This window comes from Phyllobates terribilis, unplaced genomic scaffold, assembly GCF_046119375.1.
Source record: "Phyllobates terribilis strain yellow unplaced genomic scaffold, ASM4611937v1 Scaffold_11__3_contigs__length_659146591, whole genome shotgun sequence".
Lineage (NCBI taxonomy): Eukaryota > Metazoa > Chordata > Amphibia > Anura > Dendrobatidae > Phyllobates > Phyllobates terribilis.
In genome coordinates this window covers 466,547,807-466,836,164 of record NW_027362771.1, presented here as the reverse complement: position 1 = coordinate 466,836,164, position 288,358 = coordinate 466,547,807, and positions in this window count along the sequence as shown.

The window sequence follows — 288,358 nt, the reverse complement described above, 5'->3', positions numbered from 1 at the left end:
GGTTCTGCAATAACTATAGTAAACTGAATGAGGTCTCTAAGTTTGATTCATACCCAAGGCCCAGGGTAGATGAACTAATTGAGAAACCAGGGCCCGCCAGGTACATTACCACCCTTGACCTCACAATAGGGTATTGGCAGATCCCTATGTCCCAAGAGGCCAAAGAGAAGATGGCCTTTTCAATGCCAGATGGGTGTTTCCAATACACCAGAATGCCATTTGAATTTCAAGGAGCTCCAGCTACCTTCCAGAGAGCCGTGGACCGGATTCTAGCTCCCCACAAGAAGTTTGTAGCAGCCTACCTGGATGATATCGTGATCTACAGCCAGGACTGGGGTAGCCATCTGAGCAAAGTCCAGGCAATTTTCAATGCTCTACGGAAGGTGGGGTTTTCCATCTTCCTGAAGAAATGTGCCATGGGCATGGAGGAGGCCAGATATTTGGGCTATGTCGTAGGTAGAGGCGTGATAAAGCCACAAATAAATAAAATTGACGTGATTGGGGGTTAGCCACAACCTCTCACAAAAAATCAGGTCAGAGAGTTCCTGGGCATCGTGGGCTACTACCGCCGGTTCATCCCTAACTTCGCCATGACAGACGCCCCTTTGACAGACCCCCTTAAGGGGAAAAAATCGGCTATGGCTAAGTGGTCTCCAGAAACCGAGACGACCTTCCAGGAACTCAAGAAAGCCCTGTGTAAACAGCCAGTGTTGGTGGTACCAGATTTCTTGAAGGAGTTTGTGGTCCAGACGGATGCGTCAGATGTCGAGGTGGGTGCGGTTCTTTCACAAGAGATGAATGGCGAAGAGCACCCCATAATATATTTAAGCTGGAAGCTGACGTTTTGTGAGAGAAATTACTCCATAGTGGAGAGCAATGTTTGGCCATTAAGTGGGTGCAAGACACTCTAAGATACTACCTCTTAGGCAGGAAGTTCAGGATGGTGTCAGACAATGCACCACTAAGGTGGATGGGCGAGAAGAAGGGGAACGATTCAGGAGTTCAGCTTTCAGGTAGAGCATAGGCCTGGGAAACTGCATAGCAATGCTGACGCATTGTCAAGGGTCCACTGTATGTTAGCGGAAGGTGACAAGCCCCCCGGCTTTGGGCAGAGGGGGGTATGTAAGATGGCCGCTGGACATGTCCTTGAGGGGGGATATGTATCGCTGAGGTTGGCAGCTTCAGTGATGTAAAGCCGGGAAAACATGCTCCAGCACACATAGTGCTGAGAGGGTTAATAGGGCGCATCAGGGCCATTTTTTTAGAGAAGTCATAAGAGATGGGTGGGATTGGCTGCTCACATATCCCCACCCCAGGGCGTGTATATAAAATGGAGACTGAGTATCTCATGCAGTGTCTGTGGCTGGAGGCGTGGAGACCTCCAGTGTGTCTGTGCTAAAGGACACTGACCATGTGCGGGCAAACCCCCCATATTGTATGGACTGTTTATTTTCTGTTTTGTTACACTGTGACAGACAAGGCTGTCTTTTGTTTTCTTCGAAAAGTGCAGTTTATGCAGGCATAATAAACCTGCATTGGACCTCTAACGCGGCTGAGTGAGTACCAAACCCTACAGATGAGTACAGACATGACAGTTTGTACTCAGACCATGAATGTCGTAAGTGTGAAGCCCGACTTATGTGTAGACCCAAGTACTTAGCTCATATTCTACATTTGGCCCAATTCCTAGTTCTGTTCACCTCTGCATTTCATAGTTATTTTCCTCTGGTATCTTCTAGGACTGTTTTGGGGTCCGTCTAGTGTTCATCATGATGCCCATTATTTAAATAAATAAAAAAATAGTTGGGCTGGAACTCCATAGTCTTTGTGTCTAAATGTCTTTGGAGCCCCTGACATGCTGACATGTCATTGAGTCTCAGTGTTACAACTACAACACACGTATATTATTACATTAGCAACAGACTTCTATAAAGTAATTGCACTTTGAAGCAGGGAAAGTTGGCAATTCTTGTATGGGGAAGGTGAGAACTGGTGTCCTACAGGGGTGGACCTGTTTACTCGTTAATTAGGTTGCTCCGAACTCATTCCCTTTGGGATCTTTGCATTATCCTCGTAAAAGCTAAAGACACCAGCACAATGCAGAAAGTCATGTAAGTGAATATCATTGTATCTCCTAATTTGCCATTTATTTCATTGCTTGAGGCAAATAATATGTAGTGCTAGCTTTGATTTGACACATCCTATACTGAGCTGACTAATGGCCTGAATTAAATGTATTACACACCATTAGCAGGCATTTCACATGAGATGCAGTAGGTAGGGCTATGTTGACTTAATATTGTTGCCCTATTTCACAGAAATTCACAGTAAGTAATAACTAGTAATGTGTTATATAGAGTAAAGCTATGCCGGACTTTATGGTGCACACAGTGACATTGCGTGGATTGGAAGCGCCCAGGGCAAGTAAAATATTGTGCTCCTTAACCCAGTAATATTGCCCTCTGAGTGCCTCCTTAAAAGAAATAATGTTCTCTGAGTGCCACATTAAGACAAATGATGCTCCCAGAATCCCTTCTTTCAAAAGTATTAACGTCCCCTTAGTGCACGCTTAAAAAGTAATGGTTCCCCGAGTGTCTTCTTTAAAAGTAACAATTTCATCCTTGTGTCAAATTCCAAAAAAAAGTAAAGTTTATACTCTGAGCGACGGCGTTCTCTTCTTCCCTACATAGAGCGGGCCGGCACCAGCATCGCAATGCATTGGTGTCATTGTGCCGCCTGTGCTCGTATTCTAATGTCTTGTTGGCAGTAGGCCTACAGCAAGCTGCGTCTTACCTGGCACGGAATATATGGCCATACTATGCCCTGGATCTTTGGTGCTAACTACACCACTTCATAGGGCAGCCAAATTTCAAAAGAAGAAAAAAATTATGATTTTTTTTCTTTTGAAATTTTACATCCATAAGAATTTTGTGCCCAGGGCTATAGTGCCTTTGCCCCATCAAACTACACCACTGGGTACACAATCATAGAGTCATTGAATGCTGATAGTAGGCGCCCAGAGTTGAAAAATAATTGTTCTTATATAGCTTAAAGGGGAATCTGCCACCACGTTTAGTTACCCAATCTGAGTGCGGAGACCCTGATTGCAGTGATGTGTCACTTACTGGGATGATTGCTGTAGTTTTGATAAAATCCCTGTTTTATCAGCAAGAGATTATCAATAATAAACCTGTTGTCATGTAGTCCTCCATAGTCATGATCTCTGTATAGCTCAGCCCCCAACCCTGATTGGCAGCTTTTTGCCTATGCACAGAAAGCAGCCAACCAGTGATGTGGACGGGGTTATACTGAACTCAGCATTCAGAGAACTGGTGTATCTGCAGCAGAAAATTGTTTTTAATCAAAACTGCAGTAAGAAGCTCAGTAAGTGATACATTTTTGGAATCAGGGTCTCTGTCTCTACATTATGCTGCTCTCAGATGGGGTAGCAAAAACCTGGTGACAGATTCCCTTTAGCACATTATTTTATCTATCTCCTTTAGCCTGTTATATCAATGGTGTTACAGGCAGATTGAAAGTAGGCCCCTAGGTATTAAAAGGGTTTTCCAGTGATTTTTTTTTCATTAGGCATAAAAAATAAAATAAGCAATACCCCTTCACCAGTTTCTTGAAGATACTGTTACTACACTAATAGATCCCATCTTGACACAATGGAAATGGCAGGTAATGGTCAATCACTGGATGAGGTGTGTCACTTTGCAGGCAGTAATTGGTTTAGCAGGCATTTTTTAAGGTTTTTCTTGCTTATTGAGATAGGACTAAGACTAAGTAGAGATCAGCAGGGACAGGGTAAGTGTCAGAACAGCAGTCATGGGGCATCTGTGAGGGTGAACGTTCTTTTGTTTAAAATCCATTCTAAGTCATTTGGGAATAAAATCTGCATTATAAAACCCTTTTAAAGGTCATGGGTCCTGTGGACAGACAGACAGACAGATAGATAGATAGATAGATAGATAGATAGATAGATAGATAGATAGATAGATAGATAGATGATGGATAGATAGATAGATTGATAGAGTATAAATGACATGTCGATACAATGAAGCTTAGATTGATTCATACAACATACAGTGGTGGCCAAAAGTATTGGCACCCCTGCAATTCTGTCAGATAATACTCAGTTTCTCCCTGAAAATGATTGCAATCACAAATTCTTTGGTATTATTATCTTCATTTAATTTGCTTGCAAGGAAAAAACACAAAAGAGAATGAAGCAAAAATCAAATCATTGATCATTTCACACAAAACTCCAAAAATGGGCCAGACAAAAGTATTGGCACCCTCAGCCTAATACTTGGTTGCACAACCTTTAGCCAAAATAACTGCGAACAACCGCTTCTGGTAACCATCAATGAGTTTCTTACAATGCTCTGCTGGAATTGTAGACCATTCTTCTTTGGCAAACTGCTCCAGGTCCCTGATATTTGAAGGGTGCCTTCTCCAAACTGCCATTTTGAGATCTCTCCACAGGTGTTCTATGGGATTCAGGTCTGGACTCATTGCTGGCCACCTTAGAAGTCTCCAGTGCTTTCTCTCAAACCATTTTATAGTGCTTTTGGAAGTGTGTTTTGGGTCATTGTCCTGCTGGAAGACCCATGACCTCTGAAGGAGACCCATCTTTCTCACACTGGGCCCTACATTATGCTGCAAAATTTGTTGGTAGTCTTCAGACTTCATAATGTCATGCACACGGTCAAGCAGTCCAGTGCCAGAGGCAGCAAGGCAACTCCAAAACATCAGGGAACCTCCGCCATGTTTGACTGTAGGGACCGTGTTCTTTTCTTTGAATGCATCTTTTTTTTCCTGTACACTCTATGTTGATGCTTTTTGCCAAAAAGCTCTACTTTTGTCTCATCTGACCACAGAACATTCTTCCAAAACATTTTAGGCTTTCTCAGGTAAGTTTTGGCAAACTCCAGCCTGGCTTTTTTATGTCTCGGGGTAAGAAGTGGGGTCTTCCTGGGTATCCTACCATACAGTCCCTTTTCATTCAGACGCCGACGGATAGTACGGGTTGACACTGTTGTACCCTCGGACTGCAGGGCAGCTTGAACTTGTTTGGATGTTAGTCGAGGTTCTTTATCCACCATCCACACAATCTTGCGTTGAAATCTCTCGTCAATTTTTCTTTTCCGTCCACATCTAGGGATGTTAGCCACAGTGCCATGGGTTTTAAACTTCTTGATGACGCTGCGCACGGAAGACACAGGAACATTCAGGTCTTTGGAGATGGACTTGTAGCCTTGAGATTGCTCATGCTTCCTCACAATTTGGTTTCTCAAGTCCTCAGACAGTTCTTTGGTCTTCTTTCTTTTCTCCATGCTCAATGTGGTACACACAAGGACACAGGGCAGAGGTTGAGTCAACTTTAATTCATGTTAACTGGCTGCAAGTGTGATTTAGTTCTTGCCAACACCTGTTAGGTGCCACAGGTAAGTTACAGGTGCTGTTAATTACACGAATTAGAGAACCATCACATGATTTTTCAAACAGTGCCAATACTTTTGTCCACCCACCCCCTTTTTTAGGTTTGGTGTGGAATTATATCCAATTTGGCTTTAGGACAATTCTTTTTGCGTGTTTTCATTGAAGACAAATTAAATGAAGATAATAATACTAAAGAATTTGTGATTGCAATCATTTTCAGGAAGAAACTGAGTATTATCTGACAGAATTGCAGGGGTGTAAATACTTTTGGCCACCACTGTAGATGATACATAAAGTGTCGTCTCTCTTATTTGTATTCCTATTCGTATTCCTATAGGAAGTCTTAAAGAGTGCATCAGCTGCAGTCAGACACAGGGGGTTCTTTTCTCTGCAGAAGCTTGTGGGTTAATCTAAATATGGACGTCACCAGGACATGACAGAGGTGCCACTGATCCTCTGTAATTGATAAGGGCATCTCTGTCTATTCATCTGACAGGTGTCAGACAAGGAGGCTGCAGACACATTGAGGTCTCACTGTATTCTCTGTGTGTCTCCCTGTTTACACAAAGCGCAGCAGATCTAGATCCGTCTCCTCTACACTTAGAAGTGGGGTCTCCATGAGTGGACCTGACACAGTGTCAGAGCGAGGGGCGGTCAGGAGCTGTTCTCTGCCCTTACACCACATCATAGATGTTCATTTACTCCAAAGGCGGCATGACACAATATATAATTATATTGGTGCCTATGCACCTGTCTTTTGATGTGTTTCTCTTAAATGAAATAATCTGAAAATAGCTAGTTTATAGAATTAAATGAGTTTTTATAGAAGTAAAACTTATAGGCGCACATTAGATTTAGTAGTAGATACCATCTGCCTTATATAAAAAAAAAATCACACAATTCTATTAACTCCTTCAGTGCAAAAAAAGTGCCTAAACTCATTAGTCCACCCTACAGATCCGAAAAAAGAAAGTTCAGCTGGTAGCAGGTTAAATTTTCATTCAAACTGCGACAAAAGAGGTTTTCTCAAACCCTGCTACCTCTGTGACAAACTGCGGCCACCTTTTCACGAGGCAGATGTTTCTAATTAATGAGAAAAATCATTTTTAATGAGCATAAACCCCTTTCCTTCATCCTTAAATGAATGATTTGACATGGTTTTGTGTATGATGACTACAGATAGTATACACAGCGATTCTACCATGTGTATACATACAACTTTATGCATAATAATTGGAAATGTAAAATATCTATCTATAAAAAAGAGAAATATCCGTACATCTATTTATCTATAGATCATCTAGCTATCCATGTGTGTGTATGTACATATCTATAAAAACACAGAAAAAGAGAAATATCTATCTATCTTTTATCTATCATCTATCACAAATCTATCTATCATCTATATATCTGTCATCTATCACATATCAATCTATCCTCTATCTATATATCATTTATTTATATATCATCTATCACAAATCTCTATCTCTATCATTTATCTATCTATATATAATCTATCTCATCTATTTATCTATCTATATATAATCTATCAATCTATTTATCTATCTATCACCTGTCGATGACAAATCTATCTATCTATCTATCTATATATCTATCATCTATCTATCTATCTATCCTCTATCTATCCTCTATCTGTTATCTATCTATCTGTCTATCTATCTATCTATCATCTATCTATCTATCTATCATCTATCTATCTATCTATCCTCTATCTATCCTCTATCTGTTATCTATCTATCTATTATCTCTCTATTATCTATTTATTTATTATATATCTATCTGTTATCTCTCTATCTATAGGAAGTGCCAGGCCTCCCAGGCAATTACCGTTCTTCCAATATAAAGATGAAAAAACGGGGGCAGCATAAAAAATTGAAAAGTAAAAGAAACTTGTGGCTTAATAGCCCATAATGGTGACATTTTGGTTCAAGATGAGAACCTTTTCCAAACACTTTTCTTTCTTTATCTACATTGGTAGATCTGTCTGCCTATATACTATCTATTTATCCATTTTTTTATCTACATATCTATAAAAAACACAGGAGAGAAACAATATCTATCTATCTACTATTTATTTATCTATCTCTTTCTCCACATATCTATAAAAAACACAGAAGAGAGAAACAACATATCTATATCTATCTATCGATCTATCTATCCCATATCTATCTATTTATCTATCATATATCTGTCCCATGTCTATCTATCATCTATCTATCTATCTATCTATCTATTATCTATCTGTCATCTATCTATCATCTATCTATCATCTATCTATCTATCTTTCTATCTATCATCTATCCATCATCTATCATCTATCTATCTATCATCTATCTATCATCTATCTATCTCTCTTTCTATCTATCATCTATCCATCATCTATCTATCTATCTATCTATCATCTATCCATCATCTATCTATCTATCATCTATCCATCATCTATCTATCATCTATCCATCATCTATCTATCTATCTTTCTATCTATCATCTATCCATCATCTATCTATCTATCTATCTATCTATCTATCATCTATCCATCATCTATCTATCTATCTATCTATCTATCTATCATCTATCCATCATCTATCTATCTATCCATCATCTATCTATCATCTATCTATCTATCTATCTATCTATCTTTCTCTCTATTTATTTCTCAATCTTCAATCTTTCTACCTTCATAACTTTCTTTCCAAATATAACTTTTGCCGTTGTACTTTGCACATATAAATAGATGCATTATTTAATATTTAGGACCATTTTTATTTCTTACGTCATTATGCACAGTGAAAAAATACTTTCTCTGATTTTATATGGAACCGCTGGCCTATATTAGTAAAGTCTTAGAGGCACTGAGAAGGTATCTTGATACACTAGTTTTCTGGAAAAGATAGTAGGTATAAAAAATAAGTAATAAAAATTAACATAAAAATCAAAACATTAACATAAAGAAATAAAAAAAAAAGACTAAAATATTAACATAAATCATATTTAGTCTTAATATTACTATTCTTTCATTGTTTAATATTGTAAACAATAACTCTACTAATTTTAAAGGGCCAGTACCTACTGCACTATATACTATATATACTGTATACAGCCTACCTTGATAAATCAATTAAATAGGGATAATTCTAAAGCTAATTTCCGTAAGCAGTTACTACAAAGCTGTCTTACTGAGTACACCTGAGAAAATGTAGGTTTCTTCTTCATTTCCGAGTATGTTCTTTCATTAACACACAAGTTATTTCTCATGAAAGGGACTCTTTAAAGAATGTTCTTTAATCTTCACCAGCTATTAACAAGCTATGCAACCTATTACTTAATAGAGACTCTTGTAATTCATTTATTTTTCATCTTTAATATACAAAGCTCCATAGACAAGAGTTCTAGGTCTTTGGAGACTGTCCTATTTTTGTCTGTATGAAGTGGAAGCAGGAATGTGCGAACCATCCGACAACTATTTAACCAGTACAAAAATATATATATATATATATATATATATATATATATATATATATATATATAAAAAATGTGTTGAATGGAGCTACCTAATCAGGAGTAACGTAAGGACGGCAGTTTCTGGGAATATTCCACTTCTCGATTGCTTTCTGGATTCTCTCTGATGAACTGCATGCTGTGATAGGGGAGGGAGGAGGGGATGTAAAATCTTTAGTGTAAAAATGACAGGAGACTGAAAGAAACGAGATGTAATATAATGGCTGCTTTACTCGAATCCTAAACATATTGCAAGAATTAAATAATGAAATATTCTAAACAAAATCACAATCCTCTCGGCTGACATATCATATCATCGCATTTAAAATCTGTGTAATGCTAGATGTTTTTTAAGGGAACCATTAAACTTCTGTCATTTTCTTCTTTCTCTTCAGTATATTTTTTGCGACAAAAAAAAAGAAATCGTTTCAGCAAAGAGGTTTGTGTATTGGGTATTTTTTAAAGCGTGGGTATTGTTAGCCCTAAAAAGCATTTTCTGGCCTTGCTTTAAAACTGCCTATTGAAAAAGCACCTTATTATATTCTGTAGCCTTGAGACAGCCAGTCACCTTCTCTTCTTGCTCCCAAAAATGGAACATTAAAATGCCTTTCTTACACAGCACCTGCTTGACCCCCTTTTTAAGATTTTTGTCATGAGATTGGAATAAGAGGGAGATGGAGAATTTTTTTAAGGTATCACTTCCCCGCACTTTAAACATTCCATTGTAGATGATTATATTCAAGAGATGAAAGATCACAAGCAAAGCAGGAACTTCCATCTAATGAAATGTATTGTAGTGGAGACTGAAACTATACAAAAGATGGAATGCTGCCCTTGATAGACCCATTTTATGTAACTCCTCGCAGCGGGTGGAGACATTGTCTGGATTACAATACATTTCACTGCGACATTTTCATCTAAGATACCTGGGACACACTGAAAGCCGGAGCCCTGCACTTTCATAGGGACACATATGGAGCACAATTAAAAAGATCACGTTTTGGAGAACTGCATCGAAGCGAGTTTTAATGGCAGATTATTTGTTCATTAACCGAAGAAAAAAAAAAAGTGTGGGGGGGGGGGATATTCTAAATAAATGACAAACAGATGAAGTCTCCACCTTTCCTGTTGCAGTCAGTGATCTGTGCTGACTGCATAGCCTCGTCCATGCTGGAGTGCTTAAATGTGAATACAAGTGAGCATGGGGGGTACTGTTAGCCGCATAAAAGCCTCCTTGATATCTTAGCGCTCTTTGAAGAGTTTTATAGATTACTGCTCATAGTGAGGACTGTTCGAACCTTGTTAATCCAGTTCTCCGTCATCTAGCTGAAATGCAATAGCCAGCTTAAGGGGGAACTAAATCAACAAAAAGGAGAGAGTTTTACTCCTCGACGGCAGATATTTAGCTTCCTGATTTTTTTTTTTTAATATACAGTTAAGAGCCAGCTGATTATGTAACAGGTTAAATGTAAATATATTTCCCATGGTTTAAATAAAGAAAATTAAAAAAAAAACACAATCACATTATCTAGTCTCATTTATTCAGATTTTTAACCATTTTGTCATTTAATGTTTTACGAGTGAGTAAGGGCTGCTTGTATTTTTCCTGTACGATCTTGTTTTGAAAGTAGATAGTAGATAAACAATGCAAAGCGGAAATACAATTTGAAATAAAAATGTGATACTTTTGCAGTGTTTTATGATTTTCTTTCCATTGTTTTACAGCATATTTTACGTATCATACGTTAAATGTCTACAGTTTGTATGAATATAGAGGATAGCGTTTCTCTTTTCATTTTCTAAACGGATTTACCGAATTTTCTAGAAATTCGTTTTGCAGTGTATGACATTTGTTACATTTTATTTGCTTTATTCAAATGCCTCAAGAACGTTAATATAAAATTGTTTCATTGTTCGAGAAAAATATAAAGAAGCAAAATTATGTAAATTTAAAAAAGAAAAAAAAAACTATAATGTCTGGAAGTTACTAAAAAGCACAGTGAATTATCTATCTATCTATCTATCTATCTATTTATCTATCTATCTGTCTTTCTATGTATAATCCATCTCTCTTTTTCTTTTTTATCTATCTATTATATATTTATTTATCTTTTTATCTATCCATCCATCTATCTATCCATATATCTATCCATCCATATACGTATCTATCTATCTATCTATCTATCTATCTATCTATCTATCTATCTATCTATCTATCTATCTATCCATATATCTATCTATCTATCCATATATCTATCCATCTATCTATCTATCTATCTATCTATCCATATATCTATCTGTCTATCCATCTATCTATCTATCTATCTATCCATCTATATCTATTCATCTATCTATCTATCTATCCATCTATCTGTCTATCTATCTATCTATTATTACCTATCTATCTTTATTATCTATGTAAGTTTTTTAACACATGTAAATGCCATCCAACAATTTAATGTGCTCATGACACAATATTAGCTGAACTTTTAATATCAGCATTCAGCAAAGCTGCAATTCAGGCAAGTTGTTCTATACAGAATAGACAGAAAATAACAGCTCTGTTACAATGCCCTTACAAAGGAGAAAAATGGATTTTATTTAATTATTTCTTTCATTATCTTGTTTGTTGTAATCATTGTACGCTCACAAATAAAATGAGATATTATTTTAAAAAGATCTTTGGGTTATATATCATTTTCAAAGCTACTTTGCATTTGCAAATAAAACATTTCTTTGTTTAGCGTATTTTAAAATCAGTCTGTATACGAGAAGCATCGGAGCAGCTTGTGGAGATCAGTTACTTTGCGGCATTTCACCCTGGAGATCTCCGTCTGAGTCAAGAAATGTGAATTGTATCTGGCAGAATTTTGTGTCAGGAAAGCAGAGTGAGTGATATCGCTGCAAAAGATAAGAGGAGAAACAAACAAAAAATGGTATATATGATCGTGAACATTTATATATGGTATTCATCATGTGAAATGTTTCTAAAAGTAGAAATATCTGTTCATTTATATTTACCGGACTAGGTAAGAAAAGTCAATGTCCTGTATGTCCTAAGCACTGACAACTGGAACCATAGAAAGATAGAAAGATTGAAAAATAAATATAATAGGAAATAAAAAGAGAGAAAGAAAGAAAGAGAAGGACAGAAAGATCGCAAAATAAAGGCTCTTGTTATCCAAAATAAGGTGTGCACCTTCAGGTCCACAGACCACCGGACCCCAAAGATAAAATGCGAAAACAGCCATATGATAATGGGGAAAACAGAGGAACAGAGAGATACATTGTACAGCAGTATATGTAACGCAATCTCTGATATAGTGATGCCAATACTTCAGTAACTGATATGACTGCAGACAGGAGATATAGTTCTTTCCCTGAATAAAAAAGCTTATGAGACCCGTTAACCCACAATCAGCAAGCATAGTTTATCCAGTGTTTCAAGTATGGACGTCACCTTGTGAGGTGTCATAATGTCATTGATGAGGATTTCAATGGTTATGGCTCTACGTGGGCTGACAAATTATTGTTTTAAATTATTAAATCATCTCATTTTTATCCTGCACTTATAAGGAGCAGCAGATTGAGCTGCATCAGGCAGCTAATGGGGTATAGCAATAAAAAGGTAATATGTTTCATACATTATGAGGCAGAGTTTCTAAGCAGAACAGCAGATTTCTGTTGCAAATTGTGCTTTAAAAGTTAAGATAAATATCACATTTACACCCACTTTAATAGGATTGTAAAGTGCCAAGAAAACTGGGTGTAGTTAACAGGAATTGTAAAGTAGCATGGTGCCTTAATACTAATAATAATAATTTTTATTTCTATAGCGCCAACATATTCCGCAGCGTGCTTCGATTCAGAGGGGACTTATACAGACAATATCAGACATTATGGAGTAATACATAGTTCAACACATCAAGAGAAGTGAGGACCCTGCTCAAAAGCTTAGCCTATAAGGAAATAGGGGGGAAACAAAGGTAAAATTAAAATTCTTGATGTGTAAGGTGCAGCCTTAGAGTTTAGCACCATTTCCTTGCAGCACTGGGGTCCTTGGTATGAACCCAAATGAGGGCAAGAACTTGGTGAAGTTGGTATGATCTCCACGTTGGAAACATAGATTGTGAGCTAAAAGGGAAAAAGCTCTGATGGGTATCTATCTGACTGATATCACTCTGAACTTCAAAGACTAAGAATGGAGGGGCACATTCTGCATTCCCTGCCTCGAGAGCCTGACCTGCCCCAGCTCCATGCTAAGCTAAGAATACATAATAGGCTGTTGGGGGAGGCATATTTTAACCAGATGGCAACATTTCTTGACATTGGAATCATCTCATCAGATTCTGGCATACAGTCACAATCTGCATGAAATAATATCTACCTTTTTTTTGCAATCGTCAACTGGTGGAATCTTCAATGACACAAAATGTATCACAGAGAAGGTGTTAAAGTAATGACTTTATTACTCTGCTAAAGAGTTGAAGATTACTTTAAAAGTGAACGGACTTATGATTAACCTCTGCTTCATTTTTTTTATCTACTATTCAGTAGCTGTAATCAATCTGGCAAATCTTAATATAGTGGCAAGCTTGACGATGATGGGAAGACAGATTGTACTATCCAGTGTTGCCAACTTGATTTTTTATCTTTTCTGCACAATTTCTCAAAAAAAACAGGCAACTTCTTTTACAGACACATTAGAAGATAAATCAATATGATTATAAGTGATATAGGTCTACAGTGCATAAATCTGATATGAGGACATCAGCTGCATTTACTGTTAACTGTTTAAGGGTTTAAAATACTGTCATAAAAATCTATATGAGTCTCTCAAAGTTAAAACAATATCACAGACGCAACAATTTTTTTACGGAGAGATGAAAAAAGTGCCCTATTTTTACGGACTGGACGGTTGGCAACTCTGGTACTATCTGTACCAGCAGGTGGCCCTTTATTACTCAGAATACTGTATTTACAAAGCCACTGTAAGAGTAAAATGTAACACAGGTTAGACTTGCTGTAGGCAGCGTTGATTGGTTGATATATGTTCTATCATACTCTTTATATTTGGCTATGCTTGGGGATATCTGGTAACAGTGTCATTCTACTGATAAATGGCCCCAGATACACTTTTGTACAATCTATAAAATAAAAATAAAATATCGGCTTTATGTACCGGAATGGACAATTTCTTATCCAAACTATTAAAATACAGGGTGACATGTGAACTCGGCCTAGAAGAGACAAGCAACAAAGCCACGGATAGAGATCCACTTTTCAAATGACTTGTAATTCTATGTTCAGTACGAGCAAAAAACTATTCCTTACCTCAGCTGCCTACAGCCATTATTACTGAGACATTGCCAAAAACAAGATACTTTGTTAAACTCTTATTTAATGTATCCCAACAGTAGCGCACAAAGGCAAATATACGTCTGTGTGTAGATATATACTATTGCCGCCTTTGTATGAACACACAAAGGGATTGTGTGTCGAAAAAGAAAGTAGTTAATTGGAAAATGTCTTCTTTTAAAGTCTTTGCTACCATGGAGAAAATGCTTGTTTTATTTTTTTTTTCTTCTTCCCTTCAAATGCTTTTCTTATTTTTTTCTAGACGATTGACTCCTTTACTTGCTTTTACCATATAGCGTAGATTTGGTAATAAATATAATCCGGCTACCAGAAATTTACCAGATCACCACGACAGAATTTAACGAGGAAGATTAATACGTTCCTGCTCCTAAAAGTCTTTGTATTTTTTTCTATATTTTTTTTCGTTGTTTTATATACATTTTTATTTATTTTACTTTGAATGTTGCATCAGTTTTGTTAGATTAATGTAAACGTTTTTATATAGAGGTTTGGAATAAAAAATACCTAAAATAAAATAAAAAATTTTAGGCAATATATTGTTTTTTTATCTCGCACACATCTCTGGCTGTCTTCCTGCCCACACCGCCATCAGCTTAGAGGAACTAAGTGACCTTGAGTAATATATTTCTGAGAAAATAACTATTACTTCTAGGAATCTAAAAAAGTATAAGGGAAATATGTATAACTTGACTGGAAGCATGCATTCCTTATAATATTGCGAGATATCTTATAAATGCTGAAATAAAGCAATAGTGACACATCTCGGGTATTCTGAATTTGGCATCAGGGTCAAAAGCTGTTTATTATCTTCACAACTTCCCCCAGCTTTCGTGACTCTCAGCAAATCATCAGCCAAGATCGAACGGCAGCTTTTTGAGCTTCAGACAAATCTTCTGTTACGACTGAAGGTCATTTCATCACATTACAATGGAAAGATGTGCCCGTAAATTCGGAGTGCAAAAATTCTGGAGTTTATTAATGACATCATGTGTTCTGATAGATTTTTTCTTTTTTGTTTAAGAACTTCTTTTTATTTTTGCCGGAATGTACAATGTCACGCTTCTCTTGTTATCACTGTAATGCTTTTAAGCTACAGAAACGCATGTTGTGATAAAACATTGTAGAAATGTTCTCAAAAATGAGCCTTCTTGATAATCTACCCTTTCCATAGTCCTTAACTTTTCTCCACTAGGGGAACAGTTTCATTGGAGACCATGGAGACCTATACATGCAAATAAAAGGTATATAGTTTATCCTAAAAGTTTTACTATCAAGGACAAGAGATTATTTTGGTTGGCAACAGATGATCAAAAGTAACCTATATGAGTGAAGCTAATAAAGTACATTTTACTGTTTCTGTGCAGCTGTATTTTATTATTCGCTGTCTATACACGAGTTCTAACATAAAGGAGACCCGTCGATAACCTTGAAATTTCTTTGTGTACTAAAGGGGGCATACTCTACGTCTAGAGGAAAGAAGGTTGACTCATATAATTACATACGCAGATTCTTTACTGTAAGAGCGGTGAGACTATGGAACTCTCAGCTAAATGATGTTGTAATGGTTCATTCACTGCAAAAATTTAAGGAGGGTCTGGATGCCTTTTTGAGAAATATAATATTACACTTTCTGGGTATGCAATAGATTCTTTAATTAGACATTAATCTAGGGAACTAGTCTGAGTGCCATATGTGGAGTTTAGAAGGATTTTTTTCCCTGATATGGAGCAGTTAGCATCTGCCTCATGTGGTCATGTGGTTTTTGCCTTCCTCTGGATCAACATGTTAGGCCATAAGTTGAACTGAATGGACCTTCAGCCTTAAAAACTATGAAATGCTTGTATCCTTCATTTGTCATGGAGAATCTTTTCTTTGAACTTTATCTTGTGCAGCTCCTCTGCTAATCCTCCTAGAAATGTGTACATAATTTGACATCTAAATATTACCAGTTGTTCCTCCATACTGACACTTTCCAATCAGTGCTGACCATACCAGGCTGTATAAGGACACACTTTTTTGACAAGGGGAATGGTTCCACCCAGATGTCAATTTTTTCATATATTTCTAACAAAAATAACAGTGAAATTACACACCATATAGTTATAGGAAAATATGCTCCAGAATTGTTATTTCATGGAAAATACAAGTATTTAGTAAAACTAACATGTTATAAAGGTTTGAGCTTCCCTTTTAAACATGGTGGAGGTCATGTTTTAAAAGTATAATATTTTTTTTTATTTTTGCTTGCTTATATAGCACCATTAATTCCACAGTGCTTTATAGACGCCATCATCGCTGTCCCCATTGGGGCTCACAATCTAAATTCCCTATCAGTATATCTTTGAAGTGTGGGAAAAAACAGGAGAACCCCGAGAAAACCCACACAAGCACAGAGATAACATACAAACTCCTTGCAGATGTTGTCCTTGGTGGGATTTGAACCCAGGACCCCAGCGCTGCAAAACAACAGTGCTAACCACTGACCTTTTTACTGCTATAGTGGCTTCTGTGTAAGAACTATTCATCCATGCATAGTAAATGAATTATTGGGCAGTTTATTAGCTTTTGCAGCAAGGTAGTATTAGATTATACAAATGTTTTTATAGAAATATAAATTTGTTGGCAAATATTTTAATGAAAAAATGTTAAAATATGTTACTTCACAACTGCAAATTTGCAAACAGTTAAAGAGCCTGTGTGTATCTAAAAGCCTGAAAAGATTAAAATAACAAAACCTCTAACTTGATCTCATGTCCCCATCAATAAAATAATAATATATACAAGATCTAATAGTTCATACACTTATTATAGGTGGTTGTATTTAAAAGTTGGGCATCACATTACTTCTTGGCCTTACTGACTTCCATACATCTGCTGTGGTGGCTTCACTAGAGACAATCTCTAGCATAGATGAATCTTTTCTTTCTATCTAACCTAAGCTTTTCAAGGCATCTATATTTACTAAAGAATAATATAGTTAGCAGATCGGAAAGCAACTTTCTTACTTTTACACTTTTATTCTCAGTGTAGTATTTCCTGGTTTCTTTGTTTAACCATAAACTTTTCTAGACCAAATCTTAAACTCCAGGCCTATATAATGAGATTTCATTCAACACAAAGCCGTCTTTAGAAGGCACACATGCTAAACTTGGGTTTGTATAATTATTTGCTCTGTTTTTCGCACAGATGAGGGAGTACAATATTGCACAATGATTGACATGAGAAGTCATAAATCAAAGTCCGTATTTGAGAGCAGTGATTAATGGCTTGTCCATTTCAACCCTATGATTTATAAGAGGCGTGTGTGAAGGTTACACATGTTCGATACACATGTATCTCTTTGTGCTTCTATGCATGGTTCATCTTCCTCAGGCTCTTTTCTTGAATTAGACTTTATTACGTTTCTATATTAGCAGCATTTTGCTGTGCCTGACCCCTTGTGCATTTTCTGCATTACACTAATGTTCCTGAGTCTGGGGGGAATAAATGATTTGTGGGTTTGTGTCATATTGAACCCAACGCTTTCCCAGACATTATTTCCAAAGGATTGTCCTACTTATCTGGTGGTAGCGGTGCTCAGCCTATCTCAATGATTTTAAATGAGCTCCTATTAACTATTGTCCTGTTCCCAGGAACTGAAAATTGGGTGATTTAGATGAGGAAAGAACTCACATAGTTTTTCATAAATGTCCCTTTGTCACAATCTTTCAAGTAGTCGGTTTACCTATGTGTTAAATACTACGGTCTGGAAATAAAATGGGTGCATAGTGCAGCAGTCCTTGTGAACGTATTATTTGAACAAAATATTTGATGGCAATACAACACTTATTGCAAAGTTTATGCTGATATTATACACAAGTTTAGGGTTCATGTCTTAACATTGAGGTTTAATGACAAAACAGGATTTTCATGATATATGATAAATCACAGTCATATATTATCACTTCAGTAGAAGAAAAGAGAAAAGTCTGCTTGGTTGCAGCAGTTTAGTGTTTTCTACCTATGAACATGAACCTGATACATGATGCCCAATCCATGTATGAACTCGGCTATGTTTGACTCTGAAATGCTATGGCATTTCAGAGAAAAACATACTTTAAAAGGAATCTGTCAAGAGAAAAAATGCAATTAACCTGCAGATATAGGGTTACTGAGCAGGTTAATAGTGTTCTGAACTTGCCCGGCGCCTGCACTTTGAGCCCTGCTGCCGGGAGAAAATATATTTTATTCCCCCCAGCAGCATTCAGGTTTCAGTCATGGGGATGGCACCAGTGCGGGTTTAATCACCGCCCAGTGTATAGAGAGTGGCAGATGTAACTGCGACCCCAGCTCTGACTGACAGCAGCTCAGCATAGAGCGATGACTGAGCCCGCGCCCGTGCCACCCCTGTGACTGAAACCCAAATGCTGCTAGGGGGGAATAAAGTTAATTTCCTCATGGCAGCGGGGCTCTAAGTGTTCAGAACGCTATTAACCTGTGGATTAACCCCACGTGACAGGTTCTCTTTAAAAGCCCCGCTTTTGGATTGACAGGTCTCTGCCTATAAGCTCAAGTAGGCAGAGACCTGTCACTCCAGGGCAGCGGGTGGGGAGCAGCCACTGGAGACCCACCTATATGACCAGTCTACAGTGCGGCTCTGTTCCTGGCAGATTTTAAAGTATGTTTTTCTCTGAAACGGTGCAACAGTGCAGAATCAAACATATCTGGCTGAGATCTTACAGTCAGTGCCTGACACATGCTGCCCATGGATTTGGCAGCATGTATCAGCTGTCAGGTTCTCTTTAAAATGTATCATGGTAATCAATTATCCACTATACTATAAAGATTACTTAAAGGGTTTTTCCACTGTCAGGAAAGTGTTCCCCAAATGCTCTAAAAATGTCTAAAATTACAAACAAATCAGACATTCACGCTCTCTGCATCCAGTGCTGGCTCTCTATTGCTGTTTGAGTCTCTGTGTTTTGGCTGCAATGGTGATATCACGTCAACTGTAGTGTTGAGCGAGCACTAAAATGCTCGGGTGCTCGAAGCTCAAGCCGAGCTCACCGTGATACTCGGGTGCTCGACCCGAGCAACGAGCCCAATGTTAGTCTATGGGAGACCCGAGCATTTTTGCGGCGGCACCCCCGGCAGTCTGCAGAAAGCCTAAAAAGTGCCCAAAACGATAGTGAAAGTGCTCAAATGACATGTGGACAGCATGGGGATCGCCCCTGGAAGCATTTCTGACCCCCAGGTCACTGCGGTCAACAACGTGGTCAGAGGTATTAAGCCACTTTTACGGGCTCACAATAAAACGTTCAAAATGAAACTGAAACTGTTTGCCTTTGAAATATGTTAAGGAACATCCTTTCCAGGAAAACCACAGTTCTAATTTCCTGGCATATACCAGACATTTTTAAATAGATATATTTGTGTCTGAACAGTCAGCGAGACACTCAAACTGTTTTTCTTATGGAAAAAAGGCAAAAAAGTGGATAATACAGAGATTTGAACTGTGGAACTGCAAAACCACAGTTTTAGTTACCTGGCCGAAACCAGACTCTTTTAAACAGATATATTTGTGTGTGAACACTCACAGACACACTCAATTTTTTTTTTTTTTTGGGGGGGGGGATACCAAAGGTTAATAAGATGGGTATTTGTACAGTCTGAGTGAGGAAAAAAAAAAAAAGGATTTAGAAGATAAAAAAAGGATTTTTCCTGGCCCCTGAGACCTGGGGCTAAGTCTAGCAATTTGAGCAGCAGCAGCACACAGGACTGTAATGCAGTGTTTGTTGGTATAACCACTGCGCCTCCTATACAGCCTGCCTGCCTGCCTGCCTGATATCTGGGATGGATATTAGTCCTCAGAAGGACTGTTTGTTTGATTTTGCAGGCTTTAGAGACCCTACACTACCTATTTCGCAGTATAAATCTCTCCCTAGCTCAGCAGCACTCTCCATACACTGTCTGATCCGGAGCGACTGTGTCCAAGATGGCGGCGCCCGGTTTTATATACTCGAGGTGACGCTGTGCGGCCAGCCAATCACTGTAATGCCCACAACCAACATGGCTGCGGCATTACAGTGACTGGCTGGCAATCCCTTAATGTTCATTGGCTCTGTAAAGAGCGCCAAACATGCAGGGCGGAGACCCGAGCTCCCGCCCGAGTAACCCGAAAATGCTCGGTGCTCGCCGAACTTCCCAAGTAGTGAGATGCTCGGGCGAGTACCGAGCAGTGTCGAGCATGCTCGCTCAATACTAGTCAACTGCTCTAGCCAATCACTGAGCTCAGTAGCTGTGCTGAGGTAGATGGCACAATCTGCCGAGTTCAGTGATTGGCTACAGCTGTGATGGACGCTGTCGATGTTATGTCACCGCTGCAGCCAAAACACCAAGACCCGAGCAATAGCAAGGAGCAATTGCAGGACCCGGGGAGGGTGAGTACCGGCTCTATGCTCTGTTTGTAAATTTAGGTACTGTATATTATTATTATTTGGGGTCTGCTTTCCTGAAAATGGAAAACCGGTTTAACTTTACCCTTAGACTACACATTCGGAGCATCCTATTCTGTGCTGCCAAGCTCCCAAAAATCAAAACAGATTGTGTGTAGCACTCTTGTAAATCATTGAGTCACAGGGCAGCCAAGTAAATTGCATTTCTATAGAAGTATGACTCTTTTGGAAAAAGGACTGTTTTCATATCTTCTCAATAGTACAATGCCTAAAATGTATTCACTATTAGGGTATATGAATGTATTTCACTCAGGAACCACTTCATTTAACTAGAGCAGCTTGCCACCATAAATACTCCCTCAAGCACAACTACTCTTCTCCACCTTCTAAAAATTGGATTATTATCTCTTGTGGTCCTCTGCACTGCTCTGATGCTTCATCATCCAGGTTGAAAGTTATATGGTGACCAGAGTCTTTCTCCATATGTGTTCCTTGTAGATTGAGCCTTAAAGAGGTTTTCTCACGAACAAAAGTTCATTTTAATCAATAGATTTTGGAATAAAAATAAGTTCCACAATTGGATGTGTTTAAATAAAATGTTCCTGTGCTGAGATAATCTTATAAATGTGCCCCTGCTGTGTACTGTGTAATGACTGTGTCTGACCGTGTACGGAAGACAGTCTGATCATACCACGGCTCCTGCCTGCTGTGGTATGCCTGCTGCCTGCAGTGGTATGCCTGCTGACTTTTTGGTTGTGTATCTGTGGCGCCCCTGAGGGTTCGATCGCCACAAGGGGGTATACTGCAGCCTGTCAGCAGGTGTAGCGTCTCCTCACCCAGGTAAGGAAGGTGCACTGGTCAGGACCCTGAATCTACATTCAACACTACACACTCCTGACCTATGGGAGGCAAGTATGCACCATAGTGCTGCCTCAGCAGGATCACAAGTGAGGGGAACCAAAAGATAGGGGAACCATGTAGTGGGTGAAGGGCAGAACACAGTTTTAGTTACACACATAGTTTCATATATAATAGCCAGCCATCTTAAGCACAAGGTTCTTTGATTGTGGTCTTTGCAGCTGACAGTGGCCTTGTGTAGGAGCCTGCAGTGTGCTGAAGATGCACGGTCCTCGTGCTCTGACCTTGACACGAGGAGCGGGAAGGAGTTAACAGTGTCTCTATCCCGGTCAAGTTCCCTTGCTTAAGAAGGTGGGGAGCTTTAGTGACAGCTCCACAAGCAAAAGGATCCCGGGGAGGATGCAGACGGAGCGGAGCACGCCACCTGATCTATTCAGAGGGACTCCTGCTGCAAGAGGGGTACCGGCCCCCGACATCTGACTTTGCCACTTCACGTCTCTGTCAGAGAAGCCCGGTAGGCTACAGTGGATCTCGTCGGGTGACAGGCGGAACGGAATTGCCACCTTACCCAATATCTGTGCATAGTCCAGAGGGAGACCCAGCCTTTGCATGCACACACACAGGAGAGGTTCAAAGGGTACTGTTAGGAGCACTCGAAGGGTCCTGATCGAGGTACCTGAATACCTTGGGTGCGCTGAGCCCTCATCCCTGGTGGCCGCAGTGATCCGTGAGGAGCAGGGAGAAGCCTTGCCGCTGCCTAAAGAACTGTGAGTAAAAGACCTGGAAGACTATCCCTATGGCCTCTGGTTCCTTTATTTCTGTGCTGCACCACACCGCACCTGAGTGACCCAGGACTACTCTCCCCAACCTCCTGTCACATCTGCCCTGAGGCCCAGCTCTGCCTGTGGGGAGTTATAACCGCCTGCTGCCACTACATCCAGCCTCAGAGGACTGCTAGCAGCGCTGGTGGCGCATCACCAGACACCACAGGTGGCGTAGTCGATAATACCACTCAACCCTGAAAGCCCTTACATCCTTTTTAATGTGACGGCCCTGGGCATGGAACGGGTCCAGGCCACGGCTGCATCCCCTCAACATCTGACCCGGCTCCGAGTATCCCCCATCTTCCCAGGGCAGGGCTTGCGAGCGTCACATATCTACTTAGAATTTCTTGTAGCATAATTTTTGGGAAGGTGTTTGAATTTTGTTGGAAATATATAAAAAAAAATTAAAAGTTCAATTTAGCAACTGTACAGATCACACCTACACTGTCGCATGTTGCCACATTTTGCTTTCTGTACCTACTTACCTTGCATTTCTCATTGTCATTTTTCCAAGGGGTGAATAATTGGGGTAAAAAAGATTATCAAAACTTAATTATAGCAGTGTACAAAATGTATAGTCAAAGAAAAAGTGGCAATGGCAATGGCAGGGTAATGTAAAAGAAAAAAAACTTTGGCTAAGGCACAACTGGCCTCCTTTACCTCTCACAAGCATATTAGTGAGGAATAAGTGGAGAGCATTATGGAATATATTACACATCACTTGTCACAGTCACAGCAGGTTGTTGTTACCTTCAACAGTGACAACCATCAGTTTGAGTCCGTTTTCTGAACGTATCATTCTTCCTAATCACAAATGATTAAGAAAGATGATTTTGGACTATCTTTTAATTTTAAAAAACATGAAAAGTCTATCAGTGTGCCATGTTACCATTTAATCTCTTATCCGAGCATGTTTGCGCATTACTAATTGTGAAGTATCCCATAGATATCCCTGACTAAAACTTTATCATGCATAAGTCCCATTTTTTGTTTTTTTTTTTCTGAAAAGCTCAATAAAAACTTTATGGTAAGCGTCTTTATTCTGCTTTCTCTTATGAGAAGGCCCTGAAAGTAGAGTGAATGCAGCAAGAAAGATAAAGTAATCTGCTTTTTATAATGTAGCGTGTTTTGCGGACTATAAGACACACCTCAAATTTTGGGGTGGAAAATAGGAAAAAAAGATTTTTCTAAGATGGGGGTTTGTCTTATAGTCCGAATTTAAGGTATCTTACCTGGGGGCGGGGTGGGGGAGCAGGATCACAGGAGGCATGGTTGGGGTCTCGGCTGGGCCAAGATCCCAATCTGCGCACGCTCCACCTCCGGCGGCCCACGGCTTCAAGAAAATGGCCACTGGGAAAGCAATGATGCACTCCTCTCAGCTCACCGCCTACACAGGCCTGCAGCATAGCCACACTTCTGCCGCCGCCGGCTTCCTGGGGAAGGGACCCTGCTCCACCACTGCGGCAACCCCCCGGTAAGCCTGCATTCGGACTATAAGACGCACCCATCATTTTCCGCTCAAATTTTGGGGGGAGAAAAGTGCTCCTTATAGTCCGAAAGATATGGTATTTATGGACTTCAGGAAAGAACAGTGAGCAATGCCTTGACTTCACTGTAAAATAAGGATAGTCAATATATATTTTTGTAATTTTTTGTACTTCAACAATCTTAATATACAAAGCAAAAGAGAAGGAGTATTTGTCTTATTGAGAACACTAGACTACACTCAATGTACTTATGTTCCATTAACATTTACTTCATGCATAACAATAAGTGATGAGCGAACATGCTCGCCACTGCTCGGTACTCGCCCGAGCATCTCAGTACTCGAGATGCTCGGAGCTCGCCGAGTACTTTCGAGATGCTCGGGCGGGAGCTCGGGTCCCCGTCCTGCATGTTTGGCACTATTTAGAGCACTAATCATGCAGGGATTGTCTGCCACTCACTGTAATGTCACAGCCATGGTGGTTGTGGCATTACAGTGATTGCCCAAATCGATGGGAACAGTGCTCACAGCCATCAGCCGCCCCGGAAACGGCGCATACCCCACTGCCACCGCTACAGGGCAGTGGGAAGAGCGAGGCTAATGGATGCGCCATTTCTGGGGCGGCTGACGGCTGGTGTTTCTAGCCTGGGAGGGGGCTAATATTCATGGCACCCTTCCTGGGTTACTAATATCAGCCCCCAGCTGTCTGCCTAGCCTTTGCTAGCTATTAAAATAGGGGGGACCCCACGTCATTTTTTTTTTGGTCCCCCATTTTAATAGCTAGTAAAGGCTAGGTATTCAGCTGGGGGCTGATATTAGTAGCCTGGGACGGGTGCATGAAAATCAGAGGGCACTAGTGTGTTCCAAGTGCCCTGCTATCTTTTTCATGCACCCTCCTATATACCCTGCCTGCCTGTCTGCCTATATATTCTGCCTGCCTGACGTTTAATTGAGCACTGTTCCCATCGATTTGGGCAATTTTTGACCTTCTGCAGACCGCCGGGGGGGACCGCCAGAAAAATGCTCGAGTTTCCCATAGACTTACATTGGGCTCGTTGCTCGGGTCGAGCACCCGAGTATTCCAATGTGCTCGACCCGAGCTTCGAGCACCCGAGCATTTTAGTGCTCGCTCATCACTAATAACAATAATTCATATATTGAGCTCTTTTGTCACTAAAACCTTTCTTTTGATGGAGCAAATTTTATATTTTGTCAGAAGTTTTATATTATGTTGGATTATATTTTATTTTTACTACTTGAACTGCCTCTTATCAAAAACAGCTGCGTGTCCTGCTTGTGAACTGTAAGGCCATGTGCCGACGTAGCGTTTCTGTAGCATTTTTGCGGCGTTTTTACGGCCGCGAAAATGCTTGTAAATCCGTCTGCCATACAAAGCAATGTGAATTTGGATGTGCTATGCACATGATGCGCTAATTAGTGCGCCGAATTCACATTGCGTTGCAAAACGCAGCATGACCATTTCTACCGCGATTGCGCTGCAAATTCGCGGCCATTGAGGAGCATTGAAACGCAGCAAATCCGCAGGTATATGTGGATTTGCTGCGTTTTAATTAAATTCAATGGCCGTGAATTTGCAGTGTAATCGCGGTGCGTGTGGTACCCGGGATGAAGAGGAAACTACAACTCCTCTTCATCCCGGCTACCACGCGATGAAAAAAAGAAATTAAAAAGTTCAAAAAAACAACTGTATATTCACCTTTCCGGCGGCCCCCGGTCTGGTCCCGGCGGCATCCTCTCTCCTTGGCATCCCGCGGTGTACTTGCAGGACCTGCGGTGACGTAATTTAGTCAGCTGATGGTCACGCGACCGCTGACATGAGCGGTCAGGTGATGGTCGCGTAACCGTCAGCTGACTAAATGACGTCACCGCAGGTCCTGCAAGTACACCGCGGGACGCGAAGGAGAAAGGACGCTGCCGGGAGCAGACTGGGGGCTGCCAGAGAGGTGAATATACAGGGTTTTTTTTTTTTTTACTTTTTAATTTTTTTTTTGCTATAGATTCTGCATTTAAGCATCTAAGTTGGTCCACAATATAAATCCATGCCGGTTGCATGGATTTATATTGTGTGACCAACTTGTCAAGCACTTTTCCAAGTGATGCTCAAAATCGCTTGGAAAAGTGCTTGAAAAAACGCATGCGAAAATGCATGTAAAAATGCTGAAAAAACGCTTCTCTCTGGCAGAAAAAACGCATGTAAATCTGCATGCGTTTTTTTCTGCCAGAGAGAGGCAAAAACGCTCTGCATCAAATCTGCTACGTGGGCACATAGCCTTAGGCTATGTGCCCACGTTGCATTTATGAAGCAGAAAATTTCTGCTGCATAAATGCAAGTCCTCTCCCGGAAAAACGCATGCGGAATTCCGCACGCGTTTATCGCGCATTTTTCGCGCGTTTATCACGCGTTTTCCACATGCGGAATTGCCTTGCGTTTTTTATGCATTGGACAAAGGCAATTCCGCTTGCGGAAACGCAAAATTAAATGACATGCTGCGGATTTTTGAACGCGGCATAAACGCTGCGGAAAAATCCGCAGCATGTGCATAGAACTTGCGGAATCCCATTGGGGACCATGGGGTGCGGATATACATGCGTTTTTCAAGCGTTTACGCTGCAGAAATTCCGCAGCATATACACTTGAAAAATGCTACGTGGGCACACAGCCTTAGGGGACTTCAGGCTTGCCATAAATTTACTCCACTAGGGTGGCTGAATTGTATAGCCTTCGATGTACAATATGTAAGAATGGACTGGTTCACTCCTTTGGCTCTTAGATGGGTCCTTAAAGTATCACAATACTGTCCAAATGCCCTAATAGGACAACAGTCCTGAAAATGTCCTAACAATAGTTTGTAAATCTATATTTTTATGTAAAATTTAAAGAATTGAAAATGATCTACCTTATATCCTATTCATATCATAAGATATCTAAAAAAATATAAATGTTCTTCTAACAAGGTACATAAAGGGAATGTATTATTTATACTATTTTTTTAATAATTTAAACCAGAATAGCATAACATATTGGAAAGACTTACTAAAACTTAAATCACGCCGAGGCAGTATACCAAAATCCTTTCCACCTTACCCCCATTCATCAAGCACTCTCACACCAGCTTCAAGCAACTCCGACAGGTAGTATTGTCTATGTCCTGTTTACCAGACTGCGAAGCTACTCACAAAAGTCCCCATCTAGAAACCTGCTCTTAATTGTTTGCTAGACCTGATGCTAGTTCACCAAGCTGACAGACAGCCATGAGCTACACATCATGGGCCTGCGAACCACATGTACAGTGAACACCATAAAAAAAAGTAAAAATATGCAAAACAAGTAGCTTTTTAGTCAGACTGAGACGCAAAAAATAAAAAAAGGTGATTCACAAGTCATGTGTAAAAAAAAAATTGAATAACTGAATATGTCATCATGCAAAAAAGAAAGCCCTTACCTCTGTTGGCAGAAAAATAAAAATGATTCACCTAACAGAATATAGCGATACAGAAACAAACAATATTTTGTAACACATTAATTTTAGTGTGTAAAAGTAGCAAATAGAGATAAGCGGATCGTTTGAAATTTGAATTTGATGAATTTTCCCATGTAGTTCGATTAAATTTGATTTGATTAAATTAAAATTAGAATACATTTTCAGAGAATCGCATAGCTAAAAATCCTCTGGATGCCTAGAAAGTATGTGAATAACACAGTGACTTTCCCTTGGAGTCTACTCAACCCCTTTTGAGCTCTGTAATACAAACACAGTCATTTTAATGTCCAAGTGATCACAACTTATTTGGCCTCGAGACAACCAGTAGTCCTGCACATAGTCTGGAATAGTTCATTTACTATATAAAAAAAAGTGTTTTTCTCTGGAATAAGACATTGGATCACAGATATCAAGGTATCATTTTATTCAGCGTCCTATGACCTACATGTCCATATAGATGGATTTGAAGGGTTAATCCTAATGACAGATTTGCTTTAAACTGTCCAAAAATTATCGCTTTTTGGGGGCAGATGCATGCCTTGCTGTTATTTATAGACAGGAAATGTAAACTGAGAAGCTGTGGCAATTTAACATTGTTATCCCTGTTTGGGGAGTATCAAGAGTTTAGCACTTTGATTAATGAAGAAGTGATAGCTTTTCCCAAGCCATCCAAAAATGATTTCTTTAATTAGGTAGACTAATCAGGTGTAATGTTTTGAATGGGAAGAAGTAATGGTTTCTCAACTAGGAGTAAAAAATATCCCTTTTTTTAATTTGCAGTAAGTTTACTATTCACAAAATGAAAAGATAATTACAAAGGCATTTTATCAAGCCATCCAAAAATGATCTTTTTTTCTATAGACAAAACAGGTGTGCTGTTTTGAACATGAAGACATTATTGGCAATAACTTTTTGTTGTTCAAAACAGCACACCTGTTTAGTGATGAGTGAGCATGCTCGCTACTGCTCAGTGCTCGCCCGAGCATCTCAATGCTCGAGATGCTCGGCGCTCGTCGAGTATTTCCGGGTTGCTCAGGCGGGAACTCGGGTCCCCTCCCTGCATGTTTGGTGCTCTTTAGAGAGCCAATGAACATGCAGGGATTGCCTGCCATGTACTGTAATGCCGTAGCCATGTTGGTGGTGGGCATTACAGTGATTGGCTGGCCGCACAGCGTCATCAGGTCTACATCAGACCTGGCACGGCCATGCTCGTCACAGTCACTCACGACAGTTTAGGGAGAGCTGCTGCTGCGTTAGGGAGAGATTTGATTGTGTATTCGGTAGTGTAGGGTGAAAAACCGTACATTACACATATCCATCTTAACAAACAGTCCTTCTGAGGACTAATCTATCTGCAGAGATATCAGGCAGGCAGGGTGTATAGGCAGGCGGTGTATATAGCAGACTGCAGTGCATATAGCACAAGAGGCTCCATTCCAATTCTGCCTTCTGCTGCTGTTAGATATTCCTATACAAAGGCCCAGGTCTCAGGGGCCAGGAATACTTTTCTTTGGATCTTAATCCTCATTATTTGCTTAAAAAGCAATCCAGAGAACACCATTTTTCTGCGCCATTTGCTTGTATAGGGAGAGGTGCTGCTGCGTCAAGGACAGATTTGCTTGTGTATTAGGTAGTGTAGGGAGAAAAAACGTACATTACACATATCCATCTTAACAAACAGTCCTTCTGAGGACTAATCCATCTGCAGAGATATCAGGCAGGGTGTATAGGCAGGCAGTGTATATAGCAGACAGAAGCGCATATAGCACAAGAGGCTCCATTCCAATTCTACCTTCTGCTGCTGTTAGATATTTCTATACAAAGGCCCAGGTCTCAGGGGGCAGGAATACTTTTCTTTGGATCTTAATCCTCATTATTTGCTTAAAAAGGAATCCAGAGAACACCATTTTTTCTGCGCCATGTGCTTGTTGGCACTGCAGAATACAGCCAGGTCCTTTCCATATTAGAGCGCTAGAAATCCAGTTATTTAAAACTGTGTCAAACGTCAAACGGATCACATATACGTTGTCAGAAAATACTGCCATTTTTGGCCTCCATTAAAAATTTCCTTTAGTGTGTCAGTGAAGCAATTCACAGCAGTTTGCTGTTCAAACTACTTACCTACAGGCCAGGCATTTAAAACTCTGTTTTCTCCATCACACGGATCACATATACATTGTCAGAAAATACTGCCATTACTGGCCTCCATTAAAAATTTCCTTTAGTGTGTCAGTGAAGCAACTCACAGCAGTTGGTTGTTCAAACTACTTACCTACAGGCCAGGTATTTAAAACTCTGTTTTCTCCATCACACGGATCACATATAAGTTCGCTCCAAACTCAGTCATTTGTAGTGAGCGTGGAGGATACTGTCCTCCATTTAAAATGGGCAAGGCACGAGGCAAGGGATGGGGAACTTGACGTGATGGTAATGGTGCATGCAGAGGCCGAGGACAAGGCAGTGGGCAAGCCGAAATTGTGCCACAACAAACACCCACATCTTCTCGCCTGACCTTCCTGTCCCAATTTCTAAGGGACCGCAACACACCACTATTGAACCCAGAGTAGTGTCAAAAGGTTGTTGGTTGGATAGAGGATAATGATTCCAGTCTCTTAGCCACCACCACCACCCTGTCTTCCACACGGTCAAGTCTCAGTAGCCGTGAGTCTGGACTGCATATTCCTCACCCTGATCCTCCTTCCTCCCACCATGCCGAGTACCCAGAGACAACTGATCCCACACTTGGACACTCTGAAGAGCTGTTCATTTTTCCATTTATAGATTCAGGCCTCTCGCCCGGTCCACTTGCAGCGGGGCAAGAGGAGATCGCGTGTAGCGATGCCCAAATATTTGAGAAGCCACGGTCACACGAAGGCGATGGTGGGAAAGTGTCACAAGAGGTGGACGATGATGAGACACAATTACCAGAAAGTCAGGAGGAGGACCAGGGTGCGGAAGTGGAAGACGAGGTGGTGGATGATATAGTAACTGACCCAACCTGGCAGGAGGACATGCAGAGCTAGGACAGCAGCACACAGGGGGAGGGAGGCAGAGCACCCCAACAGGCAGGAAGAAGCAGTGTGGTGGCCACAGACTGAAGGCAGGCAACCGTTCCCCGTAACACCAACACAAAGGAAGTTGCCAGTACAACTGTTAGGACTTCCCAAGTCTGGTTGTTTTTTAAAGACTCTGCAGATAACCACAAAAAGGCCATTTGCACCACCTGCCAGGCCAGCATCAGCAGGGATGGCAAAACGACCAGCCTGACCACTACCAGCATGATCAGGCACATGGCAGCAAAGCACCCGACTTTGTGGGCCGAACCCCGGGGTCCAGGAACAATGTCTGTGGGTGGCACCATTGCTTCTTCCGCTGTTGTGCATGCAAGCCAATCCCCTGTCCATGGTGCATGCGAAGCCACCTCCTGCCCTGCACCTGTCGTTGCACACTCTCAAGTAGCAGCATCAAGAAGCACGTCCACGTCCTTGTCCCAGCTCAGCGTTCAGTTGTCCATACCCCAGTCCTTGGAACGCAAGCGCAAATATTCAGCCAACGCCCCACAGGTCACACTACAAAATTCTCACATTTCACGACTGCTTGCGATCGAAATGTTGCCTTTTAGGCTCGTGGACATGGAAGCATTCCGCAACCTGATGGGGGCGGCCGTCCCTCGGTACTCGGTCCCCAGCCGCCACTATTTCTCCCGGTGTGCCATCCCCACATTACACAAGCACGTGTCCCAAAACACTAGCCGTGCTCTCAACAATGCAGTTACCGGTAAAGTCCACCTAACCACGGACACGTGGACAAGTGCTTGTGGGCAGGGACAGTAGATCTCGCTGACGGAACACTGGGTTAACATAGTGGAAGCCGGGACCCAGTCAGACCTTGGGACGGAACACGTCCTCCCGACGCCAAGGATTGTGGGCCCTAGGTCAATCAGGGTTGCCCCCACAGTCTAGAGCTCCTGCACCTCATACTCCTCAGCCTGCTCCTCCTCTTCAGCCTCCATCTCTGAAATGAGCACATCAGTCACAAGCTGGAAGCACTGCAGCACTGCCTTGGCCAAGCGACAACAGGCTGTGTTGAAGCTAATATGCTTAGGTGACAAACCGCACAATGCTGAAGAGTTGTGGACAGCTCTGAAAGAGCAGGCAGATCTGTGGCTCACACTGCTGAACCTACAGGCATGGTCGTGTGTGACAATGGCCAGAACCTGGTGGCGGCTATAAGGTGAGGCTAGCTCACACACGTACCATGCCTGGCCAATGTGCTTAACTTCATGGTTCAGCGGTTTCTCAAATCCTACCCGGAGCTGCCGGATCTGCTTGTTAAAGTACGCCGCCTGTGTGCCCATTTTAGAAAGTCACCTACAGCTTCCACCGCCCTTGCCGTGTTTCAGCAGCATTTGCAGCTTCCCGCTCACAGACTGGTATGTGATGTCCCCACAAGTTGGAACTCTACACTGCAGATGTTGGGAAGGATTTGTGAGCAGAAGAGGGCAGTTGTTGAGTACCAGCATCAACAAGGCCATCGCTATTCAGTTCAGACTCCACACATAAGACCTCAGGTGTGGACATGGATGTCAGACATATGTACCATCCTCCAAAACTTTGAGGACTCCACCAGGATGATGAGCGGCGATGACGCCATAATTAGCGTCACCATCCCACTTCTCTATCTTCTGAAACGCTCTCTTCTCACAATCAAAGAGGATGCATTGCTGGCGGAGCACAATGAGATGGAGCAAGGAACCATACAGATTGATTATGCACAGCCCAGCCTCATCTCATCCCAACGTGGGATTGGGTGACAATGCGGAAGAGGAGGAGGAGGAAGAACAGGAGATAGTTTCATGCGCTATAGACGGTACTACCTGCACAGCTGTCATACTGCCTGTTCAGCGTGGATGGCCAGAGGACAGAGAGGAGGAGGAGAGCATGGTAAGTCATCCTCTTGGTGAGGACACGGAAGTCTTGCCTGTTAACAGTCTGGCACGTATGGCTGAGTTTATGTTACGCTGCCTTTCCCATGACGCTCGCGTTCTTAAAATTTTGGGTGACAGTCATTACTGGTTGGTGACACTTCTAGACCCGTGATACAAGGAGAACTTTATATCTCTTATTGCTGAGGCAGACAGGTGTACAAAAATGGGGCAGTACCAGAAGGCCCTTGTTGCGGAACTATTAAAAAAATTTCCATCTGAAAACGCTGGCGGCAGAGTTCACAGTTCGTAGGACAACCAAGGAGTACAGGCGAGAGAGACACAAATGCAATCCAGCAGCGGCAGGGGAACACTGTCAAAGTTCTAGGACAGTTTTCTCAGACCCTCCCATCGCACTCTCACATGGAGTACTCTCACATGGAGTGCAAAGTTTGGGAAGATGCTGAGAGAGTACCTTGCCGACCGTACCAACGTCCTCCGTGATTCCTCTGTGCCTTTTAATTATTGGGTATCCAAGCTGGATACGTGGAATGAACTGGCTCTCTATGCCTTGGAGGTCCTGGGCTGCCCTGCCGCTAGCGTTTTATCAGAGCAGGTTTTTAGTGCCGCTGGTGGAATTATAACTGATAAGCGCATCTGCCTGTCAACTGAAAATGCTGACAGGCTGACTCTTATAAAAATGAACAAGGGCTGGATTGGGCCAGACTTCTCAACACCACCGAATGATGGCAGCGTAACATAAACTCAAATCCAGTGACTTTTTTTGGGAGGTGTATTCCCATGCACCTCTTCTTCACACCCACACATGGGTATACCCTTCCTGATTTTGGCTATTTGCTCTTGTCCTCCTTCTCCTCATCCTCCACCACCATATCACCAGGGTGACCGTGGTCCGTGATGCAACACCCACATAATTTTTTCAAAGGGTGTTTATGAGGCCTGTAAAAAAAAAATTATACAGTATGTTCATGTATACGCCCCAAGGGTAAACGTTTGTCAGCCCATACACTTAGTGCATGGGCATTCCAAGTATAGGAGACCCGCTACTTTCTAATGGGAACATTTTTTTATGAGGCCCTCTAAGTCTCTTCCAAGGGGCATTGGAGTGCCTCCCAATTTTTGGCAGCCCTTGCATTAACTGCATGGGCCAACACTATGGGAGACCCTCTGCTTTCTAATTGGAATTTGTCATTACTGTGGCCCTGCTTTATGTGTCTTTAAATTCTTAGTGGGTTTTTACTAAATTTGGTCAGCCGTTGGACTCACTGCATACCCTATAACTGTATAGCAGACCCTCTCCTTTCTAATGGGAACATGTCGTACTTGTTACTGTGGCCCTGCTCTATGTGTCTTTAAATTCTTAGGGGGGGTTTTCCTAAAATTGGTGAGCCGTTGGACTCACTGCATACTCTATAACAGTATAGCAGACTCTCTCCTTTCTAATGGGAATTTGTCGTTACTGTGGCTCTGCTCTATGTGTCTTTAAATTCTTAGTGGGGTTTTTCCCAAATTTTGGCAGCCCTTGCAGTCACAGCATGGGCATTACCACTATAGAAGACCCGCTCCTTTATAATGGGAACATTTTTTTTACTGAGACCCTCCTCTATGTCTCTTCAAAGGGGTATTGGTTACGTCCAAATTTTTGGCAGCCCCTGCAGTCACGGCATACGCAATAACAATATAGGAGACCCACTTGTTAATAATGGGAACAACAAAGCATAGCTGGCTGATGGCTCTCTAACAATAGCGAGGGCCGACTGCTGGCCTTTTAAGAATAAGTAAGGGCCGTCTGATGGCCCTATAAAAATAGGCTTTATGACTTTCAGAGTCCCTCCATCATAAATGAAACAGGATGTGTCTGATGATGTGTCACACACCACATTGTCAGATAAGGTTTCAAAATGTTAAAATGACATTTGCCGGTGAATGCATTTGTCTTAAAAAATAATGTAAAAAAAAACAAAACAATAGGATCTTTCTTTAGTATAAAAAACAGTGTCGCTAATTTAACCTCAATGTAATCGCATTGTTCAGCTCATGCACCTCCTTCTCCATCTCCGAAATGACCACATCAGTCACAAGCTGACAGCACTGCAGCACTGCCTTGGCCAAGCGGCAACAGGCTGTGCTGAAGATAACATGCTTAATGCTTAACTGACAAACCGCCCAGCGCTGCAGAGTTGTTGGAAGCTGTAACACATCAGCCTGATCTGTGGCTCTCACCGCTGAACATACAGCCAGGCATGGTCGTGTGTGACAATGGGCGGAACCTGGTGACAGAGAAATGACAGCTGGAGTAGATGCAGTTTCCCTCTATGACAGTCCTTTCATCGAGCTAAATACAACTCTTAGCAAAAAAAGTTGTGGACTGGCTCCGTACCGTCCCTGGCCACATTCACCTGTCCACGTGTTTGTGGTTAGGCGGTCCTTCCCAGTAAGTGCACTGGGGAGGGTACGGGTAATGTTGTGGGACCCGTGCTTGTGGAAGGCAGAGACGATACCGGGAGAAATAGTAGCGGCTGGGGACCAAGTATGGACACCCGGCCTCCGCCGGCATGACGTTATGAAAAGCTTCCGCCTCCACGAGCCTAAAAGGCCACATTTCTAGTGAAAGCAGCTTTAGAGGACTTCCTGGGAGAAATGACACCCAGAGTAGATACAGTTTCCCTCTATGCCAGTCCTTTCACCGAGCTAAATACAACTCTCAGCAAAAAAAGCTGTGAACTGGCTCCGTACCGTCCTTGGCCACATTCACCTGTCCACGTGTTTGTGGTTAAGTGGTCCTTACCAGTAAGTGCACTGGGTAGGGTGTGGGTAATGTTGTGGGACCCGTGCTTGTGGAAGGCAGAGACAATACCGTGAGAAATAGTGGCAGCTGGGGACCGAGTATGGACACCCAGCAGCCGCCGGCATGAGGTTATGAAAAGCTACCACCTTCATGAGCCTAAAAGGCCACATTTCAAGTGAAAGCAGCTTTAGAGGACTTCCTGGGAGAAATGACAGCTGGGTAGATATGATTTCCTAAGTCCTTTCACCAAGCTAAAGAATATGGCTGTGGTGAAATGCAACTCTCAGCAAAAAAAGCTGTGGACTGGCTCTGAACTGTCGCTGGCCACATTCACCTGTCCACGTGTTTGTGGTTAGGCGGTCCTTCCCAGTAAGTGCACTGGGGAGGGCACGGGTAATGTTGCGGGACCCATGCTTGTGGGAGGCGGAGACGATACCGGGAAAAATAGTGGCGGCTGGGGCCCGAGTATGGATACCCGGTCGCCACCGCCATAAGATTGTGGACAGCTTCCGCCTCCACGAGCCTAAAAGGCCACATTTCAAGTGCAAGCAGCTGTCAAAAATTTGGCAGTATAGTATTGCAGCCTGTGGGTGGGTGGCTGGCATCTTCGCATGCACCAAGGATCACTTATGATGGGCACACTTTTAGACAGTGACCCGGGAGTCAGAAATGCTTCCAGAGGTCTTCCCCATGCTATTCCCATGTCTTTTCAGCACTGTATGCATGTGTCCGATGATGTGTCACACACCACATGGCCAGATAAGGTTGTAAAATGTTAAAATGACATTTCCCAGTGAATGCATTTGTCTTGGTTGAAAGCAATGCAAAAGTGCAAAACCGCATCAAAAACGCTACGTGTGAGCATAGCCCAAGGTGTGGAGGAGTATTTTTGGTTTTGGTTATTTATTTTGCCTTATATACAAGTCATTACCCTGGAAAGGATGTTCCTTAACATATTTCCCAAGAAAATCCATTTTGGTTTCGTTTTCGTATGTTTTATTGTGAGTCCGTAAAAGTGGTGTAATACTCTGACAACGTTGTTGACAGCAGTGACCTGGGAGTCAGAAATGCTTCCAGGGGTCTTCACCATGCTGTTCCCATGTCATTTGAGCACTGTTCCCGTCAATTTGGGCAATTTTTAGGCCCTCTGCAGACCGCCGGGGGGAGCCGCCTGAAAAATACTCGAGTTTCATTGGGCTCGTTGCTCGGGTCGAGCACCCGAGTATTCTAATTTGCTCGACCCAAGCAACGAGTACCCGAGCATTTTAGTGCTTGCTCATCACTAATTAAGAGGCATGCGCCGCCAAATAAATTTGTCACAATTTATCAGTGGCGTGTACCTCCATTCACCTTGCCAGAAATGTTAATCTAGTTGAGTAATTGAGTAACATTTGTAGCAAAAGAAATATCACCAACATTTACATATTTGATGGGCGAGTGAAGCCATGTTCCTTTCCAAGCTGGCTCCCCCACAGTACCATTCAATTTTAGTATGCAAAGGTATCAAAGCATAAAAAAGCTTGATAAATCTGATATCCCTGTGATCGTACTGGCCCGAATAATAAAGGTGTCTCATTACATATGCTGCTCAGTGAACATTGTAAAATAAAAAATATATATATTTATCTATTTTAAGGTGACTGCCGGACACATAATGGATGGGAGATATGTATCACAGAGGTGCATGTCTTCAGTGATATAAACCTAGAGTAATGCTCTAGTATACATAGTACTAAGAGGGGTTAATCGACCATGTTAAGGCCAGGTCTTATTGTGAGCAGCTGAAGAGTTAAGGTGGGATGGCTGCTCACCATATCTCCACCCCTGGGGGTGGTACACATGGTAAAATGGGACCTGTTTATCTCAGAGAGAGTTCAGTGTGTGGAGGTGTGGTTGTGGTTCACATTGTAAAATTGGATCCAGGATTGTGAGCCTTTGCTAAAGGACTAAGAAGCTGGACTCTAACTCAAGCGGGTGAACCTGCACTATAGTATGGACTTTTTACTTAATGTTTTACTTTGTGCCGGACGAGCACTGTATTTGAGTTTTCCTGTGATGTGGTTTATGAGGACGGAAATAAACCAGACAGACTTTTAAATAGAAACGGTTCCTGTGATATCTCATCTCACTCCCAAGTGAGTAGCATTGTTACATTATATACACTGACGAGCAAAAGGGTAACAATGTTTTGAACTTTCGATTTTAGGCTCCATAGCTCACCATCCACTACTGCTTTGAATGTGAGACTACCATCATTTTATAGACAATCATCTTGGCTATCTCACACATAAATTTGACTTGCAACTATTTAGCATATGATTAGTTATGCAGATTCTTGTCATGTCACTGCATAGTTACTGTTTTGCTCCTGGTGGTGGAAAAATCTTTTTCTTGCTGTATACTTCAAAAAACAACCTGTTCTCACATTCTCTCTTAGCTTAATGTGTTACTAGGTTGATTCCCAACAAAAGGTCACTGGTTCGAATCAAGGAGCAGCCATGAAGAACATTTCCCAAAAAAAGAGAAACAGCATCATCCAGCTCATCGATAGTGGGCTATGAGCCAAGAAAATTGCCAAACTGCATGGCGTGAGTGCCATGACAGCTGGAAGAATACAAAATGAAGTCCGTCCATCCATTCAAATGTCAAGGCAAATTATCAGAGTCAACAAGTCGGCTCATCACAAGGTCTATCAGTTCTGGTGCAACAAACATGGCAGTGGAGGTGGCTCGTATTCTTCATAATAGTGAGATCACAGACATCCAAGCAATGCACGTTACACAAGTCTGGAATGGTGGCTTGAAAAAAGGTTAAGAAGTCTCAACTTCAATATCGTCATAAGAATCGTCAGCTCAAGTTTGCAAAAAATTCCAAAAAGTGGACAGTAGAAGATTGGAAATTGGTGATTTGGAGTGATGAGATGAAAGTCAATAGACTAGGTTGATGGGTGCAAATGGGTCTGGAAGAAACAAGGGAAAAAGTGGCTAATGGATCGAGAAATTGAAGGAACAGTCATGGGGATGTTTCACAGCCAAAGGCGTTGGATACTTTACCAGGATCAATGGTGGTCTCAATGCTGACCTATATGTGAGTATCTTACATGTTACTTCATACACTCAAGTACAATGGGTATGAAAAGGGCAACATAGTATTTCAGCAGTCAAAGACCTGAAGTTTAGCGAAGAAATACCTCAATGACAATGAAGTAGAGCTGCTGGATTGGCCACCACAGTCCCCAGACCTCAACCCAATCGAACATTTGTGGGTAGAGTTGAAGATTTTGGCATCTTCATGCCAAAAGTATTCTGCAGAAGTATTGCGCAGAAGTATTCAGGCAGTGTTGAAAGCCAAAGGTGGATTTACAAAATTATAAAAATTAAAATTTAGATTTTTAAGAGCAAAACAGTAACAATGCAGTTACATGACAAGAATCTGCATAACTAATCATATGCTAAATAGTTGCAAGTCAGATTTATGTATGAGATAGCCAAGATGATTTTCTATAAAATGATGGTAGTCTAACATTCGGAGCAGTAGTGGATGGTGAGCTATAGAGTCTGAAAATCAAAAGTTCAAAACAATGTTACTAGTGATGAGCGAATGCGCTCGGATAATGTGTTGAACAGCCACAAAACATGCAACCACAGGGACTCGAACATATTATCTGTGCGCTACAAGATACTCGGATAATACCCAAGCATGCTCGGATAACACGTTATCCGAGCACGTTCGCTCATCACTAATTTTTACCCTTTTGCTCGTCAATGTATATACAGTTAGGTCCAGAAATATTTGGACATTGACACAAGTTTTGGCATTTTAGCTGTTTACAAAACATAATCAAGATACAGTTATATAATCAATACAGGCTTAAAAGCGCAGACTCTCAGCTTTAATTAGAGGGCATTCAAATCTTAATTGGAATAATTTAGGAATCACAGTTCTTTAACATGTAGGGAATGCCACTCTGCTGCCTCCAATCGTAAGGACAATTATGCAATTGACTGAGGAGTGATGGACAAGGACGCAGTTGTTTCCACTACTAGGCCGGTAGATGGTGGAACTCACTGTGAGCACATGATATATATACCTCCAATTCCAGTGCATGGAATATACAGTACAGACCAAAAGTTTGGACACACCTTCTCATTTAAAGATTTTTCTGTGTTTTTGTGACTATGAAAATTGTACATTCACACTGAAGGCATTAAAACTATGAATTAACACATGTGGAATTATATACTTAACAAAAAAGTGTGAAACAACTGAAAATATGTCTTATATTCTAGGTTCTTCAAAGTAGCCACCTTTTGCTTTGATGACTGCTTTGCACACTTTTGGCATTCTCTTGATGAGCTTCAAGAGGTAGTCACAGGAAATGGTCTTCCAACAATCTTGAAGGAGTTCCCAGAGATGATAAGCACTTGTTGGCTCTTTTGCCTTTACTCTGCGGTCCAGCTCACCCCAAACCATCTCAATTGGGTTCAGGTCTGGTGACTGTGGAGGCCAGGTCATCTGGCGTAGCACCCCATCACTCTTCTTCTTGGTCAAATAGCCCTTACACAGCCTGGAGGTGTGTTTGGGGTCATTGTCCTGTTGAAAAATAAATGATGGTCCAACTAAATGCAAACCGGATGGAATAGCATGCCGCTGCAATATGCTGTGGTAGCCATGCTGGTTCAGTATGCCTTCAATTTTGAATAAATCCATAACAGTGTCACCAGCAAAGCACCCCCACACCATCACACCTCCTCCTCCATGCTTCACGGTGGGAACCAGGCATGTAGAGTCCATCCATTCACCTTTTCTGCGTCGCACCAAAGATCTCAAATTTGAACTCATCAGACCAAAGCACAGATTTCCACTGGTCTAATGTCCATTCCTTGTGTTCTTTAGCCCCAAAAAGGCTCTTCTGCTTGTTGCCTGTCCTTAGCAGTGGTTTCCTAGCAGCTATTTTACCATGAACGCCTGCTGCACAAAGTCTCCTCTTAACAGTTGTTGAAGAGATGTGTCTGCTGCTAGAACTCTGTGTGGCATTGACCTGGTCTCTAATCTGAGCTGCTCTTAACCTGCGATTTCTGAGGCTGGTGACTCGGATAAACTTATCCTCAGAAGCAGAGGTGACTCTTGGTCTTCCTTTCCTGGGGCGGTCCTCATGTGAGCCAGTTTCTTTGTAGCGCTTGATGGTTTTTGCAACTGCATTTGGGGACACTTTCAAAGTTTTCCCAGTTTTTCAGACTGACTGACCTTCATTTATTAAAGTAATGATGGCCACTCGTTTTTCTTTACTTAGCTGCTTTTTTCTTGCCATAATTCAAATTCTAACAGTCTATTCAGTAGGATTATCATCTGTGTATCCACCAGACTTCTGCACAACACAACTGTTATTCCCAACCCCATTTATAAGGCAAGAAATCCCACTTATTAAACCAGACAGGGCACACCTGTGAAGTGAAAACCATTTCCGGTGACTACCTCTTGATGCTCATCAAGAGAATGCCAAGAGTGTGCAAAGCAGTCATCAAAGCAAAAGGTGGCTACTTTGAATAACCTAGAATATAAGACATATTTTCAATTGTTTCACACTTTTTTGTTAAGTATATAATTCCACATGTGTTAATTCATAGTTTTGATGCCTTCAGTGTGAATGTACAGTTTTCATAGTCATGAAAATGCAGAAAAATCTTTAAATGAGAAGGTGTGTCCAAACTTTTGGTCTGTACTGTATATATACACTTTTGTTTTTGCTCCCATTTTTCATGAGCTCAAATATCTAAGACTTTTTCTATGTACACAAAAGGTCCTTTTCTCTCAAATATTGTTCACGAATTTGTCTAAATCTGTGTTAGTAATGACTTCTCCTTTGCCAAGATAATCCATCCAAGCTCTTATGGCCACTTGGGTTCTCTCTCTTTCCCCCACATGTATTTTCCAAGCAGTTACAAGCTTTCTAGCAATGAAATTTGTATAAATTTATTAGCCACAAATCAAACATTTTTGGGGAAAGTCTGCGAAGCCATCGAACTTGAATATGAAAAGATTCACTAATCTCTAGTTCTAATACATGATCAACAGTAGCGCTGCAATTGTAGAATAGATTAGTCAACCCAGCCCTGGTTATTGTCTGGATAATATTAAGCACACACAGATGTTTTTCATTCCAAAGGGGTTTTCTGGGCTCAAGAAAAATTTCTGCAATTACTTCATGTGACTGTAGATTGCTGAATCATGACAGTGTGCAATGTGCACACTGCCAGAATTCCCCTCTACTGCCAGCATGAGTTAACAGTCAAGTGATTATGAGTTTGCGATTTGTATACTTGTGATGGTGTGCCAACTAGATTCTCATCCGCTTCTCTTGATGTTAATATTTCCGGTCATATAACCGCTCACTCACACTGAAAATAGAGTGGATTCCTGATTGTGTGCATGACGCGCCCCTGGGCCTGCTGTGTCGCGCAGCGTCTCGCGCACGGGGGCTTACCCGGAACCGGATCAGATGAGGGTTGTAGTCTCCGAGTGGCGGGGACCCGGTCCGTGCCCAGGGGGTCAGACTCAGTGTGTGGCAGTCTTGATAGATGTTATTTGAGTGTCGACTACGCCACCCGTTGATTTGCAGCTATGGAGCTGCCGCTGCAGGGCAGACCGCTGAGGCCGGTGTAGAATTGTGCAGCGTGATAGTATAACCCCCAACGGGAGGGGTATGGCCTCAGGGCAGCCGACGTGGAAGATGGGGGTAGCAGGAACCACTCAGAGACGGTGTGGTGTAATTCAGGGTCTTTACTGGTAACAACGATAGACCCTCCCGGAGTACTTGCTAGCGAACGGGGCCTGGTCAGTCCTTGAGCAGATGGGATCTCCCCTGGCCAGGCGGAGTTGTAGGCCTCCCAAACTGACTGTACTCTTCTGGCTACCTTGCTAGAAGCGGATATAAGTAGCCCACGTCCCTGAGTGTACCGTGTGGTGCTCACCCGTATGGCCGGTGACTCGGGGCCTTCTATTGGCTTCCGCTCCACGATGGCGGTGCTGGTCCCACACGTGTGACCGTGCCTTCGGGTTTCTGGGCCTGAGGACCTGAAATCCCCTGCCGGTCGGCTTCTGCTGCTGGGTAAGAGTTAGTCCCCACAGCCTCGGACGCCGGGTCCGGTAAGAAAGCTTCTCAGTCAGGGCGAGCTCTGCAGCTGCCAGCCCCTGACTCGTAGTAGTATTGCTCCCACTGAGCTCCAGCTGTTTCTTCCTATGACTGTCTCTTGTCTCTACTCTCCTTGACTCCTAACCCTGCTTCAGCCCCGGGTTTATATAGGGGAAGTTCTTCCCCTCCCAAGACTGGGCAGGAGGTGTGGCATGCACAGGATCCCTGACCAAAGGACCTCCCACCTGCTCTCAGACATAACATCTCTATCACTGTGGCAACCAGACCCCTGGGGTGTCACATTCCCCCCTAGTGAAATTTAGTACTCCGGGACTAAACATATTTTAGAAAAACATAACAAGGTATAAACAATAATAGTACAATAAGAAAAACATATAAAGATGGTCACGGCGTGTCCGCAACCGGGTGCAGTTTTGAAAAGCAAGGTGTCCATTTCACCAAAACAGGGAGACGTAACCAGGTAGGGGTCTGTCCTGCCCCGAGTCCTTAACAGTCTTTAGTCCGTCCTGGGTTACGCTCCAACTATGTACAAGGATTCCCGGTAAATCCACCAAGGACTCCTACAAATAACTAGAAACACAAAATTATACACAAGCAACAATACACAGGTAAACATAAATAAAACAATTTATACACTTCAAATCCTCCACCGTGCGGGTAACTGGCCTCTAGTGGCCCTAGTGGACCTACGGAGCTGACTGCCTAGCCCTGAACTACAGGGTGTAGGAGCTGTCAAGGGTAAACTGGGCAGCTGTCTACCGGCTCTTTGGCTCACTAGGGATATGGCAGGCTCACTGCAAGCAGAGGGTTGATCCTCCTGATCTGCTGGTGTGGAGTCTTCTGCCTCCTGGACCGGCTGTTCTTCCAGCTCTACCTGTTGCTCCGTAGGTGCTTGGGATGCTGGTTGGAGGAAGGTGAGTACGGGTACCACAACTGCACCATTGACTTGAGTCCAAGACCGAGGGAAGTCCCCGAGCACAGTACTAACCATATCTTCCCTTTCCTCTACGGGTCAATGGTCTTCTTGTTCCTCTTCAGGGTTCCTCAGTTGTTCGGGACACTTCTTCAGGTGGTCCCGGGATACAATAGCTGTGGTTTCCCCTCCGTCTTTACTGATGGTACAAACCTTCGGGTTCTCGTGGCTTGAGGGCAGTACGGTGTACGGGTCCTTTTCCCACTGGTCGTCCAACTTGTGGAGCCGTCTCTTCCTCTTCAAGACCTGCTCTCCGGGTACCAGGGGAACAGCGGGAGCATACTGGTTGTAAGTTTTCTCTTGTCTTTCCCTAGCCTGACAGAGACTTCGCTCCACGCTCTCCTGTATTCTCCGGTACTGCTGCTGCCTCTCCGTGTCCCAGTCTGTTTCTGGTGAAGTGTCCTCGGGTGTCAGGACTCCCATTTCCAGGTCAACAGGTAACTTACCAGGTCTTGCCCTCATTAGGTAAGCCGGGGTACAGTTGGTGGAACCTACCGGGATGTGGTTGTATAGGTCCACCAGATCGGGCAACTTCTCAGGCCACAGACTGCGTTCTTCCAGGGGAAACGTTTTTAAAAGATCCATTACCACCTGGTTCATTTTCTCACAAAGTCCATTAGTTTGCGGATGGTAGGGTGTCGTCCTTATCTTCCGGCAGCCATACAGATTGCAGAATTCCTGGAAGACCTCCGCTTCAAAGGCAGGTCCCTGGTCCGTCAGCACTTGGTCCGGGTACCCGTGTGGACGGCAAAAGTGCTGCTGGAAGGCTCTAGCTGCTGTTTGAGCCGTTAAGTCCTTGACGGGGACGACAACCAAGAACCGGGAGTAATGATCCACGATGGTTAACGCGTAGACGTAGCCACTTCTGCTTGGGGTCAGTTTTACATGATCCAAGGCTACCAGTTCCAACGGTTGCCGGGTGACGATGGACTGCAGGGGAGTCTTCTGGCTGGCACGGTCCTTCCTTCTCAGGTTGCACGGGCCACAGTCTCTGCACCACTTCTCAATGGTTCCCCTCATGCCTACCCAGTGGAATCGCTCGCGCAGCAAGAACTCCAGCTTCTTCCACCCGAAGTGTCCAGCTCCGTCGTGGTATGCCTCCATCACCATGGCTGCGTCTCTTCGTGGCACCACTACTTGCCAGAGTAGTTCATGCGTCCGGGAGTTAACCATTCTGCGGCACAACTTCCCCTTGTAAAGGAACAGTCGACTCTTCTCTGCCCATAGTTGTTTGGCTTCCTCCGGAGCGTCTGGTTCAAGGCAAGCCTCCGGGCGAGTCAGCATCTCCTTCACCAGTCGGACGGCAGGGTCGCTGTCTTGCGTTTCCGCCCAGTTGTAGTGAGGTAAGGGGTTCAACGTAGCAGCCTGCTTATTCCTTACCCGGTGGGAATACTGGATAGTCCCATGACGGTGGAACGCAGGGAGTTCAACTTCTTCCAGTCCCTCCGGATCTTCTCCTTCGTCCGGCAGGTTGGGCATCCTGGACAGGGCATCCGCGTTGGTATTGGAGCGTCCGGCCCGGTATTTGATTGTGAACTCGTAGTTGGACAGACGGGCCATCCACCTCTGCTCCAGGGCACCGAGTCTTGCCGTGTCCAGGTGTGTCAACGGGTTGTTATCCGTGTACACGGTGAACCGGGAAGAAGCGAGGTAATGCTTAAAGCGCTCGGTGACTGCCCATACTACGGCCAGGAACTCTAGCTTAAATGAGCTGTAATTCTCGGGGTTCCTTTCGGTGGGTCGCAGTTTTCGGCTGGCGTAGGCGATTACTCGTTCCTTACCCTGCTGGATCTGGGACAGTACGGCTCCTAGCCCGATGTTACTGGCGTCGGTGTAGAGGATAAAGGGCTGGCTATAATCCGGGTACGCCAGGATTTCGTCCCCCGTGAGGGCCATCTTCAGCTGGCGGAAGGACTCTTCTTCCAACTCCTACCATTTGAAGGGCGGCTTCTGGTTCTTGGCCTTCTGGGACTGGCCTATCAGGAGGTCCTGCATAGGTGCTGCCTTTTTGGTGAAACCGGGAATAAACCTTCGGTAGTAGCCTACCAACCCGAGGAACTGCCGCACTTCTTTTACGCTGGAGGGGCTTGGCCATTCCTTAATTGCGGTGATCTTATCAGGGTCGGGAGCCACTCCGTCAGCGCTCACCACGTGTCCCAGGTACTGCACCTTTGGTTTCAGGAGGTGACACTTGGAGGGTTTCACCTTTAGGCCGTAACTCGCCAGAGCTTCGAACACTTCCGCCAGGTGTTTCAGGTGGTCCTCATACGTCTTGGAATATACGATGACATCGTCCAGGTACAACAAGACCGTCTCGAAGTTTCTGTGGCCCAGACAACACTCCATTAGTCGTTGGAAGGTTCCTGGTGCGTTGCAGAGTCCGAACGGCATGCAGGTGAACTCGCTAAGTCCCATCGGGGTGGTGAATGCGGTCTTCTCCCGGTCCGCCTCTGCTACAGGAACCTGCCAGTACCCGCTAGTGAGATCCAAGGTAGAGAAGAAGTTAGCAGATCTTAAAGCAGCCAATGACTCCTCTATCCTTGGTAAGGGGTACGCATCCTTGTGTGTGATACGGTTGATTTTCCGGTAATCTACACACATCCTCATGGTGTTGTCTTTTTTTCTGACTAAGACTAGTGGAGCTGCCCAGGGGCTACAGCTATCCCTGATCACCCCAGCCTCCTTCATGTCTCTAAGCATCCCCTTGGCGTGTTGGTAGTGGGCAGGGGGTACGGGTCGATACCTCTCTTTTATAGGAGGATGGTCTCCCGTGGGGATGTGGTGTTCTACCCCCTTGACTCGCCCGAAGTCTAACGGGTGTTTACTGAACACTCTCTCGTACTCCTGAACCACCTGATAGACTCCTTGTTTCTGGTGTGAGGGAGTGGAGTCAGTACCCAGATGTAGTTGCTGACACCAGTCCTCCTTGTTTTTCTTAGAGCCGTTACCTTCCTCCGGGTGAGATGGAGGCAAGGGTTCCACAGATTGTATAGAATTTTGGTTAATGGTATATAATTTGGCTAGCGTGGCATACCGGGGCAGGTACACTTCCCTCTCCCAGATATTTATTATGCGAACGGGCACCCTCCCATGGCGTACATCAACCACCCCCCGTGCTGTCAAAATGGTGGGCCTACTGTCTGAGTAAACTGGTTCTACCATTGCCTGGTAATCCCTACCTCTCAGACCAATAGCTGCCCGGCACCAAATCATCATTTCACTTTTTGGGGGCATGGCAATAGGAAAAGGGTCACACATTCTTACGCTACCAATCTCACCGCCGGAGAGTTCCACCTGTTGCCGTCGCATCAGTGCCCGGATCTCTTTCTGGAGCACCCGCTGCTCGCCGGAGCTGGCGTTCTTGGCAACCTGCTGTAAAAGGAAAATCACCTCTGCAAGACAATTTTCAATTACATTAGTTCCTAGAGTTATTTTTGGGTGACTCTCATGTTTGTCAATATCTACAATGATCAGTCCCTGTGCTGCCAGTTCGACTCTACCGATTTTGATGGTCACCTCTTTAAATCCGATCTGTGGCACGGGCTGGCCATTGCTGGCGATGATACTCAAGTCGTCGTCAGGGTAGCGGGTAATATCCGAGTCATTCCAGTACTGCTTAAAGAGCACGTACGGGATGGTGGTGACCTGCGACCCGGTGTCCAGTAGGGCACTCATGGGAATGCCATCCAGTACCACCGGCAAGACTGGACGTCCTCCCACATATCTGTCGCGCCAGTTCGATGGGCCTGGTGATCTTTTTCCTGGGGGTTGGCCCTCTACCCCAGGTTGTGCCCGTTTAAAGAACAGTACCTTGCCATATGTCCGGGTTGATTGCAGCGGCGGCAGATGGGTCGTCCGTCCTCGCTGTATCGGTCACTGGGTCTTCCTCTGGCCGGTGGGGTCCTCCTTGGTCGACGCCACGGGATGTCCTCCGGTCCGGATGCCAGCTGGATCTTCCCTGGGGTGGAAACCTGTAAAGACTGCACAGTTCGGGTTAGCGCAGCAACGCTCTTAGCTAGCTCTTGGACCTGATGGTGTAGGTCTGGAGCCGGGTCATTGTCCAAAGCCTGCGCATCAGCTCCCACAGGCCCTGCCGACAAGGGCGCCGCCTCCTGGTGGTAAGTAATAGCTGGGCGCCTGTGGGTCATAACGCCACCCGGTGCCGGTTCTCGGAGCACCCGGATGGCTCTGTCCTTGAACTGTGCAAAGCCCAGATGGGGATCCTGTAAGGCCATCGCCCGCAACTGGGTTCGGTGGGCATTACAATACAGTCCCTCTATAAATTGTTCAGTCAACAGCCTGTCCTCGTTTCCCACTCCATCAGGGTCGGTCTGCTTAATGGCCCTCAGGGCCTCTTGTAGGTTTAGTGCATAGTCCCTTATACTCTCATGCGCTCGCTGCTTGCACCCGTAGAATCTAAGCTTAATCTCGGCTGAGGTGCGGGTATCAAAGGTATCCTTCAGCCGGTTTAGTATCCCTGCGACAGTCTTCCTCCCAGGTGGCCAGGATTTTACTTCCCTTTTAGCTGCCCCGGTTAGTTGGGCCACCAGGATGCTCACTTTTTGCTCTTCTGTGAGGGGGTACACCTGGAAGAGGCTATCCAGCTTTTCTCTAAAGTCATGCAGGGTATGTGACTCCCCTGAGTACTGGGGTAGCCAAGCTGCTCCCGGGATATAGGGCATGGTGAAGGGCATAACTGCAGCAGCGGTGGCGCTGGCGGGGGTTGAGGCAGTGAAGCTCTCCTCCGTATCCGACATCTTCCTCCCCCCTAGTGGACCGTGGCCTACCTTGCGATGATCCTGTTCCGTAGGCCGCGGCTCCGCAGTAGATCGTCAGGGTTGAGGACCTTCCGTCGCGCTCCGGTGACGTCGGCGTCTGCTGGGCTCCTTCCAGGACCTTACGCAATGTCCGGACGTGAGGCGGGGCTTCAGTTCTCGCGCGCTTTCGAAGTCCACGCCCCTCTTCTTCCCGCGCGGCGTCCTCAAGATGGCGTCCAACGGCGGGAAAACTCCACGGATGGCGGGAAGAAGGCCGAAGATGGCGCCGGATGGCGGGAAAACTTCGCAGATGGCGGGAAGAAGGCAGAAGATGGCGCCGGATGGCGGGAAACCTCACCACTGGTAAGTTTGAACAGTCTTTGCTTTTCAGGCACGCAGTACCCGGTGGTTGCGGGCACGAAATCCTGCCGACTACGCCAAAGTTGACGCGCCCCTGGGCCTGCTGTGTCGCGCAGCGTCTCGCGCACGGGGGCTTACCCGGAACCGGATCAGATGAGGGTTGTAGTCTCCGAGTGGCGGGGACCCGGTCCGTGCCCAGGGGGTCAGACTCAGTGTGTGGCAGTCTTGATAGATGTTATTTGAGTGTCGACTACGCCACCCGTTGATTTGCAGCTATGGAGCTGCCGCTGCAGGGCAGACCGCTGAGGCCGGTGTAGAATTGTGCAGCGTGATAGTATAACCCCCAACGGGAGGGGTTTGGCCTCAGGGCAGCCGACGTGGAAGATGGGGGTAGCAGGAACCACTCAGAGACGGTGTGGTGTAATTCAGGGTCTTTACTGGTAACAACGATAGACCCTCCCGGAGTACTTGCTAGCGAACGGGGCCTGGTCAGTCCTTGAGCAGATGGGATCTCCCCTGGCCAGGCGGAGTTGTAGGCCTCCCAAACTGACTGTACTCTTCTGGCTACCTTGCTAGAAGCGGATATAAGTAGCCCACGTCCCTGAGTGTACCGTGTGGTGCTCACCCGTATGGCCGGTGACTCGGGGCCTTCTATTGGCTTCCGCTCCACGATGGCGGTGCTGGTCCCACACGTGTGACCGTGCCTTCGGGTTTCTGGGCCTGAGGACCTGAAATCCCCTGCCGGTCGGCTTCTGCTGCTGGGTAAGAGTTAGTCCCCACAGCCTCGGACGCCGGGTCCGGTAAGAAAGCTTCTCAGTCAGGGCGAGCTCTGCAGCTGCCAGCCCCTGACTCGTAGTAGTATTGCTCCCACTGAGCTCCAGCTGTTTCTTCCTATGACTGTCTCTTGTCTCTACTCTCCTTGACTCCTAACCCTGCTTCAGCCCCGGGTTTATATAGGGGAAGTTCTTCCCCTCCCAAGACTGGGCAGGAGGTGTGGCATGCACAGGATCCCTGACCAAAGGACCTCCCACCTGCTCTCAGACATAACATCTCTATCACTGTGGCAACCAGACCCCTGGGGTGTCACATGCACATTGCACAAGGTCACTGTTCAGCAACGTGTAGTGAGTCGTGACACAAGCTGAATGTAGACATTTTTCTTTATCTTTAGCCCATAAAACCAGCTTAACTTTGTGCCTAAAGACCCAGTTTCAGGGGTCTTAAAAGTACAATTACTGGACAATAAGGACTGATATTTGTGATCTGGCTTTGGAGTCTATGTAATGGTACATCAGTTTTGATGAGGCATGAGGAAATGCCATTGACTGAGTGCATAATAGATCCCGAGATTACATGAAGCAGTGGTTGTGGTGCATTCCTATCATCTATCAATGTATTTTTTTTTCCTCAAAGATCTGTGCCACAAGGATATGTGCATTTTGGAATGGTTCCAGAAACATGACAGTGACTTCGCCAATCACCAGATCTTTATCCTGTACAACATATGGGATGCACAGGGATAATCTATTAGCAGTAGACACCCAACATCAGCTAATCTGTAACATTTATTGAGCATTAGTGGCACTGGTGACAGTGCCAGAATCAGTGTAATATACTGTTCACACATTGTGGAGTCTAACCTCCTAGTTCACGTAAGGGCTATTTAGTGTACCTCTCATCTCTGCAACAAATGTCTATTATGTAAGGAAAATATGTTTTAGTTGGAAACATAAAGCTTGGTTTGATTGTAAGATTAAAAAAAAGCATAAACATTGTCTAAATATGTCCTTACTATTCCTAAATACTAAATAGGATGCGACACACGGAAATCTAAACCAATTTAAACCTGATAGTACATTTGAAAAATTAAAGGGATTTTCCACTTTCAGGGAAGTAGACCTTAAACATAAAATTTCTAAAATAATAAGAAAACCAGATACTCACCCTCCCCTGGTCCAGTGCCAACTCTTTACTGCTCATTAGGTTTCGGTGTTTTGGCTGCAGTGGTAACGTCATGTCGACAGTGCATATTACAGCTATAGCCAGTCATTAAGCTTGGCAATTCATGTTGTCTACCTTGACCCAGTCACTGAGTTCATTGATTGGCTGCAGGGGTGATGTACTCTATTGACATGACGCCATTGCTGCAGCCAAACCCCAACACAGGAAGCAGATTTGGAGAGGTTGATCACATGCTCTGTTTATTCTTTTACGTATTTTGGAGCATTTGAAGCCAACTTTTCTGAATGTGAAAAATCCCTTTAAACACTGTAGATTGGTCAACATTAGCCAGCTTTTGCAATCACACTGATAGTTAAAAAATATATTCAAATTCTCCAAATTGACCATTTACATACTGTCAGTGAGAGTTATGTGGAGATTTACCAAGCTAAATGCACCAGATTTCTGCCCAAAAACTGCAATAAAACTGTCTTTCATAACTTCCACCATAATTATAATGTTTTAGACACTTTATGTGCCTTGTCAGGCAATGGAGCATGACTTTGCTAAAAATGTCAGGATTTAGCAGAAAAGGGGTATGGCATGCCAAGCAAAATTGTGTGCCATATTATGGGATAGCTTTTATGCTTGTTTGATAAAGTAAGTACCCCATGTTTTTTAAATTTGTTACTATTTACTTACTGTCGAGTTTCTGCATTGTTTTTATTTTAGGTTATAAACAATAGGTGGTGTAAGTTTAGACTACACAGACTAGGGGTATGTGCCCACGATCCGTTCCAGCAGCGGTTTGGATGCGGCTCACCTGCACTGCATCCAAACCGCTGCATTGTACAGTAGAAGCAAAGTGAATGGGATTTATAGAAATCCCATGCCCGTAAACTCACGGAGCCGCAGCATGTCAATTTCTGTTAAATTTTACCCATAGAATGGATAGGGTGTGGTAACTCTGCATGTGTTCAATGAACACATGCAGATTTACCTGTGGGATCGGGCACAGCACTTTGGACGCAGCAAAAATACGCTGCGTCCAAAGCCCTGCTATTGCCTGATCGTGGGCTCATACCCTAAAGATAAACTTGGTACAACTGAAGCCCAGCCCCCTTATTGGACAAAGCACAGAACATGTCTAAAATGCATAATAAATGTGAAGCATGTCATGAAAGATGGGGTTTTTTTGCCACAAATTGTGCTAGAATTCTAGCGCAGTTAGCTTTATATAGCTCCAACATTGCCTCTCCCTTCTTTACCTTTCTTGGTACAATTTACAAATATGTTTTATATTCTTTATTTTATATTCCACAATTCTAATATCTAGTACAGTACATGTTGAAACAATCATTGCATTGCTCAATGTACTGCTGAAGATATAGCATACTTATGTTTGAAGAAGGAAAACCCCTAAAACATTAGTGTGCCATGGTCCTAAGGCTGTGGAGAATGCCTATATATTGTCTCTGTATGTAACTATACTTCATCAGCATAGGTCAATTCAGTGATTGTTAAAATTTGAGATAAAACATATTTAAAAATACAGAACAAAGAATTTTCAGAAACAGCATTATAGTCTTCTGTATCGTATTTTAATGGGCTATATTTAGGTATTAATATTTACAAATTACTCTATTCAACTTTATTAAAGGGAATCTGACAGCTGATAGTTGGCGCCCGATCTACAGATAGTATGTTTCAAGCATTGGCTGTATCATTTCAGCCATCAATGTTTGACTCTGAAACACTGTGGAATTTCAGAAAAAAACATACTGTAAAATCTAGCAGGGACAAAGCCACATAGGAAACTAGTTGGACAAGAAGGTCCCCAACAGCTTCTCCCCGCCTGCTCCTCTTGAGTGACGTGTCTCTCCCCCATATGTGTATATTTTCTGTTTTTATGAGCATCTTAATTTGTTTCCCAACAAACACAAACCATTGCACTTACTGAGCATGAATACTCCTAGCCAAATGGCCCTCTGTGCTTATTTATCCCTTGAATATAGAAAATGTCTACAGGAGAAATCACTGTATAATTTTACAATTCTGACAAGAACTCTGGAACGCTTCAACGGATCCCAGTGATTCTGGGTTTGTTTTTCGTGACATATAGTACTTTATGCTAGGGGTATATTTAGGTGGATATTTTTTGCATTTATTTGTGAAAATATCGGAAATTAGGCAAAAAATTTTAAATCGTTAATAAATAACATTTGCCATATGTCTACTTTGCATCAGCATAATTTTTGAAACATAATATTTATTTTTCTTAGGAAGTTAGAAAGGATAAAAATTGATCAGCAATTTCTCATTTTTCCAGCAAAATTTACAAAACCAATTTTTTTAGGGACCACATCACATTTGAAGTGTCTGTGAGGGCCTATGTGACAGAAAATAGCCAAAAGTGACACAATTTTAAAAACTGTACCCCTCAAAGTGCTCGAAACCACATTCAATAAGTTTTTTAACTCTTCAGGTGTTCCACAGGATTTAAAGCAATTTGGAAGGAAAAAAATTAAAATTTTAGTTTTTAGCACAAAAAATGTTGCTTTAGCCCAAAATGTTGCATTTTTACCAGAGTAACAGGAGAAAATAGACCATACCATTAGTAGTGCAATTTCTTCTCAGTACGCCAATACCCCACTGTTTGGGCACACAGCAGGGCTCAGAAGGAAAGGAGCACCATTTGACTTTTGAAGCACAAAATTGGCTGGAATAGATAGCGGGCACCATGTTGCATTTGCAGAATCCCTGATGTGCCTAAACAATGGAAGTCCCCCATAAGTGACCTAATTTTGGAAACTACAACCCTCAAGGAATTTATCTAGCTGTGTGGTGAGCACCTTGAATCCGCAGGTGCTTCACAGAATTTTATAACATTGAGCCGTGAAAATTAAAAATCTAATTTTTCCCACAAAAAAGTTGCTTTAGCCCCAAATTTGTAATTTTCACAAGGGTAACAGTAAAAAATTTACCACAAAATTTGTTGACCAATTTAGCCTTAGTAAACCGATACCCCATATGTGGTAGAAAACTACTATTTGGGCGGATGACAGGGTTTGGAAGGGGAGGAGCACTGTTTGACTTTTGGAGTGCAGAATTGATTGGAATACATAGAGGACTCCATGTCCCATTTGCAGAACCCCTAATGTGACTAAACACTGTAAACCCCCTACAAGTGACCCCATTTTGGAAACTACTCCCTTCAAAGAATTTATTTAGAGGTGTGGTGAGCTCCTTAAATCCACAGGTGCTTCACAGAATTTTATAATGTTGAGCAGTAAAAATGCCCACATTTTTATTTTCACAAGAGTAACAGGAGAAAATGAACCATTAAATTTGTTGTGAAATTTCTCCTAAGTACAGCGATATCCCATATGTGGTGGAAAACTACTGTTTGGGCGCACTGCAGGGCTCGGAAGGGAAGTTCCATTTGACTTTTGGAGCGCAAAACTGACTGGAATAGATAGCAAACAACATGTCGTGTTTGCAGAGCGCCTGAGGTACCTAAACAGTGGAAACCCCCATAGGTAACCCCATTTTGGAATCTACACCTCTCAAGGAATTTATTTAAGGTCTGGTAAGCACCTTGAACGTACCCACAGGTGCTTCCCAGAATTTTATAACGTTAAGCCAGGAAAATGAAACAATACATTTTTGCCACATAAATGTTTTTTCCCCATATTTTTCATTCATACAAAAGTAACAGGAGAAAATGGACCTTAAAATTTGTTGTGCAAATTCTCCTGAGCACACAGATATAACATATGTAATGGAAAATATTGTTTGGGTTCTCAGAAGGGCTCGAAATACAAGGAGCGCCATTTGACTTTTGAAGTGGCATTTTGGCTGGAATAGATTGAGAATGCCATGTCACATTTGAAGAGCCCTGACATGCCAAAACAGCATAAATTTCCACAAGTGCCCCCATTTCGGAAGCTACACCTCTTCAGGAATTCATCTAGCTGTGTATTAAGAATTTTTAAACCTCATGCTATTCACAGAATTGTATAACATTGGGCTGGGCAAATGGAAAATTACCATTTTTCCACTAAAATGTTTATTTGGCTTCAAGTTTTTAATTTTTAGAAAGAGTAATAAGAGAAATCATTACAATTTGTTATGCAAATTTCTCCTGAGTACACCAATACCCCATATGTAGTTGAAAACTATTTTTGAGGCACAGTGCAAAGCTCAAAAGGGAAGGAGCACCATATTGAAGTGCAGATTTTGTTGGAATGGTTTGAGGATGCCATTTCACATTGGTAGAGTCCCTGACATGCCAGAAAAGCAGACACCAATATAAGTGACCCCACTTTACAAACTACACCCTTCAATGAATTCAACTAGGAGTGCAATCAGCATATTGACACCACATGTGATTCACAGAATTTTATACCATTGGGCGGTAAAGAAAGAATAATTACATTTTTACCACTAAAATGTTGTTTTACCCGAAAGTTTTTAATTTTTATAAGGGCTAAAACTAAAAAATGGATCTCAGTTTCCTGTGCTATTTTTTCCTGAGTGCGCTAATACCTTACATAGAATCAGAAAACACTTTTCAGGCACAGTAGAAAGCTAAGAAGGGAAGAAGCGCCATATTATAATACAGATTTTGCTGTTATGGTTTGCGGGTGTCATGTCACATTGGCAGAGTCCCTGCGATGCCAAAACAGCAGACCCCCCATAAAGTGACCACAACTACACCTCTCAATGAATTTTATATTTTTATCACAAAAAATTGGTTTTAGCCCCAGATTTTACATTTTCACATGGGGAAATGGGTCAAAATAGCACCAAGATTTGTCACACAATTTTTGCTGAACTTGGCAAAACCCCATATGTGGCTGTACAGTACTGCTTATCAATACGGCAAGGCTCGGGAGGGAAGGAGCGCTATTTGACACTTGGAGAACAAATTTTCGTAGAATAGTTTGCAGACTCCAAATACAGAGCCCCTAAGTGCTAGAAGAGCAGAATCCCTCCTCAAGTGACCACATTTTGGAAATTACACTTTTCTTGGAATTTATCTACAGGTATAGGGACAATTTTGACTCCATGGTTGTTTTCCAGAAACAAACAGCAGTGAATGTTGCTGAGTGAAAATTGCAAATCTGCCGTTGTAGTGCCCAGTATGTTGTAGTGCCCATACATTGTGCCCAGCTTGTGCTTCTGAAGACATGGACCCCATAAATTAAGTGGGCTCTCATCACTACATAAATACCAAACGTGGATGCTAAATGCTGTTTGGACACACTGTGAGGCTCAGAAGGGAAGGGGGCATTAGGATTTGGGAGTGCAGAATTTGCTGGATTTCTTTTGGGAGGTGAGTAGCCATTTTGCTTTTCCAGAGCCATTTTTTATTTTGTGATTTTTTTTTTTATAGTTTTACATTTTTTTTAAACGTTTTACTTAGTCTCTCTCCAGAACTTTAACTATTATTCTTTTGATTGCTGGTATAATGCATTATACTTGTCAGTGCTGAACTGACAGAAGCCTCTTAGACCATGGTCTAAACTGGCCTCCGTAGCTGGCTGACCTGCAGGTCGTCATGATGACCTCTGGTTGCTATGGCAACGATCAAGCCCTCGCGATGACATCACGGTGGCACCGATCGGAAGGGAGAGGGAGCCTTTTCACTCTCCCAGCCTTCTAAATGTTGAGATCGATATCGATAGCACAATTTAGGGGGTTAAATAGTCCATGGCGGTGCAAGCACTACTCCTGGCTGTGACAACCGGGTCTCGGCTATTACTAACACTGAGCTCCAAGTGGCGATCATGCGGGCACTGCTCCTGTGCCCGCTCGATCATCATGACGTAAGTTTATGTCATAGGTCGTGAATCCCTTCCCAACCATGATATAATCTTACATCTTATGGCAAAGGTTGTGAAAGGGTTAAAGGGAACCTATCACCAGGTTTTTACTATATAACTCACTGCCAATACCTTTCAGACCAGTGTTACAGCATTCTGGAATGATGTATATAAGTCTCCAAGCCACCCTGCAAAACAAAAAAAGTCCTTTTATTATACTCACCTATGGTGTATTCCTGTCCAATGGGCGTTGCTGGTCTTTATCTGGCTCTGCCTCTCTTCTAGCGATGCAATCTTCCGGCCGTGCTTTGTGTGGATGACGCATCCTACGTCATCCACACAGTGTTCTCCATCGCTCTCTTGCGCAGGCGTACTTCTCTCTGCCCTGCTGAGGGCAAAGCAAAGTAATGCAGTGCGCATGCGCCGGCGGTCTTTGGCCTTTCCCCGTGCATGTGCAAATCAGTACTTAGCTCTGCTTCTATTAGACTGTGTGTTGTAGTTTCAATGCAATCAGCATTTTATCAGCAGGAGATTAACACTGCTCGGACTAAAGCTTACATGCAGCCCTGTCAGGCTAATCTGAGTAACCCCACCCACAACTTGCTCACAATGCACATTGTACACAGGAAGCTGCCAGCCATGGGTGTGGGTGGGGTTATACACAGGAAGCTGACAGTCATGGGTATGGGGTTATACACAGGAAGCTGACAGTCATGGGTGTGGGGTTATACACAGGAAGCTGACAGTCAGGGTTGCGGGCAGGGTTATACACAATTTAACTCTTAGCTCTGCTACATCTCCATCAGACAAAACGTGTATTCTATGGAAACCAAGCAGCCCAGTATGTGATACATCCCTGTAATCAGGCTTTTCTACCCTAGATTATGCTGCTCTCAGATTATTTTGCAAAAACCTGCTGACAGATTCCCTTGAACACTTCATTTGCATACCATATAATGGTGGATTTTTCAGGATTCAGCCAACAGATTAACAATATAAAGATAATAACAAGTTCATGTTTCACTGAGCTATAAGTACATATAAATAAATGAAGGGGGTCAAACTTACTGACAGAGCCACTTTAAACCACCAGACTCCTCCTACTACTGTGCTAATTCAAGGAAAAAATTTTGAACAAGAAATGCTTCAAACTAAAAAATATTTGTTGGAAAAGAAATGTGCTGCTTTTCAGACCACTGAAGTTCCAACATCAATTCTTTAATGTCTAATACGGAGCCTTGCACAAAGCAGTTTCAAAGACAGTAAAGATTGGAACCTTCTCAGGCTAAGACAGTTCGGGAGAAGTGAGCAGACCTTATTCCTAACAGGTAGCAATAATTAGCCACCTACCAATTAAAGAAAGCAAAAAAAGATAATATGTACAGTTTGATGGAGATGAACTATTCTGTGAAATGTTTTAAAATTTCAATAAAAGAACTTTGTATTATTACAAAAGACACCTTCAAAGTGAACCTTCTTCCAAATTTACAATCAATTGGGTTATCCAGCAGCGCCAAAATGTATATTTTCTCCAAAACCATAATCTATCTACCAATTTAAGGTGTAGAAGCTGTGTCACCTCTGCTTGGAACACTAAAAGTGACCAATAGTTTGCCCAAATTTTGGGCAACCCAGGTTGTGAATACATAAATGCTGGGAAATCTCCCAACATGAAGGGTCTGCAGTCAATCACACTCCATGAGGCTAGCTGTGGAGTGTGGGCAAGGGGATTCCCTGGGAGAAATGTTCAAGAATATTTTTTTGGGGGAAAAAAGATGTTTCTGTCACCAGAACCCCTCTTTCATCTTGGATGGACAGCAGTCAACACTTCCATCTTACTGACCCTTTGGGCCGACATGATGAAAAGGTCACTTAGGTAGCACAGCAATACTTAACCCTCAAACTCTGAGTTACAAATTGGTACATAGACAACAAGAAAACAATAAAATAAGCTAGAACTAAAAGAAAATATGAAACCAGCAATAGTCAAAGGCCCTAATAGTTAGAGACTGGGAGAGTGGGAAACTGAACCAACTATTAGACAGGTAGGAAAAACACGAAGAGGAGACTGCTCTAGTGCTTTAAAGGATCTGATAATTTAATTATGGCATCTGTTCCTGAACTCACAGGAGGAGGAATTAAGGCTCAAATGTATGTGCTGCTGAGAACACATTGAGGAAATGTTTCGAAAGACATATTTTGAGCTAAATTGACTAATATTGACTACTATTGAATAATATTCACAAATAATAACTTTAAAGCACGTAATGTCTAAACTATAGTAAACAGAATATTGAGTTTACATAAATGAAAGTAAGATGATAAGAAACATATGGCGCTAGCTTTTAAATAATATGTTTCATTATGGAGAAATTACAAGTAACGTATACTCATAAATCAGAAAAAAATATTATTAGTTAAAGGTGACCGGCATCAGTAACGCACATTTACAATGTTATTTAATTTACTGATTTAGATAATGGCTTCATGCAGATCAAACACCTTACTGCATATGGAGATAAATTCCAATGAGTGACAACCATTTACCGACAATGAGAAAGGATCCTACATTACATTTACTGAGAGCACATACAAATAAACATCCTGACAAGCAGTATAAAGTGTAAGGGTTGGCAAAATTCCGGCACAGCATTTGCTGCCTTGTCTAAGCTCCTCTTTAGCCAGATTACATCCTGCAGATTTTACAGGTCAATAGTTCAGACTGCAGATATTTTTAGTCCAGCTCCTTTCAGTAATATGCTGATTTGCTGTTATTTCTTAGGCGTTCAGTGATGGAGATGTGCCTATAGTAATACTGGCGTGATCTGTACAAAGCTCGCTTCATGCTCTTCTGTACTCGGTTACCTTGTGACCTTTGTAAATTTATTTGCACATGTTCTAAAAAAATTGTATCCAAAAAATGTTTTAAATGTTTTAAAGACTTAACATTCTTAGGATATGTACACACAGAGCCTTTTTCAGGACAATTCCACCTGGAACATGCCTGAAAAGGGGCTCAATAAACATTAAAAATAATTAACATATTCACTGCAATGTCAAAACGTCTTGCTGTGTCTATTTTCCACCTTTTTTAATTTACTGTAACTACTTTAGGCTTCTAAAGGTGTGAAGCACCTGAAAGAAGTATTGGTCCATTCTTCAGTCAGATTGGAAGCTGCCACTATTTTATATATAAAATTCTTAGAAAACCAAGCAGGCTGGCGGCAAAGACATCGCAAAAAGAGATGACAATGAAGACACTTCGGGAAAAACACTGCCTACGTTTTTCTGAAGTGTCTTCTGCTTCAAAATGTCTATCAGACACCCACATTTACTAACCCGATAATAAAAGATAAAAGCACACACAGAGAAAAAAAAGACTCCCCCACACTATCCCTCATTCACCAATCGAGAGAGTCACCGAGTCTCATAGAGGGCAGCGTGACTCGGTGGCTCTGATGAGCGGTGTAGTTACTGACATCACTGCTGTTCAGAGCCACTGGCACGGGAGCTGGGAACTCTGATTACAAGTGACATCAGTACCCAGCGCCTGTGAATAGCAGTAACTTAACTTACTGCTATTCACAATCGCCGGAGCCGGATTCAAGGATCCCCATGGACTACGTCGGACCTGCATGGGAACAGTTTTATCTAATAAATTGGTGAACGAGGGACTGTCTCTTGTTTCTATTTCTGTCTTTTTATGCTTTTCAAGTATCCTTTTCTGGACTACTTTGGATTTGTTCGATTACTGCGGACCTGCATGGGTTTTTTGTTTTTTTTCAATAAATTGGTGAACGAGGGACAGTGTCGTGGGTTTTTTTTTCAAATAAAGTGCTTTTTTCTGTGTATGTATTTTTATTTTTGATTACTGGGTTACTAATGGGGGTGTCTGATAGACATCTCTCCATGACTAACCCCATGGGCTGATGGCAGCTGTGGGGTGATTAACCCCAAATGGGGTGATTAACCCCAACTATCATTACCCCTATTGCCAAGGCACAAGGGCAGTCGGGAGGAGCCAGGCAAAGAGCCAGAATTGGCGCATCTCATGCGTCAATTCTGGGGTGGCTGTGGGCTTGTATTTTTAGGCTGGGAAGGGCACAATAACCAGGGATTTTCCCAGCCTGATAATATAAGCCCACAGCTGTCTGCTTTAACTTTGCTGGTTATCAAAAATAGGAGGATGCCACTTCGTTTTTTTTTATTATTATTTATTTATTAAGTTAAATAAGGCTAAACAGTGCCTTTCATGTGGCACTAAAGGGTGACAGTTTAATAGTATGTAGGGGGCTTGTGACATTAAATATCTGCAAGACGTCTATCTATTCCATGTATCTATTCTGAGGGTTCTGGCTGTGAATTTACTGTACTTGTCTGATGAAATTTCCGGGTTCTTTGAGATGTGTGCGGAAAAAAAATGGACTGTTTTTGTTCTCGTACCCATTAACTTGCATTAGCGAGATTCGTCTGATATATGCGGACACTCGCGTGCTCATCTAGATTCCACCTGAGATAAAAATCAGCACCGACTCATTGAATAACATTGGTACAAGTGCAATCCGATTTTTTATTGGATTGCACTAGCCCAATTTTTTACACTGATGTGAGCATGGCCTAATAATTAGTGATGAGCAAGCGTGCTCAGTGAACCCTTTCACCGAGCATCCTCGGGTGCTGACTGAGTGTTTTCAGCGTGCTCGACAATTATGTTTGAGTTGCTGCGGCTGCATGTGTTGCGGCTGTTAGACATCTGCGACATGTAGGGATTGCCTAACAAACAGGCAATCCCTGCATGTGTCGCAGCTGTCTAACAGCCGCAACACATGCAGCCGCGGCAACTCACACATAGTTGTCAAGCACGCCAAAAATACCCAGTCGGCAACCGAGCGTGCTCGGTGAAAGGGTTCACTGAGCACGCTTGCTCATCACTACTAATAATGCTTATTGCTTACCCATGTTGCAGTCCTGTATTTTAGAGATGTATTCCCCACATAATAACTCAATAAAGTACATAAAAGGAAGTTCTGCGTGTAATGGAGTTGTGCGACATGGCTGACAGGATGGGTCAGGAGGAACCAAAGTAAGATATAGAAAAGGAAGATTGGAAAGAGAGGCTTTTTATGGTGACCAGAGATCTCAGCTAGTATATCTGTCAGCATAAAAAAACACAGTAACTACCTGCAGCAATAGTGGTAATGTACAGGTAAATGCTATTTTAAACACGTGCAGTTTATTTAATTGGAAGTAATCAGGGTTTTGCCAGAACATTGAACAATCACAGCCCACTAAATAGTGAGTATGCTGTAGTCCCTTCCCCTGCATCTTGAGTGAAATTTTGCTTTGTTGTATGAAGCATGTGTGTGCAGAGCAGTATGTCGGTCAAGGAGTGATGGGTGTGATTATAGCGCACTCACTGCTTAGTGAGCAATGACTCTTCTCAACCCGAGCAATGACTGAAAACAAGCAGCTGCAAGGAGAATATCACTTTATTTTCTCCCTTTAGCCGCACTTCCAAATAAATTGCTGCACATGTCTAGAATAGTACTTGCCTGAAGACTACCACTATGGCTTTGAATAAATTCCATTTTTTTTGTTCCCTTAATGGAAAGCTATCATCAGAATATAATATATTGTTGAAATCATGTTTTGCAGTTTTCACACTGGCTAATGGAGATTTTGCATAGCCTTATAGCATTTCAACCAAGAATGGAATTTCTATCTTCATATGAGTTCAATAAGCCAACAGAATTCAAGTGCCAATTCTGGCTGCCTTTATTGTAGAAATGAATTTTTCATAATGTGCTGATACAGCTAGAACAATAATTTTTAGCTGGGCCTTCTCATCCTGAAATAGTTAAATACATGGTAAATTAAACAGTTTTTAGTAGTTAAAAGGATTGTCCGGGCTTATCACATTCAAGAGAATAGAAGCTGAGCTGCAGTTCTCAGCAGCAGCCACTACAAAGTGAACAGAGCTGTGATGTTTAGCTTGGTTCACTGTTTACATCTACGAGAGCTAAAACCGAAACCTGGGCTGTGCACCTTGTCTATTTGGCTTTCACGGGCAAGTGTAAAACAGTCTGGTCTAGGACCTGCTCTGCTTCCATCTATTTTGAGGCCAGAGGGTACATAGCAGGGTGAGATATTAGAGTTAGGGACCATCCTCATTGCGTACACCTTACGCGGTGAAATGGCTTTTATGCTTCTTTGATCAAACGAGTGTTAACTAAGTACCCTATGTTTTTTACATGCTTTACTACTACTTATTTATTTATTGCAGTGTATCCATTGCTTTTATTCCAGGTTGTGTTGATCACGAGAGCTAATAGCAGCTGATCGGTGGAGGTGTTGGGTGTCGGTCCACCTGCTCTGAACTCTTATATTAGTGATTTATCCTAAGCATAGGTCATCAATAACTTTAGCCAAAACATCTACTTTCATTTAATTTTCATAACAGCTAAGAGCTAGTATCCATTAAGATATATCTTAGGCATCTCATCCAGCCAACCAGTACTCTGTTCTGTACTGATGAGGGGTAAGAACCCCAAACAGCTGACTGGAGATGAGCCTTTCTCTGGTTTGACTAATATGAGACAGCTTTCTTTCTTATAAAGGAGGAATATTTTGCCTACATTTTCCCAATGGAGCACTGTCTTTGAATAAGTCTCCATATGCTGCTACATTTTTTTAACCCTTTAACAACCTGTGACATACTTATTCATCTAATGCCACACACAAGGCGTATAGAGCTGAGTCGACTCTACAACAGGCAGACACTGGTTGTGTTACACTAGCATATGCCTGTAATAGCAGTAACCTAGGCTTGCTCCTAATATTGCTGTATAACCAATTAGATGCTGTTGTCAAACATTGAAAGCTAAATGTAAATGGTGATTGCGGGTAGTCTATGTTTTACAATGGTGATGTGATGCCCCCGGAAGAAGCAAGGCGAAACGTGCATCGGGGTGAAGGGACACAACGCCCGGTATTTCCTGTGCCCTGGTGACCATTGCAGTATTAGGTAATTGTACCAACTTGTATATATTTTATACCTTGAGCACGGCTGTGGAGGTGATCTAGGGTTTTGACAGGCATCTTAGAGGGGGATTATAGTACTTTACTAATAGTCACTGGGTCTGTAATGATTTTACCTATTATTTTGACACTATACTATATATCCACCTAATCTCTCTTCATATTTTATGCCCTGCTTATTGTGTGTCCCTTTTTGAGGCATTCCCTGTTATATACCTGTTTTTATTTATTTTGAATATTCTGATTAATAATTATTTTTTTTATTAATTTATGGATCTCTTCTGTTCCTGGGTTAGAGTATCATACCTGGGATACTGGGTTGTAACTTAATAGAAGAATGTCAGTTACACTATATACGACAATAATGAGTGGTATATATTAAAAAAAAAAGTCCGAAAGTTCAAATCACAGTGCTTTTCCTCCTTCAAAAATAAAGAAATTTATAAAAAGTAAAAAACAATAAATAAAAAAACTTACTAATGTCATGTCTGAAAAATGTCATGTCTGAAAACGAATTAAAGAGTACAGTAACACAAGAATTGCTGTTTTTCATTTTCTGCACAGCCCCTCAAAAAATGCAATAAAAAGTGATAAACATTATTTATGTATCCAAAAATTTTAGCAATAAAAACTACAGACAATTACTGTATGTAGCAAACAAGCCCTAACACAGCTTCATGAACAGAACAATAAAAATGTTCAGAATCTCAGAAAATGGTAACAATTTTTTTCAGCAAAGTATTGAATTTTTTAAACCACTACGATATAAAAAATACTCTTAAAAATTTGATATACTGACTTGGAGAATCACAATTTCTGTCATTTTTGCTGCAAACCAAACATCGTAAAAACAAAACCCCCAAAAAAACAATGGCAGAATTATGTGGGTCTTTTTCTCCATTTTAATTGGATTTTTTTCCCATTTTTCAGTACGTTGTATGGCAAAATGAATGATGTCATTCAAACCACAACTCGTCCTGCAAAGAACAAGCCCTCATATTTTGATGGAAAGATATAAAAAGTTATGGCTTTTGGAGGAAAAAATGACAGCCAAAAAATGATAAATCCACCAGATTTTGAAAGGGTTAATGAGAGCCAGGACATAGAAATGTATGTGGTGCAGAACTTTGTTGGCGCTGTGTACGCTACTAGGAATAAAACTGGGATAGCGATAACAGCTATATTGGAAGATATAAGCCTTCAGGAAAAGAACGTATCCTTCAGCTTCTCCATTATTATTATTATTATTATGAGATATTGATGTCTCATTGTTTAGTAACCACTTTCTGAGAGTTTAGTAAAGGGGAAATGTCTCATTTTAACTGTAATAACAGGAGATTTAGGGAATGACCACTTTAATTGTGGAGGGAACCTGACATTTACTGATTGTATTAGCTCAATGTGAAATGGCCTTTACTGTATGAGGATATCATTTTTCACCAATACACTGCACAGAATGACTGATGTGCCATATTAGCATGACTTTATTGGCTCAATAACTTCTGAGTTTCTAGTAATATCTGAGCAGAGAATCTCGAGATATAATTGCCATTATTATTAGCATTGTGTACAGTGATCAGATGTAATACGATGTAAACACTGAGGAGAATATGTAAAGTACTCAATCCAGACCTATAATTTTTATCGGTCTCCATAGAGCTGAAGTTAAACCACTTGACATTAATCAATGAACACACAATGAGCCTGATAAATACGCTATATCGTGACTTTTCTTAGTGCATTATTAAAAAATGACTAACCTAATCAAAGTATCAATGCTATATTTGCTTAATGATGATGGAGTCATATAGAGATACAAAGTATCATCTTGTTTTATCACATCTCCATGTAACATGTCTTCACATCTACTGTAGATTTACATAACTGAGATATTATCAGCCGACAGATTTTTTTTATTATTCTTATTTAAATTATTAATTCAAATAGTCATAAAATGGGTTTTCTGGGATTTCAAAATCTTGGTGCTTGTAACATATCAAATGATGGAAAAACAAAATAAAAAAAATTAAAACATCTTGATATATTCAGTATCAAATTTAAGCACCTTACATAGAAATACACACACTTGCACGCCTTGGCATGCTATCTGTAACATTATTAATTCTTATCTGAGGAATGTTCTCCCACACTGATTGCACTTGGCATGTAAATCATCAAGATCCACTGCTGTCAGCTCCTTTTGCAATTGCCGAAAAATGTCGTCCCAGATGTGCTCGATGGAAGATAAGTCCAGACACGCTGGAGATCATGGTGGTGGTATGTTTAGGTCACGCAATCTGCTCACAATAGCAGGAGAAACATGTGACTAAGTGTTGCTATATGGAAAAACGGCTCCAGAGAGACTTTATAGAAATGGCCGTACAAATAGTCCCACAATCAAATTAATTAAAGGGAATCTGTCACCACTTTGGAGATATCAGACCTCTACTATGGCCATACAGGGTATAGAAAAGTAAATCTATACATACCTGTATCGCACATAGTAGAGGTTTGATTGCAGAGAAAAGCGCTTTAATCAATTCTATTTTGCACAGGCTTGGCGTCTGGGGGATGTGCAGGGGAGGGGGGAATATGATAATTAGGTGGGGATTTAGGGGAATAATAAGCACATAGGCGGGGATTGCTTGGCGTCCCCCTGACGCCAAGCCTGTACAAAATAGAATTTATTAAAGTCCTTTTCTCTGCAATCAAACCTCTACTATGGGCCATACAGGTATGTATAGACTTAATTTTCTATAACCTGTATGGCCATAGGAGAGGTCTGATATCTCCAAAGTGGTGACAGATTCCCTTTAAATATATAGCTGTTGTGCACCTGGAATGAAGACTACAGGGGTCTGGCTACTGTAATGCTGCAGCTTACTAGCATTACTGTAAATGGTCCAGGATGTGTTTACCGGACCATGTACCTTCCCCTTTAACTGACCGGTCACATGACTGTGACATCACACAGGTCCTGTATGCACAGTAAAGCTCTGTACACATGACTGGGACAGCACACAGGACCTATACACACAGCTGACTGATCACATGACTGTGATATCAGCAAGGTCCTGTCAGTATGTGGCTGTCTGTGCACAGCATATATAAACCCTGCTTAATTTGAGACAGGTGTGTTCGGTGTGAGGCGTGAGGCCTGTGCTCCGTGTGTGTGTGGGACACCATCTGTGAGAGGCCGAGTGAAGCCTGGCAGCCTGAAGGCAAAGACTGGATCCTGTGCGGATGCTAGTGGCCTTGGAAGGCAGCGGCTTTGGAGTGAAGCCTGGTACCTGGAAGGTCGAGCCTGGATCCTGTGTGGATGTCAGTGGCCTTTGAGGGAGAGCCGGCTTGAGTAAGAGTCCTGAAAGGCAGAGCCTGGATCCTGTGTGGATGTCAGTGGCCTTTGAGGGAACGACGGCTAGAGACCCTTACCTGGGAAGCCACAAAGCCACAGTGGTGGCAAGCGTAATGGACTGAGACAGCTAAACCCGGCAAAGGTAATACCCTGTGCTATATGGACATTGTGATATGAACATTGCTACTTTATTACCTTGCCGTAAGCTGTAACCTGGAGCAAGTGGGCCTGTGTGCCACTTGGCTCATGAATTGTGATGTGTGTAATATGCCGGTCTGCCACTTGAGAAGCTCCCGGAGGTGATAGGTGTAAACATGCCGGGAGTATACTAAGATGGACTGTGTGACTAGCGGTTTATGCCGAAATAATAAACTGCATTGTGGTGAAAAACGTAAAGACATTGCACGTGTGCATTGATTGACGCAGTGAAGCGAGTTACCCCCAGTATGATGACTAGCGCTGCCTTACATATGGTTCGAGAGTGCGGGCAACGGCAGCCCGGTTGTTAGCGGCAACGACAACCCGGTTGCTAGCGTCAACTGCACAGGACGACGAGCGTGGATAAAGCATCTTGCGGCAACTCGGCGGGGTTGCGAAGATTCTCATCGCACTCAAATCCGGTTTTGCGGTGGCTTGGTGGGGCCACGAAAATTTTTCCGGGAGAGCGATGAAGTGCTAGTGTGAACAGTGTACCGTGATGGCTGTGAGCGAAGCAGCAGATCTGTCTGGAGCTGTTGAGCGGTTGAAGGGCCGGTTGGGACCGGAGCAGGTATTTGGGAAACTTTTACTGGACATGGTGCAGGAACCGCAGGAGCTGTGGGCACCATATGGAATGGCGGCAGTGGACCATTCTATGGACTCTCCGGGGGCGCCAGTGTTGTCCCAGAGTGCCTGGGGAGGTGGTAAGAGATGTTGTGAACTGAGTCCTAAGACTACTGCTGATTTTTTGTGTAAAAATTACCCTGCCGGTGTGGGTGTTAAAAAGGGGGCGGAGTCTAAAAAAGGGGCGGATTTTCACAAGAGTGTGGAGTGTAGAAAACTGAAAATTGTTACTGGTGGTGAGTTGGTGCCTCCTAAAAATGACAATGAGACCGTTGATAACGGGGTAACTCCAGTAGAAGGTGGTGACGTCAAAGTGGGAGGTGACCTGTTAGTCCACAACACCATGGGGAGTGACACAGACCCCGTAGCTGACGGTGACACTACGAAAGTAGAAGGAGAGGTCAGTCAGGAGGGGCTAGACGAGGTGAGAGAGTCCCCATCTCGTAGACGGCGCAAGGGCCACAAAAAGGTTGCTCCTGTAGACTTGGCTGAAAATAAAAATAAAGAGAGGGTAGTACTGTGTGCCTTTGCTTCAAGTGTGGATCCTCCATTAGAGGTAGAAGAGGAGGCGGACAGTCGTGACCAAGAGCTGGAACCTATCAGCCAGCAGGGTCAGAGTGACGGGCAGCAATTATGTGAAAACCTGGGGAACGTGTCCTCAGACCAGTTGATCCTGGAGTCTGAACAGCAGAAAATACACCAGTTTGTGAAGAACTTACAGCGAGATCTAAAGGGAAGCAACAAGGAAATTAACCAGTGGAAGGAAATGTTCTACGCAATTAAGGAGGACCGCCGCAAAATCCAGGAAGAGGTTTTGCAGTTGAAGCTTGAGAAGGAGGTGCGGCAGAATGGTGTTTCTGGACGCGAACAAATCCTAGAACGACTGCGCAAACAGCTCAACCAGGAGCTGTGTGACTCCAAGAAGGTGTGTGGTGAATGCAGTAGGGAATTGCAACAGAGTAAGAGGGATTATGAGGATCTCCTCAAGGTGAAGAAAAAACTAGAGGAGGATAAGGCGGGTGCAGAGCAAGTGCGCCAAGTGGGTGAGACCACTCTGCAAGAGACCCGTGAGGAGAATGATTATCTCCGTGGAAAGACCCTAGGTCTGGAAGCTCAGGTGAAGGAGCTACAGATGTCCTGTGAAACTCTCCAGAGGGCGGAGACGTGCCTTAAAGAAACAGTCAGCAAGATGGAAGCTGAGCGGAAAAAGATGGAGGAGTCCATCGGAGAAGCCACAGACCACGGCCAGGAGTTGGCCGCTGGTGAGGGGAGGTGTGAAGCAGATACCTCCTCGAGTGATGCGAACTTGGATGATTCGGTGGAAGTAAGAGCCGAGATCAGGGAGCTCAAGGAATTGCTTCAGGCCCATTTGAAGCAAGAGAGGTCTGAGAGAACTCTACTGTTAAAAGAGCAGTTGAAGCAGGAAGAGCTTCAGAGACGGGCCGCTGAGAGGCGAGTGACGGAACTAGAGGAAGAGGTTTCCGGGCTCAAAAGTCGCCTGACAAAGTATCACTCGGTGAGCGAGGCCTCCTTGGAGAAGGAAAAGGGCAAACACGTTGCACTTAGTCCCTTAGACCATGAGAAGGTGGACCTGAGGAGAGCTAAGAGTATGGTGTTGGAAGATAAAGGTGAAGTGGAGGTGGTCAAGATGAAAAGTTGTGAAGTGGTAGCTGTGAGTCAGCTCAGGGGAAGCATCCAGGGTGAAGAAGCTGGAAGTCAGTTGTCCCTGAAACCTGAGCTGGTTGATCGTCTGGAAACCACTGGTGAGACCGAAACGTCTCGGTACAAGTGCCTCGTATATGTACCCGAGGACATGAGGGAAGAATGCACCCGTGAGTTCGTGCATGAGGAGTTTAAGAAAGCTGTGGGAGCCTGTAAGGTGTACCTGACCTCAGAAGCTAAACAGTTGGTGGTCCTGTCCACGACCGAAGTCACAGTGAAGAGGGTGGCTATCCTAAGTGACATGCACTGGCGATGTATTCGCACGAAGCGGTTTCTCCGGTTGAAGACGGAACAAGCCGTTAGACAACTGGAGCTTAAGAGAAAAGCTCACAGTATGCGTGAAGAGGTCATCCGGGTGCCTCATGTTCTGGTGAGAAAGCTCATTGGGAGAAGCGGTCGAGCCATGCAAATGATGGTCAAGAAGTCTGGTGTGGTGAAAGTAAGCAGTCCACGTGATCATCAGGACTGGATACCAGACGAAGACGGCATGGTGTCCTTCTCCACTGTAGGAACAGAAGAAAGCCTAGAATATATACGCATGCTGATTGAGTACCGAGTGACCTACCTGCAGGAGGTAGAACAATTGAATCTCGCTAGACTGCGAGTAGATAGACAGCATCATCTGAGCAGCAGAAGATGGAAGCCGTCTAGAAATAGTGAGACCCGACAGAGAAAGGGCCCCCTAAATAACAGAACTGCTACAGCTGGAGTTAGGGACCTTTCAAGATGTCCTGAGAGTAGTGGGCGTGGGTTTAGAGGTAGTGAGACCTCCAGTAACTCAGGTTTGAGCAGCCCATACAAACGACCCCATAGAGGACGGGACAGTACGGAGTCGAACCGGACCTTAGATACCAGGGCATGTGAGTCACACCGCTGTATGACTGACCGCTGGGAGCGGGGGAGGTCTGACAAGATTATGACTGACCGCTGGGAGCGGGGGAGACCTGGCAAGGTTACGACCCGGAAAGGTGACCTGACGAAGTCAGTGACAGTGACAAATGGTAGGTCCCTAAGGAATGGGCTAATGTCGTTGACTAAGGTTCCAGGGGCTGAGTAGCACAATTGTAAAGTTCATGGTCTCTATGTGAGCTGGGGGTTATAATGTTATTATGTATATTATGTGTTCAACCCCACAAGTTTGATCAGAGGGGGGAATATGTAATGCTGCAGCTTACTAGCATTACTGTAAATGGTCCAGGATGTGTTTACCGGACCATGTACCTTCCCCTTTAACTGACTGGTCACATGACTGTGACATCACACAGGTCCTGTATGCACAGTAAAGCTCTGTACACATGACTGGGACAGCACACAGGACCTGTGTGATGTCACAGTCATGTGACCAGTCAGTTAAAGGGGAAGGTACATGGTCCGGTAAACACATCCTGGACCATTTACAGTGATGCTAGTAAGCTGCAGCATTACACTACATACATTATTCCACCCCATACCATAATCCCAAGAGAAGGACCTGTGTGATGTTCCCTCATGAAGGTCTATTCATGTCATTGCCCACATGATTTCTAGATTTATCATTGCATCCAAAACAAAAGAGGGACTTATCATTGAAGAAAATCAATCACTATTCCAGCCTTCTTTGCCATATTGCTTCGATCCATGATAGACTTTGAGAGCGGTGGCATGTGGTCAATGGATCACCTGTAGCTGGACATCTGGCTCATAGCCTAATGTTGTGCAAATGCGTTCTGATGGTTTGTATAAACATTGTTTGCGCCTTAGGCTTGGTATGGGGCGTCCAATTTCCAATTGTTTACGTGGCACTCATATTTGATACTGAATACTTTGAGATTAGTGATGAGAGAGTACAGTCATGGCCAAAAGTATTGAGAATGAGACAAATAGTAATTTTTCCAAAGTTTACTGCTTCATTTTTTGTAATGGCAATTTGCATATACTCCTGAATGTCAAAGAGTGATCAGCTTAACAGCAATTACTGTACTTGCAAAGTCAATATTTGCCCAGAAAATGAACTTTAACCCCCAAAACACATTTCAACATCATTGCAGTCCTGCCTTAAAAGGAGCAGCTAACATCGTTTTAGTGATTGATCCATTAACACAGGTGTGGGTATTGATGAGGACAGGGCTGGCGATCAATCAGTCATGATTAAGTAAGAATGACATCACTGGACACTTTAAAAGGAGGCTGGTTCTTGGTATCATTGTTTCTCTTTAGTTAACCATGGTTATCTCTAAAGAAACACATTCAGCCATCATTGCACTGCACAAAAATGGCCTAACAGGGAAGAGTATCGCAGCTACAAAGATTGCACCTCAGTCAACAATCTATCGCATCATCAAGAACTTCAAGGAGAGAGCTTCCATTGTTGTCAAAAAGGCTCCAGGGCGCCCAAGAAAGACCTGCAAGCGCCAGGACATTATCTTAAAACTGTTTCAGCTGCGGGATCGGACTACCAGCAGTACCGAGCTTGCTCAGGAATGGCAGCAGGCTGGTGTGAGTGCTTCTGCACGCACTGCGAGGCGGAGACTCTTTGAGCAAGGGCTGGTTTCAAGGAGGGCAGCAAAGAAGCCACTTCTCTCCAGAAAAAACATCAGGGACCGACTGATATTCTGCAAAAGGTACAGGGAGTGGACTGCTGAGGACTGGGGCAAAGTCATTTTCTCTGATGAATCCCCTTTTCGATTGTTTGGGACATCTGGAAAACAGCTTATTCGGAGAAGAAGAGGTGAGCGCTACCACCAGTCTTGTCTCATGCCAACTGTAAAGCATCCTGAAACCATTCATGTGGGGGGTTGGTTCTCAGCCAAGGAAATCGGCTCACTCACAGTCTTGATTAAAAACACAGCCATGAATAAAGAATGGTACCAGAATGTCCTCCAAGAGCAACTTCTCCCAACCGTCCAAGAGCAGTTTGGCGCCCAAAAATGCCTTTTCCAGCATGATGGAGCACCTTGCCATGAAGCAAAGTTGATAACTAAATGGCTCATGGAACAAAACATAGAGATTTTGGGTCCATGGCCTGGAAACTCCCCAGATCTTAATCCCACTGAGAACTTGTGGTCAATCATCAAGAGACGGGTGGACAAACAAAAACCAACAAATTCTGGCAAAATGCAAGCATTGATTATGCAAGAATGGACTGCTATCAGTCAGGATTTGGTCCAAAAGATGATTGAGAGCATGCCAGGGAGAATTACAGAGGTTTTGAAGAAGAAGGGGCAACGCTGCAAATATTGACTTGCTGCATTAACTCATTCTAACTGTCAATATAACCTATTGGTACTCATAATATGATTGCAATTATATTTCTGTATGTGATATAAACCTCAGACAAACACTAATAAAAACCAGAGGCCAGCAGATCATGTGAAAATATAATTTTGGTGTCATTCTCAAAACTTTTGGCCATGACTGTATGTTCGGTTAACCCTTTCAGAAAGTATACTCGGCGAGTACCGAGTATCTTCAGCTTACTCGGTAATATGTTTGAATCACTCCCGTGTGCATGATTTGCGACTGTTTGACAGCTTTAATACATGTGAGGAATGCTTGTTTCTTTCGCATTCCTCACATGTATTAAGGCTGTCAAACAGTCGCAAATCATGCACACAGGAGTGATTCAAACATATCACCGAGTAAGCTGAAGATACTCGGTACTCGCCTGAGAATACAAGCCGAAAGGGTTAACAGAACATACTCGCTCATCACTATTTGAGATGTTTTAAACATTTTGTTTCCATTTTTTCATCATTTTCTTATCATTAACATGTTTATCAACCTTGTGATTACCATAATTAAATGATTTTTCCTTATTGGTGTTGCATTTCAATGTTGAGGAGTATGTGGTCCTTCTTACCTAGACAGTTTTACCTTCCAAGCAGCGATTTTATTTAAAATGAAACTGTCAGTAGGATGAAACCTCCTAAATCATCTATATGGGCATGCAGGACATAGTAAGCTGAATATAATGAAACCTTGATATTTGAGATCTGATGTCTTTTCCCAGAGAAATCCACATTTTTCTTAATATGTAAATGAGCTGTTCAGATTAGTGATGAGCGAGCACTAAAATGATCGGGTACTCATTGCTCGGGTCGAGCACATTGGAATACTCGGGTGCTCGACCCGAGCAATGAGCCCAATGTAAGTCTATGGGAAACTCGAGCATTTTTCAGGCGGCTCCCCCTGGCAGTCTGCAGAGGGCCTAAAAATTGTCCAAATCGATGGGAACAGTGCTCAAATGACATGGGAACAGCATGGGGAAGACCCCTGGAAGCATCTCTGACTCCCAGATCACTGCTGTCAGCAACGTGGTCAGAGTATTACGCCACTTTTACGGACTCACAATGAAACATACAAAAACTAAACCAAAATGGATTTTCCTGGGAAATATGTTAAGGAACATCCTTTCCTGGGTAATGACTTGTATATAAGGCAAAATAAGTAACCAAAAACAAAAATACTCCTCCACACCTTGGGCTATGTTCACACGTAGCGTTTTTGATGCGGTTTTGCACTTTTGAATTGCTTTCAACCAAGACAAATGCATTCACCAGGAAATGTAATTTTAACCTTTTACAATCTTATCTGGCCATGTGGTGTGTGACACATCATCAGACACATGCATACAGTGCTGAAAAGACATGGGAACAGCATGGGAAAGACCTCTGGAAGCATCTCTATATATTTCCTGGTATCGCCTCCGCCTTCCACAAGCACGGGTCCCACAACATTACTCGTGCCCTCCCCAGTGCACTTACTGGGAAGGACCGCCTAACCACAAACACGTGGACAGGTGAATGTGGCCAGGGACGGTACAGAGCCAGTCCACAACTTTTTTTGCTGAGAGTTGTATTTAGCTCGGTGAAAGGACTGGCATAGAGGGAAACCGCATGTACCCTGCGTGTCATTTCTCCCAGGAAGTCCTGTAATTGAGCTTGTTGCAGAAGCAATGGCAGCCCGTCCAACATCAACTTGCACTTGTCGGTGGTGCTTTGACATACACACATCTTTCTTTGCGCATTTAATTTCTTGAATGCAGAGTTGGACAATGGCCTGATCTCTAATGCGTTTTGAGAAATAGCATGCATAAGCATGGCCGATCCACATTAAAAAAGCAGCCATAGAGTGTCCGGGAACCTTCCCCCACACTTTTCTTAGCCAGGGCTGCTTTTCGGCAGGGTTGGACAGGCCCACCAGAGAACCGGAGACTCCTCCGGCGGGCCCTGGCTTCTCCTTCAGGAGAGTTCATAGTGCCGAGGTGAGGCCATGATGATGATAGAGGCCACCATCTTCTTAGTTTTCTGTTACTTGGAATGCAAGTACAAGTATGCAGCCAGCCACCCACCCACCCACAGGCCACAACACTAAACTGCCAGATTTCTGGGCAGCTCTTTGCACTTAAAATATGGCCTTTTAAGCTCGTGAAGGTGGAAGCTTTTCACAACCTCATGCCGGCGGCGGCCGGGTGTCCATACTCGGTCCCCAGCCGCCACTATATTTCCCGGTATCGCCTCCACCTTCCACAAGCACGGGTCCCACAACATTTCCCGTGCCTTTCCCAGTACACTTACAGGGAAGGACCGCCTAACCACAAACACGTGGACAGGTGAATGTGGCCAGGGACGGTACAGAGCCAGTCCACAACTTTTTTTGCTGAGAGTTGTATTTAGCTCGGTGAAAGGACTGGCATAGAGGGAAACCGTATCTACCCTGCGTGTCATTTCTCCCAGGAAGTCCTCTAAAGCTTCCTGCACTTGAAATGTGGCCTGAACATTACTGCTGGTACTTTTCTGTGGGAATTTGCTTGCCTCTAACCAGCCTGGAATATTTCCATCAAACTATGGTACGACGCCATGGTATTAGCACTGCCCCCAGCACCAGTAGCGAAGCCATCCCCAATTTCCTTCTCAGGAATTTTATTTGGTAGACTGAGTGGCTTCTCAAAAACATTTTCTCACAAAGGAGCTGAAGATAGAGTGGCAGTAGGTGCAAGTTTCTCCAGCCTGTTAGATATTAGAGGGTGAACGGCAGCACATTGGTTCAGTGGTTAGCATTGAAGCCTTGCAGCAGTGCTGGGATCCTGGGTTCAAATCCCAGCAAGGACAACATCTGCAAGGACTTTGTATGTTCTCCCCGTGTTTGCGTGTGTTTCCTCCTCAGTAAAAAAGCAGCCATAGAGTATCCGGGAACCCTCCCACACACTTTTCTTAGCCAGGACTGCTTCTCGGCAGGGTTGGACGGTCCCACCAGAGAATCCTCTGATGTGCCTTGGCTTCTACCTCAGGAGAGTTCATGATAGCGCTAACTTTGCAGCTGCTATGGGGCACTTGAGTGGGTGAGAAAGGTTAACCAATGTTTTTAATTCTGAAACAGCTTCTCAGTGGGAGTTGTATTTCACCACAGCCATATTCTTTAGCTCGGTAAAAGGACTGGCATAGAGGGAAACCGTATCTACCCCGGCTGTCATTTCTCCGTCACCAGGTTCCACCCATTGTCACACACGACCATGCCTGGCTGTATGTTCAGTGGTGAGAGCCACAGATCAGGCTGCTGTGTTACAGCTTTCAACAACTCTGCAGCGCTGGGCAGTTGTCAATTAAGCATTAAGCATGTTATCTTCAGCACAGCCTGTTGCCGCTTGGCCAGTGCTGCAGTGCTGTCAGCTTGTGACTGATGTGGTCATTTCGGAGATGGAGGAGGAGGTGCATGAGCTGAACAATGTGATTACATTGAGGTTAAATTGGTGACGCTGTTTTTTATACTAAAGAAAGATCCTATTGTTTTGTTTTTTTTACGTTATTTTTTAAGACAAATGCATTCACCGGGAAATGTCATTTTAACATTTTACAACCTTATCTGGCAATGTGGTGTGTGACACATCATCAGACACATCCTTTTTTATTTATGATGGAGGGACTCTGAAAGTCATAAAGCCTATTTTTATAGGGACATCAGATGGCCCTTGCTATTCTTAAAAGGCCAGAAGTCGGCCCTAGCTATTGTTAGAGAGCCATCAGCCGGCTATGCTTTGTTGTTCCCATTATTAACAAGTGGGTCTCCTATACTGTTATTGCGTATCCAGTGACAGCAAGGGCTGCCAAAAATTTGGACACAACCCAAAACCCCTTTGAAGAGACATAGAGGAGGGTCTCAGTAAAAAAAATGTTCCCATTATAAAGGAGCGGGTCTCCTATAGTGGTAATGCCCATGCTGTGACTGCAAGGGCTGCCAAAATTTAAGAAAAACCCCACTAAGAATTTAAAGACACATAGAGCAGGGCCACAGTAACAAGGTACGAAATGTTCCAATTAGAAAGGAGAGGGTATGCTGTACAGTTATAGGGTATGCAGTGAGTCCAACGGCTGACCAATTTTAGGAAAAACCCCACTAAGAATTTAAAGACACACAGAGCAGGGCCACAGTAACAAGTACGACGTGTTCACATTAGAAAGGAGAGGGTCTGCTATACAGTTATAGGGTATGCAGTGACTCCAACGGCTGACCAATTTTAGGAAAAACCCCACTAAGAATTTACAGACACATAGAGCAGGGCCAGAGTAACAAGTACGACATGTTCCCATTAGAAAGGAGAGTGCCTGCTATACAGTTATAGGGTATGCAGTGAGTCCAACAGCTGACCAAATTTAAGAAAAACCCCACTAAGAATTTAAAGACACACAGAGCAGGGCCACAGTAACAAGTACGACATGTTCCCATTAGAAAGGAGAGGGTCTGCTATACAGTTATAGGGTATGCAGTGAGTCCAACGGCTGACCAATTTTAGGAAAAACCCCACTAAGAATTTAAAGACACACAGAGCAGGGCCACAGTAACAAGTATGACATGTTCCCATTAGAAAGGAGAGGGTCTGCTATACTGTTATAGGGTATGCAGTGAGTCCAACGGCTGACCAATTTTAGGAAAAACCCCACTAAGAATTTAAAGACACATGGAGCAGGGCCACAGTAACAAGGTATGACATATTCCCATTAGAAAGGAGAGGGTCTGCTATACGTTTATAGGGTACGCAGTGAGTCCAACAGCTGACCATTTTTAGGAAAAACCCCACTAAGAATTTAAAGACACATAGAGCAGGGCCACAGTAACAAGGTACGACATGTTCCCATTAGAAAGGAGAGGGTCTGCTATACAGTTATAGTGTATGCAATGAGTCCAACGGCTGACCAATTTTAGGTAAAACCCCACTAAGAATTTAAAGACACATAGAGCAGGGCCACAGTAACAAGGTACGACATGTTCCCATTAGAAAGGAGAGGGTCTGCTATACAGTTATAGGGTATGCAGTGAGTCCAACGGCTGACCAATTTTAGGAAAAACCCCACTAAGAATTTAAAGACACACAGAGCAGGGCCACAGTAACAAGGTACAACATGTTCCCATTAGAAAGGAGAGGGTCTGCTATACAGTTATAGGGTATGCAGTGAGTCCAACGGCTGACCAATTTTAAGAAAAACCCCACTAAGAATTTAAAGACACACAGAGCAGTGCCACAGTAACGACAAATTCCCATTAGAAAGGAGAGTCTCCCATAGTGTTGGCCTATGCAGTGAATGCAAGGGCTGCCAAAAATTTGGAGGCACTTCAATGCCCCTTGGAAGAGACCTGAAGGAGGGCCTCATAAAAAAAAATGTTCCCATTAGAAAGGAGCGGGCCTCCTACACTTGTAATGCCCATGCACTAAGTGTATGGGCTGACCAACATTTACCCCTGGGGGGTATATATGAACATTCTGTATAAAAAAAATTCCCTTTAAAAAATTATGTGGGTGTTGCATCACGGACCACAGTCACCCTGGTGATATGGTGGTGGAGGATGAGGAGAAGGAGGAGGACAAGAGCAAATAGACAAAATCAGGAAGCGTATACCCATGTGTGGGTGTGAAAAGGTGCATGGGAATGCACCTCCCAAAAAAAGACACTGGATTGGAGTTTATGTTACGCTGCTATCATTCGGTGGTGTTGAGAAATCAGGCCCAATCCAGCCCTTGTTCACTTTTATAAGAGTCAGCCTGTCAGCATTTTCAGTTGACAAGCTGATGCGCTTATCAGATATAATTCCACCAGCGGCACTAAAAACCCGCTCTGATAAAACGCTCGCTGCAGGGCAGGGCAGGACCTCCAAGTCATAGAGAGCCAGATCATTTCACGTATCCAGCTTGGATACCCAATAATTATAAGGCACAGAGGAATCAAAGAGGACGTTGGTACGGTCGGCAAGGTACTCCCTCAGCATCTTCCCAAACTTTGCACTCCTTGTGAGAGTACCCCACGCCTCAGGGCCTGTGCGATGGGAGGGTCTGAGAAAACTCTCCCAGAACTTTGACAGTGTTCCCCTGCCTCTGCTGGATTGAAGTTGTGTCTCTCTCGCCTGTACTCCTTGGTTGTCCAACGAAGTGTGCCCTCTGCCACCAGCGTTTTCAGATGGGAATTTTTTTAATAGTTCCGCAACAAGGGCCTTCTGGTACAGCCGCATTTTTGTAGACCTGTCCGCCTCAGGAATAAGAGATATAAAGTTCTCCTTATAGCGTGGGTCTAGAAGTGTCACCAACCAGTAATGACTGTCACCCAAAATTTTGAGAATGCAAGGGTCATGGGAAAGGCAGCGTAACATAAACTCAGCCATGCGTGCCAGACTACTAACAGGCAAGACTTCCGTGTCCTCACCAAGAGGATGAGTGATCATGCTCTCCTCCTCCTCCTCCTCCTCTCTGTCCTCTGGCCATCCGTGCTGATCAGACGGTATGACAGCTGTGCAGGTAGTACCGTCTATAGTGCATGAAACTAGCTCCTGTCCTCCCTCCTCCTCCTCCTCTTCCTCATGGTCACCCAATCCACGTTGGGATGAGATGAGGCTTGGCTGGGTGTAATCACCCTGCATGGTTCCTTGCTCCATCTCATCATGCTCCGCCTGCAATGCATCCTCTTTGATTGTGAGCAGAGAGCGTTTCAGAAGACAGAGAAGCGGGATGGTGATGCTAGTTATGGTGTCATCGCCACTCACCATCTTGGTGGAGTCCTCAAAGTTTTGGAGGATGGTACATATGTCTGACATCCATGTCCATTCCTGAGGTCTTATGTGTGGAGTCTGAACTGAATACCGACGGCCTTGTTGATGCTGGTACTCAACAACTGCCCTCTTCTGCTCACAAATCCTTCCCAACATCCGCAGTGTAGAGTTCCAACATGTGGGGACATCACACACCAGTCTGTGAGCCGGAAGCTGCAAATGCTGCTGAAACACTGCAAGGGCGGCGGAAGCTGTAGCTGACTTTCTAAAATAGGCACACAGGCGGCGTACTTTAACAAGCAGATCCGGCAGCTCCGGATTTGAGAAACCGCTGAACCATGAGGTTAAGCACATGGGCCAGGCATGGTACGTGTGTGAGCTCGCCTCGCCTCAGAGCCGCCACCAGGTTCCGGCCATTGTCACACACGACCATGCCTGGCTGTAGGTTTAGCGGTGTGAGCCACAGATCTGCCTGCTCTTTCAGAGCTGTCCACAACTCTTCAGCATTTTGCGGTTTTTCACCTAAGCATATTAGCTTCAGAACAGCCTGTTGCCGCTTGGCCGATGCAGTGCTGCAGTGCTTTCAGCTTGTGACTGATGTGGTAATTTCGGAGACGGAGGCTGAAGAGGAGGAGGAGGCTGTGTAGGATGAGGCGCAGGAGCTGTAGACCATAAGGGCAACCCTCATTGACCTAGGGCCCGCAATTATTGGCATCGGGAGAACGTGTTCCGTCCCAAGCTCCGACTGGGTCCCGGTTTGGACTATGTTAACCCAGTGTGCCGTCAGCAAGATGTACCGTCCCTGCCCACAAGCACTTGTCCACGTGTCCGTGGTTAGGTGGACTTTACCAGTAACTGCGTTGTTGAGAGCACGGCTAATGTTTTGGGACACGTGCTTGTGTAATGCGGGGACGGCACACCGGGAGAAATAGTGGTGGCTGGGGACCGAGTACCGAGGGACGGCCGCCGCCATCAGGTTGCAGAATGCTTCCGTCTCCATGAGCCTAAAAGGCAACATTTCGAGCGCAAGCAGTCGTGAAATGTGAAAATTTAGTAGTGTGGGCTGTGGAGCATTGGCTGCATATTTGCGCTTGCGTTCCAAGGACTGGGGTATGGACAACTGAACGCTGCGCTGGGACAAGGACATGGACATGCTTCCTGATGCTGCTACTTGAGAGTGTGCAACGACAGGTGCAGGGTAGGAGGCGTCTTCGCATGCACCATGGACAGGGGATTGGCTTGCATGCACAACGGCGGAAGAAGCAATGGTGCCACCCACAGACACTGTTCCTGGACCCTGGGGTTCGGCCCACAAAGTCAGGTGCTTTGCTGCCATGTGCCTGATTATGCTGGTGGTAGTCAGGCTGCTAGTTTTGCCATCCCTGCTGATGCTGGCCTTGCAGGTGGTGCAAATGGCCTTTTTGGGGTTATCTGCAGAGTCTTTAAAAAGCAACCAGACTCGGGAAGACCTAACAGTTGTACTGGCAACTTCCTTCGTGTTGGTGTTACGGGGAATGGTTGCCTGCCTACTGTCTGCGACCACCAAACTGCTTCTTCCTGCCTGTTGGGGTGCTCTGCCTCCCTCCCCCTGTGTGCTGCTGTCCTCGCTCGGCATGTCCTCCTGCCAGGTTGGGTCAGTTACTATATCATCCACCACCTCGTCTTCCACTTCCGCACCCTGGTCCTCCTCCTGACTTTCTGGCAATTGTGTCTCATCATCGTCCACCTCTTGTGACACTTTCCGACAGTCGCCTTCGTGTGACCGTGGCTGCTCAAATATTGCCAAGTGGACCGGGCGAGAGGCACGAATCTATAAATGGAAAAGTGAACAGCTCTTCAGAGTGTCCAAGTGTGGGATCAGTTGTCTCCGGGCGCTCGGTATGGTGGGAGGAAGGAGGATCAGGGTGAGGAATATGCGGTCCAGACTCACGGCTACTGAGACTTGACCGTGTGGAAGACAGGGTGGTGGTGGTGGTGGCTAAGTGACTGGAAGCATTATCCTCTATCCAACCAACAACCTTTTGACACTGCTCTGGGTTCAATAGTGGTGTGCTGCTGTCCCCTAGAAATTGGGACAGGAAGGTTAGGCGAGAAGATGTGGGTGTTTGTTGTGGCACAATTTAGGCTTGCCCACGGCCTTGTCCTCGGCCTCTGCATGCACCATTACCATCACGTCCAGTTCCCCGTCCCTTGCCACGTGCCTTGCCTATTTTAAATGGAGGACAGTATCTTCCACGCTCACTACAAATGACTGAGTTTGGAGCAAACTTATATGTGATCCGTGTGATAGAGAAAACAGAGATTTAAATACCTGGCCTGTAGGTAAGTAGTTTGAACAGCAAACTGCGGTGAATTGCTTCAATGATACACTAAAGGAAATTTTTAATGGAGGCCAGAAATGGCAGTATTTTCTGACAACGTATACAGTACAGACCAAAAGTTTGGACACATCTTCTCATTCAAAGATTTTTCTGTATTTTCAGGACTATGAAAATTGTACTTTTAAACACTGAAGGCATCAAAACTATTAATTAACACATGTGGAATTATATACTTAACAAAAAAGTGTGAAACAACTGAAAATATGTCTTATATTCTAGGTTCTTCAAAGTAGCCACCTTTTGCTTTGATGACTGCTTTGCACACTCTTGGCATTCTCTTGATGAGCTTCAAGAGGTAGTCACTGGAAATTGTCTTCCAACAATCTTGAAGGAGTTCCCAGAGATGCTTAGCACTTGTTGGCCCTTTTGCCTTCACTCTCCTGTCAAGCTCACCCCAAACCATCTCGATTGGGTTCAGGTCTTGTGACTGTGAAGGCCAGGTCATCTGGTGTAGCACCCCATCACTCTCCTTCTTGGTCAAATAGCCCTTACACAGCCTGGAGGTGTGTTTGGGGTCATTGTCCTGTTGAAAAATAAATGATGGTCCAACTAAACGGAAACCGGATGGAATAGCATGCTGCTGCAAGATGCTGTGGGAGCCATGCTGGTTCAGTATGCCTTCAATTTTGAATAAATCCCCAACAGTGTCACCAGCAAAACACCCCCACACCATCACACCTCCTCCGCCATGCTTCACGGTGGGAACCAGGCATGTAGAGTCCATCCGTTCACCTTTTCTGAGTCGCACAAAGACACGGTGGTTGGAAACAAAGATGTCAAATTTGGACTCATCAGAACAAAGCACAGATCTCCACTGGTCTAATGTCCATTCCTTGTGTTGTTTAGCCCAAAAAAGTCTCTTCTGCTTGTTGCCTGTCCTTAGCAGTGGTTTCCTAGCAGCTATTTTACCATGAAGGCCTGCTGCACAAAGTCTCCTCTTAACAGTTGTTGTAGAGATGTGTCTGCTGCTAGAACTCTGTGTGGCATTGACCTGGTCTCTAATCTGAGCTGCTGTTAACCAGTGATTTCTGAGGCTGGTGACTCAGATAAACTTATCCTCAGAAGCAGAGGTGACTCTTGGTCTTCCTTTCCTGGGGCGGTCCTCATGTTAGCCAGTTTCTTTGTAGCGCTTGATGGTTTTTGCAACTTGCACTTGGGGACACTTTCAAAGTTTGCCAAATTTTTCGGACTGACTGACCTTCATTTCTTAAAGTAATGATGGCCACTCGTTTTTCTTTACTTAGCTGCTTTTTTCTTGCAATAATACAAATTCTAACAGTCTATTCAGTAGGACTATCAGCTGTGTATCCACCTGACTTCTGTACAACAGAACTGATGGTCCCAACCCCATTTATAAGGCAAGAAATCCTACTTATTAAACTTGACAGGGCACACTTGTGAAGTGAAAACCATTTCCGGTGACTACCTCTTGAAGCTCATCAAGAGAATGCCAAGAGTGTGCAAAGCAGTCATCAAAGCAAAAGGTGGCTACTTTGAAGAACCAAGAATATAAGACATATTTTCAGTTGTTTCACACTTTTTTGTTAAGTATATAATTCCACATGTGTTAATTCATAGTTTTGATGCCTTCAGTGTGAATGTACAATTTTCATAGTCATGAAAATACAGAAAAATCATTAAATGAGAAGGTGTGTCCAAACTTTTGGTCTGTACTGTATGTGATCCGTTTGACGGAGAAAACACAGTTTTAAATAACTGGATTTCTAGTGCTCTAAAATGGAAAGGACCTGGCTGTATTCTGCAGTGCTAACAAGCAAATGGCGCAGAAAAAATGGTGTTCTCTGCATTGCTTTTTAAGCAAATAATGAGAATTAAGATCCAAAGAAAAGTATTCCTGGCCCCTGAGACCTGGGCCTTTGTATAGAAATATCTAACCGCAGCAAAAGGCAGAATTGGAATGGAGCCTCTTGTGCTATATGCACTGCAGTCTGCTATATACACTGCCTGCCTATACACCCTGCCTGCCTGATATCTCTGCAGATGGATTAGTCCTCAGAAGGACTATTTGTTAAGATGGATATGTGTAATGTACGTTTTTTCTCCCTACACTACCTAATACACAAGCAAATCTGTCCCTGACGCAGCAGCACCTCTCCCAAAACAAGCCAATGGCGCCGAAAAACAGTGCTTTCTGGATTGCTTTTTAAGCAAATAATGAGGATTAAGATCCAAAGAAAAGTATTCCTGGCCCCTGAGACCTGGGCCTTTGTATAGAAATATCTAACAGCAGCAGAAGGCAGAATTGGAATGGAGCCTCTTGTGCTATATGCACTGCAGTCTGCTATATACACCGCCTGCCTATACACCCTGCCTGCCTGATATCTCTGCAAATGGATTAGTCCTCAGAAGGACTGTTTGTTAAGATGGATATGTGTAATGTACGGTTTTTCTTCCTACACTACCTAATACACGATCAAATCTCTCCCTGACACAGCAGCAGCTCTCCCTACACTGTCTGATCCGGAGTGACTGTGACGAGCATGGCGGTCCCAGGTCTGATATAGACCTGATGACTCTGTGCGGCCAGACAATCACTGTAATGCCCACAACCAACATGGCTATGGCATTACAGTGCATGACAGGCAATCTCTGCATGTTCATTGGCTCTCTAAAGAGCGCCAAACATGCAGAGAGGGGACCCAAATTCCCGCCCGAGCAACCCAGAAATACTCGGCGAGCGCCGAGCATCTCGAGCAGTGAGATTCTCGGGCAAGCACCGAGCAGTAGCGAGCATGCTCGCTCATCACTAGTTCAGATCTATGGGCTGGACACTGATCTCCCTGAGAATCTGCCTCCAGAGATTACTTTGAATGAAAAAGGGAGTTACAAGTGCGAACCAAGTAATAGCTGACAATCTGCAATCATAATCAGACAGCTCTGCAGTGAGAGAACTGCAGAACTAACAGTAACTTATCAGAACTAACACAGTACAGCAGAGCTAGCTCATTACAGAAGAAGTGAACTGTATCTCACTACAAACATTTGCAGCAGGATTTGTCCTTTTATAGTGCTGATAGCTCTGCGGCAGAGCTGTGCCTGATTATAACCAAGAGTTTAACCTTGTCTCATTACAAGCGCAACAACCACATTTGCAGTTGTCTTCTCACAGAGTCGTCAGCTCTGCTATATTGCCCTTCCCCCCCTGTGAGATGGAAGCTGAAGCACTGTGAGGGGACAAATGCTGCAAATGTTTTTGTAACAAGACAAAGTTCACTTCTGGTGTACTGTGTTATCTCGGATGTACTGAGTTAGCTCCGCTGTACTATGTTAGCTCTGCTGTACCATGTTAGCTCTGCTGTACTGTGTTAGCTCTGCTGTACCATGTTAGCTCTGCTGTACCATGTTAGCTCTTCTGTACCATATTAGCTCTGCTGTACTATGTTAGCTCAGCTGTACTATATTAGCTCTGCTGTACTGTGTTAGTTGTGATATTACTGCAGAGCTGTGTGTGATTATGAGAGCAGACTGTCAGTCATTACATGTCACACTGGTAACTCCACCAGATTCTCAGGGAGATCAGTGTCCAGCCGAAAGATCTTAATAGCTCATTTATATATTAGAAAAACATGGATTTTTCTGTAATAAGACATCGGATCGCAGATATCAAGGTTTCATATTATTCAACTTTCTATGACCTACATGCCCATATAGACGGCTTAGGAGGGTTGTTGCCACTGACAAATTCCCTTCAACGCTCCTTTGATTATACTGTTCTTGTAAAATAGTCCAAACTACCTTCTCTTCCAAATAATATAATGTGACATTTTATTTAATGATGGTGAGAAAAGATTGTCAGGGAACAAACCTAAACATGATGATGTTGATAATATTTTTCCATTTTAGAGTCTCTTTTCTTCTACAATCCTTGTGCAATCCAAATTGAATATACTTAACCCCTTTTAGATGCTGCGCAGTATGAAAATAATTGCAATAATGAAAGAGATGTACACCTATCAACCTAAGATTTTAATTATATTTAATTAACATATTATCATTTCTGTTGGCTTACTTTGTGTGGTTTTTATTCTCTAAAATTATCTATTTTAAATTGTGCTGATAATATTTTTTTAAATATCAGTTCAGGATTCCTATTTTTTCCTTTAAAGAAAAAAATGTGACACTAACATCCAATTTGAGGATGGTGGTAATGAAATTGTGCTAAATGGGACCATTACTGATGTTTTCATTCATTTTATCTTGATTAAATGGGACATTTAGATGCCAGGAACTGGGAGCTCCAAAGAAATACATTGTGTTTGAAAAATGAAGGCTATTCTATGTGTCAGGCTGCCAAGAAACGGAACTGAAGATGTTCTACTAATGCTCTGACTGTCCATTACTGTCTTCTCAGAAGAGGGAAAGCTTTCTGTAACCAAAAATTAAGTAGAATCTGAAGGTCTAGATATCAACTACCCAATCAGTAAGTAGATCAGAAATTTAAGTTTCACCTATGAATGGTAAAGGTCCTTAGTTGATGACACCTATGTACCAGGGTCATTAAGAGTAAAAAAAAAAAAAGTTGACTCCAAGTTACAGATAACACGCCATACTGAAAATTTGCAAAAGTAATAGATATAATAGACAAATTAACATAGACATTTGATGGATGAATGACTGCAAATGAGTATTTTAAACTGATGCGTTAAAGGATCAAAAATATATATGGGTGTGGAACAGGCTTTAGCTGGTCAAACAGAGTATCAGAGGGATTCTCCATTAGATTCAGGATTTGACCGAATTATAAGGCCCAAAAGTCTAGCAGATGACCGCATTTGATCAAGCAGAAGATTAAGAACTGCATTTGGAGCTGGAATAGTCAATATAGGCTACTGACATCATCTCTAGATATTGCCATTGTTCCATTATTCTATGAGAAGGTATGTTTTTTTGGTCTAAAATCTGATGCACTGAGACATTAATGTTGGAAACCACATTTGGGCCCATTTTTGCATAAGTCAGCCTGCAGTTTATGATAGTTTCCTGTTGTTTTGAAGGCTTTTATGCAAAAAATGTTACGTGCCTTGAGACAAATTTTAACGTTCAGATGAATGAGGCTGCAGTAAGATCAAGGTTAATATCTGTAACATATTCCAGATTGATTTATTACTTTTACTATGTGTTATGCTTATCTCTTTTGTCCACTCTGGAAGTAAAATTATGGAATGAAATAAATGGAATAATCAATACTTCATTTTGTAACGCTCTTGTGATGATAAGAATACTGGCTACCTCTATTCATTATGATCTGATATCAATATGACCAATTTCTCTTAAATAGGTGACCACGTGCAGTATGAGCTACATTGTTAACGCCTTAGTGTTCTTGTTGTGGCTCCCAAAAGATAACCAAAAATACTATAGAATATTAAGGAAGGAAGGAAAGGAAAGGGAAGGCAGTAAGGACGGAAGAGGAAGGAAAAAGGCGCTTTTATCCAAAATAAGGTGAAAGCCTTCAGATCCACAGACCACCGGACCCTAACATTGAATGCAAAAACAAGTAGCACTTCCATTAATTTTCCATTCAATGTACTGGAAAATGGGGGGGGGGGGATCGTAATGGAATGAAATTGTGAAAAAAAAAAATGCAATTCCGCAATTGATTTTTTGGGGGGTTGTGTTTTTCCTGTAATCATTGTATAGTAAAAACAACTTGTCCACATGATTCTCCAGGTTAGTACAATTACTTTATTTAAGGGGTGAAAAAAATGTAGTAATTTATAAAAAAAAAAAAATAATAATAATAATTTTTTTATTTTGTTGCCATTTTCCAAGACCCCTACCAATTTCATTGTTTGGTCAATGGAGCTATATGTGGGCTTGTTTTTTTTTAATGACAAGCTAACATTTTTATTAATATCATCTTAGGGTACATATGGTTTTTGAATCACTTTTTATTGCATTTTTAGCAGAATTGTAGAAAATTAAAAACCACTATTTTAGCTTTTTCGATTTTTTTTTTTTTGGAAACGGTAATTAAATTTATATTTGGATTTTGATAGACCTGACTTTTTACGGTTGCAGTGATACCAAATAAGTATTGTTTATATATATATATATATATATATATATATATATATATATATATATATATATATATATATATATTATTTGTTTTTAAGTTCCTGACCCTGCATCAAAAACAGGCTCCCGACGGATAACGTTTTAACGTTTTATTATGTCATCTGTAGAGAGGGTGTTAATTTGCAAATCACAAGGCAGGTAATACAGTAGTACATGAAAATGGCAACCATATTGTTACGCTGACCGAAACGTGCCTGTGAGCGTGTGCGGTAAGACACATGATGCACGAGGCACCTGACCTGTCCTAACATTCTCCCCCACAAAACTAAAGGGATTTGCTAATCAAAGACATTAAAGAAGTTATTTATAAAGACGTTTCCTTTAATTTTTTTTCTATTCCTGGAGATTCCCTTTAATGTTTTAACTACACAAGATAACATAGAAACAGAGTGCTGAATACTATGACGGGCAACCGAGAACCATATACTAGTACAGAGAGAGATGAAAATATATAGAAGTAACGTAAGGATTTTTGCATGAATAGTAATGACTGATGGGTGAGTGACATGGCTGGTGAATATCTACAGCATGGAGCTCGACTAATGATATTTTAATTAGATTTTGTACTGATGGGACGTCTTTCCTAATCTTCATTTTCTTACGACCTCTCTCATTTAAGTTAAATCCTTGTTGATCTTTCACCCAGTGATGGAGTGGTGGTCATATGAACTTGCAAGTGTGAGCAAGATCGTTTGGCTGTGGGTTGTGTCAGCCCCGGCCTTTAGTAGCAAATAAATTCTTTCACAGAGTTCCCCACCAACCCACATTTCAGAAAATGAAGCATAAGACCCAGACCTTCAAATACAGGCTTTCAAGCTGAGAAGCTAGTGAGGAGAAAAGAATGCTAATGATCAGCAGGAAAATAGCCAGCAACTATAGACAACAGGGTGCCTTTCAGATGCAGAAACAATAGGATGTGTGGTCTTCTCATTAAATTCTAATTTGTTATTTCAGTGGTATGACTTGCACGTTCGACAACATTTCAAAGTCTTTAAGGCGGCTGCCTTGTGTTTCCAAGATGTTTATCAAACATAAAATTGTAAATCTTTTAATGAGTCCTTGGTACACCCCACCTATAAACAAGGACTAGCATTGACTCTTGAAAAATGTACTTTATAATGATGCAAGGCTTTAGGCTCATGATTAAACCTCAAAAGGAGACATCATGCAGCAATAAAGACGTCTGTTTGTCATACAGTAAGAATAAATGCAAAGTAATAACAATACTATCACAGATGATAATCCATCAATTTTTCACACCTTTGCTTTTGCCAAGTGCAATAAAGGATCTGTGGAAGAGGACGGGAACAAACAGCATATTCTTCTCTTTCTGGGATGTGTTACTAATGAGTGGCTCTTTATAACTAATCAGGGGAAAAATTATTCTGTAATAATAGGTAATGTGTAGACCCCGACGGACGACATGGATCCCATCCTCTTGCTTGAATTTTAGGGTAACCTTAGCATTACACCCTATTTAGGAAAGCAATTCAAGTCATAAAAAGACAGACAATGCATAATAAATTAATACTAAAGGCTATGCGTAGAATATGGGAAAAGTAGCACATGTCTGTCTCAGGTAAAAAATTAGGAAATGTCTGAAGGCATTCCAGAAATTTTTGCTGCAATGTCCATACAAAATCTTACGTTTCTCCATTTTTTGGTACAAAAAGGATTAATGAGATGATAAACATATTACTTTTTAAAAAAAATGGCTTTGTGCTTAGTTTGTAATGTGATGCAGGAAACCAAATATATGTAAAAAATATATATATACAGAAGACTTTAATAGTGTTGACAACCAACAAAGTGAAATAATATAGATATCTATCTTCATGCTTTTGTAACAGCTTGAAACAGAATGGACAATATAGAGTGAACCGATAGTTATTTTTATTGTAATAGATAAAAAAAAAAATTAAAGGGGTTGTCTGGTCCAAATCGATAAGTCTACAGTCATGCACTGTGTGCTGAGGATTCCCTGCTTTCTGAGCCAGGACCAGTAGGTATGTATGAGTTATACATACTCCCGGCCAGGGCCCGTCCAGTGGGTGTAGCCTAGTTCCATGCACTTGTATGCAGCGAGGCTGCACCCTCTAGTCGGCCACGCCCGCTAAACTGCCATGTCTCTAGTGGGGGTGCGGCCCTGCTCAATACAAATGTATGGAGCGAGGCCACGCCCACTGGCCGGGAGCATGTTTAACTCATACACATCCTTCAGTTCCGGCTCAGAAACCGGCAAATCCCTGCAGCGCATAATGCGTGCGCTGTGGGGATTCTTAAGTCTGAAGTCACACAGAGTAACTGCAGATTTATCGATTTGGACCGGGCAACCCTTCAACCCCTTAAAGTGTAATTATATGGCAAAGAAGTTTTGTTTACAACCAATTTGAAATGGTGTCATTGAGGCTGACATGAGTCACGAGCAACTAAACTTTATTTAGTATACAAATACAACAGATTTCCATCAGCTCCTGGACTCCAACACATTTCCTTCAGAACACCAGCTACTGGACTCCAACAAAAATGTTGCAAGGACCCCCATCTACCATGTTTCTTTTTGCCTAATTATTGTCTTCTTATAAGGCAAAAGAGCCTTCTGGCTTCTTCCTTCACGAGGACTGCATGCAACTGTTCCCTTTGTCCTCCCTCTTAAAGCTACAACTAGGTGTGTAAATTCCTCTAGTACTGAATTGATTGAGATGGTATAAATCCAATTATTATTATTATAATTTATTTTTAGAGCACCATTGATTTCATGTGCTGTACATGAGAAGGGGTTACATACAAGATACAAATATAAATTACAATGAACAAACTAACAATGACAGACTGGTACAGAGGGGGAGAGAGCCCTGCCCTGGCGGGCCTACAGAATACATGATGATGGAGAAGGAGACAGTAAGTTGGGGGGTTGCAGCAGCTCCGGTAGTGGTGAGGTGGCAGGAGGTCATTACAGGCTGTAAGCTTTCTTGAAGAGATGAGTTTTCAAGTTCCATATGAAAGTTCTGAATGTGGTCAATAATTGGTCTTGTTGGGGCACAGAATTCCAGAAGATGGGGGATATTTGGGAGAAGTCTTGGAGGCGATTGGGTGTGGAACATACCGTATTTTTCGGACTATAAGACGCACCGGACCATAAGACGCACCTAGGTTTTAGAGGAGGAAAATAAAAAAATAAAAATTTAAGCAAAAAATGTGGTCATGATGCACTTTTAAGGGGGAGGGGGTCTTCTGCTGACACTGGTATGGGGGTAATGTCCCCCAATTCTGACAATATCCCCCATCCTGGTATATATGCCCCCCCCTTCCTTTTATACTTGGTCCCCATCCCCATCCTGGTATGCCTGGCATCCCTCCATCCTGGTATGTATGGAACCCCTCATCCTTATCCTGGTATGCATGGCACCCCTCATACCTATCCTGATATGCATTGCACCCCTCATCCCTGTCCTAGTATGCATGGTACCCCTCATCCCTGTCCTGGTATGCATGGCACCCCTAATCCCTATCCTGGTATGCATGGCACCCATCATCTCTGTCCTGGTATGCATGGCACCCCTCATCCCTGTCCTGGTATGCATGGCACCCCTCATCCCTATCCTGTTATGCATGGCACCCCTAATCCCTGTCCTGGTATGCATGGCACCCCTCATCCCTGTCCTGGTATGCTTGGCATCCCTAATCCGTGTCCTGGTATGCATGGCATCCCTAATCCCTGTCCTGGTATGCATGGCACCCATCATCCCTATCCTAGTATGCATGGCACCCCTCAACCCTGTCCTGGTATGCATGGCATCTCTCATCCCTGTCCTGGTATGCATGGCACCCCTCATCCCTGTCCTGGTATGCATGGCACCCCTAATCCCTATCCTGGTATGCATGGCACCCCTCATCCCTGTCCTGGTATGCTTGGCATCCCTAATCCGTGTCCTGGTATGCATGGCATCCCTAATCCCTGTCCTGGTATGCATGGCACCCATCATCCCTATCCTGGTATGCATGGCACCCTTCAACCCTGTCCTGGTATGCATGGCATCTCTCATCCCTGTCCTGGTATGCATGGCACCCCTCATCCCTATCCTGGTATGCATGGCGCCCCTCATCCCTATCCTGGTATGCATGGCACCCCTCATCCCTGTCCTGGTATGCTTGGCATCCTTAATCCCTGTCCTTGTATGCATGGCACCCCTAATCCCTGTCCTGGTATGCTTGGCATCCCTAATCCCTGTCCTGGTATGCATGGCACCCCTAATCCCTGTCCTGGTATGCATGGCACCCCTAATCCCTGTCCTAGTGTACATGGTCCCCCTAATCCCTATCACGCTGCAAATAAAAAAATAAACACTCCTAATCACCTTTCTTCTCTCCTCCAGCGCTGCGTCCGGTCTGCCTGCACTGTTCTCTCCATATGAGCCGCGCATGACGTCACTGCCATGCACGGCTCACATGGAGAGATCAGCTGCCGGAAGTCACTGCTCCCCACGCCGGGTCTGTGTGTGCGGGGAGCAGTGACTTCACTCTCCTTCATAGCCGGCACACAGAATAGCCGCGCTGCGGCTCCTGCTGCTGCCGGCTATCTCCTGTGCCCGCTCATTAAAGGGCATGAATATTCACCCCCTCCCCACACCCATGGGCGTGGAGAGAAGTTGAATATTCATGCCCTTTAACAGCGGGCACAGGAGATAGCTGGCAGCAGCAGGAGGATCCGCAGCGCGGCTACACTGTATACCGCTATAAAGGAGCTTGAATATTCAGTGCTCCCCATGCCCCATGGGCGTGGGGAGCAGTGAATATTCATTTTCTTTAGCAGCGGGGACAGTGTAGGCTGCAGTGGGCGGCTGCTGCCTCCTGTGCCCCGCTCCTCCACCGATACCGCTCCCCCCACACCACACATAAATATACGCACCCCCCCATTTTCCTCCAAAATTTTGGAGGAAAAAAGTGCGTCTTATAGTCCGAAAAATACGGTAATGATGGTTAATGAACATCGGCAAAACAATTTATAAATAAATAACCAGCGTAAAATATGCTTTATGCTCCTGTCATAACAAGTAGAGGAAAAATCACACTAAGTGAGATTGCTTCTCACTTATATTTGGGCTAGATACATTTTAGAGTAAGAACTTGGACCTGGCGCCAATGTGAGCAGTTACGATCTCTATTTTTGCATAGAGCAGAAACTACTAGTTGACCAATGGAGCTCCTATAAATTATAGTTGGATACAGAATATTCTATAACATTTAAGCTAGGGTCACACAAGCATATATACTCTCATCCGAGAGAATCCAGTTGAATATGCAAATGACACTGTGATCAAACTCTGATTAGATTTGGATCAGATAGTGAGCATAGTGTGATCTGATTCTCTCAGAAGAGGAGAAAATGGATCATAAAATGTCTCCATTCCTTCAGTCCGTGGAAATTGGACTGCACTCAGATGTCATCTGAGTGTAGTCTGATGGTTTCCACAGACTCATTGACTTGCATGGCTGAGGGCTATCCAAATATTGGATCAAACTGATGCATGCAGCAATTTTTTCCTCAGACAGTCTCAGACAGTCCCATAAACTAACATTGGTCCGAATGTGATTCGATGTTTTGTCGGATCGCACTCAGATCTAAAATACTCTCATCTGTAGCTGCCCTTATGAGCTGCAATTAGAGATGTCCGAATCTTTTCAAATTCAATTCTGGCTGCTTCGCTGAATTTTTCCCCAAAATATTGATGTACAGAAAATTTATTTGCCACGAATGGCAAGTATTCAACATGCTCTGAAAACAGATTTATAACATTGCGGGGTCTCCCAGGACCCCACAATTGATGTGATCACCTGGAAGCCTGCGGGTATCCGTGCCTTCCCTTAGTTAAAGGGGTTTTCCCACAAACAAAGTACATTTTAATTAATAGATCTTGGAATGAAAATACGTTTCACAATTGGATGTGTTAAAAAAAAAAAGTTTCTGGCCCGAGATAATCTTATAAATGTGCCCCTGCCGTGTACTGTGTAATGACTGTGTCTGATCATGCAGGAACAAGGTCTGATCATACCACATCTCCTGGGCAGGGGAGGAAGCAAAAGAGTGTACAGACAGGACAGCACAGCGCCATTCTTGCAGCACTGAGGTGCGTTGTCCTGTGCGCTGTATAGGATCCTGTGGGCATACCCTAATATAATGCATTGATTTGCCTTCAACCATACCCACACTTTTTCAACATCTTGTTCTGAGGAAGGCCAAGAAACGGCTGAAATGCTAATTTGTGTACTGGCAACAAATTGGATCCTTTTTATCAAAATAAATATATTTTTTCTGTATGATACAATTGGCGTTCCAATTTTTTCTTACAAATTATTGACGTGGAGTCTTAATTGTGCACCCTCAAAGTGAGTGCCACGTAGCCTTTTTGTCTTGCACACTCTGTTGGTAATCCTCTGTTGGTTGCAGACAGTCTAGAGTATGAGATTTAAGTGATTCTTGATTCCCAGGTGGTGAGGGGGTCCTTGCAATACCTTGTAAACTGGTAATGTTACAGGCCTGAAGAAATATCTTGGCTGTCATCTAATAACATAAATGCCAATAATCTTATCAAGAAATTTGACCTGTCTTTTCCTAATAAGCTTACCCCTAAGGGCATAGAGGCCTCTCATAAGCGATGGGTACAGTAACATCTGTGTCAGTGTCTGGCCCCTCTGTTTCTGCTTCCATTGCCTTTGGCACAGGTGACATGGAATAACATCGTGGGGTCTTGTGTAATTCTTTTTAAGTTTTGGTGCTGTCCTAGCTAGCAGTTTGGGGATTAACTTATGTTTTTGGTTTCCTGCTGTTAACCCTTCTGGATATTTAAGTGCCTGAATTACTGTTCCTGTTTCTCATTGACAGTTATAGTTCTTCTAGACTGGGTTCACATGTGTTTCTTTGCCTCCATTCTACTAAGAGCTTCCTGCTGTTGTCCTCAGCCCGTATTCTGACCATCCACCTGCCTGATGTTTCTGCTCCTGTTCTGTACCTCCTGGTTTGCCAGCCAGCTCCAATGGCCAACCTACCATGCACATTGCCAACATGACAACTATCTATAGAAGTTATTGACTGTTTTAGAGCTTTCTCTCCCTGTCTCTGCTAAGTTTTAGGCTGTGATGTTCTCTCACTATCCAGATTTGCCCCCAAATGGCTGCTGCATTCAATGTCTGTGCTTTTATACAGGCTGTGATTGACCCTCGTAATTGGATGCACTGAACCATGTGATGTGATAGCTGCAAGGCATTATGGGGAAGCCTGCCCCGGATGTAATATAGAGGACATGTGAACCTTTTCTGGCTGATGCAGTCTTCTGCAATGAGGAAAATGACAGAGGCCATTTTTGGCAATCCGCGCAAAACTAATCACAAATTGTTAGAATTTGCCAGGTTCAGTTAATTCCTAAAGATTCAACACAAATTAAATTTGCATTCAATTGATTTGTGCATTTCTACTAGGAATACATAGTCTGATTTATTATACTCTATTATAAATTAGGGAGAACTTTAGGTTGTAGCAAAATAGATATAATTGTTATAGTGATATAATTCTGAGCTGTACAAGGTAAATATGCATAGTATTGCATGAATGTTACATTTCTAACATCTTACAGTTTAGTGATGTCTTTAGGTGGCCTGCGCTGTTATTTACATTTAATTACATAAAGCTAGATTATCCCATACGTTCTGGCAAAACATATGTTAAACCTGTGTACAACAATTAAAACAAAAGCTGTAATTGCGCATCAGTTAACATGCCACAACCCCCCTGAGACCACTGGGAGGGACTGTGAAGTCCTACAGCTTCCAGTTCTCATGTCTCAGGTTATTCATGGCACAGTCAGTGCACTTGGATATATTGATTTATATTGATTTCTCTCTGTGATGAGACAAAGCTGGGTGAGATCTCATGTCCTATTACGGACACATAGCCCAGGCAGTCCGCCTAACCTCTGTCTCACCTCATGCTGTCCAGTCTGTTGCAGATGCTTTGACCACTTTCAGCACTGTCACTGGAGAGTACATCTCAAGGCCAATAATGTACATCAGGCTGGGTTCACACATACACTTTCATTTTTAATATCTGATTTATGAAACTATAACAGTTTATATTGGATCTTCGTTGATTCAAACTGGTATAAGCCAATGTATTTTAGCATCGTAAAAAGGTAACTAGCATGTGACCAGCCAACTAACTGTATGATACAAATTACTGCACTATGTCCACTTTACAAAGAACCCAAAGTTTACACTGCTGAGTTCAGTACAGCTGAGATAAAGGCAAACCACCATATACTAGCTAATCATGCTAAACTGACACTTTTTCTTACATATATTTAACAATAGACTATGGTCACGTGAGCTATATAAGTTAAGACAGTTCCCCTTGTATAGATAGAAAGCAGAGACAGAGCATAATATGAATTTAGCCACTGCACTATAAAATGCTGCATACTCAGCTCTGTTCTACTGGCCCCAATCCACTGCTATAACTCTGATATTCCAATCATCATTACTCCAGCACTGCTACATCAGCCACCGCCGCTACAACTCTGTAATCCAAGTCATTATCCTTCCAGCATTACAACATCAGCTACAACCCAACTATTTCAGTCAGTTACAGTTCTGCCTCTTCAGTCATTCCTGTTCCAGCTTTGCTACATCAGTCATTACTGTTCCAGCGCTGCTACATCAGTCATTACTGTTCCAGCACTGCTTCATCAGTCATTACTGTTCCAGCTCTACTACATCAGTTATTACTGTTCCAGCTCTGCTACACCAGTTTGGCAACTCTTTTACAGCCAGTCACATGTTCTACATCACTTCAACCCGTCTGTGCCATAATGTTTCGCCGAAGACACCTGCCCTTGTTGATCAAGAACTGTTCAATCAGACCAGGGGCTTCAAGGACCCCCCTCACCAGCAGATACTATGTTGCTAAAAATGATTTGTTTCAAAAATAAAAAAGCTCCAAGTTATACAGGATAGTTATGGTTATCATGATAAATAATAGTGAACCAGAAGTGTAACTAGGGTTTTGGATCAGGGGTCGAAACTTCTGCGTGGGCCCCTAACCAGGTAACCTTGGTTACAAGTATAGTGGCGTACCTTAATAGTGGATGTCGGAGAACCTTAACAGATGATGCTCTATTACTAAAAAAGAACTCTATACAAAGACTAGCACTGATATTACTGCCATATGGTGACCATATAGTGGCAGATATCAGTCCTGCAGAACATATGAGATTACAGTACAGTTACAGATAGTGACTTACAGCTGACGTTCTTTCTGGAGGAGTCATTCACTTTTCACATCTTTTCCATCTGGCCCAGACCGACATGACCACTTCTTCCAGCCAGGACTCAGCTGCAGAGATTACCATAAACTCCTCATCCCACTGATACCCCAATGCTGAGCTGCTGCTGCCATATGTGTCCCTATTACTGCATCTATTGTGTGGTATTGTGTCCCCTCTAGATGGTAAAGCTAACCTCTAGAATATATTAATGTCCTGTGCAAGTGCCCTAGAAAACAGTGCCTACATTTTCCCCCACTAGAAAATAATAATGCCCTCTGTGTGCCCCTTTGACATTCACAATAACCAGAGTTCCCCTATAACAATAAGTGCCCACATAACATTTTATAATGTCCTGAGTCTCCCCCCTCTACAGCTCCCCTCTACACAGTATGATGCTCTCCTATACACAGTATAATACCTCCACACTGTATAGTACCCCCCACACAGTATACTGACCGCTTAGTAGCCCCCAAACAGTTTGATAGCCCCAACACTATATAATGGCTCCCATACTGTACAAAAAACCCACAATAGCTCCCACACTGTATGATGGCACTTTCACTGTAATCCCCAGACTGTATGATGGCCCCCTAAATAGCCTTCATATAGTATAATGCACTCCCCATAGGCCTCCATGCAGTATAATTTACTCCCCAAAGTCTTCCATATAGGATAATGCACTCCCCATAGACCTCCATATAGTACAATGCACTTCCCATAGGCCTCCATATAGAAAATGCACTCCCCATAGTCCTCTATATAGTTTAATGCACCCCTATATAGTATAATGAATAGCTCATAGTCATCCATACAGTATAATGCACTTTCCATAGTATTCCATATATGATAATACACTCCCCATAGGCTTCCATATAGTATAATGCACCCCCATAGTCCTCAATATACTATAATGCACTCCCCATAGTCCTCCATATAGAATAATGCACTCCCCATAGGCCTATATATAGTATAATACACTCCTCATAGTCCTCAATATAGTATAATGCACTCCTCATAGTCCTCCATATAGTATAATGCACTCCCATAGCCTTCAATACAGTATAATGCATAGCGCATAGTCCTCCATATAGTATAATGCACCCCCATAGTCCTCCATATAGTATAATGCACTCCCCTTAGGCCTCTATATAGTATAATGCACTCCTCATAGTACTCCATACATTATAATGTACCCCATAGTCCTCAATATAGTATAATGCACTTCCCATAGGCCTCTATATAGTATAATGCACTCCCCATATGCCTCTATATAGTATAATGCACTCCCCATAGGCCTCTATTTAATTTAATGAACTCCCCATTGTCCTCCATACAGTATAATGCACCCCCATAGGTCTCTATATAGTATAATGCACTGCCCATAAAAAAAATAACAATACTCACCTCTACTCCTCGTTCCCAAGCTGCTCCGGTCTCTGAGCGCCCGCACATCTCAGCACAGAGGGCGCCATGTAGTGATGTTATCACGCCCGCTGTGCTGAGACGTCAGATGCAGAAGGGGAATGATGGGAGTGTGAGCGTCCTCTCTCATCATTGTTTCTACTTTATCAGCATCCAGGATGCTGATATGGTTGAACTTGCGATGAAGGGCTCGAGGCCGCGTGGCAGTTCAGGGAGATTGTGTCTCCCTGCTCTGCTGGAGAGTTTAAAGGGGTATTTCCATCTCCAAGATCCTATCCAAATATGTACTAGGTGTAGTAATAATAATAATAATAATAATAATAATAATAATAATAATAAAATTAGCAAATACGTCCAATTAGAAAAGTAGTATAGTTTTTCTTATTCGCTATGTCTTTTTCCTCCTGTGCAGACATTGCAGGACGTTAAGTATCCATGGTTACGACCACTCATATAGTGACAGTAAGTTAGCTAGTTGCTAGTGGTCGTAACCATGGATACCTAACGTCCTGCAATGCCTACACATGAGGAAAGAGACATAGTAAATCAGAAAAACGATATCTTACAAAAATGGCAAGTTCCTGATCACTGGACGTCTGATACCTGGGGTCTCCAGCAATCCAAAAAATAGTACTCTAGAGAGGCTTATACTAGAAGTCGCCTATGCTAAACCTCTGCTCCATTTATTGTCAATAGGACTGCCAAAAATAGCCAGAGGCTATACTAAACTCTCTCCGGCACTCCCAAAGACAGTGAATGGAGCAGAAGTAAAGTATGTACAACTCCTCTCCATTCAAGATGTTTTAGAGCCCCATTCTCAGAAACACTGGGGGTCCCAATGCTTGAACCTCACGCACAATAAGTAAGTTTTCCTCTATCCTATTGATATGGGATAACTTAAATTAGGGGTGCATAATACTGTATGGAGGTCCATGGGGGTGCATTATATTGTGTGAAGGACCATGGGGGTGCATTATGCTGTATGGAGGATCATAGGGGGTGCATTATATTGTATGGAGGACCATGGGGAGAGCATTTTATTATACTGAGGACCATGGAGAGAGCATTTTATTATATGGAAGACCATGGGGGGTGCATTTTATTATATGGAGGACCATGGAGAGTGCATTACATTTTATGGAGGACCATGGAGAGTGCATTATATTGTGTGGAGGACCATGGGGGTGCATTATATAGTGTGGAGGACCATGGGGATGCATTATATTGTGTGGAGGATCATGGGGGCACATTATATTGTGCGGAGGACCATGATGGGGGTGCATTATACTGTATGGAGGACCATGGGGATGCATTATATTGTGTGGAGGACCATGGGGGTACATTATATTGTGTGGAGGATCAGGAGGGTGCATTATATTGTGTGGAGGATCATGGGGGTGCATTATACTGTATGGAGGATCAGAAGGGTGCATTATACTGTATGGAGTATCATGGTTTGCGCATTATATTGTGTGGAGGCCCACGGGGGTGCATAATACTGTATGGAGGACCATGGGGGTGCATTATATTGTGTGGAGGACCATGGGGGTGAATTATATTGTGTGGAGGACCATGGTGGTGCACTATACTCTATCGAAGACAATGGGAGTGCATAATACTGTATGAAGGACCATGGGGGTGCATTATATTGTGTGGAGGACCATGAGGGTGCATTATATTGTGTGGAGGATCATGGGGGTTGCATTATATTGTGTGGAGGACCATGGGGGTGCATTATACTGAATGGAGGACCATGGGGGTGCATTATACTGTATGGAGGATCATATTGGGTGCATTATATTGTGTGAAGGACCATGAGGGTGCATTATATTGTATAGAGGACCATGGGGGGTGCATTATATTATATAAAGGACCATGGGGAGTGCATTATACTATATGAAGGATTATGGGGAGTGCATTAAACTATATTGAGGACTATGGGGGTGTATTATACTAAATGGAAGCCTACAGGATAGGACCATTGTGAGTGCTTTATATTCTATGGAGGACAATAGGGAGTGCATTAAATTGTGTGGAGGACCATGGGGGTGCATTATATTGTGTGGAGGACTATGGGGATGCATTATACTGTATGGAGGACCGTGGGGGTGCATTATACTGCATGGAGGACAATGGGGGTGCATTATATTGTATGCAGGACCATGGTGGTGCATTATATTGTATGGAGTACCATGGGGGGTGCATTATATTGTATGGAGGACCATGGGAGGGTGCATTATATTGTAAGGAGGACCATGGGGGGTACATTATAATGTATACAGGACCATGGTGGGGGCATTATACTGTATGAAGGACCATGGGGAGTGCATTATACTATATGGAAGGCTATGCGGGGCCATTGTAATATGTGGGGGTCCATTATACTGTATGCAACCAATTATACAGTGTGAAGGTTTGTGTGGGTCCATCATACTGCTCGGAGGGCTAGTGCGGGCCATTATACTGTATGCAGGCCCATTATAATGCATGGAGGGCTGTGTGGTGGTCATAGTTGGGGGATCATACTGTGTTGGAGTCACCATACTTTGCCTTGGGAGTTAAGGTTGGGTACAGTAGGGTCATTATACTGTGCATGTGGAGGCTAATGTGGGTGTATCATACAGTGTTTGGGGGGCACTTTTGTTTGCATAATACTTTATGGGGTAATGAAAGAGGAATTTAGGACTTCAGCAGGAGGAAAATGACTATGTAAAGGCTGGAAATATGCTCTTCTGTGACCCCCACAACTTTTTTTTTTTGGGGGGGGGGGCAATTGACAGACCATGTGACACTTAGATTGCACACAATTTTAGGGACTTCATAGCAAAAGGGGTGAATACATAGGCACATGCCAATTTTTAGTTATTTGATCTCATAATTTATCTTAGGCCTATATTTTTCTCACTTCACTTCACCAATTCAGACTATTTAGTGCTGATGCATCACTCACAAATAAGATTACAAAAATATATAAACACAGGTTGTAATGTAACAAAATAGGTAAAAAGCCAAAGGGGTGTTAAAATACTTTTGCAAGCCGCTGTACATGCAGTTTGCAGTAATTTCACAATGACTACATTCTGCCTAATGTGATCGGGTACTTGAATCAGTTGATTGGGGATCAGTGATTGTCAACCCACAATGATACCAGGACAGGATATCGGGTAATCTAGTTTAGTAATCAAGAGTTATAAAAACTATCAAGTATTATACATATGACTGAGAAAAGGTAAGATACAGCGATAGACATATTACACTATATAATATTCTGTCATCTATCTGTCTCTGTATCGATTGACTTATCTATCATATATTGATATATTGCTTCATACAAGGGTCATTTTTATTGAACACTCAGACAGTATAAGTTACAGGGGACTTCTAAATACAAAGTCAGCAGCTTCTAATGAGGCTTGTTAGTGATGCTAATCTATGTAAATGTTATTAATTGAGAACATCTATCTTTTATCTCCAACATTTGGTAATCAGGCAATTAAAAAACAATGACATTCCCGGGGGTTGTTCTCCCAGCTAAAAAAGTGATCAAAGAGTTTAGCAGAAGGAAAGCAAAAGTCCCTTATCAAGTCGCAGGCCTTGCCTTGGGCTAGCAGGCCTCATTAGAGCCAGAAAATCTCTGTTGATCACCAATTAACCTGATTTGCAGAAACTCTGATAAAGACCTCAAACAACATGAGTTTTCTTACTCCCTTAAATGACACAGTTTATTGACAAAAATAAAAGCTTTCACTTTGAAAAGGAACATAAAGGCAGCGTTCACCGTTAATGGTCCTACCAAACGTATTATGGAAATAGAGATGGTTTCATTTCCAGCAGTGACACCTTTGAATAATGTTGCTGTGGTCAGTGCCTGAAAATGGGCCATACTTTCTAACCTAGGTGCATAGTATATATCTGCATGCTATGCGTGGCTGAACATTCACAGCACAATATAAAAACACATTATAAGTCTGAAAGGATTATAACTGATATTATCACGTTTTAATCTGTCTCTCATCAATATCATATGTTTCATGATGGGGGGAGGGTATCACAATGGCACAGTGTTGAGTCTCAAGGCACCCGTACAGATTAGAAGAATGTCGGCCAAACCAGCCGATATCAAATGCTTTGGCCGACGGTCTAATGGGTATGGTTGCGCCGGCCGACTGATGATCGGTGAAGGTGTCGATGGCATATTTCCAGTTTTGGAAAGCCAATTGCATTGTTCTCCAGTAGTTAAGTCACCGGCCAACGCGTCAGTCCGCATCATTCTCATAGAGAACATAGGAGCACTCAGCCAAGTGAATTCTGGTGTCATTTAGTAGGGATTAGTGATGAGCGAGCATGCTTGTTTAATCCTTTCACTGAGCATGCTCAAGTGCTCACTGTGTATCTTAGGCATGCTCGTATATTATGAAAAACAAATGGACCGAACACCATAGTACATAATAATAGTCAATAGAAAAGGGTACTCCTTAATCAAATATAGAGCCTAGAAAAATTGGAGTGGGACACCCAACATATCAAAAAACAACAAGATTGTTGTAGGATTTAAAAAAGTCACTTTTATTAGGTAGAAACATTAAAAAAATGTATGTATATATAATGATAGTGAACAAGGTCATACAGGGTAGGAAATACATGAACAGCAATGGCGGCAATAAATGTGTGGGTCCCCCGAGGACAAGGTACAAAAAAATCCCATCAATGGATTCATAAATCATGGAGCAATTAGGATAATATATCCACAGTATATACCAATGTAAGGCATTTCTGCAAGCTCAGAATCTAGAGATGAAGAAAAGAATGGCCTCTGCTCAGAATAAGAGAGGAAATGGCCAGAGTCGAGAAGCAGTTCAAAGTAGGGAACTCACCCATGGGGACTGGGGTAACCACGTAGCCGTGCTGTAGCCCCAACGCGCATTTCGCTTGGCTTCCTCAGGGGGCTGTGGTTGTGGATGGGGTGGGCACCAGTTAAATACCCTCCTGGATGCATCGCTGATGAGTGCAGCGCATGAGGAGTGACAGCGTCCCCCCGCACCGCGTCACGTCCGGCCAGTTTCCCGGGGAAACGCAGACAGTGACGCGCAACGCTAACGTCACTACCCACAATTCCCACGTACGGAAGCCCGACGGGGCGCGGCAAAGAAGAGGACGGCACTGCACATGCGTGACTCAGCTGCAGCCATGACGGATGAGGGCAAACGAAAGGGCAAAAATCGCTCTAGTGCAGAGACGGATGATGAATAGACAAAAAACGAGGTACATGTAAAACAAGTATCTCATTCATGTTACAAAAGAGTAGTGATGTCGCCATGGGTATATATTGCACGGTGGATAATGATGGATATGTACTTTTAAAACAGAAACAATATTACCCATAAAGGGCACAGTAATAGCTGCGGCACCAAGTTCAAATATACAAAGATATATAGATTGCCACATTAAAAGCACATATATAGTATATGGAGGTCGAATAATTGCACACTTTGTAAACATTCAAAAGCTAATCTTATCAAAGAGCAAAATACATGGTCATGGCAGTAGGACGACTCCTAGAAATTATTTGTAACGTTGGATATTCATAAGTATTGCAGATGCCCGTCCTAATTACGTCCAAAAAAACATCCAAGGTGGTATGGAGGTGTAGATAGATGTGCCTGGATATGGAGAGGTAATAGAGAGGATAAGAAAAAATATATTAAGACAATGAAAGAAAAATAAAATTCCACAATTAAAAACAAAGGAGAAGAGGACCTACAAGAATGAAGAGAAGCTATTATGTTCATTGAGACCCCCAGGGGTCATTGTGTCCAGTACCGCAATCCAGCGGCACTCCAGCTGCGTCAGAATGCGTTTGTAATTGCCTCCCCTAGTACCCAAATTTACCATGTCAATGCCAATGAACTTAAGGAGGGAGGGGTCGCAATTGTGGCGCAGTCTGAAATGCCGCGGGACAGTCTTAAGCGCTGATACGTCCAGCACATCCCTTGCTGCCACCACGTCCCTAACGTGTTCCCTAACACGAACTCGGAATTCACGGGACGTAAGTCCCACGTAATTCAAATTGCATGGGCAGGTGGCCATATAAATAATATGTGTGGAGCTGCAGGAAATATGATGAGTAATTTTAAATTCCCTGCTCTGGTTGGTAGAGAAAGATTTGGCCCTAACAATGTTACAGCAGGCCATACATGATCCACAGGGATAACACCCCCATCGTGATTTGGTCACCCTGAATGGGGTGGGTGTGGGGGCGACGTAATGGCTCCTGACTACTGAGTCTTTTAAACTTTTGCCTCTTCGAGCTGTCATCAGTGGTCTCTCAGGCAGAATCCTGCTCAGCACTGGTTCCGTTTTTAGGATAGACCAATGCTTCTCAAGGATCCCCCGAATGGTCTGCCAGTGGCTGTTGTACGTCGATATGAATCTTAATGGAGGATCTCTTTCATGTACTCTACCAACATTGGTCAGGAGGAGATCGCGCGGAGTCCCCTTAGCACGTCTGTAACCTCTCTTAATACTACGTGCACTGTAGCCCCGTTCCTGAAATCTTTGACGCAGGTCACGAGACTGAGCTTCAAACGCCATATCGGTAGACATGGGACACTGGAGATGTCCTTGGCAAAATTGATGGCGTATATCTTGATCCGGGTTGTCTGTTGGTGGCTGTTGACGTCGAATCATTATATACCAGCATTGGCCACACAGATGGATTACGAGCAGTTAGTTTTTTTCTCGAATCCAGCAGTCTGGATATCTCTCTCCATGCACTGGTCCTGGAACTATTGGAATTTATACTTACTCACAACTTTTTCACATTCAAAGACCGTTTTTTTCTTCAGAAACGTGGCACTGCGATGGGTGCGGCGTGTGCGCCATCCTACGCTAACCTCTTTCTCGGGTTTTGAGAGCAGGAGGTTTTCGGGGATGGCGCATGCGCTGCCTCCCATGCGCAGTGCTGGTACAGATACATAGATGATATTTTTATCATCTGGCGGGGTTCCGAGACTGAGCTCGACAATTTTATCACCTCTCTGAATACCAATGAAATGAATATCAGACTTACGTATATATGGGATTCTGCCCATATTGATTTTTTGGACATTGGTATTACTGTCCAGCAGGATGGCATGTTACAGACCGATGTATTTCGCAAGAAAACATCGGTCAATGCACTTTTGCATGCAGCATCAGCCCATACGCCGGCTACCATTCGGGCCATTCCTGTTGGACAGTATCTCAGAGCTAAACGCATTTGCTCTACCGATATGGCATTTGAAGCTCAGTCTCGTGACCTGCGTCAAAGATTTCAGGAACGGGGCTACAGTGCACGTAGTATTAAGAGAGATTACAGACGTGCTAAGGGGACTCCGCGCGATCTCCTCCTGACCAATGTTGGTAGAGTACATGAAAGAGATCCTCCATTAAGATTCATATCGACGTACAACAGCCACTGGCAGACCATTCGGGGGATCCTTGAGAAGCATTGGTCTATCCTAAAAGCGGAACCAGTGCTGAGCAGGATTCTGCCTCAGAGACCACTGATGACAGCTCGAAGAGGCAAAAGTTTAAAAGACTCACTAGTCAGGAGCCATTACGTCGCCCCCACACCCACCCCATTCAGGGTGACCAAATCACGATGGGGGTGTTATCCCTGTGGATCATGTATGGCCTGCCGTAACATTGTTAGGGCCAAATCTTTCTCTACCAACCAGGGCAGGGAATTTAAAATTACTCATCATATTTCCTGCAGCTCCACACATATTATTTATATGGCCACCTGCCCATGCAATTTGAATTATGTGGGACTTACGTCCCGTGAATTCCGAGTTCATGTTAGGGAACACGTTAGGGACGTGGTGGCAGCAAGGGATGTGCTGGACGTATCAGCGCTTAAGACTGTCCCGCGGCATTTCAGACTGCGCCACAATTGCGACCCCTCCCTCCTTAAGTTCATTGGCATTGACATGGTAAATTTGGGTACTAGGGGAGGCAATTACAAACGCATTCTGGCGCAGTTGGAGTGCCGCTGGATTGCGGTACTGGACACAGTGACCCCTGGGGGTCTCAATGAACATAATAGCTTCTCTTCATTCTTGTAGGTCCTCTTCTCCTTTGTTTTTAATTGTGGAATTTTATTTTTCTTTCATTGCCTTAATATATTTTTTCTTATCCTCTCTATTACCTCTCCATATCCAGGCACATCTATCTACACCTCCATACCACCTTGGATGTTTTTTTGGACGTAATTAGGACGGGCATCTGCAATACTTATGAATATCCAACGTTACAAATAATTTCTAGGAATTGTCCTACTGCCATGACCATGTATTTTGCTCTTTGATAAGATCAGCTTTTGAATGTTTACAAAGTTTGCAATTATTCGACCTCCATATACTATATATGTGCTTTTAATGTGGCAATCTATATATCTTTGTATATTTGCATTTGGTGCCGCAGCTATTACTGTGCCCTTTATGGGTAATATTGTTTCTGTTTTAAAAGTACATATCCATCATTATCCACCGTGCAATATATACCCATGGCGACATCACTACTCTTTTGTAACATGAATGAGATACTTGTTTTACATGTACCTCGTTTTTTGTCTATTCATCACCCGTCTCTGCACTAGAGCGATTTTTGCCCTTTCGTTTGCCCTCATCCGTCATGGCTACAGCTGAGTCACGCATGCACAGTGCCGTCCTCTTCTTTGCCGCGCTCCGTCGGGCTTCCGTACGTGGGAATTGTGGGTAGTGACGTTAGCGTCGCGCGTCACTGTCAGCATTCCCCCGGGAAACTGGCCGGACGTGACGCGGTGCGGGGGGACGCTGTCACTCCGCATGCGCTGCACTCATCAGCGATGCATCCAGGAGGGTATTTAACTGGTGCCCACCCCATCCTCAACCACAGCACCCTGAGGAAGCCACACGAAACGCGCGTTGGGGCTACAGCACGGCTACGTGGTTACCCCAGTCCCCATGGGTGAGTTCCCTACTTTGAACTGCTTCTCGACTCTGGCCATTTCCTCTCTTATTCTGAGCAGTGGCCATTCTTTTCTTCATCTCTAGATTCTGAGCTTGCAGAAATGCCTTACATTGGTATATACTGTGGATATATTATCCTAATTGCTCCATGATTTATGAATCCATTGATGGGATTTTTTTGTACCTTGTCCTCGGGGGACCCACACATTTATTGCCGCCATTGCTGTTCATGTATTTCCTACCCTGTATGACCTTGTTCACTATCTTTATATATACATACATTTTTTTAATGTTTCTACCTAATAAAAGTGACTTTTTTAAATCATACAACAATCTTGTTGTTTTTTGATATGTTGGGTGTCCCACTCCAATTTTTCTAGGCTCTATGCTCGTATATTATGTTCGAGTCCCTGCGTCTGCATGATTTACAGCTGTAAGACAGCTTCAACACATGTGAGGATTCCCTAACAAGCAAGCATAGTATCCGAGCATGCTCAGTGAAAGGGTTAAACAAGCACGCTCGCTGATCACTAGTAGGGATACAATTGAAAATAGCAGGTAAAAGCAAAATGTAAAGGATCTTAAAGTGCCAGCTGTATCCTAATATTATTTAAAGGGAACATGCCACATAAAATAGACTATTAACCATCAGATATGGGGTTAATCAGCAGGTTAATAGCATTATGAACCGGCCTGGCGCTGGCACTTACAGTCCCGCTGCCAGGAGGAAATTAATTTTGTTCCCCCCGGTACTGACTGACAGCTCGCTTAGCATTAGTGCCTGCTGTCAGTCAGTGCCAGGGGTGTGGTTACAGCCAATGCTCTCTATACACAGAGCGGTGACTGAACCCGTGCCAGCGCCACCCCCGTGAATGAAACCCGAACGCTACCAGGAGGAATAAAGTTAATTTCCACCCGGCAGCGCGGAGGTCTAAGTGCCATCACCGGGTAGGTTCAGAACGCTATTAACCTGCAGGTTAGTAGCAATTTTTCACGTGACCCTTTAACTTGAAGCAGAACAAAGAAGTGATATATTTTGATATATACCCATTTTTAAAATTGGGTGTAATTAGAAACTGCTTGCAAAAACAAGCAACTTTACAATAGTTTGTTAAAATTTGACACTGTTCTTTTGATAATTACCACATTTTTGTTGTTGTTTACTGCCTCCAGCTTTTCTGCCCTTTCTCCCCACTTTCCGCCTGTTGCCTGATTCCTGTTTCTTCAGTGACCTGTCAGTCAGAGACAGAAGATAAGCAGCGAGTATGGAGAGCGGGTAGACAGCCTGGAGTGCAGGGCCCACCCCACTGCACTTGCAGCTCATTAACATGCAATTTCAACTATGGATTTCTCTAAAACAGCAAAATGGATTTGTACAAGAAAAGTAAGGATTTAATCAGCATTTACAGTTATATGAAAAAGTTTGGACACCCCTATTAATCTTAAGCTTAATGTTTTATAAAAATTGGTGCTTTTGCAACAGCTATTTCAGTTTGATATATGTAATAACTGTTGTACACAGTAATGTTTCTCCCTTGAAATGAGGTTTATTGTACTAACAGAAAATGTGCAATCTGCATTCAAACAAAATTTGACAAGTGCATAAGTATGGGCACCCTTATCATTTTCTTGTTTTAAATACTCCTACCTACTTTTGACTGACTTACTAAAGCACTTTTTTGGTTTTGTAACCTCATTGAGCTTTGAACTTCATAGCCAGGTGTATGCAATAATGAGAAAAGCTACTTAAAGTGGTTATTACATATATCAAACTGAAATAGCTGTTGCAAAAACACCAATTTTTATAAAACATTAAGCTTAAGATTAATAGGGGTGCCCAAACTTTTTCATATAACTGTAAGTACCTTTATATATGTGCCGTTAGTTTGGGGTATAAAATCCTGATGACAGGTTCACTATAAGTGCACAGCAAGGCAGTCAATGTGCAGGTGACGTCTACAAGGAGAGCAAGTGCTACACCATTGTAGCCCCTTTGTTTTCAGGATCAGATGGCTCCCAGAAGTCAGATTTCCTAGCAAATTACCATAATTTATTAACCTTGAATACCTACCATATTACATGTTGTGTGATGGGATTGATTCTAGCAGTGTTTTTTACCTTTTATGTTAATATATAGTGCTTTGCATAATGCAACTGACATCTATAATGTACCTAATTTAAAGCACCACTCCAACACTCTTTCTGGAGTGATGCCACTAATGTAAGCTCCCTGCCCCTAGTAATATATTTACTAGCCGCCGTCTTAATCTGCTTTTGGTGCTGCTCCAGTCGTCTTCTACAGATTGTGACCTGACAGATCTCTCCAGTGTTTGCTGGACAATCCGGAAATCACAACTCAATGTAAATCTATGAGAGCCAGAATTAGGCTAGAACGAGGATCTCATAGACTTACACTGAGAGCTTGTGACTGTTACCTCTGACTTCTGGTCCATCAGACATTGTGTTGGTGGATCGGGACCGTAAAGGCACCAAGAACAGCTGAAGACGGCGGCTGGTAAGTATATTACTAGGATCATGAAACTTACATTATTAGCACCACCCCAGCACTGAAATAAATTTAAAAAAAATGCTGGAGTGGTGCTTTAATATTTTAATATTTTGGATTTGGCACGTATATGTGTGTCTGGTATAAATGTTGCCTATCATAGTATTCTTTAGGCCACATCAATTAGATCATCAATTAGTTTCCTTAATGAATCATGAATCCATTGCTTTTTTGTGTCTGTGACATATTAACAGGGAGTATAATTAGGGATTACCATGCAACACAGAAAAGCTTTAAAGGTCCACACCAATAATCTTGGGTGCAGCCCTTCATCACCAACCTTCTATGATCACCCTATTACATAGCCCCATTTCACATCCTCAGTCCTAGCTACATTGTGAAACCCTCTGACCCCATTATTCATTGTGGAAGTGTGGCCAAGCAAGCATAATCCATGCATCTGCGTTTGATTTTCACACAAATACAATGAAGGTCATTTACTTTGCACAAATAACACGGCATAATGTATAGTCTTTATTTAGACAGAAGTATGTCCATTTGTGATGAGGAGAATAGTCACCTAGGCTGATCCAGAGGGACATTGGTATACGGGGCAATTTTAAGCCTTTGTCAGGCCTTTGTAGGTACTAAGGGAATTGATAATAGTAAGGTAAAAAGAATAAAGTACACTTCATCATCTTCCTCATTGTGTCCAATCTGCGTACAAAGCCCACCACTCTAAAGTGCCAGACGGCGCATTCATTACATTCAAATCCATGAGTTTTAACCATAAGTTAAAAACTGTATCTAGTATGATCATGTATAGTTTAGTAGTTAAGGATTGATCTGATCATTGCTGATGGCTGGAGATCAACACATGCATTTGAATCTGTATCATGAGGATGTAGTGTCACAAAGATACTATGAGCCTATTTTATACTCAGATCCAGTATGTTAAGATGCTGTAGATCTTGTTGTCTTTTACCCATTATCTGTATTATACATGATACTTAAGACAAAATAGGTCTCATAAAAGTGCTCCTCTCTTACATAGGATAACCAATGCTATAGCTGACATCAAACATAGCAAGTTAATTATTAAAGGATTCCCCTTTCAAAAAAAAGTTATCCCCTATCCATCTAGTCATCAAGGTGCGAGTAAAAAAATATTGCTCATATGAACTTAAAATTGTTATTATTATTTCCAGAATACTGTACATGAGAAAAAAAATCATAATATAACAAAGTAGAAAACTAGTAAAATGTACAATAAACATGACTAAGTGAATGACAAACTAGTCCAAATGGGAAGTGAACCCTGTCCACTAGGATTAAAAGCCCCCAAACACATTAAAATAAAGGCAGCCAAACCAGCCAATATTGGTGGGATCTGCCAACCATCTAATGTATGACGGCAGCCAACCAACTAATGTATGGCGGCAGCCAATATTGGTGGGATCTGCCAACCATCTAATGTATGATGGCAGCCAATATTGGCGGGATCTGTCAACCATCTAATGTATGGCAGCAGCCAATATTGGTGGGATCTGCCAACCATCTAATGTATGGTGGCGGGCAATATTGGTGTGATCTGCCAACCAACCATATGGTGGCAGTCAATATAGATGGGATCTGCCAACTATCTAATGCATGACCACAGCCAATATTGATGGGATCTGCCAACCATCTAATGTATGGTGGCAGTCAATATTGGTGGGATCTGCCAACCATCTAATGTATGGTGGCAGTCAATACTGGTGGGATCTGCCAACCATCTAATGCATGACAGCAGCCAATATTGGTGGGACCTGCCAACCATCTAATGTATGGTGGCAGTCAATATTGGTGGGATCTGCCAACCATCTAATATATGGCAGCAGCCAATAATGGTGGGATCTGCCAACCATCTAATATATGGCAGCAGACAATATTGGTGGGATCTGCCACCCATCTAATGTGTGACAGCAGCCAATATTGTAGGGATCTGCAAACAATCTAATGTGTGGCAGCAGCCAATATTGGTTGGATCTGCCAACCATCTAATGTATGGAGGCAGCCAATATTGGTGGGATCTGCCAACCATCTAATATATGGTGGCCGCTAATATTTTTGCGACTAGGTATAGCTGTACCATTCTGTACCAAAATTCTGTACCAATAGCAATACCTAGTCTTAATTTTTGGTTATCTCTATTCCCGTTTGAGTGATTTTTCAATATTTTTGGGATCTGCCAACAATCTAATGTATGGCGGCCTAGCAACTCTATGGTGCACCATCAGTTAAGGAAGAAATTTTATTTTAACCTCTCAAGCTAAGCATTTTTGTATAAGGAGAATTAATAGAACACTTAAATAGCTAAGGTGCTTAGGTACTGTACTTGCACAATTTACAAGGGAAGCTGAGAGGCTAGAGTAGGTGCAGATAATGACAGTGTAATGGCAGAAGGGTTATTGCATATGGTAGGCTTTTATGAAGAGATGAGTTTTCAGGTTTCTTTTGAAGGTGAAAGAATCTGACTGGTTGGGATAGCGAGTTCTAGAGTATGGGGGAAGTACAGGAGAAATATTGGAGATGGTTGTGTGGGAAACTGACAACATGGGTTTAAATACCTCTGGTTTAATTAATTATGGCCTTTACCTGACATATTCTTACATAACATACAAAACTATTGCCCCTTAATGACATTTAAATTGCATTAAAAAGTCATAAAGATTGCCAAAGTTGATGGGAGGAATGCCCAGCCAAATATGGAGGCAGCAACCACCTCCAATAGTATTCTACAAAGAAACAGAAACTGAGCAGCACCACCTGAGAGAATGATGCATGTGTGAACAGGTGTGTGCTGCAGTGACTGCAATATATCCACACAATAGAGTGCAGCAGCGCACTGCCTACACCAAGCTATATTACTACTGTATAGAACATTCTGAAAAAAATTAACATACATAAAGAATAAATTAGCCAATTCGTGTGTGCCGACCAGACACGACAAAGCGTACCTTTCTTTGTTAATTCAAGCAGTCATCACGAGACCTTCCATATGCGATTTGCATACTTGTAGTCATTTGATAAGCTGATTGCTTTCTCTTCTGCTTCTTCCAATGTTCCATTAAGAGAAGCAGGAAGACAAAGTGATTGGCATGTGACCGCATGTATGTAACCGAATATGAGCGGTCTTGTGACGACTGCTCGAACTGTGACACATAGCAGAATCCTAGCTGTCTATAAAACACACTGTTAGAATTGGATATGATACACTCTACGCCAAAGTTTATGCCTGGTCCAGAAAGTCCTTTTAAGTTTAAATGCAAAGTTTAAAATAATTAATATTCGTAAACCTGTTTTGCTCAAATATTCTAATTTCTATAACCAAGAATAGAAATTTCATTCTAAAAACCTGCCAATGACAGAGTATCAATGTGATAATACCATAACATCTTCTCCATATGCTCAAAACAAGCAAATTCTGTGTAATGCTCATGTACTATTTTTACCTCGACCGGCGGTGCAGAAGCGTAGGCTTGGACTGTTGCTTTGCAGTCAGGTATATCCTTACAACACCTGAACTGCTACTCGTATTAATTCAGTTTATAATATATTTGTGCCAGCCTTTCAGTTCTGCAAATATTGTTATATGAATTTCTTTGTACTATCCTGCCATGGCTTTCCTTCTCAGAGACATCACCATAACTAACTACATGCCACCACATATCTGCAGGTGGGGGATAAAACTATCCCAATGACATATGGATGTTCCTCGTTTCTACTCAAAAGCTATGCATTCTCATTGACCCTCTTGGGAAATAGAATGGAAGTGCTCTCACCTTTAACTGGAGTCTATCAACCCAAACTGACAAAATAAACTGAGCACATAGCCTTGAAGGGGACATAGCCCCCGTAAGAATTCCATCTTTAGTGTTCTATTTGCTGCCTCAGTTTTGCAAGAAGCTGAAGATTAATAAAATATGCTAATTAGGATGCTCAGTGTACCCTTGGTGTGACCAAGAGGCTCAGTTCACCGTTCCACCCACTGGTTTTGCATCCCCCCCCCCCCACCGCCGTCACTGATTACTTACAGTGCTGGCATGATTGAAGCTTGCACTGTCTGCAGAGGAATGTTAGCTAACACTGTCAATCACCAGTGAGGGAGTGAGGATGGGAACATGCAAAACCATTGAGCAGAACAGGGCAATGAGTCTCTTGGTCACACCAAGGGTGCTCAAGCACCTTCATTAGCATTTTTAATTAAACTTCTGTTTTTGCAAGAAAAAAGACAGCAATTACAACACTAAAGGTGCCATTTTTATAAGGATATATACCCTACAATGCTATGTGTTTAGTTTATAGTTGGTTTTGACAAACAGACTCCCTTTAAGGCACCCACACACATTAGATTAATGTTGACCAAAACTCTAATGTTGGGAAGATCAGATGGACGCCTTCTGACCCTCTCCTAACAAATTATGTCAAAGGATAGAAGGACTTATTGAATTTGAATGCCTTTCTGCAGAACGTAAGTACAGTGGTGGCCAAAAGTATTGGCACCCCTGCAATTCTGTCAGATAATACTCAGTTTCTTCCTGAAAATGATTGCAATCACAAATTATTTGGTATTATTATCTTCATTTAATTTGCTTGCAAGGAAAAAACACAAAAGAGAATGAAGCAAAAATCAAATCATTGATCATTTCACACAAAACTCCAAAAATGAGCCAGACAAAAGTATTGGCACCCTCAGCCTAATACTTGGTTGCACAACCTTTAGCCAAAATAACTGCGAACAACCGCTTCCAGTAACCATCAATGAGTTTCTTAAATGCTCTGCTGGAATTGTAGACCATTCTTCTTTGGCAAACTGCTCCAGGTCCCTGATATTTGAAGGGTGCCTTCTCCAAACTGCCATTTTGAGATCCTTCCACAGGTGTTCTATGGGATTCACGTCTGGACTCATTGCTGGCCACCTTAGAAGTCTCCAGTGCTTTCTCTCAAACCATTTTATAGTGCTTTTGGAAGTGTGTTTTGGGTCATTGTCCTGCTGGAAGACCCATGACCTCTGAAGGAGACCCATCTTTCTCACACTGGGCCCTACATTATGCTGCAAAATTTGCTGGTAGTCTTCAGACTTCATAATGCCATGCACACGGTCAAGCAGTCCAGTGCCAGAGGCAGCAAAGCAACCCCAAAACAGGGAACCTCCGCCATGTTTGACTGTAGGGACCGTGTTCTTTTCTTTGAATGCCTCTTTTTTTTTCCTGTACGCTCTATGTTGATGCTTTTTCCCAAAAAGCTCTACTTTTGTCTCATCTGACCAGAGAACATTCTTCCAAAACGTTTTAGGCTTTCTCAGGTAAGTTTTGGCAAACTCCAGCCTGGCTTTTTTATGTCTCGGGGTAAGAAGTGGGGTCTTCCTGGGTATCCTACCATACAGTCCCTTTTCATTCCGACGCCGACGGATAGTACGGGTTGACACTGTTGTACCCTAGGACTGCAGGGCAGCTTGAACTTGTTTGGATGTTAGTCGAGGTTCTTTATCCACCATCCGCACAATCTTGCGTTGAAATCTCTCGTCAATTTTTCTTTTACATCCACATCTAGGGAGGTTAGCCACAGTGCCATGGGCTTTAAACTTCTTGATGACACTGCGCACGGAAGACACAGGAACATTCAGGTCTTTGGAGATGGACTTGTAGCCTTGAGATTGCTCATGCTTCCTCACGATTTGGTTTCTCAAGTCCTCAGACGGTTCTTTGGTCTTCTTTCTTTTCTCCATGCTCAATGTGGTACACACAAGGACACAGGACAGAGGTTGAGTCAACTTTAATCCATGTTAACTGGCTGCAAGTGTGATTTAGTTATTGCCAACACCTGTTAGGTGCCACAGGTAAGTTACAGGTGCTGTTAATTACACGAATTAGAGAAGCATCACATGATTTTTCAAACAGTGCCAATACTTTTGTCCACCCACCCCCTTTTTTAGGTTTGGTGTGGAATTATATCTAATTTGGCTTTAGGACAATTCTTTTTGTGTTTTTTCATTGAAGACAAATTAAATGAAGATAATAATACCAAAGAATTTGTGATTGCAATCATTTTCAGGAAGAAACTGAGTATTATCTGACAGAATTGCAGGGGTGCCAATACTTTTGGCCACCACTGTATATGAGTGGGTCTGGAGAGATATAAGAAGACCATCAACTATTATCTCTAATGATCATTCACCATTATTCTGCAAACTGGTGGACACAGACATTAATGGGCCCCTGTGCAAGTACAGTATATGGGACCTTTGCAGTCAAATAGCTCATCATAATGCACAATTCCACCTGCTTTCGAGGTGGTAGTGGCCCCCTTACCTTTTGGCTTCTTTGCAGCTCGCAGGTCGCACCCATGATATGTCCGTCCCTGATTGTGCAGTCAGGTATATTAGGAGGCACTAAGCAATAATTTATTTAGACAAGTTCGATATGTAATTTCTGAAGTTTTATTTTTTTATTATTTTTATGTAAAAATCTATATAAAATGGATACATTTATGGCAGTTTAGTCCCTGCATGTGTCTAATATTACAGGTCAGATTTTTTTCCCTTAATAGAGTGAAGCTGCAAAGCGAGATACAGCCTTTGCCAAGAGTGGAGCAGTTTCTGGAAAACCCCAAATCTTTTTTTTCTATATGATCAATAACCAGCCCTTGCAATGATAATTGTGATCCATTTAGTACCGTAATTATTGTTTGAGTTAAAAGCTTTTCAAAGAGTTTTGTGGAATTACAGTTTTTTACCTAAACAATAAGTGGTGGTTTTGCTAGAAATAAAATTGTAGTTTTACCTTCTTTTATTTTTCGCCTCGCTTTGGCTGCGGTTGTAAAAAAACATTTTGACTGCAACTTAGCCCTTGTATTGAGAAAAGGGGTTGTAAGGAACAGTCATAATGAAGGTCTTATTATTTATTATAGATAACACTTTAATTTCCAGTACTATGACCATTAATAAAAAATAAAAGCAATACCACACAACTCCAATCATTAATGTCTCATACCAAATAGTTCACTGAAGCACATGAAACCGGGATTTGGGTTTGCAGTGGATTATTAAAAAAGCAAAAATCACTACATTTAATGGGTACAAAATATAAATATTGGAATATTTACTTTATTCAGATTATTAGTCCTGTCTCTGGGCAGCTTAAATCTACTTTAATAATAATAATTTATATTTTATAGCGCTAAAATATTCCGCAGCACTTTACAATTTTACTTTAAAAGTATCTGCATACTTCTCGCTCTGTCACCAACTATTGCCCCTGTTTTTCCTACAGTCACTGTATCATTCTGGCAGTTGTCAGTATCACTCTTCTTCACCTGTAGACATGAAAATGACCGGCCCATACTCTGCACATGTAGAACAGCTTGTAAAACAAGCAGGACTCATATGTTGCTCCTTGACTACAATAGAAGAAAGTATCTCACAGCCAAAGCCTCGGTGAGCGAAGTGTATGGGAGGGAGGAGGGCAGAAAATCAAAGAGATTAGTAACTCATCACATTAGTTATGGGTTATCATGGATGAGGAAGGTAATGAAACCGAGACCTAGATCACTGATCAATAGGAGTTTGACTGCATTTCTAGTTCATTTTCTCCTGCAGTGAAATAGACAGTAAGTTTATTATTGATCTCCCCGTTAATCCATAAGGAGTCAGAGCTAAAGTCTACTGGAAGAATCAAGAAAAATAAGATAATAAGCAAGAACTCTTGGTCTTTCATTATGAAGAGCAAAATAAATAGAGAGACTGCTTGAGAAAGAGCACTAGAGGCTAACCCTTCCCCTGCAGGCCAGGCATCCCACCCCCCTGGATCACAGTGTGAGCTCAGGCACTGACTACATTACAGCAGTACAATGACACTGACACCAGAGAGGGAGAAAAAACTATAAACATCCTCATTATTATTTGTCAGTGGAAGCATAATGATTCATTTATTACAGCCAAATCCTGCCTCTGTAAGGTTGGGTCATTTTGTAGGGATTATTTCTTAGGAAAGCTAGAAAACTAAGGATGCTGTGAATCTGACATTATTGGTTACCTCATTTATCTGCCTATTGTTATATAAGTCTTATATGATAGATAGATAGATAGATAGATAGATAGATAGATAGATAGATAGATAGATAGATAGATTATAGAGACGGAGAGATTAGCTAGACATATTAAATAAATAAAATTGGCAGAGACAGATAATGTTAGTATACAAATAGATAATAGATATATAGATAATAGATATATAGATAATAGATATATATATGGATAGATAGATATATGGATAGATAGATAATAGATAGATAGATAGATAGATAGATAGATAGATAGATAGATAGATAGATAGATATGCTTAGGATTTGGTGTCACAGAGTAGAAAACCTCGGCGCCCTTGGACACGACTGCTGGCAGAGCAGAGGCTCCATTATGACATCAGGCACTTTCTCTCCCTCCTGTCAGATGATACAATGCGGGGGGAGAAGCTGAGAACAATCGATTTATTGATAAGGGCTGTTAGATATTTGCCTTTCTCTTCTCGGCTCCGTCTCATATTAAATACTTTCTGATTGAGATGTATGGGAGGCGTCCTGGGAATCAGAAAATCAAAGCTACAATGTATATGTGAGACATTATTATTTGTAGAGCAAGCATAATCACAGGCTTAATTACTGCAGGGACTTGAAGATTCACTAATAGTTCAAGATGCCAGGAGTAAATGATATACATCTTTCTCAGGGAGCCTTGGAGCTGCGCTGCCAGGAAATGAAGATCGTGTGCTGAGTACAAGGTGTAACATCTCAGGATAATGAGCTGGTGAAAACAGTGACACCAGCTCCTGATCACTGTCTGCTCCATCTCACCACACACCTGACAGCAAGGTACAGGCAGACAAGAAATGGTGCAGTGACTACATGGCCATGTGCAGCCCATTCATGAGTGCAGCACATCTAGGATACCTGCTGTGCATTGTGAAGAAGTTGTGGAGAAGTCCCCACTATGGTCCCAGGAGCAGGGGTGTAATGAGTGACTGGTTCATGGTGGAGCTGCTGCACATCAGTCCCTATCATCCCTCCCATGCACTCACTGCACTGCCAGATTGTGACTAACAACTGCTATTTGTAACTATCATGGCTGCTGGTGGCTTCATTAGCTGCTATTATAGGGATAGTGTGGAGGTTTCATTAATTTCTGACACAATTGATTTATCATACTGTAGGGATAGAAATGGAAGGGACGATATGGTGGTGACCCGCAAATCTCATCACAAAATAGATTCTTTATTTCGTTCCTTTTTTTCTTTTCTTTTTTTTTTTTTCTTTGTCAGTTTTTCTCTATTTGTCATTTTCTGAGTATAAATCTCTCCCACTTTGTATCTTCTCTCAAATCCTGTCTATGGATTTATTATTCTTTTTGAACTTTTTTATTAAGTACTATTCCACTTTTCTATTCATTATTTCTATCTCAACTAATATCCTGGGGGCATCTATATTTCTAGTCTATTTTTTCCTTCCTTCCTTTTTTCCTCTTTCTTTTTTCTTTCTTTCTATCTTTCTTTCCTTTCTTTTTTTTCTTCTTTCCTTTCTCTCAATTCATCCTCATTTCTTTCTCCATATTTTTCTTCCATCCTCTTTTTTCTATAATACACATTCACTCTCTGTCTTCTGTATCTCTCCCCTTTTCCCACTAACTTTTTCTCTCCACTTGTCTTTCTATCTCTTTTCTCTCCTTTAATCTCTCTCCTCCTCAGTATCTCTCCATCTCTGTTTGTCAGGTTTCCTTTCTTTTCTGCTAACCTCTCTTTTTCTATCTTCCCCTTTTTCTGCTCTACGTGATTTTTTTTTCTTTTTTTCTCCAAGCCTTTTGGTTTTCCTCTCCTTCCCGTTAAGTTCAACTTCTTGTTATAGATGGAAATATCAGAAACAAACAGGTATTATTCTGATCTTTCAGATTCATTAGCAGATTTCATCACTACCTTGTATTCATGCCTGGTGTATAAGAAGCAAATGTAATCTAATCAGCAGCTCTTACCCCACACGTCTTGCAGTGTTCTTACATTATGTCACTCCTTGACATTTTGTAACTTTTTGTGTTGTTTATTTTATAAGTGATAGCAAGGTGAAAAAGTTGGTAAATGCCAGTTAATATTTGAGTTTACATGGTAACTACAAATAAAGCGTTTTCATTTATTCAATAATAAATGTGAACATAATTTGTAATAAAGACTATGAAGTACATGCCAATAAAATGCTGGAATAAAACATGGCCATGAAACAGAAATGCTAATATATTAGAATGGAAGCAGACTGCTATCTCATACATAGGCTTGTTACTATAATACAGCCACTGAGCTAAACAAGCAGAAAAAATATCTAGCAAAATGAAGCTTAGATAGTTAATATGGGATCTGATGCTTCTCTCCTAGATAAAATAACTATTGATATATTAAAAAAAAAAACAGAACTTTTAGTAAATGTGCAATCTATCTATATGTTATCCGTATATTATCGATCTGTATATTATCTATCTTTCTATCTGTCTATTATCTATCTAGCTGTCTGACTATTATCTATTTTTATACCCCATATCTATCTATATATCTATCTATTTATCTATCTAGCTATCTACCCAATATCTATCTATGTAATTACCTATATATCTATCTGTTATCTATCTAATTATCTATATATCTATCTGTCTATTATCTATTTATCTATCTAATTATCTATATATCTATCTGTATATTATCTAATTTAATGGTGGGTTCCTGCAAACTGAAGCATAAATAATATTAGTGAGTAAGTCACTTACATTCACTTGACGTCTATATTGCGACTTTTACATATCATTTTACTTCTTTCTTTCTTTCTTTCTTTCTTTCTTTCTTTCTCTCTCTCTTTCTTTCTTTCTTTCTTTCTCTCTCTCTTTCTTTCTTTCTTTCTTTCTTTCATTCTTTCTTTCTTTCTCTCTCTTTAGCTTTAATACACACTTTCTTGATTCATTCTTAATACATTGTTTCTATTCCTTTACTTGTACATAGCACATGTATATTCGGGAGTCTGTACTGTCTGTTCATTTACAGCCTACATAGATGTAAAAGATGAACATGCACCTTGACATTAGTGAATACAAGAAGATGTATGATCATTTATTGATCTTATTCATGTATGTTTGTCTATCTATTTATCTATCATTTACATATGTTCTTTGCATATTGGCTTAGGTCTCCAAATGTAACATCTGTGTCCCCAATTTTCCCAGTATAGGATTTTAGCTCCTGGCACAGTTATTGTTACCTGCTAATAAGAAAGGCATCACAAGATAATCTAGCTCCAATGGCTGCTGCTGGTGGATCTTCTTTGACTGTGATCTTCCTCTAATTAGTGTGACTCTCCGGGTGATGAGTACAATGAGAGCCCCGTCCCTGTGATCAGGGTTCTCTATAGATATATATTCCAGATCAGCAAGGTCGTGGATTTCAATTGTTTAAGCGTTCTTTAGAATAGACAATATGGGGGATGGGTCAAGGTATAGGCACTGACATGGGTCATCCCTATATTCCTGGATTTAAAATCTCATCACAAGAGTCAGAGAACAATCTCATCTCTCCAATCCTCAATCAACACAAGAGCTAATCCATAGAGATGGAGGCATACAATAACTGCAATCACCTCTTACGTAGAGTTTAATAATGATGATGATGATGATGATGATGATGATGATGATGATGATGATGAAGAAGAATTTGTATCTTGTTGGATCAGTTTACAAACTCTGAAACTGTCATTGTCCTTACATCATCATTATTCATTTATTAGCCAACGATCCATATTTTGTAGATACCAACTTTATTCTTTCTCCCCCACCCACACCCACAGACTCTCCTTTCCCTATCTGCACAAGTGGTTCAGAATTAAGCAAGACTCTGCTAATAGCAAAGCTCAGTCTTGTCTTAACAAACAGACTTGATGCTTGGTGTCTATTCACATGACACAAAGCAGTGCCCGTATTGGGGTTTAGGCTTCTAAGGTCAGTACCCCACCTGCTACCAGCCTGGGATACAAAGAAATGCAAATTAACCCAAGTCTGCCATAGGACGCCCAAATGAATTCTGTGCAGAGAAAAGAAGTATTGTCATTGCTTTTATTGCATTCCAATTTGATTTGACTCTACTAATTAATTTTGAATTATATATTACTAGAATGAGTCTATCTATCTAGTAGTCAATTGCTTGTTACTTTTATATATATATATATATATATATATATATATATATATATATATATATATATAGCAAAAAATGGTGTTCAAACAGCACTAGCAAACAATTTGAAAAACACAGGGTGCCTGTCCTCTAGGTATATATCAAACCTTCCATATAGAAAAAATAGATGAAAACAGCACTCTTTGTAGAAAAAAATTTGATTTATTAGCTCAATAAAAAGAGCTCTAGCAAAGTTTCGGCTCCATAAATATATATATATATATATATATATATATATATATATATATATATATATATATATATATTTGAAGCAAAAGGCTTATACCTTGAGCAGAAACATTGTGTAACTTTTGGCCTGGAATACATTTTTTTCACTTTTTTTGCTACGTTTGGAGTGCAACCTCCCTCTCTCCTATAAATGTCATAGAGATATATATCTATGTATGTCTATATATATATATATATATATATATATATATATATATATATATATATATATATATATACTGTACACACATTTATTTATAATAATAGGAGAAACAGAGTACATATGGGCATAAAAACAGTATAGCTTTATTAGATATCAAATATAAAAAGGGCCACGACAGGTGGCGACATGAAGTAGTAATAGATTACAAAATGCAGCACATAGTCATATGAATACAGGATATATATACTTTGAGAAAAATTTCCTCAGGAAAAAAGAGGAAAAAGGGGCAAGCACAAAAGGATATAAGACACACGATGCAAATGCACCACTCCATACAAGTGTACGGGTAAATATGCAGTGTCAATGTAAATATCAGATGTCGCTTACCAAACGCAATAATAGATAAAAGTAAGAGACAGGCCAAGGACCAGGAGAGACAGAGATACCAGGTGGCCCTAAATGGAGTCTGGACGCGCGTTTCGCCCCTGGATAGAGGGCTTTCTCAAGAGGCATAGATGGGTAAAAGATCAGGACCTTTTTAAAGGTTGGTAACAGGTCACGTGACCGCATCGTAGGCCACGTGACCGGAAGTCCGGAAGTGATCAGTGCCGAGCGGCGCATGCGCCGGACGCCAGGCATCGTCGGCGCGGGCAGCGTCCGTCACCTGGCAACGCACATAGCGGAAGCACCTGGTATGTGCCCCGGAAGTACGTGGCGAGGAGCAAGACGGCCCTGCCCGGGCCGAGAACGGCGTGCCTCCGGCGCATGCGCACCGCAAACTGAGCACAAAAATGGAGATTGCCACTAACAAAGAGAAAGCGAACCACGGGAAATAAACAGGGACCAGAGCAGAAGGGGAGAGGCATCATACATCACGAGTATAGTGCAACAAAATACAACATGAAATGATTCAATCCAATGTAGAAGTTGTATTAGAACAAACAGTGCTGTCACATATATAGCAGGCATCCAAATTCCGATGCATGACATCAGTCCCATAAGATCCAGCTTGGTCAACACGTGGGTCACAAATTGTTTTCTTTTATGGATTGTATCTTGGCAAAAATAAAAATAAGAAGAAAATAAAGTAAATAGGGTGAAAAGCACACACCAAGTGATGTTAAAAGCAAAAAACAACAATCATTAGAAACAAAGAAAAGGAGGGCCACAAAAATAATAATAAAATAAAATATAATAGCATAACATCTGAGGCGGAGAACGATCCATTGAAAAATTCATATCACAAAAAAGGAGCGAAACTGAGTGTCTCGTTAAGACCTAAAGGAGACATGGTTTTCAGACGTATAATCCATTTAGTTTCTTTTTGGCCAAGGATTTTAGTCCAATCACCGCCACGAGAGCCGAGGTGTAGAACATCAATTCCACGCACCTTCAAAGATTTAGGGTCACAATTATGTTTTTGATGAAAGTGACGTGGGATAGTTTTTAATTCCCGTAGATCGGCCACCGTCTTAGCGGCACCAATGTCGCGCACATGTTCCCGTATCCTCACCCGTAGCTCCCTCGTAGTGAGTCCAATATAAATTAAATTGCAAGCACAAGTTGCGTAATAGATTACATTAGTTGAAGCACAAGATATAAAGTGACGGATTTGGTAGTCACGGGAGCCATCGGATGAGGAGAAGGAAACAGAGCGCACGGCATTGGCGCAGGCCAGACAGCGGCCGCAGGGAAAAAAACCAAGTCTAGGTCCACGGGACCCGAATGGGTTAGTTGGTGGGGGAATGTAATGACTCCGTGTCAACATGTCACCAAGGTTATTGGCTTTCCTGGGTGTCATGAGTGGATATTCCCCCAGAAGATTGCGTAGGGAGGGCTCCGCACCAAGAACACCCCAATGTTTGGAGAGGATCCGCCGCATCTCCCCCCACTCATGATTGAAGGTGGAAATGTAGCGGTTCCTCCCCGTGTCTCTCTTCCTACCAAGGGAAGCTGAATACAGTAATTGATTGCGAGAGGTGACCCTCGCCCTCCTATAGCCACGGCGGATGCATCTATTACTGTATCCTCGTTCTTGAAACCGTCGAGTGAGATCAGCTGACTGAATCTCAAATTGAGAGTCAGTCGAGCATATGCGCCTCATCCTCAGGAATTGTCCCACCGGGACGGCACCAATGGTAGATGCAGAATGAGCAGAGGACGCATGGATGAGGGAATTTGTGGATGTCGATTTACGAAAGACATTGGTCTGTATAAAACCTCCTTCATCAACTTCCAGATCAATGTCTAAAAAGGACATTTTGGATTGGTGATGGGTATAAGTAAGCCTAATTCCCCACACCAAGCCAATAACCTTGGTGACATGTTGACACGGAGTCATTACATTCCCCCACCAACTAACCCATTCGGGTCCCGTGGACCTAGACTTGGTTTTTTTCCCTGCGGCCGCTGTCTGGCCTGCGCCAATGCCGTGCGCTCTGTTTCCTTCTCCTCATCCGATGGCTCCCGTGACTACCAAATCCGTCACTTTATATCTTGTGCTTCAACTAATGTAATCTATTACGCAACTTGTGCTTGCAATTTAATTTATATTGGACTCACTACGAGGGAGCTACGGGTGAGGATACGGGAACATGTGCGCGACATTGGTGCCGCTAAGACGGTGGCCGATCTACGGGAAATAAAAACTATCCCACGTCACTTTCATCAAAAACATAATTGTGACCCTAAATCTTTGAAGGTGCGTGGAATTGATGTTCTACACCTCGGCTCTCGTGGCGGTGATTGGACTAAAATCCTTGGCCAAAAAGAAACTAAATGGATTATACGTCTGAAAACCATGTCTCCTTTAGGTCTTAACGAGACACTCAGTTTCGCTCCTTTTTTGTGATATGAATTTTTCTATGGATCGTTCTCCGCCTCAGATGTTATGCTATTATATTTTATTTTATTATTATTTTTGTGGCCCTCCTTTTCTTTGTTTCTAATAATTGTTGTTTTTTGCTTTTAACATCACTTGGTGTGTGCTTTTCACCCTATTTACTTTATTTTCTTCTTATTTTTATTTTTGCCAAGATACAATCCATAAAAGAAAACAATTTGTGACCCACGTGTTGACCAAGCTGGATCTTATGGGACTGATGTCATGCATCGGAATTTGGATGCCTGCTATATATGCGACAGCACTGTTTGTTCTAATACAACTTCTACATTGGATTGAATCATTTCATGTTGTATTTTGTTGCACTATACTCGTGATGTATGATGCCTCTCCCCTTCTGCTCTGGTCCCTGTTTATTTCCCGTGGTTCGCTTTCTCTTTGTTAGTGGCAATCTCCATTTTTGTGCTCAGTTTGCGGTGCGCATGCGCCGGAGGCACGCCGTTCTCGGCCCGGGCACAGCCGTCTTGCTCCTCGCCACGTACTTCCGGGGCACATACCAGGTCCTTCCGCTATGTGCGTTGCCAGGTGACGGACGCTGCCCGCGCCGACGATGCCTGGCGTCCGGCGCATGCGCCGCTCGGCGCTGATCACTTCCGGACTTCCGATCACGTGGCCTACGATGCGGTCACGTGACCTGTTACCAACCTTTAAAAAGGTCCTGATCTTTTACCCATCTATGCCTCTTGAGAAAGCCCTCTATCCAGGGGCGAAACGCGCGTCGAGGCTCCAATTAGGGCCACCTGGTATCTCTGTCTCTCCTGGTCCTTGGCCTGTCTCTTACTTTTATCTATTATTGCGTTTGGTAAGCGACATCTGATATTTACATTGACACTGCATATTTACCCGTACACTTGTATGGAGCGGTGCATTTGCATCGTGTGTCTTATATCCTTTTGTGCTTGCCCCTTTTTCCTCTTTTTTCCTGAGGAAATTTTTCTCAAAGTATATATATCCTGTATTCATATGACTATGTGCTGCATTTTGTAATCTATTACTACTTCATGTCGCCACCTGTCGTGGCCCTTTTTATATTTGATATCTAATAAAGCTATACTGTTTTTATGCCCATATGTACTCTGTTTCTCCTATTATTATATTTAATGCTGAGTAGGCTTGTGGTAATTACTAGCCATGCATTCTTTAATTGGCGTTTTTGCCACGATCATTTAAAATGAAGGCCCCCTTATGTATATTGACTTGTCTCTGTTTTATTACAGTCTATTTTTGGCCTATGATGGATTTTAGAGCCCGGGATAATTCGTGGCTCGCACAACTTCATGACATCTTTAGTAGCACTGGTACCATGATACAGGCCAAGGACCCTGGATTACAGGAGAACATTACTAAACTAAAGGCAACTCTGAGGCGGAGAACGAGAATATGGTGGAATCATGCTTTTCTTTCAAAATATATAGAAGGGGAACTAATCCCCAGAGGTCTCAGGGTTCAGATATTCCCGTCCTTTGATGTGGAGGAGGAGGCATTTAAGAGTAATTGGGAAACCCTGGCTAACAATTGTTCCCTTGGTTTTCTCAAACTCCTGAAGGAATATAGTGAAACCTCCCTCAAAGGAATAGAAACTGAATTAGAAAATTTGCAGACCCTGGTGCAAAAGGACCTGACAACAGAGGAACTTAGGCGGCTTAATGAGGATGTAGACTTAGAATTACAGAAATGGGTGAAAGAGATTTGTGCTAATAAATCTAAGAAATTTGCACGTGATGTCAAGGACAAACAACTTGGATATTTATACAAATGGAGACTCCCACCCAATCGGGGCAGACAGGACATGAAGCGCACCCCTTCTCACTCTAGGTCCTCATCGGCCGCCTCCTCTATTATTGTGGATGAGAGAAAACCCAGTGGTAATATATCTGGATCCCTCTCCATCCCCCAGACTTCGTCAGGCATCCAGACGAGACCTAGTCACAGGCGAAGGCGACATGTGCCATTTCAGGTTGGTAATGCCTGGGGGGGGCCCCGCATCATTAATCTTTCCACACACGTGCTAACTAGAGCACAGGTGGAGGTCCTCGAGTTGGGTTTGACATTTGCACCCACCAATTCTTTTGACTTCTTTATTGCACTCAAGGACCTCCACCTCTTTGCTCGCAAATTAATTCTGCACAAATTGCATTCTAGGCCCGGTGGTGACGATGACCCGACGACGGTGGCGGAGAGGGAGGCGGTACAGACCTTGGAAACACTTCTACTGGAGCAGGAGAACTCACAAAGAGGTGGGTCTCTAGAAAAAATGAGATCTAGATCTGCAAGGTTCCCCCCTTGTCGATAAGCCCAGCTGTCGATATTTTTGTGCGGCTTGTGACAGAAGACTTGAAAGGTCTGTCTACTCGCAGAAAATTCGACAACTTGACACATCTACAGCGGCAAGCGATTAGCCAACTTCAGTCTTTAACAGACGTCGTAATAAAACCAGCCGACAAGGGGGGCAACATTGTAATTTGGCCCTGCTCACAGTATGAAAAAGAAGCCCTGAAACAACTACGGGATAGTAACACATACTCCAAATTACCATTTAATCCTACCGCCTCCTTTTCCTCCACCCTCCAAGGCATCCTAGCTCGGGCATGTGAAATGGATATTATTGACAAAAAAACGGCAGAGGCGCTAACAGTACGCTTCCCTCGTACAGCTACATTTTATTTGCTCCCTAAAATCCACAAGGACCCCCTCCACCCACCGGGACGTCCGATTGTGTCTGGTATAGGTGGACTGGTGGGCCCCATTTGTACTTACATTGACAATCACCTTCGCCCACTAGTGGAGACTCTACCCTCCTATGTCAAAGACACATCGGAGGTCCTAAGACGGGTCGACGGGGTCCTTGTGGACGATCAGACCCTTTTAGTCACGGCGGATGTGGAAAGCCTATATACGTGTATCCAACATGAACTGGGTCTGGAGGCTGTGCGCCTCTTCCTCCGGGGTTCCGACCTGGACGGCCCCTCTGGTGACTTTTTGCTCGAGCTCCTGCGTTTTGTCCTGCACCATAATTATTTTTTATTTAAGGACACTGTTTATCTCCAGCGACATGGCACGGCCATGGGAGCGGCCTGTGCACCCTCATACGCCAATCTCTTCCTGGGTGCTTGGGAAAGAGATATTTTTGGCGATGGGGGTGTCCAGGGTAGCGACCTGGCCGTGACATGGCTGAGATATATAGATGACATTTTTCTTTTGTGGCGGGGCACGGCGCAGGAGCTGGAGGCATTCATGAGCAGGTTAAATAAAAATGAGTGGGGAATTAGGCTTACTTATACCCATCACCAATCCAAAATGTCCTTTTTAGACATTGATCTGGAAGTTGATGAAGGAGGTTTTATACAGACCAATGTCTTTCGTAAATCGACATCCACAAATTCCCTCATCCATGCGTCCTCTGCTCATTCTGCCTCTACCATTGGTGCCGTCCCGGTGGGACAATTCCTGAGGATGAGGCGCATATGCTCAACTGACTCTCAATTTGAGATTCAGTCAGCTGATCTCACTCGACGGTTTCAAGAACGAGGATACAGTAATAGATGCATCCGCCGTGGCTATAGGAGGGCGAGGGTCACCTCTCGCAATCAATTACTGTATTCAGCTTCCCTTGGTAGGAAGAGAGACACGGGGAGGATCCGCTACATTTCCACCTTCAATCATGAGTGGGGGGAGATGCGGCGGATCCTCTCCAAACATTGGGGTGTTCTTGGTGCGGAGCCCTCCCTACGCAATCTTCTGAGGGAATATCCACTCATGACACCCAGGAAAGCCAATAACCTTGGTGACATGTTGACACGGAGTCATTACATTCCCCCACCAACTAACCCATTCGGGTCCCGTGGACCTAGACTTGGTTTTTTTCCCTGCGGCCGCTGTCTGGCCTGCGCCAATGCCGTGCGCTCTGTTTCCTTCTCCTCATCCGATGGCTCCCGTGACTACCAAATCCGTCACTTTATATCTTGTGCTTCAACTAATGTAATCTATTACGCAACTTGTGCTTGCAATTTAATTTATATTGGACTCACTACGAGGGAGCTACGGGTGAGGATACGGGAACATGTGCGCGACATTGGTGCCGCTAAGACGGTGGCCGATCTACGGGAATTAAAAACTATCCCACGTCACTTTCATCAAAAACATAATTGTGACCCTAAATCTTTGAAGGTGCGTGGAATTGATGTTCTACACCTCGGCTCTCGTGGCGGTGATTGGACTAAAATCCTTGGCCAAAAAGAAACTAAATGGATTATACGTCTGAAAACCATGTCTCCTTTAGGTCTTAACGAGACACTCAGTTTCGCTCCTTTTTTGTGATATGAATTTTTCAATGGATCGTTCTCCGCCTCAGATGTTATGCTATTATATTTTATTTTATTATTATTTTTGTGGCCCTTCTTTTCTTTGTTTCTAATAATTGTTGTTTTTTGCTTTTAACATCACTTGGTGTGTGCTTTTCACCCTATTTACTTTATTTTCTTCTTATTTTTATTTTTGCCAAGATACAATCCATAAAAGAAAACAATTTGTGACCCACGTGTTGACCAAGCTGGATCTTATGGGACTGATGTCATGCATCGGAATTTGGATGCCTGCTATATATGTGACAGCACTGTTTGTTCTAATACAACTTCTACATTGGATTGAATCATTTCATGTTGTATTTTGTTGCACTATACTCATGATGTATGATGCCTCTCCCCTTCTGCTCTGGTCCCTGTTTATTTCCCGTGGTTCGCTTTCTCTTTGTTAGTGGCAATCTCCATTTTTGTGCTCAGTTTGCGGTGCGCATGCGCCGGAGGCACGCCGTTCTCGGCCTGGGCACGGCCGTCTTGCTCCTCGCCACGTACTTCCGGGGCACATACCAGGTGCTTCCGCTATGTGCGTTGCCAGGTGACGGACGCTGCCCGCGCCGACGATGCCTGGCGTCCGGCGCATGCGCCGCTCGGCGCTGATCACTTCCGGACTTCCGGTCACGTGGCCTACGATGCGGTCACGTGACCTGTTACCAACCTTTAAAAAGGTCCTGATCTTTTACCCATCTATGCCTCTTGAGAAAGCCCTCTATCCAGGGGCGAAACGCGCGTCGAGGCTCCAATTAGGGCCACCTGGTATCTCTGTCTCTCCTGGTCCTTGGCCTGTCTCTTACTTTTATCTATTATTGCGTTTGGTACGCGACATCTGATATTTACATTGACACTGCATATTTACCCGTACACTTGTATGGAGCGGTGCATTTGCATCGTGTGTCTTATATCCTTTTGTGCTTGCCCCTTTTTCCTCTTTTTTCCTGAGGAAATTTTTCTCAAAGTATATATATCCTGTATTCATATGACTATGTGCTGCATTTTGTAATCTATTACTACTTCATGTCGCCACCTGTCGTGGCCCTTTTTATATTTGATATCTAATAAAGCTATACTGTTTTTATGCCCATATGTACTCTGTTTCTCCTATTATTATATTTAATGCTGAGTAGGCTTGTGGTAATTACTAGCCATGCATTCTTTAATTGGCGTTTTTGCCACGATCATTTAAAATGAAGGCCCCCTTATGTATACACACATTTATTTGTATATATCTATCTGGCCAATATTCCTAGGAATGCTCAGTCCATATATCAGGTCTTATAAAAAGGACGATAAACACCCATCAAGTAAGCAAAACACTTGTTTGTCAGGTGCAATGATTTTCTAGACGTCTTAAAAATCATCATTCTCCACAGCACATCATTCTGTGTAAATGAGACTTGTGCTGCCGAGAACAATGATATTCTATGTGCACAGAACGATCTTATTCTGTGCTCATAGAATTCTATTCAGACTATAAACAGGCCATGAAATAACCTGGAACAGCTTGCATGTAGCCAATTGGCAGTCGTTTAACATCCGCAGTCCACATAAAGTACAGCCAGCATCAGACTGGTTTCACACACAGCATTTTTTGTAAAGTGCCACTGCAGTTGAGCGAGGAGTGGATTCTAATGAACTATTGTTCACTTCTGGATATGGCTCAAAGTCTAAAGTGGCATTTTGAGAAAACATGCAGTGTATGTGCTTGAAACCATCCTTAGGCCATGTTCACGCATTCACTATTTGGTCAGTATTTTACATCAGTATTAGCCAAAATCAGGAGTGGGTGGAAAATGCAGAATTGGTGACTTGTTTCTATTATACTTTTCCTCTGATTGTTCCACTTCTGGTTTTGGCTTATAAATACTAACGTGAAACACTGACCAAATACTGAACGTGTGAACTATGTTACTTTGTTACTATGTGGCCTTAAATCCCATTGATTTTGGCAACATTGTCAAATTATTTACTATGTATGTGGGCGCCAAACTCTAATAACAGAAAATGAATGGCCTTTATTCTCTTGTTTTGCTGAGATATAAGGCACTGAAAGAGGTGTCTCTCCCCACTGAAAACACATGCAGGTTTAGCCGGGCGTGATATGTAGTGGTGAGTTGGAGCGATTGCTGTTGACTGAATGATCGTTCACCTGACCACTACCAATAGTGTCTGGGTATCTGTTGGTTATGTTCATACTGAGTTTTTTGAGGCAGACAAGGTCGACAAGGTTTTGTGGAAACGGTGTCAAGTAATGCTCCTTTTTATGGGGGAGTATTTTCTGTATGTTCACAATGAGTTTTTAGACATGGATTTTAAAACAGATATACTTCAAAATCCACATTAAACAGTATTCAAAGGGTATGTTCATACAATTTTTTTCCAGGTAGACTGAAACAAAAAAGTGTAAAACTCTTCAAGTAACACTGCCAGCGTTTTTTTGCTCTTGCTTTTTTCACATTTCCTGAAGTGTTTTGTAAAAACAAAAATTAGCATTCTCTTAAAGCGCACCTGTCAGCAGTATTGTTCTAAGTAAACTACATACACTGTCAGGTGGGCGACATTACACTGATTAAAATGATACCTTGGTTGATGAAATCCATCCTGTGGTTCTTGTGTAATCTTTACTTTCAGTTTGTAGATAATGATATGCTCATGCTCCGGGGCTGCCTGTGGGGGGCGCTCTATCTGGTGCTCTGCTTACATATTCATCTTTATGCTCTTATGACAGCTCACTGTGCCTTCACTGACCTGCCTACTATTTTACATAATGCATCTAGTAGTGCGGGGCTAGGTAAAATAGGAGGCAGGTCAGTGAAGGCCCAGTGAGCTGTCATAACAGCATACAGATGAATATGTAAGCAGAGCACCAGATAGAGCGCCCCCCCCCCACAGGCCGCCCCGAAGCACGAGCATATCATTATCTACAAACTGAAAGTAAAGATTACACAAGAACCACAGGACGGGTTTCATCAACCAAGGTATCATATTACTCAGTGTAATGTCGCCCTCCTGACAGTGTATGTAGTTTATCCACTTTGCTCTTCAGTTGAGGATTTTTTTATGCATTTTTCCCAAAAGGGTTTTGAAGAATGCATGGTTGAAAATAGAAAGTGCATATCGCTTATTTGAAATGGATCCTGCAGGAAACCTCTCAAAACTAGGCATAGTCAAATTAAAAACTACAAAACAACTGTTCCAAAACCACGTTGACATGACTTCAGGAAAACACAAACTCCTCCAAAAACTCCTGAAAAAGAGACATTTCCTGAAACAGGTTATGCTTCCAAAATTTGTCACTTAGTGTGAACATGTTCCTAGAGTCCTATCGCATTTCTATGCACTGAAAAATTAAATGTTGCAATTTTTGTTATCGGTTGTGTCTGGAGTAGGTAATTTTAATGGACAGAAATCTCACATGTGAACATTACAGTTTTTATTGCAGTTTTCCTTGATTCTTTACCAGAAATGTACATAGAAGGTACTCTTACCATACTCTAGTGATACATCTGATGCAATATAGTGATTATCAAGCTGTACTCATTGAAAAAAAAAATTGTCATGGTTGTTAATATTTGGGGTAACTGATGACTATGACAATCATTTTGTCCCGTGTTTCCTAAGGTCCAGTGTAAATCTTTTTTTTGTGACCTCCGTTTTTTATGTGAGCCCAAGGGTGATGAGAGCGTGTTGCATTGTACGGATGCCCAGTATTGGTGTAACATTTTAATCTAGTTTAGGATGGAATTAGCAGCACTTTACATGCTGTGCCTGAGGATTGATAGATAATAGGCTGAGTAAATTACAGATATTAAGCTAGCTGCAGGTTTTATGCTGAAGTTCTAATTTAATAAACTTCTTGGAGCAGAAATACAGGAAAATTAATATAATATGCTTAAAAGCTTCGTCTTGGGTATGTAAGAGTATATTTATGTTGAAAAGAAAATACACATAAGCAGTTAAAAGCCTTATTAAGATCATCTGTATTAAAAATAAATCCGTTTCTGCTCATTAGGGAAGTTACAGTCAATTTAATTAATACACATTAATCCATAGCTGACATTAAAATCGTCTATAAACCAACATTGATATAGATTATTTCAGCTCTCTGGGTGCTAAAGGTGACTGAAGCGTAGAGGGGGAGGAAGGCAGAAATGGTACAGAATTCGCAGCTGCGTAAGTTACCTACAATAAAAGGAATTATTCATACCGCCATGGTAATACATATTGGTTGTAGACAGTGCTTTTGTAGAGCGCCACTGCATATGATGGTGCTTTATCTAACAGAAAAACCTGTTGGTTGAATATTTCTTTGGATTCCTTTACAGGAGAAAGTGTGGGTGCAGGAGAGGATAAATAAAGATGACATTTCAATAAAGTAATCTTAGGCTAGGATCACACGAGCGTATATTCCGAGAGAATCGGGCCAATTATGTAAACCACACTCTGATCAGAGTTTGATCAGAGTGTGATCCGATTCTCTCAGATGGGGAGAATATGGAGAAAAAAAATTCTCCATCTTTTCCATTCTGTCAGTCTGTGGAAATCGGACTGCACTCAGATGTCATCCGAGCATAGTGCGATGGTTTCCACAAACTCATTGACTTGTATGGACGAGTGCGATCCAAGTATCAGATCAAACGCTGGCATATCTGAGGCCACGTTCACACGTTCTGTATTTGGTCAGTTTTTTACCCCAGTATTTGTAAGCCAAAACCAGGAGTGGGTTATAAATACAGAAGTGGTGACGTGTTTCTATTATATTTTTCCTCTGATTGTTCCATTCCTGGTTTTGACTTACAAATACTGAGGTAAAATACTAACCAAATACTGAATGTGTCTGAGGACCAAATCGGACATGTGTACGGCCCCATAGACTAACATAGGTCCGAGTACGATCCCATGCTTTGTCGGATCCCACTCAGACTGAAAATACGGTCATGAGCCCTTAGAGTGTGCAATGCAGACATACAGTCCTTGCCACAAATGAACCCAAAGAGTGGGAATAAACCCACTGCGTCTCTTTGATTTGACTGAGTGCTCAACCAAGGGACAGAGTCTAAGGCAATGTTCCCACAATGAGTTTTTAGTGAGTTTTTGACACTATGTATTTTCTTTGAGCAAAAAACGCAATGTCTTAGGCGAAATGCACATGTTCAGTATTTGGTGAATTTTAGAATTCCGGAACGTGTCAATCTCTCTTGCAGGTAGGAAGAGTTTTCTGTGCAGATTTTCCCCATTTGATTGCACTAGATGTGGAAAATTCAAAGATATCCTGTTTTTTTGTGCATTTCCACTGCAGAAATGCGTTAAAAACGCATTTAATCCACTCCCGCTGCCTACCTTCTGTCTCTGATGGATCACTCCTGTTTCAGTGACCTGTCAGTCAGTGACAGAGGTGGGCGTGGAATAGGGAGAGGCAGGAGCGCAGTAAGTGCAATGTCCACCCCAGAGGTGTATCTAGGTATTCTGGCGCCCGGGGCAAGAATTCAGTTTGGTGCCCCCCTTCCCCCAAGCACATATGCAATTTGCACCGTAGTCACTTGTCGACGAGCTGGTCTCCCTAATTCTCTCATTGTTCAGTGAAAAACTGGGAGAAACAGGAAATTAAGCTCGTTTTCGGTTATACAATTTTTGCTCTCTATGAATCTTTGATAATTCTGTACCATTTTTGGTGTCTTTTTTTAATTGTGTTTATCACATGTGCTATGGTACAAGTTTTCTTTTTTTTACTTCAGTTTTTACATAAAATATAATTTTAATAGCAAAATATTTTTATTTTTCGTTTCTTTTTAATTTATAAGAAACTTTTGTCCTTTCTTTTTGTCCCCTAATCGGCCCCATATATTAATATTGTTTAACAATTAGCCCCACGTATTAATTCTGGGCCCAATCCTCTAATAATGCCTCCCATCCTTTAATAATGTCCCCCATCCTGATCTCAATTTTGTAGTAATGTCCCCATTCTTGTAATAATGCCCCCCATTTTGTAGTAATGTTCCCCATTTTCTAGTAATGTCCACATCCTGGTCCCCATCTTGTAGTAATGTCTCTATCCCAGGCCCAATCTTATAGAAATGTTCCCATCCTCCTCCCCCTTCTTATAATAATGTCTCCATCCTGGTCCCATATTGTAGTAATTTGCTACATCCTGGTCCCATTTTGTAGTCATGTCCCCATCCTGGTCCTCTTCTTGTAATAAACAGACCAATATATTTCAAATATTAAAATAAAGCTTCTCAGAGAGCTGGTCTATGCGCTGAAATACAATTCACCTCGGTCGCACATTCAGCTGAAGCCAAGCGCTGTCCCCTGACTCCCTGGTTGTGATTGTCTCAGGGGCACGGGGCCGCACAATGGAGTCTGAGGGGCCGCATGTGGCCCGCGGGCCATGTGTTTGAGACCGGTGATCTACATGGACTCCTTGCGCCACTGTACAATGCCTGGTGAATGCCATGTGTACAAAGCTGTGCTTCCCTAGAATCAATGCTTGTTGAAGAAAATACCTCCATAATAGTATCTGATGGATCATGCCATTATTTTTTTCCTGTTATTATCGTCATATATTAAGTTTACAATTCATCATTCTTCAAAATCCTGTCTATATTTCAGTTTTCAGGATTTTCCCACTAAGTTAAACAAAAATTATGATTTAATAATTTGCAATATCATATAGTTTCATATTTCCATTTCTTTTAACTAAGTTGTGTGGGCAAGCACCGTATCATCAATTCCTCTAAATAGCCTGAGCAAGATAAAATAAGGTTCTGATAGGCCCATATACCTGTCAGCGCTATACAGGACATGACATGGATGGTTTACCTCTAGAGAGTGTGGTAAACCAATCCTAGGACCCTACTGAGCAGATAGATGCTCTGCAATATAAAATACATTTTAGAAAATCAACACTTGGGACCAAAAATAGCTTGGAATATAGTTTTCCAGGAAACAGCTGAGAATGTAATATCTATCCGTGAAAATGTAATATTCCTTAATATTGTACCTACAAATTTATAAATAATTATCAAAAGTGATTGACATGTAGCGCTACCTTCCCCCTATGTCCTTTATTTCTTCATTCCTCTACTTCTCTACTTTTTGGAGCTCGTCTTAGCTACTGAAGATGTGTAAGCTTTATGTCAATCACTGATTAATTGCCTTATAGTTGCCTAAAAGATTTTGGCATTGTATAAAAAGACAACATGGGGGTCAATTATTAACCAAAATGTTCCAGCTGCATTTTTTTATTCAGAGTCCCTTTATGTAAAAATTATACGATGTGGTATACATTTTTTTCCAATGGGACCCTATAAGAGATATATTTCACTATATGCACACACTGTGGCATATGTCTGAGCTTTCTGTCAGAGCTATACAATGGGAGCATGTACCCTTCATGGAAGGCCTTTAAATTGTTTTTTTCCAACTATTCATTAATCAAACCCTGCTATATCCTGCCCCAAAAGAGTTCTAATAAATCCTATCTTGGAACTAGTGACCTACTATCTTTGGTCTGTGATTTTTAGATTTCTTGTGACTTTCCATACATAAAGTCTTAGCCTTTTCTACCATCCTCAGCAAATTAAAAGAAATTAAAACTGACTCCATGCACATTAAAAACTGGGTTTGCCCAGGGACCCAGGTGGGAGGAGGAGTGGGGGGACTAGCAAATTATTAGGGAAAATGAACTGATGGGGCTATCTCTAGCTAAGCAGCTAGAATAGGTGTAACGTGGCACGTGGCGGTAGCCGAGGGAAAGGTGCTCGTCTCCTGTGCCCCGGCACGTTACATGAAAGTGGAGGTCCTGGCTGGGTGTAAGGACTTGTGCGGTGAGGTCATTATGCCGGCTCTTAACCATTGTTGTAGGTTTGGCAGGACCAGTTCAATGAGGGAGACCAAGATTCAAAAATAAACTTTTTACTGAGCGGCCACTTGATAAGGGTTATATACACGCGATAGCAGGTGCAAAATCTTATGACAATTTCCTTTATAACTTGAAGCATTTTCTACACAGCTTCCTTCTGTCGTAGTCTATAGTACCCTCTATGGCCACTGTTTCTCACTTCTTCACTAGCTTTAACACTACACTCCTGATTAACAAGTGTCATTTACTTGTTCTTTCGTCCTCTTTCCCCTTTAACCTCTTCACCCCTTCACCCTGAAGCCTGTTTTCACCATCCTGACCAGGCCAATGTTTTGAATTCTGACCAGTGTCACTTTATGAGGTAATAACTCTGGAACACTTCAATGGATCCCAAAATCGGAAATTTGGCAAAAATTGTGAAAATTTTTGCAATTTTCATACTTTTAATAATTGTGCCCTTGTAAGAGGGTGACCGGGGCGGTCATGCACCTCTTTCCCTTTTTTGAATGTATTGTTCTACTCTGTGTTTATATATGAATATGTAAATGTCTATTGTCTAATGTTAATTACAGGGACAGTATATGTTAGGAGTGGATGGTATATTAGATTAGTAATTGGGTACAGTGCAGTGGTGGGCACAATAGTTTAGGATAGAAATAGTTAATATATTTAGTAATAGCTCCAGTGTAGAAGGAGCCGGGGTAGTAACGGAGTAGTTTGCCAGCAACCGACGGAGACGGTTGATGATTGATCCAGTTGAAAAAGGGGGAAGAGTTTGGGCTTGAGAGAGCAACGGTTATTCCTGTCAGGAATGAGTTCAGTCAGAGCAGTTGTTGCTGTTGGTAATGTTCGGACATGTGCTGGAGGAATACTGAGGAGAAGCCAATTCAATAAGGATACCGACGGTCGATGATAGAAAGAGTTAGGCAGCTTGGGGAACGTTGAAGCGGTAAACGCTGAGGAAAATTCCCTAAACGTCCGAGGCTTGTAGAAGGACTGATGGAGCCAGCCTTCCCTACTCCCAAGGAGGGAAGAATGGACAGGGACATACCTGAGGAGAGTAGGACCGTGTTCTGGATAGCTGCGGTAGCGGAGAAACTAACTCTGAAGATAGGACCGAAAGGGAAAGAAGAGAGGATGACGAATGTAATTGTGATGTGCAAAGGAACAATATCTGTGACCAGAATTGATCAACAAAAGGAGTTTAGTAAAGTTATGTTATTGTAGCACCCCGAGGGCTTGGCTGCTACAGGGGTATTGCACCTCAAACCAGAGGTGTGATATTCCACTCCCGGGTAAGGATGGAGTGTGGACTAGGGCTCAGTAAGCTGCATGCACCACACACACCCCATTTCCGAGGAACAGACCAACAGTGCTCCCACTAGACAGAGTGCAGGCACGACAGCTTCTGTTCCTGGCTGGAGTGGGGAGGGGGGTGGAAAACCCAGTGGTGTAGGAGCAGATAGGGGTGGGTTTCTGGGCATAGATAGGAGCCCATTGGTTGCTAGTCACCTGGGCTCGGGTGTCAGAAGAAGGTATAAAAGGTGGGCACCATCTTAGATCAGTAGTCAGTAGCCAGTTCAGAGAGGAGGAGAAGAAGACAGGAGTTCAGCCAGAGAGGGCTGACAGGGAGCTGTGGCTCAGTCTGGGCCCAGCTCCAGAGGCAGGCCTGGAGTGGAGGCCAGAAGCAGCCGAGAGAGAGAGGAGGAGGAACAGAAAGGAAAGTAAGAAAGGAACTGGAACAGAGGAGAAAGGAAGCAAGGAACACAAAGAAAGGCCCAGAGACACAAAGGCAGAAGGAACCCCATATGCCCAGAGGAGATACTGGGTGAAGGGTTGGCAGAATAGGGTACCGGAACCCAAATTGGTGGAGGCAACTAATCCTCAGCCAAAACCGGAGGTTGTGACCACATCTTGGTGCGACCCCTCACTACATCCACCAGAAAGGCATACCGCATAGGGTCAGGGAAACCGGAGAGAGGTTTCGCCTACAGAAGGCCCGAGGAAGCTGGACAAAGGTGGGTCACTGGTGGGGACGGCCAGTAGAAAGGAAAAGAGGGGAGCTCTGAACCACGCTCTGGAATTGCCTGGGAGTTGACCGAGTCCCTCACCTGGTGGACGCAGCACGGCTTGGGCAGTCATCGCCTGCAGCATTGACCTGAATAACAACCGTGAGTAAAGCTTTGGAAACTGCAATTACAAGTCTCTGTGATTCCTTGCTGCTCCTGCACCATCAGCACTGGGACACTCACACCATCACTACCACCATCATCCACATCAGCTGCCCTGAGGCCATACTCCTCCCGTGGGGAGTTATCCCATACTCAGCTGCGCAACCAACATCAGCCTCAGCGGTCGGCAGCGCAGCGGCGGTCCCCACTGACCGCAATCCACGGGTGGCGTAGTCGGACACTTATTACAGTACAAATAGACTGCCACTGGTTTGACCACCCTGAGCACGGACCGGGTCACCGCCACACGGAGACTACAACCCCCAGCATTCTACAACAGGTCCGGTTCCGGGTTCCCCTGCACAACACAGGCCCAGGGGGCGCGTCAACTTTGGCGTAGTCGGCAGGATCTTTACCAACCCGCCACAAGCGGGTATTGCGTGCCTGAAGAAAACTGCACATGTACCTTAAAAAGAAGTCTCCCGCCATTTCCAGAAGTTTCCCGCTGTCCGGAGTCGATTCCCGCCATCAGACGCCATTTTGGACCGTTTCCCGCCATCTTCATCCGTTTTTCCAGCCCTGGCAGAGCGGACGCCATTATGTGCGCACCAAAGGACAGCAGGAAGCCACCTCCCATCGTGGGCCAGGTCCCAGAGTGGCGCCAAAGAAGGAGCCTGCCCCCACCAGCCATGAATGCAGCAATGGAGATGTCCATCAACGTGGGGGGGCTGCCCCTTAAGGTGATTGTCAGCAGATGCCCCCAAGACCAACCCCCATGGGGGCGGATAGGAAAGAAAACTGAGGGGCTGGGTGCGGCCTTGATCAATCTGGACCTGCTGCACCCGGAGATGGAGGGAGCAGAAAACTCCACCAGCACCCTGGCCCGCAGCCTGCTGCAAGCGGAGCCACCCTGCAGCCTGACAGAACTGCTGGCCCAACTGCCTAGAGACCCGGACCGTGCGCGCGCAGCGCTGGAAGACCTGAACAGGAGGATGGTCCGGGCGCAGCGGGATGTGTTTGCCGGGTGGAGAGAGGAGATGGCCCGGCAGCACGAAGGTAGCCAGCGGAGGACCCCGCAGGAACCGGGCAGCGCGCTTACCACTGGGCGCGGAGAAGAGGGACCGGCAGCTGCAGATGACGCCGCGGAGGAGGCCACGGAGACCGAGGCAGGTAATGGGGATGCCACCACCCCAAGCCCGGGGAACACCAGCCTGCCCTCACCCTCCGTTGCGGGACCCAAAGCCCCGGGGACCGTACCTGACACCACGCCTCCACCGCCATCAGCTAGTCCTCAGGCAGCAAGCACCGTCGTCACGCCCCGCCCCGCGCTGTGCCCTCTGAACCCTGGCGCCGTACAGCGTGAGACGTCACAGGCCAGGACGCAAGGCCCAGCACACCCGGGTGCCGCTGCCTCACCAGCGCCCCCTACCTTGGCGGTGCCACCCCCGGGCGCAACCAACAAGCGACCACCGGCCTGGTCGCAAGGCCCAGTGCCCCCGGGCGCTGCCACCCGTCCGAAGCCCACAGTGCCACCCTTGGGCACGGACCTGTATGCCCAATATACCAGCCCGGACGGGCTACCCTTTGAATGGCCGCCGGAGTTCGCCAACCCCCGTCTCCGGAAAGAGCAACCCCTGAGTGAGCCTTTGATCCCGGCCCCGGAGCCCGCCAACATCGCTCCACCACTGCCGGAGGATGCCCAGTTTGCATGGGACCCCGCTGGCGAGAACCTCATGGGCTTCACCCAGGAGACCCGGGCGGCGGAAGCCCAGCGCCTGGAGTGCTGCCGTCAGCAGCTAGCCACCTATGAAAGAGAGCGGCGGCAGAGGCGCATCAGGGAGCAGCGACTCCAGGCCAGGAGCGCGGAGCAAAAGAGGAGGGCCCGACAAGACACCCACGCCATCCGCGGACCCAGAGCCACCGGGACCGTAGTCAAGTTCCAGCTGGAGCATGGCTGGGGCTTCGTCAGAGACCCGGAGGCTGACACCGACGTCTTCGTCACTAGAAGGGAAGTTGAAAGCCACCTGCCAGAGGGACATCACGGACGTGACCTGTACCCCGGCGACGTGGTCACCTACACCCGGCACAAGGGCGCAAAGGGACTGTACGCCCTCCACGTTCACCGGCTCACAGAGGAGGAACTGCAGTACCGCCCAGACACGGAATACACTGAGGATCCGGACGGACCAGAAGATTACCCGGAAGAGCGAGAAGGACACCGTTACCAGTAAACGGTAAAATGGAACTGTATATAGTTACCCGTCAGGGTACAAGAACTGTTGCAGAGTGAAGTGTGGTCCCCGTTGGGACTAATGTGGACTGTTACCCGTGTGCAAGTTAACCCCCCTCAATCCCTAACCAGGCTGAGGACTGTGAGCAGCCACTCCCTTATCCCCACTGGCCGAGGACTGAGAGCGGCCATCCCTTGTATATAGTTGCGCTTCTTAAGCACCCCCTACTGGTTTTATACAAAAACCGCAACGTCTACCTCAGGATTAAATGGACTGTTGCACCTTTACCTGGTCGCAAGTTGCACAGCGGCCAGAGCTCAAGAATGTTCTACTTGAAAAGGTTTTATAATGAAGAGTTTTATATGCTGCTAGAATAATAATACAAATGTTTTATGTGATGTTTTATATGCTAAAAGAGTTCCAGTGGCATTAGCAAGATGTTTTATGAAAAGGAGTACCAGTAACATTAAAAAGAGAAGAATACCTCCCATAAAGGGATGAGTGAAAAGTTATTGTCTTATATACGAATGCATTCTAAAATTTTGTATGTTTTAAATTGTCTTTACTCTTTTCCAGCCCGAGGACGTGCTGTGATTTACCAGGGGGGAATGTAGCACCCCGAGGGCTCGGCTGCTACAGGGGTATTGCACCTCAAACCAGAGGTGTGATATTCCACTCCCAGGTAAGGATGGAGTGTGGACTAGGGCTCAGTAAGCTGCATGCACCACACACACCCCATTTCCGAGGAACAGACCAACGGTGCTCCCACTAGACAGAGTGCAGGCACGACAGCTTCTGTTCCTGGCTGGAGTGGGGAGGGGGGTGGAAAACCCAGTGGTGTAGGAGCAGAAAGGGGTGGGTTTCTGGGCATAGATAGGAGCCCATTGGTTGCTAGTCACCTGGGCTCGGGTGTCAGAAGAAGGTATAAAAGGTGGGCACCATCTTAGATCAGTAGTCAGTAGCCAGTTCAGAGAGGAGGAGAAGAAGACAGGAGTTCAGCCAGAGAGGGCTGACAGGGAGCTGTGGCTCAGTCTGGGCCCAGCTCCAGAGGCAGGCCTGGAGTGGAGGCCAGAAGCAGCCGAGAGAGAGAGGAGGAGGAACAGAAAGGAAAGTAAGAAAGGAACTGGAACAGAGGAGAAAGGAAGCAAGGAACACAAAGAAAGGCCCAGAGACACAAAGGCAGAAGGAACCCCATATGCCCAGAGGAGATACTGGGTGAAGGGTTGGCAGAATAGGGTACCGGAACCCAAATTGGTGGAGGCGACTAATCCTCAGCCAAAACCGGAGGTTGTGACCACATCTTGGTGCGACCCCTCACTACATCCACCAGAAAGGCATACCGCATAGGGTCAGGGAAACCGGAGAGAGGTTTCGCCTACAGAAGGCCCGAGGAAGCTGGACAAAGGTGGGTCACTGGTGGGGACGGCCAGTAGAAAGGAAAAGAGGGGAGCTCTGAACCACGCTCTGGAATTGCCTGGGAGTTGACCGAGTCCCTCACCTGGTGGACGCAGCACGGCTTGGGCAGTCATCGCCTGCAGCATTGACCTGAATAACAACCGTGAGTAAAGCTTTGGAAACTGCAATTACAAGTCTCTGTGATTCCTTGCCGCTCCTGCACCATCAGCACTGGGACACTCACACCATCACTACCACCATCATCCACATCAGCTGCCCTGAGGCCATACTCCTCCCGTGGGGAGTGAGTTATCCCATACTCAGCTGCGCAACCAACATCAGCCTCAGCGGTCGGCAGCGCAGCGACGGTCCCCACTGACCGCAATCCACGGGTGGCGTAGTCGGACACTTATTACAATACAAATAGACTGCCACTGGTTTGACCACCCTGAGCACGGACCGGGTCACCGCCACACGGAGACTACAACCCCCAGCATTCTACAACAGGTCCGGTTCCGGGTTCCCCTGCACAACACAGGCCCAGGGGGCGCGTCATTATAAAAGAGAGATTGTGTGTGACAATGATTGCTTGCCTCCAACGGCTGGATTCCTACAGAAGATGGAGGAGCAACCGAAACAACACAACATGCAAAGCACAATACAACACGGACAATGTATTTTATTTGTGGGCGGTCAGGGTGAGAATATAATACCACAGCAATCCCTCGACACTACTACCACCCTGTAACCCTTACACCCTTAAATCAGAGAGATATGTCACACAACATAGTTCTCAAATAACATTTATCACATGTCTACTTTACATCAGCACAATTTTGGAAACATAATTTTTTTTGTGTTAGGAAGTTATAAGGGTTAAAAGTTGAGCAGCGATTTCTCATTTTTCCGACAAAATTTACAAAACCATTCTTTTAGGGATGCCATCTCATTTGAAGTGACTTTGAGGGTCCAAATGGCAGAAAATACCCCAAAATTATACTATTCTAAAAACTTCATCGCTCAAGGTGCTCAAAACCACATTCACGAAGTTTATTAACCCTTCAGGTGCTTCACAGGAGTTGAATGTGGAAGGAAAAAATAAGCATATAACTTTTTTCAAATTTTTTTTACTTTAGACCCATTTTTTTTACTTTTACAAGGGTAACAGGAGAAAGTGGACCACAAAATTTGTTGTGCAACTTCTCCTGAGCACAGTGATGCCAAATATTTGGGGGAAAACCATTGTTTTGATGGATGGCAGGGCTCGGAAATGAATGAGCACTTTTTGAATGTAAAATTTGCTGGCATAATTAACGGACGCCATATTGCGTTTGGAGAGCCCCTGATGTGCCTAAACAGTGGAAACCCCCCACAAGTGACAACATTCTGGAAACTAGACTCCTCAGGGAACTTGTATAGATGTGTGGTGAGCACCTTGAACCCCCAGGTGCTTTACAGAAGTTTATAACGGTGATCCGTCAAAATAAAGAAATCAAATTTTTCCACAAAAATGTTTTATTAGCCCCAAATTTTGCATTTTCTCTAAGGTAACAGGAAAAATTACAACATACAATTTGTTCTGCAATTTCTCCTGAGTACGCAAATACCCAATATGTAGAGGAAGACTACTGTTTGGGCGCACAGAAGGGCTTGGAACTAAAGCAGCGCCATTTGACTTCTTGAATGTAAAATTTGCTTGAATAATTAGCAGACGCTATGTGATGTTTGGAGAGCCCCTGACGAGCCTAAAAAAAGTGAAAACCCCCCACAAGTGTCACCATTTGGAAAACTAGACCCCTCAGGGAACTTATTTACATGTGTGGTGAGCACTTTGTGCTTCACAGAAGTTTATAACATTGAGCTGTGAAAATGTAAAAAAAAAAAAACATTTTTCCCGCAAGAATGTTTTTTAGCACTAAATTTAGCATTTTCACAAGGGTAATAGGAGAAAATGGACATTACAATTTGTTGTGCAATTTCTCCTGAGTACACTGATACCACATAAGAAAAGGAAAACTACTGTTTGGGTGCTCGGAAGTAGAGATGAGCGTTGTTCTACTCGAACTGTTCACCAATCTCAAATTCGAGCTGTTTTGGGCGGTGTTCGAGCCGGTCGGCGAACACGAACAATTTGAGAAAAATTCGGCTGTTCGAGGTTATGTTCGATAACTGTTCGTGCACCAAAATCATAACTGGATTTTTTCTCAGTAATGATGAAAATTAATGTTAATACGCAGTTTGAGTGTACAGCGGGGCGGGGGGAGGGGCAGGGGATGGATCTCTGCAGGAACAATGAAGATCTCCATTTTTTTTTCTCTTTCCCGCATTTGCAGTGGGGAGGTGCAATCTGTCAGCCTATCAGCAGCGCACACACGGAGCGAAGTGCTTTTTTTCACACAAGCAAGGGCATGTGTGATTGGCAGTGTATGTCACATGTCCTTGCCCTATAAGACCAAGCCATTTTCCCCGTCGCCACCATTTTCTCACTGCTGCAGCTGCGTGTTAGACAGCACCGCTGTTGCTGTGTGCGCTATACCTTGTTAATTTCAAGCCAATTTTCGCACAAATATACAGATAGCTTGGGAGTAGGGAATAGTTGTGATTGCAGTCCTTTTAAGGACTAGGTTACAGCATTTCCTACGACTTTTATCAGGCAGGTCTGTGCTCTTAAATAGATAGATTGTGGGAGTAAAGACTAATTGTAATTGGAGTCCTTTTCAGGACTAGGTTACATCAGTTCCTATCAGTTTTTGCCAGGCAGGTCTGTGCCAGTGCTGTGCAAGTTTTTTTCACAGCATTTGGCTGAATCTAGCAAAGCTAATCCTTTTTGGCCTATTGCAGAGTGTGTTAGTCAGTGGAGTAGCCTATCTGTGTTGCAAGATATACCACCTGTGTATAGAATACCAATTTTTTTACTGCACCTAGTGAAGTAAAATCTTTTGGGCATAGCATCATTCTATTAGTCCATCTATACTGACCTCCATCAGGTTGCAAATTGAATATAATTTTTTTCTGCATCTAGCTCTGAAAAAATATTTGGGCTTCTAGCAGTGTGTGGGACTTGGTCTATTAGTCCATCTATACTGACCTCCATCAGGTTGCAAATTAAAAATAATTTTTTTCTTCATTTAGCTCTGAAAAAATATTTGGGCTTCTAGCAGTGTGTGGGACTTGTTCTATTAGTCCTTCTATACTGACCTCCAGCAGGTTGCACATTGAATATAATTTTTTTCTGCATCTAGCTCTGAAAAAATATTTGGGCTTCTAGCGGTGTGTGGGACTTGGTCTATTAGTCCATCTATACTGACCTCCATCAGGTTGCAAATTAAAAATAATTTTTTTCTGCATCTAGCTCTGAAAAAATATTTGGGCTTCTAGCAGTGTGTGGGACTTGGTCTATTAGTCCATCTGTACTGACCTCCATCAGGTTGCAAATTAAAAATAATTTTTTTCTTCATTTATCTCTGAAAAAATATTTGGGCTTCTAGCAGCGTGTGGGACTTGTTCTATTAGTCCATCTATACTGACCTCCATCAGGTTGCAAATTAAAAATAATTTTTTTCTGCATCTAGCTCTGAAAAAATATTTGGGCTTCTAGCAGCGTGTGGGACTTGGTCTATTAGTCCATCTATACTGACCTCCATCAGGTTGCAAATTAAAAATAATTTTTTTCTGCATCTAGCTCTGAAAAAATATTTGGGCTTCTAGCGGTGTGTGGGACTTGGTCTATTAGTCCATCTATACTGACCTCCATCAGGTTGCAAATTAAAAATAATTTTTTTCTGCATCTAGCTCTGAAAAAATATTTGGGCTTCTAGCAGTGTGTGGGACTTGGTCTATTAGTCCATCTATACTGACCTCCATCAGGTTGCAAATTAAAAATAATTTTTTTCTTCATTTAGCTCTGAAAAAATATTTGGGCTTCTAGCAGTGTGTGGGACTTGTTCTATTAGTCCTTCTATACTGACGTCCAGCAGGTTGCAAATTGAATATAATTTTTTTCTGCATCTAGCTCTGAAAAAATATTTGGGCTTCTAGCGGTGTGTGGGACTTGGTCTATTAGTCCATCTATACTGACCTCCATCAGGTTGCAAATTAAAAATAATTTTTTTCTGCATCTAGCTCTGAAAAAATATTTGGGCTTCTAGCAGTGTGTGGGACTTGGTCTATTAGTCCATCTATACTGACCTCCATCAGGTTGCAAATTAAAAATAATTTTTTTCTGCATCTAGCTCTGAAAAAATATTTGGGCTTCTAGCAGTGTGTGGGACTTGGTCTATTAGTCCATCTATACTGACCTCCATCAGGTTGCAAATTAAAAATAATTTTTTTCTTCATTTAGCTCTGAAAAAATATTTGGGCTTCTAGCAGTGTGTGGGACTTGTTCTATTAGTCCTTCTATACTGACCTCCAGCAGGTTGCAAATTGAATATAATTTTTTTCTGCATCTAGCTCTGAAAAAATATTTGGGCTTCTAGCGGTGTGTGGGACTTGGTCTATTAGTCCATCTATACTGACCTCCATCAGGTTGCAAATTAAAAATAATTTTTTTCTGCATCTAGCTCTGAAAAAATATTTGGGCTTCTAGCGGTGTGTGGGACTTGGTCTATTAGTCCATCTATACTGACCTCCATCAGGTTGCAAATTAAAAAAAATTTTTTCTGCATCTAGCTCTGAAAAAATATTTGGGCTTCTAGCAGTGTGTGGGACTTGGTCTATTAGTCCATCTATACTGACCTCCATCAGGTTGCAAATTGAATAAAAAAAATTTCTGCATCTAGCTCTGAAAAAATATTTGGGCTTCTAGCGGTGTGTGGGACTTGGTCTATTAGTCCATCTATACTGACCTCCATCAGGTTGCAAATTAAAAATATTTTTTTTCTGCATCTAACCCAGCCAATAGTTTTGGCCTAATACCACAGTTTGGCCACTCAGCTCTGCTCGGTTACCATCCATTGTTTTTTTGTGCAAACAACTCCAGAGTTGTGAATTAGTTAACCACCAAAATGAGTGGAAAAAGGCCTGCTGCTGGTGGAAAGGGGAATAGGCGTGTTGGGAAGGGGAAAAAAGGTTGTGTCCGTGGGGTAGGTGCAGAAGAAAGACCATCTTCCAGCCAAACTAAAATGTCTACTTCTTTTAGCGGACAATGTGATAAGATCCCTTTCTTACGGCCACGCCAATCGCTACAAATTCCAGATGAGGCACAAAAACAGCAGGTGCTTCAACGGATATCAAGTGCTCCTTTAAGTGGGCTCTCCTCCACATCAACTTCAACATCACAAATACTCCAGTCCTCAAAGGTGTCACCCAAATCGCACTTGCTTCCTCACAGCTCCCAAATCTCCAGCTGCCCGTCTGAGTATGAGGTAGAACAGATGGTTGAGTCTGCAGAGCTGTTTACTCATACTATAGCCTGGGAATCAGAGGTCGACTCCAGCGCTTCTGTGAATCCAGACGAGGAAATGATCTGCACTGATGCCCAGAATCTTTATGAGTCGGATCCAGGACCAGACGCAGAAGGTTCTGACCATAATGTAGACCCTCATTCCCAAACTGTAACTCCTGTTGGTGGAGACAATGAGGAAGACCATGATAAGACTCAAATACCTGATTGGAGCGACAACTTTAGTTTTTTGTCAGGGCAGGAACAGGTTGGCTCTGAGGACGACGGGTGTGATAACGCACAGGGTGATGATGATGAGGTCGGAGATCCCACTTACTGTCAACCCACAGTCAGCCAAGAGATGAGGTCAGCAGAGGAGGTGGAGGAAGTAGAGGAGGAGGAGTTGTATGCGGAAGGGCTAACATCTGCAAGGTCCAGACGGTCGGCAGCACCAGGGCGGCAGGCATGTGAGGGTGGGGGAGATGATTTTACCAGGGCGCATGGTAGCAGCCAAACTAGTGAGGAAGGTGCAGGAGCCCAGGAAGAAGTGGAGGACGAACTGATGGAAGACTCATCAGATGAGGGAGACCTTGATCACATTTCTGTTGTGCGAGGTTGGGGGGAGAGGACAGAGGAAGGAAGCATGATTGTTACCTCGCCACCAACACAACAGGGACTTGGTGCTCCTGGATGCGCAACACACATGAGTGCCTTCTTGCTGCACTACCTGCAACATGACCCTCGAATTGTGAGAATTAGAAATAATCCTGACTACTGGGTTGCCACACTGTTAGATCCCCGGTACAAAAGTAAATTTGCAGAAATTATTCCTGCCATAGAAAGGGATGCACGCATGCAGGAGTATCAGCAGAGACTGTTGCAGAATCTTACATGTGCTTTTCCACAAAATACCAGTGGTGCACGTAGTGAATCTCACAGTTCCAACTTGCCAACCGTGGGACCGTCAAGTGTTCAGCACTCAAACCGTAACAGAACCACAGTATCTGCTGGTAACATCAATTTTGCGGAATCATTTCACCACTTTTTTAGCCCATCCTTTGCAAGGCCACAGGAGACAAGAAGTCTGACACATAGTCAACGCCTAGAGACGATGGTACAGGAGTATCTCCAAGTAAACATTGAAGCCACGACTGTGTCACTGGACCCTTGCTCTTTTTGGGCTTCCAATCTGGATAAATGTTCGGAGCTAGCCACTTACGCCTTGGAGATCTTGTCATGCCCCGCAGCCAGCGTTCTGTCTGAACGTGTGTTCAGCGCTGCTGGTGGTGTGCTGACAGATAAGCGCACGCGGCTCTCCACTGATAATGTAGACAGACTCACGTTCATAAAGATGAACAAATCATGGATCCGAAACGACTTTTCTACCCCTGTGTCATCCTGGGGAGAGTAAAAGCTTGATGATTGGTTAAAATCACCCTACCAACCGTTTTAAGCTTTCAAATTACTAATCATGTTTATCTGTATCTTGACTGGAAAATAATTTGGGCTTTGTAGCAGTGTGCAGCACTGATCCTATTAGGCCATCTATAATAAGCTTCACCAGATTTAAAATTAAAAATAATTTTTAGCTGCATCTAGCCCGGAAAATAATTTTGGGGCTCCGAGATGCGCAAGACACATAAGTGCCTTCTTGCTGCACTACCTGCAGCATGACCCTCATATTGTCAGAATTCGAAGTAATCATGACTACTGGGTTGCCACACTCTTAGATCCCCCAAACTTTTCGATCAACCTTTTCATTTTAATAAAGACCAAAAAAATGGTCATTTTTGAAATTATAAGCATTAGCAGGTTGTTAGAAACTGAAATCAAACAGTTTTCAACTCAAAACTTTATTCTAGGTGATGTTACATTTTCACATAGGACCCCTTGTTCGAAAGGAGCTTCTGAACTCTCTCGTCCATTGAATTTGTCAGGTTTTGGATGGTTTCTGCTTCAATTGTTTTGCATGAGGACAGAATACCCTCCCAGAGCTGTTGCTTAGATGTGAACTGCCTCCCGCCATCATAGACACTCCTTTTAATGATGCTCCAAAGGTTCTGAATGGGGTAGAGGTCAGGGGAGCATGGGGGTCACACCATAAGTTTGTCCCCTTTTATGCCCATATCAGCCAGAGATGCAGATGTTTTATGTGCAGCATGAGATGGTGCATTATCATGCAGAAAAATGATCTTGCTGTGAAATACACGGTTCTTCTTCTTGAACCATGGCAGGAAGTGCTGTTTGAGAAAATCCACATACATTATGGAGTTCATCTTTAGCGCCTTCAGGGATCCTAAAGGGGCCGACAATCTCTCTCCCCATGATTCCAGCCCAAAACATTACTCCACCTCCTCCTTGTTGGCGCTGTAGCCGTGTTTGCGTGGGGTGTCCATCAACCAGCCATCCTCCACTCCATTCATCTGGACCATCGAGCGCTGCACGGCACTCATCCGTGAACAAAACAGTTTTGAAATCAGTCTTCATGTAATGTTTGGCCCACTGGAGCCGTTTCTGCTTGTGTGAAGTGGATAGAGGAGGTCGACAGGATGGCGTATGCACAGCTGCAAACCTCTGAAGGACCCTGCATCTTGTTGTTCGGGGGACGTTGGAGGCACAAGCAGCTTCAAAAACTTGTCTGCTGCTATGACAAGGCTTTTTTGCCGCTGCTCTTTCAACCTGACGTAATTGCCTGTAGGAAAGAGTCCTCAATTTGCCCTTATCAGCACGCACACGTGTGTACTGTGAATCAGCTACATACTTCTTGATTGCCAATACACTTCATCCTGATCATCGCACAATGTTGATTGTAGTCATGCCTTGACCTAAACACTCCACAATTTGTTGCTTCTCAGCAGCCGACACATCCTTTTTCTTACCCATTTTGGCAGAAAATGTAGGCTGCTTAATAATGTGAGACAGCCTTGTAAAGTAGTCTTGCCTTTCATTGGACACACCTGCCAAACTAATTAGCACAGGTGTCTGCAATTGCTTACAGTGATATAAAGAGCCCTGACACACATCACCATCAATGAGTTTAACTGACAAACAAACAAATTCTTCCCTTATCACTCCTAAACACTTTTTGCATAATAATTTGGAACGCGGTGTACATGTGCTTTTCCACAAAACACCAGCGGTTCACGTAGTGAATCTTACAGTTCTAACTTGCCAACCGTGGTCTGTATGGAATTGTTCAATAAAGGGCCCAAAATTAAGATAACATAGATGGGAGAGGTCTCTATGAATAGGAATTCCTAAGTATTTGATACCCTGTGAGGGCCAGGCAAAGGGAAAGTTGGACTGGATGGAATCCTATATGGATTTAGGGAGGGAGACATCGAGGGCCTCAGACTTCGCTGCATTGATTTTAAAATTTTACCATGTAACAAAGTGATCTATTTCAGCCATAACAGCAGGGATGGATATATGTGATTGAGTGATATATACTAGGACATCATCAGCAAATAGAGAGCACTTGTACTCGGTGCCTCCCACCTCAATCCACCTAATATTGGGGTTATGGCGAATTGATGAGAGCAGGTGCTCCGTCACTAGGATGTATAAGAGAGGGGACAGAGGACATCCCTGCCTTGTCCCATTGGTGATTGTGAAAGGTGATGAAAATGTTCTGACGCACCCCCTGGGCCTTGGGACACCCGGAGCCGGACCCTTTTTGGTGGATGCTGGTGGTTGTAGTCTTCGTGGCGGCGATCCGGTTCCGTGGCTCAGGGCGGTCAAACCAGTGGCGGAACTATTTATGTGGTTTTGATGTTTAAATGTCCGACTACGCCACCCGTGGATTGCGGTCAGAGTGAACCGCCGCTACAGGGCAGACCGCTAAGGCTGGTGTTGTGGGTGCAGCAGAGCGTAGCATAACTCCCCACGGGAGGAGTATAGCCTCAGGGCAGTGTATGCGGAGGATGGGGGTGATGGTGCAGGGCAGCAGCAGTAACGACACGGAGTCAGTGATGCAGTTCAGGGCCTTTACTCACAGTTCTTATTATCCAGACCACGTCTGCAGGTAACGGCTGCCCACGTCGTACTGTGCTCACCAGGTGAGGGGCTCAGACAACTCCCAGATAACTTTGGAGCGCTTCACAGGACCCCCTTTGTGTGTCCTTTGTCTGGCCTTTCTTACCAACACTTCTGTCCGGCTGCCTCGGGCCTCCTCTTGGTAAACTTGGCGCCAGTTTCCCTGACCCTATGTGGTGCCTTCCTAGCGGGTGGAGCAAGGGGCTGCGCCACATAAAATGTCAGAGCCTCCGGTTTCTAGCTGAGGGTCGTTTCCTGCCTCCACTAGTTCGGGGACCGGTCTCCCCCTTTGGCCTGACCCCTCCACGCAGGTGGATTCGGGCGTGCGGTGGCGACTCGCCCGTCCGCACCCCTGGGATCCCTTCATTCCTCGTTCCTGGAGCCTTCTCCGCTCCTCTTCCTTCCTTCTCCCTCTTGCAGGCCTGGGCCTCTGTTACTAGGCCCGCCTCCGGAGCAGAGCTCATGCAGAGCCCCTGCTCCCTGCCACTTCTGCTCAGACTTCTCTGCACTGAACTAAGATGGTGCCCACCTTTTATACTCCCTTCTCAATGCACCCAGGAACTGCTTCCTCCCTGCTCCTGCACTGCAGGGTTCCCCTTCCTCAGTGTTCCCTCCCCCCACTCCAGCCAGGGACAGGGACTGTCGTGCCCATCTCAGGGGCATATTGGTCGCCCTGCCCCACGGCAATGTGGTGTAATGCATGCAGGTGTCGGGTCCTGATCCACACTCCATCCTTATCTGAGAGTGAGATATCACACCTCTGGGTGAGGTGCAATACATCTGTAGCAACCGAGCCCTCGGTGCTACAGTTCCATTTATCTTCAGCCTAGGTGACGTATTGTGATACAGGGCCGTGATTTTGGCTATAAAAGGGTCCCCTAGACCCCTACCCCAAGCTTTTTAAGAGAATCATATATGGCGTGCCAGGAGACTCTATGGAATGCTTTCTCAGCATCCAACGAGAGTATCTACTTACAAATTTTTAACTGCATCTAGCCCAGGAAATACTTTGTGCCTAGTAGCAGTGTCTGCTAGTCAGCGGATTATCCCGGCTGTTAAGCAAGCTACACCACCTGTAGTTTGGACACTTAATTTTTTCAAAGGAAATGCTTCGGGACCACGGGATACTTAGTGAAGAGCATCAGGAGGCACCCCAAGGCATAGGGGCTGGGACTGGCACTAGGATGCCTTGCGGTGGACAGCCGAGCTCGATCCTTATAAAAGCTTTTTAACTGCAGCAGCTTTAGTGGACGCTACTGGAGCTGGAATTACGCGGCTGCTGGCATGAGACTTGCCCTCCAATAGATCCTTGTAAATGGATTTAAAGTGTATTCATTCAAATTAGAGGGACAATTTAAATTAAAAAGCTTAGAGCTGCCTCCACCACAGGGGGGCTCTCTCGACCCACCAGCGGACAGGCACCAGTATTGGGAGAGGGGGGCTGGCCGTCAGGGTTCACCGCGGCTCTGGCACAAACCCGGCGACACGGAGGTGGCACGGGCAGGAGCGGACTGGCCGTCTCGGCTTCTCACTTTTTGGATTTTAGAAGGGCATGACATGCCTATATCTGTGTCTCCCCCTCCTTTTACTCCTCCACCTCTTTTCTTTTCGCATGACTATATGTACTTGTCACTTTTCCATGTGTTAGTTGTGTCTTCTGAGCAGTTTGTCAGCTTTTGGACACCTTTGAAGGTGTTTTCTATGTGTTTCTATGTGTTTTTGTTTGCCTGCCATTGGTTTTAACGGTGTTCGAAGGTGTTCGACGAACAGTTCGACGAACAGTTCGGCGAACACACGGGTGTTCGACGAACCGAACCGAACTCGAACACTACGGGGGTGGCTCAACACTACTCGGAAGGGCTCGGAAGGGAAGGAGCGCCATTTGAATTTTGGAGTGCTATTTTGGCTGGAATAGATTGTGGATTCCATATCTGAAAAGCCCCTGACATGCCAAAACAGCAGAAATTTCCACATGTGACCCCGTTTTGGAAGCTACACTTCTTGAGGAATTCATCTAGCTGTTATTAAACATTTATAAACCTTAGGCTATTCACAGAATTGTATAACATTGGGCTGAATAAATGGAAAATTACTATTTTTTCCACTAAAATGTTTCTTTGGCCTCAAGTTTTAAATTTTTAGAAGGGGTAATAAGAGAAATTGAACGTTACAATTTATTACACCAATTCCTCCTGAGTACACCAATACTCCATATGTGGTCAAAAACTACTTTTGAGGCATAGTGCAAAGCTCAGAAGGGAAGAAGCACCATATTGGAGTTCAGATTTTGCTGGACTGGTTTGAGGGTGCTGTGTCACATTGGCAGAGCCCCTGAGGTGCCAGATCAGCCGAACCCCCCATAAGTGACCTCATTTTACAAACTACACCTCTCAATGAATTCATCAAGGGCTGCAGTGATCATATGGACACCACAGGTGTGTCACATAACTTTATTCCATTGGGCAGTGAAGAAAAAATTACATTTTTACCACCAAAATTTTGTTTTAGCCTCAAATTTTACATTTTCTCATTGGGAAATGGGTAAAAATGGCACCAAAATTTGTCACACAATTTCTGCTGAATGTAGAAATACCCCATATTTGGCTGTGCAGTACTGCTTAGCTATATGGCGAGACTCGGGAGGGACGGATCGCTATTTGCCTCCTGGAGCGCAGATTTTCCTAGAATAGTTTGTGAACTCCATATACAACCCCCCTATGTGCTAGAATAGCAGAATCCCCCTCAAGTGACTCTATTTTAGAAATTATACCCCTTTGTGAATTTATTTACAGGTATAGTGACGATTTTGACTCCATGGGTGTTTTCCAGAAACAAGCAGCAGTGAATGTTGCTAAGTGAAGGTTGCAAACTGCCGTTGTAGTGACTAGTACGCTGTAGTGACCAGTACGCTATGCTCAGCTCGTTCTTCTGGAGACATCCACCCGTAAATTAGGCAGGCTGTCATCGCTACAGAAATGGCAAACATGTGGACAATACCAGCGGTTCAGACACACACTGGAGATCAGAAGGGAGGAGGACATTTGGATTTGGGAGAGCAGAATTCGCTGGATTTCTTTTGGAGGGTGAGGAGCCATTTCATTTTTCCAGAGCCTTTGTGCTACCAGTAATGTGGAAGCCCCTATATTTTCATTAACAGATTATAGGCCTGAGTGGGGACTTGCTTTTTTGTGAATGGAGTTGAAGCTTTTATTGGGAGAATTTTACATAACATTTTGGATCATTGGTTTATCCTGCGCTCTACCGTAAGCACTTATATCAGCGTTTCCATCAAATTCTCCGAGTGATGTGATTCAGATGAAATCCCCAAGGGATCCATTCACTATAATGAGGCAGCAGAGTTACTCTGGACGCCATCTGACGTCTGTTCAGCGGTATCCTTCTTTTCAGAAGTGCAAAACTGTGACCGACAACATTTTTATGCACGCCTAATAAAAAGACGGACATCTCCGGATCATTGGCCAGACGGTGTCCACAGTGCGCGCAGGATAAATGTGAGCCAAGCCATACTGCGATCTTTGGGAAGCAGAAAGAACCAATCAACAGCAAGTGAATAATTGGTTTTATTTATTTTTTTACGCCGTTCCTCATGCGATATAAGTGATTAGATGACTTTATTCTTTGGGTCGGTGCAGTTACAGTGATACTAGATTTATATCGGGTTTTTATGATTGGTAGCTGTCACACACTAAAAGATGCTTTTTATTGAAAAAACAAGCCATATTTTGATAGCTACAATTTTTCCAGATTTCTGCCGACAGAGTCAAATGATGGCTTGTTTTTTGCGGGACAAGTTGACATTTTTATTGGTATTATTTTTGGGCAAGTGAAATTTTTTGATTGCTTTCTATTCAGTTTTTTTGGAGGCAGAATGAACAAAAACCAGCAATTCAGGAATTGTTTATTGAAGATTTTTTTATGCCGTTCCGCGTGTGGTAAATTTGATAAGGCAGCTTTATTCATCGGGTCAGTATGATTACAGCGATACCATATTTATATAGTTTTTTATGTGTTCCCGCTTTTACACAAAAAAAAACTATTTTATAAAAAAAAAAAATTATTTTGGCATTGCTTTATTCTGACAGCTGTAACTTTTTTATTTTTCTGCTGACAGAGCTGTATGGTGGTTTGTTTTTTGCGGGATAAGATGATGTTTTCATTGGTACCATATATATTTACAGGCATCTTTTTGATCGCCTTTTATTCCACTTTTTGTTCGGCTGTATCATGATAAAGCATTGTTTTTTGCCTTGTTTTTCATTTATTTTTTTGTGGTGTATACTGAAGGGGTTAAGTAGTGGGACAGTTTTATAGGTCGGGAAGTTATGGACGCGGCGATACCAAATATGTGTACTTTTTTTGTTTATTTTTTTACACAGATAAATGTATTTATTGGAATAATGTTTTTTCCTTTGTTTGTTCCTTATTTTGCGATTTTTTTTTTTTTTTATATATTTACAATTTTTATTAATTTTTTTTTACTTTTTCATATTGTCCCAGAAATGGGACATCAACTTTACACAGTCAAATCAGCATCTGACAGGCAGAAAGGAGGTGTCTCAGCTCCTTCTCTGAGCAGGTGCTGAGTGGCCACCTTCCTGCAGGACCCTGAAGGACCCCGCTGCCATCTAGGGACCGGGGGTCACTATGGAGACCATCAACACAACACGATCACATTGCGTTGTGTTGATGGAATCACAGAGAAAGTTCACTGCCTCTGCGATGCCCTGCGATGTCGCTGTCACTATTGACAGCAGCATCAGAGGGGTTAAACTCCCGCGATCTGTGCTAGCACCGATCGTGGGCGCTGCAGGGTGTCAGCTCTCACAAAGAGCTGATACCTGTATGTGATCACAGTGGCGCTTAGAGCGAGGCCGCGCGGTCACTGCGCCGTACATATACTGCTCTTTGCGGGAATGCAGCTTATGCACTGTAACAATATGAGTAAATTGATAATGATACAATGGAACTGAATGTGGTCTCTCTTTTACAGGACCCTAACATGTGACTGTGACATCATCGCCATCCTGGTTTGGTGATTGACCTGCGATCACCGTGTGACCAGGTGACGTAATTTGATGTCACAACAGAAGCCTTAAAAGACCTTGCACTCTATTTTTTAACTCCCTCTATCCTCAGTACCTGATGAAGCTAGTCACGGTGAAACATATCGGGGAGGCTATGAATGAATTTTAATCACCTCTAGTGGTCTTGCAACTGACATCTACAAGGTGGGCCATTTATATACACCTAAATTAAATGGGAATGGTTGGTGATATCAACTTCCTATTTGTGGCATATTAGTATTAGGGACGGGGAAAACTTTTCCAGATTGGTGGTGACCATGGTGACCATTTTGAAGTCGGCCATTTTGGATCCAACTTTATTTTTTTCAATGGAAAGAGGGTCATGTGACACATCAAACTTATTGAGAATTTCATAAGAAAAACAATGGTGTGCTTGGTTTTAATGTAACTTTATTCATTCATGAGTTTTTTACAAGTTTATGACCACTTATAAAATGTGTTCAAAGTGCTTCCCATTGTGTTGGATTGTCAATGCAACCCTCTTCTCCCACTCTTGACACACTGATAGCAACACCGCAGAAAAAATGCTAGCACAGGCTTCCAGTATCTGTTGTTTCAGATGCTGCACATCTCGTATCTTCACAGCATAGACAATTGTCTTCAGATGACCCCAAAGATAAAAGTCTAAGGGGGTCAGATCGGGAGACCTTGGTAACCATTTAACTGGCCCACGATAACCAATCCACTTTCCAGGAAACTGTTCATGTAGGAATGCTCGGACCTGACACCCATAATGTGGTGTGCACCATCTTGTTGGAAAAACTCAAGGAACGTGCCATCTTCAGTGCATAAAGAGGGCAACACATCATCATGTAGCAATTTCAGATATCCAGTGGCATTGAGGTTTCCATTAATGAAGAATGGCCCCATTATCTTTGTACCCCATATACCACACCATACCATCAAGATACGAGATGTGCAGCATCTGAAACAACGGGTACTGGAAGCCTGTGCTAGCATTTCTTCTGCGGTGTTGCTATCAGTGTGTAAAGAGTGGGAGAAGAGGGTAGTATTGACAATCCAACACAATGGGCAGCACTCCGAACACATTTTATAAGTGGTCAAAAACTTGTAAAAAACTCATGAAAGAATAAAATTATGTTAAAACCAAGCACACTATTGTTTTTCTTATGAAATTCTCAATAAGTTTGATGTGTCACATGACCCTCTTCCCATTGAAAAAAATAAAGTTGGATCCAAAGTGGCCAACTTGAAAATGGCCGCCGTGGTCACCACCTTTCTGGAAAAGTTTTCCCCCTCTCATATACTAATGTGCCACAAACAGGAAGTTGATATCACCAACCATTCCCATTTAATTTAGGTTTATCCATATAAATGGCCCATCCTGTATAATTGTCGTTAGAAAAGCTATCCTAGCTAGTAGACTGCAGCCATCAATCTAGGTAGCAGATATATTAGCTTTAGGAGAGAGATATCCCATAGAGGAGTCCCAAAGAAATGCTACACAGCAATACCACCTGAGTTATTTTAATCTTTATTTGTTAGACCATATTAATTACAATAAAAGTCAAGTATTAATCACATTATCCCTTAAGTTTGGTCCATTTGTTAGAATGAACCTTTGTAGGTTGCTGACCTGTATGTGTGCCACTGCCCACATCTAAGCCCAGTTGTGTTTTGTACAGGTCTCCTCTATGTACATTTCCATCTATAATATATAGTGGAGCCTATAATAACCCATTTATAATGCTAATAATACACTTAAGCACTTTCCGGACATAAGTCACAACCCAGAGCTCAGAGTTCATGTGCATTGTGTAAAGTGTCTGAGCCCGGAGATAAGGCACACAAGCAGACGCTAGTTCACACACGCTACACACTAGGCTCACCTGCTCGACACTTTCTGTATTTACCTTGTGACACAAATACATGTGGAGGTGAAAGGGTGGAAAATGGGAGATTGCAAACACTGAAGAATCATGATGAGACCCAAACATTTTAGCCTGCACCGAACAATAAGCAACATTACAGATTAACATGATCTGTCAACAATCCTTTGACCCATATGATTATGAGAGATCTATTAAGTGCCACCTACAATGCTCTCTTGCTCACCTTGGTACGACTTTGTACCCCTTGTCGCAGCTGAGTCATAAGTAAATATTTTCTATGCCAGGCTGCTCTCTCTCTTTGGACCCGGTGTGTACTCATTCTGATAACATGTGTTTTCTTAGCAGAAAGATGGACCCCATGGAGCCTTGCAAACATTTCTGTCATCCAACACTAGCTACAGTACAAACAGCAAGTCCACTGAAACAAATGGCCAGCAATGACTTATCAGCCGAGGGGACGTGCCTTTATGGAGACTACATTTGCCAACCATTAGTGTATTTATGATAGAAAATGACCTTTGGATGTATTTATTTTCCTTTAAGAGCACCCAGACTTTCCACATTGATAATGAATAATTTAACCCATGGCAACCTAGATAATGTTTTTTAAAAGGGACAATACCAGCTTGAAAATTCCGTGTAACCTATGGTCAGAATGTTGTAGAGCAGGAGAAGCTGAGAAGGTTGTTAGAAAGATTTGTGGTGAAAGTTTCAGCATAACGTATTGATCAAAGAACTTACACATGGTTTTAGTAGACATAAAGGGAAGGTTGTCAATTACTGATTAGTGCCACCCCCTTGGCTTAGACAAGTGAATAAAATACAAGTTAGGCTAGTATCACATTTTTACAGGTCGTTACTCTGAGCACTGTGTCAAGTTTCCATATAAAGCCCCACAAAATGGAATTCGGACAAAACCAGCAATGCAGCCCCAACAAAGCCATTCAGTATAAAGGAGCAGGCAGAGCTACTTTATATATTTTTAGTGCACCCCAAAAGGGGCCAGAAGAACACTCTTTTGGCCTTTGTCAGTTGCCTGAGGTCCCTTTGGTTACTTTTTGCATATTTGCCTAGTGCTTTCCTGGTGCTGAGCATATTCGCCAAACACAATGTGAACTCAGCTGAAGTTCATCTCTTCAAAGCCCGCAAGAGTCCAGTTATTGCTGCTGTAATAATCATATCTGAGCTGTAATTCTGACCATCTTTAGCACTATATGCAGTCATGCCCGAAAGTGTTAGCAACCTTGAAATTGTTCCAGAAAATGAAATATTTCTCCCAGAAAATTATTGCAATTACACATTTTGTTATACACGTTTATTTCCTTTGTGTGTATTGGAACAACACAAAAAACAGAGGAAAAAGGTAAATTGGACATAATGTCATACAAGCCCCCAAAATGGGCCTGACAAAATTGTTGACTCATTTCCAAAATTGTGGGTAAAAAACTTTGTTTCAAGCATGTGATGCTCGTTCAAACTCACCTGTGGCAATTAACAGGTGTGGGCAATATGAAAATCACATCTGAAACTAGATAAAAAGGGGAGAAGTTGACTCAATCTTTGCATTGTGTGTCTGTGTATGCCACATTAAGCATGGAGAACAAAAAGAGGAGAAGAGAACTGTCTGAGAACTTGAGAACCAAAATTGTTGAAAAATATCAACCATCTGAAGGTTATAAGTCCATCTCCAGAGATCTTGATGTTCCTTTGTCCACGGTGCACAACATAATCAAGAGATTTACAACCCATGGCACTGTAGCTAATCTCCCTGGACTAGACGGCAGAGAAAAATTGATGAAAAGTTGCAACGCCGGATAGTCTGGATGGTGGATAAGCAGCCCCAATCAAGTTCCAAAGAAATTCAAGCTGTCCTGCAGGCACAGGGTGAATCAGTGTCAGTAAGAACTATCCATTGACATTTGCATGAAAAATAAACGTTATGGCTGGAGAACCAGGTGGACCCAAATGCTGACATAGAGTCATAAAAAAGCTAGACTGCAGTTTGCCAATATATACGTGAGTAAGACAAAATCCTTCTGGGAAAGCGTCTTGTGGACAGATGAGATCAAGATAGAGGAATTTTGTAAAGCACATCATTCTTCTGTTTACTGAAAACGGAATGAGGCCTACAAAGAAAAGAACACAGTACCTACAGTCAAATATGGTGGAGGTTCAAAGATGTTTTAGGGTTGTCTTGCTGCCTCTGGCACAGGTTGCCTTGATTGTGTGCAAGGCATCATGAAATCTGAAGATTACCAATGGATTTTGGCTCGCAATGTAGTGCCCAGTGTCAGAAATCTGGGTTTGCGTCCTAGGTCATGGGTCTTCCAGCAGGACAATGACCCCAAACATACTTCAGAAAGCACCCAGAAATGGATGGAAACAAAGTGCTAGAGAGTTCTGAAGTGACCAGCAATGAGTTTGAATCTAAATCCCAGTGAACACCTGTGGAGAGATCTTAAAATTGCTGTTGGGAGAAGGCGCCTTCAAATATGAGAGACCTGTAGCAGTTTGCAAAAGAAGAGCGGTCCAAAATTCCAGTTGAGAGGTGTAAGAAGCTTGTTGATTAGTTATAGGAAGCAATTGATTGTAATTATTTATCCAAAAGGGTGTGTAACCAAATACTGAGGGTGCAGAAAATTTTGTCTGGTCCAATTTGCCTTTTTTTCTCAGTTTTTTTTCATTTGTTCCAATACACACAAAGGAAATAAACATGTGTATAGCAAAACATGTGTAATTGCAATAATTTTTCTGGAACAATTTCAAGGGTGCCAACACTTTCGGCCATGACTGGTATAAGGAAGTCCAGTTGTATCATTAGGGTGGTGTGTGCAAGGTGAAAAGAGTGGGTCGTTTATGAACAATTAATAAACCGCACTTTTGTTTTGAAACAACGAATCAGACCCCTGTGTGTGCACCAGCATCTTTTACAATACGTTATATATATTAACAAATATGACATGTCAAGTGACTCAGTTTTACAGAAAGACCCTTTGATTTCAGCCTCCCTTAACCAGTGAAAAAAAAGATAATAAATCCAATCAGTTTTCAGGGAGGAACCTTTCACATCCACAAAACTCCACACTACATATTGACGGAAGGTAAAGAGTGACACCCCACACTACTCAAGGAGGGCAGGTAAAGGGTGATAGAAACTACAAATAGAGACTGATTGATACACTACAAATAGAGAATAGATTGACGGACCCTGCACTACACATAGGGGTAGAGAGTGATAGACCCCACACTTCATATGGAGGGCAGGTAGACAGTAACAGACCCTGCAATACACATGGAGAGTAGGTAGCAAATAACAGATTCCACACTACACATAGAGAGCAGGTAGAGGTTGACAGGCCCTACACTACAAATGGATGGCAGACAGAGAGTGACAAACTTCACACTACACATGGAGGTCTGGCAGAGAGTGACAAATTCTGCAGTACACATAATGGGTAGTTAAAGAGTGACAGACCCAATACTACACAGGGAGGATTGGTAGATAGAGACAGACCCAGCACAGTACAAATATGGTAGGTAGAGAGTAACAAAACCCACACTACACAAAGAAGGCAGGTTGAGAGTAGAGATGAGCGGTGTTCGACTAGAACTGTTCGCCAATCTCAAATTCGAGCTGTTTTGGGCGGTGTTCGAGTTGTTCGACGAACCCGAACGATTTGCAAAAAATTCGGCTGTTCGAGGTTATGTTCGATAACTGTTCGTGCACCAAAAGCGTCTCCTGCATGTCTGACGCTATTTAGAGCACCAATCATGCAGGGATTGTCTGCCACTCACTGTAATGCCACAGCCATGGTGGTTGTGGCATTACAGTGATTGCCCAAATCGATGGGAACAGTGCCAACAGTGAAACATGAAAAGCCGGCAATTCAGCAGCGGCATACACCTGTACCCGACAATTTAGAACCGAAAGAATAGAGCTTCACACATAGATTAGATAGATATAAACATGTCAGCCACATATATACGAAGTACAGTGAAAGTGCTGCTTACTGTACTTGTCATTTAGCGTAAAGGATTTATCAAAAAAAATAATAGTGTTTTCATGCACCGTCTCTTTAAAAAAGCCGGCCGGCAATTCAGCAGCGGTACCCGACAATTTATAACAGACAGAATAGAGCTTCACACATAGATTAGATAGATAGAAACATGTCAGCCACATATATACGAAGTACAGTGACAGTGTTGCTTACTGTACTTGTCATTTAGCGTAAAGGATTTATCAAAAAAAATAATAGTGTTTTCATGCACCGTCTCTTTAAAAAAGCCGGCCGGCAATTCAGCAGTGGTACCCGACAATTTATAACAGACAGAATAGAGCTTCACACATAGATTAGATAGATAGAAACATGTCAGTCACATATATATGAAGTACAGTGATAGTGTTGATTACTGTACTTGTCATTTAGTATTAAAATAAAGGATTTATTATTAAAAAAATTGGCGTGGGGTTCCCCTTAATTTTAGGCTCTAGCGGAGGTTAAGCAGACGGCTGGGGCAGATGTTTGAAGCCTGGGAAGGGGGTAATACCCACGGAGCTTCCCAGGCTACTAATATCAGCCCCCAGCTGAATACATAGCCTTTACTAGCTATTAAAATGGAGGACCCCCCAAAAAAAATGACGTGGGGTCCCCCCTAATTTAATAGCTAGCAAAGGCTAGGCAGACAGCTGGGGGCTGATATTAATAGCCCAGGAAGGGAGCCATGAATATTGGCCCCCTCCCAGGCTAGAAACACCAGCCGTCAGCCGCCCCAGAAATGGCGCATTCATAGGATGCGCCAATTCTGGCACTTAGCCTCGCTCTTCCACGCTGCCCTGGTGCGGTGGCAGGGGGTAATAGGGTTGGGGTTGATGTCAGCTTATAATGCCAGCTGACATCAAGCCCAGGTTAGTAATGGAGAGGCGTCTATAAGACACCCCCATTACTAACCCCATAGTCAAAGTTAAAAAAAACACAAACACCCAGAATAAAGTCCTTTAATTGAAATAAAGACACAATCCTTTATTGTTCTAAATTAAACCATACTTACCATCACGCCCATTCCAGCTGAAGCCAACGATCTCCTGCAATAAAAGAAAAATAATAAAGCAACCTCATCCTTACCTTTCCATGGTTCCCACGACAGCTTCAGCTCTGCTACATCGAGATGACAGGCTGGACCGCAGCAGAACGCTGCCATCCAGCCTGTCATCCCGCAGACACTGAGAAGCGCAGGCTTGCTTGCGCTGCTCAGCGTCTCTCTGTGACGACATCCAGATGAGCCGAGTTCATGTCCAATGAACTCGGCTCACCTCATGCACGTCACTGACAGCGTGGGAAAATTCTCACGCTGAAGCGGTGAATGCAGGAGAATTCTCCCACGCTGTCAGTGACGTGCATAAGGTGAGCTCATGTCCAATGAACTCAGCTCACCTCCTGCACATCACTGACAGCGTGGGAGAATTCTCCTGCACTCAGCGCTTCAGTGTGAGAATTCTCCCACGCTGAAGCGCTGAGTGCAGGAGAATATTCCCACGCTGTCAGTGACGTGCATGAGGTGAGCCGAGTTCATTGGACATTAACTCGGCTCATCTGGATGCCCTCACAGAGAGACACTGTGGAGCGCAAGCAAGCCTGCGCTTCTCAGTGTCTGCGGGATGACAGGCTGGATGGCAGCGTTCTGCTGCGGTCCAGCCTGTCATCTCGATGTAGCAGAGCTGAAGCTGTCATGGGAACCATGGAAAGGTAAGGATGATGTTGCTTTATTATTTTTCTTTTATTTCAGGAGATCGTTGGCTTCAGCTGGAATGGGCGTGATGGTAAGTATGGTTTAATTTAGAACAATAAAGAATTGTGTGTTTATTTCAATTAAAGGACTTTTTTCTGGGTGTTGTGTTTTTTTTAAATACTTTACTAGAAATTCATGGTGGTCATGTCTAATATTGGCGTGACCCCATGAATTTCGGGCTTAGGGCCAGCTGATAATGCCAAGCTGGCCCTAACCCCTTTATTACCCAGTGAGCCACCGCATCAGGGCCCTGGATGAGTTGGGTACAGCGCCAGAAGATGGCGCTTCTATGAACGCGCCATTTTCCGGGGTGGCTGCGGACTGCAATTTGCAGCGGGGGTGGCCCAGAAAGCTTGGGCCTCCCTGCGCTGCGGATTCCAGCCCCCAGCTGCCTAGTTGTACCTGGCTGGACACAAAAACAGGGCGAAGCCCCACGTCAATTTTCTTTAAATTATTTCATGAAATAATTAAGAAAAAAAGGGCTTCCCTATATTGTTGTGTCCGGCCAGGTACAAATAGGCAGCTGGTGGTTGGGGGCAACCCGTTCCTGCCTGCTGTACCTGGCTGGACACAAATATAGTGCGAAGCCCCACTTCAATTTTTTTAAATTATTTCATGAACACAAATATAGTGCGAAGCCCCACGTCAATTTTTTTTAAATTATTTCATGAATTTCCTGAAATAATTTAAAAAAATTGAAGTGGGGCTTCGCACTATATTTGTGTCCAGCCAGGTACAGCAGGCAGGAACGGGCTGCCCCCATCCACCAGCTGCCTATTTGTACCTGGCCGGACACAACAATATAGGGAAGCCCTTTTTTTCTTAATTATTTCATGAATTTCATGAAATAATTAAAAAAAAAGTACGTGGGGCTTCGCCCTATTTTTGTGCCCAGCCAGGTACAACTAGGCAGCTGGGGGCTGGAATCTGCAGCGCAGGGAGGCCCAAGCTTTCTGGGCCCCCCCCGCTACAAATTGCAGTCCGCAGCCACCCCGGAAAATGGCGCGTTCATAGAAGCGCCATCTTCTGGCGCTGTACCCAACTCATCCAGGGCCCTGGTGCGGTGGCTCACTGGGTAATAAAGGGGTTAGGGCCAGCTTGGTATTATCAGCTGGCCCCAAGCCCAAAATTCATGGGGTCACGCCAGTATTAGACATGACCGCCATGAATTTCTAGTAAAGTATTTAAAAAAAACACAACACCCAGAATAAAGTCCTTTAATTGAAATAAAGACACAATTCTTTATTGTTCTAAATTAAACCATACTTACCATCACACCCATTCCAGCTGAAGCCAACGATCTCCTGCAATAAAAGAAAAATAATAAACCAACCTCATCCTTACCTTTCCATGGTTCCCAAGACAGCTTCAGCTCTGCTACATCGAGATGACTGGCTGGACCGCAGCAGAACGCTGCCATCCAGTCTGTCATCCCGCAGAAACTGAGAAGCGCAGGCATGCTTGCGCTCCTCACTGTCTCGCTGTGACGGCATCCAGATGAGCCGAGGTCATGTCCAATGAACTCGGCTCACCTCATGCACGTCACTGACAGCGTGGGAAAATTCTCACGCTGAAGTGCTGAGTGCAGGAGAATTCTCCCACGCTGTCAGTGATGTGCATGAGGTGAGCTCATGTCCAATGAACTCAGCTCACCTCCTGCACGTCACTGACAGCGTGGGAAAATTCTCCTGCAATCAGCGCTTCAGCGTGAGAATTTTCCCACGCTGTCAGTGACGTGCATGAGGTGAGCCGAGTTCATTGGACATGAACTCGGCTCATCTGGATGTCGTCACAGAGAGACGCTGAGCAGCGCAAGCAAGCCTGCGCTTCTCAGTGTCTGCGGGATGACAGGCTGGACGGCAGCGTTCTGCTGCGGTCCAGCCTGTCATCTCGATGTAGCAGAGCTGAAGCTGTCGTGGGAACCATGGAAAGGTAAGGATGAGGTTGCTTTATTATTTTTCTTTTATTGCAGGAGATCGTTGGCTTCAGCTGGAATGGGCGTGATGGTAAGTATGGTTTAATTTAGAACAATAAAGGATTGTGTCTTTATTTCAATTAAAGGACTTTATTCTGGGTGTTTGTGTTTTTTTTAACTTTGACTATGGGGTTAGTAATGGGGGTGTCTTATAGACGCCTCTCCATTACTAACCTGGGCTTGATGTCAGCTGGCATTATAAGCTGACATCAACCCCAACCCTATTACCCCCTGCCACCGCACCAGGGCAGCGTGGAAGAGCGAGGCTAAGTGCCAGAATTGGCGCATCCTATGAATGCGCCATTTCTGGGGCGGCTGACGGCTGGTGTTTCTAGCCTGGGAGGGGGCCAATATTCATGGCTCCCTTCCTGGGCTATTAATATCAGCCCCCAGCTGTCTGCCTAGCCTTTGCTAGCTATTAAATTAGGGGGGACCCCACGTCATTTTTTTTGGGGGGTCCCCCATTTTAATAGCTAGTAAAGGCTATGTATTCAGCTGGGGGCTGATATTAGTAGCCTGGGAAGCTCCATGGGTTTTACCCCCTTCCCAGGCTTCAAACATCTGCCCCAGCCGTCTGCTTAACCTCCGCTAGAGCCTAAAATTAAGGGGAACCCCACGCCAATTTTTTTAATAATAAATCCTTTATTTTAATACTAAATGACAAGTACAGTAACCAACACTATCACTGTACTTCATATATATGTGACTGACATGTTTCTATCTATGTAATCTATGTGTGATGCTCTATCTTTCTGTTCTAAATTGTCGGGTACCGCTGCTGAATTGCCGGCCGGCTTTTTTAAAGAGACAGTGCATGAAAACACTATTATTTTTTTAAATAAATCCTTTACACTAAATGACAAGTACAGTAAGCAACACTATCACTGTACTTATTATATATGTGACTGTCATGTTTCTATCTATCTAATCTATGTGTGAAGCTCTATTCTTTCTGTTCTAAATTGTCGGGTACAGATGCTGAATTGCCGGCCGGCTTTTTTAAAGAGACGGTGCATGAAAACACTAAGATTTTTTTTAATAAATCCTTTACACTAAATGACAAGTGCAGTAACCAACACTGTCACTGTGCTTCTTATATGTGTGACTGACATGTTTCTATCTATCTAATCTATGTGTGAGGCTCTATTCCTTCTTGTCTAAATTGTCAGGTACCGGTGTATGCCGCTGCTGAATTTGCCGGCCGGCTTTTTTAAAGAGAGTGTCTTCTGAGCAGTTTGTCAGCTTTTGGACACCTTTGCAGGTGTTTTCTATGTGTTTCTATGTGTTTTTGTTTGCCTGCCATTGGTTTTAACGGTGTTCGACGGTGTTCTAAGGTGTTCGACGAACAGTTCGACGAACAGTTCCTCGAACATCCCGGTGTTCGACGAACCGAACCGAACCCGAACACTACGGGGGTGGCTCAACACTAGTTGAGAGTGCAAGACCCTACACTACATATGGAGGACAGGTGCATAGCGACCCACCCCATACTACACATGGAGAGTAAGTAGAGTGACAGATTCAGAACACACATGGAAGACAAGTAGAAAGTTACAGACCCCATGACATGGAGGGCAGGAAGAGGGACAGCCCCTGTACTACACATAACGGTAAAGTAGAAAATGACAGATCCTGCAGAACACAACACTGGAGGGCAGGAAGAGAGTGACCAACCCCATACTACACATGCAGGAAAGGTACACGGTGACAGACCCCGCACTACACATGGAGGACTAGTACATGGTGACAGATCCCGCAATACATATGGAGGACAGTTACAGAGTGACAGAAACCACACTACATATAGAAGGCAAGCAGACAGTGACAGACCCTGCACTACACAGGGAGGGTACATAGACAGATACAGATCCCTCACTGCACAAAAAGAGCATAAGAAGACTGGCACTTACTTGTACGTTTTGCAGAATTTGTAGATTTTTATTCCATGCTCTTCAAAAAACAATCGCGTTACGCGTTTCAGCTTGAAAAAAAGCCTTTCTCAAACAAGGGGACTCTGAGAAAGGGTTGTGTTCAAGCCGAAACGCGTAACGTGATTGTTTTTTGAAGAGCATGGAATAAAAATCTACAAATTCTGCAAAACTTACAAGTGAGTGCTGGTCTTTTTATGTTAATTGAAATGGGATGCCAACCTTAGACACGAGCACTACAGATTTTGAGTGCCGACTGGAATTGATGTTCATTACACATAAACGGCAGGGAGTGAGTGACAGAACCAACAGTACACATAGAGGACAGGTAGAAAGTAATAGACCCTACACTACAATGTAGGGCAGGTTGAAAGTGACCAACTCCATGCTACATTTGCAGGATAGGTAGACATTGTTAGACAGCACACAAGAGATGGAGTGCATATAGAGAGTGACAGACCCCACATTACACATCAAGAATAGGTAGAGAGTGACCAACCCTGCAGTACACATGGAGGGCAAGTTAAGAACGACAGATCTCACACTACATATGGAAGACAAGTAGACAGTGACTTACCCAGCACTGCACATTGACGGCAGGTAGAGAGTGTCAGACACCACATTACACATGGAGGGCAGGTAGACAGTGACAGATACCGCTCTACACATAAAGATCAGGGAGACAGGGCAGATAGAGAGTGATGGATCCTGCATGGAAGGAAGAGAGAGCATGAAAGACCCTTCACTATACAAGGAGAACTGGTACTGAGTGATATACCCCACAATACACATGAAGGACAGGTAGAGATTGACAGAACTTGCACGAAAACATCAAAGTCATGTAAAGAGTGACAGACCCTACACAACACATGGAGGGCAGCTAGAGAGTGACAGAACCCGCACAACACATGGAGGACAGGTAGAGAGTGACAGACCCCACACAACACATGGAGGGCAGGTAGGCAGTGACAGACCCCGCACTACACATGGAGGGCAGGTAGAGAATGACAGACCCTGCCATACACATGGAGGACAGGTAGAGAGTGACAGACCCCACACGACACATGGAGGGCAGGTAGACAGTGACAGACCCTGTACTACACATGGAGGGCAGGTAGACAGTGACAGACCCTGCCATACACATGGAGGGCAGGTAGAGAGTGACAGAACCCGCACAACACATGGAGGACAGGTAGAGAGTGACAGACCCCACACAACACATGGAGGGCAGGTAGGCAGTGACAGACCCCGCATTACACATGGAGGGCAGGTAGAGAATGAGAGACCCTGCCATACACATGGAGGACAGGTAGAGAGTGACAGACCCCACACGACACATGGAGGGCAGGTAGACAGTGACAGACCCTGTACTACACATGGAGGGCAGGTAGACAGTGACAGACCCTGCCATACACATGGAGGACAGGTAGAGAGTGACAGACCCTGCAGTACACAACTAGGCTAGGTAGAGAGTGACAGACCCCACAATATTCATGGAGGACAAATAGACATTGACCGACCCTGCACTACACATGGAGGACAAGTAGACAGTGACAGACCCCAAAGTACACATTGAAGGCAGGAAAAGAGTGACAGACCTTGCACTACACATGTAGGGCAGGTAGAGAGTGACAGACCCAAAACTACACTTGAAAGAGTTAATGAGTGTGAGACCTCGCACAACACAAGGAGGGCGCAGGTAATGACCCAGTGCAATGGTTCCAGTCAGTAAAGGATAGAACTTTACTGCTTCGATACCCTGTTGGCAGATCGCTGGCAGAGATGGCATCACAGACATAAGCGACCCAAGTGTTATTGCTCTCCTTTACTAGCAAAAGCCCAAGGTGTATCTAAAGTGCAAGTACAGGTTGTGGGCAAGATGCTGCACATACTTATTGGATAGTCAGAAGTGTCCAGCATCAGGGCTCCATCTTTCAATCTTGGTATGGGATTCTATACTACTACTGCTTTTACTACTACTATGGATAATAATAATAATAACAATGTGTATAACTATTTTTTTTCATTGTGCATATATATATACAGTTGTGCTCAAAAGTGTACATACCCCGGCAGAATTTTTGCTTTCTTGGCCTTGTTTCAGAGAATATGAATGATGACAAAAAAACTTTTTCTCCACTCATGGTTATTGGTTGGGTGAAGCCATTTATTGTCAAACTACTGTGTTTTCTCTTTTTAAATCTTAATGACAACCAAAAACATCCAAATGACGCTGATCAAAAGTTCACATACCCTGGTGATTTTGGCCTGATAACATGCTCAGAATTTGACACATATGGGTTTGAATGGCTACTAAAGGTAACTTCCTCACATGTGACCTGTTTGCTTGTAATCAGTGTGTGTGCATAAAAGCTGAGTGAGTTTCTGGGATCCAGACAGACTCCGTCATGGGGAAAGCAAAATAACTGTCAACAGATCTACAGGAAAAGGTAGTTAAACTGTGTACCACAGGAAAGGGATACAAAAAGATATCCAAGGAATTGATAATGCCAGTCAGCAGCGTTCAAATTGTGATTACCAAATGGAAAATCAGGGCCTCTGTAAAAATCCAACCACGGTCAGGTAGACCAACAAAAATTTCGGCCACAACTGCCAGGAAAATTGTTCAGGATACAAAGTAAAACCCAGAAATAACATCATCTGAAATTCAGGATTCTCTGAAAACTAGTGGTGTGGCTGTTTCAAGATGCACAATAAGGAGGCACTTGAAGAAAAATGGGCTGCAAGGTCTAGTCGCCAGAAGAAAGCCATTACTGCGCAAATGCCACAAAGTATCTTGCCTACAATACGCCAAACAGCACAGAGACAAGCCTCAAAATTGAACTTTTTGGCCACAACCATAATCGTTACATTTGGAGAGAGGTCAACAAGGCCTATGATGAAAGGAACACCATTCCTACAGCAAAGAACGAAGATGGATCACTGATGTTTGGGATGTGTGACCTACAAAGGCACAGGAAACTTGGTGAAAGTTGAAGGAAAGATGAATGCAGCATGTTATCAGCAAATACTAGAGGCAAATTTGCACTCATCAGCCCGGAAGCTGCGCATGGGACGTACTTGGACATTCCAACATGACAACGATCCAAAACACAAGGCCAAGTTGACCTGTCATTGGCTACAGCAGAACAAAGTGAAGGTTCTGGAGTGGCCATCTCAGTCTCCTGACCTCAATATCATTGAGCCACTTTGGGGAGATCGGAAGCGTGCTGTTCATGCTAGACAGCCCAGGAATTTACAGGAACTGGAGGCTTTTTGCCAAGAGGAATGGGCAGCTTTACCATCTGAGAAAATAAAGAACCTCATCCACAACTACCACAAAAGACTTCAAGCTGTCATTGATGTTAAAGGGGGCAATACACGATATTAAGAACTGGGGTATGTGAACTTTTGATCAGGGTCATTTGGATGTTTTTGGTTGTCATTAAGATTTAAAAAGAGAAAACACAGTAGTTTGAGAATAAATGGATTCACCCAACCAATAACCATGATTGGTGAAAAAGGTTTTTTATTATCATTCATATTCTCTGAAATAAGGCCAAGAAAGGAAAAATTCTGCCGGGGTATGTAAACATATGAGCACAACTGTATATAGGACTGATTCCATCCAGTTTGTCTTTAGTTCAATGTCTAGAATGCCTGAATTAAACAGGACATAAGACCACATTTAGTTCCAAGTAGAAGCAGATTACCCTTTTTTGTCCTGACCATAGGGAGTCCCAAAATCCTAGATATGACTGTCGTCACCTTGTGTCACACTCTAATAGAAGAGCGCGGTAAAGACATGTAATTTCTATCAGAGAGTGATCTCTGTTTTGGCTGTGAAGTGACAGATATCAATTAGTGTTATGGATGACTGATTATGAACCTTTTAAGGGGCACTCAGGGGGCATTAGCAATATTACTTGACTTCTGGGCATTATTACGTGTAAAAGGGGCACTTGTTATTTTTAAGGGGTTTCTTATGGAGCATTATTGCTGTAAAAGGCACACACATGGTATTCTTATTTTATAAGAGCGCATTCAAAACCTTATTTATTACTTTAAATGGGGGAAGCTCAGAAGAGCACAAATAGGGCATTATTACTTTCTAGGGCAGACAAAACAGCCAGTAGAATAACAATAGTATTTCTGAAGTACAGAATTTAGGGTACTGCACAACATAGCAGGGACAGCAACAGGCACAGAATTGGGAGTATGCGCTGTATGGTGAGGTTGGGAATAGATGGGGATGTTGCTGGAAATGTGAAAACTGAAATGTGTCTATGTCACCTGTGAGTCACTATATATGACTGTACTGTAGTCCCTTATACAGTCTACAGACCTGACATTGACCACTATATGGTCACTGTTTGGTAATAATTTTGGGTTTAGTAATTGTATAGTGATTTATATTCAGTAATAGCATTGTCGTCTGCTGTCCACTAATACCTGCTATAATTAGTGTGTGCCTCCTTTGTTGTAAATCTGGTTTGGGGGACCACTCAGCTGTATTTGCCCCCTCCTATGCTGAACGAATAACTATGCCTCTGATTTGGAGGGTAAGTATATAGTCTCGTCTGGGGTCTAAATTAAAGAGGTTATCCACTACTCAGACAACCTCTTCTTAAGTACCATAAACTCAGCTTCCGCAGAGGCGCCGTTCCAGCGATGTTGGCATCTGGTTTCCTAAGACTCTCATGACATTTTTATGCCATTCAACGGCTGCCGCTACTCAGCTACTGTTCTCACATTTCCTTTGGATGACTGATGTTGATCTGGAAGAAGGGTGAGTGGAGCCCATTAATGGCTGCTGGTTGGTTGCAGTATTCACGTTGCACATCAATATTGACCAGGCCAGGGAGACTTCAGCTGTATTGTGTGCATGCTTAGTCTTGTGTATACAGCCCATTGGCTATTTAAATTGGTTTTATATTTTGTGGCTTGTTGACTTTTTTTTCAAAATATATTGATTATTTGTAGGTGATCCCTTCATTTTGGCATACTTCTTTCTCTTTTTCTTTCTCTCTTTTTTTTGGGGAATAAATACTACACTGAAAGGTCATCAATACTGATTTACCATATCTTCAAGATAGGTATTCAATGACAAATCGGTGGTGGCCCACTCTCAGCCCAATCAGCTATTTTTTGCGCTGGCCAGATTGTAAACACTTTGAACTGGCCACTGTCGGCCAATACAGCCGTGCTGCAGGACCTGGCAGCAGCCACTACACTTTGATTGGAGCTTTGCTCTTCAGCTCAGTTTGAAGGGTTTATATCTGGCCAGTGTAATGCAGGTGCCAGAATGCAACACACAGAGACACAAAGCGAGGACAGTCAGAGATGAATATAAACAGTTTATATATAGATATGACAGGTATTCTAAACAAGGGAATGGCAACAGGGGTAATGAACGGTAATTTGAAATATTGATAAAGTTTATCAAGTTAGTGTGGTGCACCCAATCATGGGAATCACCACGTCAGTTCTTTAACTCTGTATATGGCCCTAGCGGGGGTCACCGGTTATTCCCGCTAAGCCGAAAGTCTTTTCTGGACAAAGTCAATTAAATCATGTTTAGCTTCTTCCACCACAACCGTTCCCCTCCCAACCTGAGTACCTAAACCCAACTGGCCCCAGTACCGTGAGTGAACAGTAGAAGTGACGGCCCTGTTCACGTATGCAGCTCCTCTGCTTTCACTGGCATGACTTTCCTGGCGCAGCCGTCTTCCAACTTCTCTCTTCCTGTCGGCGGGTTCAGCGAACTCACTCAGCACCGCAAGCTGGTTCCGACTCTCCTCAGTAGGCACAGCACTCGGGGCACATCTGTGAGGGATCCGGAGCTCATCCACCGGTGTCCGGCTGTGGCACCTTGCAGGCCTCTGGCTTAGGCCTGCTACGCAGGGCTTCTCAGCACATAGGGAGCACGTCTGCTCCTCTCTGCTGCTTGGCACCAAAACCACCTCAGGCTTGGCGCGCTGGCCTCTTATATCCAGGAACTCCTTCCTGGAAGTCACCTGACTGGGTCCAGCGTCTAAATCTGCTCCCCCTTCAACTTTCCTTGCACATCTTGGTTCCGCTTGACTGTGCCTGACCAGCAGATGGCAATCTCTCTCCATCTTTGAAGCATCCTGTAAGAATTCTCTTAAAGGCTCTCTTGCCTCTACTACACCAGCACCAAAGCAATAGATGACCCATTATTTAAGCCCAGACAACCTCTTTAAGAAAGGGATGGAGGAATGTTGATCCTTACAGAGCATCATGGAACTTTTTATGTAGCTAGAGGAGGCGTGCCCGAGATTGTGCGTTTATTCCCTAAACATTTTATTCTGGAGATCATGGAGAATATACTGATTTGGTGAACTTTCTTCCCTCATCCTCCATTCCTGTACAATCCCTTGCAGAAGTTACATCACTTTTAATTTGGCTGCTCTATCACTAAATCCCACCACTGCTTTGCAGTCTCATTTTTTTCTCCTTCTTCCCAATGAAACTCCTTTACCAGAGTTTTTGAAATTGAGCTTGTGATGTAGAACCTGCTGCGTTAAATTATGATCCAAAGGCTTTGGGTGGTGACAATCAATCAGAATACCTGGGGTAGTGTGTAATGTGTGTGCTCTAAACAGCGTGAGAGGACTGACCCAGGACATGGTCCCCCAGCAGGTTAAATAAATATGATACCATAGACAAGCAGGGAGGATCACATAGCTGCTTCAATCAGCAGTTGATAAAATACAATCTTGCTTTAATGCACGCTGGGCAAGTTATTTAACACTTACAAAACCTGCATCCCTTTTATTTCTCCCAGTGACAAAAAAAAAAAAATCTTTGAAAGAAATGGCCTTTCAAGTGATAGGAAAGAAATGGCTTTCTGTGCTTTGATGCTGGGTGCAATAGTCGGTTTAAATTAAGTCACACAAACTGTAAAAGTACATCTGGAAAGGGACACCAAGCCTTGCCAGAGCTGCAGGAAATCAGGAGACATGTTAAGAACTTAAGTGGTAGCAAATTGAGGAAGGTCTCTCTTCTCATACAATTCTGCAACTCTCCAGCATCAGGCTCTCTGTATGCCGCACGGCTTTGATCAGGAAATGAATATATGTGATGCAAAAATGTGGGAAGCGGAGGCCGGATTATTTACTGTCATGTTTGTTCAGGTGAGCACATACTTATACCTGCTGATACTACTGATAGCAAATAGAGAAAACCTCTCCATTGATGCTCTGAAATGGGAATAAAACTCTGATTTTCTGCTAATCTCAGACCGGTTGCAACAACACCGTCTTCTCTACTGACAAATAAAAGGGTTGGAGGACTTGGAGGTGATACACATATACAGACAGAATATTAAAACCCAATGATAACATATAGAGAGGAATATCAAGTTTGATCATTCATGTGCCCATATGAAACCTATAGCCCGCTGGAGTAAGGTGAAACAAATTTAAGAGGCACCCTTCTTATAATAATTTTGACATAACCTTTGGACTGCCCGTGTCCTAAAATTAAGACTTTGCCAGTCATGAGGTGTAAAATTCAGCTACCGTGTTGCGGCATTAAAGGGAATCTTTACACCTCAAACTATTTATATGTGCATGCAGTTCTTTCAAAGACAAGTCCAGCAACACAGTTACATGGTCAGCCCATTCCTCCGTTACTGAGAAATCTATGTTTGAATTGATATGTAAATGAGGCTGAAGATCTGAAGACTCTGTCACTCCAGCTCTATTCACCACCCAGCACAGCTCCTCCTCCTGCTTGACTGACTGCTCCTTTGCATGAACTCACACAGCATAGAGGTTGTCAGTTAATCAGAAGGAGGCAGAATAGAGCTGGAGTGACAGAGGCTTCAGATCTTTAACCTCATTTGCATCAATTCAAATACTGATTTCTCAGTAACAGAAATTCTGCTCGCCGTTGATGGAAACCAGGTAAGTTTCTGGTGTGGAGAAGCCCGGGGTCTCGTCTCTGCCAGACGTCGGTATTGCTTGTGAAGGAAATGAGTCCAGCTTCAATCCATAAAATCAAATCCTTTATTTCATGATTAAGATAGATATGGCAACACTAAAATATGCCTAGCCATAAGCATGATTGGGGATAAGGGGTGCAAGGAATTGAAATTGGACACGTTTCGAAAGACTGCTGTATTTTTAAACTAGTTCAAAACGCGTCCGGTTTCACCTCCTTGCATCCCTTATCCCTTATCCCCACTCATAACACTGACACTTCCTTCACAAAAAGTATTGTTGAACTTGTCTTTGAAAGAGCTGCATGCGCATATAAATAGTTTGTGGGGGGAGTGAAATCATGGTGACAGATTCCCTTTAAAGAAAAAGAGTAAAAAGTGGTAAAATTTAGTGTAAATGCCACATACAACAAATTCAGAAAACTGCCATAGAGGTGATGATCCATATACAGTGGCTTGTGAAAATATTCACCCCCACTTGGCAATTTTCGTGCTTTGCTACCTCTCAACCTGTAATTTCACTGTTTTTTTTAGGGTTTGCATCAGTTAATGTAAAGAACATGCCCACAACTGTGAACATTTAGTTTTCTGTTTATTGTGAAGGAAACAATAGGACAAAATAACTGAAAACTTCAGTGTGCATAACTATTCACCTCAGGATTTTGTAGAGCCTCCTTACAGGGCAATTACATCTGCAAGTCTCTTTGGATAAGTCTCTATGAGCTTTCCACATCTTGCCACTGGGATTTTTGCCCATTCCTCAAGGCAAAAGTGCTCCAGTGCCTTCAAGTTAGATGGTTACCTCTGGTGAATAGCAATCCTCAAGTCTGACCACAGATTCTCAATTGGATTAAGGTCTGAGCTTTGATTAGGCCTCTCCAAAACATTTACACGTTTCCCCTTAATCCACTCGAGTGTTGCTTTAGCAGTATGCTTTGGGACATTGTCTTGCTGGAAGGTGAATCTCCGTTCCAGTCTCAAATCAGTGACAGTTTGAAACAGGTTTTGCTCAAGAATAACCCTGTATTTTGCACCATCCATCTTCTCCTCGACTTAGACCATTTTCCCTGTCCCAGCTGCCGAAAAACTGATGGTGTTCTTGCAGTGATGAGCTGTGTTGGTTTGGCGCCAGACACATCTGACCACAGTACCTTACTCCATACATTTAGGGAATCTTCCAAATGTCTTTTGGCAAACTCAAAATAAGCTTTACAATTTTTGTGTGTAAGTAAAGGCTTTTTTCGGCCCACTCTTCCATAAAGGTCACCTCTATGGAGTGTGCGGCTTATTGTGGCTATATGGATAGATACTCCAGTCTCTGCTTGGGAACTCTACAACTCCTTCAGGGTTACCTTTGGTCTCTGTGCTTGCTCTCTGATTAATGCCCTCCTTGCTTGGGCTAAGAGTTTTGGTGGGTGGCCCTCTCTTGTCAGGTTTGTTGTGGATCAATCTTCTTTCCATTTGATGATAATAGATGGTGCTCCGGGGGATCATCAGAGATTGGGATTTTTTTAATATTTTTTTTTATAACCCAACCCTAACTTGTACTTCTCGACAACTTTGTCCCTGACTTGTTTGGAGATCTCTTTGGTCTTCGTGGTGTTGTTTGGTTAGCGATGCCTCTTTCTTAATGGTTTTGCTGCTTCTGTGGCCTTTCAGAAGAGGTAAAGTGTGTATATTGACAGACCATGTGACACTTAGATTGCACACAGGTGGACTTCCTTTCACTAAGCATGTGACTTATGAAGGTAATTGCTTGCACCAGAATTTTTTATTGGCTTCATAGCAAAAGGGATGAATACATATGCACATGCCAATTTTTAGTTATTTTATCCTATACATTTAATTTATGCCTATATTTTTCTGACTTCACTTCACCAACTTAGACTATTTAGTGCTGATGCATCACACACAAATCAGATTGCAAAAATATTTAAACACGGGTTAGAATATAACAAAATAGGTAAAAAGCCAAGTGGGGTGAATAATTTCTCAAGCCACTGTACATAATACTTGGAACTTGTTATTCATCTTTCCTGAATCCAGTACTGAGTGCTACTTCCTTTCCTCCTGCCTGCTCTCTGTTCCTCAGCATGTCACCTAGTACACCTTTAGTATCATGCCCCCAGATCATAGAAGGGGTGGGTTACTGTTTGAGCATTCATGCGGTTGACATCCACCCCACTACTGTAGATTGCTTTATCAATCCTGTAACCAGTTGACAAACCCATGTCTGCTACAGGGTAGGTCACTTTGCTCCACTGTTGGCCAGTTGTGCCTTGGACTTTTGACAAACCAAGTTCTGCTACATCATTCACAGTACTCTGCTATACTGCTAGTTATTTCTGCCTTGGCTTTGAAATAAACTAAACTCTACTGATAGGCTGCAGGCTCTGCATTGAACTCTGTGGGAAATTCAACTCTGCAATATTGCTGAATTGTGATATATCTCTGCCAGCTCAGCATTGGACTCTGTGACAAATTCATCTCTGCTGTTCCATTAAGAGCTTTATATTGAATTCTTTGACAAACTCCATTCTGCTATATTACTGAATCAGCTCTTTCGACCAAGTGCTTGGAGGACCCACCTCACCAGGTGAGACATAACATAACTTGGGATCTAGTCACTACGATTGCACGTAAATCATCCATCATTATCTGATATGCATAGATATGAATGTCCCTACTCCCACTACCAGGGTCGGACTGGGGTGTCTGAACCCACAGGGGGAATGGACTCTAGGGGCCCACCCTACAGCTATATGCAAATACCTGTTAGCCGTTATAGTGGAGTGTTGACCGTAAAACACAGGTGGTTCCTGCACATCTACTGTGCACCACTATAACTGAGAGGTACAATTATGGTAGTTTGCATTAAAGGGTTCTTTGTGAAACATGTTATCACCGATCGACAGGCTAGGGAGGTGATAACTTATTGATCGGTGGAGTCCGACCATTGGAAACCGCACTGATCAGAAAAGAATGGGGAAATTTTATCCCTGACAGGACATTTTATCCCCATTTTAAAATGGAGTGGCAGGTGGGATGTCTGACCACAGCCTCATTCATTCTCTTTGGGGCTTCCAGAAAAAGCCAAGAGCAGCACTCACAGCCACTGAGGGAATGAATGGATCAGTGGTCAAAGCATACATGCCGCTCCAATCTAATGGGGATAAAAGTTCCACATTCTGCCTGCCCATCGGCCGGGTCCCAGCAGTCGTCCCCCACAAATCAATAAGTTATCCTTAGGTCATGTTCAGTATTTGGTCAGTATTTTACCTCAGTATTTGTAAGTCAAAATCAGGAGTGAATAATCAGACAGAAAAGTATAATAGAAACACGTCACCACTTCTGCATTTATCACCCACTCCTGATTTTGGCTTACAAATACAGATGTAGAATACTGACCAAATACTGTACGTGTGTACGTGGCCTTAGGATAGGCGATTGCTTGTTTTCACCAGAGAACCTCTAAGTGCATATTTGCTACTGTGTAATAGACATGGGACAGGGAAGAGTTAAACATCCAAGTAATTAATCTCTAATAAAGAATCTTCCCCTTATTGATATCAGAGAGAACATTTGAACTCCATGCACAGCATAATCCACTATACCAAGACCAATAATACCACATATAAGAAACAAATACCGCCACACCATGACCAGAACACATACTACCACCACATAGTGACCGAATAATACCACATACAAGGGACAAATACCACCACACCATGGTCGGACCACATATTACCACCACATAGCGACCAAATAATACCACATACAAGGGACAAATACCACCACACCATGGCCGGACCACATATTACCACCACATAGTGACTGAATAATACCACATACAAGGAACAAATACCGCTACATCATGACCAGATCACATACTACCACCACATAGTGACCGATTAATACTACAATAATGATAATGACTAAAGACCACAATTATTACTACCGGTGACATTATACACAGGAGCTCTTTATATAGTCTACAGATAATACAGTGATCACCAGTGACATTACACTATGTACAGAGCTCCTGTGTATAAGGTCAGTGCTGATCCCTGTATTACCTGTACGTGATACATCCTATGCAGAGCTCATGAATATAATGTGACTAGTGATCACTGTGTTACCTATTCATTGACACCATGCACAGAGCTCCCATGTATATAGTATACAGGTAATGCATGGATCACCAGTGACATTACACACAGGAGCTCTGTATACAGTGTATACTATACAGGTAATACTGGGATCTCCAGTATATTATTCACAGGAGATCTGTATATAGTGTATAGTATACAGGTAATACAAAGATCTCCAGTACATTATTCACAGGAGCTCTGTATATAGTGTATAGTATACAGGTAATACATGGATTACCGGTGGCATTATACACAGGAGCTCTGTATATAATGTCAGTGTACAGGAAATACAGGGATCACCAGTGACATACACAGAAGCTCTGTATATACTATATAGTGTAAATGTACATTTAATACACTGACTCACCAGTGACATCTCTAGGTGTCCTTCATCTTCGCTTTTTTTCTTCATCTGGCAGACCGCCATCACTTCTTCCAGACAGGACTCGTCTCTGCAGAAAATAACACAGTTATCTAGAGCAGTTTGCAGAGCACATTTTCCAATTTTTCCCCAATTTCTACACTACGTCAGATGAAGAAAAAATGCAACATAGTGCCGCCCTTGTCTCCACTTGACAACATAAAAAAATAATTTACGTACCTCATTCTGGCCCCCATACTGTAATGGTCACCCATCCTGGCCCCCTTTATTTAATAATATCCCCCATATCCTGGGCCTCTATGTATCCCCCCATATCCTGGGCCGCTATGTATCCCCCCTTATCCTGGACCCCTATGTATCCCCCCATATCCTGGGCCCCTATGCTGCCCCATCCTAGGTCCCTATGCTGCCCCATCCTAGGTCCCTATCTCCACTACCCTGCTCATTCACATAGGGAAAAAAAAATTCTCACCTTCCTGCGCTCCTCCGTTAGCATCCTCTTGCGGTTTCATATCGGTTTGGTCTTTAACATGGCCGCCGACCCATCAGAGGCCATGCGCTGACGTCTGTGTGCAGTGCATAGCAGTGACATTTAAAGTCCGCTGGCCGAAGACCATTTAACATCACTGGCACTGCTATGCGCCGCGCACTGACATCAGCGCCCGGTGTATAGCAGTGAGGTTTCATGCCTGCCGGCCTACAGGCCCCTGAGGGCCCCACCTTCCTTGCTCAAAGACTAGGCTCCTTTACAAGTGGTAGAGAAGAGAAGGTCCCCGACGCCCCTGCAGAGCCCGCAGGCCAGGAGGGCCCCTCACCACACCCCCATGGCACTGAGGCGCAGAGAACACGGGATGTGTGGCCCCCAGAGACCCTTCGCAATCAGCAGCGGCCCCCAGCTCCTGACACGGCACAATACTTTGTGAAGAGACCAGGCCTCAGCCTCCCCAAGCCGCCCACTGCACCCCTCCATGGCCGAACGGGCCTCATCCTTCTCTGCCAGGCCGCCGTTCTCTCCCAGGGCCCCATCTTTGCTTACATGCTGCTTCCTCCCACTTTTCCTCGTCACACTGGAGTCCGTGGTGGCCGCCATCTTCCTCACACGCACGCCTTTGATTGGTGGGCGGCCTTTAACCGTCTCTGCTATGCGCCGCATGATGACGTCAGCGCGCGGTGCATAGCAGTGACGTTCCCGGCGGTCATCATGGTAGCGGCTGTATGCGCCACGGCCTCTGATAGGCCGGTGGTCTTTTACCACGGTTACTGGCGGACCCCCACTATACCTGGCATAGGGGCCCACCAAGGACCCAGGGCCCACCGGTGGGCCAGTCCGACGCTGCCCACTACTGTGAACACTGGTATAAGAAAATGTTGACCACAACCCAGTTACAATAATTAAGATGGCAAATTCCCAAATAAAATACATGCAGGGAATAGTTACAGTGCCTACAAGTAGTATTCAACCCCCTGCAGATTTAGCTGGTTTGATAAGATGCAAATAAGTTAGAGCCTTCAAACTGCAAACGAGAGTAGGTTTTATGAACAGAAGCATAAATCTTACAAACCAAAAAGTTATGTTGCTCAGTTGAATTTTATTAAATTTTAAACATAAAAGTGTGGGTCAATTATTATACAACCCCTATGTTTAATATTTTGTGGAATAACCCTTGTTTGCAATTACAGCTAATAATCGTCTTTTATAAGACCTGATCAGGCCGGCACATGTCTGTGGAGTTATCTTGGCCCACTCCTCCATGCAGATCTTCTCCAAGTTATCTAGGTTCTTTGGGTGTCTCATGTGGACTTTATTCTTGAGCTCCTTCCACAAGTTTTCAATTGGGTTAAGGTCAGGAGACTGACTAGGCCACTCCAACACCTTGACTTTTTCCCTCTTGAACCAGGCCTTGGTTTTCTTGGCTGTGTGCTTTGGGTCGTTGTCTTGTTGGAAGATGAAATTACGACCCATCTTAAGATCCTTGATGGAGGAGCGGAGGTTCTTGGCCAAAATCTTCAGGTAGGCCGTGCTATCCATCTTCCCATGGATGCGGACCAGATGGCCAGGCCCCTTGGCTGAGAAACAGCCCCACAGCATGATGCTCCCACCACCATGCTTGACTGTAGGGATGGTATCCTTGGGGTCGTATGCAGTGCCATCCAGTCTCCAAACGTCACGTGTGTGGTTGGCACCAAAGATCTCGATCTTGGTCTCATCAGACCATAGAACCTTGAACCAGTCTGTCTCAGAGTCCTCCAAGTGATCATGAGCAAACTGTAGACGAGCCTTGACATGACGCTTTGAAAGTAAAGGTACCATACAGGCTCGTCTGGAACGGAGACCATTGCGGTGGAGTACGTTACTTATGGTATTGACTGAAACCAATGTCCCCACTGCCATGAGATCTTCCCGGAGCTCCTTACTTGTTGTCCTTGGGTTAGCCTTGACTCTTCGGACAAGCCTGGCCTCGGCACGGGAGGACACTTTCAAAGGCTGTCCAGGCCGTGGAAGGCTAACAGTAGTTCCATAAGCCTTCCACTTACGGATGATGCTCCCAACAGTGGAGACAGGTAGGCCCAACTCCTTGGAAAGGGTTTTGTACCCCTTGCCAGCCTTGTGACCCTCCACGATCTTGTCTCTGATGGCCTTGGAATGCTCCTTTGTCTTTCCCATGTTGACCATGTCTGAGTGCTGTTCACAAGTTTGGGGAGGATCTTAAATAGTCAGAAAAGGCTGGCAAAAGAGATCTTTAATCCACACATGTGAAGCTCATTATTCTTGGTGCCTGAACTACTTCTTAATACTTTAGGGGGACCAAACAGAATTCTTGTGGTTTTGAGGGGTTGAATAATAAATGACACTCTGAATTAACTTTTAACGTTTAAAAAAAAAAAAAAAAAAAATTTTGCTGCAGTGCATTTCCCACTTCCAGGCTGATCTACAGTACAAATGTCACAATGCCAAGTTAATTCCGCATGTGTCAACCAGCTAAGTCTGCAGGGGGTTGAATACTACTTGTAGGCACTGTATATTGTATGAAACAAGAGCCAATTCCCCAATAAAATGTATATAATGGCATAGTTATATGGGTTACCTAAAGGGGTCTATAGATCCCTCAGTCTCTTAAAGGGGTTTTCCCATAAAAGACATGTCTTTCCTATTCACAGGGAAGGTGATACATTTCTAATCATTTCTGAACCCTCCTCTGGAACCCCAGTTGATCACTTGATTGGAAGTCTTGAGTCCATCAGTTTCTCCTCACAAATTTGAATGGAGAAGTTGATGCGCCCCCAGGGCAGTGGGGTACTCGGCAGCCGGGCCTATGGATGCTGGTGGGGGATATGTCACAGTGGCTGGCCCGGCCCGTGGCCCAGGGCGGTCAACCAAAAAGGGGAATTGTAACTTAGATAAAAAATAAAAATAAAGTAAATAGTTTGTGACGCCACCTGTGGTACCTGGTAAGGTTTACCAGCGCTGCTGCAGACCTCCGGGGGGGTGATGGGATGGCAGCTGAGGTGTTTCTGCTCCTCACAGGTGGAGCGGGCCCCCGGGGCAGTGTGGAGTTTGATGGTGGTGATGCTGGGACTTGTAGTGCAGGCGGATGGCGCAGCAGGAGTAACTGACAGAGACAGGGGATTCGCTTCAATACCTTTACTGGTGCGGAAGTCATGTACGGTCCAGGGTACTCAGTAGGATGGGTGCACTTCAGGACTTCTGCCCAGTGAGCGGGTATAAGGTCTCCTGCCTCTCTGTATGCTCCTGGCCAGCCTGCAACTGGGCCTAGCTTATGTGTCGTGCTGTTCCTTCACCTGTCACTCGGTAGTAGGACCTTCTGCTGGTAACCACTTTCCCTGGATGCTGGGGCCTTGTGGTTCCTGGTCCTGTAATGGGTCTAGCTTCAGGTCGTCCAGGGACTTGTTGTCCTCCTGGAATGCCGGTGATCCCTACTGGGTATAAAGGGACCCTGTAGGCGTGGACCCGGTGTCCGGTTTGTATACTGGGGTGAGCCTATGATGCTCCTCTGCCCCCTCAACTCCTCTCTCCTTTCTCCTCTTGCCTTCGGCCACACTCGGGGCCCTCAGAACTCAGCAGCAGACGCGCTGCGTCTTCGCTGCTCTCAGCGTCAGCACGCTCTCAGACTCTCTCTCAGTCTGACTAATCTCTAAAACTGACTGACTGCCTGGCTCCACCCTCCATATATATATATCCCTAACGGGCTCCCTCTGGTGGTGTGAGGTGGAAGGGTGGAGGTGTTTGTATGTAATGAGGGCCTCTTGTGGAGAAGTCTGTCCATGCACCCTGGGTCCTGTGGTACCTGTGCACAGCAGGGTGCCACACACTGATCATATATGCGTCATTTAATGTCCATTCAATTCCTGTGAACGCCATCAGAAGATGGGTGGAAAAGATGCCAATATTAATGTAATGAGGACGGTATGCCTCTGAATCTGGATCCATACAAGGCTTCCAGATCTAACCTCGCTAATTATCTGCACTATAAGATGACAACAGTTTCACAATTTCAAAGCCATGATATTCACAGTAGTTGTCACAAAATTTGGAGTGATCTGTGCATTTGTGGCATATTTTATTACAGTTTTATGTCATTAAAATGTTGTAAACATTTCCAGATCTGCCAAAGATCCAAATGGATTGTCTCACGGATTTATTCTGTGCTAAATTTTGGAACATGTCAATCAAAACCAAAAATCTAGCAAAATTATTGAAAAATTGTAGGCTGCTTATAAGGTTTTCATCATAGCTCATGAAAATCATGAATCCAAATTTATGGCAAACTGTACAGTGGTGGCCAAAAGTATTGGCACCCCTGCAATTCTGTCAGATAATGCTCGGTTTCTTCCTGAAAATGATTGCAATCACAAATTCTTTGGTCTTATTATCTTCATTTAATTTGTCTTCAATGAAAAAACACAAAAAGAATTGTCCTAAAGCCAAATTGGATATAATTCCACACCAAACCTAAAAAGAGGGTGGACAAAAGTATTGGCACTGTTTGAAAAATCCTGTGATGCTTCTCTAATTCGTGTAATTAACAGCACCTGTAACTTACCTGTGGCACCTAACAGGTGTTGGCAATAACTAAATCACACTTGCAGCCAGTTAACATGGATTAAAGTTGACTCAACCTCTGTCCTGTGTCCTTGTGTGTACCACATTGAGCATGGAGAAAAGAAAGAAGACCAAAGAACTGTCTGATGACTTGAGAAACCAAATTGTGAGGAAGCATGAGCAATCTCAAGGCTCCAAGTCCATCTCCAAAGACCTGAATGTTCCTGTGTCTTCCGTGCGCAATGTCATCAAGAAGTTTAAAGCCCATGGCACTGTGGCTAACCTCCCTAGATGTGGACGGAAAAGAAAAATTGATGAGAGATTTCAACGCAAGATTGTGCGGATGGTGGATAAAGAACCTCCACTAACATCCAAACAAGTTCAAGCTGCCCTGCAGTCTGAGGGTACAACAGTGTCAACCCGTACTATCCGTCAGCGTCTGAATGAAAAGGGACTGTATGGTAGGATACCCAGGAAGACCCCACTTCTTACCCCGAGACATAAAAAAGCCAGGCTGGAGTTTGCCAAAACTTACCTGAGAAACCCTAAAACGTTTTGGAAGAATGTTCTCTGGTTAGATGAGACAAAAGTAGACCTTTTTGGGAAAAAGCATCAACATAGAGTGTACAGGAAAAAAAAGAGGCATTCAAAGAAAAGAACACGGTCCCTACAGTCAAACATGGCGGAGGTTCCCTGATGTTTTGGGGTTGCTTTGCTGCCTCTGGCGCTGCACTGCTTGACCGTGTGCATGGCATTATGAAGTCTGAAGACTACCAACAAATTTTGCAGCATAATGTAGGGCTCAGTGTGAGAAACTGGGTCTCCCTCAGAGGTCATGGGTCTTCCAGCAAGACAATGACCAAAACACACTTCCAAAAGCACTATAAAATGGTTTGAGAGAAAGCACTGGAGACTTCTAAGGTGGCTAGCAATGAGTCCAGACCTGAATCCCATAGAACACCTGTGGAGAGATCTCAAAATGGCAGTTTGGAGAAGGCACCCTTCAAATATCAGGGACCTGGAGCAGTTTGCCAAACAAGAATGGTCTACAATTCCAGCAGAGCATTGTAAGAAACTCATTGATGGTTACCGGAAGCGGTTGTTCGCAGTTATTTTGGCTAAAGGTTGTGCAACCAAGTATTAGGCTGAGGGTGCCAATACTTTTGTCTGGCCCATTTTTGGAGTTTTGTGTGAAATGATCAATGATTTGATTTTTGCTTCATTCTCTTTTGTGTTTTTTCCTTGCAAGCAAATTAAATGAAGATAATAATACCAAAGAATTTGTGATTGCAATCATTTTCAGGAAGAAACTGAGTATTATCTGACAGAATTGCAGGGGCGCCAATACTTTTGGCCACCACTGTATGCCCCATTGTGCCCTGGTATCAGCCATTTTATGCCATTCCTGCTTACTTAGCCAGACAGAGAAATGATCAGTTCTATGGGCAGCATGGTGGCTCAGTGGTTAGCACTGCAGCCTTGCAATGCTGGGGTCCTGAGTTCAAACCTACCAAGGACATCATCTGCAAGGCGTTTGTATGTTCTCGCCATGTTTGTAAGGGTTTCCTCCCACATTCCAAAGACAAACTGATCTGTAGTGATGAGTGAGTGTGCTCCTTTAACCCATTAACCGAGCATGCTCAGGTGCTTTCTGAGTATCTTCAGTGTGCTTGTATGTTATGTTAGAACCAGTGTGTCTGCATGATCTATGGCTATTAGACCGCTTTAACACATGCAGGGATTGCTTGTTTGTTAAGGAATCCTCACATGTGTTAAAGCTGTCTAACAGCCATAAATCATGCAGATGCAGGGACTGGAACATATATACGAGCATGCCGAAGACGCTCGGAGAGCACCCAAGCGTGCTCGGTTAAAGGATTAAACGAACGAACACACTCGCTCATCACTACTGATGAATACAGACTGTGAGCCCCAATGGGGACAGTGCTGATGATGATGTCTGTAAAGCGCTGTGTAATTAATGGCGCTATATAAGTGAGTAAAATAAATAAATATTACTTTTTTTCTCTTTAGTACTGTCATCAATTTCAATCAAGACATGAGCTCTAGATACACATGAAGGTTTTATAAAGGACTACTTAATTATCTTAGCTTGTAAAGTTATTACACCGAATCCTTAAAGAGTTAAAGGATGCACTCAGCTCTGCTATATATGCTACTACATGTGCAGAAGTGATTATTTACTTCCAGGAAAAAGTCCCTAGAATTGCCTTAATGGCTTCTCAACCTACTTAAGACAGGCTCCAACATAGACTTGCTTTAATAGGCTCTTTACCTGTAATAGACACTTTCAAATGCTCTCTGGAGGCTTGTTGTGTGGATGTAATGGCGAGACACTGGGACATTTGTCTGCAGTGACCCATGAGCCTCAGCTTGCCGGCCCTGGACTATAGTTTAATGTAATGAAACAGAGGAGACAAGAGGAGAGGCCAGGCTGCCCCAGGGCCAACACATGCTTGCTCCCTTTTACTGTCACTGCACCATAGCTGTGACTTCATTTCATATTCCATTAATATTTACTGCCACTATTGAGTTCTCCATCACAAAGTTCAGGCTAGAACTGCCCCTATGAAACATTAATGGGACAGCGAACATTATCAAACCAGAAAGGGTGGAGAGAGTGGTACGGAGCAACAATTCATTACTGTGTCATATTAACCACAACAAGTTTACCTGTTAACTGGACCCCAAATTATTTATTTTAAGTGGGCTGCCACCGACCCAGAAGAGACTGCTAATACTGGAGGGGTCTCAGTGCTAAAATGTACTCAATGCAGTCACTATATACGAATAAAAAGATCAAATAAACACATTGCATTTAACTCTATCTCTGCATATATATATATATATATATATGTCTTTTTAGCTGTTTAACTTATTTATGTCTCATAATACATATCTATGGAAATCTATCAAGAAGCAAACAAATATATTACTTCTGTGAGCGCTAAGATTTGTGCAAACACTGAATATATAAAATTCGAACTGCATTACTGCAATACAGAACACACTCATAAAATGAAGATACTTAGTAGATAAATTGTCCAATTCATGAGAGCCCACCTGTCGCAACAAGGGAACCTCTCTTTGATGGGACCCTATGACTAATATTATCAAACATGCGTCTCACAGGGCTAAAAGCCTACAAATTTAAAGGGCAGGTAGGATCCAGCACTAATTATAAACTGCTTTAGGCTGATGGGAGGAGTGTTCAGCCAAATATGGAGTCAGTATTGAGGGTGGTGACTGCATCCACGTTTGGATGAGCTCATCCCATCAAAAAAAGGCTGTTTTTAATTAGCGCTGGATCCTACCTGCCCTTTAAATTTGTAAGCTTTTAGCCCAGGGAGAGGCATCTTTGATAAATATTAGGTTTAAGGTCCCATCAAAGAAAAATCGCCTTGTCATGGCTGGTGGGCTCTCTTAAATTCAACAATTTATGAGCTTAGTACCTTCATTTTATAAGTATGTTCTATATAGCTGTAACGCAGGCCAAATTTTATATATTTGCGCTTACAGAGGCTGCTGTATTCTTTTTATCTATCAGGGCTGCCCTGCAATACATTTTCATCTATCTGTCCAGACATACGCAATGCGATGGTCAATATACATGCATTTAATAAAATAAAGGCTATGCAGAAACTATACAAAATATACATACGCAGTGTATATATATATAGTACAGACCAAAAGTTTGGACACATCTTCTCATTTAAAGATTTTTCCGTATTTTCATGACTATGAAAATTGTACATTCACACTGAAGGCATCAAAACTATGAATTAACACATGTGGAATTATATACTTAACAAAAAGTGTGAAACAACTGAAAATATGTCTTATATTCTAGGTTCTTCAAAGTAGCCATCTTTTGCTTTGATGACTGCTTTGCACACTCTTGGCATTCTCTTGATGAGCTTCAAGAGGTAGTCACCAGAAATGGTCTTCCAACAATCTTGAAGGCGTTCCCAGAGATGCTTAGCACTTGCTGGCCCTTTTGCCTTTACTCTGCGGTTCAGCTCACTCCAAACCATCTCGATGGGGTTCAGGTCTGGTGACTGTGGAGGCCAGGTCATCTGGCGTAGCACCCCATCACTCTCCTTCTTGGTCAAATAGCCCTTACACAGCCTGGAGGTGTGTTTGGGGTTATTGTCCTGTTGAAAAATAAATGATGGTCCAACTAAACGCAAACCGGATGGAATAGCATGCCGCTGCAAGATGCTGTGGTAGCCATGCTGGTTCAGTATGCCTTCAATTTTGAATAAATCCCCAACAGTGTCACCAGCAAAGCACCCCCACACCATCACACCTCCTCCTACATGCTTCACGGTGGGAACCAGGCATGTAGAGTCCATCCGTTCACCTTTTCTGCGTCGCACAAAAACACGGTGGTTGGAACCAAAGATCTCAAATTTGGACTCATCAGACCAAAGCACAGATTTCCACTGGTCTAATGTCCATTCCCTGTGTTCTTTGGCCCAAACAAGTCTCTTCTGCTTGTTGCCTGTCCTTAGCAGTGGTTTCCTAGCAGCTATTTTACCATGAAGGCCTGCTGCATAAAGTCTCCTCTTAACAGTTGTTGAAGAGATGTGTCTGCTGCTAGAACTCTGTGTGGCATTGACCTGGTCTCTAATCTAAGCTGCTGTTAACCTGCGATTTCTGAGGCTAGTGACTCGGATAAACTTATCCTCAGAAGCAGAGGTGACTCTTGGTCTTCCTTTCCTGCGGCGGTCCTCATGTGAGCCAGTTTCTTTGCAGCGCTTGATGGTTTTGCAACTGCACTTGGGGACACTTTCAAAGTTTTCCCAATTTTTCGCACTGACTGACCTTCATTTCTTAAAGTAATGATGGCCACTCGTTTTTCTTTACTTAGCTGCTTTTTTCTTGCCATAATACAAATTCTAACAGTCTATTCAGTAGGATTATCAGCTGTGTATCCACGAGACTTCTGCACCACACAACTGATGGTCTCAACCCCATTTATAAGGCAAGAAATCCCACTTATTAAACCTGACAGGGCACACCTGTGAAGTGAAAACCATTTCTGGTGACTACCTCTTGAAGCTCATCAAGAGAATGCCAAGAGTGTGCAAAGCAGTCATCAAAGCAAAAGATGGCTACTTTGAAGAACCTAGAATATAAGACATATTTTCAGTTTTTTCGCACTTTTTTGTTAACTATATAATTCCACATGTGTTAATTCATAGTTTTGATGCCTTCAGTGTGAATGTACAATTTTTATAATCATAAAAATACAGAAAAATCTTTAATATGAGAAGGTGTGTCCAAACTTTTGGTCTGTACCGTATCTGTATATATATATTATATTATGCAATTTGTTTATATGTGTTTATAAATACGGTAGATTAATTTTATTGCCTGTGCTGTGTTTGTGAATGTTGTAATGACGTGTATATGTTGTGCTTATGTGTTCATGTTGTGTTTATGTGTATGTTGTGTGTGATTGTATGTATGTTGTGTTCATCTGTATATGTTGTGTTGATTTGTATGCTGTGTTTGTGTGTATTGTGTCTATATGTGTTGTTTCTTTGTGTGATTATGTGTGCGTGTGTGCTCTGTTTATGTGTGTTTGTGGTTTGTGTGTTTTTGTGAATGTTGTGTGGGTTTATGTGTGTGCTCTGTTTATGGATGTGTTGTGTGCATGTATGTTATGTTTGTATTTTGTGTATGAGTGTGTTTGTGGTTTATGTTGTGTTTATGGGTGTGTTGTGTGTATGTGTAAGTTGTGTGTGTGTCTGTGTGTTCTGTTTATGTGTGTGTTTGTGGTTTGTGCTGTGTGTATGTGTGTGTTCTGTTTTTGTGTGTTGTGTTTTTGTGTAAAATGTGTGTTGACTGTATGAGTGTGCTCTGCTTATGTGTTTGTGTGTTGTGTGTAGGTGTGTGCTCTGTTTATGTGTGTGTTGTGTGTAGGTGTGTGCTCTGTTTATGTGTATGTAGTGTGTGTTGTGTGTAGGTGTGTGATCTGTTTATGTGTGTGTTGTGTGTAGGTGTGTGCTCTGTTTATGTGTATGTAGCGTGTGTTGTGTGTAGGTGTGTGTTGTGTGTAGGTGTGTGATATGTTTATGTGTATGTAGTGTGTGTTGTGTGTAGGTGTTAGCTCTGTTTATGTGTGTGTTGTGTGTAGGTGTGTGCTCTGTTTGTGTATGTAGTGTGTGTTGTGTGTAGGTGTCTGCTCTGTTTATGTGCGTGTTGTGTGTAGGTGTGTGCTCTGTTTATGTGTATGTAGTGTGTGTTGTGTGTAGGTGTGTGCTGTTTATGTTTGTGTTGTGTGTAGAGATGAGCGTTGTTCTACTCGAACTGTTCGCCAATCTCAAATTCGAGCTGTTTTGGGCGGTGTTCGAGCCGTTCGGCGAACATGAACAATGTGAGAAAAATTCGGCTGTTCGAGGTTATGTTCGATAACTGTTCGTGCACCAAAATCATAACTGGATTTTTTCTCAGTAATGATGAAAATTAATGTTAATACGCAGTTTGAGTGTACAGCGGGGTGGGGGGAGGGGCAGGGGATGGATCTCTGCAGGAACAATGAAGATCTCCATTTTTTTTTCTCTTTCCCGCATTTACAGTGGGGAGGTGCAGTCTGTCAGCCTATCAGCAGCGCACACACGGAGCGAACTGCTTTTTTTCACACAAGCAAGGGCATGTGTCATTGGCAGTGTATGTCACATGTCCTTGCCCTATAAGACCAAGCCATTTTCCCCGTCGCCACCATTTTCTCACTGCTGCAGCTGCGTGTTAGACGGCACCGCTGTTGCTGTGTGCGCTATACCTTGTTAATTTCAAGCCAATTTTCGCACAAATCTACAGATAGCTTGGGAGTAGGGAATAGTTGTGATTGCAGTCCTTTTAAGGACTAGGTTACAGCATTTCCTATGACTTTTATCAGGCAGGTCTGTGCTCTTAAATAGATAGATTGTGGGAGTAAAGACTAATTGTAATTAGAGTCCTTTTCAGGACTAGGTTACATCAGTTCCTATCAGTTTTTGCCAGGCAGGTCTGTGCCAGTGCTGTGCAAGTTTTTTTCACAGCATTTGGCTGAATCTAGCAAAGCTAATCCTTTTTGGCCTATTGCAGAGTGTGTTAGTCAGTGGAGTAGCCTATCTGTGTTGCAAGATATACCACCTGTGTATAGAATACCAATTTTTTTACTGCACCTAGTGAAGTAAAATCTTTTGGGCATAGCATCATTCTATTAGTCCATCTATACTGACCTCCATCAGGTTGCAAATTGAATATAATTTTTTTCTGCATCTAGCTCTGAAAAAATATTGGGCTTCTAGCTGTGTGTGGGACTTGTTGTACTAGTCCATCTATACTGACCTCCATCAGGTTGCAAACTGCATATATTTTTTTTTTCATCTACCTCTGAAAAAATATTGGGCTTCTAGCTGTGTGTGGGACTTGTTCTATTAATCCATCTATACAGACCTCCATCAGGTTGCAAACTGAATATATTTTTTTCTGCATCTACCTCTGAAAAAATATTGGGCTTCTAGCTGTGTGTGGGACTTGTTCTATTAATCCATCTATACAGACCTCCATCAGGTTGCAAACTGAATATATTTTTTTCTGCATCTACCTCTGAAAAAATATTGGGCTTCTAGCTGTGTGTGGGACTTGTTGTATTAGTCCATCTATACTGACCTCCATAAGGTTTCAAACTGAATATAATTTTTTTCTGCATCTACCTCTGACAAAATATTTGGCCTTCTAGCTGTGTGTGGGACTTGTTCTATTAGTCCATCTATACTGACCTCCATAAGGTTGCAAACTGAATATAATTTTTTTCTGCATCTACCTCTGAAAAAATATTTGGCCTTCTAGCTGTGTGTGGGACTTGTTCTATTAGCCCATCTATACTGACCTCCATAAGGTTGCAAACTGAATATAATTTTTTTCTGCATCTACCTCTGAAAAAATATTGGGCTTCTAGCTGTGTGTGGGACTTGTTCTATTAATCCATCTATACAGACCTCCATCAGGTTGCAAACTGAATATATTTTTTTCTGCATCTACCTCTGAAAAAATATTGGGCTTCTAGCTGTGTGTGGGACTTGTTCTATTAATCCATCTATACAGACCTCCATCAGGTTGCAAACTGAATATATTTTTTTCTGCATCTACCTCTGAAAAAATATTGGGCTTCTAGCTGTGTGTGGGACTTGTTGTATTAGTCCATCTATACTGACCTCCATAAGGTTGCAAACTGAATATAATTTTTTTCTGCATCTACCTCTGAAAAAATATTTGGCCTTCTAGCTGTGTGTGGGACTTGTTCTATTAGTCCATCTATACTGACCTCCATAAGGTTGCAAACTGAATATAATTTTTTTCTGCATCTACCTCTGACAAAATATTTGGCCTTCTAGCTGTGTGTGGGACTTGTTCTATTAGTCCATCTATACTGACCTCCATAAGGTTGCAAACTGAATATAATTTTTTTCTGCATCTACCTCTGAAAAAATATTTGGCCTTCTAGCTGTGTGTGGGACTTGTTCTATTAGTCCATCTATACAGACCTCCATCAGGTTGCAAATTGAATATAATTTTTTTCTGCATCTAACCCAGCCAATAGTTTTGGCCTAATACCACAGTTTGGCCACTCAGCTCTGCTCGGTTCCCATCCATTGTTTTTTTGTGCAAACAACTCCAGAGTTGTGAATTAGTTAACCACCAAAATGAGTGGAAAAAGGCCTGCTGCTGGTGGAAAGGGGAATAGGCGTGTTGGGAAGGGGAAAAAAGGTTGTGTCCGTGGGGTAGGTGTTAAAGCAACAGTAACATCTGCAGAAGAAAGACCATCTTCCAGCCAAACTAAAATGTCTACTTCTTTTAGCGGACAATGTGATAAGATCCCTTTCTTACGGCCACGCCAATCGCTACAAATTCCAGATGAGGCACAAAAACAGCAGGTGCTTCAACGGATATCAAGTGCTCCTTTAAGTGGGCTCTCCTCCACATCAACTTCAACATCACAAATACTCCAGTCCTCAAAGGTGTCACCCAAATCGCACTTGCTTCCTCACAGCTCCCAAATCTCCAGCTGCCCGTCTGAGTTTGAGGTAGAACAGATGGTTGAGTCTGCAGAGCTGTTTACTCATACTATAGCCTGGGAATCAGAGGTCGACTCCAGCGCTTCTGTGAATCCAGACGAGGAAATGATCTGCACTGATGCCCAGAATCTTTATGAGTCGGATCCAGGACCAGACGCAGAAGGTTCTGACCATAATGTAGACCCTCATTCCCAAACTGTAACTCCTGTTGGTGGAGACAATGAGGAAGACGATGATAAGACTCAAATACCTGATTGGAGCGACAACTTTAGTTTTTTGTCAGGGCAGGAACAGGTTGGCTCTGAGGACGACGGGTGTGATAACGCACAGGGTGATGATGATGAGGTTGGAGATCCCACTTACTGTCAACCCACAGTCAGCCAAGAGATGAGGTCAGCAGAGGAGGTGGAGGAAGATGCTAGTGACGACGAGGTCAGGTTGCGCCTTCCTGGACAGAGACGTAGTACTGGAAGCACGACAACAACTGCATCCTCAAACACAACTCTGCCTCTCACCACAAGTCGTGGTGGCTCTTCAGGTCGCATGGGTGCTAAGCCTTGCATAGCCTGGGCATTTTTTCAGATCGATAAAGATGACCCAGCTCGTGTTATCTGTAACATTTGTCAGCAAAAGCTAAGTAGAGGCCAAAAAATACATAGTTTGAGTACTTCATGCATGAACCGGCACATGGACATGAAGCATAAGTTGCAGTGGGAAGCTCAGTGTGCTACAATGCGGCCTAGCCGGCCGGGCCAACCACCGTCTGCCATATCTTGTGCATCCGCGGCCTCTTCATCCTCTGTGACTGGGGGGACAGCAGTCACACCTGTTTTGGGGCGCAGACCTGCCACCTCTTTACCCGCAACAGCCAGCGTGATTGGCAGGTCATCATTTTCTTTGGAGGTGGTAACACCAGCTGGTGTTGAGCGCTGTCCGACATCGATAGCACCACCTTTGGATCAAGGCAACCTAACATGTCCGCCTGCATCTTCCTCACAGACCGGCAGTTTGCAGGGGACACCCTTATCAACCCCGTCTAAGCACAATAGCCAGCCCTCGGTCCCTCAGATGTGGACAAGTAAAAGACCATTTCCTCCTAGCCATGAGAAAGCTAAGAGGTTGAATTTCACCATCTGCAAGCTCTTGGCTACAGAAATTCTGCCTTTCCGCCTGGTGGACACAGAGGATTTTCGAGACCTTATGTCCGTCGCAGTGCCCCAGTACCAGATGCCCAGTCGGCACTACTTCTCAAAGAAAGGTGTGCCTGCGCTCCACCAGCATGTCGCACACAACATCACCGCTTCTTTGAGAAACTCTGTGTGTGACAGGGTGCATTTCACCACAGACACTTGGACGAGTAGGCATGGACAGGGGCGTTACATGTCGCTGACTGGGCACTGGGTAACTATGGTGACAGCAGGACAAGGGGCTGCTGTCCAAATCTTGCCGTCCCCACGAGTTGTGCGTCAATCCTCTTTGTGTCAAAGTTCCTCCACTGCTTCTGCCTCCTCAACCTCCTCTCGGTCTTCCACCTGCACCCAAAGCCTGTCTGGTCATGCCACAAGCTTTCTAACTGCGCAGAAGGGATCCTGCACACCTCCTTACTATGCTGGCAGTAGGGCTCAACGTCATCAGGCGGTTTTTACTTTGAAATGTCTGGGAAATGTGAGTCACACAGCTGAGGAGTTGTGGTCAGCTCTGGAGAACCAATTTCATGAATGGTTGTCTCCACTGGACCTGAAACCAGGGAAGGCCGTGTGCGACAATGCTGCAAACCTGGGTGCGGCCCTTCGCCGGGGCAATGTCACACACGTGCCTTGTATGGCTCACGTGTTGAACCTGGTTGTCCAGCAATTTTTAGCCCACTATCCCAGACTAGATGGCCTTCTGCAGAGGGCACGGTCGCTGTGTGCTCACTTCCGCCGTTCGCATCCCGCAGCTCAGCGACTTACATCTCTACAGAAGTCGTTGGGCCTGCCACTTCACCGGCTAAAATGCGATGTGCCTACCCGGTGGAATTCAACTCTGCACATGTTGCAGCGACTGTGGCAGCACCGACAAGCCCTGGTGCAATACGTTCTGACGTATAGCCTGGGCCAACGAGATTCAGAGGTGGGGCAAATCACGCTGGAGGAGTGGTCTCAGATCAGGGACCTATGCACCCTTCTGCACAGTTTTGAAATGGCGACGAAGATGTTTAGTGCTGACGATGCCATTATCAGCATGACTATTCCGGTGATTTACATGCTGGAGCACATGTTAAACAGAATTCGGAGTCAGGTGGTGGCACAAGAGGAGGTGGAGGAAGTAGAGGAGGAGGAGTTGTATGCGGAAGGGCTAACATCTGCAAGGTCCAGACGGTCGGCAGCACCAAGGCGGCAGGCATGTGAGGGTGGGGGAGATGGTTTTACCAGGGCGCATGGTAGCAGCCAAGCTAGTGAGGAAGGTGCAGGAGCCCAGGAAGAAGTGGAGGACGAACTGATGGAAGACTCATCAGATGAGGGAGACCTTGATCACATTTCTGTTGTGCGAGGTTGGGGGGAGAGGACAGAGGAAGGAAGCATGATTGTTACCTCGCCCCCAACACAACAGGGACTTGGTGCTCCTGGATGCGCAACACACATGAGTGCCTTCTTGCTGCACTACCTGCAACATGACCCTCGAATTGTGAGAATTAGAAATAATCCTGACTACTGGGTTGCCACACTGTTAGATCCCCGGTACAAAAGTAAATTTGCAGAAATTATTCCTGCCATAGAAAGGGATGCACGCATGCAGGAGTATCAGCAGAGACTGTTGCAGAATCTTACATGTGCTTTTCCACAAAATACCAGTGGTGCACGTAGTGAATCTCACAGTTCCAACTTGCCAACCGTGGGACCGTCAAGTGTTCAGCACTCAAACCGTAACAGAACCACAGTATCTGCTGGTAACATCAATTTTGCGGAATCATTTCACCACTTTTTTAGCCCATCCTTTGCAAGGCCACAGGAGACAAGAAGTCTGACACATAGTCAACGCCTAGAGACGATGGTACAGGAGTATCTCCAAGTAAACATTGAAGCCACGACTGTGTCACTGGACCCTTGCTCTTTTTGGGCTTCCAATCTGGATAAATGGCCGGAGCTAGCCACTTACGCCTTGGAGATCTTGTCATGCCCCGCAGCCAGCGTTCTGTCTGAACGTGTGTTCAGCGCTGCTGGTGGTGTGCTGACAGATAAGCGCACGCGGCTCTCCACTGATAATGTAGACAGACTCACGTTCATAAAGATGAACAAATCATGGATCCGAAACGACTTTTCTACCCCTGTGTCATCCTGGGGAGAGTAAAAGCTTGATGATTGGTTAAAATCACCCTACCAACCATTTTAAGCTTTCAAATTACTAATCATGTTTATCTGTATCTTGGCTGGAAAATAATTTGGGCTTTGTAGCAGTGTGCAGCACTGATCCTATTAGGCCATCTATACTAAAGCTTCACCAGATTTAAAATTAATAATAATTTTTAGCTGCATCTAGCCCGGAAAATAATTTTGGGGCTCCGAGATGCGCAAGACACATAAGTGCCTTCTTGCTGCACTACCTGCAGCATGACCCTCATATTGTCAGAATTCGAAGTAATCATGACTACTGGGTTGCCACACTCTTAGATCCCCCAAACTTTTCGATCAACCTTTTCATTTTAATAAAGACCAAAAAAATGGTCATTTTTGAAATTATAAGCATTAGCAGGTTGTTAGAAACTGAAATCAAACAGTTTTCAACTCAAAACTTTATTCTAGGTGATGTTACATTTTCACATAGGACCCCTTGTTCGAAAGGAGCTTCTGAACTCTCTCGTCCATTGAATTTGTCAGGTTTTGGATGGTTTCTGCTTCAATTGTTTTGCATGAGGACAGAATACCCTCCCAGAGCTGTTGCTTAGATGTGAACTGCCTCCCGCCATCATAGACACTCCTTTTAATGATGCTCCAAAGGTTCTGAATGGGGTAGAGGTCAGGGGAGCATGGGGGTCACACCATAAGTTTGTCCCCTTTTATGCCCATATCAGCCAGAGATGCAGATGTTTTATGTGCAGCATGAGATGGTGCATTATCATGCAGAAAAATGATCTTGCTGTGAAATACACGGTTCTTCTTCTTGAACCATGGCAGGAAGTGCTGTTTGAGAAAATCCACATACATTATGGAGTTCATCTTTAGCGCCTTCAGGGATCCTAAAGGGGCCGACAATCTCTCTCCCCATGATTCCAGCCCAAAACATTACTCCACCTCCTCCTTGTTGGCGCTGTAGCCGTGTTTGCGTGGGGTGTCCATCAACCAGCCATCCTCCACTCCATCCATCTGGACCATCGAGCGCTGCACGGCACTCATCCGTGAACAAAACAGTTTTGAAATCAGTCTTCATGTAATGTTTGGCCCACTGGAGCCGTTTCTGCTTGTGTGAAGTGGATAGAGGAGATCGACAGGATGGCGTATGCACAGCTGCAAACCTCTGAAGGACCCTGCATCTTGTTGTTCGGGGGACGTTGGAGGCACAAGCAGCTTCAAAAACTTGTCTGCTGCTATGACAAGGCTTTTTTGCCGCTGCTCTTTCAACCTGACGTAATTGCCTATAGGAAAGAGTCCTCAATTTGCCCTTATCAGCACGCACACGTGTGTACTGTGAATCAGCTACATACTTCTTGATTGCCAAGACACTTCATCCTGATCATCGCACAATGTTGATTGTAGTCATGCCTTGACCTAAACACTCCACAATTTGTTGCTTCTCAGCAGCCGACACATCCTTTTTCTTTCCCATTTTGGCAGAAAATGTAGGCTGCTTAATAATGTGAGAGAGCCTTCTTAAGTAGTCTTGCCTTTCATTGGACACACCTGCCAAACTAATTAGCACAGGTGTCTGCAATTGCTTACAGTGATATAAAGAGCCCTGACACACATCACCATCAATGAGTTTAACTGACAAACAAACAAATTCTTCCCTTATCACTCCTAAACACTTTTTGCATAATAATTTGGAACGCAGTGTACATGTGCTTTTCCACAAAACACCAGTGGTTCACGTAGTGAATCTTACAGTTCTAACTTGCCAACCGTGGTCTGTATGGAGTTGTTCAATAAAGGGCCCAAAATTAAGATAACATAGATGGGAGAGGTCTCTATGAATAGGAATTCCTAAGTATTTGATACCCTGTGAGGGCCAGGCAAAGGGAAAGTTGGACTGGATGGAATCCTATATGGATTTGGGGAGGGAGACATCGAGGGCCTCAGACTTCGCTGCATTGATTTTAAAATGTGACCATGTAACAAAGTGATCTATTTCAGCCATAACAGCATGGATGGATATATGTGATTGAGTGATATATACTAGGACATCATCAGCAAATAGAGAGCACTTGTACTCGGTGCCTCCCACCTCAATCCACCTAATATTGGGGTTATGGCGAATTGATGAGAGCAGGTGCTCCGTCACTAGGATGTATAAGAGAGGGGACAGAGGACATCCCTGCCTTGTCCCATTGGTGATTGTGAAAGTTGATGAAAATGTTCTGACGCACCCCCTGGGCCTTGGGACACCCGGAGCCGGACCCTTTTTGGTGGATGCTGGTGGTTGTAGTCTTCGTGGCGGCGACCCGGTTCCGTGGCTCAGGGTGGTCAAACCAGTGGCGGAACTATTTATGTGGTTTTGATGTTTAAATGTCCGACTACGCCACCCGTGGATTGTGGTCAGAGTGAACCGCCGCTACAGGGCAGACCACTGAGGCTGGTGTTGTGGGTGCAGCAGAGCGTAGCATAACTCCCCACGGGAGGAGTATAGCCTCAGGGCAGTGTATGCGGAGGATGGGGGTGATGGTGCAGGGCAGCAGCAGTAACGACGCGGAGTCAGTGATGCAGTTCAGGGCCTTTACTCACAGTTCTTATTATCCAGACCACGTCTGCAGGTAACAGCTGCCCACGTCGTACTGTGCTCACCAGGTGAGGGGCTCAGACAACTCCCAGATAACTTTGGAGCGCTTCACAGGACCCCCTTTGTGTGTCCTTTGTCTGGCCTTTCTTACCAACACTTCTGTCCGGCTGCCTCGGGCCTCCTCTTGGTAAACTTGGCGCCAGTTTCCCTGACCCTATGTGGTGCCTTCCTAGCGGGTGTAGCGAGGGGCTGCGCCACATAAAATGTCAGAGCCTCCGGTTTCTAGCTGAGGGTCGTTTCCTGCCTCCACTAGTTCGGGGACCGGTCTCCCCCTTTGGCCTGACCCCTCCACGCAGGTGGATTCGGGCGTGCGGTGGCGACTCGCCCGTCCGCACCCCTGGGATCCCTTCATTCCTCGTTCCTGGAGCCTTCTCCGCTCCTCTTCCTTCCTTCTCCCTCTTGCAGGCCTGGGCCTCTGTTACTAGGCCCGCCTCCGGAGCAGAGCTCATGCAGAGCCCCTGCTCCCTGCCACTTCTGCTCAGACTTCTCTGCACTGAACTAAGATGGTGCCCACCTTTTATACTCCTTTCTCAATGCACCCAGGAACTGCTTCCTCCCTGCTCCTGCACTACAGGGTTCCACTTCCTCAGTGTTCCCTCCCCCCACTCCAGCCAGGGACAGGGACTGTCGTGCCCATCTCAGGGGCATATTGGTCGCCCTGCCCCACGGCAATGTGGTGTAATGCATGCAGGTGTCGGGTCCTGATCCACACTCCATCCTTACCTGAGAGTGAGATATCACACCTCTGGGTGAGGTGCAATACGTCTGTAGCAACCGAGCCCTCAGGGTGCTACAGTTCCATTTATCTTCAGCCTAGGTGACGTATTGTGATACAGGGCCGTGATTTTGGCTATAAAAGGGTCCCCTAGACCCCTACCCCAAGCTTTTTAAGAGAATCATATATGGCGTGCCAGGAGACTCTATGGAATGCTTTCTCAGCATCCAACGAGAGTATCTACTTACAAATTTTTAACTGCATCTAGCCCAGGAAATACTTTGTGCCTAGTAGCAGTGTCTGCTAGTCAGCGGATTATCCCGGCTGTTAAGCAAGCTACACCACCTGTAGTTTGGACACTTAATTTTTTCAAAGGAAATGCTTCGGGACCACGGGATACTCAGTGAAGAGCATCAGGAGGCACCCCAAGGCATAGGGGCTGGGACTGGCAGTAGGATGCCTTGCGGTGGACAGCCGAGCTCGATCCTTATAAAAGCTTTTTAACTGCAGCAGCTTTAGTGGACGCTACTTGAGCTGGAATTACGCGGCTGCTGGCATGAGACTTGCCCTCCAATAGATCCTTGTAAATGGATTTAAAGTGTATTCATTCAAATTAGAGAGACAATTTAAATTAAAAAGCTTAGAGCTGCCTCCACCACAGGGGGGCTCGCTCGACCCACCAGCGGACAGGCACCAGTATTGGGAGAGGGGGGCTGGCCGTCAGGGTTCACCGCGGCTCTGGCACAAACCCGGCGACACGGAGGTGGCACGGGCAGGAGCGGACTGAACGTGTCGGCTTCTCACTTTTTGGATTTTAGAAGGACATGACATGCCTATATCTGTGTCTCCCCCTCCTTTTACTCCTCCACCTCTTTTCTTTTCTCATGACTATATGTACTTGTCACTTTTCCATGTGTTAGTTGTGTCTTCTGAGCAGTTTGTCAGCTTTTGGACACCTTTGAAGGTGTTTTCTATGTGTTTCTATGTTTTTTTGTTTGCCTGCCATTGGTTTTAACGGTGTTCGAAGGTGTTCGACGAACAGTTCGACGAACAGTTCGGCGAACACACGGGTGTTCGACGAACCGAACCGAACTCGAACACTACGGGGGTGGCTCAGCACTAGTTGTGTGTAGGTGTGTGATCTGTTTATGTGTATGTAGTGTGTGTTGTGTGTAGGTGTGTGCTCAGTTTATGTGTGTGTTGTGTGTAGGTGTGTGCTCTGTTTAGGTGTGTGTTGTGTGTAGGTGTGTGCTCAGTTTATGTGTGTGTTGTGTGTAGGTGTGTGCTCTATTTTTGTGTGTTGCGTGTAGGTGTGCGCTCTGTTTAAATGTGTGTTGTGTGTAGGTGTGTGCTCTGTTTATGTGTATGTAGTGTGTGTGGTGTGTAGGTGTGTGCTCAGTTTATGTGTGTGTTGTGTGTAGGTGTGTGCTCTGTTTAGGTGTGTGTTGTGCGTAGGTGTTAGCTCTGTTTATGTGTGTGTTATGTGTAGGTGTGTGCTCTGTTTATGTGTATGTAGTGTGTGAAATGTGTAGGTGTGTGCTCTGTTTAGGTATGTGTTGTGTGTAGGTGTGTGCTCTGTTTATGTGTATGTAGTGTGTGTTGTGTGTAGGTGTGTGATTTGTTTATGTGTGTGTTGTGTGTAGGTGTGTGCTCTCTTTATGTGTATGTAGTGTGTGTTGTGTGTAGGTGTGTGCTGTTTATGTGTGTGTGGTGTGTGATCTGTTTATGTGTATGTAGTGTGTGTTGTGTGTAGGTGTGTGCTCTGTTTGTGTGTGTTGTGTGTAGGTGTGCGCTCTGTTTATGTGTGTGTTGTGTGTAGGTGTGCGTTCTGTTTATGTGTGTGTTGTGTGTAGGTGTGTGCTCTGTTTAGGTGTGTGTTGTGTGTAGGTGTGTGCTCTGTTTATGTGTATGTAGTGTGTGTTGTGCGTAGGTGTTAGCTCTGTTTATGTGTGTGTTATGTGTAGGTGTGTGCTCTGTTTATGTGTATGTAGTGTGTGTTATGTGTAGGTGTGTGCTCTGTTTAGGTGTGTGTTGTGTGTAGGTGTGTGCTCTGTTTATGTGTATGTAGTGTGTGTTGTGTGTAGGTGTGTGATTTGTTTATGTGTGTGTTGTGTGTAGGTGTGTGCTCTGTATATGTGTATGTAGTGTGTGTTGTGTGTAGGTGTGTGCTGTTTATGTGTGTGTGGTGTGTGATCTGTTTATGTGTATGTAGTGTGTGTTGTGTGTAGGTGTGTGCTCTGTTTGTGTGTGTTGTGTGTAGGTGTGCGCTCTGTTTATGTGTGTGTTGTGTGTAGGTGTGCGCTCTGTTTATGTGTGTGTTGTGTGTAGGTGTGTGCTCTGTTTAGGTGTGTGTTGTGTGTAGGTGTGTGCTCTGTTTATGTGTGTGTTGTGAGTAGGTGTGTGCTCTGTTTATGTGTATGTAGTGTGTGTTGTGTGTAGGTGTGTGCTCAGTTTATGTGTGTGTTGTGTGTAGGTGTGTGCTCTGTTTATGTGTGTGTTGTGTGTAGGTGTGTGCTCTGTTTATGTGTGTGTTGTGTGTAGGTGTGTGCTCTGTTTATGTGTGTGTTGTGAGTAGGTGTGTGCTCTGTTTATGTGTGTGTTGTGAGTAGGTGTGTGCTCTGTTTATGTGTGTGTTGTGTGTAGGTGTGTGCTCTGTTTATGTGTGTGTTGTGAGTAGGTGTGTGCTCTGTTTATGTGTATGTAGTTTGTGTTGTGTGTAGGTGTGTGCTCTGTTTCTGTGTGTGTTGTGTGTAGGTGTGTGCTCTGTTTATGTGTATGTAGTGTGTGTTGTGTGTAGGTGTGTGCTCAGTTTATGTGTGTGTTGTGAGTAGGTGTGTGCTCTGTTTATGTGTATGTAGTTTGTGTTGTGTGTAGGTGTGTGCTCTGTTTATGTGTGTGTTGTGTGTAGGTGTGTGCTCTCTTTAGGTGTGTGTTGTGTGTAGGTGTGTGCTCTGTTTATGTGTGTGTTGTGAGTAGGTGTGTGCTCTGTTTATGTGTATGTAGTTTGTGTTGTGTGTAGGTGTGTGCTCAGTTTATGTGTGTGTTGTGTGTAGGTGTGTGCTCTGTTTATGTGTGTGTTGTGTGTAGGTGTGTGCTCTGTTTATGTGTATGTATTGTGTGTTGTGAGTAGGTGTGTGCTCTGTTTGTGTATGTAGTTTGTGTTGTGTGTAGGTGTGTGCTCTGTTTATGTGTGTGTTGTGTTTAGGTGTGTGCTCTGTTTATGTGTGTGTTGTGTGTAGGTGTGTGCTCTGTTTATGTGTGTGTTGTGAGTAGGTGTGTGCTCTGTTTATGTGTATGCAGTATGTGTTGTGTGTAGGTGTGTGCTCTGTTTATGTGTGTGTTGTGTGTAGGTGTGTGATCTGTTTGTGTGTGTTGTATGTAGGTGTGTGCTCTGTTTATGTGTGTGTTTTGTGGAGGTGTGTGCTCTGTTTATGTGTATGTAGTGTGTGTTGTGTGTAGGTGTGCTCTGTTTATGTGTGTGTTGTGTGTAGGTGTGTGCTCTGTTTATGTGTGTGTTGTGTGTAGTTGTCTGCTCTGTTTATGTGTGTGCTTTGTGTAGGTGTGTGCTGTTTATGTGTGTGTTGTGTGGAGGTGTGTGATCTGTTTATGTGTGTGTTGTGTGTAGGTGTGTGCTGTTTAGGTGTGTGTTGTGTGTAGGTGTGTGCTCTGTTTATGTGTGTTGTGTGTAGGTGTGTGCTCTGTTTATGTGTGTGTTGTGTGTAGGTGTGTGCTGTTTAGGTGTGTGTTGTGTGTAGGTGTGTGCTGTTTAGGTGTGTGTTGTATGTAGGTGTGTGCTCTGTTTATGTGTGTGTTGTGTGTAAGTGTGCTCTGTTTATGTGTGTGTTGTGTGTAGGTGTGTGCTCTTTATGTGTGTGTTGTGTGTAGGTGTGTGCTGTTTATGTGTGTGTTGTGTGTAGGTGTGTGCTGTTTAGGTGTGTGTTGTGTGTAGGTGTGTGCTGTTTATGTGTGTGTTGTGTGTAGGTGTGTGCTCTGTTTATGTGTGTGTTGTGTGTAGGTGTGTGCTCTGTTTATGTGTGTGTTGTGTGTAGGTGTGTGCTCTGTTTATGTGTGTTGTGTGTAGGTGTGTGCTCTGTTTCTGTGTGTGTTGTGTGTAGGTGTGTGCTCTGTTTATGTGTGTGTTATGTGTAGGTGTGTGCTGTTTATGTGTGTAGGTGTGTGATCTGTTTATGTGTGTGTTGTGTGTAGGTGTGTGCTGTTTGTGTGCAGGTGTGTGATCTGTTTATGTGTGTGTTGTGTGTAGGTGTGTGCTCTGTTTATATATGTGTTGTGTGTAGGTGTGTGCTGTTTCTGTGTGTGTTGTGTGTAGGTGTGCTCTGTTTAGGTGTGTGTTGTGTGTAGGTGTGTGATCTTTTTATGTGTGTGTTGTGTGTAGGTGTGTGCTGTTTCTGTGTGTGTTGTGTGTAGGTGTGCTCTGTTTACGTGTGTGTTGTGTGTAGGTGTGTGCTGTTTATGTGTGTAGGTGTGTGCTCTGTTTATGTGTATGTAGTGTGTGTTGTGTGTAGGTGTGTGCTGTGTGTAGGTGTGCTCTGTTTTGGTGTGTGTTGTGTGTAGGCGTGTGCTCTGTTTGTCAGCTTTTGGACACCTTTGAAGGTGTTTTTCTATGTTTTCTATGTGTTTCTATGTTTTTTTGTTTGCCTGCCATTGGTTTTAACAGTGTTCGAAGGTGTTCGACGAACAGTTCGACGAACAGTTCGGCGAACACACGGGTGTTCGACGAACCGAACCGAACTCGAACACTACGGGGGTGGCTCAGCACTAGTTGTGTGTAGGTGTGTGATCTGTTTATGTGTATGTAGTGTGTGTTGTGTGTAGGTGTGTGCTCAGTTTATGTGTGTGTTGTGTGTAGGTGTGTGCTCTGTTTAGGTGTGTGTTGTGTGTAGGTGTGTGCTCAGTTTATGTGAGTGTTGTGTGTAGGTGTGTGCTCTGTTTATGTGTATGTAGTGTGTGTTGTGCGTAGGTGTTAGCTCTGTTTATGTGTGTGTTATGTGTAGGTGTGTGCTCTGTTTATGTGTATGTAGTGTGTGTTATGTGTAGGTGTGTGCTCTGTTTAGGTGTGTGTTGTGTGTAGGTGTGTGCTCTGTTTATGTGTATGTAGTGTGTGTTGTGTGTAGGTGTGTGATTTGTTTATGTGTGTGTTGTGTGTAGGTGTGTGCTCTGTTTATGTGTATGTAGTGTGTGTTGTGTGTAGGTGTGTGCTGTTTATGTGTGTGTGGTGTGTGATCTGTTTATGTGTATGTAGTGTGTGTTGTGTGTAGGTTTGTGCTCTGTTTGTGTGTGTTGTGTGTAGGTGTGCGCTCTGTTTATGTGTGTGTTGTGTGTAGGTGTGCGTTCTGTTTATGTGTGTGTTGTGTGTAGGTGTGTGCTTGGTTTAGGTGTGTGTTGTGTGTAAGTGTGTGCTCTGTTTATGTGTATGTAGTGTGTGTTGTGCGTAGGTGTTAGCTCTGTTTATGTGTGTGTTATGTGTAGGTGTGTGCTCTGTTTATGTGTATGTAGTGTGTGTTATGTGTAGGTGTGTGCTCTGTTTAGGTGTGTGTTGTGTGTAGGTGTGTGCTCTGTTTATGTGTATGTAGTGTGTGTTGTGTGTAGGTGTGTGATTTGTTTATGTGTGTGTTGTGTGTAGGTGTGTGCTCTGTATATGTGTATGTAATGTGTGTTGTGTGTAGGTGTGTGCTGTTTATGTGTGTGTGGTGTGTGATCTGTTTATGTGTATGTAGTGTGTGTTGTGTGTAGGTGTGTGCTCTGTTTGTGTGTGTTGTGTGTAGGTGTGCGCTCTGTTTATGTGTGTGTTGTGTGTAGGTGTGCGCTCTGTTTATGAGTGTGTTGTGTGTAGGTGTGTGCTCTGTTTAGGTGTGTGTTGTGTGAAGGTGTGTGCTCTGTTTATGTGTGTGTTGTGAGTAGGTGTGTGCTCTGTTTATGTGTATGTAGTGTGTGTTGTGTGTAGGTGTGTGCTCAGTTTATGTGTGTGTTGTGTGTAGGTGTGTGCTCTGTTTATGTGTGTGTTGTGTGTAGGTGTGTGCTCTGTTTATGTGTGTGTTGTGAGTAGGTGTGTGCTCTGTTTATGTGTGTGTTGTGAGTAGGTGTGTGCTCTGTTTATGTGTGTGTTGTGTGTAGGTGTGTGCTCTGTTTATGTGTATGCAGTGTGTGTTGTGTGTAGGTGTGTGCTCAGTTTATGTGTGTGTTGTGAGTAGGTGTGTGCTCTGTTTATGTGTGTGTTGTGTGTAGGTGTGTGCTCTCTTTAGGTGTGTGTTGTGTGTAGGTGTGTGCTCTGTTTATGTGTGTGTTGCGAGTAGGTGTGTGCTCTGTTTATGTGTATGTAGTTTGTGTTGTGTGTAGGTGTGTGCTCAGTTTATGTGTGTGTTGTGTGTAGGTGTGTGCTCTGTTTATGTGTGTGTTGTGTGTAGGTGTGTGCTCTGTTTATATGTATGTATTGTGTGTTGTGAGTAGGTGTGTGCTCTGTTTGTGTATGTAGTTTGTGTTGTGTGTAGGTGTGTGCTCTGTTTATGTGTGTGTTGTGTTTAGGTGTGTGCTCTGTTTATGTGTGTGTTGTGTGTAGGTGTGTGCTCTGTTTATGTGTGTGTTGTGAGTAGGTGTGTGCTCTGTTTATGTGTATGCAGTATGTGTTGTGTGTAGGTGTGTGCTCTGTTTATGTGTGTGTTGTGTGTAGGTGTGTGATCTGTTTGTGTGTGTTGTATGTAGGTGTGTGCTCTGTTTATGTGTGTGTTTTCTGGAGGTGTGTGCTCTGTTTATGTGTATGTAGTGTGTGTTGTGTGTAGGTGTGCTCTGTTTATGTGTGTGTTGTGTGTAGGTGTGTGCTCTGTTTATGTGTGTATTGTGTGTAGTTGTCTGCTCTGTTTATGTGTGTGCTTTGTGTAGGTGTGTGCTGTTTATGTGTGTGTTGTGTGGAGGTGTGTGATCTGTTTATGTGTGTGTTGTGTGTAGGTGTGTGCTGTTTAGGTGTGTGTTGTGTGTAGGTGTGTGCTCTGTTTATGTGTGTTGTGTGTAGGTGTGTGCTCTGTTTATGTGTGTGTTGTGTGTAGGTGTGCTCTGTTTATGTGTGTGTTGTGTGTAGGTGTGTGCTGTTTAGGTGTGTGTTGTGTGTAGGTGTGTGCTGTTTAGGTGTGTGTTGTATGTAGGTGTGTGCTCTGTTTATGTGTGTGTTGTGTGTAAGTGTGCTCTGTTTATGTGTGTGTTGTGTGTAGGTGTGTGCTCTTTATGTGTGTGTTGTGTGTAGGTGTGTGCTGTTTATGTGTGTGTTGTGTGTAGGTGTGTGCTGTTTAGGTGTGTGTTGTGTGTAGGTGTGTGCTGTTTATGTGTGTGTTGTGTGTAGGTGTGTGCTCTGTTTATGTGTGTGTTGTGTGTAGGTGTGTGCTCTGTTTATGTGTGTTGTGTGTAGGTGTGTGCTCTGTTTCTGTGTGTGTTGTGTGTAGGTGTGTGCTCTGTTTATGTGTGTGTTATGTGTAGGTGTGTGCTGTTTATGTGTGTAGGTGTGTGATCTGTTTATGTGTGTGTTGTGTGTAGGTGTGTGCTGTTTATGTGTGCAGGTGTGTGATCTGTTTATGTGTGTGTTGTGTGTAGGTGTGTGCTCTGTTTATATGTGTGTTGTGTGTAGGTGTGTGCTCTTTCTGTGTGTGTTGTGTGTAGGTGTGCTCTGTTTAGGTGTGTGTTGTGTGTAGGTGTGTGATCTTTTTATGTGTGTGTTGTGTGTAGGTGTGTGCTGTTTCTGTGTGTGTTGTGTGTAGGTGTGCTCTGTTTACGTGTGTGTTGTGTGTAGGTGTGTGCTGTTTATGTGTGTAGGTGTGTGCTCTGTTTATGTGTATGTAGTGTGTGTTGTGTGTAGGTGTGCTCTGTTTTGGTGTGTGTTGTGTGTAGGTGTGTGCTCTGTTTATGTGTATGTAGTGTGTGTTGTGTGTAGGTGTGTGCTGTTTCTGTGTGTGTAGTGTGTAGGTGTGCTCTGTTTAGGTGTGTGTTGTGTGTAGGTGTGTGCTGTTTCTGTGTGTGTTGTGTGTAGGTGTGCTCTGTTTAGATGTGTGTTGTGTGTAGGTGTGTGCTGTTTATGTGTGTAGGTGTGTGCTCTGTTTATGTGTATGTAGTGTGTGTTGTGTGTAGGTGTGTGCTGTTTCTGTGTGTGCTGTGTGTAGGTGTGCTCTGTTTTGGTGTGTGTTGTGTGTAGGCGTGTGCTCTGTTTATGTGTATGTAGTGTGTGTTGTGTGTAGGTGTGTGCTGTTTCTGTGTGTGTTGTGTGTAGGTGTGCTCTGTTTAGGTGTGTGTTGTGTGTAGGTGTGTGCTGTTTATGTGTGTGTTGTGTGTAGGTGTGTGCTCTGTTTATGTGTATGTAGTGTGTGTTGTGTGTAGGTGTGTGCTGTTTCTGTGTGTGTTGTGTGTAGGTGTGTGCTCTGTTTATGTGTATGTAGTGTGTGTTGTGTGTAGGTGTGTGCTCTGTTTATGTGTATGTAGTGTGTGTTGTGTGTAGGTGTGTGCTGTTTATGTGTGTGCTGTGTGTAGGTGTGTGCTCTGTTTAGGTGTGTGTTGTGTGTAGGTGTGTGCTCTGTTTATATGTGTGTTGTTTGTAGGTGTGTGCTCTGTTTAGGTGTGTAGGTGTGTGCTGTTTCTGTGTGTGTTGTGTGTAGGTGTGCTCTGTTTAGGTGTGTGTTGTGTGTAGGTGTGTGATCTTTTTATGTGTGTGTTGTGTGTAGGTGTGTGCTGTTTCTGTGTGTGTTGTGTGTAGGTGTGCTCTGTTTAGGTGTGTGTTGTGTGTAGGTGTGTGCTGTTTATGTGTAGGTGTGTGCTCTGTTTATTTGTATGTAGTGTGTGTTGTGTGTAGGTGTGTGCTGTTTCTGTGTGTGTTGTGTGTAGGTGTGCTCTGTTTAGGTGTGTGTTGTGTGTAGGTGTGTGCTGTTTATGTGTGTGTTGTGTTTAGGTGTGTGCTCTGTTTATGTGTATGTAGTGTGTGTTGTGTGTAGGTGTGTGCTGTTTCTGTGTGTGTTGTGTGTAGGTGTGTGCTCTGTTTATGTGTATGTAGTGTGTGTTGTGTGTAGGTGTGTGCTCTGTTTAGGTGTGTGTTGTGTGTAGGTGTGCTCTGTTTAGGTGTGTGTTGTGTGTAGGTGTGTGCTCTGTTTCTGTGTGTGTTGTGTGTAGGTGTGTGCTGTTTATGTGTGTGTTGTGTGTAGGTGTGTGCTCTGTTTATGTGTATGTAGTGTGTGTTGTGTGTAGGTGTGTGCTGTTTCTGTGTGTGTTGTGTGTAGGTGTGCTCTGTTTAGGTGTGTGTTGTGTGTAGGTGTGCTCTGTTTAGGTGTGTGTTGTGTGTAGGTGTGTGCTGTTTATGTGTGTGCTGTGTGTAGGTGTGTGCTGTTTAGGTGTGTATTGTGTGTAGGTGTGTGCTGTTTCTGTGTGTGTTGTGTGTAGGTGTGTGCTCTGTTTATGTGTATGTAGTGTGTGTTGTGTGTAGGTGTGTGCTGTTTAGGTGTGTGTTGTGTGTAGGTGTGTGCTGTTTAGGTGTGTGTTGTGTGTAGGTGTGTGCTGTTTCTGTGTGTTGTGTGTAGGTGTGTGATCTTTTTATGTGTGTGTTGTGTGTAGGTGTGTGATCTTTTTATGTGTGTGTTGTGTGTAGGTGTGCTCTGTTTAGGTGTGTGTTGTGTGTAGGTGTGCTCTGTTTAGGTGTGTGTTGTGTGTAGGTGTGTGATCTTTTTATGTGTATGTAGTGTGTGTTGTGTGTAGGTGTGTGCTGTTTCTGTGTGTGTTGTGTGTAGGTGTGTGCTCTGTTTATGTGTATGTAGTGTGTGTTGTGTGTAGGTGTGTGCTCTGTTTAGGTGTGTGTTGTGTGTAGGTGTGCTCTGTTTAGGTGTGTGTTGCGTGTAGGTGTGTGCTCTGTTTAGGTGTGTGCTGTGTGTAGGTGTGTGCTGTTTATGTGTGTGTTGTGTGTAGGTGTGTGCTCTGTTTCTGTGTGTGTTGTGTGTAGGTGTGCTCTGTTTAGGTGTGTGTTGTGTGTAGGTGTGTGCTGTTTAGGTGTGTGTTGTGTGTAGGTGTGTGCTGTTTAGGTGTGTGTTGTGTGTAGGTGTGTGCTGTTTATGTGTGTGTTGTGTGTAGGTGTGTGCTGTTTATGTGTGTGCTGTGTGTAGGTGTGTGCTCTGTTTATGTGTGTGTTGTGTGTAGGTGTGTGCTGTTTATGTGTGTGCTGTGTGTAGGTGTGTGCTCTGTTTATGTGTGTGTTGTGTGTAGGTGTGTGTTGTGTGTAGGTGTGTGCTCTGTTTATGTGTATGTAGTGTGTGTTGTGTGTAGGTGTGTGCTGTTTCTGTGTGTGTTGTGTGTAGGTGTGTGCTCTGTTTATGTGTATGTAGTGTGTGTTGTGTGTAGGTGTGCTCTGTTTATGTGTGTGTTGTGTGTAGGTGTGTGCTGTTTATGTGTGTGCTGTGTGTAGGTGTGTGCTCTGTTTAGGTGTGTGTTGTGTGTAGGTGTGTGATCTTTTTATGTGTGTGTTGTGTGTAGGTGTGTGTTGTGTGTTGGTGTGTGCTCTGTTTATGTGTATGTAGTGTGTGTTGTGTGTAGGTGTGTGCTGTTTCTGTGTGTGTTGTGTGTAGGTGTGTGCTCTGTTTATGTGTATGTAGTGTGTGTTGTGTGTAGGTGTGCTCTGTTTAGGTGTGTGTTGTGTGTAGGTGTGTGCTGTTTATGTGTGTGCTGTGTGTAGGTGTGTGCTGTTTAGGTGTGTATTGTGTGTAGGTGTGTGCTGTTTCTGTGTGTGTTGTGTGTAGGTGTGTGCTCTGTTTATGTGTATGTAGTGTGTGTTGTGTGTAGGTGTGTGCTGTTTAGGTGTGTGTTGTGTGTAGGTGTGCTCTGTTTAGGTGTGTGTTGTGTGTAGGTGTGTGATCTTTTTATGTGTGTGTTGTGTGTAGGTGTGTGCTGTTTAGGTGTGTGTTGTGTGTAGGTGTGCTCTGTTTAGGTGTGTGTTGTGTGTAGGTGTGTGCTGTTTAGGTGTGTGTTGTGTGTAGGTGTGTGCTCTGTTTAGGTGTGTGTTGTGTGTAGGTGTGTGCTGTTTAGGTGTGTGTTGTGTGTAGGTGTGTGCTGTTTAGGTGTGTGTTGTGTGTAGGTGTGTGATGTTTCTGTGTGTTGTGTGTAGGTGTGTGATCTTTTTATGTGTGTGTTGTGTGTAGGTGTGTGCTCTGTTTAGGTGTGTGTTGTGTGTAGGTGTGTGCTCTGTTTAGGTGTGTGTTGTGTGTAGGTGTGTGCTGTTTAGGTGTGTGTTGTGTGTAGGTGTGTGCTGTTTAGGTGTGTGTTGTGTGTAGGTGTGTGCTGTTTCTGTGTGTTGTGTGTAGGTGTGTGATCTTTTTATGTGTGTGTTGTGTGTAGGTGTGTGATCTTTTTATGTGTGTGTTGTGTGTAGGTGTGCTCTGTTTAGGTGTGTGTTGTGTGTAGGTGTGCTCTGTTTAGGTGTGTGTTGTGTGTAGGTGTGTGATCTTTTTATGTGTGTGTTGTGTGTAGGTGTGCTCTGTTTAGGTGTGTGTTGTGTGTAGGTGTGCTCTGTTTAGGTGTGTGTTGTGTGTAGGTGTGTGATCTTTTTATGTGTGTGTTGTGTGTAGGTGTGCTCTGTTTAGGTGTGTGTTGTGTGTAGCTGTGCTCTGTTTAGGTGTGTGTTGTGTGTAGGTGTGCTCTGTTTAGGTGTGTGTTGTGTGTAGGTGTGCTCTGTTTAGGTGTGTGTTGTGTGTAGGTGTGTGATCTTTTTATGTGTGTGTTGTGTGTAGGTGTGTGCTCTGTTTAGGTGTGTGTTGTGTGTAGGTGTGTGCTCTGTTTAGGTGTGTGTTGTGTGTAGGTGTGTGATCTTTTTATGTGTGTGTTGTGTGTAGGTGTGTGCTGTTTAGGTGTGTGTTGTGTGTAGGTGTGCTCTGTTTAGGTGTGTGTTGTGTGTAGGTGTGTGCTGTTTAGGTGTGTGTTGTGTGTAGGTGTGTGCTGTTTAGGTGTGTGTTGTGTGTAGGTGTGTGATCTTTTTATGTGTGTGTTGTGTGTAGGTGTGTGCTCTGTTTAGGTGTGTGTTGTGTGTAGGTGTGCTCTGTTTAGGTGTGTGTTGTGTGTAGGTGTGCTCTGTTTAGGTGTGTGTTGTGTGTAGGTGTGCTCTGTTTAGGTGTGTGTTGTGTGTAGGTGTGTGATCTTTTTATGTGTGTGTTGTGTGTAGGTGTGTGCTCTGTTTAGGTGTGTGTAGGTGTGTGATCTTTTTATGTGTGTGTTGTGTGTAGGTGTGCTCTGTTTAGGTGTGTGTTGTGTGTAGGTGTGCTCTGTTTAGGTGTGTGTTGTGTGTAGGTGTGTGATCTTTTTATGTGTGTGTTGTGTGTAGGTGTGATCTTTTTATGTGTGTGTTGTGTGTAGGTGTGTGCTCTGTTTAGGTGTGTGTTGTGTGTAGGTGTGCTCTGTTTAGGTGTGTGTTGTGTGTAGGTGTGCTCTGTTTAGGTGTGTGTTGTGTGTAGGTGTGTGATCTTTTTATGTGTGTGTTGTGTGTAGGTGTGTGCTCTGTTTAGGTGTGTGTTGTGTGTAGGTGTGTGCTCTGTTTAGGTGTGTGTTGTGTGTAGGTGTGTGATCTTTTTATGTGTGTGTTGTGTGTAGGTGTGTGCTGTTTAGGTGTGTGTTGTGTGTAGGTGTGCTCTGTTTAGGTGTGTGTTGTGTGTAGGTGTGTGCTGTTTAGGTGTGTGTTGTGTGTAGGTGTGTGCTGTTTAGGTGTGTGTTGTGTGTAGGTGTGTGATCTTTTTATGTGTGTGTTGTGTGTAGGTGTGTGCTCTGTTTAGGTGTGTGTTGTGTGTAGGTGTGCTCTGTTTAGGTGTGTGTTGTGTGTAGGTGTGCTCTGTTTAGGTGTGTGTTGTGTGTAGGTGTGCTCTGTTTAGGTGTGTGATCTTTTTATGTGTGTGTTGTGTGTAGGTGTGTGCTCTGTTTAGGTGTGTGTAGGTGTGTGATCTTTTTATGTGTGTGTTGTGTGTAGGTGTGCTCTGTTTAGGTGTGTGTTGTGTGTAGGTGTGCTCTGTTTAGGTGTGTGTTGTGTGTAGGTGTGTGATCTTTTTATGTGTGTGTTGTGTGTAGGTGTGCTCTGTTTAGGTGTGTGTTGTGTGTAGGTGTGCTCTGTTTAGGTGTGTGTTGTGTGTAGGTGTGCTCTGTTTAGGTGTGTGTTGTGTGTAGGTGTGCTCTGTTTAGGTGTGTGTTGTGTGTAGGTGTGTGATCTTTTTATGTGTGTGTTGTGTGTAGGTGTGTGCTCTGTTTAGGTGTGTGTTGTGTGTAGGTGTGTGCTCTGTTTAGGTGTGTGTTGTGTGTAGGTGTGTGATCTTTTTATGTGTGTGTTGTGTGTAGGTGTGTGCTGTTTAGGTGTGTGTTGTGTGTAGGTGTGCTCTGTTTAGGTGTGTGTTGTGTGTAGGTGTGTGTTGTGTGTAGGTGTGTGCTGTTTAGGTGTGTGTTGTGTGTAGGTGTGTGATCTTTTTATGTGTGTGTTGTGTGTAGGTGTGTGCTCTGTTTAGGTGTGTGTTGTGTGTAGGTGTGCTCTGTTTAGGTGTGTGTTGTGTGTAGGTGTGCTCTGTTTAGGTGTGTGTTGTGTGTAGGTGTGTGATCTTTTTATGTGTGTGTTGTGTGTAGGTGTGTGCTCTGTTTAGGTGTGTGTTGTGTGTAGGTGTGTGATCTTTTTATGTGTGTGTTGTGTGTAGGTGTGCTCTGTTTAGGTGTGTGTTGTGTGTAGGTGTGCTCTGTTTAGGTGTGTGTTGTGTGTAGGTGTGTGATCTTTTTATGTGTGTGTTGTGTGTAGGTGTGCTCTGTTTAGGTGTGTGTTGTGTGTAGGTGTGCTCTGTTTAGGTGTGTGTTGTGTGTAGGTGTGCTCTGTTTAGGTGTGTGTTGTGTGTAGGTGTGCTCTGTTTAGGTGTGTGTTGTGTGTAGGTGTGTGATCTTTTTATGTGTGTGTTGTGTGTAGGTGTGTGCTCTGTTTATGTGTGTGTTGTGTGTAGGTGTGTGCTCTGTTTAGGTGTGTGTTGTGTGTAGGTGTGTGCTCTGTTTAGGTGTGTGTTGTGTGTAGGTGTGTGATCTTTTTATGTGTGTGTTGTGTGTAGGTGTGTGCTGTTTAGGTGTGTGTTGTGTGTAGGTGTGCTCTGTTTAGGTGTGTGTTGTGTGTAGGTGTGTGTTGTGTGTAGGTGTGTGCTGTTTAGGTGTGTGTTGTGTGTAGGTGTGTGATCTTTTTATGTGTGTGTTGTGTGTAGGTGTGTGCTCTGTTTAGGTGTGTGTTGTGTGTAGGTGTGCTCTGTTTAGGTGTGTGTTGTGTGTAGGTGTGTGATCTTTTTATGTGTGTGTTGTGTGTAGGTGTGTGCTCTGTTTAGGTGTGTGTTGTGTGTAGGTGTGTGATCTTTTTATGTGTGTGTTGTGTGTAGGAGTGTGCTCTGTTTAGGTGTGTGTTGTGTGTAGGTGTGTGCTCTGCTTAGGTGTGTGTTGTGTGTAGGTGTGTGCTCTGTTTCTGTGTGTAGGTGTGTGTTTGTACATGTGGTGCTGCAGTGAGGATGCTGCTGCACAGCAGAGCAGAGTTGGTCCTGTGAGAGTTGGGTCTGATGGGTTGGGGATGACATTTCTGCACTGTTTCCCCCCTCCATCCTTCCTTCCATGCTTCCCCTGTGTTTTTCTCTCCAGCCCTAAACGTGTCAGGCTTTGTCACATGCTCTGTGTGTGTTTTTTGAGAGCATTTGAATAAAAGGCTCTATGCCAGGTATTGGTGACACAGTGGGTGGAAATTTCAGCCTCTCCACAAAGAGTTGGGAGCTTGTATTTGCATAAGGTCAGAGTAGCGCTCCTGACAGAACTTTCGGCATCGCTGTCGCCTAGCAACGCTCTTGCACTCTTGGTCCCCGCATTAAATTGACTGGTCCTTCCCTTTTCTTCCTTTCACAGTCAGCCTTACAATAAAATGTCACCCTTCCAACCTGTGCCTGTCACCCACCAGGTCAACTGTGTCTCTCTCTCCTCCAACCCTGCTCCTTGTCTTCTAATCAGGCAAGGAATCAGCTCATTTCATTTAAACTCTTCCAAAAAAAATAAATTTCCTCCATTCTATTTTCTTAATTAATATTAATCATATCCCCCTATTGTGTTATGATGAAATCCTTCATAAAACACATTAGAGATTAGTGTCACCTGCATTTCAGCAGCCTGGGAGATAGGGGGATGATCAAGCTGTAGGGCAGCCCCCTGCACCCATCCAGTTGATCCTTGGTTGGGCTCAGCATGGCTCTCTCACAATGAAGCCTCTCTTGGCTCTGAGATGAAAGCTGCTGACAGGATACAGATGCTGAGAGCTGGTGTTAATGGAGGGTCATTTCTGGACAATGGTATCCATCACTCGTCTCATGACTTGGGTGTCACATGAAGCCATTTGTGACAATCAGACGAATATGGGAGTGATCCCATCATTATATTACAGAAGAGCTACAGTGCATGCCAAGCCATGCATAGACTAATGCATTATTTATGTATATGCACTCATAACACAGCCAGATTTAATGCATTCCCCATCAAATCATCTCCCCTTACTTCATCTACTGTTTGGAAGTATCTGATGATCAGCCAGAGAAACACTGTGTCAATGCATAAAACACACAGAAACTCCAGAGATTTAAGGTTCATTATAACACCAGAAAAACCAGAGGAAATTATTCAGCAGGAGTTTGGCTATTGCTCCTCTGATTCAATTTGTCCATTGTTAATCACGTTAAAGATCCATCAGATTGTTATCATCATTAAAATGTTGGATCACACAGAAAGGAAAAAAAATAAATAAAAAGCATTTAACCAAAAAGGCTGGTTAACCATTTCACAGCCAGAGGTGGCAGCAGGCAGCACCAGGAAGAGGAGACCCTGGTAAGTAGGAGGTTAACTAGTTGTTAGGAGGCTGGGATGAGAACAATGACAGTTCCATGGGGTTAATGAGTTCTCTTTCAGCTGAGATACTATTCTATTGGTGGCATCTCTTACAGATAAACTCTTTAGTAATTGAGGTCTGCAAGAAGCTCCAAGGATTAAGAGACAAATGCCCTTTCCTTAAAATGTATAGTTCATATGTCTACCCCTTTGGAGAATGGGGCACCCAGAGCTTCTTATCCTAAGCCCTGAATTCACATTGCTCCATTTCATTGCTACTGACAATAAATAGGTATGCATTAGGACACAGTATGTGGCACCTCTGCTCCTGTATTCTGCCCACAGCTAATACTGCAGTGATACTGAGCCTGGAGATAAAGTGCTGCGGGTATGAGAGCAGATCAGAGCAGTCTGTAATAATGGACATGCGATCACTATCTGCAAAACAGATTATACCCAGTGAAAGCAGTGTGAATAGTAACATATCCAACCAAACCTGAGCAACCCTGCTCATGTGCAACCTGACCTGATCTCCTATACACATCTAGTGGGAAAATATGGGCTATGTCTGAATACTGAGTCTGAATAGTGTCAGTATGACATAAATGTTCTCATCTAGATACATGCTTAATCTAAAATACATACTCTATATTCTATGTAATAATACATATTTCCTGTGTTCTGTAATTTGACGTCTATTATTAATTAACTGATTATAATTTAATTTAACTAATCAGAATATATGTGTATATATATATATATATATATATATGTATTTATACATATATATATGTATATATATATATTAGATAAATAGATAGACAGATAGATATGATCATAATAATGTTTCTTTAGTAACGTTTCATAAATCCCGGCAAAATAAAAAAAAATAGAGAAAGCGAAGTCTTTTCTGAAATGATCGTGACTTTAATGAAATGTACAACATGTAGGGAATCCATAGAATTATTCGCAGTTAACACTCATCAATGTTCCGTCTCTTTTCCACTCATTCGTTTTACACTATATAGAGGTAAATGTTCAAACTGTACTTATAGAAATCATTTACAATTCTTACCTTATAATTGACAGTTATGTAGGTATATGACTCCAGATCAGAGAGATCGTGAGGGTGTCTAGCAAATCAAGCACAATATAATTAATAAAAGCAAAATCAATGAAGAGTCTACAAGACTGGCTTATAAAGTAATATAAGGGTTTACAGATTCACTGTAATTGTAAAATCCCCTCCATATAAATTCAGATATATAATCTAGATTATTCAGTGAATATAATAAACACACATATATATATATATATATATATATATATATATATATATACATACACACACACACAAAACAATAAAGTAGTAGTTCGCACGATGGAATTAAATGGCATACATATATGCTAAAGAAAATGATTCATTGAATGTGTATGTGTACATAAATATATATATGTATATGTCCAATAAATTACTTTTTGTCATATATATATAAATATATATACCTATAGATAGATATTTAGTGTGACATATATACATGTATTGAGCAGTTGGTGTTTCTCTCTCGCAGCCTGGCAGTTCTGCTATGATGCCGGCGCTATTCCTGCACACTTTGCCCCGGGTATTCAGAGAGGGAGATGGCTGTGTCTCCTCGCAATCACTGATGTGTAGAAGGTGCATGTTCATGTTTTGTATTTTTGTAGGCTGCAAAGGATCAGACAATACAGACTTCTGAATATACATGCATTATGGATCATAGATAGCTTCATGAACAATATGCTGGCATCCACACAATGTATTTTAAATAGATAGATGGATAGAGATAGATAGATAGATAGATAGATAGATAGATAGATAGATAGATAGATAGATAGATAGATAGATAGATAGATAGATAGATCTGTCATGGTTAGAATTTTTCTAGAAATATTAGAAAATATCGAATATGGAAAGGGGTCATAACATAGGTTTGATACTTTTTTATTCTAGAGGGGTTTACTAGTACTACCAAAAAGGGATGACACATTAACAACGATATATAGAAGAAATATATTTATTGATTAAAAATGGTCATCAGAATCGAACAATGGGGAAAGAGCACCCAAATGAAGATGGCGCTTGGGGTGAGTATATGCATAAGAATTATACCTTAATAGGGTAGTAGAATAGATACAATCATTAATGATAAAATGCCACAACTATATAATCAAATGTTGGGTATATACACATATGGGGACAAGGTAAGTAAATGAGCAGAATCACAAGAATAGCAGCAAAAATACTAAAAGTGCAAAAAGTGTTGGGCAAACAGTAGACCAGAACTTCAATGTCACCAGTAAGCATGCTCAGATTAAGGTGAATCCTATGACGTTAGTTCTAAGAAGGGGCAAGTAAGATGGAAAAGGTTAAACCTACATGAGAATGCAGACCCCACCTGCCACCGCTCCTCCAACACGCGTTTCGCCGATGCTTTGATGAGGATGTCCTGGTCAAGGATGCCCCTTCTTAGAACTATTTGGGTACAGGAGGAGGTGGTAATTGATGCTGTTAGCACTTTTCCTATGTATTGTTTACTTCAGCACTATTTGCACTTAATTATTTTTCTAACGTCATAGGATTCACCTTAATCTGAGCATGCTTACTGGTGACATTGAAGTTCTGGTCTACTGTTTGCCCAACACTTTTTGAACTTTTAGTATTTTTGCTGCTATTCTTGTGATTCTGCTCATTTACTTACCTTGTCCCTATATGTGTATATACCCTACATTTGATCATATAGTTGTGGCATTTTATCATTAATGATTGTATCTATTCTACTATCCTATTAAGGTATAATTCTTATGCATATACTCACCCCTAGCGCCATCTTCATTTGGGTGCTCTTTCCCCATTGTTCGATTCTGATGACCATTTTTAATTAATAAATATATTTCTTCTATATATCGTTTCAATGTGTCATCCCTTTTTGGTAGTATTGTTTTTGGACACTCAACATTTATTTTCCACTTCGTTTGTTCTCTGGGGGTTTACTAGTGTATACCAATCGCTTTGTGTGTGTGTGTGTGTTATATATATATATATGAACACACACACATCGTAAATAGATATGCGTACCAGCACTACTGGCTTTATGCCTGTGTGTGTATGTCCATATATATACATATATATATATTATACATACACAACCATAAAGCTATATATATATTACAGCTAACTGAATATTTGCATATATATATATATATATATGGCTAGTGGTTTATAATTGTCGCATAATGTATGTGTGCAGTAGTATGCACTGTATATGTACACTGGGTTGGCTACGATCTTGAGCAAAATCTCAAGAATATTTTGCAAATTACATTTCCCAGTATTTAAAAAAAAATTACAATCATGTCAGGTTGATCTGTCTGTTTTTTATTTATCTATCTATTAATTATGTATCTATTTTTCTTTTTTTTCTATTACACATTGTGTGCATTGCTGTAATTACTTCTGAAGCTATCTATGATCCATAGTACAAGTTTATTCAGGAGTAATCAGTGGCTGAGAGGAGACAAAATCCTGCCTGAAAACAGACCTCATATAGTATTTTTGGTCCGGTGGCATTACTTGGTGGAGATGGACAGAGCAAGGTTCCTGCAGCCTTTCTCAGTAAGGCTATGGGCGCTGGACTACTGTTTGCCATCAGTTGTGTGGGGCTACGAGAACCAAATGATACATGTGAAATTGTGAATATTATCGTATACTGTCTGTCTGTCTGTGTTTGCTCATCAATTCACTGTCAATATCTGGTGTGAATAGCAGAGACTGAACCAAGATTATCTATCTAAATCCCCTTACATATCACCCTTCACTATGAGGGAACAGGTAGGCAGGGGGGGACAGGAGGGGGTCACTCAGTGTCCTACACTTGATACTACACTTCAGGTGTACCCCTGTGTGCTGATGTGTAAACTTTTCTGTCCCCATTCTGCCCTCCATTCTCTAGGGGGACTGTTCTTGATTTCTTGATGCCCGGTGTCACCAGTGCGCTAATTACATCTCTTATTTTATATTTACAGATGTGTGTATCTGATATGTTGTAAACGATCCTGTCAATAGCTGGAAGAAACGGTCGATGATGCATCATATTATCACATCCTTCCTAGAAGAAAATGAGAAAATGATATTTAAATTGTTCATTAAACTTCAATAAAAGTGCAGTCTGTCTCTCTTCTTTTCTTTCTTCTCTTTTTTCTTCTTTATTCTCCTCTTCTCTTTCTCTTCACTCTTATCCTCTCTTCCTTCTCTTCTCTATTTCCTCTCTTTTTTCTCTTCACTTCTGTCTTCTCTATTCTTTCTCTTCTCCTCTTCTCTCTCATATTTCTCTCCCTCCTCTTCCCCTCTCTCTTCTTTCCCTTCTCGTCTCCTCTCTTCTTTCTCTCCCTCCTCTTCTTTTCTCTCTCTCTTCTCCTCTTGCCTACTCTTCTCTATCGTTATTAGTGTTGCAACTATTGCTATTGTCTCACTGTCAGAGATAACCATGATAGACTACTGTAAAACTACTGTATAATTAGCTCTATATCATCCTTGCTACCCTCTGACTGTCTGTCTGTTTGTCTATCTATCCGACTTAATTTTGCTGAAGTCTGTTGTGTATTCATTTGGGTCTGTTAATGAAGTATCTGTGCACAGAAGTGTTCTGTACAGTCAGGCTGGGTGTAGCAGCAGCAGACAGTCCTGATGTGCCGAGCTGCCTGCAATCACTGCTCTGTATATGGAGAGGAGCTGGCGCTGCGCATTAATAGTGAAGCAGCTCCAGTGGCTGATCTGATTAGAGGGGGCACACATCTCCCTGGCTCTTCTGCCTATCTCTCTGTCTCCATCCATAGAGCAGCTCTAAAGATGCAATGTTTCAGGTCCTGCCTCAGATTACTGATTATATCAAGAATTCTGCTAACACCTATCATTTCCAGTCATCTCCAGTCATCTTCCTTCTGTCTTCAAAACATCCAGAGCATTTGCGATTCCACTTGCTGCTTCTACTTATTGAGTTCTCCATGTCTCTCTGCAACTTGTCATAACCTGTAATAAATGCCCTTTTGTGGGGAGTTAAAAGTCCACAGGGCACCAGCTTCATACACAACTACAGGGAAGAGGCAGGGAGAGGGCTTCATCTGCAGCTTTCTCATTTTAACTCTTTCAAAGCCACAACCACTTCCACAGTAAACACTTTCAGGCTCACGCTTGGACAAAAAGTGCTAATATTTCCCCTGCTCAATTCAGATCTTGATATCACATCTCTGTTTGGTTGTTCAAGTCAGAATTCTGTCCAGACTAATCCAAAACCTGCACATTGTAATTCTTCTTGAAATAAAGTCTTTCTCTATGAATCTGCAGCATACCTATATGATGCAGTGCAGAATTCATGGACCTTTTCCACAAGAGCAAGACAAAGTTCTGAGGTTAAAAGTAAAACTGTACCATTCGCATCCCATTACTACTGCCCTATTTATAAAGGACACATCATCTCTCCCGATTTGTCTATTGTAGTCATATCTTTATTCATTAAATATAAATTCTACATCGTTTTTTAGACCTCTGCACCTTTATGTTCCTCTGTTGCTCTTCCTTGAAATACATGAATAATTTCCCAACTGGATGTTCCTCATTGGGACAGAGGATGGTATTCCTACACATGTTGACTCTGTCCAATCAGCGGTGACGACGTTAGACTACATGTGCATACAAACAAAGGCATTGAATGCATGAGTTCTCTAGAGTCTTACAGCTATCCACTGTAAACTACACTTGTAAATTTCAGGTTCTTAGCTCACTATTTGGTGAGATCGCGTGATTTGCCATGGTGACCTCTTTAGATGGAAACCTAGACTAAGACCTCATTCAGACACCAGTGTTTTTCACGTATGCAAAAAAATGGCATGAGTGTCATCTGTGTTTTGGATCCGAGTGTCATCAGTGTTTGATCTGTTTTTTTCACATGTTGCTAAATAAATAAATTGCAAATTCCTATGGTCAGCAATGTTAATCACAGACAGCACACGGACTGCACACGGATGCCATTGTATCGGTACTCTTCATATGTGCTGCCAGTTAAAATCGGACATGTCTATGTAATTTTTGGCACAGACATATAGGCCGTGAGAAAACACAGACATGACATCAGCACCATAAACTATAATGGGTACATGTTCTAGCTGAGAAAAACTCAGATAGATCACAGATGTGCCATATGGATGTCTGAATAGAGCCTTACAGACTTATCCCTCCTGCTTACAAATTTCGGCCTCATTTACACATCCATGTTTCATGTACATGTTCTATACATATTTTTCACACATAGAACTGGCACCCATTATGATCCATACTGCTATTCACATGTCTGTGCAAGAACCACAGCAACATGTCCATTATTTTTTTCTGGCAGAAGAGATGAAAAGTGGCAATACAAGTCAATGAGTCCATAAAAAATAAGGACAGTACATGGGTGGCACCTGTGTGCCATTTGTGTGCTGTTCGTGGTTAACATTGCAAAGATTGAAGAAGATTTGTCATTTATTTATCCTTCTGTGAAAGTCACTGATGACACACTGACCAAACACTGATTACACATGGATCGAAAACACTAATGACACAGGTAACATTTTGTTGCGCACGTGAAAAACACTGGTTTCTGAATGAGATCTAATACTAATGGACGGAGTGCAGTCAATATGTAGGCAATCACCTTCACCAGAAGTGGACACAGACTGGAGAAGGTCCCTGTACAAGAACAATATGGGCCCTTTGCTCATCAGAATGCAAAGGTCCACCTTCTTTGGAGGTGCAAATTGGCCTCCGAGTCCTTGGGCTTCTGTGCGGTTGCACAGGTTGCACCAATAGTATGTCCGCCCTTGACCTCCAGACTTTTACACTGCAAAACACAAAATTGACAAATGCCTCCGAGCAGAATGAAATAAATGTACAGGTTCGGGTTGTTGTGCCTGCATCACTATAACACACACAAATACAACCACAAGCTGAGCGCACTAAGACATAGGTAAATGCAGAATATATTAATTTTAAATTGGATTATTTGTCAAGAATTGATCAAAAATGAGCGCTAAGATCATCAAATGTATAATTAGTGTCTATAAAGCATTAATGCAATTTATAATTATTTTATTCAATGTTCACACAAACCATAGTGCACCGAAAGAGTGGTTGTATTTCTTTGCATACTAGTGCAATGTAGCCAGAGCAGCCTGCACCAGTACATTTATGTAATATTGCGAAGAGGTGCTTGTCATCTTCATTTTTCAAGTCTGACTTTATTTGGGCATGCCCCTTTGATAAAGGTAATTGGTAATGCTTGTCTGTCAATTTATTTCTAAATATTCTGTAGGAATAGCAAAGAATCCACGCTGTTCTAGCCATGTATACTGGTTGTGTCCAGCCACTACCAGACATCAGCTGATCGATGGGAGTGTCAATTGTCTGATATTGATGACCCATCCACTGGTTCTTAACTTTTATTAAACTTACATAATGCTATAAGGAAGCATACCATCCTGTGAACAGAAAACATTATACATAGGTGAAACACCATAACTCAGTACACTGTGTAGTGTCTGTTCTGTGGTTACATAGATCAGCTCTGATTCTCTTTGATGGAAGCTGAGCTGCAGTACCATGGAATGGCCACTACACAATGTACAGAACTGTGGGACAGGGACAGCATTGGGAAGGGGGGAATACTGGGCCAAGAGCCCCACTCGCAACCAGCATTTACAGCAGAAGCTACGTTGATAATAACAGTTCTATATTATCAGCGTAGTTTCCAATGTTGAGAGTGTAGCAGGACCTTTGATGACATCATGATTATGTGACCGTGATGTCACAATAAGTCCTGAACCCTGTGGGATGTGTGCATGTATGTGTTCTGTATTTGTGTGTGTTTATGTGCTATGTGTGTGTGTCTGTATGTATGTGATCTGTGTATGCATGTATGTGTGCATGTATGTGCTCAATGTATACATGTGTTCATGTATATGCTCTGTGTATACATGTGTGTATGCATGTATGTGCTCTGTGTATATGTGTGTGTCTGTATATAAGTTAAAGATGACAGATTTCCTTTGTATTTTAGGCAAAAAAATGTATATTTTCAACTTTTACATTTTAAAAATTGCAAAAAGGGAAATGGTGCGATGCAAAAGTTTGGGCACCCTTGGAGATTTGTGAGCTCAGAAAACTTTGACCAAGGTTTCAGACTTTAATTAGCCTGATAGGGTTATGGGTTGTTCACTATCATTGTTAGGATAGGCCAGGTGATGCAAATTTCCCAGCTTTGTAAAAACCCAGCCTCCTCTAACCTTGTGTCAAAAAACAGCAGACATGGCTTCTAAGCAGCTGCCTAGCACTCTGAAAATGAAAATGGTGGAGGCTCACAAAGCAGGAGAAGGCAATAAGAAGATAGCAAAGTTGTCATTTCCTCATTTTGAAATGTAATTAAGAAATGGCAGTTAACAGAAAGTCAAGTGGAGGTCAAGATAAGGTCTGGAAGACCAAGAAAAATTTAAGCGAGAGCTGCTTGTAGGATTTCTGAAGAGGCAAATCAAAACCCCCGCTTGAGTACAAAAGACCTTCAGAAAGATATAGCAGACTCTGAAGCTGTGGTACATTGTTCTACTGTTCAGAGACACCTGCACAAATCTGGCCTTCATGGAAGAGTCATCAGAAGAAATCCTCTCCTTCATCCTCACTATAAAATTCAGCATCAGAAGTATGCAAAAGAACATCTAAACAAGCCTGATGCATTTTGCAAGGCCTGTGGCCTGATGAGGTTAAAATAGAGCTCTTTGGTCACAATGATCAAAGGTACGTGTGGAGAAAAAAGGGCACAGAATTCCAGGAAAAGAACATCTTGCCAACCATGTGATGCAGCCAATGGCACGGGGAACATTTCACGGGTAGAGGGAAGAATGGATTCAATGAAATTTCAACAAATTCTTTATGCAAACATAACACTATCTGTAAAAGAGCTGAAGTTAAAAAGAGGTTGGCTTCTACAAATGGATAATGATCCTAAACACATGTTAAAATCCACAATAGACTACCTCATAAGATGCAAGCTGAAGGCTTTACAATGGCCCTCACAGTCCCCTGATCTGAACATTATTGAAAATCTGTCGCTAGACCTCAAAATAACAGTGCATGCAAGATGACCCAGGAATCTCATAAAACTGGAAGAATTTTCCAAGGAAGGATGGATGAAAATCCCTCAAACAAGAATTGAAAGACTTTTGTCTGGCTACAAAAAGCATTTACAAGCTATGATACTTTCAAAAGGGGGTGCTATTGCTACTAACCATGCAGGGTGGCCAAACTTTTGCTTCTGCCAATTTTCCTTTTTGTAATTCTTAAAATATAAAAGATGAAAAAAAAAAAAATATATATATATATATATATATATTTGGCTAAAATACAAAGGAAATGTATCATCTTTAACTTTAGGCCTTTTAGAGATCATTTCATCTTCAACTTGCTTAACTGTTCATAGTAACACAGTAACTTTGACCAGGGATGCCCAAACTTTTACATGCCACTGTATACAGTGCACTGTGTACTGTGCTAAGCACTGTTCTTGTAGGGGGATGGTGCTAGAGGCCCACTCCTGCACTGGGTCCCATTGGGGATCACCTGTTCCTCTCTAGGCTGGTGAGCCAGCATAAAGAACCCACTTTTATACAGGTTTTTGTATCACTTGTGCACATCAAAGTAAAAGACAAAACCTAAGATAAAAACAAAATGAGCAAATACCCTACAGTAAATAAATAAATAGCAGTAGTGCATAAAAACAATGATAGGGTGCTTAGTTAGCATAATTTTGATCAAAAAAACGTAAAAGCCATCACACCACGTCTCGGTGACCCTATTCGGGATGTTCCTAACCTCTAGTACTAAAACCTTATCAGATGGCAAGTAACGTAATGTGATTAAGGGCTGAGAAGGACTGAGACTCGGCTATTTATTTATTATAGGGTATTTGCTTGTATTGTTTTTATCCTAGGTTTTGTTTGTTTAGTGGCCAGTGTGAACATGCGCCTACACGCTGCATGCACACCAACTTATATAACAGTTCATTAAAGTAAAAGAATAGAAGGAATGATGGAGCATCCAAGTTTCACATTCATTACCTCAAAGGATTGTAAACGTTTTTCTATCACGTTCTTTGATGAAGAGAACAGATAATGATTTCACTATCATGTTATGTGACTGAAAAGCAGTTTGCCACCCATGCAGGACAGAAGTATGAAAAAAATGCTGTCTGCCTCCCATCATCGTACAGTGTATTCAGAGTTGCCATAGTTGTTTCTCCCTTTCCCTTTGGACATCCAACAAGCTTTCTCATGATAGAGGAAAACGACTGGTGATGATGAGGATGATGACAGGCGGATGGATATGGCGAATGGTTACCAGAGATAAGGCCACGATTCATTAAAACTGGCATTTTGTATGCCAGTCTTAATGAAGGCCATGCAGGAATAGGGCTGAGATTTTGATGAGCTTTTGATGTTGCAGATTTTCTACACTATTTCTGCACCCAATAAGTAAAATAGGTTACTTGCATTTTTTTAAAATATGCATCTGAAAAAACTCACCTAAAACTCATCATGGGAAAGTAGCCTAAGATGCACCAAATCATTAACAGGTGTACGCAACTTAATGGATTTGACGCATCTTATCAGTTGGGTGCGTCTCCGTGCACCCCGCACAAAATGTTAATGTTGTGTGAGACTGTAGTAATATTTCTTGATTAAGAAAGTCAAACACTTACCATGATTTTCACAGTCTGTAACTCTCTCGCTCCTCCCCAGCTCTGCACATTTTGTTGGAGCTGTTCAAAACTGTCGTGAAAACATCAAAAGTCGTAACTCCAGGATGCGCAAAAATTTTTGCTCATTTTGTCAGTTTTCTGGAGTAAACGCTTTCATGAATTGGAGCCTAACATATTTTTTTTAATTTTTAAGCCAATTTTTTTTAGCACAAGGGGAAATAGCAGGAGAGACATTGTTGTTTTTTTATTTTTTTATTTTCATGTACTATTTTTGTACTGTGCATGTATATTAGTGCTGATTTTTGCCTAACCATTAACCATTGAAATGTTGGTTACACCTCCCACTCTTATGCTATCTTCAATTGCCGTTATGACTTTTATGTCTTTTAATTACATTATCTTCTATTGTTTGTTCCTAATTAAGAGCTGAGAGTGGGCGCAAAGTGCAGGGGGGAAGCAGGTATTGTTATTACATGATGTTTGGTAGGAGTTGTGTGCAATGGTTCTGCATAGCTGAGCTGTCGGGAGTTGCGACTTGTTTTATCGGGCTAGCAGACATTGGCTGCATAATCTGTGTGATGATATCAGAAAGATTTGTTTCTAGGTCCAGCCAAGGAAAGGTCGCTCTAATAATACCCAAGGTCATTGTGGGGAGCCAGCGTGTCTCCCAGTCATTTTTCATTTGGTTGCAGCACTTAATGACAGTTGCAGGCAACTTGGAAGTGGTGTTTTGTGATGTCACCAGCACATGCCAGGAGATTATAAGGGCAGGCAAGGGACAGACTTGTGGATTAAACTGCTGCTGCAAATATTGTTAACTAGTTCACGTCGGCCGGCCCTAACAGCAGACAGCAGTCTCCCAGACAGTGCAGGAAGCGTACTAGATGTGCTGCTGCTTAGCAGTCTGATGGGATTTTTTACTGCAGAATTCAGCTTGATAAATGACAAATAATTAACGGGGCTGTCCAAAATAAAATACAAATACCGTCTACTTAACTCTGAGACCAGCGCCTCCTATCTGCTCACAGTATTTCTTGCCATTGCTATGTCACTTGACCGCTGCAGCCAATCTGTCTGTTATCAACAGCAGCATGCTTCATTCTGGAAGAGCAGACTTTTGCAGCTATTTTATTTTGTACATCAGACTGTAACTTTTAAACCACGTGCACATGTTCAGTATTCGGTCAGTATTTTACATTAGTATTTGTAAGCAAAAAACAGGAGTGGGTGATAAATCCAGAAGTGGTGACGTGTTTCTATTATACTTTTCCTCTGATTGTTCCACTCCTGGTTTTGGTTCATAAATACTAAGGTAAAATACTGACCAAATACTGAACGTGTGAACGTAGCCTTAAGAGGAAGTTGTCCAGTAGTTGACAATCCCTTTAAGTTGTCTTTTTTTGTGGCTGTTTCATAAGTGGGGTAGCTGCCTGTCCTGTAGAACATATAAAGTGATCTAAGCAGACCTACAAATGCACAGACACCTTCAATAACTGTCAGCTAAACAGCAGATTTCTCCAATGATCCCCCATACACATGTTCTATTCATTAAAGGGGTTTTCCCACGAACAAAAGTTCATTTTATTTACTAGATCTTAGAATAATAATAACTTCCACAATTGGATGTGATTACAAAAATGTTCCTGTGCTGAGATAATCTTATAAATGTGCCGCTGCTGTGTACTGATCAGACCATGTTCCTGCACGGTCAGACACAGCCATTACACAGTACACAGCAGGGGCACATTTATAACATTATCTCAGCACAGGAACATTTTTTTTAAACATCCAATTGTGGAAATTATTATTATTACAAGATCAAGTGAATAAAATGAGCTTTTGTTCGTGGGAAAACCCCTTTAAGCATGTGTTTCAATGAGGAGAGCGCAATAAGTCGCTGCCAGACACTTTAGATAGTGATTAGTGATGAGCGAACGTGCTCACCACTGCTCGGTACTCGCACGAGCATCACGGTGCTCGACAATTTCGGCGCTCGGCGAGTATTTCCAGGTTGCTCGGGTGGGAACTCGGGTCCATGCCCTGCATGTTTGGAGCTCTTTAGAGAGCCAGTGAACATGCAGGGATTGCTTGCCACGCACTGTAATGCGCTAGCCATGTTGGTTGTGACATTACAGTGATTGGCTGGAAGCACAGCATCATCAGGTCTATATAAGACCTGGCACCGCTATGCTCGTCACAGTCTACCCAGCAACCAGGCAAGGGAGAGGTGCTGCTAAGTCAGGGAGAGATTTGCTTGTTTATAGTTAGTATAGGTATTCCACAACACATATATATATATATATATATATATATATATATCCAACTGAACTAACAGTCCTTCTGAGGACTAATCCAGCTGCATACTGTATATTCAGCGGTGATAGCAGGAGTTAGGCAAACAGGCAGTGTATGTGGCAGACTGCAGTGCATGATACAGCACAAGAGGGTCCATTGAATGTTCTGTCTGCTGCTACTGTTCGTACATATATTTGTAGACATAGCCCCATAAATCAGGGGCCAGGGCCAATTTTTTTTATCTTAATCCTGGTTATTTGCTTAAAAAGCAATCCAGAGTACACCATTTTTCTGCTCCATTTGCTTGTTAGCACTGCAGAATACAGCCAGATCTGTTCCATATTTCAGCGATATAAATCCAGAAATTTGAACTGAACATGGAAAATATTGGCCTCCTTTTGCATTCTGTTGCAGTGTGTCAGCCAAGCTATTCACACTAGGTGTCTGTGAAGAATAGTATTAGAAAATTACAGGCCTACTATTTAAAACCGTGGTTCTCTGTCAGACATATCACATATAACAGCGTTCCAAAATCAGCCATTTCTGCCTTCCATTTCGTTGCAGTGTGTTGGTCAAGCTATTCACACTAGGTCTCCGTGTAGAATAGTATTAGTAAATTACAGGCCTGCTATTTAAAACCATGGTTCTCTGTCAGACGTATCACATATAACTGCATTCCAAAATCAGCCATTTCACGTGAGCATGGAAAATATTCTCCTCCATTTAAAATGGGCAAGATGTGTGGCAGAAGACGCGGAAGTAGACATGATGGTGCATGTAGAGGCCGAGGCGTGGCCATGGGCAAGCTGAAAATGTACCACAACAAACATCCACATCTTGTTGCTCTACCTTCCTGCCCCAATTACTAGGGGACCGCAGCACACCACTATTCAACCCAGAGCAGTGTCAAAAGGTTGTTGGTTGGATAGCAGATAATGCTTTCAGTCACTTTGCCACCACCACCCTATCTTCCACATGGTCAAGTCTCAGTAGCCCTGATCCTCCTTCCTCCCACCAATGCCGAGTGCCCGGAGACAACTGATCCCACACTTGGACACTCAGAACAGCTGTTCACTTTTTCCATTTGTAGATTCGGGCCTCTCGACCGGCCAGCTTCAAGCGAGTCAAGAGGAAAATGCGTGTAGCGATGCCCAAATATTTGAGTAGCCATGGTCACACGAAGGCAAGGGTGGGAAAGTGCAATTACTGTCGCAAGAGGTGGATGATGATGATGAGACACAATTGCCAGAAAGTCAGGAGGATCAGGGTGCGGAAGTGGAAGACGAGGTGGTGGATGATATAGTAACTGACCCAACCAGGCAGGGGGACATGCAGAGCCAGGACAGCAGCACATACGAGGGAAGAGAGGCATAGCACCACAACAGGCAGGAATAAGCAGTGTGGTGGCCGCAGACACAAGGCGGGAAAGTGATCCCCGTAACGCCAACACGACGGAAGTTGCCAGTACAACTGTTAGGTCTTCCCGAGTTTGGTTGTTTTTTTAAAGACTCTGCAGATAATCTCAAAAAGCCCATTTGCACTACCTGCCAGGCCAGCATCAGCAGGGGTAGCAAAACTAGCAGCCTGACCACCACCAGCATAACCAGACGCATGGCAGCAAAGCACCCGACTAAGTGGGCCGAACCCCAGGGTCCAGAAACAGTGTCTGTGGGTGACACCACTGCTTCTTCTGCTGTTGTGCGTGCATGCCAATCCCCTGTCCATGGTGCATGCAAAGATGCCACCCGCCCTGCACGTGTTGTTGCCCACTCTCAACTAGCACTATTAGCAAGCACATCCACGTCCCAGCAGCGTTCAGTTGCCCTACCCCAGTCCTTGGAACTCAAGTGCACATATGCAGTCAACGCCCCACAGGCCACACTACTAAATTCACACATTTCGCGAATGCTTGCACTCGAAATGATGCCTTTTAGGCTCGTGGAGACGGAAACTTTCCGCAACCTGATGGCCAAGGTCGTCACTCGGTACTCGGTCCCCAGCCGCCACTATTTCTCCCTGTGTGCCGTCCCCGCATTACGCGAGCACGTGTCCTACAACATTAGCCATGCCCTCAACAACACAGTTACTGGGAAAGTCCACCTAACAACGGACATGTGGACAAGTGCTTTTTGGCAGGGACGGTACATCTCGCTGACTGAACACTTGGTTAATATAGTGGAAGCCGGGATCCAGTCGGACCATGGGACGGAACACGTCCTCCCAACGCTGAGGATTGTGGGCCCTGTGTCAATCATGGTTGCCCCCACATTCTACAGCTCCTGCACCTCCTCCTCCTCTTCAGCCTCCATCTCTGAAATGACCACATCAGTCACAAGCTGGAAGCACTGTAGCACTGCCTCGGCCAATCGGAAACAGGCTGTGCTGAAGCTGATATGCTTAGGTGGCAAACCGCACAATGCTGAAGAGTTGTGGACAGCTCTGAAAGAGCAGGCAGATCTGTGGCTGACACCGTTGACCCTACAGCCAGGCATGGTCGAGTGTGACAATGGCCGGAACCAGGTGGCAGCTCTGAAGCGAGGTGAGCTTACACACATACCATGCCTGGCCCATGTGTTTAACCTCGTGGTTCAGCGGTTTCTCAAAACCTACCCGGATCTGATTGTCAAAGTACGCCGCATGTGTGTCCTTATTAGAAAGTCACCTACAGCTTCCCCCGCCCTTGTCGTGCTTCAGCAGCATTTGCAGCTTCTAGCTCACCAACTGGTGTGCGATGTCCCCACTCGTTGGAACTCTACATTGCAGATGTTGGGAAGGATTTGTGAGCAGAAGATGGCAGTTGTTGACTACCAGCATCAACAAGGCTGTCGGTATTCAGATCAGACTCCACACATAAGACCTCAGGAGTGGACATGGATGTCAGACATCTGTACCATCCTCCATAACTTTGAGGACTCCACCAAGATGGTGAGTGGCAATGACGCCATAATTAGCGTCACCATCCCGTTTCTCTGTCTTCTGAAACGCTCTTGGCTCAAAATTAAAGAGGATGCACTGCAGGCGGAGCACGATGAGATGGAGCAAGGAACCATACAGGGTGGTTCCAATCCACACAGCCCAGCCTCATATCATCCCAACATGGATTGGGTGACAATGGGGAAGAAGAGGAGGAAGAACAGGAGCTAGTTTCCTGCGCTATAGACGGCACTACCTGCACACCTGTCATACCGTCTGTTCAGCGTGGATGGGCTGAGGACAGGGAGGAGGAGGAGGAGGGCATGGTCAGTCATCCTCTTAGTGAGAACACGGAAGTCTTGCCTGTTAGCAGTCTGGCACACATGGCTGAGTTTATGTTACGCTGCCTTTCCCATGACCCTCGCATTCTCCAAATTTTGGATGACAGTCATTACTGGTTGGTGATACTTCTAGACCCACGCTACAAGGAGAACTTTCTGTCTTTTATTCCCGCGCAGGACAGACCTAAAAAAATGGGGCAGTACGAGAAAGCCCTTGTTGCGGAATTATTTAAAAAATTCCCATCTGAAAACCCTAGCGGCAGAGGTCACAGTTCGTTGGACAAACAAGGAGTACTGGCGAGAGAGACACAAATGCAATCCAGCAGAGGCAGGGGAACACTGTCAAAGTTCTGGGACAGTTTTCTCAGACCCTCCCATCCCACAGGCCCTGAGGCGCGAGGTACTCTCACAAGGAGGGAAAAGTTTCGGAAGATGGCGAGTGAGTACCTTGCTGATCGAACCAACGTCCTTCGTGCCTTATAATTATTGGGTATCCAAGCTGGACACATGGCATGAACTGGCTCTCTATGCCTTGGAGGTCCTGGCCTGCCCTGACGCTAGCGTTTTGTCAGAGCGGGTTTTTAGTGCCGCTGGTGGAATTATAACCGATTGGCGCATCCGACTGTCAACTGAAAAAGCTGACAGGCTAACTCTTAAAAAAATGAACAAAGGGCTGGATTGAGTCAGACTTCTCAACACCACCGAAATGATAGCAGCGTAACATAAACTCAAATACAGTGTCATTTTTTGGGGAGGTCTTACTCTATTCCCATGTACCTCTGTCTTCTCACCCAGACATGGGTATACGCTTCCTGATTTTGTCTATTTGCTCTTGTCCTCCTCCTTCTCCATATCCTCATCCTCCACCACATATCTACCATATCTCCATATCTACGTCTCTTGCAAGGTACATTGGCGTTCCTCCAAATTTTTGGCAACCGTTGCATTCACTGCATAGGCAAACAGTATGGAAGACCCACTTCCTAATAATGGAAGCATTTTTATCAGGAGGCCCCCCGACCTGCACGTCTGTTGCAAGTGGCATTGGAGTTCCTCCAAATTTTTGGAAGCTGTTGCATTCACTGCATAGGCAAACAGTATGGGAGACCCACTTCCTAATAATGGGAGCATTTTTTCAGGAGGCCCTCCGACCTCTACGTCTCTCACAAGGGGCATTGGATTTCCTCCAAATTTTTGGCATCCGGTTCAGTCACTGCATACGCAAGAACAGTATGGGAGACCCACTCCTTTTTAATGGGAACATGTTGCTACTGTGGTCCAGCTTTATGTGTCTTTAAATTGTTATTGTTTTTTTTTCCCAAATTTTGGCAACCCTTGCAGTCACTGCATGGGCATTACCACTATAGGAGACCCACTCCTTTATAATGGGAAATTTTTTTTTTACTGAGACCCTCCTCTTTATCTTTTCAAAGGAGTATTGGGGTGCGTCCAAATTTTTGGCAGCCCTTGCAGTCACTGCATACACAATAACAGTATAGGAGACCCACTCTTTAATAATAAAAACAACAAAGCATAGCCGACTGCTGGCCCTTTAAGAATAGTAAGGGCCGCCTGATGGCCCTCTAAAAATAGTATTTGTGACTTTTAGAGTCCCTCCTTCATAAATGAAACAAAATGTGCCTGATCATGTCTCACACACCACATGGCCAGATAAGGTAGTAAAATGTTAAAATGACATTTCCCGGTGAATGCATTTTTCACCGTTGAAAGCAATGCAAAAGTGTAAAAACGAATCAAAAACGCTACGTTTGAACATAGCCCAAGGTGTGAAGGAGCATTTTTGTTTTTGTATATTTATTTTGCCTTATATACAAGTCATTACCCTGGAAAGGATGTTCCTTAACATATTTCCGAGGAAAATCCATTTTGGTTTCGTTTTTGTATGTTTTATTGTGAGTTCGTAAAAGTGGCGTAATACTCTGACAACGTTGTTGACAGCAGTGACCTGGGAGTCAGAAATGCTTCCAGGGGTCTTCCCCATGCTGTTCCAATGTCATTTGAGCACTGTTCCCATTGATTTGAGCAATTATTAGCCCCTCTGCAGACCGTTGGGGGTGGGGGCCGCCGGAAAAATGCTCGAGTTTCCCATAGACTTACATTGGGCTTGTTACTCAGACCGAGCACTTGAGCATTCCAATTTGCTCAACCGGAGCCATGAGTACTCGAGCATTTTAGTGCTCACTCATCGTTAATAGTGATGTATCTCGACCGGAAAGCAAAGAGATGTGGCGTTAAAATTCAACATACAACATTTTTCTTTCACCTGACATCTGTTAAACGGAGTTAGGAGTTCCCCATAACAGGGGCATAACTATAAAGAATGCAGGGGTTGCAGTCGTACCTGTGCTCTGCAGCCCGAGACACCACAAAAAGGTCTCTTTGGCCCATATTAGAAAACAAGCATTATTAACGACCCGTGATAGTTTGGGACCCCATTGGAGATTTTGCATTGGAGCCCGCAATCATCAAGTTATACCACTGCTCCATTCATATAGTTGTCAAGTCCTGTTGAAATCGAAAGGTTCAGGTTACTTTCCTTTAATATGTACGGACACTTTAAAATAGAGTACTAACTAGGTCTAGCAAATAATGTAATGTAATTGTAAAAATAATATAGCTTACTGCATAATTAAAGAGTAACTAAACTTTACATATATATAGATTTGCCAGCATGGTAAGTTATAAAACTTAACAAATCCCTTTTGTTATGGGAATTGTCTTCATTTCTGTAAAAACAATGCATGAAAGTGGCTTCCAAACCTCTGCTTTTCCTCAGTCTGTTTGCCTGCCTTTAGCTGCATTGATATCAGAATGTACTCAATAGAAGTACGGATGATGGCAGTGAGAAGGGTTAGCTCAACACTTGTGTGTCATAAACTCTAGGGATAAGCTGCTGCAGGAGGTTGTTGTGATAAGCACATCTGTCAGAAGATGTCCAAATGAGTATGTTCTGATATTAATGCAGGTGAAGACCAGAAAATACACTGGGAAAAGCCGGGTTTGGAAATCACTTAGAAGCTATTCATTTACAAGACTGAAATGAAATAGTCTAATAAAGTAATTCGTAAAGTTTCATAACTTTTCATGCTGGACAAAATTATTTTAAAAAATGAAAGTTTAAATAATCTTTAAGTCTTGAAAAACACTGTGATTGAATGACATACCTTAGTCCCTTTAGGAAGATGTGAGGATACAATTATTGTGTATATAACTGCAAAACGGCTGTATTACAAACAATGCAATAATTATTTCTCTCCTTGATCATAAGTCACAGATCTGAGCCAGGAGGTAAATGCAAATACAGTAAATGATAGACAAGCAAGAATGGAATGGTGAAGCAAAACTCCTGAAGTACATGTAGTAACTTATTGCAAAGCTTACTGAATCCTCAGAGAGCACATAGCTGTCAGATTTAGCCCTAATATTCAACATATATCTTATAATTCTTACATGTGTTCCTTATTGCTGGATTATGTGGGAGATTGTTTTGCCCATTTTTTATCATAATATAAACTCTGTACAGGTGGTCTAGTCTTTCCTCCACTTTTCCACCTTCTAATTTATTATGACATGATAAATTTGCGTTTTTGCATCAGGGTAATCTTTTACCTTTTGCTTGGCCCTTTTTTAAAATGTTTTTATACGTACATTTGTGTATGTATTTGGTATCAATAAAGTGTTCTGTATCTCTCTCTCTCTCTCTCGCTCTCTCTCTCTCTCTCTCTCTCTATATATATATATATATATATAAATATATACATATGTATATATACAGTACAGACCAAAAGTTTGGACACACCTTCTCATTTAAAGATTTTTCTGTATTTTCATGACTATGAGAATTGTACATTAACACTGAAGGCATCAAAACTATGAATTAACACATGTGGAATTATATAGTTAGCAAAAAAGTGTGAAACAACTGTAAATATGTCTTATATTCTAGGTTCTTCAAAGTAGCCACCTTTTGCTTTGATGACTGCTTTTCACACTCTTGGCATTCTCTTGATGAGCTTCAAGAGGTAGTTACCGGAAATGGTTTTCACTTCACAGGTGTGCCCTCTCAGGTTAAATAAGTGGGATTTCTTGTCTTATAAATGGGGTTGGGACCATCAGTTGTGTTGTGCAGAAGTCAGGTGGATACACAGCTGATAGTCCTACTGAATAGACTGTTAGAATTTGTATTATAGCAAGAAAAAAGCAGCTAAGTAAAGAAAAACGAGTGGCCATCATTACTTTAAGAAATGAAGGTCAGTCAACCCGAAAAATTGGGCAAACTTTGAAAGTGTCCCCAAGTGCAGTTGCAAAAACCATCAAACGTTACAAAGAAACTGGCTCACATGAGAACCGCCCCAGGAAAGGAAGACCAAGAGTCACCTCTGCTTCTGAGGATAAGTTTATCCGAGTCACCAGCCTCAGAAATCGCATGTCAACAGCAGCTCAGATTAGAGACCAGGTCAATGCCACACAGAGTTCAAGCAGCAGACACATCTCTACAACAACTGTTAAGAGGAGACTTTGTGCAGCAGGCCTTCATGGTAAAATAGCTGCTAGTAAACCACTGCTAAAGACAGGCAACAAGCAGAAGAGAGTTGTTTGGGCTAAAGAACACGAGGAATGGACATTAGACCAGTGGAAATCTGTGCTTTGGTCTGATGAGTCCAAATTTGAGATCTTTGGTTCCAACCACCGAGTCTTTGTGCGATGCAGAAAGGTGAACGGATGGACTCTACATGCCTGGTTCCCACCGTGAAGCATGGAGGAGGAGGTGTGATGGTGTGGGGGTGCTTTGCTGGTGACACTGTTGGGGATTTATTCAAAATTGAAGGCATACTGAACCAGCATGGCTACCACAGCATCTTGCAATGGCATGCTATTCCATCCGGTTTGCGTTTAGTTGGACCATGATTTATTTTTCAACAGGACAATTACCCCAAACACACCTCCAGGCTTTGTAAGGGCTATTTGACCAAGAAGGAGAGTGATGGGGTGCTACGCCAGATGACCTGGCCTCCACAGTCACCAGACCTGAACCCAATCGAGATGGTTTGGGGTGAGCTGGACCTCAGAGTGAAGGCAAAAGGGCCAACAAGTGCTAAGCATCTCTGGGAACTCCTTCAAGATTTTTGGAAGACCATTTCCGGTGACTACCTCTTGAAGCTCATCAAGAGAATGCCAAGAGTGTGCAAAGCATTCATCAAAGCAAAAGGTGGCTAGTTTGAAGAACCTAGAATATAAGACATATTTTCAGTTGTTTCACACTTTTTTGCTAGCTATATAACTCCACATGTGTTAATTCATAGTTTTGATTCCTTCAGTGTGAATGTACAATTTTCATAGTCATGAAAATACATCAAAATCTTTAAATGAGAAGGTGTGTCCAATCTTTTGGTCTGTACTGTATATACATATATATATATATATATATATATATATATATATATATATATATATATACATATACAGGGTGGTCCAAAAGTAGGTGGACAGAAAGTGTGATAAGGTTATGAATGGGGAGATTTATCAAACATGGTGTAAAGTGAAACTGGCTCAGTTGCTCTTAGCAACCAATCAGATTCCACTTTTCATTCCCCACAGACTCTTTGGAAAATGAAAGGTGGAATCTGATTGGTTGCTAAGGGCAACTGAGCCAGTTTCACAGATCTAGTTTTCACAGATAGATCTCCCCCAAATCTGTTTTCTTTTCAGATAACACATAATGGCAAATAATTTAAATACAGATCAAAGAAAATGGATTTTAACAGAGTATTGGAAATCTCAAAATGCTGAAACCGTTAGAGCAAATTGGGTTGAAACATTTGGTACTCAAGCCCCAAAGAGACAAACCATTTACCGCATTCGTGACAAATTCAATGCTACTGGCTCAATCCTTAATGCTCCAAAAACTGGTCGACCCAAAACAGTCTGTACAGAAGATAATAAACAACTTGTTGCTGAAACATTTGTTCAGAGTCCAAAAAAGTCCACCAGAAGAGCCTCTTTGGAATTGGGAATTTCGAGAGCTTCTATCATGCGAATCCTGAAGCCTAATGGGTGGAAAGCTTATGTCCACGTCTAATTCATGGTTTATTGGAGGATGATCCAGACAGGCGGCTGCAATTTAGTGTTTGATAAATCTCCCTCTTCATAACTTTATTACACTTTATCACCCCCAAAATTAAAGTGGATAAACACACTACAGGCTGATCCAACTTTGATGTAATGTCCTTAAAACAAGTCAAAATGAGGCTCAGTATTGTGTGTGGCCTCCACATGCCTGTATGACCTCCCTACAATGCCTGGGCATGCTCCTGATGAGGTTGCGGATGGTCTCCTGTGGGATCTCCTCTCAGACCTGGACTAAAGCATCCGCCAACTCCTGGACAGTCTGTGGTGCAACGTGACGTTGGTGGATGGAGCGAAACATGATGTCCAAGATGTGCTCAATCGGATTCAGGTCAGGGGAACGGGCGGGCCAGTCCATAGCTTCAATGCCTTCATCTTGCAGGAACTGCTGACACACTCCAGCCACATGAGGTCTGGCATTTTCCTGCATTAGGAGGAACCCAGGGCCAACCGCACCAGCATATGGTCTCACAAGGGGTCTGAGGATCTCATCTCGGTACCTAATGGCAGTCAGGCTACCGCTGGCGAGCACATGGAGGGCTGTGCGGCCCTCCAAAGAAATGCCACCCCACACCATTATTCACCCACTGCCAAACTTGTCACGCTGAAGGATGTTGCAGGCAGCAGATCGCTCTCCACGGCATCTCCAGACTCTGTCACGTCTGTCACATGTGCTCAGTGTGAACCTGCTTTCATCTGTGAAGCGCACATGGCACCAGTGGCAACTTTGCCAATCCTGGTGTTCTGTGGCAAATGCCAAGCATACTGCACGGTGTTGGGCTGTGAGCACAACCCCCAACTGTAGACGTCGGGCCCTCATACCACCCTCATTGAGTCAGTTTCTAACCGTTTGTGCAGACACATGCATATTTGTGGCCTGCTGGAGGTTATTTTGCAGGGCTCTGGCAGTGTTCCTTCTGTTCCTCCTTGCACAAAGATGGAGGTACCGGTCCTGCTGCTGTGTCATTGCTCTCCTACAGCCCCCTCCTCATCTCCTGGTGTACTGACCTGTCTCCTGGTAGCGCCTCCAGCCTCTGGACACTACGCTGACAGACACAGCAAACCTTCTTGCCACAGTTCGCATTGATGTGCCATCCTGAATGAGCTGCACTACCTGAGCAACTTCTGTGGGTTGTAGAGTCCGTCTCATACTACCACGAGTGTGAAAGCACAACCAACATTCAAAAGTGACTAAAACATCAGCCAGAAAGCATTGGTACTGAGATGTGGTCTGTGGTCCCCACCTGCAGAACCACTCCTTTATTGAGGGTGTCTTGATAATTGCCAATAATTTCCATCTATTGTCTATTCCATTTGCACAACAGCATGTGAAATTGATTGTCAATCAGTGTTGCATCCTAAGTGGACAGTTTGATTTCACAGAAGTTTGATTCACTTGGAGTTATATTCTGCTGTTTAAGTGTTCCCTTTATTTTTTTGAGCAGTATATATATATATATATATATATATATATATATATATATACAGTACAGACCAAAAGTTTGGACACACCTTCTCATTTAAAGATTTTTCTGTACATTCACACTGAAGGCATCAAAACTATGAATTAACACATGTGGAATTATATAGTTAACAAAAAAGTGTGAAACAACTGAAAATATGTCTTATATTCTAGGTTTTTCAAAGTAGCCACCTTTTGCTTTGATGACTGCTTTGCACACTCTTGGCATTCTCTTGATGAGCTTCAAGAGGTAGTTACCGGAAATGGTCTTCCAGCAATCTTGAAGGAGTTCCCAGAGATGCTTAGCACTTGTTGACCCTTTTGACTTCACTCTGCGGTCCAGCTCACCCCGAACCATGGGTTCAGGTCTGATGACTGTGGAGGCCAGGTCATCTGGCGTAGCACCCCATCACTCTCCTTCTTGGTCAAATAGCACTTACACAGCCTGGAGGCGTGTTTGGGGCCATTGTCCTGTTGAAAAATAAATGATGGTCCAACTAAACGCAAACAGGATGGAACAGCATGCCGCTGCAAGATGCTGTGGTAGCCATGCTGGTTCAATATGCCTTCAATTTTGAATAAATCCCCATCAGTGTCACCAGCAAAGCACCCCCCCACCATCACACCTCCTCCTCCATGCTTCACGGTGGGAACCAGGCATGTAGAGTCCATCCGTTCACCTTTTCTGCATCGCACAAAGACACGGTGGTTGGAACCAAAGATCTCAAATTTGGACTCATCAGACCAAAGCACAGATTTCCACTGGACTAATGTCCATTCCTTGTGTTCTTTAGCCCAAACAAGTCTCTTCTGCTTGTTGCCTGTCCTTAGCAGTGGTTTCCTAGCAGCTATTTTACCATGAAGGCCTGCTGCACAAAGTCTCCTCTTAACAGTTGTTGAAGAGATGTGTCTGCTGCTAGAACTCTGTGTGGCATTGACCTGGTCTCTGATCTGAGCTGCTGTTAACCTGCAATTTCTGAGGCTGGTGACTCAGATAAACTTATCCTCAGAAGCAGAGGTGACTCTTGGTCTTCCTTTCATGGGGCGGTCCTCATGTGAGCCAGTTTCTTTGTAGCGCTTGATGACTTTTGCAACTGCACTTGGGGACACTTTCAAAGTTTTCCTAATTTTTCGGAATGACTGACCTTCATTTCTTAAAGTAATGATGGCCACTCGTTTTTCTTTACTTAGCTGCTTTTTTCTTGCCATAATACAAATTCTAACAGTCTATTCAGTAGGACTATCAGCTGGGTATCCACTTGACTTCTGCACAACAGAACTGATGGTCCTACCCCATTTATAAGGCAAGAAATCCCACTTATTAAACCTGACAGGGCACACCTGTGAAGTGAAAGCCATTTCCGCTGACTACCTCTTCAAGCTCATCAAGAGAATGCCAAGAGTGTGCAAAGCAGTCATCAAAGCAAAAAGGTGGCTACTTTGAAGAACCTAGAATATAAGACATATTTTCAGTTGTTTCACACTTTTTTGTTAACTATATAATTCCACATGTGTTAATTCATAGTTTTGATGCCTTCAGTGTGAATGTACAATTTTCATAGTCATGAAAATACAGAAAAATCTTTAAATGAGAAGGTGTGTCCAAACTTTTGGTCTGTACTGTATATATATATATATATATATGTGTATATTTATATTTCCTTTGATATATTTGTGTATTTATTTCGTTATCATGGATGCTTGGTGCCTAATATACACCCTTTTATTTTTTTTTAAAGAACCAGTCAGAAATACATTGCTGGGGACAAAGTTCAAAGAGTATGGTGCATTGGTTCACAAAGCCCTCGTAGGCCTTAGGATCTCCATCAAAACAGGAAGGAGTAGGCAGATATGGAGATATTCCCCAAGAAGAATGTCCTGGGTGAGAGTTAGGATGTGGCAGATATTGAAGAGCTGGAGCTGTACCCGTAGGAGTTTGAGACAATATGTCCATACGGGTTGAGAAAACATGCATAGCCTGAGCTAACTCCTGTTGGCTCACAGCAATTTACATAACCAATCCAAATAAGTCCTCCATATCTAGAGACAGTGTTCATGCCAATGCACCTTTGGAATCCATGTTTTCAGTATTATGTTATGGACTCACCCTATGCCGGATGGTAGAGTGAGCAATACAGACTTAAGGCACAGAGGACAGAACTTGCTAGACAGCATGTAAATCTGTCTTACCATCAAAAATCACTCAAAAGCGCTGACCACTGGAAGACACCTTTCCAGTGTTACTTGCCGTCCACTGCCTGTTGCCAAGTGTAATCCATCTCTATCAACAGAGACACCAAAACAGATTACAAGAAGTGGAGGCTTGTCTTTTATTTCTGTCACTGCTCTCTTGTCTGTGAAAATGCATACAGACATAACAGAGACTAGGGCTTCCAGTTTGAGCAGGCCAGCCACTGAACAATGGTGGATGCAATGCATGCTTGGAAGTGAAAGAAAGGACGTTTCAGCACCTATAGCACTGGTAGAATGCTGATGCTCACTGAAACAGAGTGGATTCCAAATTAAAAAGCAGGGGAATTAGCACAATTTCTTGACATGTTAGATGGGTATTTGCGCCAAAAGCAGTTTTTCACTTGTGGGGGAGGAGGACTGCAAGACCTTGATTTTATACAGGTTTTATGAGAAGGGACAGGTAAGATTTAAGAATAAAGTTAGGTGAAAAACATCTGTAAAATTATAAACAGAAACCAGCTATATACAGTATACAAAGAATGAGACTTATATTACATGACTAGGCACTAAGTAAACAGTAAGAGCACAAGTACTTTGTCATTCACGGTACGGTTGTCTATTTGGCAAGCATGGTGTTTAGCACTTTGTAGAACATTTAACTGTCTGGCCCTTTAGTAAGAAAAAAGAGGTGAATGAAAAATGTAATGCCCTCTATCACTTCAATTACCGAGGAGAACTTCCAGCGACTGCCGTCATGACTTCATCAGAGTACCTTTGCTTTCTCATTTCTCATTCCTCTCATTTAAAGCAGATATTGAAGACGCTCTTTGCCATAATGCTGATGAAGATGACACTCAAACAACTTTAGCACCCCATTTCAATTACCGACCCCTCTCAGTGGCAGCAGATCAAAATGTAATTTGATGTCTACCATCTCACAGAAGATATTTGTCTTGTATGTCATGTCGAAAATATTGCTTTATACTTTCTTCCTGGAAAGCAGCGAAATGTGCTGATGAATGTAAATTCTCCCGCCTAAGACAGCCACTATCTTACATTTAAGTATCTAATGGTGCCTGGAGCAAATCAAAGTAGGCCTTTACCTCAGAGATGAAGGGGATGGGAAGAGCATTTACAGGCAACCCAAACTATACATACTTAGTTAAAATTATAAGCAACTTCTAATACATGAGTAACTTCTAAGTACATAAGTAACTTCTAATACATGCAAATTAACCCTCCTCCAGATAAAAGAAAGCTATCTCTTACCAGCCAAACCAGAGACTCCCCCAAAAGGAGATGTCCATATACAGACAGATTATTGGGGTTTTTGCATCTCAGCAGTGCCGAATGCTGGTTGGCTGTATACTGCTGCTTCTCTTCAATGAGTCAATGCCCCCTCCTCTAATGCATAAAAACAAAATGCCAAAACAATTCGAATAGAATAAGTCAAGGTGTGAGCCTGTCGGTGTGCTAAGCTTCAACAAGTCAAAAATTTAATTTTTTAAATGGAAAGTCCATCAATTATGTGAATAGAATAGAATTGGATACAATCGAATTGACACAGTAGAGTACCCCAATGCAAGATCTTTAACATGGCTCCCAACTATCACAGGTATTCAATAGTGTTGGTCTTCCCATGTGGGCCAAAGAAACCCTTTGGTCCCACAGGACTCTATGGCTCAGGTGCCACTGCAACCCTGCACAAACTATCATACCCCTAAATCTATGGTTGTCCTGAATATTCCAACATAATAGCAATTGTGACCATAATTTCTGACTGATGATGTATAGAATAGAATATTTATTGACTGGTGATTTCCGATCTGTGGCTCTCCAGCTATTGTGAAGCTACAAGTCTCAACATTTACAGGCTGTCATGGCATGCTGTGAACATGTCAATGTTTTGCAACAGTTGGACAGTCATGCTAATTTTTTTTTTCTCCATATACAAATATACATATACATATTCCAGCATGTAAGACTGCAATTATTTTATGCAGAATAGAATAGATTACTCCAGCATACTTACCAACATAGGCCATGATAGCCCAGTTCAGTGGAGTTTCCAGTGAAAATCAGGACTGTTAGCAAGTATGCCCCAGGGTTAGGACCCTTTTTGTGAATGCTTCATCTACACACCCTATAGTCACCCCACAGCTCTGTGTGTATACATTGGTGCAATACTTTTCAGTTGTGGATTTGATTATAAAAGAATTACTGTATTATAATTTTTTTCTGGGAAAAATCTTTGTGTCTACACCTTAAATTTCTAATAAAATTGTAATATTTATTACTCCCCTGAGGAAGCAAGATTATCATACGCGAAACGCACATTGAGGCTTTTTGCATTCTTGGTGACCTGGCTAGGTACATTTTATGATGGACAAGAGCAATTTTTCAGCGGTTAATATATGAATTGGGATGTGCTGGGAATGTATTCCTTATGATTATGGTGTCTATTACCATTAAATGTGCATTCCTTATGTGTTGTCCCCTGTGTCCAACTATGTGCTGTTAATTGGCCAGTTTGTTTTATAATATACCATGATTGCAGATGCCTGTTGGCGATTTGTATGCCATCAGTTGATATTGTGAATATAGTTTTTTCTGACCATTCTGTCTATTATTGTAAACGTGATACCCTCCAATGCACCTATTTTGCTTTACATTCATAGACGACTAGGTTACCAGTTTGCTGGTTTGTCATCCTATATATCTTTATTAATTATTTTTTTTGTATGTCAAATTTATGTGAGTTCTCAATAAAATTTTTGTGTTTTTTTTAAGCCAGTAAAACTCATTTCCTCTTTTTTGATAATTTTCTCCTTTGGAGAGGTTTATGGGCTTTTAGTTACACTTTTCTGACCTTATGACATATTTCTTTAAATATGTACCCATTGGATTTATTGTTGTACCTCAACTTTCTCAATACATTAATATTTCGGTTACAGGAAATATTTTTATTGTTTATGAAGTTTGTGATACTCTTATCGGTAACACTGTGGAACTTTAAGGTATGATTCAATAGAATGTAACTGAACATTTATCCGTATTTTGTTTTAATTGATCTTTAGGTTCATGAGTTCAACTGTTCACTTCTTGCCATATGGTCCATTACCCGAGCTTTAACAAATCACAACATAATTATATATCTGAGTCTTAATATACAACTGTAATTATGTCTAACAAGTGATATTTGTGAACGGCTCCCCCTCCCATACGCGCCAAACACTTCCCCACCGCTCACTGCTTTGTTTCCTTTCCATGAAATAATCCGGTGACTGTAATATCATCACATCCTTGCCTTTATGAGATTTTCAAAGGAGCCACTGTTTATTTTAAGAATTCCCTCTTCTTTATAATCTCTTGGATATTATGTTAACCTTAATCTGTTTTAGCCAAAGTCCTGGCTGCAAAGAAATAAACATTGCGTTCACTAAAAAGAATGTGATATATTCAGACCGACATTTTTTTTTTTTTTATTTAGTTAAGCTGGGAAATTGGTTACAACTAGGCCTGCGCTTATTCATGACCACTAATAGGATTAAAGTGTCAGGCGCTCTTTAGAAAATCCAAGTGTATAGTGAGAATATGCTACTGAGTCAGCGGTGTCTAATTTTTTTTTTTTTTCCTTAAAGGATGTAATGACACACCTACAAAGGAGAAAGTTTTGACACCCCACCAAGAGGTAACTTGTTGATGATCCATATCTAGTAGAGCTTTGCTTGCACTATCAGACTACACCAAGACATGAGGGTCGGAACTCAGTCACCGGAAGAATAATCGTGTCACTTGCAAACCCTTGCACTCTTCACGTTTCATTTATTTCACTTTTATTTTAATTGACTATTTGAAAAGCAAACATGTAGACAAGCTCCATCTCTGTTGAGATCTGCTTCTTCTTCTCCTACCTCTCAGCATCATTAGATAGTTTCTCTCACTGTACAGAAGGTCAGAGAGTATAAATATAAATTGCATTTTGCATTACTTCTAGATGAGTGAAACTGTCAAAGCAATGATATGAGCTTTCAGTCCCACATTCTGCCACTTCACTCCCATTTTTTGGCCAAGAGGTCATGGGCAAATTAAAGATGACAGGCCAGACGGCATGTCCAACAGACTGATATTGTTAGGCTTCCCTGCTATGGCTCAAATTTACAAAGACATTGGTCTTTGACTTACTCCATACCAAGGAATAAGTGTTTAAGAAGAGGAGCGAATTCAGTAGAACATCAGCTGACTTTCTTTTTTTTTAGCAATATATAATATTGTGTTGTACTCAGATGAGAATGAGAGTAATGAGTCCACATTATACCTTCTTATTCGACAAAATACTAGAAAAACATAAAAACAAACAAGCCATTCAGTGATGCCCAAATGTCATCTCTCTGTGACATTGGCCAAGTTGCAAGATATCCACATGCATCAATGACCAAAGAGGGTTGGATAGGCTTATTCTTGTCTAAAATTCAATATAAAACAAAACATCCAGCCATATGCGGTATTGCCAAACTGGCTGCATGTCATTCAAGGACATCTGTCCATACCTTTTATATCCCCGTGAGTTGTGTACGCTCTTGGTCTAGCAACTCAGTAGGGAATGGAGAAACCCAGAAGTTGCCAGGTTGGAGATAATGTCAATAAATAAAATATTGCTTATTGTGATTCCTGAAAAAGATGCTGGAATCTCATACAGGGAGATGATATGAAACAGAATTAAGAGATTAGAAGCAACAAGCACAAACCACTAAAATAAAATAGAACGCCAATATATTTAATAAAATCAAACCCTCATGTAATTCACCAAAAAAGACGATTAAAGATCTTGGACAGAGATGCTTACATCTGAATTCCGCCTTCTGAATGACTAACACCACCTGTGTACACCTGCTTCATTTCAAGAATATGATTTTGTGAAGATCATTGAACTATAAGCCCCACTGTATAAAAGAAAAGATTTATATAGTCAGATAGTTTTATGCACGTGTGATATTGATTTCATACATATTGCTAAGTGGACCTTCATTCCAGAAGTTTTTATATCTATGCCAGTATAATCAATAATCAACATTTTAGTGGCTTTGGTAAAATATACTTAACTTTAGAAAAAAAGTGTGAAAAAGCAACATGCAAAAAGTGCGTAGGGGTACTGGACTGTATGGTGTTTAGCAGACATGGTCACAGTTCTCATAGGCTCCCACAGGACTGTGCGAAAGTTTTAAGCAGGTGTGAGAAAAATGCTGCAAAGTAAGAATATTTTTAAAAATAGAAATGTTGTTAGTTTATATTTATAAATTAAAAAAAAAAGCAAAGTGAAAGAAAAAAAGAAAAATCTAACTGAAATCATTATTTGATGTGACTGCCTTCTGATTTCAAAGCAGCATCAGCTCTTCTAGGTATACTTGTACAAAGTTTTTGAAAGAACTCGTTAGGACGGCTGTTCCAAACATCTTGGAGAACTAACCACAGATCTTCTCTGAATGTAGGCTTGCACATATCACTCTCTCTCTTCATGTAATCCCAGACAGACTCTTATGATTTTGAGATCAAGGCTCTGTGTGAGCCATATCAACACTTTATTATTTATTAAAGAAGGACAGTGTAGAGGGATATTTTGGAGAGGGGCTATGTGGGGGATATTATGCAGATGGGCAGAGTGGGGGGATAATATGAAAAAGGGCAGTGTGTAGGGGGATATTTTATAGAGGGGTAGTGTGGTGGACTATTTTGGAGAGGGGGCAGTGTGTGGAATCCATTTTGGAGAGGGACAGTGGGGAATATTATAGAGTGGGACAGTGTAGGTAGGATATTTTGGAAAGGGGCAGTGTGGGGGGATATTTCAGAGAAGGGCAGTGTGTGGGGGTATTTTGTTCAGGAAGCACAGTGAGGGGAAATTATTTATTCAGGGACTGACCATGGGAGATATTTTGATTGATGGAGCAGTATAATGATGCTTTTATTTTTAAGGGCACTGTGTTGGGATGTGCTTCTGAAGATGAAGAACAGGCAAGTCTAGAGAGAGAAGCTCTGGGCATGAAAGCTCACCATGGCATTTGTGCTACAGACAAAAGAGATGAGAAGATGTCGGTTATAAGGTACCTGGATATAAATGTTTATTTGTGATATTGCCTGTGTCTTATCAGTGCTGTGGTTCCTGTATGGTCCACAGTCTGAAGATTGCTGATAACAACTCCCATCATCTCCATACCATGTTAAGGACATGCTGGAAATTGTAGGTTCATCAATACAAAAGTATATGGGTCTGACCTGACATTACAATTGATCACTGTAATATGCTTGGCACTGCATTCATGTACCAATGGTATTTCTGGCACTGCATTCATGTGCTGACAGTGTTTCTTGCGCTGCATCCATGTACAGACAGTGTTTATTTTGCTGCATTCATGTATTGATGGTGGTTCTAATGTTGCATTCGTGTACTGACAGTGGTTCTGGCGCTGCAGTCATATACTGATGGTAGTTCTGGTGCTGCATTCATGTAATGATGGTAATTCTGATACTGCACTCATGTACTGATGGTGGCCCTGATGCTGCACTCATGTGCTAACAGTGGTTCTGATCTTGTACACATGTAGCAATCTTCTATTTTCTCTGCTCTATGTAGAAACAGGAAGTCTCTTGTTCGGCATTTATCATTCCCCTTTTCAACTCCTGACCCAGCTGCTCCCTTCTCCGCCTTGCCTTGGACTTTTGCAGTTACGTATAACTCATACAAGGAGAATTTATATCCTGTTCCTACATGGAGCTCAGAAAAAATCAGCTAGTCATATTTTATTTACATGATGTCATAGACCTAATGGAAAACAGAAGAATTAGCGGGGTAGAAGGGCAATTGTAGGTGCACAGTTCTATAAAAGATCATAATTGCAACATATTGACAGGAAAAATTTTTTGATGGGAGAGCTTCTTTAAAATCTGGATTATGCAAATAAAATGTTATTCTGGCCCCAATAATATCAAAACCAGAAGCGTCTGGCAATTTTTTTTTTCAACCATTTTTTGAGCCAAGGGCATGAAAATAAAATCCATAAAATAATTTTCCCCTGTCCTTTAATGTTCTGCCAACTGGTTACCATTGACTATTTTTGATAATGCTAAGACATGAGGAAACAACTGGAGCTAGGATGTGTGCTTTCATCAATGATAAAATATGTATGGAGGTTTAAAAATATTTAAATGGACTCTCCAGGCCCACAATCTTCATAGACTTTCATTAGGATAAGTCATCAATGTTTGATCAGTGAGGTGCCAAAATCTGACCCTCGATGATCAAACACTAATGGTAGATCATACGAGGAGTCAATTAAAGTTTTATGCTGCCTGGAGAAGAATATATAGATATATAATTCCCATTTGTTACCACCAGTAATGGCAATCTGTACCATAACCATTTTGGTTGTCACTAAGTTTCATATAGATTTTTAACATTATATAAATATTTATTTCACATTTCTCTGTACCTTTGCTCCTTCTTTACCAAATGCTTTAGCTTTGGAAGTTCTATAACGCCACCATTGTGTGGCTTTGCTGCAGAATACAGATGATCTGATGAGATTCAAATTCGCCAGACCGCATGGATGTTACCTGAAAATTCGATTCACAGAAAATTTATTCTCTGTGAATTGAATGTTTCTTATAATGCTTTGGGCTCTAGAAAGACCCCAGGGTATAATAAACATGAGATATAGAAAAAAAACAACTAATACTCACCTCACCGCTCCCCTCTGTTGCCCACTGTCCCCCATACGGTGCTCAATGCCTATTCTTACCACTGCCGCGCACTGATAACATGGGTATCTTCATGGTAGGCTGGGATTTTTGGCCACGACTAGTCCCTAGCGTGAAGATGCCCAGGGTTTCAGCACGCCACGGTAGTTATGAAGAAGCACCAAAGACTAGTGTTGAGCCACCCCCGTAGTGTTCGAGTTCGGTTCGGTTCGTCGAACTCCCGTGTGTTCGCCGAACTGTTCGTCGAACACCTTCGAACACCGTTAAAACCAATGGCAGGCAAACAAAACACATAGAAACACATAGAAAACACCTTCAAAGGTGTCCAAAAGCTGACAAACTGCTCAGAAGACATAACTAACACATTGTTATGTTCTGCTACCAGAGCTAAGGAAAGAGAGGAGATCTGTCCCTACGATAGAACTCAGCTAAATCCCTACGATGTAACAGGGGACCTGATCCTGCGATCAGACCTGCTAAAGTCCTAAGCTAGTCTGTACGGAGACCTATAGATGTGGTGAAGGAATCCCTACAAGTACTAAGGACTGGGAGGAATATGGAACACCTCCTAACAGAAATAGTAGCAAACAGACGAACAAACAAAATATATAGAACATAGAGGTCAGTAGACCAAGCAAACTAACAGAGCAAGACACAGAGCACAGGCTAGCAAGAAAGTAGATATACAATGAAGTCCAGCAAAGCCAGAAGGGCGGAGCAGGATTAAATAGGCCAACAAGGTCATGTGACCAGCAAAGGAAAAAAAACCTAAGAGCAAGGTTCTAACAGTACCCCCCCTTCTAAGAGGATCCTCCGGATCCCCTAGGACCAGGCTTATCAGGAAATCTCCTGTGAAACGCTCTGATAAGTCTGGACGCGGAAACATAATCCGACCTCACCCAAGAGTTATCCTCGGGTCCGAAACCTTTCCAGGCCACAAGATACTGCAAACTACCTCTATACAGTCTAGAGTTAAGGATGCGAGAAATTTCATATTCCCCGTCCTCCACCACCGGAGGAACAGAGGCAGAGGCGTCACAATCTGATACAACAGCTTTTTTTAACAGAGAGACATGAAATACCGGATTAATTCTCCAGGAGGTAGGAACCTCCAACCTAACAGCAGATTGGTTGACAATCTGAAGCACCTTAAAGGGCCCTACAAACTTGGGACCCAATTTCTTAGAAGGAATCCTCAACCGCAGATTCCTAGAGGACAACCAAACCATGTCACCAACAGCGAACAAAACCTCCTGTCGTTTCCTATCAAAGTAGTCCTTAGATTTTCTGTTGGCCTCCTGAAGATTACCACGCACATCCGTCCAAACTCTCTCCAAATCACCGGAAAAATTCTCCTCCTCAGGCACGGCAGATCCCAACTTGGAGAACGACCCAAACGACGGATGTCTCCCAGAACAACAAAAAAAAGGCGAACAACCAGCAGAAGAAGATGTATGATTGTTCAGAGCAAATTCAGCAAGTGGCAGAAACTCAGACCACCCCTCTTGATTGTCTGCCACAAAACAACGCAAGAACTGCTCAACATCCTGGTTTTTCCTTTCTGTCTGGCCATTAGATTCAGGATGATATCCGGACGAGAACGATAAATGAACTCCCAACCTGTCACAATAGGCACGCCAAAAACGAGCCACGAACTGAGGACCCCTATCAGAAACAATGTCAGTAGGAACGCCATGAAGTCTGACAATTTCCTTGACAAAGGCCTTAGCGAGAGTTTTAGCGCAGGGCAGTTTGACAAAGGGAACCAAGTGACACATCTTGCTAAAACGGTCCACGACCACCCAGATGACAGTAAAACCCTCAGAGGGAGGAAGGTCAGTTATAAAGTCCATAGCCAAATGTGTCCAAGGAGCACTGGGAACCTCCAAAGGACAAAGCAACCCCGCAGCAGGAGTATGTGAGGACTTAGATCTAGCACATATAGTACATTGACGCACCCACTTAATGACTTCCTTCTGCCATCCAGGCCACCAAAAACTGCGACCCACCAGTCTCTTGGTCTCAGAGATTCCGGGATGACCTGCCAACCGAGATTCGTGACACTCAACAAACAAATCTCTCCTAAAGGTCCCAGGCACAAACAACCTCCCATGAGGAGTGTTAAAAGGGGCATTCTCCTGTGCTTTAAGAATCTCATTTTCCAAAACGGAGTCCAAAGCAGCTACCACAACACCTTCTTGTAAAATGTTCTCCTCTTTCTCAGCACCGACTATGGGAGAAAAACTGCGAGACAAGGCATCCGCCTTAACATTCTTAGTACCAGGGATGTAAGTAACGGAGAAATTAAACCGCGAGAAAAACAGTGCCCACCTAGCCTGACGGGCATTCAGGCGCTTGGCAGCATCAAGATATATCAGATTTTTATGATCCGTAAGAACCTGAACGGGAAATTCCGCACCTTCCAAGAAGTGGCGCCAGTGTTCAAATGCGAGTTTAATAGCCAATAATTCCCGATTACCAATATCGTAATTCAGTTCAGTCTCCGAAATTTTTTTTGAAAAAAAGGCACAGGGATGTAATCCATCCCCGTTATCCTGAGACAATACTGCGCCAACCCCCACAGAGGAAGCATCAACCTCAACCAAAAATGGCCTAGTAACATCAGGCTGCATAAGGATGGGAGCAGAGGTGAACCTCTCCTTGAGATACACAAAAGCTTCAATGGCCTCAGAAGACCACTGAACCGCATCAGCACCTTTCCTGGTGAGATCAGTCAGAGGTTTGACAATACTAGAAAAATTTTTTATGAATTTTCTGTAGTAATTGGCGAAACCCAAAAACCTCTGTATCGATTTCAAACCAATAGGCCTAGGCCATTCCTGCACAGCCTGAACCTTAACCGGATCCATCTCAAAACCTTTGCTGGAGATAATGTAGCCCAAAAAACTAATTCTCTGTACAGCGAACTCACATTTCTCCAGCTTAGCAAAAAGCGAATTGTCCATTAATAACTGTAATACCTCACGCACGCTCCGCCAATGAGACTCCAGATCCGGCGAATAAATCAAAATGTCATCCAAATACACAACCACATTTTTGCCGATCAAAGGTCTAAGGACAGATTCTGAAAAATGCAGGAGCATTAGTAAGACCAAAAGGCATAACCAGATTCTCAAAATGACCCACAGGAGTGTTAAAAGCAGTCTTCCATTCGTCACCCTCCTTCATGCGCAACAGATTGTATGCCCCCTTAAGGTCAATTTTAGAGAACCACTTGGCCCCCATTAACTGGTTAAACAGATCAGGAATCAATGGCAGTGGGTAAGGATTGCGTACAGTAATTTTGTTAATCTCACGAAAATCCAGACAAGGACGTAAACCGCCGTCCTTTTTTTTTACAAAAAAAAATCCAACCGCCACAGGAGACTTAGAGGGCCTAATGTGACCGGCGGCCAAACTTGTCTGTATGTATTCCTCCAAAGCCTTCCTCTCAGGAATAGTAAGGTTAAATAAACGACTTTTAGGAAGAGTCGCTCCAGGGACAAATTCAATAGAACAATCATAGTCTCTATGGGGAGGCAAAACCTGCGATTCCTTCTCAGAAAAAACTCTCCAAAAATCCTGAATAGGAACAGGCAATTCTCCCCTATCCAAAGCTGCAATACGCCCGTTACAACACTTGTCATAACATTTATGGCTCCAGGATTTAATTTCACTGGTAGACCAATCCAGTACAGGATTGTGAAATTTTAACCAGGGCAATCCCAATATTACTGGAGAAGGCAAGTTATTCAACACTACCAAATCCAATTTCTCATGGTGAACACCATTAATAGTGAGAGGAAATTCACAGACCTTGAGAGTAATATTCTTCAAAGGGGAACCATCCACAGAAACCACAGCAATGGGGGATGATAAAGGTTCAGGTTTTAAATTGAGTCTTTCCACGAATCCCCCATCAATTACATTCAGAGTAGACCCACAATCAACAAACACCCGAAATTCCATTAATTTTTTCTGAGCAATCATGGAAGCAGCTAAAAATATACCCTTGGAATTTAAACAGACAATACGGGCGTGACTGACCATTTTTTTTTCTTTCTTCATACGAAGCTCACAACCTTTAATCAAATGACCAGATTTTCCGCAATAGAAACACAAGCCTTCAGAAAATCGACGGTCTTTTTCTTGAGAGCGAGATGCCACCGATCCAATCTCCATCGGTTCACCACTGTTAGTACACACATTCTCATAACCAGAAACTGACATAGCAGAGGATTTGCTCTCATTAACCCTTGCACGCAGTCTTCTATCCACCCGTATAGCTAATTGCATAGCCTGTTGCAAATCTTCAGGTGTAGGATAAGCAATTAGCAGGTCTTTAACCCTTTCACTGAGCCCAGCAAGAAATAGACTTTTCAGAGCAGAATCGTTCCACCCTGTTTGAGTAGACCAACGACGGAAATGAGTACAATATATTTCCACATTACCTGATCCCTGTTTTAAACGTCTCAACTCAGTCTCAGCTGATGCGACACGGTCAGGATCATCATATAATAGTCCCAAAGCAGAAAAAAAACTATCCACTGATCTGAAGCATGTATCACTAGGTTGCAAAGAAAAGGCCCACTCCTGAGGCTCTTTGCGCAAAAGTGACATTATGAACCCTACGCGCTGGGATTCATCCCCAGAGGACTTAGGTCTCAAACGAAAATACAATAAGCAAGCATTTTTAAATGAAAAAAATTCTCGGTGTTCACCAAAAAATAAATCCGGCAAACATACCTTAGGCTCCAAGAAATGTGCTCCAGGACAGTTACTCACGTGCTGACGGAGCTCGGCCACCTCCAGAGAGAGTCCCTGCAGGCGATGAACCAAATCCTGAACCGACACCATGATGGAACAGAAAAATCTTTCCTTAGAGAATTTGCTGGCTGGACTTACTGTTATGTTCTGCTACCAGAGCTAAGGAAAGAGAGGAGATCTGTCCCTACGATAGAACTCAGCTAAATCCCTACGATGTGACAGGGGACCTGATCCTGCGATCAGACCTGCTAAAGTCCTAAGCTAGTCTGTACGGAGACCTATAGATGTGGGGAAGGAATCCCTACAAGTACTAAGGACTGGGAGGAATATGGGACACCTCCTAACAGAAATAGTAGCAAACAGACGAACAAACAAAATATATAGAACATAGAGGTCAGTAGACCAAGCAAACTAACAGAGCAAGACACAGAGCACAGGCTAGCTAGAAAGTAGATATACAATGAAGTCCAGCAAAGCCAGAAGGGCGGAGCAGGATTAAATAGGCCAACAAGGTCATGTGACCAGCAAAGGAAAAAAAACCTAAGAGCAAGGTTCTAACACACATGGAAAAGTGACAAGTACATATAGTCATGCGAAAATAAAAGAGGTGGAGGAGTAAAAGGAGGGGGAGACACAGATATAGGCATGTCATGCCCTTCTAAAATCCAAAAAGTGAGAAGCCGACACGGCCAGTCCGTTCCTGCCCGTGCCACCTCCGTGTCGCCGGGTTTGTGCCAGAGCCGCGGTGGACCCTGACGGCCAGCCCCCCTCTCCTAATACTGGTGCCTGTCCGCTGGTGGGTCGAGCCCCCCGCGGTGGGGGGGGAGTAACATCTGCAGAAGAAAGACCATCTTCCAGCGAAACTAACATGTCGACTTCTTTTCGTGGACAATGTGATACGATCCCTTTGTTACGGACACGCCCATCGCTACAAATTCCAGATGAGGCACAAAAACAGCAGGTGCTTCAGCGGATATCAAGTGCTCCTTCAAGTGGGCTCTCCTCCACCTCAACTTCAACATCACAAATACTCCAGTCCTCAGAGGTGTCACCCCAATCGCACTTGCTTCCTCACAGCTCCCAAGTCTCCAGCTGCCCGTCTGAGTATGAGGTAACACAGATGGTTGAGTCTGCACAGCTGTTTACTCATACTATAGCCTGGGAAACGGAGGTCTGCTCCAGAGCTTCTGTTAATCCAGACGAGGAAATGATCTGCACTGATGCCCAGAATCTTTATAAGTCGGATCCAGGACCAGATGAAGAATAATGTAGACCCTCGGTACCAAACTGTAACTCCTGTTGGTGGAGACAATGATGAAGACGATGATGAGACTCAAATACCTGATTGGAGCGACAACTTGACTTTTCGGTCAGGGCAGGAAGAGGTTGGCTTTGAGGACGACGGGTGTGATAACACACAGGGTGATGATGACAAGGTTGGAGATCCCACTTACTGTCAACCCACAGTCAGCCAGTCGATGAGGTCACCCGGGCCTTTGCCTGGCCTTTGGGATGTCGCGGTGGTCGGCTCCCTGGCCCGTACCCTGGGGTCACTCTTTAAAAGGGTGGATAATTGTTAATTTTATAAGAGTTTGTGACACCACCTGTGGTATCTGGTGAGAAGCACCAGCGCTGCAGCAGTCCACTGAGGCCCGTGATAAGGCAGCTCGATGGTATAGCTCCCCACAGGTGGAGCTAGGTCTCAGGGCAGCGTATGCAGGGGGAATGCAGGACAGGCGAGACCCAGCTGGGTCAGAGCAAGAACGGAAACGGACACGGTAGTCACTTCAGTACCTTTTACTGGAGGAAATTCAGGCACATCCTGGAGCACTGTAGGGTGAAGGGTGCATATCAGGATCCTCCCCAATGAGCGGGTGTAGGGCCTCCTGTTTCTTGCCTCTGCGCAGTAAGTTTCTGACCTGCCTGGAGCTAGGCCTAACTTTGTCTCTGTCCTGCGCTGGCTGACCTTGTGGTAGGGCCTTCTCTTGAAGTTCACGCTCCCAGTATGCGGGGCCTAAGCGTCTCCTGGTTCTGTTACGTATCAGCACCTTAGCGATCCTGGGACTTGTAGTTCTAAAGGGATTCCGGTTATGCCTTACTGGGTCATAGAGATCCCGGCAAGCTCGGATCCGGTGTCCGGTAAATGCTTCGGGGTGAGCTGGTTTAGCTCCTCTGCCCCTTATGTACTAACTCGCCACTCGCCTTCGGCCTACTCGGGCCCTCAATAGGCTATACACACTAACGGCAGCTTGCCGCGCTTCACCGATCTTATGACGCCGGCACACCTTAAGCTCTATCTGGGCTCCCTGAATCTAGCTAGCAGGAGCCTCGTGCTCCACTGCTGAACTATAACTGAGTTCTCTAGACTAGACTGAGCTCCACTGCAGACTGACCTCTCTTAGGCTTCTCTACTGCAGGAACTCTTCAGAGGAACTGAACTGCCTAGCTCCACCTTCCCTATTTATATCCCTAACGGGCTCCCTCTGCTGGTCTGAGGTGGAAGGTGGAGATGTGTGAATGTTTATGGGGGCCTCTTGTGGAGGATTCCATCAATACACTCTTCTAGGATCTGTGATACCAAGCGCAGCGGGGCGTCACAGATGCTATTGACGACGAGGTTAGGTTGCGCCTTCCTGGACAGAGACGGAGTACTGGAAGCACGTCAACAACTGCATCCTCAACCACAACTCCGCCTCTGACCACAAGTCGTAGTGGCTCTTCAGGTCGCATGGGCTCTAAGCCTTGCATAGCCTGGGCATTTATTCAGATCGATAAGGATGACCCAACTCGTGTTATCTGTAATATTTGTCACCAAAAGCTAAGTAGAGGCCAAAAAATCCATAGTTTGAGTACTTCATGCATGTACCGTCACATGGATATGAAGCATAAGTTGCAGTGGGAAGCTCACTGTGCTACAATGCGGCCTAGCAGGCTGGGCCAACCACCGTCTGCCCCATCTTGTGCATCCGCGGCCTCTTCATCCTCTGTGACTGGGGGGACAGCAGTCACACATGTTTTTGGACGCAGACCTGCCACCTCTTTACCTGCAACAGCCAGTGTGATTGGCAGGTCGTCAGTTCATTGGGAAGTGGAAACACCTGCTGGTGTTGAGAGCTCTCTGACATCGAGAGCACCACCTTTGGATCAAGGCAACCTAACATGTCCGCCTGCATCTTCCTCACAGACCGGCAGTTTGCCAGGGACACCCTACTCAACCCCGTTAAAGCATAACAGCCAGCCCTCGGTCCCTCAGATGTGGACAAGTAAAAGACCATTTCCTCCTAGCCATGAGAAAGCTAAGAGGTTGAATTTCACCATCTGCAAGCTGTTGGCTACAGAAATGCTGCCTTTCCGCCTGGAGGACACAGTGGATTTTTGAGACCTTATGTCCGTCGCAGTGCCCCAGTACCAGATGCCCAGTCGGCACTACTTCTCAAAGAAAGGTGTGCCTGCGCTCCACCAGCATGTCGCACACAACATCACCGCTTCTTTGAGAAACTCTGTGTGTGACAGGGTGCATTTCACCACAGACACTTGGACGAGTAGGCATGGACAGGGGCGTTACATGTCGCTGACAGGGCACTGGGTAACTGTGGTGACAGCAGGACAAGGGGCTGCTGTCCAAGTCTTGCCGTCCCCGCGAGTTGTACGTCAGTCCTCTTTATCTAGAAGTTCCTCCACTGCTTCTGCCTCCTCAACCTCCTCTCGGTCCTCCACCTGCACCCAAAGCCTGTCTGGTAATGCTACCTGCTTTCTAACTGCGCACCTCCTTACTATGCTGGCAGCAGGGCTCAACGGCATCAGTGTTTACTTTGAAATGTCTGGGAAATGTGAGTCACACAGCTGAGGACTTGTGGTCAGCTCTGGAGACCCAGTTTCATGAATGGTTGTCTCCACTGGACCTGCAACCAGGGAAGGCCGTGTGCGACAATGCTGCAAACCTGGGTGCGGCCCTTCGCCGGGGCAATGTTACACACGTGCCTTGTATGGCTCACGTGTTGAACCTGGTTGTCCATAAATTTTTAGCCCACTATCCTGGACTAGATGGCCTTCTGCAGAGGGCACGGTCGCTGTGTGCTCACTTCCGCCGTTCGCATCCCGCAGCTCAACGACTTACATCTCTACAGAAGTCGTTGGGCCTGCCAGTTCACCGGCTGAAATGCGATGTGCCGACACGGTGGAATTCAACTCTGCACATGTTGCAGCGACTGTGGCAGCACCGACAAGCCCTGGTGCAATAGTTTCTGACGTATAGACTGGGCCAACGAGATCCAGAGGTGGGGCAAATCACACAGCAGGAGTGGTCTCAGATCAGGGACCTATGAAGTTGACGCGCCCCCTGGGCCGTGGGGTACCCGGAGCCGGGCCAGTAGACGCTGGGGGTTGTAGTCACTGTGGCGGTGACCCGGTCCGTGACCCAGGGCGGTCAATCCAACGGTAATTTGTATATATGGATTTTATAATGTCCGACTACGCCACCTGTGGAGTGCGGCCAAAGGGGCCGCCGCTGCGGAACAGTCCTCTGAAGCTGGTGGTTTTGCTGCAATGGTATTATTACTCACCACAGGAAGAATGTAGCTTCAGGGCAGTGTGGGTGGATGATGGTGGTTGTAGTGCAGGGAGTCAGTAATGAACACAGAGTCCGTGTGATGCAGTCCCAAGATCTATACTCACAGTTGTTGCAGTCCAGATTACAGGTACCAGAGCTATCTCACCCGTCGTGCTGTGCGTACTCAGTGAGGGGCTCAGTCCACCCCCAGATAGCTCCGGAGTACTTAGCAGGACCCCCTTCTGTGTGTCCTTTCTCTGGCCTTCTCCCTGCACCTCACACCCAGTGACACTTCTATCCGGTATCCTCGGGCCTTGGCGGGCGACTTGTGTTCCGTCCTCTGGGTCCTATGTGGCTACCTTCTTAGTGAGACTGGTGTGGACTTTTGCCTGCAGTACATGAAATGCTGCAGCCTCCAGTTTCTAGTTGAGCCTTGCTGTTTCTCCTCTAGTTGAGGGACCGGTTCCCCTTATCTGGCCTGACCCCTCTACCTCCTGGTAGCAGCGGGAGTACAGGTGGCCTTCTGCACGGCCCGTAGCCCTAGGGTCCCTTCGGTTCCTGGAGCCTTCCTGCTCCCACTCCTCTCTTCTCTCCTTCAGTACTGGGCCTCCCAGGCTAGGCCCGCCTCCGGAGCAGAGCTCATGCCGAGCCTCTGCTCCTGTCACTTTTCCTCCTCTGACTGGCTTGCTCTTTCTAAGATGGCTTCCTATTTATACTCTCCCTGTCATGTGCTCCCCTAAGCTGCTCCCCTAAGCACCCACTACATAGGATCCTCCCACCAGCTAGGGACCTGGGACTGTGCTCTCCCTTAGGAGCAATCTCGCCCTAACCCCACTGCGGGTATGTGTTGGATGCAGGTGTTAGGGTCCCGAGCCATACGCCTTCCTTACCTGAGGGTGAGATACCACACCTCTGGGTGAGATGCAGTAACTCTGTGGTGACTGCACCCTCAGGGGCGCCACACACCTTTCTGCACAGTTTTGAAATGGCGATGAAGATGTTTAGTGCTGACGACGATGCCATTATCAGCATAACTATTCCGGTGATTTACATGCTGGAGCACACATTAAACAGAATTCAGAGTCAGGTGGTCAGACAAGAGGAGGTGGAGGAAGTAGAGGAGGAGTCGTATGCGGAAGGGATAACATCTCCAAGGTCCAGACGGTTGGCAGCACCAAGGAGGCAGGCATGGGAGGGTGGGGGAGAGGGATTAAACAGGGCGCATGGTAGCAGCCAAACTGTTGAGGAAGGTGCAGGAGCCGAGGAAGAAGTGGAGGATGAACTGGCGATGGGCATGGAAGACTCATCAGATGAGGGAGACCTTGATCACATTTCTGTTGTGCGAGGTTGGGGGGAGAGGGCAGAGGAAAGAAGCATGATTCTTACTTCGCTACCAACACAACAAGGACTTGGTCCTCCTGGATGCGCAAGACACATGAGTGCCTTCTTGCTGCACTACCTGCAACATGACCCTCAGATTGCAGAATTCGAAGTAATCTCGACTACTGGGTTGCTACACTCTTAGATCCCCGGTACAAAAGTAAATTTGCCGAAATAATTCCTGCCATAAAAAGGGATTGACGCATGCAGGAGTATCTGCAGACGCTGTTGCAGAATCTTACATGTGCTTTTCCACAAAACACCAGTGGTGCACGAAGTGAATCTCACAGTTCTAACTTGCCAACCGCGGGACTGTCGAGTCTTCATCACTCAAACCGTAACAGTAACACAGTATCTGCTGGTAACAGCAATTTTGTGAAATCGTTTCACCACTTTTTTAGACCATCCTTTGCAAGGCCACAGGAGACAAGAAGTCTGACACATAGTCAATGCCTAGAGAGGATGGTGCAGGAGTATCTCCAAGTGAACATCGAAGCCATGACTGTGTCACTGGACCCTTGCTCATTTTGGTATTCCAATCTGGAAAAATGGCCGGAGCTCGCCACTCACGCCTTGGAGATCTTGTCATGCCCTGCAGCCAGTGTTCTCTCTGAACGTGTGTTCAGCGCTGCTGATGGTGTGCTGACAGATAAGCGCACGCGGCTGTCCACTGAGAATGTAGACAGACTCACGTTCATAAAGATGAACAAATCATGGATTCGCAAGGACTTTTCTAATCCTGTGTTATCCTTGGGAGGCTAAAAGCTTGAGGATTTGGTAATATCACCTCACCAACCGTTTTAAGCAACTGTGGGGCAATTGATGCCACTTAACCCTAGAACGCATGACCATAAAAATCTACACTTTCATATACCTGGGGCCTTTTAGGCCCGTGTGCAAATAACATTGAATAACTCAAACTCAAATGACAAACAACTATATACATGAAGAATACCTAGAGTTTCAAAATTCTAACTAAAGTAATCTTGCAGAAAATAGAAAACAATTAACAGGCCGGGACTGCGAGGCCCCAGGTATGCGTTCTAGGGTTAAGTGGTGTCTGTGCCACAATTTTGGGAAAAAATGGAAACTCTTTTTGGAGTCCCCTTGCTGTGTCTTACGTGACGTTGGCATCGTCAATTCCAGGTGGGTTGGGTCGCTCCCCCCCCCCTTTTAACTGTAAGAAACTACATACACTATGGCTTGGGGTAACACAGATGATTGAGTCTGAAGAGCTGTTTACTCAGAGGTCTGCTCCAAATCTTCAGTGTCTGCTAGTCAGCGTAGAATTTTTAACTGCATCTAGCCTAGGCAATACTTTGGGCGTAGTAGCCCAGCTGCGAAGCAAGCTGCACCGCCTGTGTATCTAATAAGAATTTTTAAATGCATCTAGCCTAGGCAGACTGTGGGAACCCCCAACCAAACCCAGACGCTCAGCCCCCCTACCGCCCCCCTTTCCTTGACAATACAATAATGTAACTCTTACAACTGGATGGGTGAGGATCGGTCACAGCTTTATTAACTCTTTATACTCATTCCATTAGAAAGACATTTTATTTCTAAAATAATTCAGCTTGTTGCAGCATGCCCTGGGTCTCCACTCCGGCAACTTGGCCAACAAGTGTAACTCTCCAACATGTCCTTTCTATTTCCAGGCCACGGAGGATCCTGCGTACTCGTATGCAGTACTCTGACCCCCACTCATCACTCTTAACACTTGTTCCACTCCGTCCTGGAGTCCTGACAGGAATATGTCCAGTCCAATATCCATTAAGTGAACACCGTCGGGCCGTATGAGGCCTGCTTTATCTCCTTCCAGTTGTCGGTGTCGTACCACTACACTGCCTCTGTCTCTTCTAAATTTTGCCATCCGAATATTTATTACCCGCCTTGTCCGTTCGATGGCCGTGATGTCTCGCGCACCTTGCCATACCGCTATCGGCACAATCTCTGACCATACTATAGCTAGTTTTGTGAAAAATTCTCTGAAGCGCTCAGTGTCTAGTTTCATTATTGCCATTAGTTATGCGCTCTTGTGATGACCTAGGTTGTTTCCCCCGGCCTGTATAACTAAGATGACCAGACATCTTGCCTCTCTCCCTACCTTGATTACCTCCATTAGTACCTGTGGCCATAGCAGGCCTCTAATACCTCTCCAGTTGAAATATGTGTTATGAAACTCTAATTTCCTCCCGCCTGGGCGGACTTTCGCCCTTTAATCTGCCCAATATATATACGAGTGGCCTATCACCCACACTGTTGGCTTAGCGTCACCTGTAAAAGAAACAAACCACGTTAGGATAACAAGCCCGGTCTTATGTATCTTGCCAAACACGTGGATCACCATCTCTCTATCCTCTGAACTTCCGTTTCTGACAGTCCTGCTCTTGCTGCTTCTGTGGCCGCGCCTATGCGGAATGAGTGTGTCCCGTAATCTTTGGGGTGGTTCCCTGCCGATGTTATGCATTTATTAAATATAGCTTGGAACTGGTATCTTGATAATGGCGTCCCATCAATGTGTGATAGGAACAAATTACTTTGTGATCTGATGGTTAGATATGGTTTTACTATTGTTACCCGACTCAGTGTACCGTTTGTGGGTTGTAGAAGTACCCAAGTGCCCCTGCCCGCTGGAACCATTTTCGATTTGTGTATGCGTAGACGTATTGCATTATTGCCTATGACTACGTCCTGGTGTAATAAGCCTCCACTGGTGCTAATTTTGGATTGAGGGACTAATTCGCTTATGCATAGCGCCCCGAAGAAGGCGATCACAAATGCAGTAGACAGTAGTGTTGCTTCAAATTGTGAGTGTTATGTTAATGGTGTTAGGGATATGATGTGAGAAATCAGTTTTAGTGACACGGGACGGGACGTCTACACTCCTGACTTGGCTGACCCCTTTTCCACCCTTTTATGGATTGTCTGATGATGAATCTTTGTCACATCTCCCCAATTCAGTAGTTGGAAGTGAAATGCTACTCCGGTCAGACACCGCTGCGCTGACGCCCCTGATATGCCCCTTATCATTAGCTGGTGGAGAAATTCTATGGTGACTTGTGATCTGGCTTGTTCACATTGGTCAACCCGTCTGCCTGCTACTAGTCGTGTCCACTCTTCCCATGCCTTACCGTATGCTTGCCACGTCGACGGGGCAACTGACGCTCTGATTAATGGCATCAACTATTCGCCACTAGATCCCATAGGGAAGGTGGGCAACTGTTGTCCCGATGGGTGGGCATTGTGGAAGAGCTCTGTGAAAATCTGCCAATTGAATTGTTATAAAGCGTTAGCAGCAGCTTTAGACCCCTCAGCATAGTGGCTAGCGCGGACCCATACATTGTGTTTTAGGCACAGGAATGCTAGCCTGGGTAGTAGGCCTAGCACTGGGAGAGACGATGATGCCATCTTATTAATGCAGTGCGCTAAGCTGGTGTTTTTTGTTATGAAGCATATATTTTTGTAAGCCAGGAGCGCGCCCCATATTTCTATTGCTACCACTATTGGGAAGAAAAATTATTTTCAGGGCTAGATGCAGCGAAAAATTATTATTAATTGAAAAGCTGGTGGAGCTTGGTATAGATGGCCTAATACAATGAGACCCACACACTGCTAGAAGGCCAAATATTTTTTCAGAGTTAGATGCAGAAAAAAATTATATTCAGTTTGCAACCTGATGGAGGTCAGTATAGATGGACTAATAGAACAAGTCCCACACACTGCTAGAAGGCCAAATATTTTTTCAGAGGTAGATGCAGACAAAAAATTATTTTGAATTTGCAACTAGTGTTGAGCCACCCCCGTAGTGTTCGAGTTCGGTTCATCGAACACCCATGTGTTCGCCGAACTGTTCGTCGAACTGTTCGTCGAACACCTTCGAACACCGTTAAAACCAATGGCAGGCAAACAAAAACACATAGAAACACATAGAAAACACCTTCAAAGGTGTCCAAAAGCTGACAAACTGCTCAGAAGACATAACTAACACATGGAAAAGTGACAAGTACATATAGTCATGCGAAAATAAAAGAGGTGGAGGAGTAAAAGGAGGGGGAGACACAGATATAGGCATGTCATGCCCTTCTAAAATCCAAAAAGTGAGAAGCCGACACGGCCAGTCCGCTCCTGCCCGTGCCACCTCCGTGTCGCCGGGTTTGTGCCAGAGCCGCGGTGAACCCTGACGGCCAGCCCCCCTCTCCCAATACTGGTGCCTGTCCGCTGGTGGGTCGAGCGAGCCCCCCTGTGGTGGAGGCAGCTCTAAGCTTTTTAATTTAAATTGTCTCTCTAATTTGAATGAATACACTTTAAATCCATTTACAAGGATCTATTGGAGGGCAAGTCTCATGCCAGCAGCCGCGGTAATTCCAGCTCCAGTAGCGTCCACTAAAGCTGCTGCAGTTAAAAAGCTTTTATAAGGATCGAGCTCGGCTGTCCACCGCAAGGCATCCTACTGCCAGTCCCAGCCCCTATGCCTTGGGGTGCCTCCTGATGCTCTTCACTAAGTATCCCATGGTCCCGAAGCATTTCCTTTGAAAAAATTAAGTGTCTAAACTACAGGTGGTGCAGCTTGCTTAACAGCCGGGATAATCCGCTGACTAGCAGACACTGCTACTAGGCACAAAGTATTTCCTGGGCTAGATGCAGTTAAAAATTTGTAATTAGATACTCTCGTTGGATGCTGAGAAAGCATTCCATAGAGTCTCCTGGCACGCCATATATGATTCTCTTAAAAAGCTTGGGGTAGGGGTCTAGGGGACCCTTTTATAGCCAAAATCACGGCCCTGTATCGCAATACGTCACCTAGGCTGAAGATAAATGGAACTGTAGCACCCTGAGGGCTCGGTTGCTACAGACGTATTGCACCTCACCCAGAGGTGTGATATCTCACTCTCAGGTAAGGATGGAGTGTGGATCAGGACCCGACACCTGCATGCATTACACCACATTGCCGTGGGGCAGGGCGACCAATATGCCCCTGAGATGGGCACGACAGTCCCTGTCCCTGGCTGGAGTGGGGGGAGGGAACACTGAGGAAGGGGAACCCTGTAGTGCAGGAGCAGGGAGGAAGCAGTTCCTGGGTGCATTGAGAAGGGAGTATAAAAGGTGGGCACCATCTTAGTTCAGTGCAGAGAAGTCTGAGCAGAAGTGGCAGGGAGCAGGGGCTCTGCATGAGCTCTGCTCCGGAGGCGGGCCTAGTAACAGAGGCCCAGGCCTGGAAGAGGGAGAAGGAAGGAAGAGGAGCGGAGAAGGCTCCAGGAACGAGGAATGAAGGGATCCCAGGGGTGCGGACGGGCGAGTCGCCACCGCACGCCCGAATCCACCTGCGTGGAGGGGTCAGGCCAAAGGGGGAGACCGGTCCCCGAACTAGTGGAGGCAGGAAACGACCCTCAGCTAGAAACCGGAGGCTCTGACATTTTATGTGGCGCAGCCCCTCGCTACACCCGCTAGGAAGGCACCACATAGGGTCAGGGAAACTGGCGCCAAGTTTACCAAGAGGAGGCCCGAGGCAGCCGGACAGAAGTGTTGGTAAGAAAGGCCAGACAAAGGACACACAAAGGGGGTCCTGTGAAGTGCTCCAAAGTTATCTGGGAGTTGTCTGAGCCCCTCACCTGGTGAGCACAGTACGACGTGGGCAGCCGTTACCTGCAGACGTGGTCTGGATAATAAGAACTGTGAGTAAAGGCCCTGAACTGCATCACTGACTCCGTGTCGTTACTGCTGCTGCCCTGCACCATCACCCCCATCCTCCGCATACAATGCCCTGAGGCTATACTCCTCCCGTGGGGAGTTATGCTACGCTCTGCTGCACCCACAACACCAGCCTCAGCGGTCTGCCCTGTAGCGGCGGTTCACTCTGACCGCAATCCACGGGTGGCGTAGTCGGACATTTAAACATCAAAACCACATAAATAGTTCCGCCACTGGTTTGACCGCCCTGAGCCACGGAACTGGGTCGCCGCCACGAAGACTACAACCACCAGCATCCACCAAAAAGGGTCCGGCTCCGGGTGTCCCAAGGCCCAGGGGGTGCGTCAGAACATTTTCATCACCTTTCACAATCACCAATGGGACAAGGCAGTGATGTCCTCTGTCCCCTCTCTTATACATCCTAGTGACGGAGCACCTGCTCTCATCAATTCGCCATAACCCCAATATTAGGTGGATTGAGGTGGGAGGCACCGAGTACAAGTGCTCTCTATTTGCTGATGATGTCCTAGTATATATCACTCAATCACATATATCCATCCAGGCTGTTATGGCTGAAATAGATCACTTTGTTACATGGTAAAATTTTAAAATCAATGCAGCGAAGTCTGAGGCCCTCGATGTCTCCCTCCCCAAATCCATATAGGATTCCATCCAGTCCAACTTTCCCTTTGCCTGGCCCTCACAGGGTATCAAATACTTAGGAATTCCTATTCATAGAGACCTCTCCCATCTATGTTATCTTAATTTTGGGCCCTTTATTGAACAACTCCATACAGACCACGGTTGGCAAGTTAGAACTGTAAGATTCACTACGTGAACCACTGGTGTTTTGTGGAAAAGCACATGTACACTGCATTCCAAATTATTATGCAAAAAGTGTTTAGGAGTGATAAGGGAAGAATTTGTTTGTTTGTCAGTTAAACTCATTGATGGTGATGTGTGTCAGGGCTCTTTATATCACTGTAAGCAATTGCAGACACCTGTGCTAATTAGTTTGGCAGGTGTGTCCAATGAAAGGCAAGACTACTTAAGAAGGCTCTCTCACATTATTAAGCAGCCTACATTTTCTGCCAAAATGGGAAAGAAAAAGGATGTGTCGGCTGCTGAGAAGCAACAAATTGTGGAGTGTTTAGGTCAAGGCATGACTACAATCAACATTGTGCGATGATCAGGATGAAGTGTCTTGGCAATCAAGAAGTATGTAGCTGATTCACAGTACACACGTGTGCGTGCTGATAAGGGCAAATTGAGGACTCTTTCCTACAGGCAATTACGTCAGGTTGAAAGAGCAGCGGCAAAAAAGCCTTGTCATAGCAGCAGACAAGTTTTTGAAGCTGCTTGTGCCTCCAACGTCCCCCGAACAACAAGATGCAGGGTCCTTCAGAGGTTTGCAGCTGTGCATGCGCCATCCTGTCGACCTCCTCTATCCACTTCACACAAGCAGAAACGGCTCCAGTGGGCCAAACATTACATGAAGACTGATTTCAAAACTGTTTTGTTCACGGATGAGTGCCGTGCAGCGCTCGATGGTCCAGATGGATGGAGTGGAGGATGGCTGGTTGGTGGACACCCCACGCAAACACGGCTACAGCGCCAACAAGGAGGAGGTGGAGTAATGTTTTGGGCTGGAATCATGGGGAGAGAGATTGTCGGCCCCTTTAGGATCCCTGAAGGCGCTAAAGATGAACTCCATAATGTATGTGGATTTTCTCAAACAGCACTTCCTGCCATGGTTCAAGAAGAAGAACCGTGTATTTCACAGCAAGATCATTTTTCTGCATGATAATGCACCATCTCATGCTGCACATAAAACATCTGCATCTCTGGCTGATATGGGCATAAAAGGGGACAAACTTATGGTGTGACCCCCATGCTCCCCTGACCTCTACCCCATTCAGAACCTTTGGAGCATCATTAAAAGGAGTGTCTATGATGGCGGGAGGCAGTTCACATCTAAGCAACAGCTCTGGGAGGGTATTCTGTCCTCATGCAAAACAATTGAAGCAGAAACCATCCAAAACCTGACAAATTCAATGGACGAGAGAGTTCAGAAGCTCCTTTCGAACAAGGGGTCCTATGTGAAAATGTAACATCACCTAGAATAAAGTTTTGAGTTGAAAACTGTTTGATTTCAGTTTCTAACAACCTGCTAATGCTTATAATTTCAAAAATGACCATTTTTTTGGTCTTTATTAAAATGAAAAGGTTGATCGAAAAGTTTGGGGGATCTAAGAGTGTGGCAACCCAGTAGTCATGATTACTTCGAATTCTGACAATATGAGGGTCATGCTGCAGGTAGTGCAGCAAGAAGGCACTTATGTGCCTTGCGCATCTCGGAGCCCCAAAATTATTTTCCGGGCTAGATGCAGCTAAAAATTATTTTTAATTTTAAATCTGGTGAAGCTTTAGTATAGATTGCCTAATAGGATCAGTGCTGCACACTGCTACAAAGCCCAAATTATTTTCCAGTCAAGATACAGATAAACATGATTAGTAATTTGAAAGCTTAAAACGGTTGGTAGGGTGATTTTAACCAATCATCAAGCTTTTACTCTCCCCAGGATGACACAGGGGTAGAAAAGTCGTTTTGGATCCATGATTTGTTCATCTTTATGAACGTGAGTCTGTCTACATTATCAGTGGAGAGCCACGTGCGCTTATCTGTCAGCACACCACCAGCAGCGCTGAACACACGTTCAGACAGAACGCTGGCTGCGGGGCATGACAAGATCTCCAAGGCGTAAGTGGCTAGCTCCGGCCATTTATCCAGATTGGAAGCCCAAAAAGAGCAAGGGTCCAGTGACACAGTCGTGGCTTCAATGTTTACTTGAAGATACTCCTGTACCATCGTCTCTAGGCGTTGACTATGTGTCAGACTTCTTGTCTCCTGTGGCCTTGCAAAGGATGGGCTAAAAAAGTGGTGAAATGATTCCGCAAAATTGATGTTACCAGCAGATACTGTGGTTCTGTTACGGTTTGAGTGCTGAACACTTGACGGTCCCACGGTTGGCAAGTTGGAACTGTGAGATTCACTACGTGCACCACTGGTATTTTGTGGAAAAGCACATGTAAGATTCTGCAACAGTCTCTGCTGATACTCCTGCATGCGTGCATCCCTTTCTATGGCAGGAATAATTTCTGCAAATTTACTTTTGTACCGGGGATCTAACAGTGTGGCAACCCAGTAGTCAGGATTATTTCTAATTCTCACAATTCGAGGGTCATGTTGCAGGTAGTGCAGCAAGAAGGCACTCATGTGTGTTGCGCATCCAGGAGCACCAAGTCCCTGTTGTGTTGGTGGCGAGGTAACAATCATGCTTCCTTCCTCTGTCCTCTCCCCCCAACCTCGCACAACAGAAATGTGATCAAGGTCTCCCTCATCTGATGAGTCTTCCATCAGTTCGTCCTCCACTTCTTCCTGGGCTCCTGCACCTTCCTCACTAGTTCGGCTGCTACCATGCGCCCTGGTAAAACCATCTCCCCCACCCTCACATGCCTGCCGCCTTGGTGCTGCCGACCGTCTGGACCTTGCAGATGTTAGCCCTTCCGCATACAACTCCTCCTCCTCTACTTCCTTCACCTCCTCTTGTGCCACCACCTGACTCCGAATTCTGTTTAACATGTGCTCCAGCATGTAAATCACCGGAATAGTCATGCTGATAATGGCATCGTCAGCACTAAACATCTTCGTCGCCATTTCAAAACTGTGCAGAAGGGTGCATAGGTCCCTGATCTGAGACCACTCCTCCAGCGTGATTTGCCCCACCTCTGAATCTCGTTGGCCCAGGCTATACGTCAGAACGTATTGCACCAGGGCTTGTCGGTGCTGCCACAGTCGCTGCAACATGTGCAGAGTTGAATTCCACTGGGTAGGCACATCGCATTTTAGCCGGTGAAGTGGCAGGCCCAACGACTTCTGTAGAGATGTAAGTCGCTGAGCTGCGGGATGCGAACGGCGGAAGTGAGCACACAGCGACCGTGCCCTCTGCAGAAGGCCATCTAGTCTGGGATAGTGGGCTAAAAATTGCTGGACAACCAGGTTCAACACGTGAGCCATACAAGGCACGTGTGTGACATTGCCCCGGCGAAGGGCCGCACCCAGGTTTGCAGCATTGTCGCACACGGCCTTCCCTGGTTTCAGGTCCAGTGGAGACAACCATTCATGAAATTGGTTCTCCAGAGCTGACCACAACTCCTCAGCTGTGTGACTCACATTTCCCAGACATTTCAATGTAAAAACCGCCTGATGACGTTGAGCCCTACTGCCAGCATAGTAAGGAGGTGTGCAGGATCCCTTCTGCGCAGTTAGAAAGCTTGTGGCATGACCAGACAGGCTTTGGGTGCAGGTGGAAGACCGAGAGGAGGTTGAGGAGGCAGAAGCAGTGGAGGTACTTTGACATAAAGAGGATTGACGCACAACTCGTGGGGACGGCAAGACTTGGACAGCAGCCCCTTGTCCTGCTGTCACCATAGTTACCCAGTGCCCTGTCAGCGACATATAACGCCCCTGTCCATGCCTACTCGTCCAAGTGTCTGTGGTGAAATGCACCCTGTCACACACAGAGTTTCTCAAAGAAGCGGTGATGTTATGTGCGACATGCTGGTGGAGCGAAGGCACACCTTTCTTTGAGAAGTAGTGCCGACTGGGCATCTGGTACTGGGGCACTGCGACGGACATAAGGTCTCGAAAATCCTCTGTGTCCACCAGGCGGAAAGGCAGCATTTCTGTAGCCAAGAGCTTGCAGATGGTGAAATTCAACCTCTTAGCTTTCTCATGGCTAGGAGGAAATGGTCTTTTACTTGTCCACATCTGAGGGACCGAGGGCTGGCTATTGTGCTTAGACGGGGTTGATAAGGGTGTCCCCGGCAAACTGCCGGTCTGTGAGGAAGATGCAGGCGGACATGTTAGGTTGCCTTGATCCAAAGGTGGTGCTATCGATGTCGGACAGCGCTCAACACCAGCTGGTGTTACCACCTCCAAAGAAAATGATGACCTGCCAATCACGCTGGCTGTTGCGGGTAAAGAGGTGGCAGGTCTGCGCCCCAAAACAGGTGTGACTGCTGTCCCCCCAGTCACAGAGGATGAAGAGGCCGCGGATGCACAAGATATTGCAGACGGTGGTTGGCCCGGCCGGCTAGGCCGCATTGTAGCACAGTGAGCTTCCCACTGCAATTATGCTTCATGTCCATGTGCCGGTTCATGCATGAAGTACTCAAACTATGTATTTTTTGGCCTCTACTTAGCTTTTGCTGACAAATGTTACAGATAACACGAGTTGGGTCATATTTATCGATCTGAAAAAATGCCCAGGCTATGCAAGGCTTAGCACCCATGCGACCTGAAGAGCCACCACGACTTGTGGTGAGAGGCAGAGTTGTGTTTGAGGATGCAGTTGTTGACGTGCTTCCAGTACTACGTCTCTGTCCAGGAAGGCGCAACCTGACCTCGTCGTCACTAGCATCTTCCTCCACCTCCTCTGCTGACCTCATCTCTTGGCTGACTGTGGGTTGACAGTAAGTGGGATCTCCGACCTCATCATCATCACCCTGTGCGTTATCACACCCGTCGTCCTCAGAGCCAACCTGTTCCTGCCCTGACAAAAAACTAAAGTTGTCGCTCCAATCAGGTATTTGAGTCTTATCATCGTCTTCCTCATTGTCTCCACCAACAGGAGTTACAGTTTGGGAATGAGGGTCTACATTATGGTCAGAACCTTCTGCGTCTGGTCCTGGATCCGACTCATAAAGATTCTGGGCATCAGTGCAGATAATTTCCTCGTCTGGATTCACAGAAGCGCTGGAGTCGACCTCTGATTCCCAGGCTATAGTATGAGTAAACAGCTCTGCAGACTCAACCATCTGTTCTACCTCATACTCAGACGGGCAGCTGGAGATTTGGGAGCTGTGAGGAAGCAAGTGCGATTTGGGTGACACCTTTGAGGACTGGAGTATTTGTGATGTTGAAGTTGATGTGGAGGAGAGCCCACTTAAAGGAGCACTTGATATCTGTTGAAGCACCTGCTGTTTTTGTGCCTCATCTGGAAGTTGTAGCGATTGTCGTGGCCGTTAGAAAGGGATCTTATCACATTGTCCGCTAAAAGAAGTAGACATTTTAGTTTGGCTGGAAGATGGTCTTTCTTCTGCAGATGTTACTGTTGCTTTAACACCTACCCCACGGACACAACCTTTTTTCCCCTTCCCAACACGCCTATTCCCCTTTCCACCAGCAGCAGGCCTTTTTCCACTCATTTTGGTGGTTAACTAATTCACAACTCTGGAGTTGTTTGCACAAAAAAACAATGGATGGTAACCGAGCAGAGCTGAGTGGCCAAACTGTGGTATTAGGCCAAAACTATTGGCTGGGTTAGATGCAGAAAAAAATTATTTTGAATTTGCAACCTGATGGAGGTCAGTATAGATGGATTAATAGAACAAGACCCACACACAGCTAGAAGCCCAATATTTTTTCAGAGGTAGATGCAGGAAAAAAATATATTCAGTTTGCAACCTGATGGAGGTCAGTATAGATGGACTAATACAACAAGTCCCAAACACAGCTAGAAGCCCAAATATTTTTTCAGAGGTACTGTAGATTCAGATAAAAATTAGTTTTAATTTGCAACCTGATGGAGGTCAGTATAGATGGACTAATAGAGAAAGTCCGACACACTACTAGAAGGCCAAATATTTTTTCAGAGGTAGATGCAGAAAAAAATATATTCAGTTTGCAACCTGATGGAGGTCAGTATAGATGGACTAATAGAGAAAGTCCGACACACTACTAGAAGGCCAAATATTTTTTCAGAGCTAGATGCAGAAAAAAATTATATTCAGTTTGCAACCTGATGGAGGTCAGTATAGATGGATTAATAGAACAAGACCCACACACAGCTAGAAGCCCAATATTTTTTCAGAGGTAGATGCAGAAAAAAATATATTCAGTTTGCAACCTGATGGAGGTCAGTATAGATGGACTAATACAACAAGTCCCACACACAGCTAGAAGCCCAATATTTTTTCAGAGGTAGATGCAGAAAAAAATATATTCAGTTTGCAACCTGATGGAGGTCAGTATAGATGGACTAATACAACAAGTCCCACACACAGCTAGAAGCCCAAATATTTTTTCAGAGGTACTGTAGATGCAGATAAAAATTAGTTTTAATTTGCAACCTGATGGAGGTCAGTATAGATGGACTAATAGAGAAAGTCCGACACACTACTAGAAGGCCAAATATTTTTTCAGAGCTAGATGCAGAAAAAAATTATATTCAGTTTGCAACCTGATGGAGGTCAGTATAGATGGATTAATAGAACAAGACCCACACACAGCTAGAAGCCCAATATTTTTTCAGAGGTAGATGCAGAAAAAAATATATTCAGTTTGCAACCTGATGGAGGTCAGTATAGATGGACTAATACAACAAGTCCCACACACAGCTAGAAGCCCAATATTTTTTCAGAGGTAGATGCAGAAAAAAATATATTCAGTTTGCAACCTGATGGAGGTCAGTATAGATGGACTAATACAGCAAGTCCCACACACAGCTAGAAGCCCAAATATTTTTTCAGAGGTACTGTAGATGCAGATAAAAATTAGTTTTAATTTGCAACCTGATGGAGCTCAGTATAGATGGACTAATAGAGAAAGTCGACACACTACTAGAAGGCCAAATATTTTTTCAGAGCTAGATGCAGAAAAAAATTATATTCAGTTTGCAACCTGATGGAGGTCAGTATAGATGGACTAATAGAGAAAGTCCGACACACTACTAGAAGGCCAAATATTTTTTCAGAGCTAGATGCAGAAAAAAATTATATTCAGTTTGCAACCTGATGGAGGTCAGTATAGATGGATTAATAGAACAAGACCCACACACAGCTAGAAGCCCAATATTTTTTCAGAGGTAGATGCAGAAAAAAATATATTCAGTTTGCAACCTGATGGAGGTCAGTATAGATGGACTAATACAACAAGTCCCACACACAGCTAGAAGCCCAATATTTTTTCAGAGGTAGATGCAGAAAAAAATATATTCAGTTTGCAACCTGATGGAGGTCAGTATAGATGGACTAATACAACAAGTCCCACACACAGGTAGAAGCCCAAATATTTTTTCAGAGGTACTGTAGATGCAGATAAAAATTAGTTTTAATTTGCAACCTGATGGAGGTCAGTATAGATGGACTAATAGAATGATGCTATGCCCAAAAGATTTTACTTCACTAGGTGCAGTAAAAAAATTGGTATTCTATACACAGGTGGTATATCTTGCAACACAGATAGGCTACTCCACTGACTAACACACTCTGCAATAGGCCAAAAAGGATTAGCTTTGCTAGATTCAGCCAAATGCTGTGAAAAAAACTTGCACAGCACTGGCACAGACCTGCCTGGCAAAAACTGATAGGAACTGATGTAACCTAGTCCTGAAAAGGACTCCAATTACAATTAGTCTTTACTCCCACAACCTATCTATTTAAGAGCACAGACCTGCCTGATAAAAGTCGTAGGAAATGCTGTAACCTAGTCCTTAAAAGGACTGCAATCACAACTATTCCCTACTCCCAAGCTATCTGTATATTTGTGCGAAAATTGGCTTGAAATTAACAAGGTATAGCGCACACAGCAACAGCGGTGCCGTCTAACACGCAGCTGCAGCAGTGAGAAAATGGTGGCGACGGTAAAAATGGCTTGGTCTTATAGGGCAAGGACATGTGACATACACTGCCAATGACACATGCCCTTGCTTGTGTGAAAAAAAGCACTTCGCTCCGTGTGTGCGCTGCTGATAGGCTGACAGATTGCACCTCCCCACTGTAAATGCGGGAAAGAGAAAAAAAAATGGAGATCTTCATTGTTCCTGCAGAGATCCATCCCCTGCCCCTCCCCCCACCCCGCTGTACACTCAAACTGCGTATTAACATTAATTTTCATCATTACTGAGAAAAAATCCAGTTATGATTTTGGTGCACGAACAGTTATCGAACATAACCTCGAACAGCCGAATTTTTCTCAAATTGTTCGTGTTCGCCGAACGGCTCGAACACCGCCCAAAACAGCTCGAATTTGAGATTGGCGAACAGTTCGAGTAGAACAACGCTCATCTCTACTCGCCATCACCGAAACCTGGCTCACCCCCTCTGACACAGCCTCCCCAGCTGCACTTTCATATGGCAGATTCCACCTTTCTCACACCCCCGCCCCAACGGCAAACCTGGCGGAGGCGTAGGTTTTCTCCTGTCAGATACCTGCGCTTTCACCCAAATATCACTGCCACCCTCTGTTACACTTCCCTCTTTTGAGGTGCACTGTGTGCGCATCTATTCCCCCTCTGACCTCCAACTGGCCGTCATTTACCGACCCCCAGGGTCAGCCATCACTTTCTTAGACCACTTCACCACCTGGCTGCTACACTTCCTTTCCACTGACATGCCCACTATCATAATGGGTGACTTCAACATCCCCATTGACACTTCCCACTCGTCTGTCTCTAAGCTCCTATCCCTCACTTCCTCCTTCGGCCTTGCTCAATGGTCTTCGGCAGCTACTCATAAAGATGGTCACACACTGGACGTCATATTCACCCGCCTCTGTTCCCTATCTAACCTCTCTAACTCACCCCTCCCTCTCTCTGACCATAACCTCCTCACATTCTCTACCCTCTCCTCTCCAGGTGCACAATCCCCACTCCACAAACTTACACACGCTCGCAGACAACTCAAACACCTTGACCTACACTCACTCTCTGAATCCCTCCTCCCTCTTACAGACATAAATTCGTTACACAATGCAGATGTTGCAGCGCTTCATATAACACCACAATAGCTGCAGCTCTCGACTTGATCGCCCCTCTCACACATACCAAATCTCGCACAATCAACAGGCAACCCTGGCACACCAAACTTACTAAAGAACTGCGACGGGCCTTCAGGGTTGCGGAGCGGAGATGGAAAAGGTCTCACTCCATCGAGCACTTCATCGCATTCAAACAATCCCTCACTATTTTCAAGTCCGCACTCACTACAGCAAAACAAACCTACTTCACATCTCTCATATCCTCCCTGTCTCACAACCCTAAACAGCTATTTAACATTTTCAATTCTCTCCTTCGTCCCCCAGCACCTCCTCCCTCTTCACTCATCTCAGCCGAAGACTTTGCCTCATTCTTCAAGCAGAAGATTGACACCATCAGACAAAGCTTTTGCCTAAAGTCCGCACAACCCCTCATCATATCTACTCAACCTTCCTCCTCCAAACCCCACTTTTCCACCATTACAGAAGATCAAGTCTCCTCTTTACTCTCCAAATCACACCTCACCGCCTGCAAACTTGACCCAATCCCATCCCACCTCATCCCTAACCTTACCACAGTCTTCATCCCAACCCTAACCCACCTCTTCAACCTGTCACTAACAACCAGTGTCTTCCCCTCATGTTTCAAACATGCTGCAATCACACCCATCCTCAAAAAGCCCTCCCTTGACCCATCCTCTCTGACTAGCTACCGCCCCATATCACTTCTCCCCTTCGCCTCAAAACTGCTAGAACAACATGTCCACCTTGAACTGTCCTCCCACCTCTCCTCCTGTTCCCTCTTCGACCGCCTGCAATCTGGCTTCCGACCGCATCACTAGACTGAAACTGCCCTGACCAAAGTCACCAATGACCTACTAAATGCCAAATCCAAGCGACACTACTCCATCCTCCTCCTTCTGGACCTGTTATCTGCCTTCGACACAGTGGACCATTCCCTCTTACTACAGATTCTCTCATCTCTTGGCATCACGGACTTGGCCCTATCTTGGCTCTCCTCATACTTAACAGACAGGACATTCAGCGTCTCCCACTCACGCACCACCTCCTCATCTCGCCCCCTATCTGTCGGTGTTCCCCAAGGCTCAGTTCTAGGACCTCTGCTCTTCTTCATCTACACCTTTGGCCTGGGACTGCTCATAGAGTCTCACGGCTTTCAGTATCACCTCTATGCTGATGACACACAGATCTACCTCTCTGGACCCGATATCTCTTCCCTACTAACCAAAATCCCACAATGTCTGTCCGCCATCTCATCCTTCTTATCTGCCAGATTTCTAAAACTCAACATGGAAAACAGAGTTCATCATCTTTCCACCCTCTCTTTCATATCCCCCATCTGACCTATCCATCAACGTCAATGGCTGTTCACTCTCCCCAGTCCCACAAGCTCGCTGCCTTGGGGTAACCCTGGACTCTGATCTCTCCTTCAAACCACATATCCAAGCCCTTTCCACTTCCTCCCGACTCCAACTGAAAAATATCTCCTGGATCCGTACATTCCTCAGCAAAGACTCTGCAAAAACACTAGTGCATGCCCTCATCATCTCCCACCTCGACTACTGCAACCTCCTGCTCTGTGGCCTCCCTTCCAACACTCTTGCGCCCCTCCAATCTATCCTAAACTTTGCTGCTCAACTAATCCACCTGTCCCCTCGCTATTCCCCGGCCTCCCCCCTCTGTCAATCCCTTCACTGGCTCCCCATTGCCCAGAGACTCCAGTTCAAAACCCTAACCATGGCATACAAAGCCATCCACAACCTGTCTCCTCCATACATCTGTGACCTAGTCTCCCGGTACTTACCTGCACGCAACCTCCGATCCTCACAAGATCTCCTTCTCTGATCCCCTCTTATCTCCTCTTCCCACAATCGCATACAAGATTTCTCCCATTCATCCCCCCTACTCTGGAACTCCGTACCCCAACACATCAGACTCTCGCCTACCATGGAAGCCTTCAAAAGAAACCTGAAGACCTACCTCTTCCAACAAGCCTACAACCTGCAGTAACCACCGCTCCACCACATTACTGCATGACCTCCTCTACCCCCACCTACTGTATCCTCACCCATCCCTTGTAGAATGTGAGCCCTTGCGGGCAGGGTCCTCGCTCCTCCTGTACCAGTCGCTGACTTGTTTTGTTAAGATTATGCAAATGTTTTTGCTATGTATATCTCTATCACATGTAAAGCGCCACGCGCTATAATGATAAATACTAATAATAATAATATGTTATTACAAATGCTCAAGTGCATTTTGTTGAGGTCTCCTATAGTGGTCCCTTCAGTCATTTTAAACAATATAATAGGTTGGTGGGTGAAACACATAATAATATAATCCAACAGGAGAATTGAAAAAATCTTCAGGCACCACTGTGTGATATTTATATTGCTGAACACCAGCAGTGGTAACGGACAATAATGGTGGTGCAATGGCTAAAGTGTGGCAACTATGCAACAAGTAGAAAAATGAATAGCAGCACTCACCAAGTCCTTTGGCTAAAAAGTCCTTTATTTCATAGTATTCTGGACAATCAGGTGCAGCGGTCTATCTCAGGTGCAGGTGAGACATGCGGGGAGAGAGGGAGGACAACGGCTGTTTCGCGTCTTACAAATGTACTCGTTGATGCATTTGTAAGACACAAAAAGGCTGTCGTCCTCTCGTCTCCCAGCATGTCTCCCCTGCACCTCAGATAGATCGCTGCACCTAACTGTCCGGAATACTATTAAATAAAGGACTTTTTAGCCAAAGGACTTGGTGAGTGCTGCAATTCATTTTGCTACTTGTTGTATACATCTATAATATAATCGTACAAGCGTACCTCTGTCTGAAGCCTCTATAGACTGTGCAAGAGCGACATGCCTGCGCAGTCTGGCTCCAGACAGAAGAACGCATGGAGCCGTTACAGGTAAGAGGATTGTATGGCGCCGGAGATCACGGTATGCTTAGACACTGAACACATACTGCGATCTCCGGCGCCATACTTACATACTTACCTGACCGGGAGGAGCATTGCCGCAGCGCCTCTCTTCTTGCCGGAGACTGGGGCAGGAGTGAAGGCATCGGAATCGGCGCATGCGCATAGCACTATCCGGCATCATTTTACTGAAGACACATTTGCGGTGTGTCTTCAGCAAAATGGCGCATGACAGTGCGGTATGGGCACGCGCATACTCCGGCGCCGCGCTCCTTCCCTGGCCTCCGGCAGAACAGGACACGGCAGCACTGGAGCACAGGGAAGAAAGGTGAGTATAAGTGGTTTTTTTTTTTTGTATGTGTGCAGCGTGAAAGGGATGAGGGGGCCACACATACCAGGATTGGGAGGTGAGGGGGCCACATATACCAGGATTGGGGGGTGAGGGGACCACACATAGCAGGATTGGGGGATGAGGGGGCAACGCATAACAGGATTGGGGGATGAGGGGTACCATACATACCAGAATTAAGAGGTGAGGGGTACCATGCATACCAAGATTGGGGAGAGAGGGGACCATGTATACCAGGATTGGGTGTGAGGGGACCATGCATACCAGGATTGGGGGTGAGGGGACCATGCATACCAGGATTGGGGGGTGAGGGGTACCATGCATACCAGGATTGGGGGGTGAGAGTTACCATGCATACCAGGAGGGGGGTGAGGGGTACCGCACATAACAGGATTGGGGATGAGGGGTACCATGCATACCAAGATAGGGGAGTGAGGGGGGCCATGCATACCAAGATTGGGGTTGAGGGTGCCATGCATACCAGGATTGGGGGGTGAGGGGGGCCATGCATATCAGGATTGGGGATGATGGGTGCCATGCATACCAGCATTGGGGATGAGGGTGCCATGCATACCAGGATTAGGGGGTGAGGGGTGCCATGCATACCAGAATTGGGTGTGAGGGGACCATGCATACCAGGATTGGGGGTGAGGGGACCATGCATACCAGGATTGGGGGGTGAGGGGTACCATGCATACCAGGAGTGGGGGATGAGGGGTACCATGCATACCAGGATTGGGGGATGAGCGGTTCCATGCATACCAGGATTGGGGGGTGAGAGTTACCATGCATACCAGGAGGGGGGTGAGGGGTACCACACATAACAGGATTGGGGATGAGGGGTACCATGCATACCAAGATAGGGGAGTGAGGGGGGCCATGCATACCAAGATTGGGGTTGAGGGTGCCATGCATACCAGGATTGGGGGGTGAGGGGGGCCATGCATATCAGGATTGGGGATGATGGGTGCCATGCATACCAGCATTGGGGATGAGGGTGCCATGCATACCAGGATTAGGGGGTGAGGGGTGCCATGCATACCAGAATTGGGGATGAGGGGGCCATGCATACCAGGATAGGGATGAGGGGTGCCATGCATACCAGCATTGGGGATGAGGGGTACCATACATACCAGGATAGGAATGCAGGGTACCATGCATACCAGGATAATGGATGGGGTGCCATACATACCAGGATGAGGGGTACCATGCATACCAGAATAGGGATAACGGGTGCCATGCATACCAGAATAGGAATATGTGGTGCCATGCATATCAGGATTGGGGGATGAGGAGTGCCATGCATACCAGGATAGGGATGAGGGGGCCATACATACCAGGATTGGGGATGAGGGAGCCATGCATACCAGGATGAGGGGTTGGGTGCCATGCATATCAGGATTGTGGGATGAGGAGGCCATACATACCAGGATTGGGGGATGAGGGGTGCCATACATACCAGAATTGGGTTGAGGGGTGCCATGCATACTAGGATAAGGGATGGGGTGCCACGCATACCAGGATGAGGGATGAGGGGTGCCATGCATACCAGAATTGGGGATGAGGGGTGCCATGCATACCAGGATTGGGGATGAGGGGTGCCATGCATACCAGGATTTGGGATGAGGGGTGCCATGCATACCCGGATAGGGATGAGGGGTACCATGCATACCAGGATAGGGATCTGGGGGAGCCATGCATTCCAGGATACGGATGAGGGGCCATGCTTACCAGGATAGGGATGAGGGGTACCATGCATACCAGGATGAGGGATGGGATGCCATGCATACCAGGATATGGATGAGGGGTACCACGCATACCAGGATGAGGGGTACCATACATACCAGGATAGGGATGAGGGATGGGGTACCATGCATACCAGGTTTGGGTATGGGGGAGCCATACATATCAGGATGAGGGGCACCATGCATACCAGTATTGGGGGATGAGGGGTACCATGCATACCAGGATTGGGGGGTGAGGTGTACCATGCATACCAGGATTGTGGGGTGACGGGTACCACACATAAGAGGATTGGGGATGAGGGGTATCATGCATATCAAGATAGGGGAGTGAGGGGGGCGATGCATACCAAGATTGGGGATGAGGGGTGCCATGCATACCAGGATTGGGGGGAGAGGGGGGCCATGCATACCAGGATTGGGGGATGAGGGGTGCCATGCATACCAGGATTGGGGGGTGAGGGGTGCCATGCATACCAGCATTGGGGTTGAGGGGTGCCATGCATACCAGGATTGGGGGGTGAGGGGTGCCATGCATACCAGCATTGGGGATGAGGGGGCCATGCATACCAGGATAGGGATGAGGGGTGCCATGCATACCAGGATAGGGATGCAAGGTACCATGCATACCAGGATGATGGATGGGGTGCCATGTATACCAGAATGAGGGGTACCATGCATAGCAGAATAGGGATGAGGGGCGCCTTGCATACCAGAATAGGAATATGTGGTACCATGCATATCAGGATTGGGGGATCAGGAGTGCCATGCATACCAAGATAGGAATGAGGGGGCCATACATACTAGGATTGGGGATGAGGGAGCCATGCATATCAGGATGAGGGGTTGGGTGCCATGCATATCAGGATTGGGGGAAGAGGAGGCCATGCATACCAGGATTGGGGGATGAGGGGTGCCATACATACCAGAATTGGGTTGAGGGGTGCCATGTATACTAGGATAAGGGATGGGGTGCCATGCATACCAGGATGAGGGATGGGGTGCCATGCATACCAGGATGAGGGGTACCATGCATACCAGAATAGGGATGAGGGGTTTCATGCATACCAGGATAGGAATGCGGGGTACCATGCATACCAGGATGAGGGATGAGGAGGCCATACATACCAGAATTGGGATGAGGGGTGCCATGTATACCAGGATGAGGGGTACCAAACATACTAGAATAGGGATGCGGGGTACCATGCATACCAGGATGAGGGATGGAGTGCCATGCATACCAGGATGAGGGGTACCATACATACCAGGATAGGGATGAGGAGTGCCATGCATACCAGGATTTGCGGTGAGGGGTACCATGCATACCAGGGATTGGGGGATGAGGGGTGCAATACATACCAGGATTGTGGATGAAGGGTGCCATGCATTCCAGGATTGGGGATGAGGGTTGCCATGAAAACCAGGATTGAGGATGAGGAGTGCCATGCATGCCAGGATTGGGGGTGAGGGGTGCCATGCATACCAGGATTGAGGATGACGGGTGCCATGCATACCAGGATTGGGGATGAGGGATGCCATGCATACCAGGATTGGGGATGAGGGTTGCCATGCATACCAGGATTGGGGATGAGGGATGCAATGTAAACCAGGATTGGGGATGAGGGGTGCCATGCATACTAGGATTGGGGATGAGGGGTGCCATGCATACCAGGATTTGAGATGAGGGGTGCCATGCATACCAGGATTGGGGATGAGGGATGCCATGCATACCAGGATTTGGGATGAGGGGTGCCAAGCATACCAGGATAGGGATGAGGGGTACCAGGCATACCAGGATAGGGATCTGGGGGGCCATGCATACCAGGATTTGAATGAGGGGCCAAGCATAACAGGATAGGGATGAGGGGTACCATGCATAACAAACCAAGGAGCAGAAAAAATACCCATTAAGAAATAACTTTTAATTTAACATTTAAAAATGTGTACCAAATAGTACAGTTAGGACAAACTACATATATTGAGATGAGATACTAGATAATAAGGGGATGGTGGGGATAGTCATATAACAATCAAAAATTGGCCCTGAATAACCCTGGTAGAGGAGCTCTCCCTACCTAACAACGGAGTGATATCACCCTAAGGGTTAAGATGGTGCCCCCGCTCCACGATGGCTGTCCCTCACCTAACCCTAAATATCCCTACTCAAACACATACACACAAATGACCAGTAATTTCCAAATTGGCGAACTAAATATGTATCGAGCACACAATAATTATGTCAATAGGGATACTAAATAAATACATAGAAAATAGATAGGATCGCCTAAAAAAATATAAAGGCAGTCCTTAAAAAACAATAACCAATTGCAACATATACTGGTCAAACATTATATGACTTCAAAAATGTATAGCAATGGACTTATTCTTATTCAAATCTTTCTGAGGTTCCAGCTGGTATTTAGGCAAATGTCCCCTTCAGACCACAAAACAATATATATATATATATTTAAGGGACATGTTTACCTGCTGGTGATTTTATACCTGCCTAAAGGGACTGCTATTAAGGGCACCTGATGTATTTTTGAAGTGAATGTGTTTTGCTGCGAATACTTCTTGGACCTGGTTCACACAGCTATATATATATATTGTTCGGGAAGCCGACGGAAGTGGAGGAATGCTGCGGACCCTGGGTGCGAGAAGGCGGTGCTCCAGCAGCGGGAGTTGCGGTGGTGGTGAAGCACGATCTCAGTGCAATCCGGTCCCTCCCTCGGGAACCCAGCGGCGCCATCTTCCTGAAGCCGTGATCTACAAGAAAATGGCCGCCCGAGCTCCCAGTCTGCTCATGCGCCGGCTCGAGCGACCATTTTCCTGTCGATCACAGCTTCAGGAAGATGGCTGTGACCACCGGAAATCAGCGCACGCCGCTCCGCCTCACCGTCGACAGCCAGACACTGGTCCCGCAGCATCTCACCTCTCTTGCTGCCGCCGTTCCTGAGAGAAGGAGGGAATGGAGTGCCCTGCGATTCTGCTCTACCACCACCGCAACTATGTGGTAAGCTACTTTCGGAACATAAGACGCACCCCCCATTTTCCTCCCAAATTTGGGAGGAAAAAGGTGCGTCTTATGGTCCAAAAAATACGGTATATGCATCCAGCTTTGTGGGAACAGTTTGAGGAAGGCACTATTCTGGTCCAGTATGACTGTGCTCCAGTAATCAAGTTGGTCCATTAAGGCATTGTTGAATGACTTTGGTGTAGAAGAAGTTGACTGGCCAATGTAGAACCCTAACCTCAACTCCATCCACATCAATATCTTACCTCACAAATGCTCTCCTGGATGAATGGGCAAAAATTCCTACTAACACTGGAAAATTTTGTAGAAAGCCTTCCCAGATGAGTTTAGAACCAAAGATAAGAGGTGGGAGTGAGGCAACTCCATTTTAATTCCAATGGATTTAGAATGGGATGTCTTGAATCTTCTGTCAGTATAATGTATAGGGGACTTAATATTTTTGTCCAGATAGATTATTTATATGGTCAGCAGTACTTGAGCACCATCAGGACTTAGGAAAAACGTATGTATTTCTACATCATCATCAGTAGAATTATGAATAAAGACAACAGAAGAGCCTTTTTGTTAACGTATCAGTGTATTTTACTTCGTCTTAGTGGGAATTTGAATTAAAGTGAATCTATCATCAGATATCACAAACTGTATATATTATTCAATAAATCTATTAGATCTATTAGACCAGACGAGGTTGATTTACTTTTTAAAAAAAATCCAGTTGTGAATTTCAGTATGATCCCAAAATTACAATTTGCATTTTAATGAGTTTGGCTGTAGAGGAAAATAGCTCAGGAGTCCAGTCAACACACCTACTCAACCTGACTTATTCTGCGGAAAGCTACACTAACTTTACTTATTTTAAGTCCTCCCAATCTATATACAAATATACACCTAAAGTGCTTGAACTTACCCCACATTCTTGGTCTCCTGGTTCATGACACATTAAATTTGTCTCTTAGAAGTTTACTAATATATACATAATCGAGTCACTGCAACCATTTGAGTGTCCCAGGGCATGTCAAGGAGCAGATTTATTCATATGTAAAAATGATGGGACTTGCATGGCTCATCTGATATTGCCTTTCATGTATGTGTTATAGCAGAGATTGACTTACACTGCATACTATTGCCAATAGTGTAACAGCTCAACAAATTTAGCATTAGAACAGGCTCTGGCTACAATCCCTGATTGCATTGATTGTGAAATGTTCCCATTCTAATGTGAAAGGTTTGATGTCCATCACTAGAAATGAGCAGATTGATCCGCGGAAGATTGAATTTGAGTTGAATTTCCTGAAATTTGCGGTTTCACATGAATTCGAACATTTCGACATGCACTTCGCGTTTTGCACAGATATAAAACTTGCCTAGCACCATTTTTCACTCTATTAAAGCATCAGAAAGTGGGCTAACATCATTTTGCACTGTTGAGGGGTCGG